Source organism: Triturus cristatus, chromosome 5_2 (genome assembly GCF_964204655.1).
Source record: "Triturus cristatus chromosome 5_2, aTriCri1.1, whole genome shotgun sequence".
NCBI lineage: Eukaryota > Metazoa > Chordata > Amphibia > Caudata > Salamandridae > Triturus > Triturus cristatus.
The window spans coordinates 767,502,854-767,791,211 of record NC_140588.1 but is presented as its reverse complement, the minus strand read 5'-3'; the positions used below and the strand labels follow the sequence as shown (position 1 = coordinate 767,791,211).

Here is a 288,358-nt window from a genome sequence, read left to right as displayed (position 1 = left end):
CACGTAAGATGTCGAAGCAAGTAGCCACCACTTTTTTAGTGTGAGTGCTGAAACCTAAAACTGGGTCCAGCCAGACCCCCAAGTTTTTTACCTCTGAAACTGGGATAGGAGTAATACCCAATTCAGGAGGCCACCACATGTCACCCCAAAGATCTGCTTGCTTACCAACGATCATAACCTCCGTTTTTTTAGCATTTAACTGGAGACAGTTGGTATTCATCCAGCTAGCTACCTCCAACAGACCATCCCGGAATCTGGGGGCATCCAGGTCGGCATCTCCGTTGAGTACAACCGCCAGCTGCGTGTCGTCAGCATAGGAGACCATAGTTATGCCCTCTGTTTGACGACCGCAGCTAGCGGTCTCACATAAAGATTAAATAATGTGGGACTCAACGCCGATCCCTGAGGAACACCCAGATCCAGTGGGTAGGACTTGGACTCAAACGGTGGGATCGACACCTTAAATGATCGTTCAGTAAGGAACGAGCGGAACCAATCGAGAGCAGTGTCCGTAACACCTGGCTCCCGTAGCCTCTGAAGAAGGATCCCATGCGAAACCGTATCAAACGCGGCACTAAGATCAAGTAATATCAGTGCCGCAGTCTGACCAGAATCGAGAACGGAGCGGAGGTGTTCCGTCATAGAGAGCAAAGCTGTCTCAGTGCTATGACCAGCACGGAAGCCATTCTGGGTTAGAATCCAGAATGCCGTTCTCAGCAAGATGTTCAGACAACACCCCATTCACATGGGACTCAACTAGCCATATGGCCAGAGATAGGTGTTGTCCTGTGTAAAGAAAAGAGGAGAAAGTGTCTTCATACATTGCAGTGTTGAGAGGCATGGCAGCTACATGCGAGTTTGGGGCGCTTACGGATTCACTGATCAGAGACCAATTAGTAAGGTGCACCAATGAAGAGAAAGTGCAGGAGGAGTTGCTCACGAGGAATCCGGATCTGGAGGAAGCCATAAGCATAGCAAAGGGGCTGGAACATACAGCCATATGTATGAGAGAGATGAAAGTGTCAGAAGATAGGAAAGATAAAGCTATATCTAAAGAGGCATCTGAGGGGGAAACTGTGTGCAAACTGGAAAGTAAGTCCAGAGAAGGGGTGAGCAACAAGACGGAAGGTCTTAGATGTTTCAGGTGTGGGAACCACAATCACTTGGCCAACAATTGGCGATGCCCCGCAAGGAACGTCACTTGCAGGAGATGTAACAGAAAGGGCCATTTTGCTAAACAATGTAATGTAGGGAGCTCAAAGGTTCACATGGTAGACCACCCTGAAGACGTAGGAGGGGAAGAGAAAAATTTTATTTGTCAAATTGAAGACGAAAGCAAGGAACAAGGTACGCAGTACCCCACCTGTGAAATAAAGTTAGATGGGGAGACATTTAAGGTGTATGCAGACTCTTGTTCTCCGTTCACCTTAATAGACAAGCAAGAGTTCAGTGAGAAATTTGCCAAACATAACATCACCTTAGAGACAGCAGACATAGCCCCCACAGGGTACAATAGGGTACCCATACAGTTGGATGGGATGGTGAGAATGAGAATATCCTTTAAAGATAGGCATACTGTGGGGAAGGTATATGTTACTAGAGAAGGATCATGTCTGTTAGGGTGGAAACACCAGAAGGAACTAGGTATAAGACTAGATCCGAACAACCAGGAGCAGGTACTCCTTATAGACTCCCCGGGAATGGGGTCCAATCTAGTGAAAGAATTTCCAGAAGTGTTCAATGAGAATCTGGGGGTACTCAAAAACTACATGCACAAGATTGTACTCAAGGAAGGTGCAACACCTATTGTACACAAAACACGGTCCATTCCCCTGCTAATGAGAGAGCCATTAAGAATGGAGTTGGAGAAGCTATTAAAACAAGGAGTCATACAAGAGATAGAATGTTCTGCATGGTTGGCGCCCATTGTCATTACAAGCAAGGAAGGTGGGACAAGTATTAGGTTATGCGTAGACTTGAGGGCGCTTAACGCTAATATTGTGGTGGACAGGCATCCTTTACCAAGGATACATGAAATGTTAAGTACTCTACAGGGAGCCAAGTTCTTCAGTGTGCTCGACCTCTCTTCAGCATACCATCAAATCAGACTGCACCCTGAATCCCAACCCTTGACAGCCTTCACTACACCATTTGGCAATTTTAAATTTATGAGAATGCCCTTTGGGTTGGCGTCAGCGGCAGCAGCGTTTCAAAGGGCTATGCAGCACGTGTTGAGAAATTGTCCTAAGTCCATGTGTTTTCAGGACGATATTTTGATTTATGGGGCGAGCGACACTGAACATGACGAAAATGTGAAAAGGGTACTCAGATGTTTAAGGGAGGTGGGCTTCACCACCAAGGAGAGCAAATGCAAAATAGGTGTCACCACAGTGGATTATTTAGGGCACACCATCTCTGAGGAGGGGATAAAGCCCAAAATAGACTTGGTGGAGGCAGTAAGAAAAGCGCCCATGCCTTCTTGCAAGGAAGAGGTAATTTCTTTTCTGGGTTTAGCCGAGTACATGGCTAGGTTCATAAAAAATTTTGCAATGATAGCCCATCCACTCAGAGAAATGTTAAAAAAAAACACGCCATTCCAGTGGGAGAGAGATCAAGAGCTAGCCTTTGAAAAGATCAAAGAGGCTATTGTGTCAGCACCTTACATCGGAAACTTCGATGTGAACAAGGACACCGTAATCACCACTGATGCAAGTGGCAAAGGAGTGGGGGCCATGCTGTCACAGAGAGTGGATGATACAGTAAAAGTTGTGGCGTTCGCATCAAGGACCTTGTCTGGGGCGGAATCCAACTATTCCACCATCGAGAAGGAGGCACTGGCGGTATACTGGGCGATCAAACACTTCAGCTTTTATGTCTGGGGCCTACCATTCGTAGTATGTACCGACCATAAGCCTTTGGTCAATCTGTTCGGTAACAAAGTGTTGGAGAACATCACTCCCCGCATTGCAAAGTGGGTGCTGGGGCTACAAGGCTACAATTTCAGAACTACGTATGTTCCGGGTCAACAGAACAAAGTAGCAGACTTCCTATCCAGAGCTCCGGTCGAAGGACAGGAAACAGACCGGGAGAGGGTCTTAGAAATAAAAATCCCGGCTATGACCAGAGAGCAGTGGGATGACCACATGGAACAGGACAATACCCTCCGAGAAGTTAAAACATGGGTCGTCAGAGGGTGGCCCAACAAATGCGGAGGCTTGCCGGAGAGCTTACGACCCTATTGGAATGTACGGAATGAACTGTCTATCGAAGGAGAGTACCTCCTTAAAGCAGGCAGACTAGTTCCCCCGGAGGGGTTAAGGAAGCAAATTATTGACCTAACCCATGAAGGTCATCTGGGAAGAAGTCTATGCAAGGCTAGACTAAGATCAGACTATTGGTTCCCAGGCATGGATTCCAGCATGGAAGAGAGAGTGAAAGAATGTTATGCGTGCGAAGTCAGCGACAAGTCAAAGAACACCAGGAGATCTCCCCTTAGCCCGGTGGAGGTTCCAAAGTTCCCATGGGACCAGTTGGGATTTGACATCACTGGCCCCATCAGGGCAAAGGGACCGCAACAATGGTACCTCTTAGTAATCATTGACTATTATTCCAACTGGGTCTCCCACAAGTTCGTAACTAGCATCAACACCAAGACTATAGTTGAGTATTTGAGTGACACATTTTCAAAGGAAGGCATACCCTCAACATTGATCACAGACAATGGAGTCCAACTAGTGTCAGAGGAGATGGGAGAGTTCCTAAGGGACTTATCTATAAAGCATATACGCACTCCATTGTACTGCCCACGAGCCAACGGAAAAGTAGAAAGAGCCAACCGGATGCTGAAGGAATGTATCCAACTAGCAGTTAAGTCTGGGGGGAACATTGAAGCCGCATTGAGAGACATGCTCTGGTCATACCACACGACGCCTAGTCTATCCACGGGGCACACACCTTTCGAACTGTTGAGAGGAAGGAAAGCAGGATCTAAATTAACGCCTAATTGGTTGAAGACCAAGGATCCGGTGGTAGTCGATCAGGAGGAGTTTAGAAGGAAGGTTGAAGCAAGGCAAAGGAAGTACAAAGATTCCTATGACAACAAATGGGGCGCCAAAGAAAGAACCTTCAGCAGAGGACAGGAAGTGTACATTCGCAAACCAGTGGCAAGAGGAAGTAAGGAGGACAAGTTCTATGCTCCAGAAAAGATTAGGGAAGTCAAGAGAAACGTTGTCATCATGGAGGATGGGCGGAAATGGAGCATGGATCGGGTGGCCACAAGTCCGAAGGTCTCTGTACAGGTGGGGCGCAATGGGAATCTGGGAACAGGATCCAGAGTAAGAGGAACCCAAGAGGGAAGGGGATTCAGACAACGCAACCCCCCTAGGTGGCTCGAAGACTTCAGTAGGGAGTGATCTATGTACATGCCTAACCATTTTTCCCTCTAGGTCTGGTTCTCCTTTTTATCAGTTTTACTGTCGCATTGAAATGTCCATGTTAAAGGGGGAAGATGTGTTATGACTTGCCACTTGGTAGGTTCCATGCTTTCCCCCCTCCCCTCATCTGCTAATGGTACAGCTTAGAATGTTGGAGTGAAGGCAGCCTTGGAATGTTGACAGACTGCCTTCACAGATGTCTTTACTGCCAGCTGATAAGAGTGCCTGTTTACTTTTGACTTAATAAAGTCTTTCTTCAACTTACCCTTGGTGTACTTACTTCATCCTGCTATGAAATCTAAGTATGCTTTCTGTAGGATCATGGGCCATTTTGCCAAGGTTTGTAGGAGGAAGTTAAACAAAGAAAAAAAGAAAGATGTGAAGTGTGTGATGGACAAGGAAGATGATGAGGAAGGTGATATTGAATTGTTGAGCTATGAAGGGGTTTTGTGTATTGATGATGTGGGAATTATGTCGTTTTGAATGTGTGCCCCAAATCTAGGAGGTAACCTCTGTACGACAAAACAATTGGGGGAGTACAAATACAGATTGTTCCTGATTCAGGTTCTCCTTCCACTATTATACAGTGTTCGGTGTTGGAGGATACATTTGTGAAGGTGCTAGATAAATGTTTGAGACCTACAGATATACATCCTGTTATATTTACCGGGGAGGAGAATCCCATGGTCAGGTTTGTGGAAGAAGAATTTTGGTTCGGAGACTGATCTGCCAGAGGGAAATTATATGTGGCAAAGAAACAACCATCTTTTTTAGAGTGGGTTGATCAGGGAGTATTAGGAATTACCCTAGATCCCAACAGAAGAGACCAAGTCATGTTACGCAGTGAACATAATGAATCTATGGTAAGGGAGGTTAAGGAGTAATTTCCAAATGTCTTTTCAGGCAAGGTTGTAAAGATGTGTGGGTTTGTTAACAAAATAGTTCTAAAAGAATGGAAGGTACCTGTGTGTCACAAAGCTAGCAACATTCCTATTGGGGTGTCTGAAGGAGTGCTGGGAGAATTAGATACACTAGAGAGTAAAGGCATATTAGAACCTTTAGAGAGTGCTGAATGGTTGGCTCCCTTGGCCGTCGCACGCAAAGCGAATGGCTGTCTTTAGTTACGCATTGATCTCAGAGATTTAAACAAGGGCATTATGATAGTTACATTTTCCTTGCCCAGTATTGATGAGCTTTTGGCACAATCTAAAGGAGTAAAATGGTTATTCACCATTGATTTAACATCGGCCTATCACCAGGTTCAGTCACATGCATATAGCAGGAATTTGACAGCGTTTATCACCACCTTTGGTTGCTACAGATTTGTGCGCATGCCTTTCAGTCCTGCATCAGCTGCTGCTGTATTTCAATGCTTAATGCATAGGGTTTTTAAAGGCATGAAGGGGGTGACGTAGTTTCAAGATGATATCCTTGTGATGGGACGAGACAAATCAGAACAGGATGAGAGATTAAATACTGTCCTAAGTAGAATAGTGGAGAAAGGATCGACAGCAGATTTGGAAAATACATTGTTGGCAAGTCTGTCACTTATTTGGGTCATGATGTAGGAGGGCATGGTATCTCACCTAAGAAATATTTAATTGTGGCAATCAGCAATGTTCCTGCTCCCAGTTCAAATGAGGAGTTTAGATCTTTCTTAGGGTTAGCAAAATTTTATTCTAAATTTGTACAGAATTTTGCTATGAAACTGCATGGTCTGAGGCAATTGTTAAAATTAAGACAATACTTCCTCTGGAATGACAATTTGCAAAAAGATTTTCAGAGAATTGAACAAGATTTATGTACTGCTCTTCCTTTACAAGGAATTGATACCACAGCACACAGAATAATAACTACTGATGGCAGTGGGAAGAGATTAGGGGCTGTGTTAACACAAGTGCCTGAATATGGTGAAGAGGCCATGGCAGCATTCGCCTCTCAATCTTTGTCCTCGGCGGAAGAAAAAGTTTCCATCATCGAGAAGTAATTGCTGGCCACTATCTGGGCTATAGAGAATTTCAGGCAATGTGTTTGGGGTCGAAATTCACTCTACACACCGAACATACACCTTTAGTGAATGTTCTGACATCTGAAGATAAAGTTAGAACCACTCCTAGGAGAGTGAAGATGCCTTTAAAATTGCTAGATTTTATGGATGAAGTGGAGTATCTCACAAGTCAAAGGAATCAAGTAGCTGACTACTTAAGCAGATCCCCTTTACCTTGGGGTGGTGAAATTGAAGTGGATTGGGAAGATTTTAGTTTAGCTGTCATCACAGAGAAAAACAATGCCATTTTGAAGGATGAATGGGATTTAGAATACAGCAAAGACACTACATAGTGCAAAGTGATTCATTTCATTTTTGAAGGATTGCCAGATAAGAAAGAGTTACAGGAGGATTACAGAGGATTATGGGAAATCAAGGATGAGCGGCAGCGGGGGTGTGGGGTGTGGGGACACTGCCACGTAGCGGACTTGGAATCCTGAGACCTGGGCCCGCGGAGGACGACAGCGGTCAGCCCGGGGAGTGGCTTGACCTTGTTCGGACTGGAGTCCCACCGCCCCCGGGGCTGTGTGCCAAGCACCGCCTGAGTTACCTTTCCAGCGGCTGTATCAGGGGGAGAACTCCCCCCCAGGCAAAACACACCGATTGCCCTGCGAGCCTCCGGGACCTGCCTGCCTTGATTTCATCGGCATGAGATGGTAGTGGCCCTTCCGTGACGAGGTGAGGCCATCTAGGGGAGGAGGCGGCAGGCGTTCACTGGTGGGGGCAAAAGTGAATGATTCATCACCGGCACCTAAGGGGCAATGTATCCCACATACCCTCTGGACACTAAGGAGAGACACTGAGCAATACCCGGGGGCGCACTGACCGCCCTTCCCCCCATTCTTCCTGGGCACCTCAGATCTGCCTTTGAGCCCCATATTGGAGCCCACAGACTCGAGGCCCTCCTCCAAAGTGCAACTATCAACAGTGACGCAGCCTGAATGCCTGGTCCCAGTGCCAGTGTAGTAGCAGGGCTTGAGAAGAACCTCCGCAGGGCCCGTCGCCCCTCTGGGCTGGGGACAGGGGATCTCCTGTAACGATGTCGGGGACCAGAGGCCATAAACCAGTGCAACAAAACAAGCTGGATAAATAGTCTTTCTCTAAGTCAGCACTGCCGGAACCCCAGCAAGCGGCTACTACCAAGATGAACATGGAAGGGAGCCCAGCAGAACTAACGCTCCAAGACGTAATGGATGCTATATCGTGGGTACGGACGTCCCTGGAACAAAGGATGGATGCGATCACGTCGGAGGTAACACTTATCAGGGCGGATTTAACTAAAATTGGAGAAAAAGTTAAACAAATGGACCTCACCACATCCAGCCTGGTGGAGGACACCCAGCTACAGCGCGAGATCAGGGACCTCCAGACCTTCCACAAACTGGCAGAGGACAAGTTGGACGACTATGAAGGGCGCACCCACTGCAACAACGTGCACGATATTGGGGTTCCGGAGAAGGCAGAGGGGCAGGCGACCGATCTCTTCATTGAGGATCTCAAACTCACTTACCTCCAGCCAAAGGGCTTTTCCAAGTTCTTAGTAATAAAGATGGCGCATAGAGTTCCGGGGGGAGGCCAAAGCAAAGGGCTCCACCTCGACCGATCCTGGCAAGAATACTGAACTTTCGGGACTGAGATGTTATCCTCCAAAATGCCAGGATTGCCCCACCTCTTCGCTACGAGAACTCAGTGATCTCGTTCTTCCCAGATTTTACCCTAGCTGTGCGGAAACAACGAAGGTCATTTCTCATGGTAAAAAAGTCCCTGCGAGACAAAGGCATCAAGTATGCAATGTTATTTCCAGCCAGCCTTCGAGTAGAGGTGGATGGTGAAGCCAGGTTCTTTGATCGGCCGGAGGATGTTACGGACTGGCTGGAGGGTCGTGGATGAGAGGAGTGACATACAACCTACAAAGGACTGAGTCTATCCTGGCACAGAACTTTCCAGACTACTGAACTGTAAGAAGTATTGTGGCATATGTTGGGGGCCAGTATACACGCAGCGGAGGAGGAGTGAGGGGCTCCTGGGACTAAACGGGTGGGCGTACAACCGACTGGCAGACTTAATTAGTAATGTTTAATCTGATTGTAAACCGGGGACCCGGCACCGGGGGGTTGATCGTTTTCCACAATAGGGAGGGTTCACGGGGCTACAGCTTTACCGCCCCAAAGTTCACTACAGTTAGTAACTGTTGTGAGTGACAGGCACTCTGCAAGTTTGTTAGATGGACAGTTTGAGGCCCAGAGTGCTGGGGAGCAGGGTGGGGGGAACAAGAGATATCATTATTGGTTTTTGTTATGTTTACTAAACTATACTTTGTACATGTAGAAACGAACACAGAAACAGACTATCATGGCAGGTACACACCAAGTGGGAAACTTTAAACTACTAAATTTGAATGTTAATGGGATGGGAGACAAACTGAAGCGCAGCATAGTCCTGCAACACATTAAACAACACTCCCCAGAGGTAGTGTTCCTTCAGGAGACTCATCTTGTGGGAAACGCCTGCAGAACACTAGACAGAGGAAGCTATAAACTTGTGGCACACTCTGGCTTTACCACCGTTTCCAGAGGAGCAGGTATTATCCTAAAAAACTTCTTCCCGTTCTCTGTACACCGCACATGGGTAGACGACTTGGGCAGATATGCGGCAGTCTCTGGGCAGTGGGAGGGCTCCACCTTAAACCTGGTGACGGTCTATGTCCCCCCTGGACTCCAGGTTGGCACATTTAGGAATCTAGGTTCCTTTTTACTAGCTCTGCCAGAGGGACGACTGGTGGTGGGGGAGACTTCAACTCAGTGGTGTTGGGACTCCTGGACAGGCACCCTCCTTGAGACATTGGTGCCCCTGAGAGGTGGCTGCCAGAATTTTTAGACGCAATGGGCCTGCTGGACACGTGGCGAACATTCTATCCGGACACCATCCATCACACCTTCTACTCGGGAGCTCACAACAGCCTCTCCCTCATCGATCATCTACTGGTTCCAGCGGCTCAAATTGTTCAGATGCACAACACTAGGCATATGGCAAGGGGGATTTTGGACCATTCACCGGTCTGGACTCAGGTAGTCTTGGGTGGACAACAAGTGGGAAGGGTTGCACCCATCACCCCCTGGTACCTCCTTAACCCGGTAATAAGGGACTCCCTTCTGCAAACTATAGATACCCACTTTGTCGAGAAACCGTTGTTTCGGTCCACTCCCCCAAACCATATAGGAGGCATTTAAGACAGTGATCGGGGGACAGGCACTCTCCTCGATAGCCGGCACGCAGAAGGACAGACGTAAAACATTGGAGCAGGTGGAGAGTGAGATTCTTCGCCTGGAGGGGACGGACAGGGAAGAGATCACGGAGGAGACCCTCCGTATCCTGAGACTCAAGAAAGACGAATACAAAAGCTTTGTTACCGATCTGGCCAAGGGCCAGGTAGAAATATGATCTTGTGGACAAAGCCGGGAAAGTGCTTGCCTGGCTTGACAAAAAGGTCTTAGCAAGCAGGCTGGTACCAGAACTGGAGGTTGAAGGGGGACTAACAGTGACCGACCCGCAGGCCATAGCCAATGAATTTGCCAACTACTTTGGCTCAGTTGAGTGCTCTAACTCCACCTACTCCATGGAGGATTCCGTTGAGTTGCTCAAAGATATCCAGATATCAACCTTGTCAGCGGAGGATGGGGATGCGCTGGATAGCGCCCTTACAAATGATGAACTGGCACAGGCGATCAGAGACCTTCGACCCGGCAAGGTCACAGGCCCAAATGGCCTACCAATAGAACTCTACAAACTAAAACCAGACGCTGTTGCCCCACAACTATGGGCAATCTTTGAAGACAGCTGGGCAAAGGGACCGCTGCCAAAAGACCAAAGAGTGGTCATGCTATTAACAATCCACAAGGAGGGTAAACCCAAGGCTAAATGTTCCTCCTATAGACGCATCTCTCAGCTTAACTCAGAGCCCAAGATCTTAGTGAAAGTTCTGGCAAATCGCCTCATCCCAGTAATCAGCAAGTTAGTACACTCTGACCAATCCGGCTTTATGCCTCATCGTAACACAGCTCTAAATCTACGCCGTCTACACGGGGTGCTGGGCAGACTTGACACAATTCAGGAGGCAGCTGTGGTGGTCTCACTAGAAGCCACCATGGCTTTCGACACGATAGAATGGTCTTACTAATTTGCTGTGCTAACCAAATTGGGGCTTGGCCTTGTTTTTATAGGATGGGTCAAACTCATGTACACGGAGCCCTCGGAGCAGGTCATGGTCAATAACAAGAAATCCGGGGTCTTTGGGCTGGGCTGGGGAACCAGACAGGGATGTCTACTGTCCCCCCTCCTGTTCACCCTCTCCCTGGAGCCATTGGCAGTCTGGATCCACTGGAGCCCATTTATCATGGGACTTAAGTGGGCGATGGATTGGGAGGACTGCATCTCCCTGTATACAGATGGCATCCTTCTATATCTGGCCTCCCCAAAGCCCTCCATCCTCGAGGTTCTCAACATCTTTACAAATTTCGGAAAGTACTCCGAATATAAGATAAACTGGAGCAAGTCCCTGTTGTACGTCCTAAGGGGGGATCCTCTGCACCTGTCCCGAAACTGCCCTCTACAGACGGCGCAAGAGGGTTTCCGCCACCTAGGTATCTATATCATGGCGGACCCAAAACTTAGATACGAGCAAAACCTGCTCCCTCCGCTACAGAGGCTCAAAGACATGTTGGCACCTGGAAGATGCTTCCGCTCTCGCTGCTAGGAAGGGCGGCGTTGTTTAAAATGATGGCACTGCCGCACTTCCTCTACGCATTGCAAAACACCCCAGATATAGTCCCAGCTAGATACTTTGACAAGATAGAGAGTATACAGCGTGACTTATTGTGGGAGGGGAGACACAGAATAGCATTAAATAAATGGTATGGGTATTGGACTGCCTGACATTAAGGAGTACTATTGGGCAGCCACCTAGTGGCAATTAATCACTGCACCTACCGACAAGACGTGGACCCGGCATACAGACTGGATAAATGGCTACTCCCAGGGGGGACACGCCACAGGGCCCTATACTCGCGACACAGAAATATCCTATGACGGGCCCAACCAAACAATTAAGTGCTGATCTGGAACACAGCCAACAAAAGCCTGGGCTGGGATAAGAAGCTCACACAAGCCACACCACTATGGGACTCAGAACAGCTGGGCACATTAGGTACCACAAAGGATTTCGACAAGTTGGACATCATTGGAATCTCAAGAAATGGTGATCTATGGGACAGGGGTGAGGTGGTTACTTTGACTGCTCTGCAACAGAGTCATGAGCTCGCAAGCACCGAACACTTTTGCTACCTACAAGTCAGGTATGCACTACTGTCTAACATATCCAGAGGTACCTCCCTGCCAGACTCTTCGCCATTATAGGACAGGTTGTTGGATGTGTATATGCCAGACAAAGTGATATCCCTGACCTATAAAAAGCTGATTAATTATTCTCTGAACCCCCTGACATCACTCAGGCAACACTGGGGAAAAGGACGCCTAGAAATAGACGACGAGGAATGGCGGGAGGTAATTGCATCCCTGAAAGAGGTGGCTATTTCAACTAGGTTCCGTCTTGTACAGTTGAAAATTCTCCATAGAATACATGTAACCGGCCCACCCCTAGTCAAAATGGGGTGGGCAGAGGAAGGCAACTGTAGATGAGGATGTGGGCTGCCAGGCTCCTTTATGCATATAATTTTGGAGTGTGAATATGTCCAATCCTATTGGGTAAAAAACATGACTGCATGAACAGGGTGTTGGGGGCCGCTTTGAGGCCGGAGGCAAAAATATGTATACTGAACATCTGGGAACCCGCTGATCTTAGCAGTAAAGACAAAATCTGGGTTACACTGGGTCAAATGGTGGCCAAACGGAATATTGCACAACTGTGGGGGGCGGGAGTACCGCCCAAGGTAACATGTTGGAAGAAAGACATGGATTGGTGCATGTTCCGTGAGAAAACTGTGTATGTTTCGCGTGGGTGCCCCAGAAAGTGGTCTTCCATTTGGGGTAAATGGCAATATTTGTGTTCCTTCCATTGCCCGAACGCCAGAAAATCTGACTATCCCATAGCCATTGTTAATCGTCTCAAATTATCTATGTACCCTGCAATCATGACGAAATTTGTTCTAAGTTTCAGCCTCACTTGTAGTAACTTATAAAGTCGACTTGAATCTCTTAATAAAAAGAATTATAAAAAAAATTCTAAAAAGACAATATATTTTTGCTGAAGGGTATCCCCAAGTTCATTCTTAGCGACAATGGCACTCAGTTTGTTTCAGATAGATTTGAAGATTTCCTTAACAGGAAAATCATTTTTGGGAACAAAACCTGTTTACCATCCAGTGGGTAATGGCATTATGAAACGCTTTAACAGAGGTGTTATGGGGAGCATCCAGACATCTATTAATGCTGCTAAGCACTGGGTGAAGGAACTTCATAGCTCTATTTGGGCGTTTAGAATGACAACTACTGGCACAGGTTACAGCACGTTTAGGATCTTGAGAGGGATGAACCCTTTCACTAAGGATAATGTAGCATGGGACAATATGAGAATTTGTAGTAAATGGTCACCTATTGCAGTGAAATCCTACTTGAGCAAAATGCATGAAGTCTATTAGACATTATAATAAGAAACGTGGAACAAAGGATGTATATTTGAGACCTGGTGATTGGGTGAGAGTAAAGTTGGAGTTCAAAACATAAAAAGGAGAAAGTAAGTTTTCAGAACCCATGCAAGTGATAGCAGTATATTCTAAGTCAGCAAAATTAAGTGACAATAATGTGTGGCATTTTAGCAGAATGGCAAGATGCAGTAGAATTCTAGACTGGAGAAATGCATTGGAAATTGCACACCATCTTCCATGGACCTGATGTGGGAGGAGGTAGCAAATACCAGAGGCACAGTAACTGCCACCTCTTCAAGAGAAGATGCCGCAAGAGATTGTTTGTTACAGCTTCCTTGCCAGTTTGGTGGTGTAACGGCTACATGTAAGGGTAGACCAGTAGTCCTACCCAAGAGATTTGAAAGTTTTGTCATGTAATTTCAAGTTCAGAAGATTTTATTTGAAAGAAAATGTTCAAATATTACAAAATAAGACACAAAAAAACCAAGAAAAAGATAACTAACAAAAGCAGTATCAAATTAAGTAATAGCGATAACATAGGCTGTAATATAAAACATCAAAGACTAAGAATAATTATAAGCAAAAACTGGCAATTGGTATGAAATAAGGCATTAAATAAGGCATGTAAAAAAGAAAAGAGAGGAGTATGAGATTTACATTGTAAGCATAAGGAAAATTTAAAAAGAAAGAAAAAGGAATACCTTGTTTAACAAAGAACAGGAATTCATGGAGGTTTAGGAACTTCCTGCTGCAATGGGGATAGCGACAGAGAGATACGAGCACTCAAGTAAAAAAATACTGTAACTGGACTCCACAATTCTCTTCGCTTAGTAGCTAAGGTTAAGGGATAAACAAAAGTCGTGTCTAATCTGTGATTATAGCACACAGCATACCACCAAGCCTTATAAGATAATTTAGTATAATCCTTCCAATTTTTTGTTATTTGCTGAAATGCTACCGCTAATAGCAGGTCAATTATTCTAACGCTACAAGTGCAATGATCCAATGATGGGAGAAAGACTCCCTAAAAAAATGTAAGAAAAAGAAAATGAGTGAGTGGAAGAAAAAATCTTATTAATTTGAGACCAAACCTGCCGCCAAAAATTAAGAACAAGGTGACAACTAAAAAGCATGTGAAAAAGATCTGCACATGGTGAGGAACAGGACCAACACTTGTCAGAGGCATCTGGGAAATGTTTGCTGAGGGTGAGTGGTGAAAACAATAAACGATTATAGATAAAAAATAGTGTTTGAATAGTGTTAGCAGCTCTGGAGGATCTACGAATCTTCAACCACAATTTGTCCCATAACTCAATAGGCCAGGAGGTTTCAAGATCTTTTTCCCAATTCTCTTCCGTTGAGGTTTTAGTGCGGGGAGAGGACAGAGTACGTAGAAAAGCATATAACTTTGAAGCTTTAGAATGTTTTAGAAGTAAAGAATTAAGTGAGGACGTATCAGAAGGTGTGCAAATTGATGGAGGAGGTAGAACATGGTGACCGTCGTAGGCTTGTTGCAATGCACGTGACAGTAAACAATATTTGGTTCGAAAAGCAAGAGGTAGACCGAGAGAAGCGGAGGCTAAATCAAAGGAGATGATCTGATTGTGGTGAAACAATTGACGCACCCAAATAAGGCCCGTGTTCTCCAAGATTTCCAAAAAATTGGCTTATTGTTGATTAAAATAGATGTGTTATGCCAAATAGGTTGATCAAAAAAGGAGGAAGCAAGTGAACAAGGAAGGATTTTGGAGGTATATTTAAGAATGGGGGTTGATAAAGATTGTGGTCTACGGGAAAACATAAGATATTCTTTGAAGGAAAAGGGAGAAATGAAAGACTGTTCCAAGGTTAGCCACAGAGGAGAGGATACTGAGGAGTCCTTGATCCAATGAGATGTTTGATGTAACAGGAAGGATTTATCATACAAGGAAAAGTTTGGAAAGTTTACCCCACCTTCTCTTTTAGAGCGCATTAGCTTACACAAAGACATACGAGATTTGTTATGCCCCCATAAAAAGGAAGATAAAATAGAGTTAATTTTTTTGAAATATTTCAAGGTGAGGAACAGGGTATGTTGGATACTGTGAACAAAACAATGGGAGAGAGCATCATCTTAATTGTGTCCAATCTTCCCCACCATGACAGGTAGAGAGGATGCCATTTGTTAGTGAGAATAGTAAGTTTTTGTATACAATCGTCCATACACTTGGTGATTGTACCCGAAAGAGAGGAGTGGAAATTAAGGCCCAAATATTTAATGTAATTAGGGCTCCAAGTAAAACCTGAAGTAGAAAAATCATCCTTGAAAGTCGCTTTAGTGAGTGGTAAGATTTCGCACTTATCTGTGTTTAGTTTATATGCCGATACTTGAGCGAAAGAATGAACTTCATCTAAAAACGCAGGAAGAGAAGTATCTGGTTGGGATATAAATAATAAGACATCATCAGCGTAAGCTGCCATTTTAATGTCAGAATTATTAAAGTTAAAGCCGTGTATATTATCATTCTGACGGATTCGTAAAAGGAAGGGTTCCAAGGCAAGACTAAACAAAAAGGGTGAAAGTGGGCAGCCCTGCCTAACCCCTGTCCCCAGTGAAAAGTAAGAAGATAAGCCCCCATTTGCTGAAATTGCTGCTCTAGGACGAGAGTAAAGGAGGGAAATCAGGGAAGATATTTTTTAGCCAAATCCAAGCCACTTCAGAGTTTTAAATAAATAAGGCCATTCAACCCGATCAAAAGCTTTTTCCGCGTCTAAAGCTATGGCTGCGAGGGAATGAGGAAAATGTGAAGTCTTAGAGAGAATGTCAAAACATAATCTAGTGTTATCCGACAACAGTCTGGCTTTAACAAAGCCGGACTGTTATTTCCCTAAAAGCTCGGGTAGTAAAGATTCGAGACGCAAAGCTAATGTTTTAGAAAAAGTTTTATAGTCAATATTTACTAGAGAAATAGGACGATAATTTTTACAATACTGTGGATCTTTACCTGGTTTCGGTATAATACAGATAAGGGCATCAGAGAAGGAAACAGAAGCGGAGCCGGTTTGAAGGAAAGTAGAGATAAAGCAGATGTAATTTGGGGATTAATAAATTTGAAAAGCAAGAAAAGAATTCAACAGTAAAGCATCCAGCCCTGGGGCCTTCCCATGTTTGAGAGAGTGAAGAGCCTGGAGGAGGTCCCTTTGAGTGAGATCAGATTCTAAAGAGGAAAGGTCCGGAGGAGTATCAAAAGCAAAAGAGATGGTTGATAAAAATTGGGAGACTGAGTGTTCAGATGAAGATGTTTCGGAAGACTACAATGTTTCATAGAAACGTAAGAATTCTTGTAAGATGTCGTCACTTTTGTGCTTCAATAACCCATCATGACCATAGATAGATTCAATGTTGACTTTGTTTTGTCTCACGTTTAAGTAATTAGCCAACAACTTCCCAGCCTTATTCTGCCCACCATAATACTTGGCGCTAGATTTTAAGAGAAAGTTAGAGGCATTGAATATGGAATCTTTATTAAATTGAAATTTGGCAGAAATGAGGTCATTTAGGCAATCTTTTGATTTAGAAGTATAATATATAAGTGTTCTAATCGTTTAATTTTACAAAGTAGAACATCGGTAGCTTTTTGGGCTATCTTTCATTTACAAGAGACATCATTAATGATGAAGTCTCTGGCGGATGCTTTGAAAGCATCCCAGACTACAGGAAATGGAACGTCATCTGTGTGATTAAGCAAGAAATATTCATGGAAAAAGGATGTAAAAGAAGAAACAAATTGTGCGTCAAGAAGGAGAGCGTTGTTAAAACGCCATTTTTTAATGGAAGTAGGCTTACGTAATACATCTAAAGTAATGGAAACTGGGGCATGGTCCGAAATTAAAATGGAGCCAATGTCAGAGGAAATAAGGGACTGAGTAAGGGGATGTGAGATGAAAAAATAGTCTAGTCGAGATTGAGTTTGATGAGGGGGTGAAAAGAAAGAGTATTCTCGCAAGGTGGGATTACAGAGTCTCCAGGCATTAGTAAGCTTGTATTGTGCAATGAGGTGAGTAAAAGATTTTTGTGATTTGTGTGGGGTGTAGGTGCTAGCTGAATGTCTATCCAAAAAGGGGTCAAAAACTTCGTTGCAATCACCCACTAGAATGAAATTGTCAACATAATGTTGAGTGATTAGTGGAGCTAATGAGGTCCAAAAAGAGGCATCCCCACATGTTGGAGCATACACATTTAAAATGGAAATAGGAACATTGTCTATAGTAAAATTAACTAACATCCATCTGCCTGAAGTATCTGCAAAATGCGTCACTGACTTGAGTGGAAGAGATTTTTTAAATAGAATTAAAACACCATTACGTTTACCATCACCTGGGGAAAAATACACTTCACCCACCCAACCTCTTTTAAGTTTGGCAGATTCATCTGCCGATAGATGTGATTCCTGTAGGCAGGCTATATCTGCATTAAGTTTGGTCAAATGGGATAATACTCTCTGTCGTTTAATTGGCGAATGTAAACCTCTAACATTCCAGGAATAAATTTTCAAAGGCATAAAACAATATTAGAGAAGCATATCAAGAAGCCAGTTGAAGAAGAAGCAAAAAGAAAAAAAAAAAGAAAGACATTGAAAGCATATATACATATTAATAAGAAACCGCAGAAATAAAGGAAGATAATTTCATACAAAACAACAAAGTAGAAGCCAGTTACATGATGGAGAAAAAGGAAAAGAATAAAAAAGAAGAAATTGAATAAAAACATAAGCAAAAACGAGAGAGAATGAAAAGAGTGGAACAAGAAGAAAGAAATGAAAAGATGCTGAAGAGAAACACAGCCAAGGGGGAAATGAGGAACTGAGGAGCATAGAAAAAAGAGAAAAATAAATATAAGATCAGTAGAACCTAGAAGGAAGAACAAAAAACGTACATATTGTCGAGAACAAACAAAAGGGGAGGAGGATGGAGTCCACATAGAGCAATGACGGGTCTTAAGCTCCAAAGGGAAGGCAGGGAAGGAAGACAACCGCAACGAACTCCAAGGAGATGAAGGTGGATGACATTGTGAAAGAGAAAATCTGTGCAAAGGGGGGAAAAGGATGAATGTTAAATACTAAGAACAAAGAATTTGACTTAGAAAAGCAGTTAAGAGAACTATATAAGCATAACAATTATAAAAATCAACAAGGAACAAAGCATAAAAGCATTAACACGAATTAGGTGAATGACAACTCATTATTAAGAACTGGATGAAGCAGCAATGTCCATTCTGTTAGCTTTATGAGAGTACAGAAAGCTCTTTAGTTTCAGCGGATCATCATAAGTAGTAGTCTTGTTGTTGAAAGTCACCTTGAAAAGGCAGGGATGAAAAAGCCCATATCTCGCTCCCATAGAACGCAACTGTGGTCGAAGTGAAAGGAATTCTTTACGCCGGTCAGCAGTAGACTTAGCATAATCCTGCGAAAAGAACAGCTGATTACCAGACCAAGTGAGTCGAGCTCTGGCTGCAGACACAACGGTAAGCAAATCAGTGTATTCCAAAAAGTAGAGTATAACACCTCTCGGCCTTTTAGCTGGAACAGCAGAAAACCCAGTAGGAAGAGGACCTAAACGATGAGCCCTTTGTATATTGAGATTAGTGGTATCTGGCAGCTGGAGAATCTTTGGCAAGAAGGATTTGAAAAATACAAGGGCATCGGACCCCTCCGAATTTTCCGCCAGGCCATAAATGCGGAGATTATTTCTCCTACTTCTGTTTTCTAAGTTCTCAATTTGTTTGTGAAGTGTAGAAACTTGGACACATCAACCTTGGCGACAGAGGAAGTAAGAGTATCCACAGAGTGTTCTAGAAGGGTTACACGACCATCAATATTCGACCACTTGTCGGATAACAGCTGAAGAGTAGTTTTAGTTTCCTCCAGAGTGGTTTTAGTTTCCTCAATAAAAGGACGTAAAGCCCTAATTTCTTCCAAAAGGATATCCATTGTTACTGAGGAGGTCTGTTTGGGAGGAGAAGGTGGGTCTTTTTTTAGCCGTTTGTTTGAATTTTTGACGGTGCCGCTGGTTTGTGGAGCTGAAGCAGAGGAGGAACTCTTAGCAGAAGGATCAGATGAATCATCCATCTCTAGACACTGATATCTAGAACTCGTGTGAAGGAGAAATTTACGAGGAGTTGGAGAAGGCTTGCGCAGTTCCTTAGATATTCTACCCATATAGGAGATGATAAATGCTACGAAAATATAGCGCAACAGATAAACAAGCAATATAAGGTTCCTAATATGGGTTAAAGGCTAATTATGTATAAGATATGACCATATACAATAACAATGTTGGAACATTAAGGCAAATGCACCTTCATAATAAAACTAGTGAACTGAATTGTGCACAGGTGAGTGTAGTAAAGTAAAGCGCTATGAACAAGGGTTAGTATTACGTAAGCCACATATAAAAGCCAAGTAAATACATAACATATTATAGCAAAAAAGGAAAAACATCCCAGCAGAAAAACATAGACTATAGCTAGGAAATATGAGAGGTTAGCCAAAGTTTAAGAGTGAAAACAGAGATGCGAGAAAATCAGAAACAAGTATGCAGTGTAATGTAACAGGGACCAAGTAAACATGACAAGAAAAGAAGGTGTAAAAACATCAGCAGTTTTGGAAAGAGGAAGTGAAAACACAGTAATAAGAGGACTAGTTTATAAAATGTGAAACTAGCAATTTGCACAGAAACAAATACAACCTCATCAAAATCAAACAGGTGGTTGCAACAATTTGAAGAAAAAATGGATTACACGAAAAAACCAAAAGTGTGGATAAATAAACACTGTGGTAGAACAATTAAAAGGGCCAGGGCTAGGTATCTTGCAAATAGAGCACTGAGCGGCATAGAGGGCGATGAGAAAACCTTCCTACACTACAAAGCTACTAGAAGTAGGACTGCGTCAGCAGCTTCACAAGATGGCGGCTACAAAATCAGAGGTCAAGTACCTCACAAAGTCATGGAAAAAATAAAAGCGTGCCACCAAAGGATGAAAATAACATGTGATCCACAACCATGTAAGTGCAGGAGGGAGTATCTTTATATTAATATTGAGTCATACTGGCGACATCACTGTGGAGGAGTATCATCATCCGTAAGTGACTGGAAATCCAAAGCGCACAATTAACGCGCTACCGAAAACCAAGGCACTTCATAATAACACATTCAAGCGATAAGCAAGCTACCAGCAGGGAGAACATGCCAGTTAATCCGCCAATACCGTGAATAGAAGATGTGCGCTATGAGCGGAGCTCCAACGGCAGCAACACAAAATGGCGGTCGGAGAAGTTCGTTTCGATGCTGCGGTAGCCAGATGAAAAAGAATTACCCACAGGCAAATTCGGGCATTGAAAATCAGCGTAAAAGTCCTTTGCCAGTTCCGAAGACAAAACCCATGGCTGCGGAGGGTTAAAACTTCGTAGGGAGACTCTCCGGGCTCTTCATTCACCGCGCCGCCCGGGAGAGCTACAAAGAAGCCGCCATCGTCCGCGGGCGGTAGCCACGCCCCCTTGTCATGTAATTTATTTTATGAAGGAGAGGATGGGTGTTTAGATCTTGTTAAATTCACGTTATGTTATGTAGCAATATGGATGACCTTTGACTGTCACCCTTTTGCTGTTCTTTTAGTTAATCTTGGCAATAACTTTGAGTATTGTATTTCTATTTAGTTATTATTATTATGCAAATAATGTCTGGGAGGTTACATCTCTCCTGGTAGGATTAGTAGTGTGATGGTTTCATTGTACTTAGTATCAAGTAAAGTTTTGGTATTATTCTGTAAAGAAGGGAGATGTGGTATCCCAGTTACCGGCTCCTTATTAACAGGATGCCACAGGTTCTGGAATAGAGAGAATGCGGATGGCAGTTGGTGGGGTTTACAGAAGTTGTAAGACGTACCTGCTTGCTCTCAATAAAAGAAGCTACTTACCTGCCTTCCTGTGTTGAGGAGTTTTTACAGGCATGACAAAATGTCACTTATATAGGGTGTCATGGTGTTCTATTTTGTGTATGTTTTGGTAGGGAGACATCACAATAAATATTGTGCCATAACCAGAAATAGATGGAATTTAAATTGACCCGCTTCAGTGAGATCCTACTCGCTGTCTCCGAAATCCCATATTCCACACTGAGCCTGTGTTTTGAAAGCGAAGGAAGCGAGGTGCCAGCTGTCTGTGCATAAAAAGAAGGCTGTTTGATGTAGGTTGTCTTTCGCTTACTTTAACCCCTTCCCCGCTCATGACGGAACCTCTCCGTCATGAGCCACGGTTGCGCTGTGCTCATGACGGAGTGGTTCCGTCATGCTACGGCCGTTGGCGGCCGCTCCTCCCACGCGGCGCTAATTCCCCACCTGTGTGGGCGATTAGCGCAGTGGGCGGAGACGTGACGGAACCACTCCGTCATGAGCACAGCTCAACCGTGGCTCGTGACGGAGTGGTTCCGTCACGAGCACAGCGCCACCGCGCCTGCCCCCAAACCCCCCCAGCGCCGTGGCGGAATTCCTGCCACGGCGAAGGGGTTAAACAAGCGCAATTGCACACAAAGGAAAGTTACACAAAAATACACAGCCTAGCGCAACCTTGAAAAAGTAGATATTCCTCTATGGAACAAATGCACACGGAAAGGAAGGTGGTGGTGGGACGGCTCAAGATTCAGATTCCAGTAAAACTGTTTAAAATACAAGAAAAGAGGAGCGATCATACAAAACATTAAATTAAATGAAAAACACAAGCTCACAAGAAAAGAGGAACGATCGCAGAAATCATTAGATGATTTAATCCATGCTGCCTTTCAGATATCAGTGAAACTGTGTAAAATACAAGAAAAGAGGAGCGATGGTAAAAATCACTAAATATAATACCACGCTGCCTTTCAGATTTCAGTAAAACAGTTTCAAATAGAAAAAATGAGTGATCGTAAAAAACATTAAATCAAATATAAAGCAGAAGCTCACAAGGAAAGCGGAGCAATCCTACAAACTGCTTTCCAAACAAAGAAAACAAGTTAGAACACCATAGGTATATTTAGAAGTGGTGGAGAAACATTGCAGTTGGCTGCTGCTCTCAGAGGGATAAACACTGGAAGAGGCATGACGAATTCATGCCATAATAAGAACACAGAATACAAGAGTGAAAATGACCACAGCAAATAACAAGATTATTGGCGGAATGTAAACCATACACTGAAAGACAGAATACAAGTCTGACAATGAGCCCAGCAAATACCAAGCCTCTGGACAGGATATAACCCATGCACTGAATACAGCATGTCCCCTCAGAGACAGTGCATGCGCTAATGCCTGTAGACAGCAGGTGATGATAATGAGCAAGGCAGGAAAAGGGTGATAAGAAGCACAAAATGTTGGTATAGTTGAAGAATAGGTAACTGATGAAACAGGTAGTAACAAATTCAAAAGACAAAGGCGAAGAATGAAGAATGAGAATGAAGAAGTACAAAGGGGCTGGAAACTAAAACTTTAGGGTAAAAAGCTTCAGCAGTTGCTCCAAATCAAATGTGAGTGGCTCATCCAGTCGTGCTTTTGTATTTATTACTGTACTTGTAGTTATGATTATTTAGTTATAAATAGAAAACTTCAAGCACCCTGAACAAGGAAAAACTGGTAAATAAACTTTGGAAGTTTTACTTGAAGTTTTAATATATCACCTTGTCAAGGGAACACAGGAGGAATAAAAAGGATTGAGTGAGGGAGAGAGAGAAAGTAAGGAACTAAGAGAGGGTTAGACAGAAAATATAGGCGGGTGTCAAGCACGATAAAGACATATTGAGAAAACTAAATTAAACATTGGGAAAGCAAGAAAACAGCGGCTTGTCCTAAGTTGTCTGTTCTTAAACGGTAACAGCTAATACTAGTTGATGTACACAATGATAATATAGCAATGCCTTGGAGTGATCTTTTATTTTGCTAATGTGTGTGATTGCCTTCACAGAGGTGTTGAGTCTCTCCTGAAATCAGCCTCTTCTGTAGTCTGGGGGAGCTGCTGACAACATTAAAAAAGAGTAGGCTGCCTTCACTACACCTAACTTTATGATTTTTTTAGTAAGATGACTTCTTGTCAATTTAATTTATTTGTAATATTTATGTATATTTCTACAGAAATAATTCCTCAAAGAATTAGAATCAAAGCGCTAACCTTTGATGTTATGTGGAACAGAAAAAGAGATACCCTTTGACTGGCTGAATTGCACTATGTGAAACTAGGAAACCTTGGATCGATTTCGACTTTCCCTCATGACTAGGTCTGGTAGAAATTTTAATTACGGGGTAACTTTAGTAACAGCGCATTACTATTGTGATGCGGAATCACTAAAATTCTGCCAGCTTGAGTAATTAAGAATATTCTAGGATAAAAATCCACCACAGGAGCACAGTAACAACAAACTAAGAGAGAGAGAGAGACACTAATGGCTGCTGCTTTTAGTGTCCTGTAGCATTTAGTACTATTTTCTTTTTTGAAAAATGCATCTTCTGCCTCATTTTGCACATATGGCGGCTTTTTGCACTAAGAAAATAGCGCTAAATGCTGGACTACACATCTCACACAATTACTCATCATTGCGAGTAATTTTGAGGTAAATACACTTGAGAACAGTATGCCAGTTATGCCCATGCCTACTCTTGACCAAATTGTGTCATCCTAGGCAGTCACTTTATTACAATGAGCCTCCTTTTTTTCTTTGCCACATTTGACAGCACTTTGAAGTACATCGCTTGCATATATTTCACTGGACAATTTTGTTGCTCCAGCTAGACATCTATAACAAGGTCGGCTATACATTGGGGTATCACATGAATGTGTCGAAATTCATATTTAAAAATAATCCCTTCTAGTAAATGGCACTCAATACTGTGATGTAAGTGAAACTCTTCCACGTGTTAAAGAAATATACGTTTTTAAATATTGAAGAGTCTTACTCTATTATATTTTTACATGACAAATTTTCAAAGCTCAGCTTGTCCTCAGGCTCATAGAGCCAAGCTAGACTCTTGACTTGTCTGTGGCTCGGTGTTGGACTAGGCTCTCTCTGCCAGCTGACCCCAAACTTCTTGCTTTCACCCCTCCTGTTTTTGAACCCATGTTTGTGGCTTTTGAGACTCTGTGCACTTTACAACTGCTAACCCATGCTAAAGTGCTTTTGCTCTCTCCTTTAACATGGTAAAATTGACTTACACCCAATTGGCCCACTTAATTTACTTATAAGTCCCTTGTTAAGTGGTACTAAAGGTACCAAGGGCCTGTACATTAAATGCTACTAGTGGGCCAGAAACACATGTTGTGCCACCCACTTATTAGCCCTTTTAAAAATGTCTCAGGCCTTCTGCTGTAGCCTCTGTATGCAGTTTAAACTAACATTTCGACCTAGTAAAATAAACCGCTCGCCATGCCTAAAACTTTCTTTTCAATACATATGTCACTCTTGAGGTAGGCCCTATAAGGACCATAGGGCATGGTACAGTGTATTCAAAAAGTTGGACATGTACTTTTAAGTTCGACATGTCCTGGTGGTGAAAAACTCACAAATGGGTTTTCCATATTTGCCTACTCCTCCCATAGGATAACATTGGAGTACCTTATAATACTTAATAAGTGATAATGTTTGTTTGAAAGCAGGTAGGAATGTCATGTCTGGGTGTCTGAGAAATTGTAATTTAAAACCCTCTTCAATGATAAAGTCAGATTTTAAATAACAGTTCTGAAAAAGCCACTTTTAGAAGCTCAGCATCTTATTGTCCTAACCATTTGGTGCCTGCAGTCTGTTTTCTGGGTCACATGACTAGGTGTAGTTGGCAGTTTGCCCTTGTGCATTCCTCCCACAGAGCCACAGAATAAAGGGCCTGGGTGTTGGAAGAATGAGCCATCCAAGGCGGTATGCGGGTATGGAGCTGTGCACAACCCTACTTGCACTTCAAAGACACTGCCTCAGCTCACACACAAAGAGCCTCACATGAGCCGATAATGACTGCAGGCAGACTGGGCCCAGGGTAGGGAGGCAGGAAATTCCAAATAACTGTGTGGGAGGAAACACCAGATGTTTCTTTCATTTTAAAGCTAGCAACAAATATTAAATTACATCTTTAGATCCACTCTTCAGTACACTCCTTATCCTGTGAATATTACAAAGAAGGATGTCCTGATGCCAGAGGTCTGCCCTGATGTGTAAGGCCTGCCCTGCTGTCTGAGAAGGAAGACTGGACTTACACCCTTCATCTCAGGCTCCCTGATGGACCTACAAGGGTTAGTTAATTTGCCTCCAGTTCTGAGCTACAGGAATACAACAAGCTCCAGAGGCCTCTCTGCAACTGGCCAGCTTACCTGCTGCAATGTACCTGCCTGGACTTGCAACTGGACCTGCCTGAGTCCTGCTGGCCACTGCTGGAGAGACGTCCTGATCCCTAGGAGATGCCTCCCAGGCCCTTGGTCCTCTGTTTGGCATCAGTTGAGCTTCTCCTACGAGACAAGGAGATATCCTGAAGTTTTGGGCCATTTGCCAGAGCAAATTGACCCATTCAAGCCAAGATATTGCTGCCTGCACCGACCACAAACACAAAGCTCCAGTGAACCCGACTCTTTGCACTACAGTAACTGCCAGTAACAGCGTGACAGATACGGACTCCAACAAAATCAAGTCTTTGCAAATTCGGGACTTTTTATTCAAACATCACAAGAGGAGTGAATAATCACTAATTTGCTAGTCGAGGCAATTAAACGAAGGGCAAGGATAGGGGTATTGTATGATATACTAATTGATATACAACAGGATGATTTGGCTGCACAAGATAGTAAATGGTGTGATCGATTAGGACAGGAAGGTGTGTATATGCAGCAATCAATCGATATTGCAGGGATCATTTTGATGTCAGCTAATATGAAAGCTCAGCACTTCAAGACGTTATTTAACTTGCATCATACACGAGAGAGGATGATGAAGTGGGGGGGGCTCCAACAAAGAGAAGTGTTTTAGATGTAGTGCAGAGAGAGCTGACGTCGTTCATGTTTTTATGATTGTATCTCTCTTATGCAACTAAGGGGACATATAGACCTTTTTCTGTCTGGAATTACAGGGATAGAAATCCACATAACAAAGGATGTAATGTTAACAGGGGTTGGCGATACCCTCAAGCTCAGTCAGCCAGCTTATCAGTTTAGATATATTATATTTATAGCTACCACGGTGGCACAGCTCTGTGTTGCGTTAGCCTGGCTGCAGCAGGATGCCCCTTCGTTCAAGATGTGGAGGGCCAAATTTTATAATATTTTTCATTTGGAATACAGTCTCTATGGCCTTAAATCAACAAAACGGAAAAAACTGGGTATTCAGATATGGGGCCCACTGATAGAACATATGAACTAACTGTATCATTTTGTTAAATCTCCTTTGTGTATTTACTCCATCGTCATGTTTATGTGCAGTTCTATCTCTATCTCCTATTTTTTGTTGTTGTGTTATTGCTGCGCAAACATCTATGTAATTAGTTATGTTTTGTTATATGCTATGGATTGAATATATATATATATATATTTTTTTAAACTGCCAGCTACGGCCGGCAACATGAGATCTGCACTTTGCACTACCCCATTGAAAGCCCGTGGTGACCGCCAACATGAATCTCCAACAATGACCACCTGTGACGCTCAACAGAATCTTCTCGCTACAGCAGCAACGTTCCGTGGTGCCCAGCCTGATCGTCACCTTACAGCAATGACCATCTGCAATGCACTTGGTGCTCCTTGCAGCTTCCCACACAACAAACACAACTCTTCACGTTGGACTTTGGAAACAAACTTTTTTAGTATGACTTACCAGGTCCCTGTATATAGCTTGCACTCCATCTTAATAGGCATCAACTTGTGACTTTCACCCAGTCTGGCATGACCAGAGAGACTCCCCAGAATATTTGAAAATTTAGCAGCCCTAAAACTGGAATATAGCATTGCAAAAATTAAAAAGCTTTGCAGTATTTCAGTGACAAATTATTGTTGCTTCTTCTTTAAAATAAACAAACATTTATCCCACCGGTTCCTGCAGTGGTGAATGTGAATTCTTTCTTTTTGAAAAAAAAAAGTGCCACAGAGGGTACCAATGCATGCCCACAGGTAGCAGGACGGAATTCTTTCTTTTTAAAACAAAAAATAGTGCCCCAGCAGTAATCCTCGAGGGTCTAGAGAGAGAGATGGTGCAGATGTGTCTGTGGCCACATTAGTTATGATCTGCCACAATTAGGGAAAGTGACTCTGTCCACCTTACTTGCATCTGCCACAATCAGCGAAAGTGACTTCGTTTAGGATCCGTGGTGGAGGAGAAAAGTGTCTGCATCATTTGGATTTTCTATCAAAAGAGGGGTGATGCCTTTGATTACTTCCCTTGTGATATGCCCAGGTAAGGGAGATTTGGGTGAATGTGATTTGACCGAATACTTGTGCACACTTCAAGAGTCACAAGCCAGATATAGGACTATTTGCATACTGCAGATCTATAACTATAGCTTCACAGACAAGTGGAAAATTAAAAGAAGGTGTCTGTATATACACACATGGGAGGGTGAGCGCTGTTCCACTTCAGTGGGGTTCTACCATGTATAGGGAGATGTGGAGTTTGTGTGGTGATTCCTGTCCACTCGTGATCTGCTGCTAGGGCAAGAGAGATTCTGCTTGGGAGAGAACATACTGCCAGTTCGCTAGTGGTCTGACAAATATGAGATGTTGGCGGTGTTCTGTGCTCACTGCACATGTGATTCTCGAAAGGCAGGGGATTTTCTGTCGTGAAAGACCCATGTGGCCATTTCACTTTTGAACCAGATATATGAGATATTCGTGATTTACAGCGTGAGTGTTTAAGTCCACTTGTGATTTGTGAAAGACTCCGTCATGTGTGCTGCTTTCAGGCCTTCGTGATGACACAGGTAAACAACCCCTACACAAAGAGGTAGTGCCACAGGCATAGGAAATATGAAGTGCAGTTACTAGAAACGCATGGTTCCTGCTGGTGGTATGTATGTGCAAACCAAGGTAGAAGAGTGGGCCGGGAATCATGAGAGGTGGATGTTAGCAGTCTTCCAAAAAGACAAAAGCCTCAATATAACATGGGGTAGAGAACACAAACTACATTGCATAACCGAGAAACGCCAATGCAGAATATGCTGGGATTGTAGGAGTCCTGAGGGTGAGGGGGAAGAGGAGCTGAGAAATTGCATATCCTGCCGGGCAAGCACAAAACGTACTTGCTGTTTGATGTCCCGGTCGACGCAGCAGCAGTGTTTTCAAGGCATCTCAAGGCAGGGGGATGTGACGCAGCAGATGTGTGAAAAAGCACCTCGCCTGCTCGCTGACCCCCTCCTTACATTTGGCTCGGTGGTCAACACTGGGCCAATAAAAAGAATTTCGCAGGCACTTTTGTAATAAGTGCAGCCTTTTTACAAAACTGACAATTTCGTAATTTGTTTGCCAATTGTGAAATTCTGGAGAGTCTGACTATACAAGAAACACATGAATACCAGCATGGCATAAACCATAAATGCCTATCCGCCCAGGGTAATATGGTAACTTTTATCAATGATGGGGACGCTGCCATATGACCCATTCACAGTAAATTTGTGCCTCACTTTAAAGTCGCTGTTACTTTGTGGATGAAAAGCATTTAAACACACCCAGAATTTCTCCGATGGATCTGTGCTAATAAATATTTATAAATATCGCACTCTACTTAAAATCATTAGTTTTGGGGTAGGAAACCGAAAAGTAAATGTGACACCAGATAGCAACTGCTAAAATATAAAATGCCACCCCATTAGAAAGCCTGTCAATAGTCTAAAATGCTCTGCAGTGTGTCGTGCAGACCATAGTGCATAGTGATTGACATGTTTATATCAATTGAGGCATCTAATGCACTTATCAGCTGCTAATCTACATCACAATCCCTGCCTCCCATCGAACAGCAGCATGTATGATAATTCTTAAGCTGCTTCATACAGAAAAAAGCATCACATATGATGCAGAGCTCTGTGACCCAGAAGCTTCTGCCGCATCAATATATATCAATTGAATTTGGCCATTTTCATGTATTTTCAGGAGAAAATGAAGGGTAATACAAATAAACTCTGAACCCTAAAACGGTAACACCCCTAACCCATCCCCCAGCGCACTGTCGACCATTCCAGAGCTACACATCATATCGCTGATTGCAATTGTACAATTATAACGTATCAGTACCTACGAGGCAGCTGTCCTGCTGAACATCCATAGGGAAGGAGATAAAAAGAACAAAGAAGAAAAGGAAAATAATAACGACAAGGGGGGAGGTCATTCTGGGTCTCGGTGCCAGTCCACCTGTGGCGGCTCGAGCTCCAGGCCACAATAGTCTGCCCAACGCTTCCAGATCTTAAAATGCTTTCGGGGGCATCCCCTGGGCACAAACATTGGGTCTCTAGACCCATACAGAAATCCAGACCATTTTTCCAGGCAGAGACAGAGGGTGCTACTGCTGCCTTCCAAGCCCTGGCAATATCCTTTTTTGCCAGGGTAATCGCAGAAGCATGAGATGGCGCTTGTAAATGTTACCCCCGACCCCTTCCATAACATGTATAGGGACACACTGGGGAGGCCAGCAAACCCGCCCTCCAAAGCCTAACCCTGGTATGATATACCCGTGCAGGTACTTGAACTGGATAAGTCGTAGGCTCATTACGATGGCCGCCCCTCGCGGAGAGGCCAACTCCTCCGTCCAGTCTTCCTCCTCCATCTGACCAACGTCCCCCTCCCAAGTCTCCCCCAGGTTCTGCAGTGACGGGGAGCAGTGTGTGACTAGGGACTGATACATTTTAGAGATCTTGTGATCGTGGAGGTCCCCCATAAATACCTTGGCCTCCACCGGACTGAACTCTGCCAGTGTCTCCAACCCCTCCAAACTAGGGGAAATAGCATGTCAGAACTGTAGATCTTTAACAAAATTGGGTTTTCGGCATCCGGAAGTCTTTCTGGATATCCTGGAAGGATTTCAAAACTCGTCCCTGCATGACATCGCCCAGGGTAGAGATCCCAATGTTATCCCAGTCGCAGAATCCTGACAGAGCCGCTAAGTGTGGTAGGCGTCCATTATGCCAAAGAGGGGTTTCCCGGGTCAGTCTGTTCCACCAACCCATTCTCCGTAATGCCTGCCTCCAGACCTGGAAGACAGTCCACGTGGCAGACGGTAGGGAAGCTCTCAACGGGGCAGAGTAGAGAATTGTATGTAAGGTGTGTATCCTCATGCACCGACGTTCGACAGCGTATGCCGCATCCGTCCTGTCCCCATACCACCATTCATTCAGGATGAGCAAGTGCAAGGCCATAGAGTAGGACAAAATATCTGAGGTTGCCAATCTCCCACAGTAAGTAGAAAGAAAACAAGTCCGTAGCGCCACCCTTGCCGCTCCACCATCCCAGAGAAACTGACCCAGTGCTGCATTGACCTGACGGAACCACCTAGGGGGAATCGGGTATGGATGATTCTGCAGTTGATACAGTAGATGTGGGAGTGAAACCATCTTAAAAATGGCCAACCGTCCATAAATAGACAAGGGCATGTGAGACCAGGTCTTGATGTCTTCGCTCACACGTTCCCATACAGGCACCAAGTTACGATCCCAGGAGGTGGTGGGAGAATCCGATAGGAATACTCCCAAATATTTAATCCCCCCATGAACCACCTGCACCGAAGATGCCCAGGAGCTGAGCTCGCTCCCACTTCCCAAGACCCAAAGGGTGGACCTTCAAGAGTTCATGTAAAGGCCCGAGGTTTTCCCAAATACCTGCATTATGCGCAGCAGCTGTGGTCCCGTCCTATCCAAATTAGTGAGGAAGAACAGTACTTCATTGGCTTATAACGCAATACGATCGGCCAGTCCGTTCGCCCAATCGAGACCAGTGACTTGAGCATCAATCCGCACCCAGGCGGCTAGGGGCTCCATTGCCAGCACAAACAAATAGGGGGACAATGGACACCCCTGTCTGGTGCCCTGTCCAATAGAGAATGTAGAGGAGACAGACCCCGCCACGTGCATGGATGCCGTGAGATCAGTATACAGCAGGGTTAGATATGACAAAAAACGAGGTCCTATGTTCAACCTATGCAAATAAATACACCCAGCTTAGGGAGTCAAATGCCCTGTCCATATCTGCTAGCAAGAGCGCCGCCCATTTCCCCAGTCCCTGAACGGTCGCAACCGCCACAAGCGCCCGCCGAATGTTGTGGCGGGTCGCCCATTGGGGCATAAACCTGGCCTGATCCGGATGTACTAACAAAGCTATAAGGGGTCGGAGACGATTTGCAAAAGCGATGAGAGGCATGATGTTCAGGAGGTCTGCCGGGCTTGTGGAATACTACTGCTTCAGCATACCTCCAATCACTAGGCAGGCAACCCCGTTCCCTGGCCTCCTCCACCACCTTACGATAGTGGGGACCCAGCTGCAGGAAATATCATTTGAAGAATTAGTTCGGGAAACCATTTGGACCAGGGGCCTTGCCGGGATTCAACTCCCCCAGAGCAGCTCCCAATTCGTATTCCGTGAACGGGCGATCTAATTCCACACTGACTTCATCAGAAAGGACTTAAGGCAGGAGGTAATCTAAAAAACAAATGATTACTTCCAACAATAAGCATTCCTTGGGGGCATGCAGCTCAGCGTAATACATAACAAAGCTCTCAGTGATAGCTGATGAATCAGAGATAGGTGTCCCTTTCGGTCCCACAACGCCCGGGAGGGCCTGGGGACAAAGCGACCCCTGACATAGTCTATGCAGCAGCTTGTTAGATTTATCCCCCACTGATAGATCCTGCTACGGGTTGCCAGCCACGCCTGATGGGCCTCATCTAGAAGAAGATGCAAATAATCCTGCTGCGCCAGAAACAACTGGTGGCAAACCTGTTGCCCCCCTCTTCTCTGTTGCGCGCCTCTAGCCCGAGGATGTCAATCAATCAATTAATCAAGCAATCACATTTATAGAGCGCGCTACTCACCCGTGAGGGTCTCAAGGCGCTGAGGGGAGGGGGGGGGTGCTGCTACTGCTCGAAAAGCCAGGTCTTGAGGTGTTTCCTGAAAGTGAGATGGTCCTGGGTCAGTCGTAGGTGTGTGGGCAGGGAGTTCCATGTCTTGGCTGCCAGGTAGGAGAACGATCTTCCTCCGGTGGTGGTTCTCTGAATCCGTGGGACGGTGGCGAGGGCGAGGCTGGCGGAGCGGAGCTGGCGGGTGGGGGTGTAGAACCAGAGGCGGTTGTTGAGGTATTCTGGGCCCATGTTGTGGAGTGCTTTGTGTGCTTGGGTGAGCAGCCTGAACGTGATCCTCTTGTTGATGGGGAGCCAGTGCAGGTTCCTCAGGTGGGCAGATATGTGGCTGTGGCGAGGGATGTCGAGGATGAGCCGTGCGGAGGCGTTCTGTATGCGCTGGAGACGTTTCTGGAGTTTGGCTGTGGGTCCTGCATATAGTGCGTTCCCGTAGTCCAGACGGCTGGTGACGAGAGCTTGGGTGACAGTCTTTCTGGTTTTGGTGGGGATCCACCGGAAGATCTTTCAGAGCATTCGCAGGGTGTTGAAGCATGCGGACGAGACGGTGTTGACTTGCTTGGTCATCGTGAGGGAGGAGTCCAGGATGAATCCCAGGTTGCGTGCGTGATCCGTGGGTGTAGGTGCGGTGCCCAGTGCTGTGGGCCACCAGGAGTCGTCCCAGGTGGATGGGGATTGTCCAAGGATTAAGACCTCCGTTTTGTCCGAGTTGAGCTTCAGACGGCTGTGCTTCATCCATTCAGCGACATCTTTCATTCCTTCCTGGAGGTTGGTTTTGGCGGTGGCTGGGTCTTTGGTGAGGGAGAGTATCAGCTGGGTGTCGTCGGTGTAAGAGATGATGTTGATGTTGTGTTTGTGTGCGATGGCAGCGAGGGGGCTCATGTAGATATTGAAGAGGGTTGGGCTGAGCGAAGAGCCTTGGGGTACGCCGCAGATGATCTCGGTGGCTGCGGAGCTGAAGGGGGGAGGCGTACTCTCTGGGTTCTGCCAGAGAGGAACGAGGTGATCCAGTCCAGGGCCTTTCCTTGGATCCCGGTATTGTAGAGGCGAGTTATTAGGGTGCGGTGGCAGACGGTATCAAAGGCTGCCGAGAGGTCCAGAAGGATGAGAGCGGTTGTTTCTCCGTTGTCCATCAGGGTCCTGATGTCATCAGTGGCTGCGATGAGGGCGGTCTCGGTGCTATGGTTGGCTCGAAAACCGGACTGGGATGGGTCAAGCGAGTTGTTTGCTTCGATAAATGTAGTCAGCTGTTTATTGACGGTCTTCTCGATTACTTTAGCCGGGAAGGGGAGGAGGGAGATGGGGCGGAAGTTCTTGAGGTCTTTGGGGTCCGCTGTGGGTTTCTTCAGAAGGGCGTTGATCTCTGCGTGTTTCCAGCTCTCAGGGAAGGTGGCTGACGTGAAGGAGATGTTTATGGCGTTCCGGAGGTGGGGTGCGATGGTGGTGTCGGCTTTTTTGAAGATATGATGAGGGCATGGGTCGGAGGGGGAGCCAGAGTGGATAGTGTTCATGACGTGGGTGGTGTCTTCAGTGCTGATGGGGGTCAATGCGCTGAGGGTGGTGGTGGTGGTCGTAGGGTTGGCGGCTGGAAGCGGAGTCTGGGGTCCGAAGCTGTCGTGTATATCTTTGATCTTGCGGTGAAAAAACGTGGCGAGGGAGTTGCAGAGGTCATGCGATGGTGTGATGTCGTAGTTGCTGGCGCTGGGGTTGGAGAGCTCTTTGACGATGCTGAAAAGTTCCTTGCTGTTGTTGGTGTTGTTGTCCAGCCGCTCTTTGAATGATGTCCTTTTGGTGGTGCGGATCATCTGGTGGTAGTCGCGGGTGGCGCTCTTGAGGGCTGTCATGTTTTCTGCTGTCCGTTCGTGGCGCCAGGTATTTTCAAGGGTTCTGCAGGTTTTCTTTGCGACTTTGAGGGCGTCTGTGAGCCATGAGGTCTTTCTGTTGCCGGTCTTGCCTGGGGGGTTCTTGAGTGGAGCGAGGTTGCCGGCGCAGTTGGTGATCCACTGTGCAAGATTGTGTGCTGCGTTGTTGGTGTCAGAAGTGTTGACAGGTGGGTTCTTGCTCAGTGATGTGGTTAGTTGGGCTGTGGTGACTTTGCTCCAGCATCTGCGGGGGATCTGTTGCGTGTGGTGGTGGGATGTGGTCTTCTTGAAGGTGAAGTGAATGCAGCTGTGGTCGGTCCAGTGTAGTCCGGTGGAGTGGCTGAAGTAGACGTGGTTGCTGGCGGAGAAGATGGGGTCGAGCATGTGGCCAGCGCGGTGGGTGGGCGTGTCCAGCAGTTGCTTGAGTCAGAGGTTTGCGAAGTTGTCGAGTAGGGTGGTGGTGTTGCTGTCGTTTTTTTTCAGGTGGAAGTTTAGGTCCCCTAGGAGGATGTATTCTGGTGAGGCCAGGGCGTGCGGGCTGATAAAGTCGGTGATGGTTTAGCTGAATTGTGTGCGTGGGCCCAGGAGTCTGTAGATGAGCGTTCCTCTGAGGGTGGTCTGGGGGTTGGTGTGGATCTGGAAGTGTAGGTGTTCGGCGGTGGGGAGAGTATCATCGGTGTTGGTCGTGATGCTGATGGTGTTCCTGTAGATGATGGCGATTCCTCCTCCAGTTTTGTTGGCGCGGTCCTTCCGGGTGATCTTGTAGCCGTCCGGGATGGCTATGGCGATGTCGGGGGCTGAGGAGGCGTTCATCCAGGTTTCCGCGAGGAAGGCGACGTCTGGTGCTGTCGTATCAAGGAGGTCCCAGAGTTCGACAGCGTGCATGTGGATGGAACGGGTGTTGAGCAGAACGCACTTGAGGTGGTTGTTGTTTGGTTCGGCGGGCGGGGGGCAGGTTCGGAGGCAGGTGAATATGCAGGCTTGACAGGTGAAGGGTCCGTGGGTGCGTTTCGGGGCGGCTTGGTAGCAGGCTGGTGGTCGTCCGGTGTTAAGTGTGTTGAGGGCGGCGGAGTCGTATCTCAGTCGAGTTCTCTGGTTTCGGCGGGGGCCAGGGGTTCCGGCGTTGGGTGCGGTCCAGGCGCGGACGGGCGCAGATGGGCTTGCCTTAGGCGCGCCTTTGGCGCGCCAGCGGCACGGCTGCTGTGCGGCCTCCATATGAGGGGCAGAGGGAGGGAGGAGCAGCTGGGAGGTGGGAGTGGGGCAGCCAATGGGAGTGAAGGGGGCTGGGCCGCAGGGGCTCAGCAGCAGGAGAAGGCGGCAGGAAAAACGGCGGGAGAAAATGGCGAGGGTCACAGAGGGAGGGGGATAACAGAAAAAAAGGGGGCACAATGTGAAAAAGAAGGGTAAGAGCACAGGGGTACAGAAGTAAGAAGGGATTAGGGGTACAACAAAAATACAATTAGGTAGAAGCAAACGTGGCAAAACGGAGGTAACCAGGCAACACAGCACACAGCCGGGATGCAGGTGGCTGACACGGGTGTAGGCAGCGGAACCGATCACACAGGGGGCTGCGTGGCGGTGAGGGGAGCGACCTGTCTGGTGACAGGGTCAAAGGTCGCTCTCTACCACCGCTGCGCGGCCTCCATATGAGGGGCAGAGGGAGGGAGGAGCAGCTGGTGGGTGGGAGTGGGGCGGCCAATGGGAGTGAAGGGGGCGGGGCCGCAGGGGCTCAACGGTGGGAAAAAGCGGCGGGAAAAACGGCGGGAGAAAACTGCGAGGGTCACGGAGGGAGGGGGATAACAGAAAAAAAGGGGGCACAATGTGAAAAAGAAGGGTAAGAGCACAGGGGTACAGAAAGTAAGAAGGGATTAGGGGTGCAAAAAACATACAATCATGTAGAAGCAAACGCGGCAAAACGGAGGTAGCCAGGCAACACAGCACACAGCCGGGATGCAGGCGGCTGACACGGGTGTAGGCAGCGGATCCGATCACACAGGGGGCTGCGTGGCGGTGAGGGGAGCGACCTGCCTGGTGACAGGGTCAAAGGTCGCTCTCTACCACCGCTGCGCGGCCTCCATATGAGGGGCAGAGGGAGGGAGGAGCAGCTGGGGGGTGGGAGTGGGGCGGCCAATGGGAGTGAAGGGGCAGGCCGCAGGGGCTCAGCGGCGGGAGAAAGCGGCAGGAAAAACGGCAGGAGAAAACAGCGAGGGTCACGGAGGGAGGGGGATAACAGAAAAAAGGGGGCACAATGTGAAAAAGAAGGGTAAGAGCACAGGGGTACAGAAAGTAAGAAGGGATTAGGGGTACAACAAAAATACAATCAGGTAGAAGCAAACACGGCAAAACGGAGGTAACCAGGCAACACAGCACACAGCCGGGATGCAGGCGGCTGACACGGGTGTAGGCAGTAGGCCTGGGCGGTAAATTCCGTTCCGCTTGCGGAATTTGCGGAATTTGGGCAATTTCACGTTCCGCGGAGAACGCGAAATTGGCCAAAAATCTGCGTTCCGCGACTTCGTGAAATTTTTTGCTTGTTCGCGTTCTCAAATGCGTGTTTGCTAGATATTTCCCCCCGAGCACTCAAACAGCGATTGCGAACAGGAATAAAGCATCGCGAACAAGCAATTCCGCGCCTTCGCGGAATTTCTGCGTGTTCGCGGAGATTTTTTACCGTTTCGCGGAGATTTGCGTAACGCGATTACGCAAATTCCGCCCACCCGTAGTAGGCAGCGGATCTGATCACACAGGGGGCTGCGTGGCGGTGAGGGGAGTGACCTGCCTGGTGACAGGGTCAAAGGATGTCAGACTCTGCCCGCACAAGGGCCTCCCTACGCGATCTGCGGGCCGCTGCACAGAAAGAAATATCTACGCCACGCATGGTGGGCTTCGTTGCTTCCCACAGAGGCGCAGCCCCTTGGACCGATCCAACATTAAGTGTCAAGTACTGATCAATGGCATCCGCCATCCGTTCCCTATAGTCCTCCTTCTGGAGATTCCAGGCCGAGAGGCGCCACCTGAAAGGCCCATGGACCCTTCCAGCCCGTATAGTGATGGCCACCGGTAAGTGATCTGAATGCCCCCGCTGGAGAATGTTAGCCTCCAACACCCTGCTTTTGACCGCCCGGGGGTTCAAATAAGTAGCCAAGGAGGGAGTAAGAGTCGAGTACCACCGAGAGGTAAGTGTAACCCTGTGTTGTGCCATGTAGCCTTCTCCAGGGGTCAACCCAGTCAAGACTGGTCACTAGGGAGCAAAGTTTAGTAGGGCGGCGAACCTCCAGTGGACCACCCCGGCCTCCACGATCCCTGGCCATATCTATCACATCATTCCAATCACCGCCCATGACTGCCAAGCCCTCAGGTATATCTACCCACAAGGTCATAATTCTCTCCCTCAGCCCCAGGACAGAGGCAGGGTGCATACACACTCCCCAGCACCACAGTCTCACCAGCCACTGTGCCCTGCACAAACAGGTATCTGCCCTGAGTGTTCCCCCATGCCTTGACATGCGAGTATGCAACCTGACGATGGATCAGAATAGCAATCCCCCGGGACCTCCTCACAAACCCATAATGGAAGACCTGAACATAACCAAATTGCTGAAAGCACAGCGCCTTCGTCCCCATGAGGTGTGTCTCCTGCAACATTACAATATCCACGTGGGCACGCTTAGCCTGTTTCAGAAAAGCCCCACGTTTGATCTTATCAAGTGCCCCTCTAACATTCCAGCTGAGTACCCAAAGGGACCCAGAGGCATCTTGCAGACTATTCAACATTGCTACCCTGTAAAGGCCCCATGCAGGTCAGTGACATCATTGACAAATTACAATACACACTAGCAGACTCTGGAATACTGTAGGACAGTGCAGCTATGAAACAAAAAAACCCAAAACACAACCCAACAGTCCCCCCCACTCTGTACCTCAAGAACAGTGAAGTACCTGTCGCGGCAGGCAGAGCAGGCTGACCCCAACAGGAGGTCCCACCCCTCACCCGCCAATGGGTCCCCAACTCGCAGCCCACAGTCAGTTGGTCCTCTCTATGTTCGTAGAACCCCACAGAGAGACCGGTCTTCCTAGGTTCTTTTCCGGTCAAAGAAAGAAGTTCAGGACCATGGGAGTATGTGTTCAACCTACGGCTAGTCTGCTGATGCATGCTGTTGTGAGGCCGACCCAGCCTGTGCGGAGGCACCACATGAATGCGAGTGGCGCCTGGACCTGGATCGACTGCCACCTCTCCTTCTTGGCTTGAGCTGATTCCGGGCCGTCCCACTTGAGGAAGGGTCCAACTCCCTCCCTGATGGCAAGTGGGGGCGCAGTCGCACCATTTCATCCGTCCATAGGAAGACCCTCTGGTGAATCAAAGAAGTGAGTGCGGGATCGATATACCACTCGCAACCTAGCGGGTTAAAGGTTAAAGCAAGGCATAGGGGAGTTTAAGTTCCCGAATGCTGCTGCACCTGTTTCGTATAGTCCGGAAAGATCAGTATGCGGCGAATTGTAGAATAGCAGCGGTTCTTAGGCCTGAGCCTGTTTCAGGATAGCGTCCCGGCCATAATAATTAAGAAGCTTGGCAATAATGGGCCTAGGTCGAGCTCCCGGCAGGGGCTTCTGCATCAAGGCCCTATGTGCGTGTTCCGCTACAAAGCATTTAGACAGCACCCAAGGGGGAAGTCACCTCTCCAGCCACTAGGTAAGGAACCGCTCCATGTTCCCACTTTCACAGCCCTCTGGGAATCCAACAAAGCGCAGGTTGTTGTGCCGAGCGCTCCCTTTGGCGTCCTCCATGTGTGATGCAAGGCCCCGTTGCATGGTCTCCAGAGACGTCACCCGTTGCTGCAAAGTGGCGACGGCATCCTGCACTCCCGAAATCCTTGTCTCCGTATCTGTGATGCGTGCTACTGCATTCCGCAAGTCCTGTCGCAGCAGCATAACATCTGAGCCAACTGCCCCTATCTTGGCATCCAAGGCATCTCTAGACTGAGTGATGGTGGCCATGAGGGCGGCATTGTCCGGCACAGCACTCTGCGACCCTCCGGGTGCCTCATCATGATGGACCACTCACCACCTTCTGCCCCGGATCAGGGCCTCCCATCGATCACCGGACCTCCTTTCTGGTGTGCGAGACAGTCCCAATTAGGCAGGAGTAGCCATCACAATAGAGCACGGCCCCAATAATCCCACAGGCGCCAAGGATGAGAAGACGTACCACAGTCTGGGAGGGAGCTAAAGGCCCCCTTCCAAGAGGCACCAGGGGTCCGGATGCACTCCGAAAAAGCTCAGTATCCCAGGTACGCAGCTAGGAGCCCTTAAGGAAATCTGCTCAGCCTGTTAGACTGCTGATAGAGGCCCTTCGTGTATGGGGGAGGAGAATGGAGCACAGGGCCTAGCAGCCAGATACGGTGGGGGGCACAACCAACAGCCCCCAATTTAGCGCATCCTCTTCACTGCACCCCCAGTGGGCACCCCCGTGATCCAATAAGACTGCTGACTGACGCAGTGGAACCAGTAGGCACAACCTGCCCCCAGCAGAATTCACCCACACGGTCTGACTGACAGCCGATGCGTACTCCTCAGGGATCAAGGGGAGGGAGGGAGGGAGACGGCACCACGATTGACCCCTGCTCGACAACGGCTTATGTGGGTGATTGCTTCCCTCACCTGCTGGCCGTGCCCACCCACCTCAAGGCACCTCCACTGTATGCCCCCATGCAGCCGGATGAGACCACCAAACTTCCTTCCAATGTGTGCATGGGGGGAAAAGAGAGGTGTGGGAGCGCCCGATGAATGGAGGGCGCAAGCAGATAGTGGGCCCCACGCCCCGAAGGCGCGAAAGTGCGTGCGTGCCCCGGCTAGCTGCCGGGACAAGGAGGGCGCCGGATAGTGAGGGGGATACTCCCTTCTTAAGAAGCTCAGATGTACCCCCAGCGGTCAAGGAAGCGGCCCGGGACCAGCCGCCTGCTGACCCAGCCACGCTCACTCCAGGGCCGTTGCCTCCACGGCCCGACATGGCCGCCAATCTACTTAGCAGCACTTTCCTGCCGCTAAAGCGGCGATAATTTTAACGCCGGCCTTGATAATGTGCCCCACAGTCTTTTACAAAACTGCAGATTTAATGATTTTTTTCCAAATAGCAAAATCGTGCAATTCTGGAAGGTCTGCCAAATGTCTGCGAGTGGCGCTTTGTACTTTTAGGCATTATACTTACCTTATCTTTGAAACTGTATGTCTTCTGATTCGATTTTTGTTGTTCGGGTATCAAATAGTTTATTAGGATGTCTGCTGTTTTTCGAAATTCATGTGTTGTGTTTAAGAGTGGGTAGATTTTGTGGAGCCCTACTACGTGGAATTCTGCATAGTCGCAAAAAAACTCTGCTGCGCTATGCGGAGTTCCGATTTCGGGCGGAGTTTGCCGCCATGCCCTTTTACGTTTTATAGGAACGCGGAGAACGTCCACACGCTCCATACGTGTGTGTGAATGGCGCTACACGGTCCTCAAGTGTGTTTGCTTTTGAAATCACACGCAATGAGCACCATACGGCTCACATGGGCGTGTCCATCTTGTTTTTCTGCTCTCTGTTATGGTGCTGGGCCTAAATGTTTATGTGTCCTTAAGCTTTGCAATCCTCCTCCTATATTACTTTTCTACCCCTCATTTTTTTTTTTGTAATATTGTGTCTTTATCTATTTTTACGTTTTTGTGCCCATTTCTTTGTGTTTTTGTGACTTTTTGACTTAGTTTATTTCCGCTTTTTCCTTATTTCTTTCTTCTTTACTTTCCCTTCTCTTTCCTTCTTATTATATCTTTTCCCACCCTGTGCCATGGCAGAGGGGCAACTTCTATGCAGGCGGTGCTGCTGCCCTGGTGTGTAGCCCCGGGCGATCTTTGAAGAGGAGTAGGTGGCAGCACTAGTTTTTTTTGTGCAGAGCCATTTCCCCTGTATGCTGGCAGCAAGCAGCAGGTCAGGTAGTGGCTACACCCCTCTGGAGCATCGGCAGTGCTGGGAGATGGTTCATTGGTGCATGCAGTACACCTGCCATGTTCTGCGTACTGCCCAGCAGCTGAAGCACCCTCCTGCGTACATTCTGCACTATTAACAGGACCTGCTCCAATGCTAGGCATGGAGATACCGGGGCTCAGAGACTGTTTATTATTTTTTGTGTTTGTGTTCTACAATGCTAAAATTAAATCCAGATAGCATGCTGCACACGCTGAGAGGTGAGTTATGCTTATGTTTAGTTTACACTGGTATATTATTGTGTGATTCAGTTTCTAGTTTCTGCTAGGCAGGTGCCCCTACCTAATCGCACTCATCAGGCACTTGCTTTGGCTGATTATATAAGAAGCCATTGCAGACTTTTCTCCATTAAGAAGCCATTGCAGACTTTTCTCCTGGCACTATAATGAATCAATGAGTAGGATGTTCTCTCTGTGACTTTGTTTCTGTAGCTCGCACAGTTTCAGGCTATTTAATTGAGTTATTTATCACTGTGTGGTAACTGTTCCTAAAAGTAGAAGTAAATGACCAATTTGGTCACAGAGGTAAAGAGGAAAGGAAAAAGTCTCTATAAATGGGGTCCCTTGTAAATGCAGGTGGGGGAATTTCTCCTTTGAATTTTAGTGCCCTCACACATCCTTGCGAGTGTCATGCTTCATCATCGGGCGTTGCTCCTCATGGGGGTGGTGCTTCAGTCCCCCACGGGCCCCGCAAGAGGGCTCTTTGTCGGAGAACTTTTCAGGAGACGCCGTAGTTGTGCATGCGGGTGTGTGGGCCTAAAAGGGTGCGTGGTGGTGCTATAAAATAACCCACCAGTACCGTGGGGACAATTTTATTCGTGGGTCCGGGAGGAAAAGGATAAAAGAATTATACAGGGGCATGGGGCCACCTCTATTAATAAATAGCATAGAGGTTGGGGTATTACTCCACTGCTCCTAGTGCCTGTGTGTGGTTATGAACGTGTGTGCTGGTCAACATGTTTCGCGCCGTGGTTGGGTCCCTAGTGGATCCCCATGCGCTTCGTTAGGACCGTGTGTGTGATGTGAAAAAAAAATAGGAATAGAGAAGAGACGCTCTATATCCCTATGATACCTCTTATTCAGGTGGTGTGCGCTATTTGCGCTTGGGGTGACACTACTTGCATGTCCCAGCCTATTACCTAGGAAAAAAGGGAAAAAAACACACAAGGGACAGACAAACATATAGAGACTTAAATGCAGTAGTAAAAATAAATACTGATCAACAGAAGGCATTCATTGGCCACTGTGTAGATGCCTGCTAGTGCATGCTGGTTTGAAAGTGGAACAGAGTGCTCAAACCTAGTTGGTGGAAACGTATCATGCACTTGTGCTGATGGCGCTTGTATATACATATCACCATACATTTTCCAAGTATACACTGGCCACATAGTCAAAGTGCATACAGATTGTGAAGAGTGCAGTGAGAGAAAAAGCACTCTTATTTTATTGTGCGGTCACCAGGGTGATGTAATACCACAGCGAGTGAGAATAGGCAATACATGCGTGTGGAAAATCAGGTAGTGATGCAACGAGTAAAAATATTAATATTCCAGTGTGGGACATGCTGGTCGGAACATTATTATTGGAACCCATAGTGTGCGGAACAACCATACAATAATAGTATTATCTTAGTTTACCCCTTGCGAGAAGGAAACAATGCCGCCTCGGTTGTCCACGCGGCGGCGAAGGGGAGTCGCTGTGAAGAAGAAAGCTAGCAGTGAGCGTTTGTTGTTACAACATATCTCTTGTTGCGATCTGTCTGTATGTGGCAGCGGAGTAATACTCACATTGTGGTCCCCTCTCAATGCCTTAGACTTGCCATGCCGCTGGAAGAACTCCGGAGTGGAGACAGGTGGAGTCCCTCCGGTATTCAAATGGTGACAGGCGGAAGCAATTGGGGCCGGAGGGGGAGTGTCAGAGGGATGGTGATGGGGAAACCCGGAAGGAGGAAAATCGGCAAAATGTGGCCGCCATCTTGTAGTGGTAAATTGGGTACCGGTATATACGGTCGTTCTTCAAACCGCTGTAATAACGGTAGTGGAGAGATTAAAAGAATCAGGTTTGCATTGTGGATAATAAAATGAAAAATAGAACAATTCTCCAGCTCTCAGCATTATTCTGTGGATCTTATATTGGCGGTGTGTTGTGTTATCCTGGATGGTCAACAAAGTTGAAGTTGACAATGCAGTCCCACTCTGGTTATGGCTAACGCGGCCCCTTCATAGCGTCCCTGTCTTTTAGCCTTAAAGTGTGTACAGTGGATAGATGAAATATAAAAAAAATGTGGCTAGTTTCTAAAAAGACAAATTACTCGTGTATCAGAGTCAATTGTAACACAGTTATGTCTCAAGTTCAGATGTCGTGTTAGTAGTTAAACTGAATGATTTTAATAGGGAGGTGAATACAGTTGTCAATGACACATCTGTAATTAGTTGATTGTAAGGACATCGATTGGCATGACTAGCGTGTATGATCAGTGCTTACTGGAAATGCACACTGGACACTTACATATACATAAATATGTATAGTAGGTGTTCTTATGTGATAGCGCTCAGTTGGTAAATATGTTGTGAAAGGATACATAATAGCTGGAGGGAGAGTGTGCTTGGTGGAAGCGTACTAGATTGACTGTCCAGTGGTCAGACTCATTTGTCAGTGAGTTATGCGACAAGTTCTGACCATGGTATCTCATAATTGAGTCCACGTGTGTTACTCCTCAAGCGGAAAACCCAACGTTGTTCTTGTCTGAACAACGTGGTTGTAGTCCAGTTGGTATTGGCTTCAATGATGGTCCATCTTAGCTCATTTGGAGTGTGATTCATTTCTAAGAAGTGATTCTGTAATTTTGCGTTAGTCTTCTTACACCGTATTGTGCTTTTGTGTTCCACTATACGTAGTTTAACAGGTCTGGTTGTCATTCCCACATATTTCATGTTGCATGGACATGTGATCAAATATACACAATTCCTGGTGTTGCAGTTAGTGTGACGCTTTTGTATCCACGCTCTTGTGAGACCCATATCTATAGTTTTTGATGTAGCAGTGAGTGGGCAGATGGAACATGTGCCACAGGGGAAATGTCCTTCGACAGGTGGTAGAGACCATAGTGTTTGTTGGGTGTTGACGCTGTGTCTAGGCCGTGTGTGGACAAGCAGATCTTTGAAATTCTGTGTCCTTTTAAAGGAGAATAGAGGGGCTGGTCTTGGTTCAAATGAGCATGTTGTTAAAATACCCCAGTGTCTCTTGATATGTTTCTGGGTCTTGTTAGAGTTAGGCGTGAATGTTGTGACACAGGTCAGTGTATTATTCTCAGGTTTTTCTTTCACTTCCAGCAGGGCTTCTCTGTGGTTGTTCCTTGCTCGTGTGTGTGCTCTTCACATGGTACTCGGTGGGTAGTTACGCTCCCTGAGATTGCGTGACAGAATAGAGGATTGTTTTTCAAATGTGTTGCAATTATGTTGTAACCAGAGGAATTGTCCCACCGGGAGGTTGTCCCTCAATGCTTTGGGATGATGGCTCTGGTACAGCAGGAGACTATTTCTGTCCATCAGTTTTCTGTAGTTGGTTGTGAGTAATATGCCATCTCATAGAGTAGTCCAAAGATCCAGGAATGCAATGCTCTCTTTTTATATCGTGCCTGTAAACCTGAGGAAAGGATCCCAGGTGTTCAGCCATTCAAAGAAGATAGTGCAGAGGTCCTCATTGCCTCTCCAGATTAACAGGATATCATCGATGTAGCGACGCCATGTCATGATGTTGTCCCTGTAGGGGTTATTATTGCCCAAGATGAATTTGGCTTCTTCAAAATTAGCCATGTACATGCAGGCCAGGCTCGGCGCGAAGGTACTTCCCATGCTGGTCCCCTGTATTTGGTGATATAGTTGTTTCTTAAATGCAAAAGAGTTTTCTTTGAGGGCCAGTGCTGCGCATTCACAGATAAATGAGATGGGTGTTTCGTGGTTCCATGGGTCCACGTTTCGCAGCATGCTTTCCATGACCTCTAGAGTGGCATCCTGTGGCATATTAGTATAAAGCGCCTCTACATCTAGCGTGACTAATAGAGTGATTGATCCTGGGTCATCATAATGTTCAATCAGGTTCAGCACCTCTGTGGTGTCCCTAAGGTAGGTCGGTGTCTGTGTGACAATGGGACGAAATAAAATATCACAGAATTTGCTAAGTGGCTCGAGAAGGGAATCAATACCTGACACTATTGGGCGTCCAGGTGAGAGATCCATCCCTTTGTGGATCTTTGGTAAGGTGTAGTAATAGGGTGTGTTAGGATTGTCGTTGCAGAGAAATTTTGATTCTTGAGATGTGATCAAGTCTTTGCTCACGCCTTCATTGACTAAGCTTCCGATCTTCAGAGTAAGACTCGGTGTAGGATCTTCCTCTGTGGGGAGGTAGAAGCTGGAATCCGTTAGTTGTCGGTGGCACTCTACTTCGTATGTGCCAATATCCTGGATGACGATGGCACCGCCTTTATCGGCTGGTTTAACGATGATTGAGATGTCTTCTGTGATGTTCTGAAGAGTGCGTCTCTCTCTTCCTTCATCAGATTGTCAAAGGAACGTTGGTGTGGTAGGTTCGTGATGACCTTCAAGACAGCTTGCTCAAAGGTGAGCACCTCATTGTGGGTCATGGCTGTCGTCGGGATAAACTTGGATTTTGTTCTCAGCCTTGTGCCGGGGGTAGTGACTTCTGGTTGGTCCTGGAAGAAGGCCTTTAGTCTAATCTTCCTGAAGAATAGATGGAGTTCTTGATAAAGTCTGAAAAGGTCCTCGCCGGGTGTCGGGACGAAACCCAGGCCCTTTTCCAAGAGACTAGATTCTTCCTGCGACAGCGGTCTAGAGGAAAGGTTCACAACTAGCATCTCGTTCCTGTTTTATTGCTCCTTAGAACCATTTGTTCTGGCTCTTGCCAGTGTACATTCCTCGTGCCATTTTTCCGTCTTCCTCTTCCTCTGCCCCTTCCTCTGTTGTGAAAAGAGAGGTTCGGGAATTGGTGGAATTGTTGCATCTGTGCTGGACAGCCTAAAGGTGTGTTCCATATGGGCGGGTGGCCTGCCCACGTACCCAGATGGGGTTGTTGTTGGAAAGGGTGGGGAGGGAAATTCTGGAACAATGGTGGTTGTGGTGGTTGTCTCCATGATCCTCTTGTTGGTGTCGTGTAATTGCTCCCTTCATAGCTAGAGTCGCTACTCATAGAGCCTGATCTCCTAGAGCTGTTGCTGTTCATTTCTTCTGAGGATGTCTCATTATTATGGAAAACATAGTCTTCTTTGGTATATGGATATATTTTCTCCTTAGAAAATCTTTTGACATCTTTTTGGAGTTTTGTAACCTATTGTTTAGTGAGAAAGTCTCTGTGTTCGGACATTTCCTCGTTGATTTCGGGTAGACGAATTTTGTAGGACGTGATTGATATCCCTGTTTTTCGACCTGATTCTGCTATTGTGATCTGAATCAAAAGTTCATCAGAGAGACACTTGGCCGTGCTGATTATAAGGAAAAGCCAATCTCTTGTGCACTTCCACGCAATCTTGGACCATTCTCGTCTGAAGGTGAGATCTTCTAAAAAGATCCGAGGCGTCAAGGTCACTAAGAGGCCATTTGGAGCTATATTGGCTCTAAGATATTCGTTCATTATTGTGCCGTGTAGTGCCGTTTTAATATGCTTCTTCGTTAGTGCCTGTAAAGATTTCCAGACATCATTCGACTTCCTGAGGCTGCATTGCCATCTGCGTCGAGTAGCGACGGTGCCCTGAGTATCTCTGCCACTGTGGCGTCATCAAAGCTAAGACCAGGATTGTCCATTGTCGATGGATGTGTCTCTACTTATGGGAAAGTTTATTTTTTGTGTGTGTCAGGGTTGTTGCTATGGGTATTGGTGTGGTCTCAAAAGGGAAGAACCCAGGGTTTAGGAAAAGAGGAAGGATAGAGTATAGTTGTCCCACGGCTAGCTGCCGTACTAAAACATGTAACACTAAAGAGTAGGGGACAGGGAGTATATTAGAAAAAGCTAGGTCCAGTACTGTTACTCCGAAGAACTACACTATTTATCACTGTGTGGTAACTGATCCTAAAAGTAGAAGTAAATGACCAATTTGGTCACAGAGGTAAAGAGAAAAGCAAAAAGCCTCTATAAATGGTGTCCCTTGTAAATGCAGGTGGGGGAATTTCTCCTTTGAATTTTAGAGCCTTCACACATCCTTGCGAGTGTCATGCTTCATCATCGGGCGTTGCTCCTTGTGGGGGTGGTGCTGCAATCCCCCATGGGCCCCGCAAGAGGGCTCTTTGTCGGAGATCTTTTCACGAGATGCCGCAGTTGTACATGCAGGTGAGTGGGCCTAAAAGGGTGTGTGGTGGTGCTATAAAATTACCCACCGGTACCGTGGGGACAATTTTATGCGTGGGTCAGGGAGGTAAGGATAGAAGAATTATACAGAGGCGTGGGGCCACCTCTGTTAATAAATAGCATATAGGTCGGGGTATTACTCCGCTGCTCCTAGTGCCCGTGTGTGATTGTGAACGTGTGTGCTGGTCAACATGTTTCACGCCGTGGTTGGGTCCCAAGTGGATCCCCGTGCGCTTTGTCTAGACCGTGTGTGTGATGTGAAAAAAAATAGGAATAGAGAAGAGACGCTCTATATCCTATGATGCCTCTTATTCAGGTGGTGTTCGCTATTTGCGCTTGGGGGAACAGTACTTGCGTTTCCCAGCCTATTACCTAGGAAAAAAGGGGAAAAAAGACACAAGGGACAGACAAACATATAGAGACTTAATGGCAGTGGTAATAATAAATACTGTTCAACAGAAGGCATCCATTAGGACACTGTGTAGATGCCTGCTAGTGCATGCTGGTTTGAAAGTGGAACAGAGTGCTCAGACCTAGTTGGTGGAAACTTATCATGCACTCATGCTGATGGTGCTTGTATATACATATCACCATACATTTTCCAAGTATACACTGGCCACATAGTCAAAGTGCATACAGATTGTGAAGAGTGCGGTGAGAGAAAAAGGACTCTTATTTTATGGTGGTGGCAACCAGGGTGATGTAATACCACAGCGCGTGAGAGTAGATAATACATGCGCATGGAAAGTCACGTAGTGATGCGATGAGTAAAAATAATAATATTCCAGTGTGGGATATGCTGGTCGGAACATTATTAATGGAACCCATAGTGTGTGGAACAACCATACAAAAATAGTATTATCTTAGTTTACCTCTTGCGAGAAGGAAACAATGCCTCCTCGGTTGTCCCCGTGGCGGCGAGGGGGAGTCGCTGTGAAGAGGAAAGCTAGCAGTGAGCGTTTGTCGTTACAACATACCTCTTGTTGCGATCTGTCTGTATGTGGCAGCGAAGTAATACTCACATTGTGGTCCCCTCGTCAATGCCTCAGACTGCCCTGCCGCTGGAAGGACTCCGGAGTGGAGACAGGCGGAGTCCCTCCGGTATTTAAATGGTAAATGGTGACATGCGGAAGCAATTGGGGCGGGAGGGGGAGTGTCAGAGGGATGGTGATGGGAAAACCCGGAAGGAAAAGAATCAGCAAAATGTGGCCGCCATCTTGTAGTGGTAAATTGGGTACCGGTATATACGGTCGTTCTTCAAACCGCTGTAATAAAGGTGGTGGAGAGATTACAAGAATCAGGTTTGCTGAGTTGATAATAAAATGAAAAATAGAACAATGCTCCAGATCTCAACATTATTCCGGGGATCTTATATTGGCGGTGTGTTGTGTTATCCTGGATGGTCAACAAAGTTGAAGTTGACAATGCAGTCCCACTCTGGTTATGGCTAACATGGCCCCTTCATGGCGTCCCTGTCTTTAGCCTTAAAGTGTGTACAGTGGATAGATGAAATATAAAAAAAATGGGGCTAGTTTCTAAGAAGACAAATGACTCGTGTATCAGAGTCAATCGTAACACAGTTATGTCTCAAGTTCAGATGTCGTGTTAGTAGCAAATCTGAATGATGGTAATAGGGAGGTGAATACGGTTGCCAATGACACATCTGTAATTAGTTGATCGTAAGGACATCGTTTGATCAGCGCTTACTGGAAATGCACACTGGACACTTACATATACATAAATATGTATAGTAGGTGTTCTTATGTGATAGCCCTCAGTTGGTAAATATGTTGTGAAAGGATACATAATAGCTGGAGGGGGATTGTGCTTGGTGGAAGCGTACTAGAATGACTGTCCAGTGGTCAGACTCATTTGTCCGTGGGTTATGTAACAAGTTCTGACCATGGTATCTCATCATTGGGTCCACGTGTGTTACTCCTCAAGCGGAAAACCCAATGTTGTTCTTGTCTGAAACAACGTGGTTGTAGTCCAGTTGGTATTGGCTTCAATGTTGGTCCATCTTAGCTCATTTGGCGTGTGATTCATTTCTAAGAAGTGATTCTGTAATTTCGTGTTTGTCTTCTTACACCGTATTGTGCTTTTGTGTTCCCCTATACATAGTTTAACAGGTCTGGTCTTTCCCACGTATTTCATGTTGCATGGACATGTGATCAAATATACACAATTCCTGGTGTTGCAGTTAGTGTGACGCTTTTGTATCCACGGTCTCGTGAGACCCAGATCTATAGTTTTTGATGTAGCAGTGAGTGGGCAGATGGAACATGTGCCACAGGGGAAATGTCCTTCGAAAGGTGAGAGAGACCCTAGTGTTTGTTGGGTGCTGACGCTGTGTCTAGGCCGCGTGTGGACAAGCAGATCTTTGAAATTCTGTGTCCTTTTAAAGGAGAACAGAGGGGGTGGTCCTTGTTCAAATGAGCCTGTTGTTAAAATACCCCAGCGTCTCTTGATAAGTTTCTGGATCTTGTTAGAGTAAGGCGTGAATGTTGTGTCACAGGTCAGTGCATTATTCACAGGTTTTTCTTTCACTTCCAGCAGGGCTTCTCTGTGGTTGTTCCTTGCTTGTTTGTGTGCTCTTATGGTACTCGGTGGGTAGTTACGCTCCATGAGATTGCGTGACAGAATAGAGGATTGTTTTTCAAATTTGTAGATTATGTTGCAATTACGTCGTAACCGGAGAAATTGTCCCACCGGGAGTTTGTCCCTCAGTGCTTTGGGATGATGGCTCTGGTACAGCAGGAGACTATTTCTGTCCATCGGTTTTCTGTAGTTGCTTGTGAGTAATATGCCGTCTCGTAGAGTAATCCAAAGATCCAGGAAGCAATGCTCTCTTTTGATCTCGTGCCTGTAAACCTGAGGAAAGGATCCAAGGTGTTCAGCATCCTCATTGCCTCTGCAGATTAACAGGATATCGTCGATGTAGCAGGTCTAAGGCATTGACGAGGAGACCACAATGTGAGTATTACTCCGCTGCCACATAGAGACAGATTGCAACAAGAGGTATGTTGTAACGACAACCGGTCACTGCTAGCTTTCCTCTTCACAGCGACTCCTCCTCGCCGCCACAGGGACAACCGAGGAGGCATTGTTTCCTTCTCGCAAGGGGTAAACTAAGATAATACTATTATTGTATGGTTGTTCCGCACAATATGGGTTCCATTAATAATGTGCCAACCAGCATGTCCCACACTGGAATATTATTATTCTTACTTGTCGCATCACTACGTGAATTTCGACACGCATGTATTACCTACTGTCATGCGCTGTGGTATTACATCACCCTGGTGGCCACCACGATAAAATAAGAGTGCTTTTTCTCTCACCGCACTCTTCACAATCTGTATGCACTTTGACTATGTGGCGAGTGTATACTTGGAAAATGTATGGTGATATGTATATACAAGCGCCATCAGCACGAGTGCATGATAGGTTTCCACCAACTAGGTTTGAGCACTCTGATCCACTTTCAAACCAGCATGCACTAGCAGGCATCTACACAGTGGCCTAATGGATGCCTTCTGTTGACCAGTATTTATTAGTACTACTGCAATTAAGTCTCTATATGTTTGTCTGTGCCTTGTGTGTCTTTTTACCTTTTTCCTAGGTAATAGGCTGGGACACGCAAGTAGTGTTCCCCCAAGCGCAAATAGCGCACACCACCTGAATAAGAGGCATCATAGGGATATAGAGCGTCTCTTCTCTATTCCTATTTTTTTTCACATCACACACACGGTCCTGACGAAGCGCATGGGGATCCACTAGGGACCCAACCATGGCGCGAAACATGTTGACCAGCACACACGTTCACAATAACACACGGGCACTAGGAGCAGCGGAGTAATACTCCGACCTCTATGCTATTTATTAATAAAGGTGGCCCCATGCCCCTGTATAATTCTTTTATCCTTACCTCCCGGACCCACAAATAAAATTGTCCCCACGGTACTGGTGGGTAATTTTATAGCACCACCACACACTCTTTTAGACCCACACACCTGCATGCACAACTGCAGCGTCTCCTGGAAAGATCTCCGACAAAGAGCCCTCTTGCAAGGCCTGTGGGGGATTGCAGACCCACCCACACGAGGAGCAACGCCCGATGATGAAGCATGACACTCGCAAGGGTGTGTGAGGGCACTAATATTCAAAGGAGAAATTCCCCCACCTGCATTTACAAGGGACACCATTTAAAGAGACTTTTTCCTTTTCTCTTTACCTCTGTGACCAAATTAGTCATTTACTTCTACTTTTAGGAACAGTTATCACACAGTGATAAATAGGTAGTTCTTGGGAGTAACAGTACTGGACCTAGCTTTTTCTAATATACTCCCTGTCCTCCCCTCTTAGTGTTACATATTTAATTGAGTTCACAGTGATGGGAGACAGAGTTGGCTCATTAAAGGTGTTCGGAAATGGGAATAGATAGAATCAAAGAACATACACTGCATTACATTAGTTCTAAATGTAGTTTTTGTTAACTGGATTTGGAACATGAATTTAACGACAGTCAATAGACTCAAGTCACTACTAGTAGTACTATAGGTGATCGGTTTTAGCTTTTGAGTTTGCTTTTCTTTAAAAAAATCGTTGTGATTATTAACAGAATCACTAATCTATTTTTATTTATCTTCTTAATTTATTTCATCAGGACCCAAGGGCAAGAAGTGGGACGATTTGGAGGGTCTGGGACAATTTGGTCAGCTGCCGCCAACCGAATAGGCCTCTTTTTCCCACTTTACCTCACCCCACATGTTGTTACATCGACCGCATTGTAACAACGCATACCATTACCCCACAAGTCGTAACGATGACTTGCGGAGGGGGGCGCTGGATGTTGGAATAGTATAATTTACTATTCCAACCGCAGTCTGTGCGGAAAGTAGGGAAGGTGTTGGATTTTAAATCCAACACCTTCTCCCCCCCTCCGCAAGTCATTGTAACAACTTGCGGGCTAATGGTATGCGTTGTAACAACCGCATTGTAACAACATGCGGGGTGTGGCATGCGTTGTAAGGGGTGTTTACCCCGCCAACCACCTGTGCCGCTGCGAGGGCTCTACTGATCCCAGTAAGTCCTTTTATGATTGTTGTGGGCTAGCTTGAATCCAGTGGCAAAGTGAGCAAGGGAGCCACGTCTGGGCATACCATACCAATTTAGGGCGAAAAAAGGAAACACAAGGAGATGATGGACGGAGCGCTGAAACTTTTCAGACACTTGCCCCCAGTCACAGATCTGGGTTGAATCAATCATCATTCTTTAGCTCACTTCACCACCTCAGTTCAGACCCAGCTATATGCAAATCAGTCTTAACCCTGTGTTTCATGGAACAGTCCAGCCCGATCTGCCAAGCCAGGTCTTCCCTGAACCGGAAACAAGCATCCTAGGTCCTTTTTGGGGGTAACACCCCTCATCAGCCAGGCTAGCTTGAATCCAGTGGCAAAGTAAGAAAGGGACACATGTCTGGGCATACCCTGCCAACTTAGGGCAAACAAAGCAAACACAAGGAGATGATGGACGGAGCACTTAAACTTTTCAGACACTCACCCCCAGGCACAGATCTGGGTTTAATCCATCATTGTTCACTTCGCCACCTCAGTTCGGACCCAGCGATATGAAAATCAGTCTTGACCCTGGGCCTCATGGGAACAGTTCAGCCCGAACTGCCAAGCAAGGTCTTACCTGAACGGAAAACAAGCTTTCTGAGACCGGTTTCGTGGTAACACCCCTCATCAGCCAGGCTATCTTGAATCCAGTGGCAAAATGAGCAAGTGACCCATGTCTGGGCATACCCTGACAACTTAGGGCGAACAAAGCAAACACAAGGAGATGAATAGTCTTCCGGCTTGCACCACAATCCATCTCTTTTATTTTAAAACATTCCCTTCAGAAAAAGTAATGAAAGTGGGTAGAATTGTTTTGTACCATGGATCAAGTGGTGTGGCACATATGTACTATTTGGATGTGGTTGATGTCATGTTGCAGCCTTATAATAGAAGCCTAGCACAGGACTAGGCTCTCTACCAGGGCATGAGCTTCTATGTTTTCGTCACACCTGTGGGGGCAAACTTTTCAGATGCCTTTTTTACCTGGTCTTGTAGGAGATGCAACAACGGGATAGCTTGGCCCATCATACTGTCCTCCTTGCTAATTTACCATGTGAAAAGCCCAAAAGAGAGAAGCATCTGTGTCAGGCATTTGACTAGCCCGTATTTGTCCGCATCCATGATCATAGCTTTCCCAACTGCTTACCCTCCTCTTTAAATGACATAGTCCTTGATCTGTTTTTACTGCTCAATTGGTACCTTCAGTCTCAGGGCTGGTGCTCTATTATTACACTTAATCATCCACAGCTACTTCCAGGCTTTAAAAGAATGGCTTGAATTAATGGAGATTCTTCGGCAGGTGGTCAATATGTTGCTGACTATGTCTTCCTTTTTGAAGAAGTCTTTCACCACCCGGTTGATGCAATGGTCCAACAACAGGACCCTGAAATAGCCCATGTCTGACATGGCCTTAACTATGTTATTGCCATTGTCCGTGGCAAAAAATCCAATTCTAAGACCTCTGGGATGCAGCCATTTATATGCCTTGCTGTTAAATTCCTCCAAGATGTATACAGCTGTATGTGACTTCTCCATCACGAACATGGCCACTGTTGCATGCCGCCAAACGCTCTTTAAACTTTCTTCAGGGCCAAGACCTGGAGATATCTTTTGCTTTACCCCTGCAAAAGAGAGCCAATGTGCAGTAATGTACAGGTAATAAAATTGTCCCCACGGTACTGGTGGGTAATTTTATAGCACCACCACACACTCTTTTAGACCCACACACCTGCATGCACAACTGCAGCGTCTCCTGGAAAGATCTCCGACAAAGAGCCCTCTTGCAAGGCCTGTGGGGGATTGCAGACCCACCCACACGAGGAGCAACGCCCGATGATGAAGCATGACACTCGCAAGGGTGTGTGAGGGCACTAATATTCAAAGGAGAAATTCCCCCACCTGCATTTACAAGGGACACCATTTAAAGAGACTTTTTCCTTTTCTCTTTACCTCTGTGACCAAATTAGTCATTTACTTCTACTTTTAGGAACAGTTATCACACAGTGATAAATAGGTAGTTCTTGGGAGTAACAGTACTGGACCTAGCTTTTTCTAATATACTCCCTGTCCTCCCCTCTTAGTGTTACATATTTAATTGAGTTCACAGTGATGGGAGACAGAGTTGGCTCATTAAAGGTGTTGGGAAATGGGAATAGATAGAATCAAAGAACATACACTGCATTACATTAGTTCTAAATGTAGTTTTTGTTAACTGGATTTGGAACATGAATTTAACGACAGTCAATAGACTCAAGTCACTACTAGTAGTACTATAGGTGATCGGTTTTAGCTTTTGAGTTTGCTTTTCTTTAAAAAAATCGTTGTGATTATTAACAGAATCACTAATCTATTTTTATTTATCTTCTTAATTTATTTCATCAGGACCCAAGGGCAAGAAGTGGGACGATTTGGAGGGTCTGGGACAATTTGGTCAGCTGCCGCCAACCGAATAGGCCTCTTTTTCCCACTTTACCTCACCCCACATGTTGTTACATCGACCGCATTGTAACAACGCATACCATTACCCCACAAGTCGTAACGATGACTTGCGGAGGGGGGCGCTGGATGTTGGAATAGTATAATTTACTATTCCAACCGCAGTCTGTGCGGAAAGTAGGGAAGGTGTTGGATTTTAAATCCAACACCTTCTCCCCCCCTCCGCAAGTCATTGTAACAACTTGCGGGCTAATGGTATGCGTTGTAACAACCGCATTGTAACAACATGCGGGGTGTGGCATGCGTTGTAAGGGGTGTTTACCCCGCCAACCACCTGTGCCGCTGCGAGGGCTCTACTGATCCCAGTAAGTCCTTTTATGATTGTTGTGGACTTCTTAGGGTAGAATCTTGGAGTAATGGAATGTTGGTGCTGCCTATGGTGAAGATTCAGATAGCAGGCTCAAGTAAGCTAGTATTTTTAAAAAAATCACCCTTTATGTGTATTGAGAAGGCTTTCCTTTGCATTTGCCAAACGACACCATATGTATTTTTTTGACCACTTTTCCACGCCTGGCTTGTCTAACTTTGCGAAGCAACCAATCAAATGCCCAGAGTGATATTTGGAACATTCTGATGTGCTAACTAATCTGCAGTGCTGCATTGCAGTTGTATTAGGGTTTGCATATCTGGGATCTAAATAATGTGTAATGTTTATTCCAGCAACACAGAACATCTGTTATGCCGGCTCCAGTGCAGCTGCAGGAGGAGACGGCAATGGGTCAGTTATAGGGGAGAAGCGGCAGCAGGGATGGGCACTAATAAGTTCACATAATTTCATGCAATTACTATGCTCACTAACTATTGCCATGGCGCCGCTCGTTGTGATAAAAAAATTGACAGTGAAGTGAACCTCCCCCCAGCATTACCAGCCACAGCTTTGGTTGAGTTATTATTATGGTCTCATCTGTCTGCGATGCATCAAAATCTCACGTAGCGAGCTTTGATGGCTTGTGGGAGACATGAAAGAATGGAAGGTACCTTAAAAGAAACAAAATGGTATATTAGTGAAAGGGTGGGGGGTAAAAGGGTGTGAGGTGAATGGGCAAAAGGATGGTTTGAAGAAAAGGTTGCTATTGAATGGGTGGATAATGTATAAGAAATTTTGATGAAAGACTGGATGGGAGAAAGTAAAGCTTAATCATGGTGGCTACGGGTGAATTAGAATGAAAAGATGAATGAATATTTGGATTGCTTTGTTGAATAAGCAAGGCAGCTCTTCTTCTCATAAGCAGCATTCTGATGCTCACCTACTCTGCTTACTTGTTTTATATAGGGTTATCACTATCATTCAAAGCTATGGTTCTAAGTGAGGGCTATTTATTTATTTGTATTCTTTGTTCTACTTCCTCGACTCACTGTATTTGTTAAGTGAGCCAGATCTAACCTACCTAGCATTCATCATCCCCCCTCCTTGTCCATGCCATTCTTGCAAACTATGACCTAAATGCAATATTGGTCATTCAATTTGTGATTGCAGTGTTGGCTGTATAATGTGTGTCTGCTTCAGTTAATGCAGTATTAACAATCTTTTCAATGCATTGCAAACCTAACACACAAGGTGTATTGTCCCTTTGCCCACTCAGTCACCTCTTAGTATTTAACTCCTTTTTTCCCCTAAGTTCTTCCGTTTCCCATAACAGATTTCATTTACACTTGTTCAGATAGTTTTCATTTCAAATTGTACTGTAAATGAGCTCTACCCTACCTGTCTAATCCCTCTACCCTACCCCCTTCAGTAGAGAAAATCAAGTTTCCTTTCCTTGCTTACTGCCGAGCAAATCAATTGGTAGGAAATACGTGGAGGCGGGCTAGGCCACAGAGTGAAGTGGGAGTAAGGACATGATTTGATGTCAAGTTTGGCATATCGGTTACACAGTGACGAATTTGCAAAATAAATCTATATAGTCTGTTCATTTACCTGTAGTTCAGTCCATTAGAATAATTTTCCTCAATGTCTACTTACGGCAGACATGATAATATATTAATATATGCATTTCTTATATGAGGTAGTATCTGACATAGTATCTCATTTATTATTTATCAGCCTCTTTGGAGACAGGGTAGAAAGAGAAATGCATTTGGCGAAGAGCAAGGCAATTGGAATTAAAAATAAATATTTGTCAATTACAGATGCAGACAGTAGCAAACTATCAGAGGTGCTGGCTAGCAAAGAGCATGGCTTCATCATGTTAGCACCACACACAACTTGTACTTCATATAGTGCATAATGCTGTACTCAACTCAAAGTATCACAGTTTTTTTAATCAGGTGATGTAATCCTCTGTCTGATAATACATTTCTGCCACACAGTCAGTGCTTTTTTATGTTTGGCAACATGTGTGGGTAAAACATAAAATTGGCCTTGTGACTCTTCTAATCATAATCACATAAAATAATTTCCAATTGCCCTAATGGACCAGCAGTGTACTACTACTGTCCCACCCAGTTATTTAAAACAATTGTTTGCACGGAGCATTTTTTTCCATTTGTCTTTTTTGTTTTTCTCAATATAGCTGCTTCTGCTGGTCCATCCAGACAACTGACGGCAGGAGAGAGTGGCCCGATTACAGCGGTAGAGGCTAGAGAGTGTACAGCAGGAATACCGGCGGCTGGTGGTCCTCGAAGAAGAGGAGGAGGAAATAAATGCACAATAGAAGGTCATCGTTCTTTAGCTTAATTTGTAACCTCAGTTCAAACCCAGCTATATCAAATAAGTTTTGACCCTGTGCCTCATGGTAACAGTCGGGCCTGAACTGCCAAGCCAAGTCTTCCCTGAACCGGAAACAAAAATCCTGGGGCCGGTTTTGGGGCAACACCCCTCATCAGCCAGGCTAGCTTGAATCCAGTGGCAAAGTGAGCAAGGGAGCCACGTCTGGGCATACCATACCAATTTAGGGCGAAAAAAGGAAACACAAGGAGATGATGGACGGAGCGCTGAAACTTTTCAGACACTTGCCCCCAGTCACAGATCTGGGTTGAATCAATCATCATTCTTTAGCTCACTTCACCACCTCAGTTCAGACCCAGCTATATGCAAATCAGTCTTAACCCTGTGTTTCATGGAACAGTCCAGCCCGATCTGCCAAGCCAGGTCTTCCCTGAACCGGAAACAAGCATCCTAGGTCCTTTTTGGGGGTAACACCCCTCATCAGCCAGGCTAGCTTGAATCCAGTGGCAAAGTAAGAAAGGGACACATGTCTGGGCATACCCTGCCAACTTAGGGCAAACAAAGCAAACACAAGGAGATGATGGACGGAGCACTTAAACTTTTCAGACACTCACCCCCAGGCACAGATCTGGGTTTAATCCATCATTGTTCACTTCGCCACCTCAGTTCGGACCCAGCGATATGAAAATCAGTCTTGACCCTGGGCCTCATGGGAACAGTTCAGCCCGAACTGCCAAGCAAGGTCTTACCTGAACGGAAAACAAGCTTTCTGAGACCGGTTTCGTGGTAACACCCCTCATCAGCCAGGCTATCTTGAATCCAGTGGCAAAATGAGCAAGTGACCCATGTCTGGGCATACCCTGACAACTTAGGGCGAACAAAGCAAACACAAGGAGATGAATAGTCTTCCGGCTTGCACCACAATCCATCTCTTTTATTTTAAAACATTCCCTTCAGAAAAAGTAATGAAAGTGGGTAGAATTGTTTTGTACCATGGATCAAGTGGTGTGGCACATATGTACTATTTGGATGTGGTTGATGTCATGTTGCAGCCTTATAATAGAAGCCTAGCACAGGACTAGGCTCTCTACCAGGGCATGAGCTTCTATGTTTTCGTCACACCTGTGGGGGCAAACTTTTCAGATGCCTTTTTTACCTGGTCTTGTAGGAGATGCAACAACGGGATAGCTTGGCCCATCATACTGTCCTCCTTGCTAATTTACCATGTGAAAAGCCCAAAAGAGAGAAGCATCTGTGTCAGGCATTTGACTAGCCCGTATTTGTCCGCATCCATGATCATAGCTTTCCCAACTGCTTACCCTCCTCTTTAAATGACATAGTCCTTGATCTGTTTTTACTGCTCAATTGGTACCTTCAGTCTCAGGGCTGGTGCTCTATTATTACACTTAATCATCCACAGCTACTTCCAGGCTTTAAAAGAATGGCTTGAATTAATGGAGATTCTTCGGCAGGTGGTCAATATGTTGCTGACTATGTCTTCCTTTTTGAAGAAGTCTTTCACCACCCGGTTGATGCAATGGTCCAACAACAGGACCCTGAAATAGCCCATGTCTGACATGGCCTTAACTATGTTATTGCCATTGTCCGTGGCAAAAAATCCAATTCTAAGACCTCTGGGATGCAGCCATTTATATGCCTTGCTGTTAAATTCCTCCAAGATGTATACAGCTGTATGTGACTTCTCCATCACGAACATGGCCACTGTTGCATGCCGCCAAACGCTCTTTAAACTTTCTTCAGGGCCAAGACCTGGAGATATCTTTTGCTTTACCCCTGCAAAAGAGAGCCAATGTGCAGTAATGTACAGGTAATCAGTCGCCTGACAACTGATCAACATGTCTGTCATCAGATGGATGGTGTTAACAACACTTTGATGCAAGGCTTGTCCAACCAACTGCAGCACATCGTGATGCAGCGCTGGAACAGCCACTCTGGCAAAATAGGTTATACTTAGTACCTTCCATTTTGGGCAGATGGCTGCCACAAATTCTAAGAATCCCACTCCTTCCACAAAAGAAAAAGGAAGGGATCCAGCTCTAACAATTTTGCCAACTTCCCATTGTATAAATGTGCGATCGGGTGGTTTCACTTGTAGGGCCCCTCCTGCCTAAACATGCCCGTAATAGTAGCCTGGATTTTCTTCTTTTCTTGGGGGAACTGACCCAGGAGTCTTTTGAGAAGTAGATGCTAATGGTAGAATCAATGTGTGTCGTAGTGGGGGTCAGTCACTGTATTCTGTGGTCTCTCCATCATCTCACTCTGAGTCTTCTTGTGTCATTATGAAGTCGCTGAGGTGGGTGAATCTGCTGGCACACTGCTGGGGACAGGGCTGCTTTGCATTCGGCTATCACCCCCTTCTTCCTCATTTTCATCTTCTCCCATGATTGGACTTGTAGCTGATGTTCCCCAGCTCTTCCCACCACCACCATCACATTCAGCAATCTTTTTAAGGTGCTCCTCCCACTTGATTGTGTGGTGTTTTTTCATAAGGGTCACATGGCCTCCAGTACCATAATGTTTACCAGGCTTACCTCGACAAACATTGGTTTGGCAGATGGTGCATACTGCAATGTGCTCCCCGTCTTTGCTAACTGTAAAAAGTCCCAAACTGGGGGGAGCACTTTTTTACCGGGCCACTGCCAATGCCTGAAGAAGAACTGGAGGTAGGTGGGAATGTTTTCGATTGCATCACTGCTTCTCCTGAGGCAGAGGTTGTGAAGGTCTCAGCTGGGTCTTTGCAAATATGGAAGCTGGTGGTGGTGCTACCTGTGCCACATCCCTCGGAGCTGATTGAATAGCAATGTCAGATTCCTCTCTGTCACCTTCCTCCATAACTACCTCATCATTGTCATTCTCCTCTTCATCTCCATCCATAAGTCTATGTTTTTCTGGTACTATTCTCTTCATTTGCCTCTCCTCTTGTCTCCTGGTCTCTGTCGAGGTCCGCTCCATGTCCCTATCATCAGAAGTGGTGCTTGAAGAAGATGCTTCTGTAGTACACTTCCTTTTCCATGCTGAGGACCTGAGAGCCAATAATTCTAAAAGAGGAGGTTCAACTTCTTGCTTGGAAGGAAGCTCAACCTCTTGTTATGCTCCAACACCAGACAAATGTACTATTGCTGGCTGCGACTGCTGTCCGCTTTGCTGTATTTCATGAAGCAATTGTGTACTAGTTTGCGAAAGGGACAAACCCAATTTAACATCACTACTTGTCGGCGTCAACATGATTGCACTGGCTGCCTCACTGAAAGACATGGTCTTTGGCATAGGTTGCAGGGGTGGTGCTGTTGATGCAGGAGTGCACAACTTTCCTGAAAGAGGTTGCAGTTAGGACCCTAGTAGTGAAAATCTTCTTCTGCTCCCCAGTAGCCACTTTCTTGGCTGCACCTTTCTTTGGGGCCATCTTGGAGCTGTCAGTTGGCAGTGGCACTTAGCTTCACAACAAGCTAAAGAGATGATCTTGTTGCGTAGTCATTCACACGTCAGGTCAGGCACAGGCCTTCTGTCTGGCAGCACTGTGGGTGGAAAAGTCGCAAAACCTAGACAACGGTTCCAACAAAGACCCGATACCCGAAACAATCGGGCGCCCTGGTAGCGGAATCTTGTTTTTAGGTGTCTTTGGGAAGGTGTAAAAGTATGAGTTGACACTTTCACCTACAGTGAGAAAGTCTGCTTCGTGCTTAGAGATGTAACCATTTGCTTCAGCGCAGTTCACAAGACTCGCAATTTCCGATTTGGGTGAGGGTGTAGGGTCTGTTGATAGTGGAGTGTAGTTTTTCCTGTTGTGTAGGAGGCGCCTAAATTCGGTGTCATCATCTACTTTGTTGAGAATGACCAGGCCACTTCTCATTAATATTTTAAACTGGCTGTACCATAGAACTTACGGCTACACAGGTGTCTTTTTAAAGTTAGTTTCACCATGTTTTATGCAAAACATGAGATAATTTGAGCAGGCAAACTTATAATATAAGCGCCACTCTAGGTATTCTTGACATACCCAGTTCCGTTACTATCAGGCTGAATTTTGTCCAGATCGCTAAAAGCAAATATTGGCATCAGGCTCAACTAGCCACCTACGCTAACTGCACAATAATCCCAACTCGGTCACATATTTTTATCTACCTGGTAATGCACAAATTCACAAAGTTACAGCTAAGGGCACGTGCGATCTGCATGAAAAGGATCGCTCTCATTTGGACAGATTACCAGGCGAACTACAAGTGAATTGTCATGTCTTGTGTCCTTCTCTCCCTTCAGATTCGTTAACACGCTCAGAAGTCCTGAAGGCGCATAATTGCGAACCGTGAGTAATTCGGTTCCCTACGAGGCCATAGGTTAGGGTGCACCTTATCGAGTGCATACCGCCATTGTCCCTGGTCCTAAAGAAAGCCTCGCGATTGGCTTTCAGAGGCTGAAACATGTAGACCTAATGTTTTAACCTAGGATGTGACTGACCAATTTACTCAGTCGCAACATCCGCAGCACATTTTTAGCCTTACTATCCCACTAATAAAAAATTCTTGGGAATAGTAAAGACTATTTTATTCCCACTTTTGCACCATCACTTGCGCTTACTACAAAACAAAAAAATACCGCTCCCCTGTAGTCAGGCATTGTAGTACACCGGAGAGGCACTCGGCCTCTCTGGTGGGGGCCCAATGATGAAGCATGTCACCAACTAGGTTGGTGAGTGAGGGCTCTTTATAAAAACATGAGTGATTCCTGTTGATAGACCTTAACCTTCTCGCTTCACTCTTTTGTTGTTTATTGAATATTCTCCCGGGGAACAAGAGTGGATGCAATAATTTCCCTCTCTCTCTCTTTTTGTTTATATATATATATACAAAATGGCTGCCAGCCACATGGTCACTCACAACAAGTAGGAGGCCTGGAAAACCATGAACACGTGCAGGCCTAGGGTGGACAGTGACTATACAAAATGGCCCCTGGCCACATGGCATAACGAACAACAAAGGCAGATGGTGGCCTATGGCAAACACACATACACACACACACTGGCCAGACAAAAGAGGCATGGTAACACAGAGAACACAGCATTAATTCAGCAATGCCAAAAACAAAAATTAACAGGGATAAAAATGGTCAGAACAACACATATCCTCCAAAGGCATTACCCCACCTAAACACTATTTGCAAGGAGAATGATGTTTCAATTCAACAGACACCACAAAAACAGTTGTTTCATGCACCCAGGAACAGTACAGGGCCTACTGGCTAGAAGGCCCATTGGCAGACTAGGCCAGAAAATGAAATAAATAAATATTGCAAATCTATTAAAAAATCGTGGCGAGAATCTAGTAAATTATGCAACATTTTTCCTTCATAAAAGAAGAAAAATCTAATGCAAAAAAATAACTAGCTGCTAAAACTGCAGGCCACCCATGCAATACATTTTAAAAATTGAATTAAAGTACAATTAAATTCAGGTGCATGCCCCCAGTGAAACAAACAACCCTAATACACCAGTTTTTAAATTTGCTAGTGATATCTCAAAAACAAAGTCCTTTAATCCAATGGTATATATGCTGCAGACAAGGAGAGTGATCCTTCCAGCTCCAAATCCTAATGGAAAGTGACCAGGAGAGGGTCAAAGTACTGGGTGGAGCCTGCTGGACAGTAACAGGAAGTTGGAGTATCTGGGGCACTTACTTCTGGTTAGAAAAAAAGTTTTAAAACATGGCTTTTCGCACAAAAAAACAACACCAACGGCCAGTTTGAAGGATATCCACTTCAAATACCTCTCCTCCTCATTCTCAAGCAGAGAAGCTGCTCAGCCACTCTGTGTGGGATCACGATCGGCACTAAGGTTGCTAGATTGGTGCCATTGTGGCCGGGAGCCGTGCAAGTGAGCGCAAAATCTTGCAGGAGCTCGCTTGCAGTGTGAGAAGTCTCACACACTTGCAAGTTGCCTAGGAGTCTTGGCACTCATATTTGGGCACTTTCAAGAAAACTCGAGCTCACAAATGGAAAAAAAACTTGGCTTCACTCCCAAATGGTGGAATTTCGCAAACTCCACATGCGGAGCAGAGTTTACTGCCCTGCTTAGTTGTGTTTTCAAATTGTTACAGTTTAAGTTCTGCACAAATACTTTAGATATTGCCCCTAAGTTAACCATGACTTCTTTTTGTGACAAGTACCAGAGGTTAACACACTGGTTAATTTAGTGACTTTTTGCTGTTCATCCTCACAGGGTTTGTGTCTGTTGCATAAAAAAAGGCTTACACCACCCTAAACCGACAACCCAATTTCTCACACTCAGCTCTCCGACTTCATTGTCTGGCACACCTACCTCCAATTTCATTTAGCCTTGCACTGCTTTGCAAGACTTGTTGCTTTTGAGATTTTAACGATATTTTTTTTCACCACAAGAAATTTATGAAAACACATTTGCTTGTTTTGTCTACCTGTTGACATTTTCATTATTATGAAAGAGTATGCCCTTCACTGAGAAAGCAATGTCCCTGTTAAGAACAAAATTATATCTGATATTGTTTTCTGTCTCCCGTTGTAAGTGTCTTAGGCGGGGGTCAAGACTGTGGGCCTTGTGCATCAATCACCTCAAGTAGAGTGAACAAAGAAATCAGCTCTTTCTGAACCCTTATAGGATGTAGCCACTAAGATTAGGTCTCTTGGCATGCAGCCGGTTGGGGCATGTATTGTAGTCACAGATTGAAAGAGGGGAAATACTCTATCGTCCTGGGTCAGCAGGAGCTGTCAGACATCAAATCTATGAACTTGGAGAATAGATGGTCCTATGTCGCAGCTAAAGCACAGTGGTGGAGGCCCTTGGTCTCCTCTCTGTGAAGAGCGCTTACTTCAGACCAGCCGCGGTCGGTAGTAGGAGTAACTGCAGGGCGGTGACGTGGGCAGGGGCAGAGTGGGGGTAACAACAAAGCAACCAACAGCAGACCAAGGTCAAGCACTTAAGTTCAATTATTTGTGCAAATTTAGAGTGAGTGCAACATCTTCCAGCATCTGCTGTTGAAAGATGCTATTTAAACACTAGAGTTCATAGAAGAAGAGAGGGAAGGTGCACTTCATCAATAGTTGTAGTAACCAGACACTTGTAATTCAAAAGTCTTTTTTTCGTTTTCTTTATTATTCGAAGTTGATTGACATGGAAACGGCACACAGCCATCATCGCATTTGGGGATGCAGTGCACGCAATGAAATTCGTTTTTATTAATTTATATGTTAACTTACCTGTAAACCTCCATAATCCGTAGTTTACTACCCCCCACCCTGCCCCTCCCACTCCCCACGTCACCGCCCTGCAGTTACTCCTACTACCGACCGCGGCTGCTTCAGACAACAATCACAACGCCATGTCGTGCTATTAGTAGGATCTGTACTTTTCCATTTCATCATTATTGTCCTTTTTGCTAGGGTTAGATCAGTGAAACGGGCCTCTGCCTTGTACTTTTCCATCCATGGATAAATTAACAAGGCTCTGGCCGCTCAGGTATTCACTTGAGGTTGCTGTGTGGTTTCAGAGATCTTCAGGGTAACACACGTCCAGTAGGAGTGAAGGTGGGAGCAGTCACACAAAATATGATGGAGATCTGCTGCCGGGAACTTGCACCGGGCACAGGTGTCGGGCATTTCGGAAGATGCAGCGGATGAGCTGGGGTGAGATATAAGCTCTGTGTAAAAAATAGAACTGTACCAGCTGTAGATATGTTTTGCGGGAAACCTTATTTATGTATTCTAAAGCCCATGCTAACCACTTTCCAGGTCTCTTGGAGATGTTGAAACGGAATCCTCGTATGAATGACTTTCACTTATGTAAGCCATTTGACAAGTCATGTTTCCGTGCCCAATGTGTGTAGAGAGTTGTTGAGGGTTTATCTGGCTGGTTTGGTATTTTCTATTTGCCAGTGGTCCCCGAGGACCAGGTTCAGAAGGCCATAGATCAGGAATTAGCCAGGGTGAAGGCCATATTGGTCCACCAATTGCCCAAAGGCCGGCAGCTGCCCATTGTGGAAGAGCTGACTCAAGGTTAAGAGGCCAACTTGATCCCAGGGTTTCAGGTCTCTTTAGGAGAAGTATCCCAATCCCATAAGAAGGCCCAATGGGGGGATGGAAGGAGCTTAAAGCAGGGGGTTCACTAGTGACCCAGAATCCTGTGGTTAGGCACCCCTGGGCAACTCGTAAAAGGCGAGGGAGCTCAGCAGCTAGGTGCACCCCAATCAAAGATATAACAGCAATTCAGGAACAGGGGGTGTACAGCACCCTAGTATTTCTAGCCAGTGTCCTGCAAGTCAGCGGGCAAGCCATTGCAATTGGGTGGCCAGGAAGTACAATTTGAATTTAGGGGCTATAGCTCCCCCAAAGCAGGAGGAAGCTGTAGTTTTGGCAGGGACACTCGCCGGCAGCAGTTATGCAAGTGAGGCCTCCCAAGTAGTTTATCTAGGTCTCTGAAGACTTGTCATGAAGTATTATTGGGAGAATGAAAAGTGGTATAGAAGCCTAGAGAGCATCACCATCTTTGCAAAGGCTATACTGCCCTTCGCCGACAATGGCAGGGATTTTCAACAGTTGACTTTGGTGCGCAGGGAAGACACTGTCACGGGAGGGTCCCATCTAGCATATTCAGCTCGGAATTATATATCCTGGTGCTCAAATAATGAAAAGACCTTCTTTGCCAATTCACTGGGCCCTCCCCCATGTTCCATAGGGTCAGGAGACACTTGGAGCCCTGAAAGGGTCCAGAAACATAGTAATATTCAGGCCATATCACATGGGTGGGCAGTCACAATATTATATAGAAGAAGACGTTACCCGCCTATAGGGAGATGATGTATCCAATCAGGCAAGACGATGCCTCTGTCCCTTCGTGAGAGATGGGTATAAGTCATGATGGGTTCCATCGCCAGCGCGAAGAGTAGAGGAAAGAGGGGGTCAGCCATGATGAGTGCCCCTATCCACTCACACCCACTGCAAAAACATGTTTCCTGAGTGTACTATCACAGTGGGATCCATTTATAGCAGTCGGATTACTTTAATGATGCAGGCCCCAAAGCCAAAGCTGTTTAATGTTCGAAACAAGAAGTCTCAACTCAGGGAATCAAACATGTTTTCAAGGTGTAAAACCAGAGTCGTAGCACAGGGCCACTGGGACAGCTCTGACACTATGACCTGCAGTAGCCACCTGATGTTGAGGACGGTCACCTACTAGGGACTAAACCATTTTGGTCAGCATGAATCAGGCAGAAAAGGATTTGCTGGATCTGAGTGGCTTGAATTTGACTCAGGATCGTGTAATCCATGTTCAGGATTGCTATGGGGTGGTAAGATGCCAGGCTAGTGGGGCTCTTTCTTTCCCTACTGTTGCAGAGACTGGAGCCCGAATAGTGAATTTCATGTGTCCAGGGTCTAACACTTTCCCTACTGTTGCGCTGACTGTAGAGGAAACAGTATCACCCCTCCAAAACGCAACAAAACTTTCCCTTCTGTTGCACAGACTGGAGAGCAATAATAGAAAATTTTAGTCCTTCAAAGAAAAACACTTTCCCTACTGTAGTGCTACTTGGAGTGGGAATAATACATTTTACCCCTCTGAAATCCAATGTTTTCCGTACCTTTGCCCTGTTTAGAGTGATATTTGCAAATTTCACTCATCTGAAATACAATGCTTTCCCTACTGTAGTGCAGACTGGAGTGGGAATAGTACATCATGCAGTTTATAATGTTGCCTGTAACAGAACGTACCCACCTTGAGCAAGACGTGGTCACGCTGAAACACGTTGTGGTAGATGTGGCATGTTCGCATGAATAAACTAATGATTCATGTTTAATTGGATGTAAGTTATTTTGGGCCCTGGAGTGTGTGTTTCTGAACGCGATGGCAATCAGAGGAGGATATTGTACGAATTGGGCTCCTCACCCTAACACGCACCGCTACCGTCAGGGTCCTGGCGAGAAGGATTAGGGATGCTGATATATTTATATAAATACAAATGCACATATACATATATATACATGTATATGTGTGTGTGTGTTTATATAAGTATATATAATATTAAATATTAGTGTAGTATATTTAATGTAGATTATTTAAAATGTATTTAGTAAAATATTTAACATTGACTTTTTCAACTCTATTTATATGACAAAATCGATATTTGTGTCTAATTTCGGATGCTATTAGTGTTACAATATTTTTTCCGATATTCTTGAACTTACCATTATGAGTATAGAAGCACAATATTGTGGTCAACAGTAATTTTGACACTACTTTTTTGTCGGCTATATTGTCTACCACAATATTGTGTGAGTGATCCCCATAAAATAACAGAGGTCTTCAAGCATTGGGACATTCACATGTATAACACTGAGCTAGAATGTGGGTTTACACTCATATCAGTTTGATATTTCGCATTAAGTTCTGAGCACAGTTTTCACCAAATAATCAGTCTTACATTAGATTCTTAGGATATTACTAGAGAAGCATACAAGTTTTTGAACAATACATGCCCCTGCTCATAACAAGCACGTTAAAAGGTAGGCGTCAGGCGTTTACAATAATCTACATGCTAGTATACACGTGTGTGCGTTATTTGTGGCGACTGCCAATCTGAGGCATTTCAAAATGTCTTTTAGGTAAGCATGTCGATAAGAAATGTATAAGAGCAAGCATGTTAAGCAAGACATGTAAAGCAGCATGCATATTAGGTAGGAAATGTAAAGCAACAAGCATGTCAGGTAAGAAATGTAAAACAGCAAACATGCTAAGCAAGAAATGTAAAGCAGCAAGTTTAACTACCATTATAAATGTTTCAGACGAAATTGATTTAAAAAGAGGGAAACATTCTCACATACCCTAAAGTGTATTTTCTTTTCCCAAACAAGCTGATGCGAGTATGTCAACAGTGAGGACCAGGTACATGTATTGAATTAAACACATACAAGAACTGATCTTATATTGTTGGAAACAACAGACACACTTTTCACAGTAGACAACCTCAAACACCTGTAAGTCTGTCCAGGGGTGCCTGGGAGTGTCTGCGAGTGGATGATGGTGCTTGACGTTTGCTGCCTCCTCTTGAAGGGATACGACAAAAAAGATAGATTTTTAAATGCCACATTTGTAAATTTCTAATATTTTTACAAACTTACAATTGTACACATCTTTTCCATGTCCAAGTAACAAGTGGAGCACTCTGTCACCTCCACCCCAAAGGTGACTCGGCAGTGGGAAAGCGAGAACTGCATCAGAAGAAAATACTTAAATTATCACTGGAAGAAAAAGCACATCTAATGCAAAAATGAGCTTCTGGAAGAAAACAGAATTCTAGCATCAGGCATGCAAATACCATATTTGTCATCACTCCAGCTACGTAAAATGAGTTTAACAGTGTGATAGATAATACATACATTTCAGGTGTTCTTTCACAGGCACAGTAAGTAGAACAAACAGGTTTCGTGCTTTTATCCATGTGCTACACATTTTATTGACGGGCAATAACCAGCATTGCAGGGAATGATTCCAGCCATTGGAGTTTATGATGCACGGACGAGGATAAGTCAGTGTAGACATAAAAGAAGGATTCGTTAATGGTTAAGGAAGGATTCGTTCCAAAGGCCACTGCTTTACATTGCACAGCAACGCCTGTTTGCATTGTCCGACCTCTACAGTAAACCGTGTGCTTTAATTACAAGGTACATGCTTAAATTAAATGTTTCCTAACCTCCATGAAAACATATATGCCAATAAAACAATGTATATTATATATAAAACAATGTAAATAACCTAAATGATTTTTCAAATTAAAGTTCCAACCTTGTTACTAATCTGAAAATCAATTGTATTTAAACAAATATATTTGTTCTCGTAGGCTCCTTTTACTGAAAGACTTTCAGTGCAACAAATTATATAAGAACATTATAATGCCAATTGACAATATATATTTTTTTTAAATCGCATCTACGTCTCCTCAAACAGACAGCAGAGGTGTGGCCATCGCTTCTGTCAAGCCTGTTGCGGGAGCTGCCGCCACTATGGTTAGGCACTGCGAGCAGCTGGAGGTACCACCAGTCTACAGTCTAGTCAGGGCCGACTTTAGCGCTGGTGGCGCCTGGTGCGACAACCTTTTTTGGTGCCCCCCCCCCACCCTTGACATCCTCCTCGGATTCCCTCTCTACCACCCTGCAAAAGTGTCCCTCGTCTCTCCATAGCCCCTTTTTCAAGTACGTGTCATTTGTTTTAAAGCGTTAGTAGAGGCTGGTTTTACTAATCCACTCAGCTAGCCACATAAATACAGATCTATTCTTTGCAGCAGGCATATTAACCCTCTGTGCTACTTTATCGAGAGTCAAAACTGCCACTAGACAAAACTCTGATCTCTCTCCTGCTAGCAGGAACATTAATCACAAGAGTTATCTTTACATTTTTATTGCTGTCTGCAAGCTTGACACACAAGGAACTCTCTACAGCAGGTGCTTTTAAATCTTGTTATTACTAAACACATAATTCCCCCCTGAGGTCAGTGCTCCCCCCCAGGTCAGCTCCCAGTGTGGGCGCACCAGTCGCAATGCCTTAATGCCAGCCCTAACTCCAGCCGCGGTCGGTGGTAGGAGTAACTGCAGGACGGTGACGTGGGGAGGGGGAGGGGCAGGGTGGGGGGTAGTAAACTATGGATTACGGAGGTTTACAGGTAAGTTAACATATACATTAATAAAACGAATTTCGTTGCGTGCACTGCATCGCATTTGGGGATGCAGTGCACGCAACAAAATTCGTTTTATTAATTTATATGTTAACTTACCTGTAAACCTCCGTAATCCATAGTTTACTACCCCCCACCCTGCCCCTCCCCACGTCACTGCCCTGCAGTTACTCCTACTACCGACCGTGGCTGCCTAACTCTAGCCCAGACCCAAACAACATACAAGTGCCCTCTAAAGTGAGCAGTGGAAGGATACAACTCACTCAATCTGAACATGTGGGGCAGAGACAACAACAAGGAGATACACTCCTGAATCAAGAGCAAACACCAGAGATAGACATTAACGCCCGCCAATTATGAGCAAAGGGCTAAACCAAAGCCTGCTCTGAGTGCATATTACAGATTGGATATCTAATGGCGTCTGTAGCCAAGACCTACAAAGGACCTGCTTTACTTTGAACTCAGCCGGCCTCATTAGTATGTAGAAGTGTCTGATTACAATGCTGCATTGTGCATCACAGATGGTAAAGGAACATGTCTGAATTTAACAGCAATTCCATGAAAGATAAAGCAATCTTAGGACCTCCACGTGACTCAAGGGCTTGTTACAGTCTTCAAGTAACAAGTAGCTTGTGTTTAGGGTGCTCTGTGAGTATTCTCCTTATCCTATTTTCTGTCATCTCCAGGACTTCTGCAGCACCTCTCATCATAAATTGCAAATTATACAGATTTAAGTTTAGCTGTCACATTCTTAAGTATGTACAAAATATGGATACGTCGACATCATTTATCATTATTTTGAAATATGACAGTTTGATATTTTTAGTCAATAGCACTTTCTCTAATTAGTTTATGGGAGATCTTTGTGTTAGGAAAAGGACTGTGGTACCACAAATCAATCTTGGTATTTTGTCAAAACATCCCTCCCAGCTTAGGTGCATATGTGGAACCCTAACTGACACCCACTCATAGAAAATTTACGGTCGATTCCCCTCTTCTATCTAGACAGATACATATGTTGGAATCATCATACATCAGCTCAATAAGAGCCATTATATATCTGTCATTGCATCAAGATTGCTCCCTCACCCAAAATACTATTAACAATCTCAAAGGCTTGAGCAAGGCCTAGGAAACCATACTAGTCTACACTGAGGCGGCAATTCCTTTGGGTCCATTTCGCAAAGCTATTTGAACACCTAAGTGTACTCTATGTGCACAAATAGCTTCCTTTGTCAGACACAATTCTATTCCTGATTCTAATGGTGTGATTCTTCCCATTTAATAGGTTTTTCTCACCTTTACAAATGTACGAGTTTAGCTGAATTTTACTGGTTAGTAAACCTCTCCATAGTGATGTGATGTGCATGTTCTGTGGTGAAAAACCTTGCAAAAGGTGCATTATTCCACAAGATTTGTAGAGGTAGTGTTCTTTTTTCAATAGGTCAGAGATGTCCTGGTTTTATGGGCAGAAATAAATACATTGCATTCACACTTATGAGTTAGGTTTACCTAGGCATAAATGTAATCTTGTTACATTTACTTTACCAGGAATGAGTCCATGTCAGTACTTTTGGAGAGCTACCACTCTCGCATTAACACTGGAATACTCCTAGAATTCTTTTGGAACTCTTGGAAATACAGAGATTTATGCAAGTTTCAGGCAAAAGCCTACAAGTATGCATTTCTGTCTTTTCTTCGAAAATGCTCATGAATCAAGACCAACGTATTTACAGAGAGCCCTGATCAAAAGCCCATTCCTTAACTGTAATAGTTAGACTTGACAATATCTCTAGGATCATCCACAAACATTTTACCTTCACCCTTCCGTTTTCTGAACACGTTTTTGTTGGCTTTTAGGACTCTGCACACTTTACCACTGCTAACCAGCGCTAAAGTATTTGTGCTCTCTCCTTAAAACATGGTAGTATTGGCTCAGATCCAATTGGTCCCTAGTAAAGTGGTACTACATGTGGGCAGGGCCAGTAAATCATCCACAAACATTTTGCCTTCACCCTCCCGTTTTCTGAACACGTTTTTGTTGGCTTTTAGGACTCTGCACACTTTACCACTGCTAACCAGTGCTAAAGTATTTGTGCCCTCTCCTTAACCCCTTCGCTGCTAGGCCTCCTGTGCTAAGCCGTTTTTGGGCTATTTGGGGTAGTGCGCGCTTAGGCCCCTGTAACTTTTTGACCACATTAGGTATCCACGCCAAATTTGCGTCCTTTTCTTCCAACATCATGGGGATTCTAAAGGTACCCAGGGTTTGTGGATTCTCCTAGAGGGTTCCCAGAAATTAGTCAAAATACAGCAACATTTTTTTTTTTGTTGTGAAAAATGGGGAAAAGTGGCTGCAAATGAAAGCGTCTGGGTTTTTCTCTGCAAATGACATCAAAAAAGGGTTTGTGGGGCTGAAATCACTATTTCTACAGCTTTTAGAGAATGACAGATTTTTGTCAGAAATCCAACATTTTTTACACAGTTTTGACATTTTTCTGGGACATACCCTATTTTTGCTATTTTTTGTGTTTTCAACCTCCTTCCAGATAATGGTAGAAATGGGTAGAAAAGCAATAATGGATCCTGGCAAGCTATACATTTTTTAAAAGTAGACAAAATTCTGAATTCAGCAAGGGGTCATTTGTGTAGATCCATCAAGGTTTCTTTAAAGAAACTAACAGTTAAATATAGGAAAAATTAAAAATTGGTTGAATAAAGCAGCATTTTGAGTCAACATTTTCACCTGTAACCTCTTCTAATTATGACATCTCTTTGAGAGCAATGCACCGTTACATCCGGTGGACCTACCTGGTTGTGGGGATATATAGGACTTGTAGGTTCACAAAGAGCCCAACGAACCCAGAGTAAAAAACTGAGCAGCATTTTGTAATGGTTTTTTTTTTGTTCCGGGTATATAGCAATTATTGTGGGAAAATGTATACATGGAAAAATCGGTATGAAAGACACCTATGTATTTCTGAAATGGGAACAAATTACAGAGTTTAGAAACAGTGCATATTTGCACATTTTCGAAATTGGGAATACTCATACTTGCATGACAATTATTGGTCATTTTTCAAAATGCCTTTTTTTTTTACACAATGTCTTTCATTTGGAAGGGTGAAATGCATAAAAAATCAATAGGTAATAACAGTTGCTTTACAAATCTGAACTACCCTAAGTCTCCCGGTAAAAATGGTACCTCACTTGTGTGGGTAGGCATAGTGCCCACGACAGGATGTTGCTCAAAACCTAAGGTGAACACACTGAAAATTTACACTTTTTTTGCGAAGAGTCTAGCTGTAGTTTTTTAACCCTAGCCCTGCCGGCACCTATACATTTTTGAAAACTAGACACCCAGGGGAATCCAGGATGGGGTGACTTGACTGCCTCCCACCATGGTCTGTTACCCAGAATCCCTTGCAAACTTAAAAAATTGACAAAAAAACACATTTTCCCACATTTCTGTTATGGAAAGTTCTGGAATCTGCGTGGATCCACAAATTTCCACCCACCCCGCATTCCCCAAAGTCCTACGAGAAAAATGGTACCTCACTTGTGCGGGTCGGCCTAGTGCCTGCGACAGGAAACGGCGCAAAACGCAACGTAGTCACACCTCAATTTTGCAGTGAAAAATGACCCCTTTTTGGCAAAGTGACTAGCTGTAGTTTTTGAACCCTAGCCCTGCCGGCACCTAGGGAAACCTAGCAAACCTATACATTTTTGAAAACTAGACACCCAGGGGAATCCAGGATGGGGTGACTTGACTGCCTCCCACCATGGTCTGTTACCCAGAATCCCTTGCAAACGTAAAAAATTGACAAACAAAACACATTTTCCCCACATTTCTGTGATGGAAAGTTCTGGAATCCACAAATTTCCACCCACCCTGCGTTCCCCAAAGTCCTACGAAAAAAATGGTACCTCACTTGTGCGGGTCGGCATAGTGCCCGCGACAGGAAACGGCACAAAACGCAACGTGGTCACACCTCAATTTTGCAGTGAAAAAAGACCCATTTTTGGCAAAGTGACTAGCTGTAGTTTTTGAACCCTAGACCTGCCGGCACCTATGGAAACCTAGCAAAACTATACATTTTTGAAAACTAGACATCCAGGGGAATCCAGGATGGGGTGACTTGACTGCTTCCCACCAAATCTGTTACCCAGAATCCCTTGCAAACGTAAAAAATGGACAAAAAAAACACATTTTCCCCACATTTCTGTGATGGAAAGTTCTGGAATCTGCGTGGATCCACAAATTTCCACCCACCCCGCGTTCCCCAAAGTCCTACGAGAAAAATGGTACCTCACTTGTGCGGGTCGGCATAGTGCCCGCGACAGGAAATGGTGCAAAACGCAATGTGGTCACACATCAATTTTCCAGTGAAAAATGACCCTTTTTTGGCAAAGTGACTAGCTGTAGTTTTTGAACCCTAGCCCTGCCAGCACCTAGGGAAACCTAGCAAACCTATACATTATTGAAAACTAGACACCCAGGGGAATCTAGGATGGGGTGACTTGACTGCCTCCCACCATGGTCTGTTACCCAGAATCCCTTGCAAACATAAAAAAATTGACAAAAAAAAACACATTTTCCCCACATTTCTGTGTTGGAAAGTTCTGGAATCTGCGTGGATCCACAAATTTCCACCCACCCCGCGTTCCCCAAAGTCCTACGAGAAAAATGGTACCTCACTTGTGCGGGTTGGCCTAGTGCCGGCGACAGGAAACGGCGCAAAACGCAACGCGGTCACACCTCAAATTTGCAGTGAAAAATGACCCTTCTTTGGCAAAGTGACTAGCTGTAGTTTTTGAACCCTAGCCCTGCCGGCACATAGGGAAACCTATCAAACCTATACATTTTTGTAAACTAGACACCCACGGGAATCCAGGATGGGGTGACTTGACTGCCTCCCACCATGGTCTGTTACCCAGAATCCCTTGCAAACGTAAAAAATGGACAAAAATAACACATTTTCCCCACATTTCTGTTAGAAAGTTCTGGATTCTGCATGGCTCCACAAATTTCAACCCACCCCACGTTCCCCAAAGTCCTACGAGAAAGATAGTACCTCACTTGTGCGGGTTGGCCTAGTGCCCACCACAGGAAACGGCGCAAAACGCAACGTGGTCACACCTCAATTTTGCAGTGAAAAATGACCCCTTTTTGGCAAAGAGACTAGCTGTAGTTTTTGAACCCTAGCCCTGCCGGCACCTAGGGAAACCTAGCAAACCTATACATTTTTGAAAACTAGATACCCATGGGAATCCAGGATGGGGTGACTTGACTGCCTCCCACCATGGTCTGTTACCCAGAATCCCTTGCAAACGTAAAAAATTGACCAAAAAAACACATTTTCCCCACATTTCTGTGTTGGAAAGTTCTGGAATCTGCGTGGAACCACAAATTTCCACCCACCCCGCGTTCCCCAAAGTCCTACGAGAAAAATGGTACCTCACTTGTGCGGGTCGGCCTAGTGCCCGCGACAGGAAACGGCGCAAAACGCAACGTGGTCACACCTCAATTTTGCAGTGAAAAATGACCCTTTTTTGTCAAAGTGACGAGCTGTAGTTTTTGATCCCTAGCTCTGCTGGCACCTAGGGAAACCTACCAAACCCATGCATTTCTGAAAACTAGACACCTGGCGGCTTCCAGGGAGGTATGGCTTGCGTGGATCCCTCAACGTTTCCTTACCCAGAATTCCCTGCAAACCTCAAGTTTTGCTGAAAAAATCACTTTTTTCACACATTTTGGGGTGGGAAAGTTGTGGCATCACCAGGCTCACACAAATTTATCACCACCCAGCGTTTCCCCAGGTCTCCCGGTAAAAATGGTGCCTCACTTGTATGGGAGGCCCAAGTACCCGCGGCAGGCAAGAGCCCAAAACGTAGTGAGGCGACATCAAAATGGCCTATCGCAAAACCACCTGGTTTTGCAAGGGGGGTCACTTGGGTTTTTGGCCCGGTGCTCGGCGGCCATCTAGGGAAACCTACCGAACCCATGCATTTCTAAAAACTAGACACCCGGCGGCTTCCAGGGAGGTATGGCTTGCGTGGATCCCCCAACGTTTCTTTACCCAGAATCCCCTGCAAACCTCAATTTTAGCTGAAAAAATCACTTTTTTCACACATTTTGGTGTGGGAAAGTTGTGGCATCACCGGGCTCACACAAATTTACCACCACCCAGCATTCCCCCAGGTCTCCCGGTAAAAATGGTGCCTCACTTGTGTGGAAGGCCCAAGTACCCGCGTCAGGCAAGGGCCCAAAACGTAGTGAGGCAACATTAAAATGGCCTTTCGCAAAACCACCTGGTTTTGCAAGGGGGGGTCACTTGGGTTTTTGGCCCGGTGCTCGGCGGCCATCTAGGGAAACCTACCAAACCCATGCATTTCTGAAAACTAGACACCCGGCGGCTTCCAGGGAGGTATGGCTTGCGTGGATCCCCCAACGTTTCCTTACCCAGAATCCCCTGCAAACCTCAATTTTAGCTGAAAAAATCACTTTTTTCACACATTTTAGTGTGGGAAAGTTGTGGCATCACCGGGCCCACACAAATTTACCACCACCCAGCATTTCCCCAGGTCTTCCGGTAAAAATGGTGCCTCATTTGTGTGGGAGGCCCAAGTACCCGCGACAGGCAAGGGCCCAAAACGTAGTGAGGCGACATCAAAATGGCCTATCGCAAAACCACCTGGTTTTGCAAGGGGGGTCACTTTGGTTTTTGACCCGGTGTTCGGCAGCCATCAAGGGAAACCTACCAAACCCACACATTGCTGAAAACTAGACACCCGGCGGCTTCCAGGGAGGTATGGCTTGCGTGGATCTCCCAAAGTTTCCTTACCCAGAATCCCCTGCAAACCTCAATTTTAGCTGAAAAATCACTTTTTTCACACATTTTGGTGTGGGAATGTTGTGGCATCACCGGGCTCACACAAATTTACCACCACCCAGCGTTCCCCCAGGTCTCCCGGTAAAAATTGTGCCTCACTTGTGTGGGAGGCCCAAGTACCCGCGGCAGGCAAGGGCCCAAAACGTAGTGATGCGACATTTGGGATAGGCAATGTTTTCCCCACATTTCTGTGATGGAAAGTTCTGGAATCCACACATTTCCACCCACCCTGCGTTCCCCAAAGTCCTACGAGAAAAATGGTACCTCACTTGTGCGGGTCGGCATAGTGCCCGCGACAGGAAACGGCACAAAACGCAACGTGGTCACACCTCAATTTTGCAGTGAAAAAAGACCCATTTTTTGGCAAAGTGACTAGCTGTAGTTTGTGAACCCTAGACCTGCCGGCACCTATGGAAACCTAGCAAACCTATACATTTTTGAAAACTAGACATCCAGGGGAATCCAGGATGGGGTGACTTGACTGCCTCCCACCATGGTCTGTTACCCAGAATCCCTTGCAAACGTAAAAAATGGACAAAATAAACACATTTTCCCCACATTTCTGTGATGGAAAGTTCTGGAATCTGCGTGGATCCACAAATTTCTACCCACCCCGCGTTCCCCAAAGTCCTACGAGAAAAATGGTACCTCACTTGTGCGGGTCGGCATAGTGCCCGCGACAGGAAATGGTGCAAAACGCAATGTGGTCACACATCAATTTTCCAGTGAAAAATGACCCTTTTTTGGCAAAGTGACTAGCTGTAGTTTTTGAACCCTAGCCCTGCCAGCACCTAGGGAAACCTAGCAAACCTATACATTATTGAAAACTAGACACCCAGGGGAATCTAGGATGGGGTGACTTGACTGCCTCCCACCATGGTCTGTTACCCAGAATCCCTTGCAAACGTAAAAAATTGACAAAAAAAAACACATTTTCCCCACATTTCTGTGTTGGAAAGTTCTGGAATCTGCGTGGATCCACAAATTTCCACCCACCCCGCATTCCCCAAAGTCCTACGAGAAAAATGGTACCTCACTTGTGCGGGTTGGCCTAGTGCCGGCGACAGGAAACGGCACAAAACGCAACGTGGTCACACCTCAATTTTGCAGTGAAAAAAGACCCATTTTTGGCAAAGTGACTAGCTGTAGTTTTTGAACCCTAGACCTGCCGGCACCTATGGAAACCTAGCAAACCTATACATTTTTGAAAACTAGACATCCAGGGGAATCCAGGATGGGGTGACTTGACTGCTTCCCACCATGGTCTGTTACCCAGAATCCCTTGCAAACGTAAAAAATGGACAAAAAAACACATTTTCCCCACATTTCTGTGATGGAAAGTTCTGGAATCTGCGTGGATCCACAAATTTCCACCCACCCCGCGTTCCCCAAAGTCCTACGAGAAAAATGGTACCTCACTTGTGCGGGTCGGCATAGTGCCGGCGACAGGAAACGGCGCAAAACGCAACGCGGTCACACCTCAAATTTGCAGTGAAAAATGACCCTTTTTTGGCAAAGTGACTAGCTGTAGTTTTTGAACCCTAGCCCTGCCGGCACATAGGGAAACCTATCAAACCTATACATTTTTGTAAACTAGACACCCACGGGAATCCAGGATGGGGTGACTTGACTGCCTCCCACCATGGTCTGTTACCCAGAATCCCTTGCAAACGTAAAAAATGGACAAAAATAACACATTTTCCCCACATTTCTGTGTTGGAAAGTTCTGGAATCTACGTGGATCCACAAATTTCCACCCACCCCGCGTTCCCCAAAGTCCTACGAGAAAGATGGTACCTCACTTGTGCGGGTTGGCCTAGTGCCCGCGACAGGAAACGGCGCAAAACGCAACGTGGTCACACCTCAATTTTGCAGTGAAAAATGACCCCTTTTTGGCAAAGTGACTAGCTGTAGTTTTTGAACCCTAGCCCTGCCGGCACCTAGGGAAACCTAGCAAACCTATACATTTTTGAAAACTAGATACCCATGGGAATCCAGGATGGGGTGACTTGACTGCCTCCCACCATGGTCTGTTACCCAGAATCCCTTGCAAACATAAAAAATTGACCAAAAAAACACATTTTCCCCACATTTCTATTTTGGAAAGTTTTGGAATCTGCGTGGAACCACAAATTTCCACCCACCCAGCGTTCCCCAAAGTCCTACGAGAAAAATGGTACCTCATTTGTGTGGGTCGGCCTAGTGCCCGCGACAGGAAACGGCGCAAAACGCAACGTGGTCACACCTCAATTTTGCAGTGAAAAATGACCCTTTTTTGGCAAAGTGACGAGCTGTAGTTTTTGATCCCTAGCTCTGCTGGCACCTAGGGAAACCTACCAAACCCACGCATTTCTGAAAACTAGACACCTGGCGGCTTCCAGGGAGGTATGGCTTGCGTGGATCCCCCAACGTTTCCTTACCCAGAATTCCCTGCAAACCTCAAGTTTTGCTGAAAAAATCACTTTTTTCACACATTTTGGGGTGGGAAAGTTGTGGCATCACCAGGCTCACACAAATTTCTCACCACCCAGCGTTTCCCCAGGTCTCCCGGTAAAAATGGTGCCTCACTTGTGTGGGAGGCCCAAGTACACGCGGCAGGCAAGGGCCCAAAACGTAGTGAGGCGACATCAAAATGGCCTATCGCAAAACCACCTGGTTATGCAAGGGGGGTCACTTGGGTTTTTGGCCCGGTGCTCGGCGGCCATCTAGGGAAACCTACCGAACCCATGCATTTCTAAAAACTAGACACCCGGCGGCTTCCAGGGAGGTATGGCTTGCGTGGATCCCCAAACGTTTCTTTACCCAGAATCCCCTGCAAACCTCAATTTTAGCTGAAAAAATCACTTTTTTCACACATTTTGGTGTGGGAAAGTTGTGGCATCACCGGGCTCACACAAATTTACCACCACCCAGCATTCCCCCAGGTCTCCTGGTAAAAATGGTGCCTCACTTGTGTGGAAGGCCCAAGTACCCGCGGCAGGCAAGGGCCCAAAACGTAGTGAGGCAACATTAAAATGGCCTATCGCAAAACCACCTGGTTTTGCAAGGGGGGGTCACTTGGGTTTTTGGCCTGGTGCTCGTCGGCCATCTAGGGAAACCTACCAAACCCATGCATTTCTGAAAACTAGACACCCGGCGGCTTCCAGGGAGGTATGGCTTGCGTGGATCCCACAACGTTTCCTTACCCAGAATCCCCTGCAAACCTAATTTTTAGCTGAAAAAATCACTTTTTTTCACACATTTTGGTGTGGGAAAGTTGTGGCATCACCGGGCTCACACAAATTTACCACCACCCAGCGTTCCCCCAGGTCTCCCGGTAAAAATGGTGCCTCAATTGTGTGGGAGTCCCAAGTACCCGCGGCAGGCAAGGGCCCAAAACATAGTGAGGCGACATCAAAATGGCCTATCGCAAAACCACCTGGTTTTGCAAGGGGGGTCACTTGGGTTTTTGACCCGGTGCTCGGCGGCCATCTAGGGAAACCTACCAAACCCACACATTTCTGAAAACTAGACACCCGGCGGCTTCCAGGGAGGTATGGCTTGCGTGGATCTCCCAAAGTTTCTTTACCCAGAATCCCCTGCAAACCTCAATTTTAGCTGAAAAAATAACTTTTTTCACACATTTTGGTGTGGAAAAGTTGTGGCATCACCGGGCTCACACAAATTTACCACCACCCAGCATTCCCTCAGGTCTCCCGGTAAAAAATGGTGCCTCACTTGTGTGGAAGGCCCAAGTACCCGCGGCAGGCAAGGGCCCAAAACGTAGTGAGGCAACATCAAAATGGCCTTTCGCAAAACCACCTGGTTTTGCAAGGGGGGGTCACTTGGGTTTTTGGCCCGGTGCTCGGCGGCCATCTAGGGAAACCTACCAAACCCATGCATTTCTGAAAACTAGACACCCGGCGGCTTCCAGGGAGGTATGGCTTGCGTGGATCCCCCAACGTTTCCTTACCCAGAATCCCCTGCAAACCTCAATTTTAGCTGAAAAAATCACTTTTTTCACGCATTTTAGTGTGGGAAAGTTGTGGCATCACTGGGCCCACACAAATTTACCACCACCCAGCATTCCCCCAGGTCTCCTGGTTAAAATGGTGCCTCAATTGTGTGGGAGGCCCAAGTACCCGCGGCAGGCAAGGGCCCAAAACGTAGTGAGGCGACATCAAAATGGCCTATCGCAAAACCACCTGGTTTTGCAAGGGGGGTCACTTTGGTTTTTGACCCGGTGTTCGGCAGCCATCAAGGGAAACCTACCAAACCCACACATTTCTGAAAACTAGACACCCGGCGGCTTCCAGGGAGGTATGGCTTGTGTGGATCTCCTAAAGTTTCCTTACCCAGAATCCCCTGCAAACCTCAATTTTAGCTGAAAAAATCACTTTTTTCACACATTTTGGTGTGGGAAAGTTGTGGCATCACCGGGCTCACACAAATTTACCACCACCCAGCGTTCCCCCAGGTCTCCCGGTAAAAATGGTGCATCACTTGTGTGGGAGGCCCAAGTACCCGCGGCAGGCAAGGGCCCAAAACATAGTGATGCGACCTTTGGGATAGGCAATGTTGATGTCGCCTCACTACGTTTTTGGCCCTTGCCTGCCGTGGGTACTTGGGCCTCCCACACAAGTGAGGCACCATTTTTACCGGGAGACCTGGGGGAACGCTGGGTGGTGGTAAATTTGTGTGAGCCCGGTGATGCCATAACTTTCCCACCCCAAAATGTGTGAAAAAAGTAATTTTTTCAGCTAAAATTGAGGTTTGCAGGGGATTCTGGGTAAGGAAACTTTGGGGGATCCACGCAAGCCATACCTCCCTGGAAGCCGCCAGATGTCTAGTTTTCAGAAATGTGTGGGTTTGGTAGGTTTCCCTAGATGGCCGCCGAGCACCGGGTCAAAAACCAAAGTGAACCCCCTTGCAAAACCAGGTGGTTTTGCGATAGGCCATTTTGATGTTGCCTCACTACGTTTTGGGCCCTTTCCTGCCGCGGGTACTTGGGCCTCCCACACAAGTGAGGCACCATTTTTACCGGGAGACCTGGGGAAACGCTGGGTGGTGGTAAATTTGTGTGAGCCCGGTGATGCCACAACTTTACCACCCCAAAATGTGTGAAAAAAGTGTTTTTTTCAGCTAAAATTGAGGTTTGCAGGGGATTCTGGGTAAGGAAACATTGGGGGATCCACGCAAGCCATACCTCCCTGGAAGCCGCCGGGTGTCTAGTTTTCAGAAATGTGTGGGTTTGGTAGGTCTCCCTAGATCTCCGCCGAGCACTGGGTCAAAAACCAAAGTGACCCCCCTTGCAAAACCAGGTGGTTTTGCGATAGGCCATTTTGATGTCGCCTCACTACGTTTTGGGCCCTTGCCTGCCGCGGGTACTTGGGCCTCCCACACAAGTGAGGCACCATTTTTACCGGGAGACCTGGGGGAATGCTGGGTGGTGGTAAATTTGTGTGAGCCCGGTGATGCCACAACTTTCCCACCCCAAAATGTGTGAAAAATGTTTTTTTTCAGCTAAAATTGAGGTTTGCAGGGGATTCTGGGTAAGAAAATGTTGGGGGATCCACGCAAGCCATACCTCCCTGGAAGCCGCCGGATGTCTAGTTTTCAGAAATGTGTGGGTTTGGTAGGTCTCCCTAGATCTCCGCCGAGCACCGGGTCAAAAACCAAAGTGACCCCCCTTGCAAAACCAGGTGGTTTTGCGATAGGCCATTTTGATGTTGCCTCACTACGTTTTGGGCCCTTGCCTGCCGCAGGTACTTGGGCCTCCCACACAAGTGAGGCACCATTTTTACCGGGAGACCTGGGGGAATGCTGGGTGGTGGTAAATTTGTGTGAGCCCGGTGATGCCACAACTTTCCCACCCCAAAATGTGTGAAAAAAGTGTTTTTTTCAGCTAAAATTTAGGTTTGCAGGGGATTCTGGGTAAGGAAACGTTGGGGGATCCATGCAAGCCATACCTCCCTGGAAGCCGCCGGGTGTCTAGTTTTCAGAAATGTGTGGGTTTGGTAGGTTTCCCTTGATGGCCACTGAGCACCGGCCCAAAAACCAAAGTGACCCCCCTTGCAAAACCAGATTAACTATTGTTCCTACAGTGTGAGAATTTTGGAATAATATTGCAAAGAAAATGTGGCAGACATTTTGAGGTTTGCAGGACATTGGGGATAAAAAAAGCTTTTTGAATTCACAAGAGAGACATCACCATGAACTCCCATGGGTTTTCGACAATATCTACAGTTGGTGGGTTATTCTTACATGGAAAGTGTACCTTGGCAGAGAAACTAAAGACAAAGATTCCTGCACAACCATCTATTCCTCAAACACACACACATACTGGTTGGATTTGGCACGAGGGCGAGTCATGGTTTAGTGTATTAAATTTTATTAACAAGAGATTTCACAAAAATGAAATGCACTGTCAATAATTAAATCCACAAAAAACCAAACCAATGACTCGCAGCTCGTGAGCTGTAAAGCCACGTCAAGGCACCAACCACTTTAAAGGCCATTCACACACCTTTCATATGTGATACAAACAAGACCATTCGCACCACCAGGTACAAAAACAACACATTACAAAATTCACCAAAAAGGGACAAGGTACACCCTGCTTCAGAAAGACAAATATTACTGCACAGCCATCTAATCCGCAAGCACACACACATACTGGTTGGATTTGGCACGAGGGTGAGTGATGGTTCAGTAGATACAATTGTATTAGCAAGTGATTTCACAAAAATGAAATGCACTGGTAATTGAAAGGGCGAGAAACTGAACCATTGACTCACAGCTCGTGAGCTGTAAAGCCACGACAAGGCACCAACCTCTTTACAGGCCATTCATACACCTTTCATACGTGTGAGACATACAAAACCATTCACACCGCCAGCCGCGGGCCCATCACATAACAAAACTCACACCAGCACACAGCGCCATTCAAGGGCCCATCACTTTCACACACCCACAATCCAGACACAGCAACTACACAGGCTGATGGATTGCGTGGAGTGGCACTCAGCTAGCAGTGTGTGTAGTGACCAGCAGAAAGTCACTACTCACACACAGCCAGCCGAGCACCAGTCCACACACACCACTAGCAGAGCGCCAGTCCACGCACACCGCTAGCCAAACACCAGTCCACGCACACCGCTAGCCAAGCGCCAGTCCAGGCACACCGCCAGCCAATCGCCAGTCCAGGCACACCGGCAGCCAATTGCCAATCCACACACACCGCCAGCCAAGCTCCAGTCCACGGACACCACCAGCCAAGCACCAGTCCGCACACACCACCAGTCCACGCACACCACCAGCCAAGTACCAGTCCACGCACACCGCCAGCCAAGCACCATTCCACGCACACCGCCAGCCAAGCTCCAGTCCACGCACACCACCAGCCACGCACCAGTCCACGCACACCGCCAGTCCATGCACACCGCCAGTCCACGCACACCGCCAGCCAAGCACCATTCCACGCACACCACCAACCAAGTGCCAGTCCACGCACACCATCAGCCAAGCGCAAGCCTACACACACCGCCATCACATTTAGGATTATTTTAGAAAAAAATAAAAACACAAACAAATCGCAAATAGATACAAATCTTCAAACACAAAATCAGCAACTAAATACATTGCACTAACACCAACCTTGAAACAGAATTAAATTATCCAAAGAATACAGACCAGGCAGTTCACTTTACCACTCATGAATGCTCCCAAAAATTATTTCGCGTGTGGTACGCTCTAAAACAAGCAGGGACACACAGTGCAGGTTGAGAAGGACAGTCGGGGCAGTACATACGACTCTCCTTCCGCGTACCTCTTCGCCAACAGACTCTACATCTCCTACTGGCAAAATCTTTTGAGGGTGTGGGAGGAATGCGATCTGGAAAGTGGCGATCTTTCAATCTAGCAACATCCTCCATCACTCCAACTCTAGGAACACTTGCCTTTTCCACTACAATAAGGCTGCCTATTACAGACTCCTGAAACTTAGCAAAAGTCATCTTAGACTCAGGGCAAGAATCCTGGAACACAACAAAAGCATTAAACATTGCCAAGTGGAAAAGATGGATAGCCAACTTCTTGTACCAAATGTAAGCCTTATGAAGTGCAGTGTAAGGTTCCAACCTCTGATCTACTCTGTCAACACCAGCCATGTGCCTATTATAGTCTAAAATGCACACAGGTTTGCGCGCTTCGGCGACCTGACCCCAAACAGTCACAGGTGTAGTGCTTTCATCATGGATGGTAGTCAGCATGTAGACATCTCTCCTGTCTGAAAACTTAACAGCAAGAAGCTCCTGGCAACGCAACGCACTGCACTGTCCCCGCACAAGCTTTTGACAAACAAGTTCTTTCGGGAAACCTTTACTGTTAGAGCGGATTGTGCCACAAACAACAGTGTCCACTTTGGCCAATTCCCAGAACAACCGCACACCAGTGTAGAAGTTATCTACATATAAATGGTGGCCTTTGTTAAAAAATCCTCTACCAAGTTCCCAAACAATTTTCTCAGTCACTCCAAAAGTGGACGGACAACCAGGGAGGTTAATCCTAGATTCCTTACCGGTGTACACCCTGAAATTAGAGACATATCCAGTCCTACTGTCACACAGCATATACAGCTTTATTCCATAGCGTGCCCTCTTACTAGGAATGTATTGCCTAAAAACCAAGCGGCCCTTGAACAACACCAAAGACTCATCCACTGCAATTTCTTTCCAAGGGGCATAAATCTCAGAAAATTGATCAACAAAGTGATCAAGGACAGGCCTATTCTTAAAAAGACGGTCACACTCAGGGTGATCTCGTGGCAACGCTAAACCATTATCAACAAAATGCATCATCCGAAGCAGAAGCAAATACCTGTCACGACTCATGACTGCCGGAAAAATAGACGTTGCTATCAAGGGACTGCTAGACCAATATGAAGACATTGATGGCTTCCTTAGCAAGCCCATCAAAAAAGTTAAACCCAAGAACTTCTTCATCTCTTCAACATTTGTGGGAGTCCACCGGGTAGCTCTAGAGTATGGCTTAAGACTGGCACTGTTGTCCCTCAAAAACTGTTTGGCATACAAATTAGTCTGCTCAACAATCTCTGCCAAAAACACATCGTCCATAAACAACTGAAAAAAATTTACCGGCAAAAAGTTTTCAGTATTCACTCTAGACCCTGGAACACCAGTAAACTCTGGCAATGCCGGCTGCACCATGCCAGGGACAACCCAGAGGTCATCACTTTCAAAGGGAAGCCTTGCAGCCCCAGCCTGCAGCGCAGATGCCTCTTGCCGCACTACACCAACGGGAAGCCTTGCAGCCCCAGGCTGCAGCCCAGATGCCTCTTGCCGCACTATCGGCACATCAGTCTCCTCCTCTAACACAGGCACTTCATCCGCACTAAGAGTATCTTCATCATCCGATGACTCCATACGGAGAGAAAACTCACTGCCAGAATCATCCCCTGCCTCCTCTCCCTCAGATGCAGAGTCAGTCTCTGAACCATGGTCAGAGGAAGACTCAAACAGCAAACCAACAACCTGCTGAGCAGTAATCCTGCGGCTAGCCATTATACTTACTAAGATAGAAGACTGCACAAACAAGTCAACAACAACCAACAATGTGCAAACCAAGTAAGTAAAGAAATGTGTACCTTTATCACAAAGATCAATGTACTCAAAAACTATACAATTCAATTACAAGAGACAGCTGCACTCACCAGAAACCAACTCTGCAGTGACACAGCAAAAACCAACGATATCCAACTAGAAAGAAGAAAAAAAAACAAATTACTCACAAGACAACAAAATACACATCGAGCACCAATGCAAAAAGATTTTGACACTCAAAAAACAAAAATACTGCTATTATTACACCATTTGCAAAAAAAATTCATGCAGAGAAATCAAACACATTTACATTGTACAAAAAAAAGTCTCTTACCAAACTACACAAACAGCAGAACCACCAGTAACAACACGGCAAACTGAAAAGAGCAAAAGCCTTCACCTAGAACAAAAAAGTAAAAAAAAAAACATTACTATTGCAATTCACAAAAAATATAACAATAAACATTATAACATGCTACGTTACTACCCAAATGGTCAATCGGGTTGTGTGCCAGGTGAGGCAGAAAACAGCAGGAAAAAAAAGGCTACTCTGTCCCGGGGCGGGTGGGCCAAATACATATTATAAAAATTGCACCCTGGAAGCGACACTTGCCAAAGGGGTCACTTCCATTTTTATTTACACTAATTCCCTGGTGTCTAGTGGGCTTTTCTGCCCCCCCCGGGGCCAGAAACGGCTACACAAAAAACCGATCTGCCCCTGGAGGGGGGGGGGGGGGGGGGGCAGAAAAGTCTTGACAAATATTTGGGCCCCCAGGAAGCGACCCTTGCCCAAGGGGCCGCTTCCTTTACTCAAAAAAACACATCCCTGGTGTCTAGTGGGCTTTTCTGCCCCCCCCTGGGGGCAGAAACGGACCGAAAGTCGACCAATCTGCCCCCAGGGGGGCAGAAAAGTCTTCCACTAAATTATGCCCCCAAGGAAGCGACCCTTGCCCAATGGGTCGCTTCCTAACTGAAGATAAAGAAATCCCTGGTGTCTAGTGGGCTTTTCGGCCCCCCCTGGGGGCAGAAATGGACCGAAAGTCCACCGATCTGCCCCCAGGGGGGCAGAAAAGTCTTCCAGAAAATTATGCCCCCAAGGAAGCGACCCTTGCCCAAGGGGTCGCTCCCTAAATGAAGAACAAGACATCCCTGGTGTCTAGTGGGCGTTTCTGCCCCCCCAACGGACCGAAAGTCGACCGATCTGCCCCCGGGGGGGGGGGCAGAAAAGTCTTCCACTAAATTATGCCCCCAAGGAAGCGACCCTTGCCCAAGGGGTCGCTCCCTAAATGAATAATAAGACATCCCTGGTGTCTAGTGGGCTTTTCTGCCCCCCCCCAGGGGGGGCAGAAAAGTCTTAGCATAAATTATACCCCCTAGGAAGCGACCCTTGCCCAAGGGGTCGCTTCCGAACTGAATAAAAAGACATCCCTGGTGTCTAGTGGGGCATCCCTGCTCCACGATCGCAACGCTGTGCGCGATTGTGGGACAGGAATGCCCAGCATTGAGACATCAGGGGAGAGGAAATACTCTTTCCTCTCCCCCGATGCCTCAAGGCCTCCGAATTCCGCCCCCCCCCCGCCACACGGGAGCCAAACACTCACCGTCTCCGTTGGACGCGCTGGAAGAAATGAATTCCAGCGCGTCCAACGCTTCCTGATGACGTCGGCGTGCGCTGTGTGCGCTGACGTCATCAGGAAGCGTGGGGGGGCTCGGGGGTGGCAGCGGAAGCTCTTCCGCTGCCAACCCCCCAATTGGTGCCAAGATCGCGCCCCCAGGGGGGGAGCGCCAGCGCTTCCCCCAGGGGCTGTGCTCATGACGGAGCGGTTCCGTCATGAGCACAGCCCAACCGATGCTCATGACGGAACCGCTCTGTCATGAGCATCGAAGGGGTTAAAACATGGTAGTATTGGCTTAGATCCAATTGGTCCCTAGTAAAGTGGTACTACCTGTGGCCAGGGCCTGTAAATAAAATGCTACTAGTGGGCCTGCAGCACTGATTGTGTCACCCTCAAAGGAAGCCCTTTAAACATGTCTGAAGTCTGCCATTGCAACACGTGTGTGCAGTGTTTCCAGTATGACCTAGCAAAATAAACCTTTTGCCAAGCCAAATTCTTTCTTTTTAATACATATAAGTCACCCCCAGACTAGGTCCTGGATGACCTAGAGAGCAGGGTACAATGTACTAAAAAAGTAGGACATATGATTTTAAGTTTTGCTGTGCTGGTAGTAAAAAACATTTTAATTCATTTTTACTACTGTAAGACCTACCTCTCCCTTACGATAACATTGGAGTTACCGTTTTACATTAATAGGTTGTAATTTCTAAATGGAAGCAGGTAACCAATCCATGCGTCGTGTATTTGGAACAGTAATGAAAAATCCTAATTTATGGTGAAGTTCGTTTTAACTTACAATTTTAAAAATGCCACTTTAAGGAAGTTCATAATTAATAAAACAAATGCCAATACTGATAGTCATTCAATCAACCATTCATCTTAAAGATCACACATTCAAATTTCTATGATCATTTAAATTTATTCAGGCAATACTTTTCAATTTTCAAATTATTTTGTAAATTTCTTTTCTTTTCGTCAATCCTCATCAATTTATACAAATATCATCAAAGTCAATAACCTTACAATACACAGAGACAAACTCATTTACAATACATCCAACAGTGAACAAATCACACTGACAATGAACACCACAAAAATGACAACAAAATACAAATCAAATCTTTGTTTTTCTCTTGTGTTCTGTGTAGATAATGATTATTCGATGCAGAAATTATCTTGATCACCCTTGTAGAATACCATCCAAAGAACATTTTACATATTTCTTACAGGGGCCCACCACCAAACAGTGACCCTTCTGAACTCATTCAAAAAATAATTATGACTCTCTATAATTTAATTATACATAAGCGACAGTGGTATAACTTGTACCGAACACTTGTTTGGCTAAAGAAAAACCGTTGACGCGTTTCGAACCCGTCCAAGTTTTTTTAAGGGTTCTCCTCAGGACTCAGAACGCAAAAGAGCTGAAAAATAACAAAATCACACTCTTATTAGCAAACATGCTATTCACACCGTTCACTCAACCTCCTATCATTGACACCACATCCACAATACCTCTTTTTCTTCTCCAGAGATGGCCACTTCACTTTCTATGTAACCTCTCCTTTGCCGAAATCTAGTGACGCAATCAACAAAAAAAGAACAATCTTTTACAATGATCAACCACAATGGTCACCGTTCTTTATCCACAAATTGCCAAATGAAAGGGAACTTACATCAAACAAGAAGCCAAGATGTGGATAGCTTTCTTTTTCTGGGCCGAACCCTTGATAGGTATAAAAACTTTAAGGAAGTTGGCATTTTCCTACCTTAGCAATCTGGTGCCTTGAACCTGTCTCTGAGTCACATAACTGTGTGTAATTTACAGCTGGGCTTTGTGTATTCCTCCCAGACAGCCATAACAATGGGGAACTTAGGTGTGCCTATATGGACCATCACTGGCAGGATGGGAGGAAGGAACTGAGCACAGCCCTACTTACAGTGAAAAAGGCTTTGTCCTGCCTCCACACAAAGGGCTTCATATCCCCTGTGGTTAGTCTCATGCCAGGGCATAGGAGACAGGGCACCTGTGCACTTACAAGGAATGCCTCAAGAAGATTCTTGCTACTTCAAATGCACAACTGGTTATAAATAATGGAACTCATACAACACCAACTCTTCAGTATTCTTCCGGGCTTGTGGATACTTTGAAATTAAGAAGGACTGCTGTGCTGCTGAGAGGACTGCCTTTCTGCTGGACTGTTGGTCTGAAGGACTACTGCACTGCTGTGCTGACCTGCTGCCTGCTGCCGTCTTGCTTGTGTGAGAAGGACTGGACATGCATCTGTTGAACCCAGGACCCAAGAGTGACTTGGGAAAAAAAGGCAATTTTCAAATAAGTCTGGATGTCTACCACTAGCAAGACAACATATGGTTAATTTTTTCTCTTTAGGTGAACAAAAACTAGCGGTAGACATCCCAAAATAGTTAAGAATTGCCTTTTGTTTTTCACAGTGAATGTCCATTGTGAATCACAGGGACTTATTATATGTGTTCCTTTGGATGTAGTCAATTTAGAAATTGTCACCTACCCAAAATATTTACTTTCCTGTTCTGATTTATGGAATTTTTGGTGACTACGCGTGACCGGTGCAATTGGCACATAATCCTTAGTCTTTCCGTAAATATATTGATACTTACAGACTCAATTATTTTCTAGATTCCAAATTGTTTGGCAAAGTTTAATCCTTGGTTGATTCTTCGGAACCTTTGGTGTGATTTATTCACTCATTATTAGTAGGTTGCTCATTTTAAATTCTAGAACATGCCTTATTTTAATATTATGCACAATTTTCTCTCTTTGTAGCAAACACGTGAGGTGGATGTTTTCTTCTTATAATTTTTTAAGCATGCTGGTATCCATTATGGATGTACTTTCATTCCTCTTAGTCCATGATTTTTTGCTTTGTCAGGTTTATCTAGTGGATGTTATGGAGTCAATCCATTATTTCTCAATTCTTTACTAGCCCTTGGTTGGGCCTTTCCTTTGTAGTATTATTATAGGTACCCCGACATTTACATATGGTATTTCTTGAATTACAGATTTTATGATGGCTGTTTTCAAAATATTTATATTGTGTCTCGATGTTGACTTTGAGTGACAAGGTTAAAACTCGATTGATGTTTCCTTTGGCAACTAAGGAGGACGCAGTCACTCTATTATTGATCCTGCGATTTAGTGGATATTTTGTTTATCATTCCATTGCCTTTGTATACGCTGCAATTTCTGTCTTTACATTTATTATGTGTCACCCCATGAGCACAATGTTATATGTTTTTTCTATTTCTAATCCTTTTTGTGTTCTGTAATAAAGTAATTCTAATAACACAAAGTTGCTTTCAAGAAAGTTTTGTTTGTGGGTACCTTTATTTGCACTTCAAGTGTACTTTGTATGTGGTTAAACCTAATTCCTTTATGTACAAATTCTTCCCTGAACAACTGTAGCTACTATATTCTTCATTGCCCCAGGTTCTGAGTAATAAAGCTGCCCCTGTTGTAGGCAATCACTTTTAGAAAGTGAGCATTAATCTGTGCCTATAACTCTATGTGCTTTGCAGCCTGACTCCAAACCACGTTAAGGGGAGAGTGACAGTTACACTTTGTGCATACTTTCCAGACAGCCTTCACAGAGGAGGGGCTGGGTGCATATGTATACTGAATGGTCTTCCTGGGCTAAGAGAGAGGGAAGTGAGGCACACATTTATTTTTGTTTATGTTTGTCTATATTTATGGAATTTGTGATGCGTACAGCTACTCAAAGAGAGTCCTGGTGCAAACCTGGTGGGGAAGGTGGAATAAACTACTAGATAAAAAGAAACGTCTTTAATCTCTTCCTGAAGATCTTGGGGTCCTGCGTAATGCGGAGATCCAAGGGAAGCAAATTCAATGCTGAGGCTGCCCTTAAAGCAAGAGAGCTCCTTCCAACTCTCTTAAGGCAAAATCGCAGGATGTGGGCAAGAAGCTGCGTTGCTGAATGCAGCTGTCTGGAAGGAACAGAAAACATGAAGTGCTTTCTCACATAGACAGGCCCATGTCCATACAGAGCTGAGTGTGCCAGGACAAGGGATTTAAACGTAACTCTTTCTGTCACAGGCAGCCAGAGGGGATCGCGCAAGTGTTGCCTCACACTGGTCTTTATAGGGATAATAAGGAGAGTCGTGGCAGCAGCATTCTGGATTACCTGCAGTCTGTTCAAGAGATAGCCCGGCAGGCCCACGTACAGGGCATTAGCACAGTCAATGCGTGATGATATCAAAGCCCGGGTAACCGTTTCCCTTTCTGCGCTAGGGAGGAGGGGTAGAAACTTTCTTAGGGATTTAAGTGTACTGCAGCACTGACCAGCAAGCTTCTTAATCTGAGTAGAGAAGTTCAACTTCGTGTCAAACCATATCCCTTGGTTTTTGGTGGGTTGGCCCTCAGAAGGAGGCATGGGATATTCATCTGGCCAGAGCAATTTCTGGAACTGAGAGGGGAGGCTCTCAAAAAGAAGGATCTCAGTTTTCTCCTCGTTGCACTTAAACTGTGCCAAGGAGAGCCACTGGAATACGGCCGTCAAGCAGGTTTTAGCTAGAGAGGTAGAGGAATCATTTTTCATCCATGTGAAGAGGAGCTGGGTGTCATCAGCATACGCAATGATCTTGGCTCCAATCTCCTAAGCCATCTGTATCAGGGGAGTGACATATATTAAAAAGAAGTGGGCTCAGAGTAGACCCCTGAGGCACTCCTGTGGTCACGGTCGGGGGGGAGGAAGAAAAAGGGGGAATCCAGACCTGTTGTGTTCTGCCCTGCAGAAAAGACTGAAACCATTTCCAGGCATACCCGAGGCTCCAATTTCCAGAAGACGGTTCAAAAGCAAGGTATGAGGCACAGTATTGAATGCCGGTGAGAGATTCAACAGAATCAGGGCCGCCCTCCCACCTCAGTCCAGAGTTGGCTTCAGTAACTTCGACAAGAGCTGTCTCAGTGCTGTACGTGACTCTGAAGCCAAATTGAGACGAGTGGAGCAGGCCGTGAAGTTTGACATAGTTGGACAATTGTTTGTTGACCACTTTTTCGCAGACTTTTGCCGTACCAGGAAGGAGAGAAATGGGGCGATAGCTGGAAAGGATTAAAGGGTCCAGAGTAGGGGTGGGCGGAATTTGCGAAATCCACTTTCGCAAATTATCGCGAAAATGTTAAAAATGATCGCAAACACGCGGAAATATCGCGAAGATGCGGACGTTTTTTTCCCACATGTTTGCGAGATTTTCTGCATGGTTGCGGCTCGCCAACTTACCCATGTGGTTGCTCGCGGGCGCGGCCATCTTGTTTTCAGGTGTCTCGCGGTGCATGATCGCGAGAAGAAAGACGTGATCGCACGACGCATGACGTCACTGCGGATGTGAACTGTCGCGAGACAGCGCAAATGGCTAAAAACAATACAACATCTCATGGAGAACGCGACCGGATCAGGAAAACTTGTCGGCGAACGCAGGGATTCAGGTAAGGCGATCGCGCAAGCGTGAGAATGTATTATTTTACAGCGTGAGCAAGAACCAAATTATCGCTAAGCTGCGGAATGCAGAAATTTTGACATTTTCGCGCTTTCTGCGGAACGCGAAAATGTCAAATTATCGCAATTTCCGCGAACGGAACGAAATTTTAGCCCAGGCCTAGTCCAAAGTGGAAATCTTTTAATAGAGGCACCATTTTAGCCTGCTTCCAGGCTATAGGAACTGTGGCTTCCGAAAGGGACAGTCTATTTACAACAGGGTTGACCATCTCTGCGACTGAGGATAGCAATTTGGCCAGGCAAGGATCTGTTGAACCCGATTTCAAAGACTTGAGGACCATCAGTGAGTCTAACAAAGCAATAGCTGTAAAAGCCACCAGAGTGGGTAATGGTTGCATAGGCTGTGTCCTGCCTTCACACAAAGGGCTTATTTACCCACCTACTGTGCATCTGGAGCCAGGGCTGGGATTGAAATGGAGTATTGTGCACTTTTAGTTGGATTTAGATGAACCAACATCCCTGCCTTTTACCTGCCTGAATGTGCTGGCCTGCTTTTCTGCTGTTCACTGTGTGTGTCCCATCTCAAGGTTCTCCCGGGGCTTTGTGGCCTGCACTGGGGTTTTGAAATGCCAGCGCATGGTGAATGTTTCCCTTTTGCATCTCAAATATTGTGTCAAAAGGCAGCGCATGCTGAGCATTTCATTTTTAGCCTAGCGCAGGGTGAGGTGCTGCTATCTCTTTTCTGTAACCCTAAGAGCAGCACATGTTGGAGCCTTAACTACCTCCGTGAGAAGCCTGGCTGGAAGAGTCCCGGGGTTGCCTAGCAATCCATAAGCCCTTCTGATAATGATTGGAGGTAGGTTCCTGTCGCCGAGGGAATTCCTGCTCTGCTCAGGTGTCGCCCCACCTTAGAAAGCCTAAATGACCTCTGTGATGTGCCCGAACCAGCATCCGTAACAAGGACGACACCTCGTGGCCACCTGATTTAACCAGGCACTGTGCAAAGGAGAGCGGTGCAGTCTGAGTTGGGGGGCGCATGTCACTAGAGAATTTGCGCAGAGCCTGGGGCTGTTACTTGGTGTCTGGTTCTCCTGTGCTGTATACGAGAGATAATTAGCGACTTGTCAGTGGGGGTTTGGGGGTTCCATACGATTTCTCCCGGTACAAGGACCATGCCGGACCTTTCCTTTTGGAGGCCTGCCCCCACCGTAACTTCCCTAAAGGAAGTGCTGCATCTTTTCTTTGTACCACTGCAGTTGTGTGGGTATGTGGGGACCGAGTGAGGTCGCCCATGCGATTCCAAAGTGTTCCTCCCCCATCGCTGACAAATACTTGGGGGCACTGGATCTTGGGGATACAAGACAGGTGAGTCCTCTATGGAAGCTCCCGCTTCGTTAGTTTAGAGAGCAGTAATTACAGTATTCCATGTAGGTGGCACACAGAGGCTTCTGCGCCCTACATGGTCTACTGGCTACCGTAACGGGTCTAATAGAAACACAAGCACACTCTAAACTGTGTTTTTATGGTGATAATGGTTATTTATGAGCTTTGCCTGTAACATACGCCTGCCCTGGTGTTCTGATATATGTCCTTCTGCCTTGCACTGTCAGGGCATATCGTTACAGGATTTGTTTATTATGCACATGTCTGCAATCTCTCAGTCTTTCCCTTATTACACTCATTGTGAAGTTTTGATCATTGTCTAGTTGATAGGATAATTACTGATTGAAGTTGTTTTGGTCTATGGTTTATGTATAATATATCATATACTTTTATACAACATTGTGTGGAGTCTACTTTTATGCTGTATGTGTTGTATTATTGGTGTGAGTGTATTGCGCAATAGCTTTAAAGGTTCTGAAGAAGCATGTCAACTAGCAGCTGTCACTTTACTTGGAAAGTATTCATTTATTGCATCCAAGTCATTCTGGTTTCTGCCCCAGTTGTAGAAGGGAGATGGCGCTAGAGAAGGTAGTCGATTACATCAGGGGTACCTTAGATGTTGGGGGTAGGGCTGTCCTGATTATGCTGGATCTGTAGCAGCCTTCAACACAATACCCCACTCCACACTCCTGGCCCATCTTTATGCCATTGGAATCAGGGGGCGAGCGTGGGAATCGCTGGATTCTTTCCTGGAAGGAAGTGGTCAAGAGGTCTGGTGTCCACCTTTTTCATCTGGGTCTGCAGGTGGGAGTGCCACAGGGTTCAGATTTGAGCCCTACTTTATTCAACATATATCTCACTCCTCTTGCATTCTTGACAGAGAGTGTGGGAGCAAAAATTATTTGTTTTGCGGATGACACCCAGTTACTATTTTCCTGGGGTAGTGATGAAGTGTTTCCTGGCTTAAAAATCAGAACCTGCTTGACTGAAGTCTTTTAACGGCTGTATCACCAACAGCTGAAGTGTAATGCAGGCAAAACAAAGCTAGGCCTTTTGGCTGGAGAGTGCTCACCTCCGTTGAGCCACACTAGCTCTGTCAAAAATCTGGGCATTAAGTTTGATGATGAGCTCTCTTTTTGTCACAGGTTAATCCAGTAGTAGGGACTTGCTTTGGCCTGCTATGGGTGCTTCAGATTACAGACTGCACTGTATTTGGGCCTACCTGATTACCTGATCAGTAAGTTGCAGGTGGTCCAAAATGCATCAGCTCGCACGCTGCTCGGCTTGCCATTGAGAACTTATGCAACCCCCTTGCTTAGAGAGCTACATTGACTTCCCATTAGGAAGAGGATCCTTTTCAAGACCTTGCTACTGGTTCACAGGGCTCTTCATCAGTCTGGCACAGGTTACCTCAGAGCAAGACCTTGCTTCTATTCTCCTTACAGGCATTTGCGCTCAGCCAACCTCTTTCTGGGCAAAATCCCTAGGATTCAATAATATAGAATGAGGGGCAGGTCCTTTTCATTTTTCAGACCTTCACTTTGGAAGAAACTCCCTTTAGATTTAAAGTGCATTTCATCTACCCCCCCTAGTTCTGGAAGAAACTTATAACATGACTTTTTAAGCAGGATTAGTGTTATTTCTCTCAGCTACCTTTCATTGGAGGTGCAGAGCGCCAGGACACTCCTTGGAGTAACAGAGCGGTTTAGAAATGCCCTTTACATTACATTACATATTGGGCCTCTGATAATGTCACATGGCCGATAGGGACATTGTCCACATCACTAAGTTAGCATGAGCCCAGCAGCCATGATGCAGCTTTTGCGCACATTACTAAATGGCTTTATTTTTGCAAGACTCTGTTTATGCCTTTCACATGTGAACTGTCTGATGTGTTAGTTCTCTGCCTGTTCCTGGAGTTTAGTCTAAACACTGTGAGCTGGTTATTCTGTCCTGGTCAGTCCCTAGCACCTAGACAAAACATGTTAATGCAGCTGCAGCTGAAAACTCGTACTTTGATATTATTGGGATGCATGTTTAGGGAATACACACTTGGAGCGGGAGCTTTCCAGGGAGAGGAGCAGTGCGGTTTCTATGATGGAGATATACCATCTAGGCACTAAGGTATGGGTTCTGCTGACAAAGCCCAGAGATCTTCTATTATAAAATAATACTTCTTCTTACCAAGGAGAGGAAGGTTAGGCATTATGGTCCTTTCTCCATTGTCTTTATATGATGACATCTCCCTTCATGATATATGGCAGAGCTTCAATGCTAACTGTTAGTTTTATGCATTTTGATGCTTGTTATGGATTGTATACTGTATGTTAGAGCACAATAGTTAAAATAAACATTTTAAACTATATTCGTGTCTCATTCAGATCTTATTGTGGACAGGTACGAGAGTGTGAGAAAAAAGGTGTGTCTTGTTACCGCGATTCCTGAGAGATCAGGGAGTGTTGTGTTCTGGGGTGTCTAATCATTTGCTTCTTTATGAGTGTGTAGGAGAGTGAGTGAGACACTATAGCTAGTCGGTCCTGGGCTCTTGGGCACTAAGGTGGTGGGAAGGCTTAGCCCCTATATACCGAGGTCCCATAATCCTGAATATGTGACGTTACCACGTGTACCATTACATCTCAAGTCGTATCAACGACTTGCTGTAGGAGGCGCGCTGGACTTAGGAATAGTAATAATTACTATTCGTAGTCCAGTTTGTGAAACAGCAGGGATGGTGTTGGATTTAAAATCCAACACATTCCCTGGTGTTGCATGCCCCCTACAGCAAGTCGTTGATATGACTTGCGATGTAATGGCACGCATGGTAACAATGCGGTCATTGTAATGACCACATTGTAAAGTTACCACATAAGTTACCACGTTGTGGAGACGGCGTTGTAAACGCTGTTTCCCCATATTCCTGCACTCAGTCTGTGTATGTGCAGAATCCCTGCAACAATAATAAGCCTGACTTCTCTACAGCATGCTACCAAGGGGGAGCACAGGTTATCTTTACCTCGACGTCCCCGATCTCACTTTGGGCACTGCTTGACCTGCCTGACAAGATGGCGGCAATTGCATGCTTCGCAGGAGTCTTCCTCCCTAAAACCTCGCACTGTGATCTATATACACAAGCGTATGGTAGGTCGGGCATGTCTACCCTATGATGTCTGGACACCTCTCCTCATTGAGGCAGCTGTCGGGGCCCCCAACTATGATTTCCCTGCCTCTACAGCAGATTGGGTCGGGTTTCTAGTGCCAGACTTCTCTTGACGGCCTGGGAGACGTTGATCCAGGTGGTCCAGATTTCCAGCAGCCTTCATTCCTCTTGGTCCTGCGCCTGCCTTCCCTAACCAATCCTGCTCCTGGAGGTTGGTTTTTGCTCCGCAGATTTTTTGGGGCGCTCATTTTCTGGTGATCTGGGGTCCGCCAGTTTGTGCCGAAGTTGTTGGTGACTGTGGTTCCGGGCACTCCACCTTGATTGTCTTGACCGGTTCCTCAATCACTGCTTACCGCTTGTCCACACCTTTGGCTGCCTGCCCCTCCAATGCCCCTGGATGGCCCCCACTGGGACGCTCTCTCCCCTCCAGACTTGATTGCCCACTTATGGGGCTCCCTTGTCTCAACAACTCCTTATGGTCCCCCAACTTTCCCGAGATAATCCACACGGTGATTGAATGAATTTGGCGCTGGACTTAATGACTATGTGACTCCACCTGTGCTATTGTCCCTTTCACTCTAACTTTTTGGGCCTTCATGATTTACTGTTCCTCCACTGCCTGTCTGCCAGAATTGAACCCTTGTTTCAACTCCCCTCCTCCTTTCCCCCATTCTCAATTGGGACACGTTATTCTATGTTTGACTATGCTACTGTATCTAATGTAACAATACAAAACAGTTATTTTTATTTTTACTGACTGCTGAGACCTGAGCTACATGGCTGATGCCCAGTGGAGCTGCTAGACAGCTATAGAGGAGATTGGCCCGGGCTCATCCCCTTGACCATCACCTACCCAGCCAGACATTGGGCACAGTTCTCCTCGTCTCCCCGCTGTGTCTCCTTCCCTCCCCCTCCCTCCTACGATTTACCCTAAGATTGTTTTTTTTCCTGTGCTTTACTATTCTCTTGTAACGGATGTAATTTGTAACTCATAACCCAATGATCCTTATGTAAAGCGCTCTGATACCTCCGGGACTAGCCAGCGCTATATAAAACTAGTCAAATAAATATCTTTGGTGTGTAACTTACTTGCCCTGACTAGAGTGGTGGGTTTCCTCTGGCTTAGGTGCCTATCTTAGCCAACCAGAAACCCCATTTCTAACACACTCCTTCCCAAAAAGCTGCTACCTCCGGACATTACCACGTGATGTGAATGGAGGACACCTGAGGAGAAACACACCTTAGGCAGCCTGAATCTGAAATGAGTCCCATTTTAAAGAGGTGCATTGGGGTGCAGTACAGGCGATGTAGAATGTTAAGTGTTCCAAGCACCGTCTTCAATTGGGTGGGATGGTGTCCAGCTATCTGCAGCAAAATTACTATTATTTATCTGTTGTGAGGGGGGTCTGTGTCTGCATCCCATGCCGTACTTGGCACCGGCATCGTGGTTAAAGGCGAGTTATCAGTGTTCGTGGTGAGAGGATGATGAGCATCTAATGCTGGAAGTGTCGGTGGAGGGGCTGAGAACGTGTTGTGTAGTGCACAGCAAGTGACCCTGAGTTGGTAGCATTAAAGGATATTGACTTCGGTGGGAGGTGACGATGTAGTGATTTCAAAAGGGGGTATGAATTTGTCCTCAGGATACAGGTAGGTAGGTAATAACATTACGGATACGTGAACGCAGCCTGGCGTCTTGGTCTTGCAGGGGTAGTACCAGAGGGTTCTGCCGAAGAGGGATGGAGATAGCGTTGAGGAAGGGTAGACTAGTGCACTTTTTCAAGCCATCCCATCCCCAGCACACTCACTCCACAGTGTCTATCTTCAGCATCAGTGCCTTGTAAGTGCTGTAGTCAGGGGCCATGGGGCTGCACAGTCTGTTACTATGGCCGCTTAGGACTAGAAAAGTGTCGGGTGGGCCCAATAGTATAATTATTGTGCCTGGGCGGACGAGACTTACAATGTCAGGTCAAGAACTCCCAGCCCCCCGTGATCAAGGGACAAAGAGAGGACATAAAGTGGGATATCATCTGTGTACATTAAGACAAATGGCACCCTAGTAGTGAAGCCAATGCCCCGGCTTTATATGATGTTGCTTGAGTCTCACCCCTAGAGGCTCCATTACTATAGCCAACAGAATTGGCGACAGTGGGCATCCCTGTCACATTCCACAAGTAATCTGGGAAGGATCGGATAGCATCCCATTTAGTCACATGTGAGCAGTGTGGAGGGTGTAGAGGAGTCTGGTGACAACTCAGGAAACCAACTAGTAATTAATTCTGGACACTGAGTTATGTTGTGTCATGAGACAGGTGCCCTCTAAACTTTCTGCATGTGTGTGTCTCCAGATGTCCTGGATCATCGACCAGTGGGTGTCCAGAGATCCCTGGAGCGATCCATCTGATCGTCCAGTATCACATTAAAATCGCCGCCCATAATATAAACCCTAGTCTGAGGCCAACCATCAGCCTCCAGAGCTCGGAGAAGAACTCAGGATCAACTGTATTTGTTCCATAAACAGCTGCTAAAATCATGGGCTGTCTGCTCAATGTGCCTGCTAGGATAACATAACAGCCATCCTTGTCAATTAGGGTACGTGTCAAGTGCCATTGCAGTCCTCTGAGTAGCAGATTAGCAACAACTCTGGCGTAATTGGTGTATAGTGAGGTATGAGGTTCTCTACACCATTTGGCACGCAGCCCCAGAGCAGAAGAATGTGTGAGGTGTAGCCCCTGCAGAAAACATATGTCTTCCTGTCATCTGGGGAGATATGCTTGGACTAAGCAGACTTTTCTGTGATCATCAAGTTGGTGAATATTCTAAGTGGGGCATATTGTTGTGGTCATCTCATGATGTGGCAAGGAGATATGGTGGATGCAAAGGTGTGATGCTGATGGACCAGGTAAAACACATTTTTGCATACCTCCCCTAAATTTCATGAAATTACTTAATCATTTTAAATCTAACTTGCACTAATTGGTTTGCAGTGAAATTTACTAATCAACCTTTACACCTTGATAAACACGAGATACACGTGTGACTAAAATGCTAATTGCATGGCAGAATAATTATTTAATTAATTATGGTATGCAAACTAACTTTAGATTGTGGTGAAATAGAAAATTGATGCTGCTTTGTGATTGTTTGCGCTTCCAGGTTTACAAAATGGTGAGTATTATCGCTTTAAATGTTGCCACAGCTAGGAAAATACTAATATATAATGGTATTAGTGTGGGTTTAAACATTAGAATCTTCATTTCCTTATTCTAATTACTGTTATGTCTATTTTTGCTTAAGTTGGCATTCAGGCCTACTAGGACACAGTACCCAAGATGGAGTCTCTACAAAGACCGCCACCATGTGAGCGCGAAGGTTTCTGCACAGAATCGGATGGCTATGGAGATCTCCAAATGACCTCAGACCTGTGACACCGTCTTCCTTGTCAAGGATGAACGTGTTTGTCTGCCAACTGACGATGCTGTGAGAACAGCGAAAGAGACAATACAGAACCTGTGGAGAAATGTCTTCTCTCATTCTAAATGTTACATGTGCAACTTTCGCTCGGGATAAAAAGGAAATTATACAAATTGCGCCTTCCTATGCCAAGTCTCATGGAGAACCAGTTTACCCTGGGAAACTTTAGAAAAACTCTTAGATAACCCCGAACTGTCCAATCAGAACATTTCTCTACCCCTAAATTGTTGCATGTTAGCATTAAGTAATAGGGAAAAAGGGTATATAAGGTTTCATCCGCCAAAGAGGGGTGGACATCGAGCTGATCTTTAATGAGGTCGGGTCTGCATTGAGTTGGTGAAGATTTCCATGGTTTGCCTTGGGTTTCTTTAATTTTCGGGAAGTTATTTCATCTGACGGTTTGATCTTTGCTGTGATAGGACAGTTTATCCCGGACATTGTACCAAAGAATGTTTATTCAGAAAGTCGCCGACACTTGGTAATTGGTAACTAATTAAATGCCCTTACTAAATTTATGCTTATTTACTAAATGTCTGGTTTCTCTTTGAAAATAAACTGACTTTATATTATGATCTGTAGTGCATAAATGCTAATGCAGAGAAAATTATGATTACATCAACAAAAATTGAATTAATAAGAAATTAGTTTGTGGTTCTTTAATTGATTACCGAAAATAATCAAATGTTTCCTAGGCCTTAATAGTGTTTTAGCTGGTTGTAATTCACCATCAACCAGTCCAACTACTTGGTCCATCGACCAAGTGGTGGAGTGCCTTGATGTTAAGGTCAGGATTCGGTAGGTATATATGTATGAAATGTATATAATGTAAAGAAAATTTATCCTGATAGTTAATAAGGTACCCACATGTCCAGCACTTTTTCTCCTATGTAGGGATTCGAATGAGATGAATGTGTGTTGGTGTTATGGGTCCCACCAATGAATGATTGTACGGATGAGTTGTTGTGATTACGAATCTGTGACATAGGGAGAATATGTAAATGTTGCCTGTGGCGCTGCATCATCGCATAGTGGACATTGTGCAGATGGGTGGGAGTGAGGTAGCATTCCGCGGCAGAGTCAAGGAAAGGAAATAAAACATCAGCAACTAACAGTCAAATGAGCTTGCTCATGATCGTGATGTAGGATGAGTGAACCTGGAAGCGTGAGATGCGCGGACAAATAGTGTTTATTTGTGAGGCGGCGAGAGTCAACATCCATGTGTGTGCCAGGCCTGACAGAGAAGGTAGAGTCCAGGCAGGTGGAATTGAAAAGAAACAGGTCTTGTCAGAGCCCCAGCACACCCCGGATAATTGTCCCTCCTGGTGGGGGCACAGGCAGGTTCGAGGTCCCGGGCGGCTGATGTGGAAAGAATGGGGCCCTCGGACAGTTGCACAATGAGGAGTGTCAGCCGGCCAGTGCAAGTTTCGGCACATGCCGCTCTTCTCACCTGGAGAAGCCCTGTTGAGCGCCATACAGGAAATGAATCGGTCATGTATTAAAAAAGTTGTAAACCCTGCTGCACAGTATGTGAAGACGTGGCTCCCATGGCAAACTATTTCCAGGGTATGCCCAAAGTCCCCAGGGTATGTTCCAGCATGTGAGTAAGAGATGGGAGTGCACTCACCAGTCTCAGAGTGAAAGGGCAGGGGGCCTCTGTTCACAGTGATATCCCCTGTGGAGTGTGCTGCAGCGCCCAGGCAGACTACCTAGGCAATGTCTGGGCCGCAAAATAGCCCATGCAATGGGTGGGGGGCGCTGCTGCAGGACGTCAGCAGCCACCTCCCGGATCACCGGAGGAGTAACGCAGGCCCTCCCGGGGCACACAAACACCCAGCCACACCACAGCTAATGAGCTAACCGGGCCCGTGGGTCCAGCCCCGCCTGTGGGGGTGCAGGTACCAGGAAGCCTGTAGATATGCAGGGAGTAGAATGGCAGTCAGCACAACCCCCTCGGCCTTTGCTCCGGAGTGCGCTATGTCGCCGGTTCCCAGGACCACTCAAAGGCCTTCTCTGTCTCCGCACAGCCCAGGCCATGCCCTAGTGCTAGCAGGCTGATCTCCCACACCACCGGTTCCAAGTGCAGGCTGAATGCCACCAAACCTCATCAGCAGGTGCACCAAGGAATCCAGTAGCTGCTGCAGTGGGGGATCTTGTTGTTGGCCTGCTTTGTGTAGGATCCTTGCAGAATTTTGGTTTTGGCTGGCAGAGCCTCTCGAAAGAGCAGCAATCTTGCAGCCATCCATGCTCTGCCCCCAGGGCTCCAACAGACTTGACGCAGTATTTTGACTCTGCCATCTGTAAGTCTACCCTGCCAAGTGATGCAACCGCAGTCCTGGACCCTTGGAAGTGGCCTTTATGTGCTTTGCCAACCTCTATAGATTCAGCAGCACCGATACAGTTCCTTGTGGTGCGGAACAACCTAGAGCAGAATCACCACATCACTGCTGCTGTGTGGATTGGACCTGCCATAAAGATGTACTTCACTCCCGTGGACCACAGCAGCTTTGGAACCACTGCTGCATGATGCATCCGTGGCGCGGGCCCTCGCATTCTTGGCGCTGGCAGTCACGACAATGACAATGTCAGACTCGCCTTTGCAGCTTCGCAGCTCCTCAAGAACCGTCACATCGCCCTGACTGTGCAATGCACCCTCGATGCCGGACTTCGGATGGCAAGCCCTCGTTGACAGGATCCTCAATGACAATGCAGGACTTCACATCGCAGCCTCAACGCACCTCAAGCAGAAGCATCGCTTTGGCTGCTCAACGTCTCTTCAACTCAGATCCTCACAACGCTTTGCAAACCAGAATGTAAGGCACTTTGTTCAGCAGGCCTAACTGGTTCCCCGTAGCAAGCCCACACTCCATGGCTGTCAGGTTGATTGTGTGAAGCTGTACTGGCCTGGTGCAACCAGGTATGCACTGATGGTGCTTTGTGCTTTTCAGCGCTATTTTCACTGATATCTTTAAAATTGCACACCTCTGATTCTTAGGATTGGATCTCTTGTCATTTTGGTCTTGTTTATTAAAAATCACTCTATTATCCTAACTTGGTGTGGGATCTTTTTTGTTTGGGCTACTGTTCAAAGTGTTGCACAAATACTTTACACATTGTCTCAAAGTTAAACCTGACTGCTGTGCCAAGCTACCAGAGTGTTCAGCACAGTTAATTTAGGGTTGGCTGATGCCTCCCCCTGACAAGGATTGTGGTTGCTGCTTGAACAGGGCTCACACCTCAGTCAACCAATAACCCAATATCTCAGATTGGTGATCAGCAGTGAGAATGAGGACTTGTGTCTGTGCAGTGCCATGCAGTGATTTTGTATACTTCACCATTCCATATCTAAGAACAATTATAGTTTCAATGCTTTTTTGATTTGCCTTTCATTTTTTTCTAAATTCTCTCTCATTCTACTGATTAATGTCCCTCAATCCACCTCTACACGTATCGAGTTTCGGGTAGCTAACAATGAGGCCTACACTGCAGCCCAGCTCTAGGTGTTCTATGAAGAGAGGGGACTTCCAGCAAAGAACATTAGGAAGGTGTAGTTCCAAAAGGAGCTGAGGGCCTGGGTATAAGTCCACCAATCACTGGCTATAGCCACTAAAGGAGAGGATGAGGTAAAAGGGCAAGGAGATGATCTGGACACTAGTCCTGAGAGGCAGCAATCTGCTGAGTGGGAGGATGCACTTCCTGAGGTGGAACTCCCTGCCAGAGCAGAAAGCAGTGTGTGTTCCCAAGGCCAGTCCCTAGAGGAAGTGGCAGACAGGAAAGCTGAAAGGGAGTTCAGGCTGGAGATAGCCAAACTTAGGATGGATGAGAAGAAACTGACCATGGAGGCAGAACAGAAAAAGGCTGAGGCCTAGAGAGCATTGGAGGAGAGAAAAATCTTGCTGGCTCACAAACTGAGTCTGAAGGAGCTGGACCTTAAGACCAGGGAGGCAGGGCCAGGCAGTGGTGGTGGCAGCAATCCTACAGTGCCCTCTGGAGACAGGAGGGTGCATATTCTCAAAGGTCGGGTGACTGACTTTTTGTGGGGGGGGACATGGGACAGTGATTTGATGCATTTGAGATGGGTTTGCAGATGAGTAGGATCCTAAGGAGGATCAGAAGGCTAGTCTCTGGAGCACTTCCGTAGTGAAGGGAGGGATGCTATACTGGCCCTAGATAAGGGAGACAGAATGAAGTATCCCCCCATGAAGGAAACACTGTTGCAGGGATTCCACTTTTCAGTAGGATCTGTTTGTTTGTTGGACAACATAAATATTGGGATGGTGGCAAACTGATTCTATGCACCCTCTCAGGATATGGTGGCCTAGGGACCAGCTAGCCCACAGTGCCACCATAGGTACCCCTAACTGGTAAGGTAACAAATGGTTTGAGCAACCTCAGAACATGACTACCCTGATCCCCCCAAGAATTGTGGTAATTGATCTAGAACCTTTTCGTTCAGTTACTTGTGCTCCCTCAGAAAGATATACAAGAAAAACACAAAGGAGCATTTTTAGTATTTATTGAACCATCTTCATTCTTTTATAAAATTTGTGAGCTGCAACATTCAATAGACAGAAGATGATAAAATTGATTAACGATATAAGGACAGTGAAGAAAATACGCAATTCCACCAGTGCATATATCCAGGCATATAAATACTAGGTATAGTGTAATCCTACTATGCATTCCCTAACTTAGTTGCCTAAGTTGAGTGTTCTGTTTCCGTGTCAATAATTCAACTGAGCTGACATTGTTTATTGTTTCTTTGATAACAATGTTGCCTCATGGACGAAATAAAATATTATAACATTTGCACAATGTGTGTTGAGGCCTTGTATGAAATGTTCAAGGTGTTGTCAAAGTGTACTTACAAAGTGGTTTTGTAAGCAATGTAGTTTCAGAGAAACTAATTCTGCACTGTCACGCATGAAAATGTGTGTCAAAAGTCATCATGTGGAAGAGAAGGCAACTTAAGAACAGGCACATGTTAAAACAGCAGTGTTTCTTACCAAGTCGAATTAAGCCTCTTGACAACCCCAGTCCGAACGTATGGCCTTATCCCTGAGAAGTACAGGCAGATGTTTAGGGACAGCTAAAACCTGTCCCAGCAGTCCTGCTTGGACTGTGTGAACAACCTTTTCAAGGCACTGGATGGTTGGGTGAAGGGAACTGTAGTAAAGGATTATCAGGGGCTGCAAAATTTAATTGCAAGACAGCATATGTTCAGTCTTTGTTTACCAGATCTGTGTCAACACCTGATTGATAGTAGGCTCACTGGTATGCTCCTTGGTCTCAGGAGGGGGGCCACTGGCTTAGCACCAGAGTCCATAAGAAAAAACCTGAGAGGGATCCCAAGATAGGTTGTCCGGGAGAAAGGGAGGTCAAGGGAGACAGAGACAGATCCCAGAATATGAAGGGAGGAAAGGGGTCTTATGCCCCTTCTGAGAAAGTGGGAGGAGGTTTTGGTGGGCAGTGGCCCAGAGTGCCCCATTTCCAAACCCACTGCTTTGAATGTTCTCATCTAGGATGCAAGCAGGGGGACTCTGTCTGCCTTAAGAAATCAACCCTGGTGGGAGCTCTACAGGGGTGGCCAATATGGCCTTAGGGGTAAGTAGTCTCCAGGCGCAGATCACCTACCATGCCAAGATCTCCCTCAGCTGGGGGATAGACTCAGAAGGTGAGGTTGTGATCCCTGAGAATAGGAGTTGTCATGTTCACCAGGTGAAAGTGAATGAGATCCCTGTCACTGCTCTGAGGGACACTGGAGCTAGCCAGACCATGATAGTGGGAAGGCAAGTTTCCTCAGAGCTGTACACCAGCCACATGTGTAAGGTGACTCAGGCCCATGGAAAGGACTGTTTTCCACTCTATGGCCCTGGTATTCCTGAAGTTGGGTGGGGAGGTGACCCAAAGGAGGGTCATAGTTAGTCCCCAGATGCCTATTGTAAGAAATTGGTTGACTGTGGTGTGAGCCCTGGTCACGCAGTAACCAGCAACTCTAGTGAAGGTAGGAAACAAGCAAATCCCAAACTAACCTGTGCTCAGATTCCTAGTAGCTTGGCACAGATCAGTCAGGCTTAACTTAGAGGCAATGTGTAAAGTTTTTGCGCAACACTTCAAACTGTAAAACAGTATAACATCCCACAAAAACATCCCACGCCAGTTTAGAGAAATAGAGCTGAATTTAATAAATAAAACAAGACCTAAATAAAAAAAAACTCCAAACAGTAGAACTGGAGTTATGAATTTGTAAAGTATAAAGTGTAAAAAAGCACCTAAAAGCATAGAGCATCAATCATGGCTATCTGGTCATGCTGGATCGGGTCAAAGTAAAAAGTTCAGGACAACTGCGATGGAGCATGGGTCCGATACAGTCCCAGAATAGTCCTACTGATGTTTTCAGCCAAGAATCCTCTTCATGTGGGGGCGCTAGGTGGTGCACATCCAAGATGGCCGCACACCCGTGAGGCTCTGGACGCTTGGTGACAATATCCGATATTTATCCTGACTTCTACTCCAGCTACATGTGAATTGCAGAGGTCTATCTCCCCTTTGAACTCTCCGCTCACTGCAGGGGAAAAACTGAGGCTCTTGCGGCTTTACAACCCTGGCTGCAGAGCCGTGCATGCTGAGGGCAGACGCTCCTGCTGGAGGCCTGATCGGCTGCTGTGGCTACTCGAACCCCGTGGCTCTCCACGTGGCATTAGGCCCATTGCGGAACGGCTCAGGCCGGAGCCCCATCACTACCCATAAAATTCTTCCCCGATGGCTCCCCCCTCACTTTGTTCCGACTTCCCCTCCTGCGGACACCGCATCAATAATTGGAGGAATGATGGTGTGAGAAGCATTGGCTGTGGAACACCTCTCCTCGCTGAGGACCACGCCCATACAGCGAGCCCCCCTGCCTTCAGCGGTCACGTGAGTACCGGTGTACAGGGTGCCCTCCTGTTGGCCGGCTGCCTTTATGCTTTGTTTGCGGACGTCTTTAACAGTGCACCGGCCCTTTGGTCACACCGGCACCTACCTGCGAGGGACTGCCTCTCGTGCTCCGCTTCCCGCTCTCCCGAAGCTTCTGTGTCTTGCCTATGCTGTCGTTGCCTCAATCCAAAGCTGCCCGTCAATGGCCCACTAGGCGCTGCAAGGCCCGTCGGCCTAGCAGTGGGAATACACGCTGTCAATCTCCACGTCTGCACACTGCTCTCTGTTTCGCTCCACGAGCATTTAGATGCGTGCTGGCTTCTGCATTCCAGTGGGGTAACTTATCGCCTTTTGCCGCTTGTCATCAGACCTTCGCCCGCGCCCCACTCATCACGGCAGTGACCGCACCGCGCTTTTTTACCGTGGGGAATTTTCAAAATGTAGCCTGATCTGGAGGGCGGCAGCGCGACGGGAGGCTGACTATAGTGGACCATCGCTGGACGGTGGATTCCTCCTCCCTGACTAAGGGCCTCTGAATATCACTCACATAATTGCTGATCCCCCTCCTCTTCTGCTAGACCGCGCAGACACATCTTTGCTCAGCCTACTCACTGGGTGGCATCTACTCACCTGTGCTGCGGAGCTGCTTGAGCGTCTGGTGGGGTGCAATGGGGAAACCAGCTACGATTAACATTTGATACGCAAAAAAAGCGGCAACGAGATCAGCTTCTGCCGAGCCTACATCTGTCACTATGGACCAATCACAACCACCCTCGCAAGTGTCTGAGGACAATGTGAAGTCTCTACTCCTGGCTGTGCAGCACAGCATCTCAGACTTGTCTGGAAGAATGGACACTATGAATAACCGTTTGGAATTTTTGGTGCAAAAAGTAGATAAACACGATGGGCAGCTGAACGGCGTATATCTGAAAATGAGGACATCACTACCCAGATGCAAACGCAAGTAGCACAAATGAATAAGCTGCTAAGGGTAATTGCGGCCAAATACAAGGATATTGAAGCCAGGAGCCACCGCAACAATGTCCGCATCTTAGGCATAACAGAGAGCACGAACACCGGATGTATGGAGGATTACATTGAACGCCTTCTTAAAAGCTCTTTTGAGGAAGATTCATTCTCTCCGCACTTGGTGGTTGAACGTGCGCATCACCCGCTTAGCCCGCGGTCCCCTCCGGGAGAGGCCCCACGACCCATCATTGCGCACCTTCTCAACCATCGAGATCGTGATGCTGCACTCCAGAAAGCCCGAGAACTGAAGCCACTGCAATTTGAGAGGAATACGTTCACCATCTATCCAGATTTTACGCGGGCGGTACAAGAGGCGCGCCGGAAATTTCTCACTGTTAAGTAGAAACTTGGAAAGGCTCAGCTAGAATATGCTCTATTATACCCTGCGAAGCTCCAGATTACACACAATGGCAAACATGTCTTCTGCACCAACCCACAACAGGCGGAGGACTTTCTAAAAACCATCACAAGGTGCTCCCCACGCAGAGACCCCGCATCCAGATCATCTTCACCGTCCAGTGGCTGAGCAGAGACGGAGGGGTGCAGTCTCTGTCCACCTGTTGGGAGCCACTCTCACCCTGCCTGACCCATGAATATGCTACACTGGAACACTTCCATTGGACGCATTGCCTCTCGTATGCAGATATCACCCTTGTCAACAATCTCAGCCTGGATCGTCATTCCTGTTCAGAATCACGGACAGATAAGTGACTGAGAGGCTCTGCTCATTGACTGTGGTCCTAACTGTGTTTCTATATAAACTGCTGAACTGTGAGTAGAAATTTTGATACCTCGTCAAGCACCCTTCCCCCGTTCCACTCTTTCCCTCTTATGGGTTAACACCCGGGGACTGCACTGCAGTTAGAGGTTGGCTAAGAGAAGGGTCTACTGTCCTCTGGCACCCCCCCATTGGAGATCCCCCCTGTCACTTGCTTCTTTTTGTTATTTATTGTTCTGACTTTCTTTTGCTAAGTTGGCCTAATCTGGTTAGAGTGGACTGGCCGAGTTTTTGGGGACTTTTAGGTTGGCAACAACATGCAGGCACGATTGGGGTGCCGTTGTGGGTGGGGGTGGTTTGGGTACTAATAGTCTGCTTTGGAGACAACTTATTGAGGTTTACGGTTCTGGGAGGGAAGGAATGGGATGGGAACTATTTTTATTGCTTTAGTACGTATTGGATAAATACAGCTCAACATGTTCATCAATATGTGATGGGACGCTCTATCTTACGATATCATCAAATGCGTCATATAGCATTACCACACCTACAATGCAGACACAGACAGACACACCCTGCATCAAACTGATCACGTGGAACATCAGGGGCCTTCGCGACCCTCGCAAGAGGTGACAGATATTGCCATATTTAGATAGACACCACATACAAATAGCTATGCTCCAGGAAACGCACATGGACCCTAGACGCCCGTCCTGCTTTGCCTCCAGGTGGGCCTCTGTACGAGAGTTCTCTTCATATTCCACATACTCGCGGGGCACGCTTATTTTAATCAAGAAGAACACACCGTTCATATTGGGGGGCACATATAGCGATCCCACTGGCCATAGTTGTGTACTCTGGGGTACCTTGGCCACGCAGTCTGTCACCCTAGCTTGCAGTTATGGGCCTAATTCAGTCGACCCTGACTACTTCACTACACTATGGGGACACATACTAAAAATAAGCTCCACACATGTCATATGGGGCTGGGATCTGAATACTGCTTTTTGCCCCTCTATGGACCGCTTCAATCCCCTCCCACATCAATACACCAACGCTCGGGACGCCCTCCCTGGGCTGCTTGCGGAGCATGGCCTTGTGGATGCATGGCGTTATGTATACCCTGCCACTAGAGAAGGCACTTTCTATACGGCAGGGCACGCAACATGGTCTAGACTTGACTACTGAATATGCTCCCGTGGGTTGACCCCATGGATCAAAATGGCTACTCACTTGGCGCGCACTTATTCGGACCACGCGCCGGTATGCCTTGAATTGATGCCCCCTAACTCCATTGCCACTCCAAGCTGAATTGGGGGAAGAGATTACGGATTTCTTTACTAGGAATAAGGGCTCGGTTGATGATTTAGGTCTGCTCTGGGAGGCTTTGAAAGTTAGAGTCAGGGGCATTTGCATTTCAAAATGTTTCGGAGTGCTCCGTGATATCAGGAGAAATCTGAGGCGCCTCGAACTTGAAATCAAACAACTCGAAACAGACATGTGGGCTGCCAATTCTGGTGCCATACGCACCGCACTCTGTGAGAAGCTCTTGGACTATACCGACAATACGGACCAGGAGGTCAAATTTAGGGGCAAATATTCACCGCCCGCCGATACCGAGAGGGAGAAAGATGTGGCCGAGCACTGGCAAGTGCTATTAAGACACCCCGGTTTTTCAAATTATGTCTTGGATGTGGTAGATGATGACGGCGTGCGGTACAGAGACAGCCTAGACATCCTTAAAATATTTACTGCATACTATACTATACGGAATTATACAGTTCGCAGCGTACAGACCCCCCTGACTTCTCCCCCTATTTAAAAGATATAGCTCTTGGATGGCTAGGAGACTCTCAGCGTGAATTCCTAATGGCACCATTTGAGGATGACGAGCTACGTGAAGCTATAATGCAAATGGCATCGGGGAAGGCCCTGGGCTCTGATGGGCTTCCTATTGATTTTTATAAAATGTATATTGATCAGTTGCTCCCTGTGCTTAAGGAGGTTTTCTTGGAGGCCCAGGAGACACAGATCTTACCCGCATCAATGAGGGAAGCGCTCATTACATCTTTATTAAAACCTGGCAAACCTGCAGATCGTTGTGAGTCATACAGGCCGCTCTCTCTAATAAATACAGATGCGAAAATCCTGGCTAAATTAGTGGCAAACAGGGCTTAGACTGCTTATGGACAAGCTGGTTCTCCCAGATCAGGCTGGGTTTATTCTGTGAAGAGCCACATCCCATAACCTTAGGACCTTATTCTCCATTTTGCAGACTGTGGACCCTAGGTTGCAACTGATAGCAGTGTTTCTTGATGCCTCAAAGGCTTTTGATTCAGTGGAATGGGACTATCTTTTCACTATTTTGCTGTGTATGGGCCTTTCCACAGGTTTCATAGCATGGATCCGGCTCTTGTACACCTCGCCCACAGCGAAAGTTTTAATTAACAGTCACACCTCCTCCTCAATTTCTCTTTCTCGGGGCATGCGATTGGGGTATCTACTCTCGCCTCTTTTATTTGCCCTAATTATGGAACCCTTGGCAGCAAAAATTAGACAACATTATAGCCACATGGGCCTCTGCTGCTTCCTACGTCCGATACTCATCTCCCTATATGCGGACGATGTGACCCTATATATTAAAGACCCACACCATAATCTTAACCATTACTATGCGAGTTCGTTAAATTTGGGGGCCAATCCGGTATCCACATAAATTGGTCCAAATCACAGATATTCCCACTGACCAGCTCGATTACTCCCTTTGACACAGATTTTCCACTCGCATGGTGTGAGGATGATGCCAAATATTTGGGGATCTGCGTAATGACAGATCGGGACGAGTTAATGCGAATCAACTATGGGTGTGCCATGGAGCACGTCACAGGCTTCATGACAACACATGGGAGCTGAATTACATGGTGCAAGGCGTTGCAATGTAGACACTTGCTGCATTGTGATGGGATCACATAAGAAATGCCAAACGGTAGAGGAGTTACTAAAAGAGGTCTTGAATCAAAATAAAAGAATTAGATGCAATACATTACGCGGTCTCATAGCTGGAGTAGAGCAAAAATACAAACATGTAGAGGTACACACTGGGACTGAGTTTACAGATGGGTTGGCATATGTGGCCGGGAGATCTGTTTATAAGAGAGTCCTATATTCATCCAGAGTGTTAAGCCCATGTTCGATAGTGCGGCATTTGAAAATCCATTTACACTCCATGCGGTTAAGGATTTGTTGTTGGTTCCCTCCTCGGTTGTTAGGCTGTAGAGTTTCAATCACTTGCCACGTGAAATCAGTTTCAGAGTGTCCTTTGTCCAAAAAATGTTCCACCAGTGGTGCCGTTTGTATTTTGCAGCGAACCCTACTTCTATGTTGAGAGATCCTTGTCTTGATTTTCTGCGTGGTTTGTCCGATGTAGAGTAGTTGGCACGGACATTTAATACAGTAGACCACATTTTGGGCCTCATGTAGGTAAATAAATTTTACCGGTTCTTAAATACCGAGCCGTACCGAATCGGTAAATTAGAATCGGTAAGTTATATGTAGGTAAAAATTCGGTAACAGTTACCGATTCGGTAACATTCGGTAATCACGAATCGGAATTCACCGAATCGGTAAATACCGAGGTGGTATTTACCGAATCGGAAAATACCGAGGTGGTATTTACCGAATCGGAAAATACCGAGGTGGTATTTACCGAATCGGAAAATACCGAATCGGTATGTACGGATTCGGTAAATAAAATCACATGACTTGACGAAACAGCTAATCCTGTGCAACGACAGCCCACCCAACCAGGAAGTGCCCACACCCAGGCAGGTGTACATAATTAGCCGAAGTGGCCACACCCAGGCAGGTGTACATAATTAGCCCACCCTGGAGAGGCTTGGAGTGCAGAGGAGAGGCAGGGAGCCGTTGCATGTGCGAGCGGGTAAACGAACAGCATGTCCAGCCAGAGAACACAGAAAGACGGAGGGGAAAGGAGGAGGAAGCTGAAATTTAGCCCCAAGGAACTCCAGGTGCTGGTGGAGGAGGTGGTGAAGCAGCACCAGAAGCTGTTTGGAAGGCAATCCCTGCAAGTGCCTGAGGCGGAAAAGCGCAACATATGGCTGGCCATCCAGGCGCAGGTCAATGCTGTGGGAGTGACCCACAGGGACATTGAGGTCCTCAAAAAGCGCTGGTATGACCTGAGGATTGTAACCAAGAGGAAGATGGGCGACATCCAGAAGGAGGCCAGCCAGACCGGAGGTGGAACCAACAGTGCACCTGCCCTCACCGAACTGGAGGAGCTGGTGGCGGCCACAATCGAGCAAGAGAGCGTCGTGGGTCTTGGGGACGCCGACAGCTCTGCCAGAGCCGCAACACACCAAGGTAAGACGAAAGCACAGCAATGTAGCCCCCCCTACCCTATCCCACATCCCCCATTGTGAAACGAGAATCACACTGCAGTCCACACGTGTCAGTGCAGACAGGCAATGCATTCCGGGAGATGTAGTCAGGGCAACACTAACCATGACGTAAATGTTACAGGGCAACAAGGCATGTCACGCACTCGAGGCACAAGGAGACAGAGGACATATTGGAATGTGAAATGATTGATTGTGACGCTTGCAATGCAGCCCTTCGGGGACACTGAGCCAATGTTGTATTTCTGTCCACAGATGTGACATCATGCAGGACAGGGCATGCTGCAGGAGAGACGGCACACCGGCCACAAATATCACCTCTAGCCAGCACAAGTTCAGACCAGGGAGCAGGCCCACTGGCAGCCGCACCACCAACACAGCCAGCCTCGCCGCACCCAGAGCCAGCATCACCTCACCGAGAGCCAGCATCACCTCACCGAGAGCCAGCATCACCACAACCAGAGCCAGCATCGCCACTCATGTTCGAATCACCGGCCACATCTCCGCTTGCAGGTGTGAGAATGAGGAGGCGTCCAGCAGCCAGGCTACGAGCCTTAGACACCTCGTCAGACGACAGCATGGGCCCAGAAGACCGCACCGGGCCCCAGGAAGGGAGCCATGCCACTGTGCCCCACACCTCACAGGCAGCACAGACGGGAGCAAGAGGGCGCCGCAGGTCGCGTGTCCAGAGTCCACCAGCACCCACTGACGGCCATGGTGTCTTCTTGGGGCTCGAGGGCCAAATGTTGAAACAACAGCGCCTGCAATCAAAGGCAGTCATGTCAGTCCAGAGGCACATGCGGGTGATGAAGACAACATTAGTCAACATGGACAATAACATTAGCGGCATGGCTGCGGGCATTCGGGACATGTCCCAGTCAATCCAGCAGTTGTGCAGCAAATTAGATGCTGACATCGAAGCACGGCGCCGGGAACGCCAGAGAAGGGACACTACCAGCAGGGCACTCAACCGTCTGGCAACTGCGACTTCTCTACTGTGCCGGCGCTCTGTGACGATGCAGGAGGGCCTAACACAGTGCTGCAGCGACCTGTCTCGGGGGATGGTGCAGGTGACAAGTGCACTAGGGGTGCTATTGACTAGTCAGGCGTCGACAACTGCTGCAGGGGATGCTGCGGAGAGCATCGACACCAGCAGCAGCATCACACCCCCCGTCCCAGAAGCACGCAGGAGCAGCAGGCGGCTTGGGGTTGGCTCTAGTGAGGATGCACAGGCCGTGCAATCCACCACTGCAGCGCGTATGCGCAAACATTGATGTAGCCCTGCTAAGCCACTTCCCATTGGGTGACGTAACCCTGGACATACTCCTTGTATAGATGGTATATTGCCTGATTGGCCTGTTCATGTGTTCATGGCGTGGTGCCACATTAAAACTACGTCAGGACTTCTCACAACTCGCTGTGTCCCCTCACTTACTCAGAAATAGTTGCATGTGATCTCTGCCCGTCTCTCTCTCCCATCGATTGCAGTTGGCACTCTAGCTGCGTTGCCCTCTGGCTGGCCTGACTCATCCTCGTTGTCCTCAAAATATGTTAGTTCCACATCTGTACCTTTTTTCGTGGCAAGGTTGTGCAGCATTGCACAAGTGGCAATAATCTTGCAGCAGGTGATGGGTTTGTACTGGCGTGCGCCTCCGCTCTTGTGCAGGCAGCGGAACCTGCTCTTCAGTAGTCCAAACGTGCGCTCCACCACATTGCGTGTTGTTTTATGTGCCACGTTGTATCGTCTCTCACTCTGGGTTGCTGGGTGTAGGTAGGGAGTGAGGATGAATGACTGGCATGCATATGCACTGTCGCCTGGATGAGTAAAAGGGAACCATCAGTAACATGCCTCTATACACTATGATTTGCAGGTTTCAAGGGGCGTCACTGTTACTTACCTAGCAGGTATCCCTCTCCGAATTCTCCGGCACTCAGTCGTGTGTAGATCCCACTATTCTGGAAGATGTAAGAGTCGTGGGTGCTCCCAGGAAACTTTGCAACAATATCTGTGATGATGTTCCCTGCATCACAGATCACCTGCACATTGATGGAGTGGGTGGACTTCCTGTTCCTGTAGATGTGCTCTGTATCAGCTGGTGGACAGATTGGGATGTGTGTACCATCAATACAGCCGATGACATGGGGGAACTGTGCCATGTGATAAAAGTCTGTTTTTGTTTTCTGCAGTGCAGCCTGTGTGTTTGGGAAGCTTATGTAGTGGTGCATTCTCTGCATCATGGCATCCAGGAACTTCCTGAAGAAACGTGACAGGCAACTCTGGGATACCCCACCCACCGCAGCTATCACCACCTGATAACTGCCGGATGCCAACAGATGTAGGCTGCAGAGCACCTGCACATGTGGGGGTATGGCGTGCGCCCTTCTTATTGGATGGTCCAGGAGTGGGTGTAGGTCCCTGATTAAGTCCATGATGGTTTCGGGGTGTAGCCTGTACCTCTCATGTATCTCTGCATCAGTCAGCTGGAATAGTGTGATGCGCTGTCTGTAGATTTGTTCCTCCCGTCGCCACACCCTCAGTCCTGCTGCCTGTAGACGTAGGCGCCTTGCAATGACGTACATGGCGGCCATGTTGTCCACGCTGTTGCATTTTGGGATTGCCTATATGCATTGTTGATGGTTACCACCTGCTTTCAATCCGTGTTAATTACCGACTCTTATTTACCGATTTTCCTGGATTTCTTAATTACCGAGTGCTCCTACATGTCATTTTAAATTTTACCACTTCATATTTACCACTTCATGTTTACCGAATCGTTAATTATGTATTCGGTAAATCTGATTCGGTATTTTGGAATTCGGTAAATATGAATCGGTATTTACCGCCTCATATTTACCGAAAAGTGGTTTTTGGACTCCTACATCTCACTTGTCTGAATACCGGTCGGTAACGGCATATTTACCGAAAATCGGCCGTTACCGACCGGTATTTGGCTACCTACATGAGGCCCTTTGTGAATTACAGTTGGAAAAGAACTGTAAAGTGTGTTTCATGCCATTAAATTCAAAATACTTGGTGTTACATGTGGAATCACATGACATGCAATTGTTACATTTATAATGGCCCTGTAAAGGCGGAAGACCAAGAAAAGTATGTAGGGTATTGTCCTTGTGTGTTGGGTTTTGTGCCCTGACTAGGTGGTCCTTAATATTGCGTCCTCTTTTGAAAGCAAAAAGCGGGGGGCCTAGTACTGACCAGTGTTTTTTTATCATTTTGGTGAGTTTATTGCTGACTGGGCAGAAAGTAGTCACACATGTGATCTTGGTAAGGGGTGTTCTCTCTTTGGGTTGTAGTAGAAATTCACGATGTGAATACCAAGCTCGTTTCATTGAGCGTTTAACTAGTCGTCTAGGGTAGCCCCGGTTAGTGAGTTTTTTGCACAGGATTTCAGCCTCCAGGAAAAAGTCCTCTTTGAATTTGCAATTTCTGCGAATTCTGAGAAATTGTCCGTAGGGAAGACCGTCCCTCAGTGCTCTAGGATGACATCTATCATATTGCAAGAGGGTATTACGCTCTGTCGGTTTTCTGAATAAGGTAGTGTAGAGTTCGCCATTTAAGCTCTTGACAGTGACGTCTAGATAATCAATTTTGGTGTTGTCAAAATTATAGGTGAATTTGAGATCAGTCTGGACGTTATTCAGCCACGTGCAGAATAATTGGAGTTCTGTTTCGGTGCCAGACCAAATCATAAACACGTCATCTATGTACCTGCGCCAAACCCGGATTTTATCTAGAAATGGGTCAGTCCTATTGAGAATGATATTGGTCTCAATGTCGTCAACAAAGAGTATAGCAAAATTTGGGGCAAAAATGGCCCCCATCCAAGTACCTTTACATTGTCTATAGTACTGATCTTGGAACATAAAGTAGTTTCTGGTAAGGGTTATTTCCAGGAGTGAAATGATAAACTCTGTGGGGACCTGATGTGGAGCTGGACGAAGGTTAAGGTGTTTCTTGATGACTTCTGTCCCTTTGTCTTGGGGGATGTTGGTGTATAGTGATTCGATGTCAAGAGTGACAAGGAGTTCTGTTTGGGGGTCAAAAGGTTGGGATTCAATGAGATTAATAAAATGTGTGGTGTCTTTTACATATGTGGTGGTGTCTTGTACCATATTCTTTATAAAGAAGTCAATATACTTCCCTAAAGGTTCCAGAATCGAACCACAACCGGATAGGATGGGTCTGCCTGGTGGTGTTTCCAGATTCTTGTGGATCTTGGGGAGGGTGTATAGGACCGGGGTCCTGGGGTTTTTGCTGTTGAGAAAGGTGAATTCATGTTTACTAATGTAACCTTCTTCTAAAGCCATTTTGGTAATCGTGAGGATGAGATCACTGATGTCTTGTAGGGGGTTGCGCATTAGGCGTTCATAGTGAGATGTGTTATTCAGTTGGCGGGGAATTTCATTGTCGTAGGCGGTTTTGTCCTGTAGGACGATACCACCTCCCTTGTCACAGGGTTTTATAATCACATCGTCCAGGTTTTTTAGAGTGTCAAGGCTGTGTCTTTCTTCTAGACTAACATTAAAAGGTGTGAACCTGTAGTTAGTTTTTATTTCATTGAAGTCTTTTAGTACAAGGTGTTCAAATGCAATGACTTCCGGGGGCATAGAGCCACTTGGCGGGTTAAATGTGGACTTGGGTCGTATTCCTGTACTGTCAGTTTTGGTGGTTGTCTCTTTATCCTGGAAAAATACATTCAATCTTACTTTTCTAAAAAGCTGAAGAATTTTGGTATGGATGTCGAACCAGTTAGGTTTATCCGTAATGACAAAAGACAGGCCTCTGCTAAGTAGGGCAATATCAGTAGAAGCCGGTTGGTGTTTAGATAAGTTTAAAAATAGGCATTTGGTCCATGTTGGAAGAGGGAGCTGAGTAGGGAGGGTTCAGTACTGGTAGCCCCATTGATAGAATTTCCTGCGTGTTTGTCGTTCCCCTGGGGGGAAGTTGTACCTGGGTCTCCCTCTGCCTCTGCCTCTCGACCTCTCCCCTGTGAATGCTTGGCCTCTCCCTAAAAAATTGGTATTGTGTGTAGATGTGCTAGTACCTTCCCCGGGGTCAGAGTTGTCGGATTCTAGAGAAGAATCAGAGAAAGTAACCGGTTGCCTATTTCTGAATCTACCCCAAGTACCTGTTGGGTACCTCTGTTGATCTTGGTTGTTTGATGTAAAAAAATCTTCTCTGAGGTAGGGGTAAGTTTGTTCTTTATTGTAATTTCTTATGTCTTTTGTCACTTTGGTAGATTTTTTATGGTGTTAAAGTTTTGGAAATCAATAATCGTGCGCTCTAGTTTTTCTAGGGCTGATCTGGCATCTGCAAGGCTGTCTAATTCTAAGATTGCCTTTTCTAGTTTTCGGATTTCTAGTAATTCTTTTTTGCTGTGTTCTAATGCAGTGTCGATGCCCAGCACCATCCAGTGGCGAGAGCAGGTGGTACCAATGTGGGCAAATCCGTTTTTAAATTTCGGATCTTGTAAGAAAATAGCAGGGATATTTCGTACTTGTAGGCCTACCGGGATGATGTTGGCTTTTAAATATTCAGTGAGCATACGTGCGTGTAATTCCGTACGTATGTGTTTCTTTTGTAATCTTTCTAGACTGGTGAGTTTCTCACTTGCCACATTAGAGGATGTATTGTTGGCAGGTATCGGTGTATGAAAAAGAGAAGGCCCACTAATCAGTCTTGCAATATATTCCTCGGTATAAGTCGGAATAATAGGTGTAGACATAGTATAAAGTCGAGTATACTATAAGGGGAGGGAATTCTGACTAGCCTAAGAGTTAGGTGAATGTACATAGGGCATGAAATGAATATGGTAATAACTTTACAATATAGTATAACTTAATATAACCACTCAGAAAGTGGAACCCTTGCAGTGAAGCCACTGCTCGTGCAAGTGTTTTTAAGGAACAAGGGTACCCCAATATGTGAACCTGGGGTGATACAATGTAAGAGAATACAATGGTTCTTAATGGCCTATGAAGGTCCAGGATAGCGAAAAGCCCTAGAGAGGGCAGGTGATTTTTTATAGGTACAAAGACTCAAAGGGGAGAGAGATAATTAATAAAGAGAAATTAATTAATAGAGAGAAGGGACAAGAAGGTCAAATTATGACACTTATTTATTATACATAAGATGAATTCAAGTGCTCACATATTCAGTGACAACAAGCGTGACGTGCAGGTGAGGGTGAACTTTAAAAGAGAACATCGCATTGGCAACAATTGTGAACCATTTTTTGTTAAATTAGTATAAAGGGTTCAAGTTGCGTAAGGTCGACGACGTTTCGAACTCAGTTATTCGAGTTCATCTTCAGGACAAATGTGAGCATATGAACTCTAAACATAAAAAATAAAATAAATATAAGTAACTCATAGGAAAAATAATAGTAAGAATTGAGAGTAGGTAACTCATAATGACCCTTCAAAATTATATAGCGCATCACAGTCATTTAAATGAATGGTACATAATGCTCTCCAGAAAATGATGCAAAAAAATCCACGTTTAGAGTGCCTAAGTGAGAAGATAAACATATCAAGAGTGAATCAGTGTACTACAATACAAATTGACATATAGTACATTATGGAAGTGTTCACATTAAGCTTATTCCGAAGCTACGGAACAGGATCAACCAATCAGGGGATAGATATAAATTAAGAGTGCACTAACATAGTGGTGTATACTGAAGCCCTCTATGAAGCGGAGACCTTGCGCTGCGCGAGGGTGGTTTAAGGCACTTACTTAGCATATGGAATGGATGATCACTTGCGGTGCAATTGTTTAGTTAGCGAGTCACCGGAGTGGCCAACACTTCAATGAGTGCCTCGAGGGTTGAAGGCCTGGGGAGAAGGGGAAACGCAAGTGATCATCCATTCCATATGCTAAGTAAGTGCCTTAAACCACCCTCGCGCAGCGCAAGGTCTCCGCTTCATAGAGGGCTTCAGTATACACCACTATGTTAGTGCACTCTTAATTTATATCTATCCCCTGATTGGTTGATCCTGTTCCGTAGCTTCGGAATAAGCTTAATGTGAACACTTCCATAATGTACTATATGTCACTTGGTATTGTAGTACACTGATTCACTCTTGATATGTTTATCTTCTCACTTAGGCACTCTAAACGTGGATTTTTTTGCATCATTTTCTGGAGAGCATTATGTACCATTCATTTAAATGACTGTGATGCGCTATATAATTTTGAAGGGTCATTATGAGTTACCTACTCTCAATTCTTACTATTATTTTTCCTATGAGTTACTTATATTTATTTTATTTTTTATGTTTAGAGTTCATATGCTCACATTTGTCCTGAAGATGAACTCGAATAACTGAGTTCGAAACGTCGTCGACCTTACGCAACTTGAACCCTTTATACTAATTTAACAAAAAATGGTTCACAATTGTTGCCAATGCGATGTTGTCTTTTAAAGTTCACCCTCACCTGCACGTCACGCTTGTTGTCACTGAATATGTGAGCACTTGAATTCATCTTATGTATAATAAATAAGTGTCATAATTTGACCTTCTTGTCCCTTCTCTATATTAATTAATTTCTCTCTATTAATTATCTCTCTCCCCTTTGAGTCTTTGTACCTATAAAAAATCACCTGCCCTCTCTAGGGCTTTTCGCTATCCTGGACCTTCATAGGCCATTAAGAACCACTGTATTCTCTTACATTGTATCACCCCAGGTTCACATATTGGGGTACCCTTGTTCCTTAAAAACATGATCCTATGGCAAAATCAACTCTGTACCTACACCGAACTTCTCCCCCGCTCTTCTCGCCCCGTGACATTTGGGGCCCACTGCAGACATATTTATTGGAACACCCCTACACTGATGAGGCCACGTCTTAAAGCCTAACCTTGCCTTCCTCTGCATGTGCCCGCCACTGACTGCTCTGACCCTCCCCAGTGATACTCCTGCCGTACCATAACTGTTTTGCTACATACTGACAGAGCCCCTGATGCTCCAATTCTACTGCAATCTGTAATGGTAAAAATATGATGTCCTGTTTGCTCCTTGACTTATTGTAGTTTCCTCGGTAGCGTATAATGGTCCACACTGCTAAACTATGTATATGTCTGTTGTCACTTATGTATTTTGATGTATCTTTGGTACATGCTCCCACTTGTTCTAGCTATATGTTCATTGCAGATATTGTACCTTGATTGTATGTTTACTGATGGAAAAAAAATTAAATAAATAAACTATAAAAAAAAATGTTTAAAATAAGTGCCCGGTTTGGTTCTTGTCGGACGGGCTACTCTGTCGCAGTGGTGATGGATGTCCTGTCCGCTGAAGTGAAAAACTCATAGGATATAATGGGGTTTATATTTTGCAGATGGGATGTCTGTCTCTGTTGTGTGGCGGAGTGGCCCGTCCGCCAGGATCCAAATCGGTCCCATCTCTTAAGTAATGCTAAGGAACCATAGTTAAACATAACTGGCAAAAAGAAATGTTTTGCATTATATTCATAACATGCATTCAACCCATAGCTCACAACAATAATATTATTCCCTGAATTATTTGTTCTGCAATTCACGGAAATGACATAATCCCTGTGAATTACAGACTGGCTGACAGCGGCTTATGTTGAACTTCTGTGCAGAACAGAAGCAGTGGGGTTTGCCTAATTACCCCTCCACCATCTAGGCAAGAAAATATCACACTATACAAAAACATGGAGGAATGGATACATTTCATTTCAAATAATCATAGGGTACATCAAATTACTCCTATTTCATGGTACATAGTACCATTTATTTTACTTACATCTCACTGAGCCAAAAAAGGAGCACAGTTCTGTGTGAATGGGCCCTTTCGTGGTTAAAAAGAGCATCAAAGCTTGATTTCAAAAGCCTGTGATCTACACCAAGGTTCCAGGACCTGGGAGGCACCACTTGGGAGTCAGGAACTCTCTGAAGATGGGTCAAGGAGCTGTTGGGCAGCCTTTTATGTACCTGAAGTTCAAATATGGAGTCAAGCAGACTAGCCCTTTGATTCACTTTGGAGTCCAGGGTTCCAAAGATGCAGGTCCAGTCCTTCTCTTCCAGACAAGAGGGCACCAGACAGCAGGTCAGCACAGAAGGGCATCAGTCCTTCAGTGCAGCAGAGTGGCAGTCCTCTCAACAGCATAGCAGTCCTTTTTCCTATCACCATGGAAAACTTGAAAATGTAGAGGGGACAAGGTCACATCCTTCTATTGCCCAACCTATCACAAAGGACTACTAGCAATTGCATGGGAGACCATAGCTTATCCCTGTCCTCTGTGTTAGCCTCTCAATTGGAATGTTTAGAAAACCTAGTGGGGACCACAGCATACACCACAAAAACACACTATACACATGCACATATTAAGAAAAGCAAGTGTCTCATTTCATGCAGTACAGAAACTAAAATGTTACCTCTAACCCAACATCCACTATGAAATGCAGGACCTGTTGTTACTCAGAATAGACCAGAAATGCCCGACTGGCACTCCAACATCATTCTTAACACCAATTTCAGCTTTACAGCATTCAGCAGCCAGACTGATCACAAATTCAACCACATATAAAAAGAGCAAAAGGATTTTGGAGAATACACATAGACACCAGAATAAAGGCCAACAGAAACCTAAGAAGTCTTTATTCTTTAACCCCTTCAGTGCCCATGACGAGCTGGACTCGTCATGGGCCGCGGTTGCGCTGTGCCCATGACGAGTCCAGCTCGTCATAGACCCCGCCCGCTAATGCAACGGCCGGCACAGGGCGGGGAAAGGGGCGGGCACTGAAGGGGTTAAGACTGGATGTAGGAAAGTGAAGTATTATGTGGTGTGGGGGTTAGACCTAACCATTTAATACCATCACAATACTCCAAAGCTGGTCCTTAAATTCACACTAATAAATCCTTAGCTCTGTCCTGGTAGAGTGGCAAATAGCAGTCAGGCTTTACTAGAGGAACAAGAGTACAAACATGGATGATAAGTAATTTATTTTATTTATTTATTTTATAACATTTGTAAAGCGCTGCTGTTACCTGAGGGTGTCCTGGCACTGTGTAAAATACAATAAAGAGACTCAGCAACAAACAGGAGAGTTTTTAAGGCTTTACGAAAAGCCAAGAGATTAGTGAGCTCTCTTACATGTAAAGGGAACTTATTCCATGCTTTGGCTGCGTTAACTACAAAGCTTCTGCCCCCCCCAGGAGACTTTTTTTGCACGAGGAACACAGACTAGTTTTGCGGCACCTGACCTAAGCGTTCGTGCAGGAATATACCATACTAATCGCACGTTTAAGTATGCTGAACCTGTTCCGTGGACCGCTTTATACACCAAACATAAAGCCTTAAATTGGGTGCGTTTTCTTATAGGGAGCCAATGAAGCCTCCTTATCTCCTTTGAGACTGAGGCATACTTGGGGATGCCTGATATAAGCCTAGCAGCGGCATTCTGCAATAATTGCAGTCTATTCATTATTCCTTTCTGGATATTGAGATATAGACCATTGCAGTAATCCAACCTGGACATAGTAGGTGTCGTAACTACTGTTTGATGGCACTCTATGGGCAGAAATGGAAGAACTTTTTACAAGATCTTAAGGCAAAAGAAGTGGCAGCGGACACTGCATTCACTTGATCACTAAAACGGAGCTTGTGATCCACCCAAACTCCTAGATTTTTTACCTTTTTCCTGTTGTTAGGAAGTAGGCCCATAGAGTCCGGCCACCATTCCGGGGTCCAAAACTCAGTAGCATTACCAAAGCAGACCCCCTCCGTTTTGTTAGAATTCAATTTCAAACAGTTTCTGTCCATCCATTTCCCCACCGCACTCATACAGTCCTTAAAACACAATGCCGTCTTTTGCCATTCATGTGTTTGTAAAGACACCACAATTTGTGTATCATCGGCATATGAAGTCAGGCTACACCCGAAAGATTGAATGAGTGGTGCCAGGGAAGAAACATAGACATTAAACAGAGTGGGGCTTAGCGAGGACCGCTGTGGAACCCCACAAGGTAAAGAAAAGGATTCCAAAGAGAAATCCCCAAGTCATACTAACTGACTTCGGTTAGTGAGGAAGGACTTCAGTAGGTTCCATGCGGGTCCCTGAACTCCGATCTCCTGCAGCCGGTCCATCAACAAATCGTGATGGACCGTATCAAAAGCAGCAGAGAGATCCAGCATGATGAGAACGGCCTTACCTCCATTATCTAAAATGGCTCGGATCTCTTCGATAGATTTAAGAAGAGCCGATTCCGTGCTATGGCCTCCTCTGAATCCGTGTTGAGTGGGGTGCAGAGCTTGCGCCGCCTCCAAATACAAACTGAGTTGAGTGTTAAGATTTTTTTCCACGATTTTGGCCGGCAATGACAGTCTAGAAATGGGCCTGAAATTATTAGGGTCTTTTATATCCAGATTTGTTTTTTTTAGGAGAGGCAGAATAGAGTTTTTTTTCCATTCTTTGGGAAAATATCCCTCCTTAAACATTGCATTAAAAATGGGCGTGAGAGCTTGTGAGAGTGGTTCTATTGCAAATTTAGCTATAGATATCGGGCAAGGATCTGAGGGGGATCCTGATTTGATCCCTGTCATAATCTTAATGGTGTCATTAATAGAAAGTTCCTGAAATTGATCTAGACAAGCTTTCTTGGCTACTATGAGGTCCTTCCCGTTATTCATAGTTATCTCAGATTTCGCCTAGGAAAAGGCGGAAAAAATAACATTCACCTTCTCATAAAAGAAGTTGGCGAGTTTGTCACAGAGTCCCTTGCTAGGTGTAATAGTAATGGCTCCTGGATTGGCCAGATTAGTAAGTGTGTTGAAGAGTTCTCTAGCTGAGTTTGTAGCTTTTCTAATTTTCAGGGCAAAATAAGCCGCCTTGGTGCTGTCGATCAGCTTTTTATATTTAGCTAGTCCACATTTATACTCCTCTTTATCACAGTCTAGGTAATTTCTTCGCCATATTCTCTCCTGATGGTTACAAATTAGTTTTTGATCTCTCAGCTCCTGAGAGTACCAGGGCGCGGAAGGTGTTTGTCTTGTGACCTGGTGCCTTTTAATTGGAGCTAGTTTTTGACCTGCCGCCTCTAACCAAGATGAATAACATCTTGTGGCCTTCTCCAGAATATCCGGAGGCGGGACTAAGGTATCATTGAGGACCTCGATGAGGTCCCCAGCTGATACCCTGTTCCAGGATCTAAGCATTAATTCTCTTTTCATCGGTTTGTGAGCTGATTGCACAGGAATGGCTAGATTAAAAAGAACCGCTTTATGATCCGACCAGATTAGGGGTAAAATAGACAAAACCTGTAGTTGCAAATTATTTGTAAAAATACCATCTAGTGTGTGTCCAGCCTGATGGGTTGGACCGAACACCAATTGCCTTACATTATTACCCTTCATAAGATCTAATAATTTGGCTGTGTCATTATCTAGGAAATCTGCCAAATAAAAATTAAAATCTCCTAAAACCGTATAGGAGCTAGTGATAATACTACTCTCCACAAATGTTCCCGCCTGAGAGCAAAAACTACTTCTTGGGCCCGGTGGTCTATAAATCAGGGCACCTTGAAAGGTGTAGTTTGGGGAAAGGTGAAAGGAGAAGTCCAATACTTTGCAGCCTTCCACCTCACCTGGCTTAAAAATGGCCGCCAAGGAAGAGTGATATATGATTGCTAGCCCACCTCCTCTTCCAGTGGACCTACTCAGGATATGACAGACATAGTTGGGAGGCGTAGCTTTGACTAGATCTGGACCCGAAGCATTATATGTCCATGATTGTAATTCTGTAATAAAAGCGATTTGTACGCCTTCATCCTCTATAAATGATGCACATTCCAGGCTATGTTTAATTAATGATCTTACATTCATAAGGACACATTTCCAATTACTAATGTGTATTTTAGTTTTCCGCTTTTCTTTCCCAATTGCAAAGTCAATGGGCAGGAACAGAAGCTCTGGGATTTCCATTCTACAACCTGGGCATTCTGTACGATGCCATGTGAGGCCCTCCTCAGGGTTAATGCAAGCACAGAGGTGGGGCTTATTAGTAGGGTTAATTTTAGAGAAAATTCTATGCAAAAATAATCTATCATATTGCAGTTTTGTGCTAGAAATACCTGATTTTCCCTCATCGAAGAGGCTGGCGCCCATCGCGCCCAGGTCGCGGACGGGCGCAGATGGGCATGCCTTTGGAGCGCCTTTGGCGCGCCACCGGCGTGCCCGCTGCGCGCTCGCACCAGTGTGTGTTTAAATAGTCTCTTCCTGTAAACAACTAGAGCGTCCACACCTGACCTACCCAAAATGGCGGCCCCGCGTTTTCAGCACGGAAGAGCCCCTACCGTGTGCAGAGAGCAGATGAGGAGAAAGAAAATATCACCCCCCACAAGCAAAATGCAGGTAAATTCCTGTGTTTTTTTAAAAATGACAAGTTAAAACCAGTAAATACACCTAATTACATTACTTAAAAAGGCTTCGTTTGTGCAAATACAGCAATAGCAGCAAAAGTGAAATACAACTCCTGGCTGAGCCTCAGGAGACGAAATTGACACGACTCGACTCGAGACTCGAGAGAAATCTGACACCAGTTTATGAAAATAGAGTGTATTTTTGTCTTAATAAAGACATCAAAATGAATGGAATAGCATGCATACAACTGGGGATATAGGGGCATATGTATTGTTAGACGGCGACCTCAGAGGAGCCCGGAAAGGGGTCCTGACTACCCTGAGACCCACCCTCAAAGTATCGTAGCCGGGCACTGGCGGGAGATTCCCCAGGGGGAGGACTCTCGCAACTAGGATCGTACTTCTGGCACCACACGACACAGAGGGACCACACTGGGTATTCTCAGAACAAGTTTTATCAAACAGGTATCACTGCAAATATGTACAAGGTGAGCACGGGCTCAAGAGTCTCGGAAAGGTAGGGGGTAGCGGGACTGTCTCTGGTAACGGTTCAAAGGAGGGACGTACCCGGCGCACAGCTCACAATCCTCGAGCTGGGGGGTAGGCTGGTTGTCGTGGGGTCCGGCGGGACCGGTGGAGTCTGTGGAAGCCGCGAGTCACTCAGCGGGCTCAGGTACAAGTTCGGAGGTCTTACGATCTTCAGGGAGCCGCGAGTCACTCAGCAGGGCTCAGGTACAAGTTCGGAGGTCTTACGATCTTCAGGGAGCCGCGAGTCACTCAGCAGGGCTCAGGTACAAGTTCGGAGGTCTTACGATCTTCAGGGAGCCGCGAGTCACTCAGCAGGGCTCAGGTACAAGTTCGGAGGTCTTACGATCTTCAGGGAGCCGCGAGTCACTCAGCAGGGCTCAGGTGAGTTCCAGTTCCAGGAGCCGCGACCACGTCAGCAGGCTCTCGTTGTTCCAGCGTCGAATCTCCCGGACAGCCCCAGAGCACCCCTTGTTATAGTTCGACCCCTCTTTGATGTCCGGAGTCTGTGCAGGCAGGGGTCTTGTCACCTGGGGGTCGCTTGTCGGGATTTCCTGCTATAGTCTTTTGATTCTTTCAGGGCCGGGTCGGGAGGAGTCCCAGACACCCAGCAGGCGTGGAGCCAGCCCTCAGGGAGGCCGGAGGGCCGATCGAAACCCATCGTCCCGGGGGAGTTCAGAGGTGCGATAGAAACTGCTCCTCCCTCTCTCATCCCCTGGAAGCGGGATGTCCTCCAGCCGGAGTGGCGCCTCTATGCCCGGGTCGCGCTGGGGCCGGGCGGCCATCTTGGTGCATGAAGTGGGCACGCGGGCCCGGGGTGGCCGAAAGGGGAGAGGCCAGGGACGGGGATGTCCGGGTCGGTGCGTGTGTCCTGGTGGGGAGGTTCGGCGGGGCCGGGGGCTTGGGCTGTATGTACCAGGTTTCGGTGGTGCGGGGGCACGGAGGGCCATTCTACGAGGCCGGGTCCAACACGCGTCCCCCCCAGCTGAAAGCCGGAGAGAACTGCCCATCAGCTTGGGGGGTTCTCTTCGCTGAGGCGGAAGAACCGGGAGAGGCCGTCAGCATTGGCGTGGTCCGTACCAGGGCGGTGTTCCATGGTGAAATCCATCCCCTGGAGGGAGATTGACCACCGCAGTAGCTTGGGGTTTTCTCCTCGCATCTGCATGAGCCAACGTAAGGGCCGATGGTCAGTTTGGACTCTGAAATGGGTGCCAAACAGGTAGGGTCGTAGCTTTTTGAGTGCCCAGACCACGGCAAAGGCTTCGCGCTCTATGGTGCTCCATCTTTGTTCTCGGGGCAACAGCCGCCGACTGAGGAAGGCGACGGGCTGGTCTAGGCCTTGGTCATTTACTTGGGACAGGACGGCCCCAATGCCATGCTCGGAGGCATCGGTTTGGACTATGAACTCCTTGGCGTAGTCGGGAGCCTGGAGGACGGGGGCAGTACACATGGCCCTTTTTAGGGCATCGAAAGCTTCCTGGCAGGCAGCCGTCCACTGCACTTTCTTTGGCTGTTTTTTAGACGTGAGTTCTGTGAGAGGGCCGACAAGGCTGCCATACCCCCGAATGAATCTTCGGTAGTAGCCCGTGAGTCCCAGAAAGGCTCGGACCTCCGTCTGGGTGATGGGTGGTTCCCAGGCCAGGATGGCGTCGATCTTTGGCTGTAGCGGGGCGACCTGGCCACTCCCGACCTGGTGCCCCAAGTAGACCACGGATCCTTGCCCGATCTGGCACTTGCTGGCTTTTACTGTGAGGCCTGCCTGGCGCAGGGCGATTAGCACCCTTCGGAGGTGCTGGAGGTGCTCACTCCACTCTGAACTGAAGATAGCGATGTCGTCCAGGTATGCCGCGCTGAACTGTTCTAGCCCGGCCAGGACTCTATTCACCAGTCGCTGGAAAGTGGCCGGGGCATTTTTCATCCCGAAGGGCATTACGCGGAAGCGGTAGTGCCCATCGGGGGTGGAGAAAGCGGACCGCTCTTTGGCCCCTTCGGTGAGCGCAATCTGCCAGTATCCGCAGGTGAGGTCGAATGTGCTGAGGAACCGGGCTGCCCCTAGTCGGTCAATGAGTTCGTCGGCTCGTGGAATGGGGTGGGCATCGGCTCGGGTAACGTCATTGAGCCCCCGGTAGTCCACGCAGAATTGGAGCTCGGGGGCGTCACCGGGGGCCGCTGCCTTCGGGACCAGGACCACGGGGCTGGCCCAGGGACTGTCAGAGGGCTCGATCACCCCCAGGGTCAACATCTTCGAGACTTCCGCTTGAATGCAGGACCGGACCCGGTCAGGAACCCGGTAGGCTCGGTGTCTCACCGGCGGGCTGTCCCCGGTGTCCACATCATGAACACACCAGTTGGTGACCCGGGGGGTCAGGGAGAAGAGGTCAGAAAATTGTCTTAGGAGCTGGCGGCAGTCCGCTTGTTGCTGGGCAGTGAGGGCTGGGGAGAGGTTCACTCCTTCCACGGAGCCATCCTGCTCCTTGATACACAGGAGGTCCGGGAGGGGATCCGACTCATCTTCGGCCCCGTCATCGGTGGCCAGCAGGAGGCTCAGTTCTGTCCGCTGGAAGTGAGGCTTGAGGCGGTTCACGTGCAGGACCCGGAGGGGATCCCGAGGCGACTGGACGTCCACCAAGTAGGTGACTTGGCTCTTCTTCTCGACCACTTTGTAGGGCCCAGTCCATCGGTCCTGGAGAGCGCCAGGCTTCACGGGGGCCATGACCCACACCTGCTGGCCCGGCTGGAACTCGACCAGAGTAGCATTCTGGTCGTACCAGCGCTTCATTTCTTCTTGACTCGCCTCCAGGTTGGCCTCGGCCAGTTCTCGGAACCTCCTGGTCTGGTTCCGGAGGGCCAGGACATATTGGAACACATCTCGGGGGGTGGTCTGGGGTGCTGCCTCCCACCCTTCCTTAACTAAACTGAGGGGACCTCGGACGGGGTGCCCATAGAGTAATTCAAACGGGCTGAACCCTAAGGACTTCTGGGGGACCTCCCGGTAAGCGAACAAGAGGCAGGGGAGCAGGACGTCCCACTTACGCCGGAGGGGCTCTTCTAGGCCAGCGATCATCCCTTTCAAAGTCCTATTAAACCTCTCTACTAGGCCGTTCCCTTGGGGATGGTACGGGGTGGTGAACTTATAGGACACCCCACATTGTTGCCACAGGGACGTCACATACCTGGATATAAAATTAGTGCCGCGATCGCTCACGACCTCGCGGGGGAAACCCACCCTGGAGAAGATCCCCATCAGGGCCCGGCCCACCACGGGGGCCGTAATGGTGCGTAGGGGAATAGCCTCTGGGTAGCGGGTGGCGTGGTCCACTAGGACCAAGATGAAACGGTGACCTTGGGAGGTGGGGGGGTCCAGTGGCCCCACGATGTCGATCCCGACTCGTTCGAAGGGGGTACTGACGACCGGGAAGGGTTGGAGGGGAGCCTTGCGCTTCCCCCCACTCTTCCCACTGGCTTGGCACGTGGGGCAGGACTTGCAGTGGGCCTCTACCGCTGCTTTCATCTTAGGCCAATAAAAATGGGTCACGAGACGGCTGTAGGTCTTGTCCTGACCCAGGTGACCGGCGAGGGGGACATTGTGGGCTAAGCCCAGGAGGAAATCCCGGAAGCGGAGAGGTACCACCAGTACCCGTCCGGATCCCAGCTCCACTGATTTCTGCTCACTATACAGGACGTTATTCTCCCAATAGATTCGGTGCGTTCCGGTCTGGTCACCTGCGGCTTGGCCCTCGGCCTGGCGCCGCAGCCCGACCAGGGAAGGACAGGTGGCTTGTTCTTGGCAAAATTCTTCTCGGGTGGGCCCGCCCTCGTGGCGCCAATGGGCCAACTCGGGTAGGTCCCCCAACTCGGGGACCGGGGCGGGGTCGGATGGTGCGGGTTCGTCGCCGGCGACGGACCCTTCCGATGGGGGAACGGGAGGACCCTCGGCGGGGACGGTGCTGGCTACTTCGACCGGGGTGCTCTCGATTTCTCTCCGGGGAGTGAGTCGGGCTGTCATAGATCGGGTGGTGGCACACACCCACTCGGGGAGTCCCATCATTCCTAGGTGGGCCTTGCGCTCTACGTGCTTCCAGGGAGAACTCTCCAGGTCGTTCCCTAAGAGGCAGTCGACCGGCTGGGAGGTTCTTACGGCCACCTTGAGTTTACCTATCACCCCTCCCCACTCAAATGGCACCAGGGCCACCTGACACATACTTTCCCTATTGTCTGCAGATATCACGGGGCAAAAGACATTGGGGAGGATCTGCTCCTCGGGAACTAGGTGCCTGAGGACACCGGTGATACTGGCCCCGGTGTCCCGCAGGGCCTCTACCTGGTGGCCATTGATCTTGACGAGCTGCCCATATTTCTGTGTGTTGGACGGTAGGAGGCTACCAGGGATCATTTCCTTATCTCCCAGGGATACTAGGGCCATCGCGGCTGGTTCCCACTCCTCTGCTTCCTCAACCTCCTCCCCTAGGGCCACGTTGGCTATCTGTCTCGCAGGGGTGACTTGGGTGGCCATGGGGCACTCTGGGTCATTGGCGTAGTGCCCGGGTTTCTGGCAGCGGAAACATGTGACGGTCACCCGGTGTCCCCGTCTCCCAGGGGGCCCTGTTACTGGTGGGGGGGGGGCGCCGGGAAAGGTGGAGGTGGTGTCTTCGGGGGGCTAGGCTGGGACTCCCTCGGCCCTCCCTGGTTCCCTCCCCCTCTCTGGCGGGGTGGTCCCTGACTGGTTCGGGGGTACTCTCCTACCATGCCCCGGGAGACCCGGGTGTTGGTCCAGCGGTCGGCCTCCATGGCCAGCTTCCGGGGATCTGTGAGCTTGCTATCCAGCAGATGTTGACGTAGCTCTACGAAGCAGTTCGCAGCCAGATGTTCCCATAACATGAGGTCAGTGAGTTCGGCAAGGGTGGTGACTTTGCTGCCCTTGACCCACCCATCGAAGGCCCGACTAAAAAAGTTTACATACTCCACCCAGGTGGTGCCCGGGATCTTCCTGCAGTCCCGGAACCGTTGGCGGTACATTTCTGGGGTGAGGCCATATCTTGTGAGGAGAGCCTCTTTCATGTGGCTGTAGGAGGTCTGCAGGGAGAGGGGTAGGTCGAGCAGGGTGTCCCTTCCTTCGCTCAGAAACCGTCCCCACAACCCCGCCCCCCAGTCCTTCTGTGGAATTCGATGGGAGGTCATGGCGACCTCGTAGGCCCGAAACCATTGCTGAATGTCATCGTTTTTATAATATTCTTTGACCACATCCTTGGGGATGTGGACCTTCTGTTCCGCCGGGGGGGCCGTCTCTCGGTTCCCCGAGGGCCTCCCGTCCTCATTTCGGGCCTTGAGCTCGAGTTCCTTTAAGCTCCGTTCGTGCTCCAGTTGGAGCTTTCTTCCTTCGTGCTCCCGTTGGAGCTTCTTTTCTTCCAGTTCGCCTTGTACACGCATTTGCTCTACTGCTAGCTTCTTCTCCGCTAACTTCAATTCGCCCTCGATTTTGAGTTTGGCTAACTCGAGTTCATGACTGCGGCTTCTCTCTCTGTCCGCGAGCTCTTCCGGGGATAGGCCCCCGTCTGGTACGATGCCTCGCACCTGATTGCTACTGCTTTCACTTTGGGGGGGTTCGGCTTCGTCGGGGCGCTCCCCCGTGCCTTCCGGGCGGGAGGCCCCGGTCTCCACCCAAGTTTTCAGTGCTTTCTGCAAGTCTTCCTTAGTGTTGAGGCCAGTGGTAGCGATTTTAAGTTCTTTGCAAAATTGTTTTAGCTCTTTGTGTGTGTATTCTTCCAGATGCTCTACCTGGAACACTCTGTTGGCGTTGGTTTCTGCGGAGCTCGTGGCGCTTCCTTCTGCCATCTTTGTTGGTCGTGCGTCCGTCGTTTACTGTACGATCTCTAGGTGATGGGCCCGAATCCCGTCGCTTGCCACCAATGTTAGACGGCGACCTCAGAGGAGCCCGGAAAGGGGTCCTGACTACCCTGAGACCCACCCTCAAAGTATCGTAGCCGGGCACTGGCGGGAGATTCCCCAGGGGGAGGACTCTCGCAACTAGGATCGTACTTCTGGCACCACACGACACAGAGGGACCACACTGGGTATTCTCAGAACAAGTTTTATCAAACAGGTATCACTGCAAATATGTACAAGGTGAGCACGGGCTCAAGAGTCTCGGAAAGGTAGGGGGTAGCGGGACTGTCTCTGGTAACGGTTCAAAGGAGGGACGTACCCGGCGCACAGCTCACAATCCTCGAGCTGGGGGGTAGGCTGGTTGTCGTGGGGTCCGGCGGGACCGGTGGAGTCTGTGGAAGCCGCGAGTCACTCAGCGGGCTCAGGTACAAGTTCGGAGGTCTTACGATCTTCAGGGAGCCGCGAGTCACTCAGCAGGGCTCAGGTACAAGTTCGGAGGTCTTACGATCTTCAGGGAGCCGCGAGTCACTCAGCAGGGCTCAGGTACAAGTTCGGAGGTCTTACGATCTTCAGGGAGCCGCGAGTCACTCAGCAGGGCTCAGGTACAAGTTCGGAGGTCTTACGATCTTCAGGGAGCCGCGAGTCACTCAGCAGGGCTCAGGTGAGTTCCAGTTCCAGGAGCCGCGACCACGTCAGCAGGCTCTCGTTGTTCCAGCGTCGAATCTCCCGGACAGCCCCAGAGCACCCCTTGTTATAGTTCGACCCCTCTTTGATGTCCGGAGTCTGTGCAGGCAGGGGTCTTGTCACCTGGGGGTCGCTTGTCGGGATTTCCTGCTATAGTCTTTTGATTCTTTCAGGGCCGGGTCGGGAGGAGTCCCAGACACCCAGCAGGCGTGGAGCCAGCCCTCAGGGAGGCCGGAGGGCCGATCGAAACCCATCGTCCCGGGGGAGTTCAGAGGTGCGATAGAAACTGCTCCTCCCTCTCTCATCCCCTGGAAGCGGGATGTCCTCCAGCCGGAGTGGCGCCTCTATGCCCGGGTCGCGCTGGGGCCGGGCGGCCATCTTGGTGCATGAAGTGGGCACGCGGGCCCGGGGTGGCCGAAAGGGGAGAGGCCAGGGACGGGGATGTCCGGGTCGGTGCGTGTGTCCTGGTGGGGAGGTTCGGCGGGGCCGGGGGCTTGGGCTGTATGTACCAGGTTTCGGTGGTGCGGGGGCACGGAGGGCCATTCTACGAGGCCGGGTCCAACATGTATCAACATCTCCATTTGCGATTCTCAAATAGCGATTTTTTGAGAATCGCTATTTGAGAATTGCAAAACGGGATGTATTTAAAAAATTGCACAACTTTTGCGATTTCTTAAAATTCCTTAATTGCGATTAGCAAATTGCAAAATCGCAATTAAGGAATACCTTCCCATTCATTCCTATGGGCCAGGAGGCCCATAGCAATGAATCGGAAGTCCTTCTCAATTTGCGATTCGCCATTTGCTAATCGCAAATTGAGAATAATTTCAAAGGTGCAAGGGTGTCATGATGACACCCTGATGCACCCCTGAAATCAGCATCTGTCCACATATGGTGCACATACATGCCCTAAGGGCATGTATGTGCACCACATGGCACTTTGAAATATGGAAAAAAGTGCATATTTCAAAGAAATCGCAATTTACCACCAACTTGAAGTTGGTGGTATTTTGCGATTTCTTAAGGAGAAATCGCACAACTTGGCTGCGTGTTACATTGCATTTAAGAAATCGCAATTTGCGATTTCTTAAATGCTTACGCAAACTTAAGAAGTCGCAAATTTAGCGATTCCTTATGATTGCGAGGCTGAAATGCCTCATAAATCTCCTTTTGCGATTTTGTATTCGCAAACGCTGTTTTTTTGCGATTCGCAGCGTTTGCGACTACAAAATCGGTTGATACATATGCCCCATAGATTTTTAAAGCAGTACAAAATCAGTGCAGAATAATACAGTGAAACTTTATCATGGCAGTCAATGGGAAAAAAACACTGGTGACAATCAGTCACTTGCAGGTCAAGTTTACGGGCTCCCCATGCAGATAAAGGTGATGTGGGTCCCGTGACCAAGCCATGACAGTCAGTTCAATCTTACCTGGCCTGTCAAGCTTGGGTGCAGTTGTTTTTACTACTAAAACAGTGCAGCAAGGGACAAAAACAGAACAGCTGGGTGATTGTTGATGTTGGTTTAAGGTTGGAAGGAGTTCCCTCTAGATGCAGCATCGAGTGAAGGGGTTGGTAGCCAGACTGGCGACCAACAATACTAGGCAGCGGTAAGTGGAGCAGACAGTTACTTCGACTTCCGGTGGTCCTGGGGAACATGTTAGCTGCCTGTAACTTCATGGAAGGCAGGACCACAGTTCCCTACAATGCACTAGAGTATCTGGATTTGGACAATCCCTCGTAGGGCCCAATGGCCAATGATTCTTCAGATCCGGAGCATTGTTTTACCTGCAGTTTGCAGGGGACTAGTGCCACTAATTCAGGGGATGCTGTGAGTGCTTCAGCCTGCCACTGGGGTCCCTCTGTCTGGGAAAGCCAAGAGATAGCCCAGGACGAGTCTCGATCAGGCAGCTCCAGGAGCATTGCCACAAGTGTACGGTATCCCTCTTTTGATTTGGCCATATCCTGTTGTCGCAGACACGTGTCTCTTCTTCTATCCTCTTTAATGCAGGTTGTTCAGAACTGAGGTTCTGGTGTGAGGGGTGTCCCTCAAATACTAGATTTGAGGGACAAATCTAGTTTTAGGGGTTTGGGAGCAAGTAGTCAATAAGCTGCTAATTAAGCGAATTATCATCTGTAACAAAGGCAGCAAGGGGGACACATGGTCCAGGCCTGTAGGGGATATGCGTCGAAATCAAGTCATTTGCCCCCTTTCTTTGTTATTAAGGTTGCTTCTCCCTTGCCCCTTGTCCTGAAGATGACCCGCAGGCTGAGGATACGATTACCCTCTATGCCCTCAAGCCGAGGGCGAAAAGTCGACGCATATCCCCTACAGGCCTGGACCACATGTCCCCCTTCCTGCCCTTGTCACAGATGATAATTCTCTGTTGTGTTTGTATATTATACTGAATTCACGAATTGAATACTAATATATTCATGGACAGACCTAATTGGATTGATTTTGTTATCAGTCGAACTCAGAAATATTTTAGTGATATTTGTTTTCTGATTCATTTTGGATTCTTTCCCTTTCCTTATTCTCCCTCACTTCACGCTTGAGCACATTCTTATGCACTTTTCATTGGAGCAACCCTCTTTTCCTTAAGTTATGGGTATGGCAGAGTGTCTACCATCTGTTGAAATAAGTTTATGAACAATAAATATATGTCTTTTTAAAATCTGGTTGTTGCACATCTGAGAAAATTCTTTAATTGTATATATTTAACCCTGTGTTGATTGGATGCAAGCACTCAGTCATCCTTAAGTGACAATTCTTTCAGAAAGTGGGTTTTTTGGGAAAATAAAGTTCCATATTAATGAGCCTCTCGCAATTTCCTTAAAGGAAAACAGGATACATTTAAAACAAATAAAAAGGAAATGTTTTTATTTCATTTTTAAGGCCAGGGACCACTGCTGTTAAAAAATATTTCCTCATGCATTTGCAAAGGGGAAGGGGTCCCCTGGGGACCACTTCCCATTTGCGAATACATTACCAGCTACTTGAAGTAGGTGGTAATTCCGAGTATTTTGAAACTGCAATTGCGGTTGCAAAACATTAGTACATGGTTTTGAGACTCGCTATTTGGAAGGGAACGCCCCTTTCAAATAGCGAGTCGCAAAACCTATCTAGCGAGTTGCAAATAAATTGTGACTCGCTAAATAGGCTTTGTACATGGCCCATGATGTTTTTGCATGCGAAACAGGTTCGCAAACCTGTTTCCACATGCAAAAACGGGTTGTACATCTGGCACCAAGGGTATAGATGGTAATACGAGTGAAGGCAGATGTTGGAAGAACGAATTGATCCCTATTGTCCTGTTGTTCCACCACGAGGAGCTGGTCCATGTTGGAGGCCGCTGAGACACCAGCTGTGCTGGCCTCCTTGCCTGCACCTTCGCCCTCAGAGCTTGCCCCTATCACTTATTATTATACCCCCGTGACATGCTGGTGCTGTAATCACCTTCACAGTGCCACTACACCAACACCAGTCTGGCTCTATAAAATATCAGAACCCGACTGTTTCTGCATATCACTTGTGAGCCTTATTGTAAAAATAATAAATATTAAGACAAAGTATGACTCTCTTGGAAATGGATTCATCAAATGACCAGGCGTAGGTAAAGTTACATCCTGCTCTCTTGCTCTTCTTAACCCAGTATTGATGCCTCCTCTGACTCGCAGCCTCCTTGATAGACTCCTTTTTGCCACGAAGGGGCTCTGGAATGGCAAGGAGTACAAAATACTGAAATAAAGAGCCCTGTTCGATTTTGTTCCTGTTGTTGGTTTCAGGTCCCTGAGGCCAGGATAGCAAGAGCAGTGACAAGGGCATTGAATAGTAAGCGAGAGATAGCATCCTGTTCCCCAATTTGAAACCAGACTTATGCATTAGTCATTGAAGACAACATTTCCGTAAATCCAGTCTGTAACTGAACCCCACCTCTCTCTCACTTGCCTCTCCTCGTTCGACAATTATTGTTTTATGGGCTCAATGCGTAGCCAGAGGTTTCTGTAAAAGCTTTAAATAGTCTGAAGTTTCGGGTTTGTGTTACTACACATATTCCGGATTTTTAGGTCTCGCTGAGCCCCAGCGCTTGCGCTGGCTCGAAGAGACAATTTATATGTGGGATTTTCAAAGTGCTGCCTGTGGCCTAAAGCTTGAGTGCACGTGAGCGTGCACGCGCGCAGCCGGCCGCCAGCAGCACTTTGAAAACTCGTGTGCGTCATCGCGATCACTTTCGCTTTCAGAGCGATCGCGATGACGCACGCGCACACACAACTCCTCCCCCACCACATTTTTCGTCTCCGGCCGCTCGCGCGCGGCCAACGCTTGTTTAATCATGTTCCCGCCCCCCTCCCGCTGTCTCCCAGCTTATGGGCCATGGACGAGCTTGTTTTTTTTTTTTAATTGCAGGAAGAGTGCTTCAGAGGACAGCGTGTTCTTTTAACAGCTCTCCCACAATTGTTTTTCCACCATGTGGCATGTGTATGCAAAATAAAAGAAGCATTTTTTCTCATTAGCACAGGCACAGTTTTCGCCCTTCCACCCGTCGCAGTTTATTTTTATTGCACCGCCCTCTCTAACTATTCTGGAACTGCAGCAATGGTGCTCGTGCTCGCTTCTCGAAAGCAGAGCTATGGCTGCGCCACTGCCGCTCCTCTGCTGCCTGCAGTCTGCAACTCTCTCGCCACGGAAGGGTCCACCACATTACTGCCGCCCTTCATTGCACAAACCAGCTGCTTCAGTCACGGGGCTTCCTCCTTCTCTCAATAGGTGACTGCATCCTACAGATGGCAAGAACAGCCTGGCACCGGCGCTGATGTGCTCCCAGTTTCTCCACATTAGGTGAGTGCATTTAGTAATGCTCATGTTGTTTTCACCTTCCGCCCGTGACAGTTTATCATTTAGCCGGGTACAGTTTAATTTACACGTCCTGCCCGCTGCTTTTCATTAGATTATTTTTTTTTTTTAACTTATGAGGTATTGTACTTCCAACTAACTTTCCAGCAAGCACTTTGTCGCATGGTTATTTAAAATAATGGCCCATTCCGGAGAGAATGAAAATAACCATATGCGTTCTCGATTTTATTAAGCTATTTTACTATTACTCCCGTTCTAACTTTTATTCGCCTCCACTCATTGGCTGTTTTTCTTCAGATCGTCACTCCTCTTCTTCACCACCTGCACTGCACTAACTAGCCTTAGTATTCGTTTTGTCTTCCTGTCATGCCGCCTTTCTAACACATTTATATTCTTGTATCAGTCTGTGGTGTAGAGTGAAGCAACACGACGTTGAGCGCAAAGGTGAAAAATGCAGAGGCATCGAATTAATAGTTTGTTCAGTGGTGCATGTTTCAGAGCAGTAATTGATTTGTGGCTTCCGTGGGAAAATAACCTGTCACGGATTCCTACGTGAATGAATACGAGACTGCCAGAGTGTACGCCCGGGTCCCAATTCAGTGTCCCTCATTAGCAAATCAGTTAGCTAAAAAAAGCATCGCACATTTGTAAATCAGGGCAGTTCGAAAATCATGAAGACCCACTACATGTTGTAATGGACGAGAGACTACACGCATTTGTGCTTGCTGCAGGCAATGTTTGTTGCAGTTTCAGATTGATCAACTGGAAAAACCGCCCCGATCATACAGGGCCACAAACAGCCCAAAAATACAAACTTAAAAACCAGCCTCTACACTCCTCACCCCTTAAGACATTGCCAGATTGTCCTAAAGGCCAATACGTCGCTGTCTGGTAGTTGTCGATTTAACTCTATCTGGTTACGTAAAAAAACAGCCTATTGTCCATGTTGCTATTCGCTCATTGCTTATGGGGAAGATTAGCTTTCACTACTGGCTTTGCCAAAGCTGTTTGAGAATGAATTTGCATTTTTACTCGCCTGTAATGCTGGTGTCAGGGTACTCTGAGTGGGAAGTCTACTTCTGTGCTGGGGATGGGCAGAATAGTACAGCAAGTTAGAGTCTCAGCATCGGTTCAACATCCTGTGATTCTGGTCAAATCATGTAATCTCCCCAGTGTAATGGGTCTCGCATTTGCAAAAGATTGAGCTATTGGCATTGTGAATTACAATACATTTTATTTATATGTTGTTTTACAATAAAGATAAATAAAAGGCATTGTCATTTACAATGCCAATAGCTTAAACTCTCGCAAATGCGAGACCTATTGCATTGCAAATGCTTGTTTTTATTTTTGAGTGAGTAAAACTTTTGGGTCAATGGCGTTATTTTTTGTGCATAAAAGTAACCGAGGTGTAAGTTCCCTACGATGGTTAGTTATCTTAGTTGCAGGCAAGCGATACCTCCAATATTAAGCCCTAAGCTTAGATCTTAGGATAGCCCCTATGATAGGCGCGTGCTGGCTGAGCAGCAGGTACGACAATGACACGTCTGCTTACGACAGTCACCTTCCCCTGGGGCATCAGATGACTAACCTGGACGGGAGCAATATTTTTCAAATATGTAGATATATTTCCCTGAACTTCTTTCCTCCTCCGTCCTCAGGTTAAACTCCCAATGCAGCATACAAATTACAAACATACATCTCTGCTCCACACACACTGTAAATATAGTGTGAATTTACCATTGTTCAATATCATGGACTGACTGGATGACCTGAAACCTAAAGAACGTTTACTTTTAACTCATTTTTATAAAAAAAAATAGTAATAAAAAAAACTGGTTCCATGCCTGATTCCCGTCAAGCCTTTTTTATTGGCCAATAGAGGAAGTTCAGATGAAGAAAGCAGAAAGCCGTCGACAACGTGCAGAGCAGCCGGCAGTCTGGGTGAAGGTGTGATGACGACAGTCAGCTTAATTGCGTCCAGGTGAATTCCATGAACACACCTTTCAGCATACAATGGGGTTGGAACACAATTGCTCTTGTCACTATGACTCAGGACAAATTGAAACTATACCCGGAAGTTCACGTACTGCGCATGAAAGAAAGTGTTGTAATGTCTTAGCTCCTGTTAAGCCACTTGTAACTTCTCATGTGGATTCAAGGGACACAGCAACGCCACTGCTGACCTGGCCATTTACCAAAACTATCAGCAAGATTTGTGATTCGGATGCGAAGAGACGATGTTGGGATTTCGCCTAATCACATATAAACCTCTTGTCACAAGAGCGCTAAGTGCAGCATCACAGCAATGGCCACAAGGCAGGCAGGCGCGGCACGTTTTACAGACAGTGCGGACCTTTTGCCATGAAGCAAATCAGACGGAAGGAAAAAAAGGCCACTTGCAGCCGACATATCCAGGTGAGAAAAGAACATTTCACGTACGTTAGTCGTCTATAGTGTGCGCTGAGATAGATACATGTCACGGCAACTACTTTGAACGTCGAGAAGAACAACATTTTAGCACTTATTGGGGTGCATACTATACTTCGTTATTTAATTCTGAATTTACTAGATGTAAAATGTAAAAAAAGAAAAGCGTCATATAAACGTCACCTTTGTAGAAATCTCGCTCTGTGCTCCCAGGAACTTGTTTGCAATGAGAGATGCTGGGAACTGCAGAAGTGTCAGATTTTTTTTACTACGTTTAAAACGATATGAAGTGGACTGTTTATCACTGTATTGGAAACCTAACACAATTCAGTAATGAGATTACACGTCTGTAATAAATACTTTGCTGCCTTGTACGATGCAATAACGATAAACAAAGTATGAAAGAGCAATTAGTTCATAGTAATTTGAAGCAAATGTTCAAGGCCACTAATTTACATCTGAACTATAGATATCTTTAAGAACATTTTCTCCTTATATTGGTGGCACTTCCTTGAGGACATACAAACCTCATTCTTCCGGTTGGCCGGATACCTGCTCCAATAGAGCTGCTTTAGTCACATTCTGGGAAAAAATTAGCAAGCATATTCCGACGATAGAGGCAATTATTAGCATGGATGAAATCTGGCGTATCCTTTACAGTTATGTTATGTTATGAAAATGTATTGAGCGCACGAATACCTGGAGGTGTCTCGGCGCTAGAACTGAATAACCCCAGTCGGGGAGTCTTATTCTGAAATAGCAAACAGTTAACAGGGTGGATAAGTTCTCAGTCTTAGGGTGGTCTCCCCCCAAATGTTTTTCCCTACTCCTCCATTTTTTTCGTTTTTTTTTTGGGCCTTCGTATTCTGCTCACTTTACCTCCACTAACCAGTGCTATAAAACGTGTGCTCTCTCCTTTAAACTTGGTGAAATTGCTGGCACCTTATTTGCACATTTAATTTACTTGTAAATCCATATTGAAGTGGTACTACATGTGCCCAGGGTCTGTAAAATAAACACTACTAGTGTGCCTGCAGCACTCATTGTGCCACACACGTAAGTAGTCCTTTTAAACATGTCTCAGGCCTGCCATTGCAGCATGTATGTGCAGTTTTTAATTGCCATTTCGACCTGGCAAAATAAACGTTTTGCCAGACCTAAACTTTCTTTTTTAATAAATATAAGTCGCCCCGCAAGTAGGCATTGAACTGTCCATAGGGCACGGTGCAGTGTATCTAAAAATCTGGTCATGTACATTTAGCTTTCACATGTCCTAGTAGTAAATAACTTGTAAATTTGTTTTTCACTACTGAAAGGTCTTCCTCTCTCATAGGATAACATTGGGTTAACTTATTACATTTAATAAGTGATCCCTTTCAATTTGGAACAGGTGATAATATCTAATTTGGTGTCCAAAGAATTGTAATGTAAAACCCTTGGACTTTCAGTCACAAATCAAAAGTGCCAATTCTAGAAAGCTGATATCTTCTTGTCCCAATTATTTTACAAAGAGTATGCGGTTCCTCTTATTAACTAAGGGTAATATTAGGAACTGCATACTCTTTGTTTAGTAGTCACATATGTGGGAACAGATATACTGGACCTGAATTTCTCTCGTCCCGCTCTTGTTGATGATTTTCTTATCCTAACCATTTGGTGCCTGTATCCTGGGTCACACAACTAGGTGTAGTTGGCCGTTGATCTTTGTGTTTTGCTCCTAGACAGTGCAACAAAGGGGGAACAGGTGTTGGCATGATGGGCCATATCTAACTTGATGAGGTGGAGAAGCTCTCTGCTGGGGGCGTTCGCCACAGGGACTATCGCCCCATAGAAATGAATGGGAAAATACGTTTAAAAAGTTAAATGAATGTTCTCAAAATTGTAAAAAAATAAAAATAAACAGACAAAACATGTCAAAAAATATAAAAAATGTAAATCAATTTTCTAAAATGAATAATAGTACAAAGTATACATAGTTATTTGATATACACTGGAATTATGATTTTTAAAATTTATGTTAAAAAACTTTTTATATGAAACAATTTAATTATTGTTAAAAAATGTTAAACAATAGAAAAAAATCATAAAAAAATATACACTATACAGTAGTATTTAAATTTGATTTACATTCTTATTCAATAATAAAACATATTTAGCCGGGTCTGGTGGCTCAGTAGACTAATGCATGCACTCATGGTCACAGGTTCAAATCCCGGCGGGTCCACTCAGTCTTTCATCCATCTGAGGTTGATGAAAAGAGTACCTTGGGTAACAATAAACATCTGTTTTCCAGTGCCAAGATACCCCGTTAGGAGTGAACGTGTGCTTTACAAATACACGTGATTAAAAACGGTTTTATTTATTAATAAATATTGTTTTCCTTTTATGTATAACTATAGATAGATATTATATACATTGAGGACCTTTTTACGAGTACGGCTGTCCGGGGATCGCTATACTCACGATGGTGGTCCTACCACCGCAGTCAGCCCACTGTATTAAGAGCCACTGGTCGGACGGCCAGCAGCCCGTTACAACACCACCGGCACTGCCAGGATCCTGGATCCCACAGTGCTGGCGGTGTTGGAAATGAGGAGGAATGGAGGCGGTGCTGATCCTGGCCCTGCCATCCATATTTAGGACTTGCAAGCCTTTTCATGACATTGCTCCTACCAAGAAAAAGCTGGCAGAAGGGCAAGGAGAGGGACTCTAGCAGGGCCCATGGGCAAATCTGCCAATGGGGTGGGGTGCAGGAGGCATATGATGTGCCAACATAAGTGCATGGTCTGGTGTGCACTGTGTGGTATTCATGACAGGGTGGATGCCACACAGTGTACGGACGAGCATACAGTGGTGTCACAGCTCGAGTATGCAGTATAGGCTCTTCTATGAACCTAATATACTTCCGCTGTGAGACTGCCGCATCACCACCAGCCCGCCAGGATTATACCTGTAATCCAGCGGCAGGGCTCACCACGACCTTGGTGTTCTATTTGGTACCGCTGCGGAGGAGGTCCCAGCCTAAGACCACCAAAGTCGTAATATGGCCCTACATAAACTTTGAAAAATAAAAAAATTGAAAATATGTTGCATATACTCATTCCATTAAAATATGTAATTAATAATGTTATTTATTAGAAATAAACAATTTACTACATTTTAATTATCTTTCTAAACACTAACAACCACTGCCACCACTGTAGGTCCGCCAACAGCATTCAGAGTGAGGTGGTTGGACTGCCACAGGACCGCCGCCTCCCCCGGGGATCCAGGCAATCGTGCGGCAAAAGGGGGCAGCAATGTGCTGGTGGTGCCGCTGCGGCACCGCTGTGCATATTACAAGTTGCTTGTCTACTGCCTCTTTCATAGTGGTGCACCTGCCAAACAAAGAGTTTTGGAGAGGCAACTGTTAGGGCCCCCTGTTGCTCCTTGGCCTGGTGGTGCATGTGAGGGGGCACATATTGTGCCCCCTTGAACTTCAACCCAGTTCTTGCACGGGGTGGCATGCATGTCACACCAAGCAGGAACGTTCTGCAGACCCTGTCACAGTGGCATGGCAAGAGGCAGGAGCAGGGAGGGGAATTGGAACAGTCGGGTCACGCTGGGGGGGAGTGGCCACGGGGGCGACAGTGGCTGGAAAAACTAACTGGGGAAAGGATGCCAAAAGAGCGGAATGAAAGTGAAATAAAGAGAAAAAGTGCAAAAAGTATAAAGGGTGAAACAAAGCAGAAAGCAGAGAAAAAGTAATGAAAAGACTGAAGGGTGAAGAAGCTAGAGGGTGACACGAAGCAGAAGGAGAGGATGAAGGGGGCAGAAAGCAGAAAGTGGAGCAGAGCGAGAGAAAGAGTCAGAGGTCCACTGGACCACCAGGGATGAGGTGCAGGTAAAACCTGCGGGTGGAGGAGGGCCTCAAACTCCAGCACTACGGGAATGCAGGGGCTCACAGAGGGCCTCACTTAATGGTGGAGCTGCGAGGGTGGGAGAGCAGTTTCACTGACAGTGAGTCAGTGGTCTTGCTCATCTGTTCCCGCAGCAACCGCCATTAAGTAGGGGTTGGGGAGGGCTGGACAGCTGGGAGGCCGGAGCGGGGAGGGTAACTGGAATGGGCTGGTCGCTCTGGGGGGAGCGGATGCGGGGGCAGCAGCAGCAGCATAAACGGGGGAAAGGAGGCCAAAAGAGAGAGGAAAAGTGAAATAAAGAGAAAAAGTGCAAAAAGAATAAAGGGTGAAACGGAGCATAAAGCAGAGAAAAAGTGATGAAAAGACTGAAGGGTGACACGGAGCAGAAGGAGAGGATGAAGGGGGCAGAAAGCGGAGCGGAGCGAGAGAAGGAGGCAGAGGTCCACTGGACCACCAGGGATGAGGCGCAGGTATAACCTGCAGGTGGAGGAGGGCCTCGAACACCAGCACTACGGGAGCGCAGGAACACACAAAAGGCCACACGTGGTGGAGCTGCGAGGGTGGGAGAGCAGTTTCACTGACAGTAAGTCAGTGATCTTGCTCACCTGTCCCCACAGCGGCCGCCATTAAGTAGGGATCGAGGAGGGCTGGACAGCTGGGAGGTGGGAGCGGGCAGGGGAACTGAAACAAGCTGGTCGTGCTGGGGGAGGGGCTACGGGGTCAGCAGCTGCAGGATAAAAGGGGGACTGGAGACCAAAAGAATGAGGAAAAGTGAAATAAAGAGAAAAAGTGCAAAAAGAATAAAGGGTGAAATGGAGCAGAAAGCAGAGAAAAAGTAATGAAAAGACTGAAGGGTGAAGAAGCTAGAGGGTGACATGAAGCAGAAGGAGAGGATGAAGGGGGCAGAAAGCAGAAAGTGGTGCGGAGCGAGAGAAGGAGTCAGAGGTCCACCGGACCACCAGGGATGAGACGCAGGTATAACCTGCGGGTGGAGGAGGCCCTCGAACACCAGCACTACGGGAGTGCAGGGGCTCACAAACGACCTCACTTAATGGTGGAACTGCGAGGGTGGGAGAGCAGTTTCACTGACAGTGAGTCAGTGGTCTTGCCACACAGTGCATGGACGAGCACACGGTGGTGTCACAGCTGGAGTACGCTGTATAGGCTCTTTTATGAGCCTAACATACTTCCGCTGTGAGACTGCTGCATCACCTCCAGCCTGCCAGGATTATACATGTAATCCAGCGGGTGGGCTCACCACGACCTTGGTGTTCTTCTTGGTACCGCTGCAGAGGAGGTCCCAGCCGAAGACCTCCAAAGTCGTAATATGCCCTTACATAAACTTTGAAAATAAAAAAATTGAAAATATGTTGCATATATTCATTCTATTAAAATATGTAAATAATAAAGTTATTTATTAGAAATATACAATTTACTACATTTTAATTATCTTTCTAAACACTAGCAATACTAATTAAATTACCCAAATTACGTCTACTACATAGAAATACATGTAAACAAAGGAATATAACACTAAAATAGTTAAATGAAATATTCACACTCCTAAGTAAACCATTTTGGGGAAAATGTTGGACACTAAAGGGGTGACATTTACTTTCTTAATTTATTGATGCATCATTTCAAATATCTTTTTGAATTAATTTAAAAATAAAATTATGAATAAAATTAAGTATTTTCGGCGTGGTGCTGCGTGTGCCAAAGGCAAGCCCATCTGCGCCCATCCGCGACCCAATCGCGATCTGCGCCAGGAACCCTGGATCTCCGAACCGCTAAAGATACAACCCAGCGGCACTCCAAGAACTCAATCCAGGCTGCAACAAGAACTGCAAACTAGCATCACCAGCCGACACCCACGGATTCTTCAGTTGTCACCGCTGCCGCCACTCCTGCAGCACCGCCAAGACCACAAATCCAGCGCAACCCGCCCGCAAGAACACAACAGAACCGAAGACCCTGCAATGCATCCTCCTCAACATCCAATCCCTCCACAAACACGCCACCGAAATCTGGAACCTCCTTGACAGCACCACCCCGGACGTCACATTCTTTACCGAAACTTGGACCAACACCACCTCGGGACAAGGACAAGGACATCGCCATTGCCATTCCCCAAGGATACAAGATCTCCTGGAAAGACCGCCCCACCCGCCCTGGAGGAGGAATAGCCATCGCCCACTAATCTCCACTCCGGCTGAGCACACTCCCCGATGAACCCACAGACCCGATGGAACACCTATACTTCAAGATACAGACCAGCCCTACCACCACCCTCTGGGGAACTCTCATCTACCGAACTCCCGGACCATTCACCAACTCCATCACGGACATCATCTGCCCGCAAGCCATCATGTCCACCAACTACACCCTGGTGGGAGACCTCAACTTCCACCTCGACAACCAACAAGACCGCAACACCATATCCCTCTTGGACAACCTCCAAAACATAGGACTCCACCAGATCGTAAACGATCCCACGCACTCAGCAGGACACACCCTCGACCCCCTCTTCACAGCAGGAAACTCCATCACTTTCAGCCACACCACCGAACGCCAGTGGACAGACCTACGATGCATCCACTTCACCTTCAGAACACCCACCATCCACAGACACCATCACCTGCTCCCACGAAGAAACTGGTCCAACATCACCAACGACCAGCTCACCTCCTCACTCGACAACTCCACCCCAACCACCGCAGAAGACAATGACCCCAACACCGCAGCCCGAACTCTGCACAGATGGATCTCCAACAGCACCAACACCATAGCCCCCCTCAAGAAGAACAATAACACACACGCCAAGAAAGCCAGATGGTTTACCGCCAAACTTCGAGAGTCCAGACGCACATGCCACCACCTCAAAAAGGCCTGGCGGTACTCCAAATTCACAGAAGCCCAGAACAACTTCAGACCGGCCACCAACGCCCACCACCAACTCATAAGAAATACAAGAAAAATAGCCATCTAAGACAGAATCTCCACACACGTGCACAACAGCAAAGAGCTCTTCAGCATCATCAAAGAGTTTGCCCAACCCACCAGTGAATCTACTGACATCCCTCCCTCACAAGACCTCTGCAACAAACTCAGTAGCTTCTTCCACCACAAGATCAAGAACATTTGCGACAACTTCGACGAAGAAAGCCAGCACACTGAAACCTCACCAGCTGCCCCCGACAACATGAAGCCCATGATCGACAGCTGGACAATCCTCACCACCGAAGACAAACTGAAGACGATTAAGTCAATCCACTCTGGGGCCCCCACTGACCCCTGCCCCCACCACATCTTCCACAGAGCTGCCAACACCATCGCACCCAGGCTTCTACACACCATCAACCACTCCCAGGCGAACGCCTCCTTCCCCGATGACTGGTAACACACCAAGAACAACCCCCTTCTAAAGAAGCCCTTGGCAGACCCTACCGACCTCAAAAACTACAGACCCCTCTCCCTTCTCCCGTTACCAGCGAAAGTCCTCCAAAAAACCATCCACAGCCAACTCGCCACCTTCATCGAAGAGCACAACATCCTCGCCTCCTCCCAATCCGGCTTCAGAAAAAAACACAGTACAGAAACCGCCCTTCTCGCCGCAATGGATGACATCCGCTCCCTCCTGGACAGAGGAGAGACAGTAGCCCTCATCCTCCTTGACCTTTCAGCCGCCTACAACACAGTCTCTCACCGTACCCTAACACACAGACTTCACGAAGCAGGGATCTGGGACAAGGCCCTCGACTGGTTCCACTCACTCTGCTCAGGCAGAACGCAGCGGGTAGGCTCCCTACTTCCTCTCGGACACTACACCAACCACCTGCGGAGTCCCTCAGGGATCCTCCCTCAGCCCCACACTCTTCAACATCTACATTGCTCCGCTCGCCCCCATCGTCAGAACCTACGGACTCAACATTGTTTCCTACGCAGATGACTCCCAACTCATCCTCTCCCTATCCAATGAACTCAACGCAGCCAAACACAACTTTCAAAAAGGCATGAAAGTAGTCGCCAAATGGATGAAAAACAGCTGCCTACAACTCAAGACGGACAAAACAGAGGTACTCATCATGGGCCCACACCCCGACGCCTGGGACAACACCTGGTGGCCCCCCGCCCTCGGAAACCCGCCCACCCCCACGGACCACGCACGCAACCTCTGAATCATCCTGGACTCCGAGCTCACAATGGACTGCCAGATCAACTCCGTCACATCCTCCTGCTTCCACACCCTCCGCCTCCTACGTAAGACATTCAAGTGGATCCCCCTCGAGCACAGAAAGACCGTCACTCACGCCCTTGGCACCAGCAGGTAACACACTCTATGCCGGAATATACAAAAACTCACCCGAAAGCTACAAAACATCCGGAACGCCGCCTCAAGACTGGTCCTCAGCCTGCCAAGACACTGCCATATCTCCCAGCACCTGCACACACCCCACTGGCTCCCCATCGAGGCTAGAATCACCTTCAAGATCCTCACCCATGCACACAAAGCCCTCCACAATGCCGGACCAGCAGACCTGAACAGCCACCTTGCCTTCCACTCACCCCAAAGGACCCTACGATCAGCCCAGCTCTCCTATGCCATGTTTCCCCAAGCCAGAAAGACCGAATCGGGAGGCTGCTCCTTCTCCTTCCTTGCAGCCAGAGCCTGGAATGCCCTACCGCTCCACCTCAGACAGACTGCATCACTCCCCATCTTCACGAGAAACCTCAAAACTTGGCTCTTCGGTAGACCTCCTACTTGATGGACTGGAACCTGCACCCCGCCCTCCTCCCCAGCGCCTTGAGAATAGGCCTGGGCTAAAATTTCGTTCCGTTCGCAGAAATTGCGATAATTTGACATTTTCGCGTGCCGCGGAAAGCGCGAAAATGTCAAAATTTCTGCATTCCGCAGCTTGGCGATAATTTGTTTCTTGCTCGCGCTGTAAAATAATACATTCTCGCGCGCGCGCGACCGCCTTACCGGAATCCCTGCGTTCGCCGACAAGTTTTCTTTATACCGTCGCGTTCTCCATGAGGTGTTGTATTGTTTTTAGCCATTCGCGCTGTCTCTCGACAGTTCGCGCCCGCAGTGACGTCATGCGTCGCGCGATCACGTCTTTCTTCTCGCGATCATGCACCGCGAGATATCTGAAAACAAGATGGCCGCACCCGCGAGCAACCACATGGGTAAGTTGGCGAGCCGCAACCATGCAGAAAATCTAGCGAACATGCGGGAAAAAAACTTCCGCATCTTCGCGATATTTCCGCGTGTTTGCGATAATTTTTAACATTTTCGCGATAATTTGCGAAAGTGGATTTCGCAAATTCCGCCCACCCCTACTTGAGACCCTTACGAGTGAGTAGTCGCGCTTAACAAGTACCTGATTGATTGATTGATTGATTGATTGGCGTCTGCAGTTAAGGTTAACCTATGAGCCTTATACAGCCACCACAGTGAGACTGCCGCAGCACCACCCACCTGCCATAGATTACATTTGTAATCCGGCTGGCTGCGCTTGACAGGATTGGCGGTCTTCCTGTTGGTGCGATGGTGGCGGGATGACATGAGGACCGCCAAACTCTTAATAAGGTGCCTTAATGAAGTTACATTTACAACAAATTTACATTATTAAATTCAAATTTCAAATTTTTTATTTTGTACAAAATTGCGATAATTAAAATGTTTAAATATTTAAAAAATGACTTTTTTAAACATTTAATATAATGTATCAATATATTTAAAATAATGAAAAAATATTATTTTTTCTAAATTATAATGTAGTTAAATAAATATATTAATTTTACAACACTAATTTGCAGACCATTAAAATTAACAATACATTAAAACTAAAATATTCAGTTTTCTAAAATCTCCCCACTCTTATACCCCAAAAACCCAACAACCTGCTACTAAAATAATTATATATACATAGTTTTTACAGATTATTATAACTAAGAATAAACATTTTATAATGAATAAATTAGCATACTAACAACACAAAATTAATACGCACATAAAATCAAGCACACTACAATGAAATACATATAAAATAACACTTTCAAAGGATATTATATACAATGATAATTTGTAAAATTATATTTTTTAACATTGATACTAAAAACAACAATTAAAATATATTATTACCTTTGAGATTTCTGTCCATGATATTTATGGCATTCTGATATTCTTGACACAGTATCTTTGTATCACAATATTTAAAAATTTAGACACTTCTGCAGTTCAGTTGTGGTTTGCACACCAATGACCCTCTTGGCACCTCTAGGTCAGCAAGCCTCTCTTGTGTCTGTAGGCACCCTCACATGAGGTCAGAGACACTGCCCCCTTCCTTTTTAGGTGTCACCCACTCTGTAATTGCTGTTATATTTGCATAGGGTTTTATTGTTTATATGTTTCAAGTCATTAGGGTCAACTTAACAAGCAGTTAAAGGTTGCTAAGAAAATTAGTTTTTTGGGAAGATTGCAATATTCTCTTTAGTGATAGTATCATTTAGAAATTCAGGAATGATTGCAGTTTCTGAAACTCATGTTCCCATATTACTAGTTTCAGCCTGCATTGAGTGGATTCAGTTTATTTCCAATGTAAACTCACTGTCAACACTGTATGCAGTGTTTACTGAGGGGATTTGATTGCCATCTACTGTATTTGATTATCTGTTTCTACTTAGAATTACTATTATCAAATATAGTAATAAAGAAGGGTAACAGTGAAGTAGAAGGATGTTTTTTACAGAGGGGTTCTTAGTGTAATTTATTTTGTTAATATTTCTGTTAAAAAATTCAAACAGTTTAGCAGCATAATTATGTGAAAGCAGTTAACAGGCCTGTAATTTGAAAGGGAGGCCAATTACTCTGCAGATGGGTGCAATAAGCGGCTTCACCCAGTTGAAAGTGGTTCCTGGTGGGATCCATAGAAACCCCCATTGCATGGTTTCAAGGGGTGCCCTCGAGAGTAGCACTGAATGTGTATCCCCTCTGTGTGGTGCACAGTTAGAATGCCTCTTGATGGCCTCTTTCCTTCTGAACGCACATCTGTAATACAGTAATTCCCATAGGCATAGTGTTTTCTTATTTGCATGGGGCAACAAGCCCAGGTAAATGTGGGAATGCCTTCTTGAGATTTCACCAGTGCTACATGTACACTGGCATTATCTGTATTACAGAAGGGATCGATAAGCTCTGCTGCTAGTCTGCTAATCTGTAATACCAAAGTTCCCCAGGAGAAAACAAAAGCAGGTGCACCTGTCAGTTGTGTCCCCAGGACACTAAGGGCCTGATTACAAGATTGGTGGTCCAATATATTATGAGTACACTGCCTGCTAGCAGTGTTGTGTCGGCAGTGCCACGGCGGCGGCATGCTTCGGCTTATAGAAAGAGCCTGAAGCACATGCCGCCACTGTGGCAGTGCCGCTTGCCTGTCAGTGCACTGTGTACCATGCACCATGTCATGCATGTCACACAGTACACGCACAATAGCGCAAGCACAAGGGAGACAACCCCCAGTACGCAAATTCACCATTCGAGCCTTCCCACCGACCTTTTCATGGCGGGGTCCCCACCAAGAAAAATTCAGTGAAAAGGCATACCGTGATTAGCATGATGGTTCAGTCATTGGCACCGCCGGTTCATTGACTGAATATCGATGTACAAAATATAGTTGTAAAAAATATCGATGAAAAAATATAGAAAGCAAAACTATTGACTCCCTATACTTAAACAGGTAAGTACGAAAATATGAAGAAAAAAATATCAATGTAAAAAATATTGATTTTTAAATATATATAAAATAAAATATTAAATATGTTAAATAAAATTAATATAAAAAAATAAAGTAGATTTAATAAACATTTTAACAAACATAACAAATAAACTTAGTTAAAAAACAAGCTAAACACACATGCATAATAATCAATATCTATTTACTTTAAAACAATGAATAAACTATTATCCAAAATGTATTTTATCATTTTAAAATTATATAAAAATGTACATTATATATATATATTATATATATTATACAGATATATTATATATATTTATTGTATATACATACATATACATATATATTATCTACTGGCGGTCGCCAGTAGATAGTTATAGTTAGGACCGTGTTTCCATAGGAAATCCGCAACATTCTATTTGGAATAACTTTGGCGCCGGTTGACGAATCCTCGCGAATTTTTCAAAACTAATGGGGTGCTACGCTCCGCTCCTACCCTGAAAGTCTCGGGGGGATTCGTCAAGCGGGGGCTGAGAAAAAAGGGGGGTCCCAAAACGCGTTTTCCCCATGCATTTTCCCATAGGACCTTTAGTCCGAGCTACAGCCCGAACGGCTGAACAGAATTACTTGAAATTGGGCAGAGAGGTAGTCCTCAGGTCAGGGATGTGCCTTTTGCAGGTCTGGTGTAAATCTGTTCAGTAGGTCCTGAGAAAATAGCATTTAAATCAATATATATATCTGTAAGCGTGCTCCGTGCGCTTACGGTAAGCTTACCGTACGCGTGCGGTGCCGTGCTCGAGCTCAATTCTGATTGGTGGTTACATGACTGTAAACATTCGAATCGGTCGAAATCAGAAAGTATCGGCCGCCATTTTCTGTCTCTCGCACTGAAAAACAAAGGTTGATAACATGAAAAGGGGGCAACGAAGAGAGTTGCAGACCCCCTAGCGTTCGTCAGGGGGTTCACGAAGGACCAAAAAGTATGAAAAATAAATTTAATAATTTAAAAAAAAAATCGCGGAGTGCGCGTTCGGTAAGCTTACCGTACGCGTACGGTAAAAAAAAAAAAAAAAAAAAAAAAAGAATTAACAATCACATTTAATATATAAATCTAAGGACCCCCAAGGGAGAAAAAAACAATTGATATTTTGTAAAAAATGGCGAGGCGTGCACGGTACGAAATGCGCACAGTGGGCGCTCGGTGCGCCAAGCGCACCGAGTGCCCACAGCGTGCGCACGGTCATATCGATGACCATTTGACAGTGCCCATTGAACAACTACAACACTGTCAAATGGTCATCGATATGATTGAACTCTGCACTGACTGGAGTGGTAATATTAACTTTTACCCCTCCGCTATCCAACACTTTCCCTACTGCTGCACTGATTGGAGTGGGAATAGTACATTTTATCCCGCCACTATCCAACACTTTCCCAACTGTTGCACTCACTGGAGTGGGAATAGTATTTTGTACCCCTGTGCTATCCAACACTTTCCCTACTGTTGCACCCGCACAAAGACACTTGACACATCATAAGAGACACTGAGTACCTTACTTACCACCTGAAAATGGATAAAATATACACCAATACACAATATACATGAAACCCGTCACTTAGACTTGCACAGGAATGACCCATGAACTCTCATGTCCCATGGTTTCCGAACCTTTACCAAGTATGCCTACATCAAGATATACCATGGTGAGATGGAGACGAGTAGGTTCTAAGACGAGCCCACGTCTCGTTCAGGTACACCCGCTCAATTGGTCGGGTCGTCTTCCCTCATCTATGAGGCTCCACATCCTACCTTGAGGAGGAAGAATGCCTTTAGGATAACCCCAAGTTGAGGATCCTATCCCTCTAAAAGGGTACTCACCACCCATGACTGTTAACCAAGCGGTCATGTTTTTCCGGTCCTGAAGAAGTGTCGCTTGACTTTGAAGCACATGACACGAAACATGTTGACCTGACTTAGTCCACCAATGGCTACTAGAATACCTTTAATTATCACACGTAGCCTCACTGTTTTTAACAAAGTCCCATCCTTGACCATTTAATAAAGTGAACTAAAAAGGTTAGGGGCCTTTTTTAATAATCACAATCTACACCTTCACCAAACAATGTTTCTCCTATAGCCCCACACACCGCACTCACCATACGGCGTTCACAGATCAAAAGATCTCCGATAAAGATGCCACCAGGCCCGTCGGACATTGCAGCGCCGGTCCGACGAGGAGCGCCCAATGATGAAGCATGACACCCTAACAGGTGTGTGAGGGCATTACGATCTGGATTTGCAGATCCCCCCGGATACCATTCGTAGCAGTGTAGTAGGTCATTGTAACCCTCTACCCAGGCCCATAGAGAGGAACTGTTTCCCTTTTTGATATTAATCTACATCAAGATATATCAATGAATGAACTGGGACATTTGCAAATTAATTACTTTTAATATCAGCTCACTCGTCATATGTGAACAAATGTTGATAACTACACTTTTTTGTGGCTCTAATCAGGTGCTTTTTGTAATATAAACTACCATTTCTATAATGCACCATAACATGCATAATGGGCATTTGGTATAAATTGGTGAAAGCATTGAAGGACTAACGCTATACACAGTGACCAAGACCTGCTGGTCGAAACGCATAGGTGGGGGAGGAGAAGGAGATGGCTTTCTGAATAAATCTTTATTGAAATAACAAACCCCAGGAGAGTGCAGCGTGTACATTTATTTGGTGACGAAATATATATATATTACCTACTGGCGGTCACCAGTAGGTAGTTATAGTTAGGACCTATTTACTATAGGAAAATGGCAACATTCTATTCGCAATAACTTTGGCGCCGATTGCTGAATCTTCGTGAAATTTTCGAAACTAATTCTTTGTTGAGATCAGCTCCTATGTTGAAAGTTTGGGGGTGATTCATCAAGGAGGGGCCGAGAAAAAGGGGGTCCCAAAACGTGTGTTCTCCATGTTAATTTCCGTAGGAAACTTTAGACAAGGCTACAGGTCGAATGGGTGAACGGAATTACCCCAAATTTGGCAGGGAGAAGGGTCTTGGTCTGTTTATTTGGTGTAAATTTGTTCAGTAGTTTTTGAGTAATATCGAAATTTACAGATGTCGATATTTGGGAATTCTGATATCTCATTGGCTGAGGCGTTACGAGCACGAGATTGTTGCTGATTGGCTGCGAGCGGTTGCAACTAGGAAGTGTTGGCTGCCATTCTGTGATTCCGTTGAAGCGAATAAGGTGAAAAAACAGGGAAAAAAGGGGGAAAAAGGGGGAATAGGATGGTAGGAGCACTGTAACCTCTGTGGGGTGTTTAGGGTGTGCTATAGAGGGGTGTGAAGCGAAGATTTACCCTTACTGGTGTGTAAGTGGTGGGCTACAGAAATTAAGTGAGGTATTGGGTAGAGTCTGATGTGGGTAAGGTGAGCTGGTGTGGGACTCTGGGATTAAAGCGTGAGCACAAATCGTTTGTCTTATGCTATGAAGTCATGTGCCGTGGCCGCTGCACTACAGTTGTGGAAGTAGTGTCCAGATGTGTTTATAACTAGTAGGACAAACTACTGACCCGTACTGGTATGCTAGTCCTGGGGTACGGAACATGTGTGAGGTATTGTCTAGAGGCTCATGTTGCTAAGCTGAGCTGCTGCCGGAGTCGAGGATTAAAGCGTGAGCCCAAACTGTGTGTCATATGCTGTGAAGTCATGTGCTCTTGCCGCTGTGCCACATCTGTGCATGTAGTGTCAGCATGTAGTTATAGGTACTTGGATGAACTTTTGTTTAGAACATTGTCGCTTGTGTAAGGTGCTTAGGTGGTGTTGTATAGGGAGTGCTTATGTAAATCAATATGGTATTTGTATAGCGCAAACTACTCACCCCTATGGGTGAGTAGAGCTGGGGATCAAAGCGAGGGGTATGTGCTGCAAAGTGAGATGGTCTGGCCGCTGTGCCACAGCTGTGTGGAGAATACATTTTGGCGAGGGTGCGGGAGTTGATGTTATATGGCCCTAAAATAGGGGGCATAAGTTGTAAGTTATAGGGTGGCTCTAAAAAGAGCCCTTGTGTTCATTAGTTGGAGCTACATATAAGTGCGGATGCACAGCTTCAAGTTATTGAAGAAAACTCAGTTTCCCTGATCTGTCAAGTGTACTCCATCACTTCTGTGCAGGGACGGCCTACATGTCCAAACCTTATGTCTCCTTGCCAGGTCTGGCCTGTGTATGATGATTCTCTGAACATACACTCATCATGCAGTGACCCAGTCATGTTGGGCATGGTTTCATGTATTTGTTAAGCAGCATGTGCCAAATGTTAGGAGACATGGCTTTGTGGCCAGTGTGTCCCTCAGCCCCAGTGTGGCACCACCCCGCAAGCGGTGGAGGCAGTGCCTGGCCATGGAAGTTGAGTCCCCCCCTGTCCACACCCTCCCCCAGTAGCGCTGCAACCCATCCCTCCGACCCCTCCCTCCTTGGGGCCTGTGGTTCATTCGGGTGCAGGGGAGATGCTGGAAGAGCTCGCAACCGTGTGCAGCGCCCTGCTAACCACCACCTTTGGCACTGCCCCACCCCCTGTGGTGGAGTCGTCTGTCCCTGCACCCATGACACCTACCCTTGCCCCTCCTGTCCCTGCGGTGCCTGGTCCTTCCCCCCCCACATGATGCCCCCCCTTCTGTGGATGATATGGAAGTGTGAACTGTGCAGGCAAGCTAGGGGAGACGCATCCCCAAGTCTCCCCCACCAGGACTTCGCACATGGCCTGGCCTATGGGCCCTGTATATAGTTGACATTTCTTTAGCTATGATTTATTTTCATGCTGAATAAAACATTTTGGTTTTCATTTGCACACGAAGGCTTAACTGGTCTTGCTGTTGGTGGTGCTGCTCCATGCTTTGGGGTGGTGATAATGTGTTAGGTGTCTGGGAAATGTTGTAGTGTGCTGCTCATGGGGTGTACACTGGTATCTGTGTGCCATCACAAGGTATCTGCAAAAAATCTTTGGTCATGTAAGCTCTTACTGTATGGTGACATTGTCCCAAGGTGTGTTCCTTCCTGTGTGGACCCTGACATCTTCCCTGCAGGGTGTTTCCCAATTGTTGTGCTGAGCTCTGTCTACATTGCCTGGGTGTGTGACGGATCCCTTCAACTTTGGACATGCATGCTCGGCAATGTCTCCACCTGCATCATTTGTGGCATCCTTGGTGGTCACTGTACTTGTTTATGGAGTATATTGACATGACTTCATGTGGACATGTTCCCTTTACACACTATGCATGTGTGTACTCCCAGCCTCGCACACATGTGTTACATGTTCTGCAGGGTCTTTGGGCACCTGTCTGACAATTGTGGGCATTGTATCTGTGGGTACTCCACCCTTTTCCTTCCATGGGAGGCAACAACTTGTTGGCTGCCCCAGCACCTGTATATTCCTATCAGTCCTGGAATGTGCGTGACAGTGTGTGTTCCATTTGGGTCTCTTAGTTTAGTAGGGTGGCACATGAATATACAGTCTTGTTGCATGCTCTCAGTGTGTGTATTGTGCTGCCAGCGCCAGGGGTGGGTAAGCATGTGTCATTTGTCATCACACCCACATGTGGTGTGTCATGCAGTGGGGGATGGACATCCACCCTCATGGGAGTAGGACACGGCTGTCAGTGATGTGTTGTCATGCCACTCTCAATATAGTCGCACTTTGTGTATGCCTTCATGCACCCATGGAGTTTTGCTACTTGTAGGAAGGTGTACACACCACCATGTCTCTGTTCACTGCTGGGAGGACTCTGTACCCACCCCTCCTGTGTCTGGGCACTGCTGGGAGTGATAGGCACCCACCCCTCATATGTCTGGGCACTGCTGGAAGGACTCTGCACCCACCCCTCCTATGTCTGGGCACTGCTGGGAGTGATAGGCACCCACCCCTCATATGTCTGGGCACTGCTGGGAGGACTCTGCACCCACCCCTCCTGTGTCTGGGCACTGCTGGGAGGACTCTGCACCCACCCCTCCTGTGTCTGGGCACTGCTGGGAGGACTCTGCACCCACCCCTCCTATGTCTGGGCACTGCTGGGAGTGATAGGCACCCACCCCTCATATGTCTGGGCACTGCTGGTAGGACTCTGCACCCACCCCTCCTGTGTCTGGGCACTGCTGGGAGGACTCTGCACCCACCCCTCCTGTGTCTGGGCACTGCTGGGAGGACTCTGCACCCACCCCTCCTGTGTCTGGGCACTGCTGGGAGTGATAGGCACCCACCCCTCCTGTGTCTGGGCACTGCTGGGAGGACTCTGCACCCACCCCTCCTGTGTCTGGGCACTGCTGGGAGGACTCTGCACCCACCCCTCCTATGTCTGGGCACTGCTGGGAGTGATAGGCACCCACCCCTCATATGTCTGGGCACTGCTGGGAGGACTCTGTACCCACCCCTCCTGTGTCTGGGCACTGCTGGGGGGACTCTGCACCCACCCCTCCTATGTCTGGGCACTGCTGGGGGACTCTGCACCCACCCCTCCTATGTCTGGGCACTGCTGGGAGTGATAGGCACCCACCCCTCATATATCTGGGCACTGCTGGGAGGACTCTGCACCCACCCCTCCTGTGTCTGGGCACTGCTGGGAGGACTCTGCAACCACCCCTCCTGTGTCTGGGCACTGCTAGGAGTGATAGGCACCCACCCCTCCTGTGTCTGGGCACTGCTGAGAGGACTCTGCACCCACCCCTCCTGTGTCTGGGCACTGCTGGGATGACTCTGCACTCACCCCTCCTGTGTCTGGGCACTGCTGGGAGGACTCTGCACCCACCCCTCCTGTGTCTGGGCACTGCTGGGAGTGATAAGCACGCACCCCTCATATGTCTGGGCACTGCTGGGAGGACTCTGCACCCACCCCTCCTGTGTCTGGGCACTGCTGGGAGGACTCTGCACCCACCCCTCCTGTGTCTGGGCACTGCTGGGAGGACTCTGAACCCACCCCTCCTGTGTCTGGGCACTGCTGGGAGTGATAGGCACCCACCCCTCCTGGTTCTGGGCACTGCTGGGAGGACTCTGCACCCACCCCTCCTGTGTCTGGGCACTCCTGGGAGTGATAGGTACCCACCCCTCATATGTCTAGGCACTGCTGGGAGGACTCTGCACCCACCCCTCATATGTCTGGGCACTGCTGGGGGACTCTGCACCCACCCCTCCTGTGTCTGGGCACTGCTGGGGGGACTCTGCACCCACCCCTCCTATGTCTGGGCACTGCTGGGAGGACTCTGCACCCACCCCTCCTATGTCTGGGCACTGCTGGGAGTGATAGGCACCCACCCCTCATATGTCTGGGCACTGCTGGGAGGACTCTGCACCCATCCCCCCTATGTCTGGGCACTGCTGGGAGGACTCTGCACCCACCCCTCCTGTGTCTGGGCACTGCTGGGAGTGATAGGCACCCACCCCTCCTGTGTCTGGGCACTGCTGGGAGGACTCTGCACCCACCCCTCCTGTGTCTGGGCACTGCTGGGAGTGATAGGCACCCACCCCTCCTGTGTCTGGGCACTGCTGGGAGGACTCTGCACCCACCCCTCCTGTGTCTGGGCACTGCTGGGAGGACTCTGCACCCACCCCTCCTATGTCTGGGCACTGCTGGGAGTGATAGGCACCCACCCCTCATATGTCTGGGCACTGCTGGGAGGACTCTGTACCCACCCCTCCTGTGTCTGGGCACTGCTGGGGGGACTCTGCACCCACCCCTCCTATGTCTGGGCACTGCTGGGGGACTCTGCACCCACCCCTCCTATGTCTGGGCACTGCTGGGAGTGATAGGCACCCACCCCTCATATATCTGGGCACTGCTGGGAGGACTCTGCACCCACCCCTCCTGTGTCTGGGCACTGCTGGGAGGACTCTGCAACCACCCCTCCTGTGTCTGGGCACTGCTAGGAGTGATAGGCACCCACCCCTCCTGTGTCTGGGCACTGCTGAGAGGACTCTGCACCCACCCCTCCTGTGTCTGGGCACTGCTGGGATGACTCTGCACTCACCCCTCCTGTGTCTGGGCACTGCTGGGAGGACTCTGCACCCACCCCTCCTGTGTCTGGGCACTGCTGGGAGTGATAAGCACGCACCCCTCATATGTCTGGGCACTGCTGGGAGGACTCTGCACCCACCCCTCCTGTGTCTGGGCACTGCTGGGAGGACTCTGCACCCACCCCTCCTGTGTCTGGGCACTGCTGGGAGGACTCTGAACCCACCCCTCCTGTGTCTGGGCACTGCTGGGAGTGATAGGCACCCACCCCTCCTGGTTCTGGGCACTGCTGGGAGGACTCTGCACCCACCCCTCCTGTGTCTGGGCACTCCTGGGAGTGATAGGTACCCACCCCTCATATGTCTAGGCACTGCTGGGAGGACTCTGCACCCACCCCTCATATGTCTGGGCACTGCTGGGGGACTCTGCACCCACCCCTCCTGTGTCTGGGCACTGCTGGGGGGACTCTGCACCCACCCCTCCTATGTCTGGGCACTGCTGGGAGGACTCTGCACCCACCCCTCCTATGTCTGGGCACTGCTGGGAGTGATAGGCACCCACCCCTCATATGTCTGGGCACTGCTGGGAGGACTCTGCACCCATCCCCCCTATGTCTGGGCACTGCTGGGAGGACTCTGCACCCACCCCTCCTGTGTCTGGGCACTGCTGGGAGTGATAGGCACCCACCCCTCCTGTGTCTGGGCACTGCTGGGAGGACTCTGCACCCACCCCTCCTGTGTCTGGGCACTGCTGGGAGTGATAGGCACCCACCCTTCATATGTCTGGGCACTGCTGGGAGGACTCTGCACCCACCCCTCCTGTGTCTGGGCACTGCTGGGAGGATGCTGCACCCGCCCCTCCTGTGTCTGGGCACTGCTGGGAGGACTCTGCACCCACCCCTCCTGTGTCTGGGCACTGCTGGGAGGACTCTGCACCCACCCCTCCTGTGTCTGGGCACTGCTGGGAGTGATAGGCACCCACCCCTCATATGTCTGGGCACTGCTGGGAGGACTCTGCACCCACCCCTCCTGTGTCTGGGCACTGCTGGGAGGACTCTGAACCCACCCCTCCTGTGTCTGGGCACTGCTGGGAGGACTCTGAACTCACCCCTCCTGTGTCTGGGCACTGCTGGGAGTGATAGGCACCCACCCCTCCTGGTTCTGGGCACTGCTGGGAGGACTCTGCACCCACCCCTCCTGTGTCTGGGCACTGCTGGGAGTGATAGGCACCCACCCCTCATATGTCTGGGCACTGCTGGGAGGACTCTGCACCCACCCCTCCTGTGTCTGGGCACTGCTGGGAGGACTCTGCACCCACCCCTCCTGTGTCCGGGCACTGCTGGGAGGACTCTGCACCCACCCCTCCTATGTCTGGGCACTGCTGGGGGGACTCTGCACCCACCCCTCCTATGTCTGGGCACTGCTGGGAGGACTCTGCACCCACCCCTCCTATGTCTGGGCACTGCTGGGAGTGATAGGCACCCACCCCTCCTGTGTCTGGGCACTGCTGGGAGGACTTTGCAACCACCCCTCCTGTGTCTGGGCACTGCTGGGAGTGATAGGCACCCACCCCTCCTGTGTCTGGGCACTGCTGGGAGGACTCTGCACCCACCCCTCCTGTGTCTGGGCACTGCTCGGAGTGATAGGCACCCACCCTTCATATGTCTGGGCACTGCTGGGAGGACTCTGCACCCACCCCTCCTGTGTCTGGGCACTGCTGGGAGGACACTGCACCCACCCCTCATATGTCTTGGCACTGCTGGGAGGACTTTGCACGCACCCCTCCTGTGTCTGGACACTGCTGGGAGGACTCTGCACCCACCCCTCCTGTGTCTGGGCACTGCTGGGAGTGATAGGCACCCACCCCTCATATGTCTGGGCACTGCTGGGAGGACTCTGCACCCACCCCTCCTGTGTCTGGGCACTGCTGGGAGGACTCTGCACACACCCCTCCTGTGTCTGGGCACTGCTGGGAGGACTCTGAACCCACTCCTCCTGTGTCTGGGCACTGCTGGGAGTGATAGGCACCCACCCCTCCTGGTTCTGGGCACTGCTGGGAGGACTCTGCACCCACCCCTCCTGTGTCTGGGCACTCCTGGGAGTGATAGGCACCCACCCCTCATATGTCTGGGCACTGCTGGGAGGACTCTGCACCCACCCCTCCTGTGTCTGGGCACTGCTGGGGGTACTCTGCACCCACCCCTCCTGTGTCTGGGCACTGCTGGGGGGACTCTGCACCCACCCCTCCTATGTCTGGGCACTGCTGGGAGGACTCTGCACCCACCCCTCCTATGTCTGGGCACTGCTGGGAGTAATAGGCACCCACCCCTCATATGTCTGGGCACTGCTGGAGGACTCTGCACCCACCCCTCATGTGTCTGGGCACTGCTGGGAGGATTCTGCACCCACCCCTCCTGTGTCTGGGCACTGCTGGGAGTGATAGGCACCCACCCCTCCTGTGTCTGGGCACTGCTGGGAGGACTCTGCACCCACCCCTCCTGTGTCTGGGCACTGCTGGGAGTGATAGGCACCCGCCCTTCATATGTCTGGGCACTGCTGGGAGGACTCTGCACCCACCCCTCCTGTGTCTGGGCACTGCTGGGAGTGATAGGCACCCACCCCTCATATATCTGGGCAATGCTGGGAGGACTCTGCACCCACCCCTCCTGTGTCTGGGCACTGCTGGGAGGACTCTGCAACCACCCCTCCTGTGTCTGGGCACTGCTGGGAGTGATAGGCACCCACCCCTCCTGTGTCTGGGCACTGCTGGGAGGACACTGCACCCACCCCTCATATGTCTTGGCACTGCTGGGAGGATTTTGCACGCACCCCTCCTGTGTCTGGGCACTGCTGGGAGGACTCTGCACCCACCCCTCTTGTGTCTGGGCACTGCTGGGAGTGATAGGCACCCACCCCTCATATGTCTGGGCACTGCTGGGAGGACTCTGCACCCACCCCTCCTGTGTCTGGGCACTGCTGGGAGGACTCTGCACCCACCCCTCCTGTGTCTGGGCACTGCTGGGAGGACTCTGAACCCACCCCTCCTGTGTCTGGGCACTGCTGGGAGTGATAGGCACCCACCCCTCCTGGTTCTGGGCACTGCTGGGACGACTCTGCACCCACCCCTCCTGTGTCTGGGCACTCCTGGGAGTGATAGGCACCCACCCCTCATATGTCTGGGCACTGCTGGGAGGACTCTGCACCCACTCCTCATATGTCTGGGCACTGCTGGGGGGACTCTGCACCCACCCCTCCTGTGTCTGGGCACTGCTGGGGGGACTCTGCACCCACCCCTCCTATGTCTGGGCACTGCTGGGAGGACTCTGCACCCACCCCTCCTATGTCTGGGCACTGCTGGGAGTGATAGGCACCCACCCCTCATATGTCTGGGCACTGCTGGGAGGACTCTGCACCCACCCCTCGTATGTCTGGGCACTGCTGGGAGGACTCTGCACCCACCCCTCCTGTGTCTGGGCACTGCTGGGAGTGATAGGCACTCACCCCTCCTGTGTCTGGGCACTGCTGGGAGGACTCTGCACCCACCCCTCCTGTGTTTGGGCACTGCTGGGAGTGAGAGGCACCCACCCTTCATATGTCTGGGCACTGCTGGGAGGACTCTGCACCCACCCCTCCTGTGTCTGGGCACTGCTGGGAGGATGCTGCACCTACCCCTCATATGTCTGGGCACTGCTGGGAGGACTCTGCACGCACCCCTCCTGTGTCTGGGCACTGCTGGGAGGACTCTGCACCCACCCCTCCTGTGTCTGGGCACTGCTGGGAGGACTCTGCACCCACCCCTCCTTTGTCTGGGCACTGCTGGGAGTGATAGGCACCCACCCCTCATATGTCTGGGCACTGCTGGGAGGACTCTGCACCCACCCCTCCTGTGTCTGGGCACTCCTGGGAGTGATAGGCACCCACCCCTCATATGTCTGGGCACTGCTGGGAGGACTCTGCACCCACCCCTCCTGTGTCTGGGCACTGCTGGGGGGACTCTGCACCCACCCCTCCTGTATCTGGGCACTGCTGGGGGGACTCTGCACCCACCCCTCCTATGTCTGGGCACTGCTGGGAGGACTCTGCACCCACCCCTCCTATGTCTGGGCACTGCTGGGAGTAATAGGCACCCACCCCTCATATGTCTGGGCACTGCTGAGGACTCTGCACCCACCCCTCCTGTGTCTGGGCACTGCTGGGAGGATTCTGCACCCACCCCTCCTGTGTCTGGGCACTGCTGGGAGTGATAGGCACCCACCCCTCCTGTGTCTGGGCACTGCTGGGAGGACTCTGAACCCACCCCTCCTGTGTCTGGGCACTGCTGGGAGTGATAGGCACCCGCCCTTCATATGTCTGGGCACTGCTGGGAGGACTCTGCACCCACCCCTCCTGTGTCTGGGCATTGCTGGGAGTGATAGGCACCCACCCCTCATATATCTGGGCACTGCTGGGAGGACTCTGCACCCACCCCTCCTGTGTCTGAGCACTGCTGGGAGGACTCTGCAACCACCCCTCCTGTGTCTGGGCACTGCTGGGAGTGATAGGCACCCACCCCTCCTGTGTCTGGGCACTGCTGAGAGGACTCTGCACCCACCCCTCCTGTGTCTGGGCACTGCTGGGAGTGATAGGCACCCACCCTTCATATGTCTGGGCACTGCTGGGAGGACTCTGCACCCACCCCTCCTGTGTCTGGGCACTGCTGGGAGGACACTGCACCCACCCCTCATATGTCTTGGCACTGCTGGGAGGACTTTGCACGCACCCCTCCTGTGTCTGGGCACTGCTGGGAGGACTCTGCACCCACCCCTCTTGTGTCTGGGCACTGCTGGGAGTGATAGGCACCCACCCCTCATATGTCTGGGCACTGCTGGGAGGACTCTGCACCCACCCCTCCTGTGTCTGGGCACTGCTGGGAGGACTCTGCACCCACCCCTCCTGTGTCTGGGCACTGCTGGGAGGACTCTGAACCCACCCCTCCTGTGTCTGGGCACTGCTGGGAGTGATAGGCACCCACCCCTCCTGGTTCTGGGCACTGCTGGGACGACTCTGCACCCACCCCTCCTGTGTCTGGGCACTCCTGGGAGTGATAGGCACCCACCCCTCATATGTCTGGGCACTGCTGGGAGGACTCTGCACCCACCCCTCATATGTCTGGGCACTGCTGGGGGGACTCTGCACCCACCCCTCCTGTGTCTGGGCACTGCTGGGGGGACTCTGCACCCACCCCTCCTATGTCTGGGCACTGCTGGGAGGACTCTGCACCCACCCCTCCTATGTCTGGGCACTGCTGGGAGTGATAGGCACCCACCCCTCATATGTCTGGGCACTGCTGGGAGGACTCTGCACCCACCCCTCCTATGTCTGGGCACTGCTGGGAGGACTCTGCACCCACCCCTCCTGTGTCTGGGCACTGCTGGGAGTGATAGGCACCCACCCCTCCTGTGTCTGGGCACTGCCGGGAGGACTCTGCACCCACCCCTCCTGTGTCTGGGCACTGCTGGGAGTGATAGGCACCCACCCTTCATATGTCTGGGCACTGCTGGGAGGACTCTGCACCCACCCCTCCTGTGTCTGGGCACTGCTGGGAGGATGCTGCACCTACCCCTCATATGTCTGGGCACTGCTGGGAGGACTCTGCACGCACCCCTCCTGTGTCTGGGCACTGCTGGGAGGACTCTGCACCCACCCCTCCTGTGTCTGGGCACTGCTGGGAGGACTCTGCACCCACCCCTCCTGTGTCTGGGCACTGCTGGGAGTGATAGGCACCCACCCCTCATATGTCTGGACACTGCTGGGAGGACTCTGCACCCACCCCTCCTGTGTCTGGGCACTGCTGGGAGGACTCTGCACCCACCCCTCCTGTGTTTGGGCACTGCTGGGAGGACTCTGAACCCACCTCTCCTGTGTCTGGGCACTGCTGGGAGTGATAGGCACCCACCCCTCCTGGTTCTGGGCACTGCTGGGAGGACTCTGCACCCACCCCTCCTGTGTCTGGGCACTGCTGGGAGTGATAGGCACCCACCCCTCATATGTCTGGGCACTGCTGGGAGGACTCTGCACCCACCCCTCCTGTGTCTGGGCACTGCTGGGAGGACTCTGCACCCACCCCTCCTGTGTCCGGGCACTGCTGGGAGGACTCTGCACCCACCCCTCCTATGTCTGGGCACTGCTGGGGGGACTCTGCTCCCACCCCTCCTATGTCTGGGCACTGCTGGGAGGACTCTGCACCCACCCCTCCTGTGTCTGGGCACTGCTGGGAGGACTCTGCACCCACCCCTTCTGTGTCTGGGCACTGCTGGGAGGACTCTGCACCCACCCCTCCTGTGTCTGGGCACTGCTGGGAGTGATAGGCACCCACCCCTCCTGTGTCTGGGCACTGCTTGGAGGACTCTGCACCCACCCCTCCTGTGTCTGGGCACTGCTGGGAGTGATAGGCCCCGACCCCTCATATGTCTGGGCACTGCTGGGAGGACTCTGCACCCACCCCTTCTGTGTCTCGGCACTGCTGGGAGGACTCTGCACCCACCCCTCCTGTGTCTGGGCACTGCTGGGAGGACTCTGCACCCACCCCTTCTGTGTCTGGGCACTGCTGGGAGGACTCTGCACCCACCCCTCCTGTGTCTGGGCACTGCTGGGAGTGATAGGCACCCACCCCTCCTGTGTCTGGGCACTGCTGGGAGGACTCTGCACCCACCCCTCCTGTGTCTGGGCACTGCTGGGAGGACTCTGCACCCACCCCTCCTATGTCTGGGCACTGCTGGGAGTGATAGGCACCCACCCCTCATATGTCTGGGCACTGCTGGGAGGACTCTGCACCCACCCCTCCTGTGTCTGGGCACTGCTGGGGGGACTCTGCACCCACCCCTCCTATGTCTGGGCACTGCTGGGGGACTCTGCACCCACCCCTCCTATGTCTGGGCACTGCTGGGAGGACTCTGCACCCACCCCTCCTATGTCTGGGCACTGCTGGGAGTGATAGGCACCCACCCCTCATATATCTGGGCACTGCTGGGAGGACTCTGGACCCACCCCTCCTGTGTCTGGGCACTGCTGGGAGGACTCTGTAACCACCCCTCCTGTGTCTGGGCACTGCTGGGAGTGATAGGCACCCACCCCTCCTGTGTCTGGGCACTGCTGAGAGGACTCTGCACCCACCCCTCCTGTGTCTGGGCACTGCTGGGAGTGATAGGCACCCACCCTTCATATGTCTGGGCACTGCTGGGAGGACTCTGCACCCACCCCTCCTGTGTCTGGGTACTGCTGGGAGGACACTGCACCCACCCCTCATATGTCTTGGTACTGCTGGGAGGACTTTGCACGCACCCCTCCTGTGTCTGGGCACTGCTGGGAGGACTCTGCACCCACCCCTCCTGTGTCTGGGCATTGCTGGGAGTGATAGGCACCCACCCCTCATATGTCTGGGCACTGCTGAGAGGACTCTGCACCCACCCCTCCTGTGTCTGGGCACTGCTGGGAGGACTCTGCACCCACCCCTCCTGTGTCTGGGCACTGCTGGGAGGACTCTGAACCCACCCCTCCTGTGTCTGGGCACTGCTGGGAGTGATAGGCACCCACCCCTCCTGGTTCTGGGCACTGCTGGGAGGACTGTGCACCCACCCCTCCTGTGTCTGGGCACTCCTGGGAGTGATAGGCACCCACCCCTCATATGTCTGGGCACTGCTGGGAGGACTCTGCACCCACCCCTCATATGTCTGGGCACTGCTGGGGGACTCTGCACCCACCCCTCCTGTGTCTGGGCACTGCTGGGGGGACTCTGCACCCACCCCTCCTATGTCTGGGCACTGCTAGGAGGACTCTGCACCCACCCCTCCTATGTCTGGGCACTGCTAGGAGTGATAGGCACCCACCCCTCATATGTCTGGGCACTGCTGGGAGGACTCTGCACCCACCCCTCCTATGTCTGGGCACTGCTGGGAGGACTCTGCACCCACCCCTCCTGTGTCTGGGCACTGCTGGGAGTGATAGGCATCCACCCCTCCTGTGTCTGGGCACTGCTGGGAGGACTCTGCACCCACCCCTCCTGTGTCTGGGCACTGCTGGGAGTGATAGGCACCCACCCTTCATATGTCTGGGCACTGCTGGGAGGACTCTGCACCCACCCCTCCTGTGTCTGGGCACTGCTGGGAGGATGCTGCACCCACCCCTCATATGTCTGGGCACTGCTGGGAGGACTCTGCACGCACCCCTCCTGTGTCTGGGCACTGCTGGGAGGACTCTGCACCCACCCCTCCTGTGTCTGGGCACTGCTGGGAGGACTCTGCACCCACCCCTCCTGTGTCTGGGCACTGCTGGGAGTGATAGGCACCCACCCCTCATATGTCTGGGCACTGCTGGGAGGACTCTGCACCCACCCCTCCTGTGTCTGGGCACTGCTGGGAGGACTCTGCACCCACCCCTCCTGTGTCTGGGCACTGCTGGGAGGACTCTGAACCCACCCCTCCTGTGTCTGGGCACTGCTGGGAGGACTTTGCACGCACCCCTCATATGTCTGGGCACTGCTGGAGGACTCTGCACCCACCCCCCCTGTGTCTGGGCACTGCTGGGAGGACTCTGCACCCACCCCTCCTGTGTCTGGGCACTGCTGGGAGTGATAGGCACCCACCCCTCCTGTGTCTGGGCACTGCTGGGAGGACTCTGCACCCACCCCCCCTGTGTCTGGGCACTGCTGGGAGTGATAGGCACCCGCCCTTCATATGTCTGGGCACTGCTGGGAGGACTCTGCACCCACCCCTCCTGTGTCTGGGCACTGCTGGGAGTGATAGGCACCCACCCCTCATATATCTGGGCACTGCTGGGAGGACTCTGCACCCACCCCTCCTGTGTCTGGGCACTGCTGGGAGGACTCTGCAACCACCCCTCCTGTGTCTGGGCACTGCTGGGAGTGATAGGCACCCACCCCTCCTGTGTCTGGGCACTGTTGAGAGGACTCTGCACCCACCCCTCCTGTGTCTGGGCACTGCTGGGAGTGATAGGCACCCACCCTTCATATGTCTGGGCACTGTTGGGAGGACACTGCACCCACCCCTCCTGTGTCTGGGCACTGCTGGGAGGACACTGCACCCACCCCTCATATGTCTTGGCACTGCTGGGAGGACTTTGCACGCACCCCTCCTGTGTCTGGGCACTGCTGGGAGGACTCTGCACCCACCCCTCCTGTGTGTGGGCACTGCTGGGAGTGATAGGCACCCACCCCTCATATGTCCGTGCACTGCTGGGAGGACTCTGCACCCACCCCTCCTGTGTCTGGGAACTGCTGGGAGGACTCTGCACCCACCCCTCCTGTGTCTGGGCACTGCTGGAAGGACTCTGAACCCACCCCTCCTGTGTCTGGGCACTGCTGGGAGTGATAGGCACCCACCCCTCCTGGTTCTGGGCACTGCTGGGAGGACTCTGCACCCAACCCTCCTGTGTCTGGGCACTCCTGGGAGTGATAGGCACCCACCCCTCATATGTCTGGGCACTGCTGGGAGGACTCTGCACCCACCCCTCATATGTCTGGGCACTGCTGGGGGGACTCTGCACCCACCCCTCCTGTGTCTGGGCACTGCTGGGGGGACTCTGCACCTCTCCCTCCTATGTCTGGGCACTGCTGGGAGGACTCTGCACCCACCCCTCCTATGTCTGGGCACTGCTGAGAGTGATAGGCACCCACCCCTCATATGTCTGGGCACTGCTGGGAGGACTCTGCACCCACCCCTCCTATGTCTGGGCACTGCTGGGAGGACTCTGCACCCACCCCTCCTGTGTCTGGGCACTGCTGGGAGTGATAGGCACCCACCCTTCATATGTCTGGGCACTGCTGTGAGGACTCTGCACCCACCCCTCCTGTGTCTGGGCACTGCTGGGAGGATGCTGCACCCACCCCTCATATGTCTGGGCACTGCTGGGAGGACTCTGCACGCACCCCTCCTGTGTCTGGGCACTGCTGGGAGGACTCTGCACCCACCCCTCCTGTGTCTGGGCACTGCTGGGAGGACTCTGCACCCACCCCTCCTGTGTCTGGGCACTGCTGGGAGGACTCTGCACCCACCCCTCCTGTGTCTGGGCACTGCTGGGAGTGATAGGCACCCACCCCTCATATGTCTGGGCACTGCTGGGAAGACTCTGCACCCACCCCTCCTGTGTCTGGGCACTGCTGGGAGGACTCTGCACCCACCCCTCCTGTGTCTGGGCACTGCTGGGAGGACTCTGAACCCACCCCTCCTGTGTCTGGGCACTGCTGGGAGTGATAGGCACCCACCCCTCCTGTGTCTGGGCACTGTTGAGAGGACTCTGCACCCACCCCTCCTGTGTCTGGGCACTGCTGGGAGTGATAGGCACCCACCCTTCATATGTCTGGGCACTGTTGGGAGGACACTGCACCCACCCCTCCTGTGTCTGGGCACTGCTGGGAGGACACTGCACCCACCCCTCATATGTCTTGGCACTGCTGGGAGGACTTTGCACGCACCCCTCCTGTGTCTGGGCACTGCTGGGAGGACTCTGCACCCACCCCTCCTGTGTCTGGGCACTGCTGGGAGTGATAGGCACCCACCCCTCATATGTCCGTGCACTGCTGGGAGGACTCTGCACCCACCCCTCCTGTGTCTGGGAACTGCTGGGAGGACTCTGCACCCACCCCTCCTGTGTCTGGGCACTGCTGGAAGGACTCTGAACCCACCCCTCCTGTGTCTGGGCACTGCTGGGAGTGATAGGCACCCACCCCTCCTGGTTCTGGGCACTGCTGGGAGGACTCTGCACCCAACCCTCCTGTGTCTGGGCACTCCTGGGAGTGATAGGCACCCACCCCTAATATGTCTGGGCACTGCTGGGAGGACTCTGCACCCACCCCTCATATGTCTGGGCACTGCTGGGGGGACTCTGCACCCACCCCTCCTGTGTCTGGGCACTGCTGGGGGGACTCTGCACCCATCCCTCCTATGTCTGGGCACTGCTGGGAGGACTCTGCACCCACCCCTCCTATGTCTGGGCACTGCTGGGAGTGATAGGCACCCACCCCTCATATGTCTGGGCACTGCTGGGAGGACTCTGCACCCACCCCTCCTATGTCTGGGCACTGCTGGGAGGACTCTGCACCCACCCCTCCTGTGTCTGGGCACTGCTGGGAGTGATAGGCACCCACCCTTCATATGTCTGGGCACTGCTGTGAGGACTCTGCACCCACCCCTCCTGTGTCTGGGCACTGCTGGGAGGATGCTGCACCCACCCCTCATATGTCTGGGCACTGCTGGGAGGACTCTGTACGCACCCCTCCTGTGTCTGGGCACTGCTGGGAGGACTCTGCACCCACCCCTCCTGTGTCTGGGCACTGCTGGGAGGACTCTGCACCCACCCCTCCTGTGTCTGGGCACTGCTGGGAGGACTCTGCACCCACCCCTCCTGTGTCTGGGCACTGCTGGGAGTGATAGGCACCCACCCCTCATATGTCTGGGCACTGCTGGGAAGACTCTGCACCCACCCCTCCTGTGTCTGGGCACTGCTGGGAGGACTCTGCACCCACCCCTCCTGTGTCTGGGCACTGCTGGGAGGACTCTGAACCCACCCCTCCTGTGTCTGGGCACTGCTGGGAGTGATAGGCACCCACCCCTCCTGGTTCTGGGCACTGCTGGGAGGACTCTACACCCACCCCTCCTGTGTCTGGGCACTGCTGGGAGTGATAGGCACCCACCCCTCATATGTCTGGGCACTGCTGGGAGGACTCTGCACCCACCCCTCCTGTGTCTGGGCACTGCTGGGAGGACTCTGCACCCACCCCTCCTGTGTCCGGGCACTGCTGGGAAGACTCTGCACCCACCCCTCCTATGTCTGGACACTGCTGGGGGGACTCTGCACCCACCCCTCCTATGTCTGGGCACTGCTGGGAGGACTCTGCACCCACCCCTCCTATGTCTGGGCACTGCTCGGAGTGATAGGCACCCACCCCTCATATATCTGGGCACTGCTGGGAGGACTCTGCACCCACCCCTCCTGTGTCTGAGCACTGCGGGGAGGACTCTGCAACCACCCCTCCTGTGTCTGGGCACTGCTGGGATTGATAGGCACCCACCCCTCCTGTGTCTGGGCACTGCTGGGAGGACTCTGCACCCACCCCTCCTGTGTCTTGGCACTGCTCGGAGTGATAGGCACCCACCCTTCATATGTCTGGGCACTGCTGGGAGGACTCTGCACCCACCCCTCCTGTGTCTGGGCACTGCTGGGAGGACACTGCACCCACCCCTCATATGTCTTGGCACTGCTGGGAGGACTTTGCACGCACCCCTCCTGTGTCTGGGCACTGCTGGGAGGACTCTGCACCCACCCCTCCTGTGTCTGGGCACTGCTTGGAGTGATAGGCACCCACCCCTCATATGTCTGGGCACTGCTGGGAGGACTCTGCACCCACCCCTCCTGTGTCTGGGCACTGCTGGGAGGACTCTGCACCCACCCCTCCTGTGTCTGGGCACTGCTGGGAGGACTCTGAACCCACCCCTCCTGTGTCTGGGCACTGCTGGGAGTGATAGGCACCCACCCCTCCTGGTTCTGGGCACTGCTGGGAGGACTCTGCACCCACCCCTCCTGTGTCTGGGCACTCCTGGGAGTGATAGACACCCACCCCTCATATGTCTGGGCACTGCTGGGAGGACTCTGCACCCACCCCTCCTGTGTCTGGGCACTGCTGGGGGGACTCTGCACCCACCCCTCCTGTGTCTGGGCACTGCTGGGGGGACTCTGCACCCACCCATCCTGTGTCTGGGCACTGCTGGGGGACTCTGCACCCACCCCTCATATGTCTGGGCACTGCGGGAGGACTCTGCACCCACCTCTCCTGTGTCTGGGCACTGCTGGAGGACTCTGCACCCACCCCTCCTGTGTCTGGGCACTGCTGGGAGTGATAGGCACCCACCCCTCCTGTGTCTGGGCACTGCTGGGAGGACTCTGCACCCACCCCTCCTGTGTCTGGACACTGCTGGGAGTGATAGGCACCCGCCCTTCATATGTCTGGGCACTGCTGGGAGGACTCTGCACCCACCACTCCTGTTTCTGGGCACTGCTGGGAGGATGCTGCACCCACCCCTCATATGTCTGGGCACTGCTGGGAGGACTCTGCACGCACCCCTCCTGTGTCTGGGCACTGCTGGGAGGACTCTGCACCAACCCCTCCTGTGTCTGGGCACTGCTGGGAGTGATAGGCACCCACCCCTCATATGTCTGGGCACTGCGGGGAGCACTCTGCACCCACCCCTTCTGTGTCTGGGCACTGCTGGGAGGACTCTGCACTCACCCCTCCTGTGTCTGGGCACTGCTGGGAGGACTCTGAACCCACCCCTCCTGTGTCTGGGCACTGCTGGGAGTGATAGGCACCCACCCCTCCTGGTTCTGGGCACTGCTGGGAGGACTCTGCACCCACCCCTCCTGTGTCTGGGCACTGCTGGGAGTGATAGGCACCCACCCCTCATATGTCTGGGCACTGCTGGGAGGAGTCTGCACCCACCCCTCCTGTGTCTGGGCACTGCTGGGAGGACTCTGCACCCACCCCTCCTGTGTCTGGGCACTGCTGGGAGGACTCTGCACCCACCCCTCCTGTGTCTGGGCACTGCTGGGAGGAGTCTGCACCCACCCCTCCTGTGTCTGGGCACTGCTGGGAGGACTCTGCACCCACCCCTCCTGTGTCCGGGCACTGCTGGGAGGACTCTGCACCCACCCCTCCTGTGTCTGGGCACTGCTGGGAGGACTCTGCAGACACCCCTCCTATGTCTGGGCACTGATGGGAGTGATAGGCACCCACCCCTCATATGTCTGGGCACTGCTGGGAGGACTCTGCACCCACCCCTCCTGTGTCTGGGCACTGCTGGGAGGACTCTGCACCCACCCCTCCTGTGTCTGGGCACTGCTGGGGCTGATGGCCACACACCCCTATGTGTCTGTCCACTGGCGTGGTACGACCCGTACCCACGCTCTTGAGGCGTGGGTACGGGCCGTACCCCTACGGCACCCCAACAATGGCGGTACGGCCCGTACCCACGTCTCACAGGCATGGGTACGGGCCGTACCACCATTGTTGGGGAGACGTAGGGGTACGGCCCGTACCCACGCCTTAAGAGCGTGGATGCGGGTCGTACCACGCCCACCCCTACATCACCCCAACAATGGCGGTACGGCCCGTACCCACGTCCCGAAGGCATGGGTACGGGTCGTACCGCCATTGTTGGGGTGACGTAGGGGTACGGTCCGTACCCACGCCTTACGAGTGTGGGTACGGGTCGTACCACGCCCACCCCTACGTCACCCCAACAATGGCGGTATGGCCCGTACCCACATCCCAAAGGCATGGGTACGGGTCGTACCACACCCACCTCTATGTCACCCCAACAATGGCGGTACGGCCCGTACCCACTTCCGAAAGGCATGGGTACGGGTCGTACCACGGCCACCCCTAGGTCACCCCAACAATGGCGGTACGGCCCATACCCACGTCCCAAAGGCATGGGTGCGAGCCGTACCGCCATTGTTGGGGTGCCGTAGGGGTACGGCCCGTACCCACGCCTTAAGAGCGTGGGTACGGGTCTTACCACGCCCACCCCTACGTCACCCCAACAATGGCGGTACGGCTGGTACCCATGCATTTGGGACGTGGGTACGGGCCGTACCGCCATTGTTGGGGTGACGTAGGGGTGGGCGTGGTATGACCTGTACCCACACTCTTATGGCGTGGGTACGGTGCGTACCACAATTGTTGTGTTGCCGGTTCGCGTCCATATCGACTTCCGTTGTGGCGGACGCAGGCCTTGGTGGAGACGCCCCCGCCCCCCGAAGTGACCATGCCCTGGGGTTCAGGTATGTACAGGGCATGTATGATTTTTGACTTGGGTGGGGGTTATGTTTCCTGCCCCTGCCCCTCCCTTTGCCCCTAGGTGTTGTTCTGACCTTCTGCGGCGTCTGCGTCGGTTCCTGTACACCAGGTGGACTGCTATGAGGGCCGGGATGACACGTAGGTTGGGGTCCATGGCTGTCCGACGCGTACTGGTGCTCCTTCTGCGCGCCGTCCTGATTTCCCAGCAGTTTTTGGCTGCCGTAAAATATTATCCGTGCGGAGTGACGTGGGCACGGATCATACTTGCTGGTTCGGACGTCACGTCCGCGGTGTCCCGGATCCGATTTGTATATTTTTTTTTGCCGGTCGGTGTTTTGTATGATTCGTACGGAAACGGTGTTTCTGTATGAATCGTACTTGCGGGTTTGTAAGGTGTTTTTCCCGGGTACGGGTCGGACGGAGAAAACGCTCCGTCCGACGATTCGTACCCGGTTTTTCCAGGATCGGAATCGACACCCAATTAGGTAAAAGTTCCCAAGAGTTATTCTACCCACATATGTAGCAGTTTTTATTTACATTGTGGCAAATGTGGGATGGAACAGGGAAAGTGGTTGGAAAATGGTGAATAATTACTCTAAAATTAGGGGGGTTAAGGGATAACTAAAGATGCATGTGGGCTGCACTTACAAAACAAAACACATTCACAAGAAAGAAGACCAATACAATTCATAAAATACAGTCTTAATTTACTACAGTTCTAAATACATCAAAACAGGCCTAACTATACTCAAAAGCTAAATAAAGGTTAAAATGGCATTATAGTGTGGTAAGGTAATAATATTTTAATTTGCATTAAAACACCTTACAAATTTACTGGAAAAACAAACGGGAAAGAGACTTTGCAGTTAGGTGAAAATGGCAGTTAAACTATACTGTTTTAAATTAGAAAAAACACTGAAATTCACTAGTCAAAATTACTCAAGTAACTAACACTTATCCCCTAAAGTAATTGTAACTCGCTCCCCTAACATGCACAGTGTTGTCATCAGTTATGTATTTTCAGATGCTGCAATGAAGTTATCAATGGTGCAATGGAATATGTAATGAGTGATATAATATTTGAGGTCATAAGCAGTGCATCACCGGGAGCGAACCAAACGCTGGCCATGCATTCAACCCCCTCATTGGCAGCCAAACCATGCCACATGTGGCCTTCAGCCTTGCATGGCATGGGGTAGCAGGCAGGCCAGCCCCTGCACCCAACTCCCATTGGGCACCTGGACCATGGGAAGCTGGGGATGTTGATTGCAGAGACTAAAGGTTATTTTAAATAAGTGATAGCTACTGACTTTGTCAGAGGATCAGAACAAAATGCAACAAGTGGGCCTATTGTATTTATGAAGTAGTCAGGATATTAACATATTTAAAGCACATGCATTGTTGTTGTTACAAAAATGACCAACAATTACAACAAAATGCATATTTTAATAATTCACATAGGGCAATGTTTAAGAAAAGAGATACATTTCAAATTAAAAAAACACCAACCGTCTTTGAGTCTTTTAAGGCTCTAATGGGCAGCCATACAAGCCACCAGTAGGGGGCTCTGCACTCCAACTGAAGGGCATAGAGCTCCAGCTAGGAGGGTGCTAACTAGTATGGCAATCTCCCTTGGGTCATGAATTTATTGACCTAGGAGACAGTGGGCCAGATGTGAGATGTGAGACCGGCCTCACGGCGTTGCCCTCTCCATCACCCAGCCAACCTGCAACCACCCTCAAGACACGACATCTCCGACTCCGGCTGCCCCAGCCACCCCCGATCCGCGGGCCGGCCAGAGGCCTGACAGACTCAACACCCTACCACGCATGTCCAACTGAGGGAGCGGGAACCCTCGAGCCAGACCCAGAGGCGCCAGCCCAGTCACACCTCGGGTCGCCTTCCCCGGGAGGACTTGATCGGCCACCAGGCCCCTGGGGAGCAGGCGCCTCCCCTGCCGAGCGTCTGGGGTCCCTCCCAGACCCACCTGAAAAGACCAAAGAAGTGAGCGGCAGGAAATCCCGCCTAACCCCCTCCGTTACCCCAGTCCCCCCTCTGCGAGCACTCCGGACTTCAAAGAACCAGCGGAGTATAACAAGGGGTGCCGGAGAAGCGAGTGGACAGAAGACCTGGAACCATCCGAGCCTGCAGACGCTGTCGCGGCTCCTGAATGCTGAAGTTACCTGGGCCTGCTGAGTGACTCGCGGCCTCTTGCTATTGAACCATCTGAGCCCTGCGGACGAGGTCGCGGCTCCCGAACATTGAACCACCTAGGCCTGCTGAGTGACTCGCGGCCCCCAGCTATTGAACCATCTGAGCCTGCTGACGGAATCGCGGCTCCCGAACTCCGACCACCTGTGCCTGCTGAGAGACTCGCGGCGCTCCCCCTTGAGGACGACTCAGTAAGAGATCGCCCAGAGACACGACACCCTCCAGCTCGAGGATTGTGAGCTTTCCGCAGGGTATTTCGCAGAGACACTATCTTGAAAGACTGTCCCGCTACCCCCATTCCCCCCGACCGATTTGTGGTACGTTGTGCCACTGCTGTACTGTTTGCATCTTGGATCATAAAGATCCCTTGAAATCATCGATAAAAGAACCTATCGTCCTACAAAGAACACGTGTGGTGTCACTCTGTTCGTAGTGTATCTCAGGGTGTGCGCGCCTGGTTCGGCCTACTTGGGAGAGGTGGGTCAAAGGGGTGGGCAGGACGTGTATCGAACCCCCCTCCGGCGAACACCTTTCCAACATTTGGTGGCAGACGACAGGATCCGAGCCGACACCGAAAGAGAGCGTGCAGTGAACGACTGACGCACTACCAAACAGAGATGGAAGGAGAAACCTCCCTGGGTGCCGCAGGTACCGAAATAAGCTCACCGTTCCGAGAGGATCAATTGGACTATTACACGCATAGAGAATTAAAACAGTTTTGCAAAGACCTTGGCATCGCTACCACCGGACTAAGCACAAAGGAAGACTTCCAGAAAGTACTGAAAACCTGGGTCGAGACGGGGGCGCCCCCGACCCAAATGGAAGGAGACTCTACCCATGAACCACCAAGCATCCCGGCGAGAAACAACGGGCCAGAGGGGAACCTGTCCCCCGAAGAACTAGCGGACCGAGAGAGAAGCCGCAACCACGAACTTGAACTGGCAAAACTAAAAATCGAGGGAGAAATAAAACTGGCAGAAAAGAAGTTGGCCGTCGAGCAGTTACGGCTACAAGGGGAACTCGAAGAGAAGAGACTCCAAAGGGAGCACGACGAAAAGAAACTCCAGCTAGAACATGAACGCGGCCTGAAGGAGATTGAGTGGCGGGCTAGAAACGAAAAGTCACAGCCACCCGGGAATCCACCGTCCGCTCCCACCGGGGAAACCAAAGTTCACATCCCCAAGGATGTGGTAAGAGAGTATTACAAGAACGATGATATCCAGCAGTGGTTTAAGGCCTACGAAGTCGCCATGACCTCTCACCGAGTCCCGCAGTAGGATTGGGGGGCTGGCCTATGGGGCCGGTTCTTAAGCGAAGGAAGAGACACTCTGCTAGATCTGCCCTCCACGGTCATGAACTCCTACAGCCACATGAAGGAAGCCCTCGTGGGCCGGTACGGCCTAACCCCTGAAATGTACCGACAACGGTTCCGAGATTGCAAGAAGATACCGGGCACCACGTGGGTAGACTACGTGAACTTTTACAGCCGAGCCTTGGAAGGGTGGATCAAGGGCAGCAAGGTCTTCACCTTCGAAGAACTGTTCGATCTGATTGCCTGGGAACATTTAGCGGCCAATTGCTTTATAGAACTGCGCCAGCATCTCCTGGACAGTAAACTCACCGACCCTCGGAAGCTGGCCGCTGAGGCTGATCGTTGGGTGAACACCCGGGCCATCCGGGGCCCCGTGGGGGACTACGGCCGCCACAGTCAAGGCCCCCCCCGCCAGAGGGGCGGAGGGAACCACGGCCGACCAAGAGACTTCCCCGGGGGGTCCTCAACCAGCCCCCCCAGCAGCCCACCAGCGGCGGGTTCGGCACCGTCCCCAGCAAGCACCGGAGCCCCAGGACGACCAGGTCCACGAGCTAGGATCACCTGCTTCCGCTGCCAACAGCCCGGACACTACGCCCATGACCCACAGTGTCCCCAGTATCAGCGAACCACAACGACCAACCCCACGGCCCGGCAGATGGCCTCCGTGGCTCTGGGGGAAGAGATGGAAGACTCCGAGGAATGGGAACCGGCGGCCATGGCCCTGGTCTCCCTTGGTGATCGAGAAATGGTCCCCGGGACACCCTTGCCCGCCAACACAGAAAAATACCGACAGCAGGTGACCATCAACGGCCACCGAGTCGAGGGCCTTCGCGACACCGGGGCGAGTGTCACCGCGGTCCACCGCAGCCTAATTTCAGAAGACCAGATCCTAACCGGGGCCCTCTGTCCGGTCGTATCCTCCGACAATTCTGAGAGCCTCTGCCAGATGGTGCTGGTGCCCTTCGAGTGGGGAGGGGTCTCCGGAGAACTGAAGGTAGCGGTCCGGACATCGCAGCCCGTAGACTGCCTCCTGGGCAATGACCTGGAGAGTTCCCCGTGGGGGCAAGTAGAACGAAGGGCCCACCTGGAGATGATGGGCCTACCAGAATGGGTCTGCGCCACCACGCGCTCCATGACCGCACGATTGCCTCTCTCCGAGGGCGGTGAAGCCCTCTTACCGAACCCTATCCCCGAGAGCCGGGACACCCTACCAGAAGCAGAAAACCCTCCTTCAGAGGGAGAAGAAGACACTAACCCGGGGGAAGGACCGGAACCTTCCGCCCCAGAGGCCCTGACGGAGCTCGAAGAACTGCCCGAGATGGCCCAGTGGCGCTGTGAGGGGGGGCCCTCCCGTGAAGAGTTCTGCCAGGAACAGGCCACCTGCCCCTCCCTCGGGGGACTTAGACAACAAGCCGAAGCCCAGGCCGCCGGTGACCGAACCGGAACCCATTGGATCTATTGGGACAATGGCCTCTTATACAGCGAGCAAAAGTCCGCCGAGCTAGGCGCAGCACGGGTACTGGTGGTACCCCTGCGGTTCCGGAGCCTCCTCCTGGGCCTGGCCCACGATGTACCCTTGGCAGGACACTTAGGCCAAGACAAGACATATCAGCGATTGGTTACCCACTTCTATTGGCCCAAGATGCGAGCAAATGTAGAAGTACACTGCAAATCCTGCCTCACGTGCCAGGGCAGTGGGAAGAGTGGCGGAAAACGCAAAGCTCCCTTACAACCGTTCCCCGTTGTGAGTACCCCGTTCGAGCGGGTCGGCATCGACATCGTGGGACCCCTGGATCCGAAGACCGCCCAGGGCCACAGATTCATCCTTGTCCTGGTGGACCATGCCACCCGCTACCCCGAGGCCATCCCCCTCCGCACCGTGACGGCTCCCGTGGTGGGCCGGGCTCTCATGGGGATCTTCTCCCGTGTCGGATTTCCCCGCGAGGTTGTGAGTGATCACGGCACTAACTTTATATCCCGCTACATGAAGTCCCTGTGGCAGCAGTGCGGAGTCACGTATAAGTTCACGACCCCCTACCACCCCCAGGGCAACGGCCTGGTGGAACGCTTCAACCGAACCCTAAAGTGAATGATCCTGGGCCTCGAAGAGCCCCTGCGCCGGAAATGGGACGTCCGCCTCCCTTGCCTCCTGTTCGCATACCGAGAAGTCCCCCAAAAGTCTCTGGGGTTCAGCCCCTTCGAACTGCTGTACGGACATCCCGTCCGAGGGCCCCTGAGCCTGGTCAAAGAGGGCTGGGAGACAAGCCCCCGGGGGACACCCCCCGATGTGTTCCGCTACATCCTGGCGCTCCGCAACCAGACGAGGAAGTTCAGAGAACTCGCAGAGGCTAACCTCGAGGCCAGCCAAGAAGAAATGAAGCGCTGGTATGACCAGAACGCAACTCTGGTCGAGTTCCAGCCGGGCCAGCAGGTTTGGGTCATGGCCCCGGTGAAACCCTGCGCCCTACAAGACAAATGGACTGGTCCCTTCAAGGTGGTCGAGCGGAAGAGCCAGGTCACGTATCTGGTCTACGTACAGTCCCCACGGAACCCCCTCCGGGTCCTCCACGTGAACCGTCTCAAGCCCCACTTTGTGAGGACGGAATTAAGTTTGCTACTGGCCACCGATGATGGGGCGGAAGAAGACACCGAGCCCCTGCCCGACCCCTGTGCGCTAAAGACCTGGATGGTTCCGTGGAGGGAGTGAGACTTTCGACCACCCTCACTCCCCAGCAGTCCGACGACTGCCGCCAGCTGCTCAGACAATTCGCAGACCTCTTCTCCCTCATTCCAAGGGTCACCGACTGGTGTGTCCACGACGTGGACACCGGCGACAGCCCGCCTGTGAGACACCGAGCCTACCGGGTGCCTGACCGGGTCCGCACCTGCATCAAGACCGAGGTACAGAAGATGCTCACCCTGGGAGTAATCGAACCCTCCGACAGCCCCTGGGCCAGCCCGGTAGTTCTGGTCCCGAAGGCGGCTTCCCCAGGGGTCGCCCCCGAACTAAGATTCTGTGTGGACTATCGGGGGCTCAATGCGGTCACCCAAGCAGACGCTCACCCTATTCCCCGCGCCAACGAGCTCATCGACCACCTGGGGGCCACCCGGTTCCTCAGCACTTTTGACCTGACCTGCGGATACTGGCAGATTGCTCTCACGGAGGGAGCGAAAGAACGCTCTGCCTTCTCCACGCCAGATGGCCACTACCGCTTCAGGGTCATGCCGTTCGGGATGAAAAACGCCCCAGCCACGTTCCAGCGGTTGGTGAACAAGGTCCTGGCCGGACTCGAGGAGTTCAGCGCAGCGTACCTTGACGACATCGCCGTATTCAGCTCTCAATGGCACGAGCATCTCCAGCACCTCCGACAAGTACTAATGGCCCTGCGCCAAGCAGCCCTAACAGTGAAAGCCAGCAAATGCCAGCTCGGGCAAGGCTCCGTGGTCTACCTGGGGCATCAGGTGGGCAGCGGCCAGGTCGCCCCCCTCCAGCCGAAGATCGACGCCATCAAGTCCTGGGAGCCCCCACCACGCAGACGGAGGTCCGGGCCTTCCTGGGTCTTACGGGGTACTACCGGAGGTTCATTAAATATTATGGTAGTATCGCGGGGCCCCTCACGGAGTTGACCTCCAAAAAGCTCCCGAAGAAGGTGCAGTGGACCACCCCGTGCCAGCAGGCGTTCGACGCCTTGAAAACCGCCATGTGCACCGCCCCCGTACTCAAGGCCCCCGACTACTCCCAAGAGTTTGTGGTCCAGACCGACGCATCCGAACACGGCATCGGGGCCGTGCTCTCGCAGTTCGACGACAAGGGCATTGATCAGCCCATAGCCTTCATCAGCCGAAGGCTGCTGCCGCGAGAGCAGCGTTGGAGTACTATAGAACGAGAGACCTTTGCCGTAGTCTGGGCCCCCAAGAAACTACGGCCCTACTTGTTCGGAACCCATTTCTGAGTACAGACGGACCACCGGCCCTTGCGGTGGCTAATGCAGATGAGGGGGGAGAACCCCAAGCTACTACGATGGTCCATCTCTCTCCAAGGGATGGATTTCACTGTCGAACATCGCCCCGGGACAGATCATGCCAACGCCGACGGCCTGTCCCGGTTCTTCCGCTTCGGCGAGGAGAACCCCCCAGTGGATGGGTAGTTCTCCACGCCTTTCAGCTGGGGGGGACGCGTGTGAGACCGGCCTCACGGCGTTGCCCTCTCCATCACCCAGCCAACCTGCAACCACCCTCAAGACACGACATCTCCGACTCCGGCCGCCCCAGCCACCCCCGATCCGCGGGCCGGCCAGAGGCCTGACAGACTCAACACCCTACCACGCATGTCCAACTGAGGGAGCGGGAACCCTCGAGCCAGACCCAGAGGCGCCAGCCCAGTCACACCTCGGGTCGCCTTCCCCGGGAGGACTTGATCGGCCACCAGGCCCCTGGGGAGCAGGCGCCTCCCCTGCCGAGCGTCTGGGGTCCCTCCCAGACCCACCTGAAAAGACCAAAGAAGTGAGCGGCAGGAAATCCCGCCGAACCCCCTCCGTCACCCCAGTCCCCCCTCTGCGAGCAGTCCGGACTTCAAAGAAGCAGCGGAGTATAACAAGGGGTGCCGGAGAAGCGAGTGGACAGAAGACCTGGAACCATCCGAGCCTGCAGACGCTGTCGCGGCTCCTGAATGCTGAAGTTACCTGGGCCTGCTGAGTGACTCGCGGCCTCTTGCTATTGAACCATCTGAGCCCTGCGGACGAGGTCGCAGCTCCCGAACATTGAACCACCTAGGCCTGCTGAGTGACTCGCGGCCCCCAGCTATTGAACCATCTGAGCCTGCTGACGGAATCGCGGCTCCCGAACTCCGACCACCTGTGCCTGCTGAGAGACTCGCGGCGCTCCCCCTTGAGGACGACTCAGTAATAGATCGCCCAGAGACACGACACCCTCCAGCTCGAGGATTGTGAGCTTTCCGCAGGGTATTTCGCAGAGACACTATCTTGAAAGACTGTCCCGCTACCCCCATTCCCCCCGACCGATTTGTGGTACGTTGTGCCACTGCTGTACTGCTTGCATCTTGGATCATAAAGATCCCTTGAAATCATCGATAAAAGAACCTATCGTCCTACAAAGAACACGTGTGGTGTCACTCTGTTCGTAGTGTATCTCAGGGTGTGCGCGCCTGGTTCGGCCTACTTGGGAGAGGTGGGTCAAAGGGGTGGGCAGGACGTGTATCGAACCCCCCTCCGGCGAACACCTTTCCAACATGAGACCATTCCATTTTGCAGGTCACAAATTGCGAGTTATTTGTGCCTCACAATTTGCAAATCACTAAAAAGAATGTACTAATGTGTCTCAGACATTGAGAGATTCTCAATGGGGTCACAGATAACTTGATTCATCAATATTCATTGGTAATGGGCTACAATCACAAGGATGGTGGCCTTCTGGGGAAAGCAGACCACCATGTCTGTGTTTGCTTTTTAAATAAGGCAACATTATTTTTTTTCAAATGCAGACCCTTTTCCTTGAAGAAAAAAATGAAAAGTTTTCTTTTCATTTTTTAAGGGCAGGCAGTGGTCCGTTGGACCACTGTCTGCTCTTAAAAATATTTTCACTGCCAGACACATAAGGGAAGAGATCCCATGGGGAACCCTTCCTGTTTGTGACTGGTTTACCACCAATTTGAAATTGGTTGTAACTGCAATTGTTATTCAACCGCATTTGCAGTCACAAAACAATCCTATATATTCCCCTGCCACTCGCTATTAAGAAGGGACATCCTTTGCACTCCCCTTTCTAATAGTGACTCGCAATCCCTATTTTGTGAGTCGGTAATAGGTTACCGACTCACAAAATAGGGTTTGTAAATGCTACAACCCTTTTTAGTAGGGGCCGATTTTCTGGTTGGGACGGTTAAAAATGGTTGTACATCTGGCCCTGACTGTTTTCTGTTTTTTAATGTTGCTGAGGGGCTGATACACTTTCTGCAACCATCCACAACATAAAAAAATTGCTTGGTGGTGCCCCTTCTAAAGACATCTCCAAGCTCCCAAAAAAGTCTAAGGAGCCCTCCCCGCGAGACCATTATCGGGAGCATCTTTGTGGAGCAGTGACTAATAAAAGAGAGGCTCTTGGTGCTAATTTATTATTCATGTTTGTATTTTTATTTATTTATTTGGGTGTCTGTGCCTATCTGGGCCACCCATATATGTAAGTTTTGTTGGGGGCCACTGGGAGAACCACAATGCTCCCACTGCCTTACTGCCTCCCCTGCCATCTCCCATCTCCCATCCTGAGTGCCTGTGAAGCCAGCAATTCTCTTTTATTTATTTATTGGGTAGGTGGGCCTGCTACCCCTCTCACTGAGCCTCTAAACGCCTGGGAACCCCATCCCCTATTGCTGCATTCTTTTTTAAGGGAATGGGGTGCATGGCTCCCCTCCCGAAGGATTTACAGGCCCTGGAAACCACATCCTCTAGGGCCATATTTATTTTTAAAGGAATGAGGGCATGCAGCCCCCTTCCCATGCATTTACAAGCCCCAGGGACCCTGTATCCTGGGGCCTAATGAGGGAGCCCGGGTGCCTACTCAGGTCACCCACAATGCACAATGTTGGGGGCCAAGGAGAGGAGCGCCAGGGCTCCTGTGGCCCAGATGGTTCCCTATAATGTACCATCCTTTCAAGGATCAAGCTGGAGGGCTATGCACTCCCTCATCTATCATTAAAATTCGGGCCTGGGGAGATAGGGTCCCCGTGGCCTGAACAAAGCTCAGGGAAGGAAGGTACATGCCCCCCTCTCCTTTAAAATGCATTGCTCTACCCCTGGTCCCTGGCCCACCCGGAGGTTTTATTTTTAAACATGTGCAAGCCCATGCTTTTTTAAAAAAACAATTGCTCTAAATCCATGGCTCCACTGTAAATTTGTGACAAAATTAAAAACACATACATATTTCAACAAACTGTTGGTGAAGCCCCGGTATATGTATTGATCGGCAGTCAGGCACTGGTTTTGTTCTTGTTCATACAGCAATGTAATGCCAGCATTGCCCTATATGATGCTATGGGCTCATAGGTAATGTAGTTTCAGGTCCACAATTGTGCGGAAGAGTACGTATGGTGATGTAGTCTCCTCATCACATGCAAGCGCTGCTCTAAGCTTCTGGGAATTATAGCCTGGAGGCCGTGCATGGGCATTAGTAGGAACGTATTTCTCTCTCTTCTATGATATAATGTGGTGTGTGGTCAGGGTTTTATTTTGATATAATAACCAGTTTAAGGGAACAATAAGTAAATAGGCCCAATATCACTTGTAGAGACTATTTTGTGATAAGTGGTATTGGTAAATAAGGTAAACTACAAACACAAGAAAAAGAGTCATATAAGTGTCAGGGATGGTAATGTCATTATCTTCGGGGAGAAGGTTGAATTAATCACATCTTCTTATCATCTACATCAATTTCATTCCATTGTAGTGTTGGGCATAGCTCAAATGGAGGTCATACGAAAAAATGCTAAGAGTAAGGCATGGCTCACATTAACATATATAACAACTTCTTGGGGTAAGGAGTACAGATCAAAATCATCATTCAAATGCAATGCATCTTTGCCAGATGTCAGCAATATACATATGTTTATTCAGTAGAAAGTAGGATACAAATCATTTTATTGGTTACAACTGAGACATCTTAGGTTCAGCTTTGGAAACTCAGTTTACTGGCTTCAGCAGTGTCATGGTGGTGGATTGTATGAGTGCTGGTTTGGGTATATACTCTTTTTGTTTTAAAATTTTATAACTAATTTTAATGCAAGTAATCCAAGGTAGGAGAATTCATGACTCAGAACGTCAATCCGAATATATAGGCCTGATATATAAAAAATGTAACCACCCCCAAAAGACATATAGCAATATGGTAAATCACATCAATGGCTATGTGATGCAGTGTGCATGGGCACTCATTCAAGTTGATCAAATTTTTAGAGTTGCAATACATATGGATTTGTTGTTCCCAGGGAGTGGCCATGCCAAGGATTTTCGTGCACTCCATCATTGGGCATACAGTTCACTGTACACAAGAGTAATGACCTGTTACCCTAGGGATGTCCCACAGGGTATTTTGATTTTGGGGAATGGTGTTCATCATCTGGTATAAACTAAGATGTTCCTGAGACTCCTGTTTCTTTTAAATTACAAAAAGGGGTTTCTCAAAGGATAGCTGTATGCATGTTTGTACACACTAGTGTTTAGTGATCACTTTCGTCACTTGGTTTGAGAAATTGCTTTATGTGCTCACCCAAATGAGGGCTTTCTTTTCCTCCTTCTTATTGTCTGTTAGTAAGGTCTCTATATGATTATTTGTTCTCTCTTCTCGGCTTTTTGGATCATTTTTTTGGGATAATGTTGATCTAATGATTTTGTTGTGAGTGTCTCTGTTCTGTAATCCAGAATGTCTGAGCAGTTTCTCCTGATCCTGAGGAATTTTCCTAACGGAAGATTTTCACTTAGGATGCGGGTGTGCGCTCTGTTGAAGTGTGAAAGGAAGTTTCTTTCTGTATGTTTTTTATAAAGCTTTGATGATAATTTCCCCCTGTCTATTCTGTTGATTCTGTATAGAAATGACACCTCTCTTTTGCTTGAGGTCATGGTGAATCTTACGAACCCGTTTTGGTTGTTCAACCATTGCAAAAACTGAGAGGCCTTATCTTCATCGCCATGCCAGAGGATTAACACCTTGGCGCCGATCACGATCCTGTAAAAAGCGGGTACGAACCGTCGGACGGAGCATATTCTCCATCCGACGCGTACCCGGTCGTCAAAATATACAAACATGGAATTACGATTCGCACGGGAACACCATTCCCGTACGAATCGTAAAAAACCCCGACCGAACAAAATAAACCTACAAATGCGATCCGGGAAAGCGCCGACCTGACGTCGGGACGCTCGCAGCCTGCCATTCACGAACCAGGAATTACGATTCGCACTGACGTCATCCCGCACGGTGAATATTTTCCGGCAGCCAAAAACTGCCGGGAAATCAGGACGACGCGAACAAGGACCACCAGTGTTAGACGGCGACCTCAGAGGAGCCTGGAAGGGGTCCTGACTACCCTGAGTCCCACCCTCAAGGTATCGTAGCCGGGCACTGGCGGGAGACTCCCCAGGGGGAGGAATCTCGTATCTAGGATCGTACTTCTGGCACCACACGACACAGAGTGACCACACCGGGTATTCTGAGAAAACAATCTTTATCAAGTAGGTTATCACTGCAAATATGTACAAGGTGAGCACGGGCTCAAGAGTCTCGGAAGGGGTAGGGGGTAGCGGGACAGTCTCTGGTAAAGGTTCAAGCAGGGATGTATCTGGCGCACAGCTCACAATCCTTGAGCTGGGGGATACGATGTTGTAGTCGGGGTCCGGCGGGACCGTGAGAGTCGGTTGGAGCCGTGAGTCACTCAGCGGGCTCAGGTACAGGTTCGGAGGTCTTACGATCTTCAGGGAGCCGCGAGTCACTCAGCAGGGCTCAGGTACAAGTTCGGAGGTCTTACGGTCTTCAGGGAGCCGCGAGTCACTCAGCAGGGCTCAGGTACAAGTTCGGAGGTCTTACGATCTTCAGGGAGCCGCGAGTCACTCAGCAGGGCTCAGGTACAAGTTCGGAGGTCTTACGATCTTCAGGGAGCCGCGAGTCACTCAGCAGGGCTCAGGTACAAGTTCGGAGGTCTTACGATCTTCAGGGAGCCGCGAGTCACTCAGCAGGGCTCAGGTGGGTCCAAGTTCCAGGAGCCGCGACCACGTCGGCAGGCTCTCGTTGTTCCAGCATCGAATCTGCCGGACAGACCCAGAGCACCCCTTGTTATAGGTCGACCCCTCTTTGATGTCCGGAGTCTGTGCAGGCAGGGGTCTTGTCACCTGGGGGTCGCTTGTCGGGATTTTCTGCCATTGTCTTTTGATCCTTTCAGGGCCGGGTCGGGAGGAGTCCCAGACACCCAGCAGGCATGGAGCCAGCCCTCAGGGAGGCCGGAGGGCCGATCGAAACCCATCGTCCCGGGGGAGTTCAGAGGTGCGATAGAAACTGCTCCTCCCTCTCTCATCCCCTGGAAGCGTGATGTCCTCCAGCCGGAGTGGCGCCTCTAGGCCCGGGTCGCGCTGGGGCCGGGCGGCCATCTTGGTGCATGAAGTGGGCACGCGGGCCCGGGGTGGCCGAAAGGAGAGAGGCCAGGGACGGGGATGTCCGGGTCGGTGCGTGTGTCCGGGTGGGGAGGTTCGGCTGGGCCGTGTGCTTGGGCTGTAGGTACCAGGTTTCGGTGGTGCGGGGGCACGGAGGGCCATTCTACGAGGCCGGGTCCAACACGCGTCCCCCCCAGCTGAAAGCCGGAGAGAACTGCCCATCAGCTTGGGGGGTTCTCTTCGCTGAGGCGGAAGAACCGGGAGAGGCCGTCAGCATTGGCGTGGTCCGTACCAGGGCGGTGTTCCACGGTGAAATCCATCCCCTGGAGGGAGATTGACCACCACAGTAGCTTGGGGTTTTCTCCTCGCATCTGCATGAGCCATCGCAAGGGCCGATGGTCAGTTTGGACTCTGAAATGGGTGCCGAACAGGTAGGGTCGTAGCTTTTTGAGTGCCCAGACCACGGCAAAGGCTTCGCGCTCTATGGTGCTCCATCTCTGTTCTCGGGGCAACAGCCGCCGACTGAGGAAGGCGACGGGCTGGTCTAGGCCTTGGTCATTTACTTGGGACAGGACGGCCCCAATGCCATGCTCGGAGGCATCGGTCTGGACTATGAACTCCTTGGCGTAGTCGGGAGCCTGGAGGACGGGGGCAGTACACATGGCCTTTTTTACGGCATCGAAAGCTTCCTGGCAGGCAGCCGTCCACTGCACTTTCTTTGGCTGTCTTTTAGACGTGAGTTCTGTGAGAGGGCCGACAAGGCTGCCATACCCCCGAATGAATCTTCGGTAGTAGCCCGTGAGTCCCAGAAAGGCTCGGACCTCCGTCTGGGTGATGGGTGGTTCCCAGGCCAGGATGGCGTCGATCTTTGGCTGTAGAGGGGCGACCTGGCCACTCCCGACCTGGTGCCCCAAGTAGACCACGGATCCTTGCCCGATCTGGCACTTGCTGGCTTTTACTGTGAGGCCTGCCTGGCGCAGGGCGGTTAGCACCCTCCGGAGGTGCTGGAGGTGCTCACTCCACTCTGAACTGAAGACAGCGATGTCGTCCAGATATGCCGCGCTGAACTGTTCTAGCCCGGCCAGGACCCTATTCACCAGTCGCTGGAAAGTGGCCGGGGCATTTTTCATCCCGAAGGGCATGAAGCGGTAGTGCCCATCGGGGGTGGAGAAAGCGGACCGCTCCTTGGCCCCTTCGGTGAGCGCAATCTGCCAGTATCCGCAGGTGAGGTCGAATGTGCTGAGGAACCGGGCTGCCCCTAGTCGGTCAATGAGTTCGTCGGCTCGTGGAATGGGGTGGGCATCGGCTCGGGTAACGTCATTGAGCCCCCGGTAGTCCACGCAGAATCGGAGCTCGGGGGCGACACCGGGGGCCGCTGCCTTCGGGACCAGGACCACGGGGCTGGCCCAGGGACTGTCAGAGGGCTCGATCACCCCCAGGGTCAACATCTTCGAGACTTCCGCTTGAATGCAGGACCGGACCCGGTCAGGAACCCGGTAGGCTCGGTGTCTCAGCGGCGGGCTGTCCCCGGTGTCCACGTCATGAACACACCAGTTGGTGACCCGGGGGGTCAGGGAGAAGAGGTCGGAAAATTGTCTTAGGAGCTGGCGGCAGTCCGCTTGTTGCTGGGCAGTGAGGGCTGGGGAGAGGTTCACTCCTTCCACGGAGCCATCCTGCTCCTTGACACACAGGAGGTCCGGGAGGGGATCCGACTCATCTTCGGCCCCGTCATCGGTGGCCAGCAGGAGGCTCAGTTCTGTCCGCTGGAAGTGAGGCTTGAGGCGGTTCACGTGCAGGACCCGGAGGGGATCCCGAGGTGACTGGACGTCCACCAAGTATGTGACTTCGCTCTTCCGCTCAACCACTTTGTAGGGCCCAGTCCATCGGTCCTGGAGGGCGCCAGGCTTCACGGGAGCCATGACCCACACCTGCTGGCCCGGCTGGAACTCGACCAGAGTGGCATTCTGGTCGTACCAGCGCTTCATCTCCTCTTGACTTGCCTCCAGGTTGGCCTCGGCCAGTTCTCGGAACTTCCTGGTCTGGTTTCGGAGGGCCAGGACGTATTGGAACACATCTCGGGGGGTGGTCTGGGGTGCTGCCTCCCACCCTTCCTTAACCAAACTGAGGGGACCTCGGACGGGGTGTCCATAGAGTAATTCAAACGGGCTGAACCCTAAGGACTTCTGGGGGACCTCCCGGTAAGCGAACAAGAGGCAGGGGAGCAGGACGTCCCACTTACGCCGGAGGGGCTCTTCTAGGCCAGCGATCATCCCTTTCAAAGTCCTATTAAACCTTTCTACTAGGCCGTTCCCTTGGGGATGGTACGGGGTGGTGAACTTATAGGACACCCCACATTGTTGCCACAGGGACGTCATATACTTCGAGATAAAATTAGTTCCGCGATCGCTCACGACCTCGCGGGGAAAACCCACCCTGGAAAAGATCCCCATCAGGGCCCGGCCCACCACGGGGGCCGTAATGGTGCGTAGGGGAATAGCCTCAGGATAGCGGGTGGCGTGGTCCACGAGGACCAAGATGAAACGGTGGCCTTGGGAGGTGGGGGGGTCCAGTGGTCCCACGATGTCGATTCCGACTCGTTCAAAAGGGGTACTGACGACCGGGAAGGGTTGGAGGGGAGCCTTGCACTTCCCCCCACTCTTCCCACTAGCCTGGCACGTGGGGCAGGACTTGCAGTGGGCTTCTACCGCTGCTCTCATTCTAGGCCAGTAAAAATGGGTCACGAGTCGGCTGTAGGTCTTGTCCTGACCCAGGTGGCCGGCGAGGGGGACGTCGTGGGCTAAGCCCAGGAGGAAATCTCGGAAGCGGAGGGGTACCACCAGTACCCGTCCGGATCCCAGCTCCACCGACTTCTGCTCACTGTACAAGATGCTATTTTCCCAATAGATTCGGTGTGTCCCGGTCTGGTCACCTGCGGCTTGGCCCTCGGCCTGGCGCCGCAGTCCGACCAGGGAAGGACAAGTGGCTTGCTCCCGGCAAAACTCTTCCCGAGTGGGCCCGCCCTCGTGGCGCCAATGGGCCAACTCGGGTAGATCTCCCAACTCGGGGACCGGGGCGGGGTCGGATGGTGCGGGTTCGTCGCGGGCGACGGACCCTTCTGCTGGGGGGACGGGAGGACCCTCGGCGGGGACTGTACTGGTCTCTTCGATCGGGGTGTTCTCGACTTCTCTCCGGGGAGTGAGCCGGGCTGACATAGATCGGGTGGTGGCGCACACCCACTCGGGGAGTCCCATCATTCCTAGGTGGGCCTTGCGCTCGACGTGCTTCCAGGGAGAACTCTCTAGGTCGTTCCCTAAGAGGCAGTCGACCGGCTGGGAGGTTCTTACGGCCACCTTGAGTTTACCTATCACCCCTCCCCACTCAAACGGCACCAGGGCTACCTGACACATACTTTCTCTATTGTCTGCGGATATTACGGGGCAAAAGACGTTGGGGAGGATCTGCTCCTCGGGGACTAGGTGCCTGAGGACACCGGTGATACTGGCCCCGGTGTCCCGCAGGGCCTCTACCTGGTGGCCATTGATCTTGACGAGCTGCCCGTATTTCTGTGTGTTGGAGGGTAGGAGGCTACCAGGGATCATCTCTCTATCTCCCAGGGATACTAGGGCCATTGCTGCGGGTTCCCATTCCTCGGCTTCCTCAACCTCCTCCCCCAGAGCTACGTTGGCTATCTGTCTCGCAGGGGTGGTAGGGGAGACTTGGGTGGCCATGGGGCACTCTGGGTCATTGGCGTAGTGCCCGGGTTTCTGGCAACGGAAACATGTGACGGTCACCCGGTGTCCCCGTCTCCCAGGGGGCCCTGTCACCGGTGGGGGGAACGCCGGGAAAGGTGGAGGTTGTGTCTTCGGGGGGCTAGGCTGGGACTCTCTCGGCCCTCCCTGGTTCCCTCCCCCTCTCTGGCGGGGTGGTCCCTGACCGGCTCGGGGGTACTCTCCTACCATGCCCCGGGAGACCCGGGTGTTGGTCCAGCGGTCGGCCTCCACAGCTAGCTTCCGGGGATCTGTGAGCTTGCTGTCAAGCAGATGCTGACGTAGTTCTATGAAGCAGTTCACAGCCAGATGTTCCCACAACATGAGGTCAGTGAGTTCGGCAAGGGTGGTGACTTTGCTGCCCTTGATCCACCCATCGAAGGCCCGACTGAAAAAGTTTACATACTCCACCCAGGTGGTGCCCGGGATCTTCCGGCAGTCCCGGAATCGCTGACGGTACATTTCTGGGGTGAGGCCGTATCTTGTGAGTAGAGCCTCTTTCATGTGGCTGTAGGAGGTCTGCAGGGAGAGGGGTAGGTCGAGCAGGGTGTCCCTTCCTTCGCTCAGAAACCGCCCCCACAACCCCGCCCCCCAGTCCTTCTGCGGGATCCGATGGGAGGTCATGGCGACCTCGTAGGCCCTGAACCATTGCTGAATGTCATCGTTTTTATAATATTCCTTGACCACATCCTTGGGGATGTGGACCTTCTGTTCCGCTGGGGAGGCCGTCTCTCGGTTTCCCGGGGGCCTTCCTTCCTCGCTTCTGGCCTTGAGCTCGATTTCTTTCAAGCTGCGTTCGTGCTCTAGTTGGAGCTTCCTTCCTTCGTGCTCCCGTTGGAGCTTCTTTTCTTCTAGTTCGCCTTGTACACGCATTTGCTCTACTGCTAGCTTTTTTTCCGCTAACTTCAATTCGCCCTCGATTTTGAGTTTGGCTAACTCGAGTTCATGATTGCGGCTTCTCTCTCTGTCCGCGAGCTCTTCCGGGGATAGGCCCCCGTCTGGTACGATGCCTCGCACATGATTGCTACTGCTTCCACTTTGGGGGGGTTCGGCTTCGTCGGGGCGCTCCCCGTGCCTTCCGGGCGGGAGGCCCCGGTCTCCACCCAAGTTTTCAGTGCTTTCTGCAAATCCTCTTTAGTGTTGAGACCAGTGGTAGCGATTTTAAGTTCTTTGCAAAATTGCTTTAGCTCCTTGTGTGTGTATTCTTCTAGCTGCTCCACCTGGAACACCCTGTTGGCGCTGGTTTCTGCGGGGCTCACGGCGCTTCCTTCTGCCATCTTTGTCGGTAGTGCTTCCGTTGTTCACGGTACGATCTCTAGGTGATGGGCCCGAATCCCACCGCTGCCACCAATGTTAGACGGCGACCTCAGAGGAGCCTGGAAGGGGTCCTGACTACCCTGAGTCCCACCCTCAAGGTATCGTAGCCGGGCACTGGCGGGAGACTCCCCAGGGGGAGGAATCTCGTATCTAGGATCGTACTTCTGGCACCACACGACACAGAGTGACCACACCGGGTATTCTGAGAAAACAATCTTTATCAAGTAGGTTATCACTGCAAATATGTACAAGGTGAGCACGGGCTCAAGAGTCTCGGAAGGGGTAGGGGGTAGCGGGACAGTCTCTGGTAAAGGTTCAAGCAGGGACGTATCCGGCGCACAGCTCACAATCCTCGAGCTGGGGGATACGATGTTGTAGTCGGGGTCCGGCGGGACCGTGAGAGTCGGTTGGAGCCGCGAGTCACTCAGCGGGCTCAGGTACAGGTTCGGAGGTCTTACGATCTTCAGGGAGCCGCGAGTCACTCAGCAGGGCTCAGGTACAAGTTCGGAGGTCTTACGATCTTCAGGGAGCCGCGAGTCACTCAGCAGGGCTCAGGTACAAGTTCGGAGGTCTTACGATCTTCAGGGAGCCGCGAGTCACTCAGCAGGGCTCAGGTACAAGTTCGGAGGTCTTACGATCTTCAGGGAGCCGCGAGTCACTCGGCAGGGCTCAGGTGGGTCCAAGTTCCAGGAGCCGCGACCACGTCGGCAGGCTCTCGTTGTTCCAGCGTCGAATCTGCCGGACAGACCCAGAGCACCCCTTGTTATAGGTCGACCCCTCTTTGATGTCCGGAGTCTGTGCAGGCAGGGGTCTTGTCACCTGGGGGTCGCTTGTCGGGATTTCCTGCCATTGTCTTTTGATCCTTTCAGGGCCGGGTCGGGAGGAGTCCCAGACACCTAGCAGGCATGGAGCCAGCCCTCAGGGAGGCCGGAGGGCCGATCGAAACCCATCGTCCCGGGGGAGTTCAGAGGTGCGATAGAAACTGCTCCTCCCTCTCTCATCCCCTGGAAGCGTGATGTCCTCCAGCCGGAGTGGCGCCTCTAGGCCCGGGTCGCGCTGGGGCCGGGCGGCCATCTTGGTGCATGAAGTGGGCACGCGGGCCCGGGGTGGCCGAAAGGAGAGAGGCCAGGGACGGGGATGTCTGGGTCGGTGCGTGTGTCCGGGTGGGGAGGTTCGGCTGGGCCGTGTGCTTGGGCTGTAGGTACCAGGTTTCGGTGGTGCGGGGGCACGGAGGGCCATTCTACGAGGCCGGGTCCAACAACCAGTACGCGACGGACAGACAGGACGACGCGAACAAGGAGGACCAGTACGCGACGGACACACAGGACGACGCGAACAAGGAGGACCAGTACGCGACGGACACACAGGACGACGCGAACAAGGAGGACCCGTACGCGACGGACAGACATGGACCCGAACCTACGTGTCATCCCGGCCCTCATAGCACTCGACCTCCTCTACAGGTTCCGACGCAGACGCCGCAGAAGGTCAGAACAACTAAGGGAGGGGGAAAAGTGGGGTGGGGGTGGCAGGACCAGGGCAGGCCTCAAACCCCCCACCAAAGTCACACAGCACACATGCCCTGGACATACCTGACTCCCAGGCCCTGGTCACTACGAGGGGGTGGGGGCGTGTCCAGCTAAGCCAGCGACCGCCACAACGGAAGTCCGTCACGACGCGAACCGGCAACACAACCAGACATGTACGTCCCGTACCCACGCCTGAAGAGCGTGGGTACGAGTCGTACCACGCCCACACCCATGTCACCCCAACAATGGTGGGACGGCTCGTACCCACGTGGCAAAGGCCTGGGTATGGGCCGCACAAGCATCATATAGCGTGGGGACGGATATGTACGGACCCTACCCCCACCCGCGTACGTATGGAGCGTACCCCCACCCCAACAGTGTAAGTACGACACGTACCCTCAGCCACGTACGTATGGAGCGTACCCCCACCCCAACAGTGTAAGTACGACACGTACCCACACCCGCGGACGTATGGAGCGTACCCCCACCCCAACAGTGTAAGTACGACCCCTACCCCCACCCACGTACGTATGGAGCGTACCCCCACCCCAACAGTGTAAGTACGACCCATACCCCCACCCGCGTATGTATGTAGCGTACCCCCACCCCAACAGTGTAAGTACGACCCCTACCCTCAGCCTCGTACGTATGGAGCGTACCCCCACCCCAACAGTGTAAGTACGACCCGTACCCACACCCGTGGACGTATGGAGCGTACCCCCACCCCAACAGTGTAAGTACAACCCCTACCCTCAGCCTCGTACGTATGGAGCGTACCCCCACCCCAACAGTGTAAGTACGACCCGTACCCACACCCGCGGACGTATGGAGCGTACCCCCACCCCAACAGTGTAAGTACGACACGTACCCTCAGCCGCGTACGTATGGAGCGTACCCCCACCCCAACAGTGTAAGTACGACCCCTACCCTCAGCCTCGTACGTATGGAGCGTACCCCCACCCCAACAGTGTAAGTACGACCCGTACCCTCACCTCGAATGCATGGAGCGTACCCCCACCCCAACAGTGTAAGTACGACCCGTACCCACACCCGCGGACGTATGGAGCGTACCCCCACCCCAACAGTGTAAGTACGACCCGTACCCTCACCTCGAATGCATGGAGCGTACCCCCACCCCAACAGTGTAAGTACGACCCGTACCCACACCCGCGGACGTATGGAGCGTACCCCCACCCCAACAGTGTAAGTACGACCCGTACAGGGGTGGGGGGTGTACATAGACGGTGGTACGACACGTACAGGGGTGGGGGTACGACTCGAACGTTCTGGGGTGTACATAGACAGTGGTACGACACGTACAGGGGTGGGGGTACGACTCGAACGTACTGGGGTGTACATAGACAGTGGTACGACACGTACAGGGGTGGGGGTACGACTCAAACGTACTGGGGTGTACATAGATGGTGGTACGACACGTACAGGGGTGGGGGTACGACTCGAACGAACAGGGGTGTACATTGACGGTGGTACGACACGTACAGGGGTGGGGGGGTGTACATAGACGGTGGTACGACACGTACAGGGGTGGGGGTACGACTCGAACGTACAGGGGTGTACATTGACGGTGGTACGACACGTACAGGGGTGGGGGGTGTACATAGATGGTGGTACGACACGTACGGGGTGGGGGTACGACTCGAACGTACTGGGGTGTACATAGATGGTGGTACGACACGTACAGGGGTGGGGGTATGACTCGAACGTACAGGGGTGTACATACACGGGTGGGGGTTCGACACGTACACGGGTGTACATACAGGGGGGGGTGTACATTCACGGGGAGTACGACTCGAACGTATGGGTGCTGGGGGGAGTGTTGGGCGCGTATGCGGGCACATGTCTCCATGGTTGCAATGGGAGTTCGGTGCGGACGGTGTTTTTTCCATACGGTTGTGAGATCGGACGCACGGGTGGGATCGTGATTCCTCGGTCAGACTTCACTTTTCACGTTTGTACGGTAAATCGTCCGAGGACGTGTCGGACACATTTTCCGACCCGAGGACGTGTGGGAAATCATTCCCGATGCGGTTCGTATGGACTTTTTACCATGCGAATCGTGATTGCCAGTTCGTACGGCACTTGTACCGGATACGAGTCGCACGGGGAATTTCTTTACCGGATCGTAATTGGCACCCTTGTCTTCATCACGGCGCCATAACCATAATTCCTGTCTAAAGGTTTATTTGGTCCAGATATCGTGTTGTTCAAACTCGTGTACATTTAGGCAGGCTACACTAGGAGCAAAAATTCTCCCTGTTTACGTGCCATGCTGTTGTAGAGAGATTCTGTTTTCACAACCAAAATAGTTCTTGGTCAGGGTGAATCTTGCCAGTTGCATAATCCAGTTGATTGGGGTATTGTAGGACCATTCTCCTTCCAACAGGAGGTTCTCTATATCTCTCAGACTTTTCTCTTGGGAAAACAACAGATCTCACCTGTTATATCAACCTTCAAAATATGATGCTGAGAAGAGTTCTCCTACTCCATTTGGTGAAACTCTATATTGAGGTCACTTCAATTAATTAACTTAATTATGATTTGGAGCTTCAAAGAGTTCCACATAAAAATATACACGGAAAAATCCAATATACCAAATCAACCGGCACCAAAAAACAAGGTAAAGTAAGACATAAAACATCACAATTACAGTTTTCATTAGACAAGCATTCTAATTATAATGAGAAGTACATTTGGCCCTAGATGACCATTATTCAGATTACATACAAAAGGCCAAACAGATACATATTTCCTTGACTAATACGTATTCCGTTGTACGTAACGAAATTCATAGCAGCATACAAGGTTTAGAGAATGCAAAAGTGCAATTACATCACCAATTTTATATAACCCCTTTGAGGTACCGTCATAAATTAGTCAGTGTAAAACATGTCATCCTATTAAAGATTCTAACAATTTCAGCTGCATAAAGAAAGAACCCCAAAAGTTCTAAATTGCATTAGATTTTGCCAAGAGGTAACCCTATGCAACCAACTACAGCAAAGCAGAACAACGTAATCCTTCTCTAAAATATATTTACAAATTGTTTTAAAAACCCAATAGATTTTAAAGCAATATTGAGGTCACCACAGACCTATTTCAAAAAAGTCTGGATTACTGTAATATAGTGCATACAGTGGTGCCAATGATTAAGATACCATCACTTCAGGTGATTCTAAACCAGCCTACAATGGTATGTTTAAACCTAAGGAAGCTCAGTCAGTTTACCCCAACCCTGAAATATCCTCACTGGCTCCCACAGCAGCCCCAAAGCCAAATGTATATTTTTATGGGGGCATGGCCCTCATCTATTATTGAACATAAAACGGTTCACTGCAATTGCATTCTTTCCAAAATATTTGTAGGAAACAGATACAGTATGCAAGGTTTTAAAGCACACAATGCTTTTTAGTGCTTTTTAATTATTGGTATGATTGATGGTACTAATAAATATCAACCCCCAGAATATATCGGTACAAGAATATCGAGGACAGACTATGAAAAGGTAAGTGCATATAGGGAAGTATAGATTTACTGTTCTTAACTCTTTGCTACTATTTGATGAATGTCCATGAAACTTTGCAGACATCCCTTTTTCTACAATTAGTTGATGCTACGAAGTTTCGTGGTAATTATGGGGGTGCGAAGAAAAAGGGGGGGTCCCAAAGCACACGTTTCTTAATCAAAGCATTTTCTATGGACTTTTTAAACAGAGAGAGCGGGAAAACAGCTTAACGTATTTTAAAGAAATTTGGCAGAAATATAGATTATGGTGTGGAAAGGGTCCTTTTTCTAATTTGATAAACGTTTAGTCAATTTTAGTAATAAGGGACAAAATCTTAGTAATATATTAGGCAGTGGTATTTTGCTGTATTCTGCAGTACACAGTGTTGACAAAAACTGAAAAAACACAATATTATTGGTAAATGAAAGCCCTTACACAATAAAAAGGCAGCCATATAGTTTAGACCACATTGTGGCTGTCTTCTGGGTTTCTAGGTGAGATAAGGGTTAGTACAATTTTATAATCTACAGGAAGAAATGAGGCACTGTAACAAAGGCTCAATAGTTAGGGGAAAGTATTTTTATTGTTGGATATAAATAAGTTTACCGAGTACTGCAGCACTTCTTTTAAACTACCTAGGAAGTACTGCTGTACCTATTGAGATAAAAAATAATAATTTGTGATTTGAGAAACTCAACAACACACCACTCCACTCTGCAACATGGAAGTTCAGTCTATGAGATGATACTCCAGTCTATGATACTCCGCTCCACTCTATGTCACTCCACGACACTGGGCACTGCTGGGAGGACTCTGCACCCACCCCTCCTGTGTCTGGGCACTGCTGGGAGGACTCTGAACCCACCCCTCCTGTGTCTGGGCACTGCTGGGAGTGATAGGCACCCACCCCTCCTGGTTCTGGGCACTGCTGGGAGGACTCTGCACCCACCCCTCCTGTGTCTGGGCACTGCTGGGAGTGATAGGCACCCACCCCTCATATGTCTGGGCACTGCTGGGAGGACTCTGCACCCACCCCTCCTGTGTCTGGCGACTGCTGGGAGGACTCTGCAGCCACCCCTCCTATGTCTGGGCACAGCTGGGAGTGATAGGCACCCACCCCTCATATGTCTGCACACTGCTGGGAGGACTCTGCACCCACCCCTCCTGTGTCTGGGCACTGCTGGGAGGACTCTGCACCCACCCCTCCTGTGTCTGGGCACTGCTGGGGCTGATGGTCACACACCCCTATGTGTCTGTCCACTGGCGTGGTACGACCCGTACCCACGCTCTTGAGGCGTGGGTACGGGCCGTACCCCTACGGCACCCCAACAATGGCGGTACGGCCCGTACCCACGTCTCACAGGCATGGGTACGGGCCGTACCACCATTGTTGGGGAGACGTAGGGGTACGGCCCGTACCCACACCTTAAGAGCGTGGATGCGGGTCGTACCACGCACACCCCTACGTCACCCCAACAATGGCAGTACGGCCCGTACCCACGTCCCAAAGGCATGGGTACGGGTCGTACCACCATTGTTGGGGTGACGTAGGGGTACGGTCCGTACCCACGCCTTACGAGTGTGGGTATGGGTCGTACCACGCCCACCCCTACGTCACCCCAACAATGGCGGTATGGCCCGTACCCACATCCCAAAGGCATGGGTAAGGGTCGTACCACAGCCACCCCTACGTCACCCCAACAATGGCGGTACGGCCCATACCCACATCCCAAAGGCATGGGTACGAGCCGTACCGCCATTGTTGGGGTGCCGTAGGGGTACGGCCCGTACCCACGCCTTAAGAGCGTGGGTACGGGTCATACCACGCCCACCCCTACGTCACCCCAACAATGGCGGTACGGCTGGTACCCATGCCTTTGGGACGTGGGTACGGGCCGTACCGCCATTGTTGGGGTGACGTAGGGGTGGGCGTGGTATGACCCGTACCCACACTCTTATGGCATGGGTACGGTGCGTACCACAATTGTTGTGTTGCCGGTTCGCGTCCATATCGACTTCCGTTGTGGCGGACGCAGGCCTTGGTGGAGACGCCCCCGCCCCCCGAAGTGACCATGCCCTGGGGGTCAGGTATGTACAGGGCATGTATGATTTTTGACTTGGGTGGGGGTTATGTTTCCTGCCCCTGCCCCTCCCTTTGCCCCTGGGTGTTGTTCTGACCTTCTGCGGCGTCTGCATCGGTTCCTGTACACCAGGTGGACTGCTATGAGGGCCGGGATGACACGTAGGTTGGGGTCCATGGCTGTCCGACGCGTACTGGTGCTCCTTCTGCGCGCCGTCCTGATTTCCCGGCAGTTTTTGGCTGCCGTAAAATATTATCCGTGCGGAGTGACGTGGGCACGGATCATACTTGCTGGTTCGTGAAACGCTGCCTGACTCCATCCGGACGTCACGTCCGCGGTGTCCCGGATCCGATTTGTATATTTTTTTTTGCCGGTCGGTGTTTTGTATGATTCGTACGGAAACGGTGTTTCTGTATGAATCGTACTTGCGGGTTTGTAAGGTGTTTTTCCCGGGTACGGGTCGGACGGAGAAAACGCTCCGTCCGACGATTCGTACCCGGTTTTTCCAGGATCGGAATCGACACCCAAGTAGTAAAAAGTTCCCAAGAGTTATTCTACCCACATATGTAGCAGTTTTTATTTACATTGTGGCAAATGTGGGATGGAACAGGGAAAGTGGTTGGAAAATGGTGAATAATTACTCTAAAATTAGGGGGGTTAAGGGATAACTAAAGATGCATGTGGGCTGCGCTTACAAAACAAAACACATTCACAAGAAAGAAGACCAATACAATTCATAAAATACAGTCTTAATTTACTACAGTTCTAAATACATCAAAACAGGCCTAACTATACTCAAAAGCTAAATAAAGGTTAAAATGGCATTATAGTGTGGTAAGGTAATAATATTTTAATTTGCATTAAAACACCTTACAAATTTACTGGAAAAACAAACGGGAAAGAGACTTTGCAGTTAGGTGAAAATGGCAGTTAAACTATACTGTTTTAAATTAGAAAAAACACTGAAATTCACTAGTCAAAATTACTCAAGTAACTAACACTTATCCCCTAAAGTAATTGTAACTCGCTCCCCTAACATGCACAGTGTTGTCATCAGTTATGTATTTTCAGATGCTGCAATGAAGTTATCAATGGTGCAATGTAATTTGTAATGAGTGATATAATATTTGAGGTCATAAGCAGTGCATCACCGGGAGCGAACCAAACGCTGGCCATGCATTCAACCCCCTCATTGGCAGCCAAACCATGCCACATGTGGCCTTCAGCCTTGCATGGCATGGGGTAGCAGGCAGGCCAGCCCCTGCACCCAACTCCCATTGGGCACCTGGACCATGGGAAGCTGGGGATGTTGATTGCAGAGACTAAAGGTTATTTTAAATAAGTGATAGCTACTGACTTTGTCAGAGGATCAGAACAAAATGCAACAAGTGGGCCTATTGTATTTATGAAGTAGTCAGGATATTAACATATTTAAAGCACATGCATTGTTGTTGTTACAAAAATGACCAACAATTACAACAAAATGCATATTTTAATAATTCACATAGGGCAATGTTTAAGAAAAGAGATACATTTCAAATTAAAAAAACACCAACCGTCTTTGAGTCTTTTAAGGCTCTAATGTGCAGCCATACAACCCACCAGTAGGGGGCTCTGCACTCCAACTGAAGGGCATAGAGCTCCAGCTAGGAGGGTGCTAACTAGTATGGCAATCTCCCTTGGGTCATGGATTTATTGACCTAGGAGACAGTGGGCCAGATGTGAGACCATTCCATTTTGCAGGTCACAAATTGCGAGTTATTTGTGCCTCACAATTTGCAAATCACTAAAAAGAATGTACTAATGTGTCTCAGACATTGAGAGATTCTCAATGGGGTCACAGATAACTTGATTCATCAATATTCATTGGTAATGGGCTACAATCACAAGGATGGTGGCCTTCTGGGGAAAGCAGACCACCATGTCTGTGTTTGCTTTTTAAATAAGGCAACATTATTTTTTTTCAAATGCAGACCCTTTTCCTTGAAGAAAAAAATGAAATGTTTTCTTTTCATTTTTTAAGGGCAGGCAGTGGTCCGTTGGACCACTGTCTGCTCTTAAAAATATTTTCACTGCCAGACACATAAGGGAAGAGATCCCATGGGGAACCCTTCCTGTTTGTGACTGGTTTACCACCAATTTGAAATTGGTTGTAACTGCAATTGTTATTCAACCGCATTTGCAGTCACAAAACAATCCTATATATTCCCCTGCCACTCGCTATTACGAAGGGACATCCTTTGCACTCCCCTTTCTAATAGTGACTCGCAATCCCTATTTTGTGAGTCGGTAATAGGTTACCGACTCACAAAATAGGGTTTGTAAATGCTACAACCCTTTTTAGTAGGGGCCGATTTTCTGGTTGGGACGGTTAAAAATGGTTGTACATCTGGCCCTGGCTGTTTTCTGTTTTTTAATGTTGCTGAGGGGCTGATGCACTTTCTGCAACCATCCACAACATAAAAAAATTGCTTGGTGGTGCCCCTTCTAAAGACATCTCCAAGCTCCCAAAAAAGTCTAAGGAGCCCTCCCCGCGAGACCATTATCGGGAGCTTTTTTGAGGAGCAGTGACTAATAAAAGAGAGGCTCTTGGTGCTAATTTATTATTCATGTTTGTATTTTTATTTATTTATTTGGGTGTCTGTGCCTATCTGGGCCACCCATATATGTAAGTTTTGTTGGGGGCCACTGGGAGAACCACAATGCCCCCACTGCCTCACTGCCTCCCCTGCCATCTCCCATCTCCCATCCTGAGTGCCTGTGAAGCCAGCAATTCTCTTTTATTTATTTATTGGGTAGGTGGGCCTGCAACCCCTCTCACTGAGCCTCTAAACGCCTGGGAACCCCATCCCCTATTGCTGCATTCTTTTTTAAGGGAATGGGGTGCATGGCTCCCCTCCCGAAGCATTTACAGGCCCTGGGAACCACATCCTCTAGGGCCATATTTATTTTTAAAGGAATGAGGGCATGCAGCCCCCTTCCCATGCATTTACAAGCCCCAGGGACCCTGTATCCCGGGGCCTAATGAGGGAGCCCGGGTGCCTACTCAGGTCACCCACAATGCACAATGTTGGGGGCCAAGGAGAGGAGCGCTAGGGCTCCTGTGGCCCAGATGGTTCCCTATAATGTACCATCCTTTCAAGGATCAAGCTGGAGGGCTATGCACTCCCTCATCTATCATTAAAATTCGGGCCTGGGGAGATAGGGTCCCCGTGGCCTGAACAAAGCTCAGGGAAGGGAGGTACATGCCCCCCTCTCCTTTAAAATGCATTGCTCTACCCCTGGTCCCTGGCCCACCCGGAGGTTTTATTTTTAAACATGTGCAAGCCCATGCTTTTTAAAAAAACAATTGCTCTAAATCCATGGCTCCACTGTAAATTTGTGACAAAATTAAAAACACATACATATTTCAACAAACTGTTGGTGAAGCCCCGGTATATGTATTGATCGCCAGTCAGGCACTGGTTTTCTTCTTGTTCATACAGCAATGTAATGCCAGCATTGCCCTATATGATGCTATGGGCTCATAGGTAATGTAGTTTCAGGTCCACAATTGTGTGGAAGAGTACGTATGGTGATGTAGTCTCCTCATCACATGCAAGCACTGCTCTAAGCTTCTGGGAATTATAGCCTGGAGGCCGTGCATGGGCATTAGTTGGAAGGTATTTCTCTCTCTTCTATGATATAATGTGGTGTGTGGTCAGGGTTTTATTTTGATATAATAACCAGTTTAAGGGAACAATAAGTAAATAGGCCCAATATCACTTGTAGAGACTATTTTGTGATAAGTGGTATTGGTAAATAAGGTAAACTACAAACACAAGAAAAAGAGTCATATAAGTGTCAAGGATGGTAATGTCATTATCTTCGGGGAGAAGGTTGAATTAATCACATCTTCTTATCATCTACATCAATTTCGTTCCATTGTAGTGTTGGGCATAGCTCAAATGGAGGTCATACGAAAAAATGCTAAGAGTAAGGCATGGCTCACATTAACATATATAACAACCTCTTGGGGTAAGGAGTACAGATCAAAATCATCATTCAAATGCAATACATCTTTGCCAGATGTCAGCAATATACATATGTTCATTCAGTACAAAGTAGGATACAAATCATTTTATTGGTTACAACTGAGACATCTTAGGTTCAGCTTTGGAAACTCAGTTTACTGGCTTCAGCAGTGTCATGGTGGTGGATTGTATGAGTGCTGGTTTGGGTATATACTCTTTTTGTTTTAAAATTTTATAACTAATTTTAATGCAAGTAATCCAAGGTAGGAGAATTCATGACTCAGAACGTCAATCCGAATATATAGGCCCGATATTAAAAAAATGTAACCACCCCCAAAAGACATATAGCAATATGGTAAATCACATCAATGGCTATGTGATGCAGTGTGCATGGGCACTCATTCAAGTTGATCAAATTTTTAGAGTTGCAATACATATGGATTTGTTGTTCCCAGGGAGTGGCCATGCCAAGGATTTTCGTGCACTCCATCATTGGGCATACAGTTCACTGTACACAAGAGTAATGACCTGTTACCCTAGGGATGTCCCACAGGGTATTTTGATTTTGGGGAATGGTGTTCATCATCTGGTATAAACTAAGATGTTCCTGAGACTCCTGTTTCTTTTAAATTACAAAAAGGGGTTTCTCAAAGGATAGCTGTATGCATGTTTGTACACACTAGTGTTTAGTGATAACTTTCGTCACTTGGTTTGAGAAATTGCTTTATGTGCTCACCCAAATGAGGGCTTTCTTTTCCTCCTTCTTATTGTCTGTTAGTAAGGTCTCTATATGATTATTTGTTCTCTCTTCTCGGCTTTTTGGATCATTTTTTGGGGATAATGTTGATCTAATGATTTTGTTGTGAGTGTCTCTGTTCTGTAATCCAGAATGTCTGAGCAGTTTCTCCTGATCCTGAGGAATTTTCCTAACGGAAGATTTTCACTTAGGATGCGGGTGTGCGCTCTGTTGAAGTGTGAAAGGAAGTTTCTTTCTGTATGTTTTTTATAAAGCTTTGATGATAATTTCCCCCTGTCTATTCTGTTGATTCTGTATAGAAATGACACCTCTCTTTTGCTTGAGGTCATGGTGAATCTTACGAACCCGTTTTGGTTGTTCAACCATTGCAAAAACTGAGAGGCCTTATCTTCATCGCCATGCCAGAGGATTAACACCTTGTCTTCATCACGGCGCCATAACCATAATTCCTGTCTAAAGGTTTATTTGGTCCAGATATCGTGTTGTTCAAACTCGTGTACATTTAGGCAGGCTACACTAGGAGCAAAAATGCTCCCTGTGTACGTGCCATGCTGTTGTAGAGAGATTCCGTTTTCACAACCAAAATAGTTCTTGGTCAGGGTGAATCTTGCCAGTTGCATAATCCAGTTGATTGGGGTATTGTAGGACCATTCTCCTTCCAACAGGAGGTTCTCTATATCTCTCAGACTTTTCTCTTGGGAAAACAACAGATCTCACCTGTTATCTCAACCTTCAAAATATGATGCTGAGAAGAGTTCTCCTACTCCATTTGGTGAAACTCTATATTGAGGTCACTTCAATTAATTAACTTAATTATGATTTGGAGCTTCAAAGAGTTCCACATAAAAATATACACGGAAAAATCCAATATACCAAATCAACCGGCACCAAAAAACAAGGTAAAGTAAGACATAAAACATCACAATTACAGTTTTCATTAGACAAGCATTCTAATTATAATGAGAAGTACATTTGGCCCTAGATGACCATTATTCAGATTACATACAAAAGGCCAAACAGATACATATTTCCTTGACTAATACGTATTCCATTGTACGTAACGAAATTCATAGCAGCATACAAGGTTTAGAGAATGCAAAAGTGCAATTACATCACCAATTTTATATAACCCCTTTGAGGTACCGTCATAAATTAGTCAGTGTAAAACATGTCATCCTATTAAAGATTCTAACAATTTCAGCTGCATAAAGAAAGAACCCCAAAAGTTCTAAATTGCATTAGATTTTGCCAAGAGGTAACCCTATGCAACCAACTACAGCAAAGCAGAACAACGTAATCCTTCTCTAAAATATATTTACAAATTGTTTTAAAAAACCCAATAGATTTTAAAGCAATATTGAGGTCACCACAGACCTATTTAAAAAAAGTCTGGATTACTGTAATATAGTGCATACAGTGGTGCCAATGATTAAGATACCATCACTTCAGGTGATTCTAAACCAGCCTACAATGGTATGTTTAAACCTAAGAAAGCTCAGTCAGTTTACCCCAACCCTGAAATATCCTCACTGGCTCCCACAGCAGCCCCAAAGCCAAATGTATATTTTTATGGGGGCATGGCCCTCATCTATTATTGAACATAAAACGGTTCACTGCAATTGCATTCTTTCCAAAATATTTGTAGGAAACAGATACAGTATGCAAGGTTTTAAAGCACACAATGCTTTTTAGTGCTTTTTAATTATTGGTATGATTGATGGTACTAATAAATATCAACCCCCAGAATATATCGGTACAAGAATATCGAGGACAGACTATGAAAAGGTAAGTGCATATAGGGAAGTATAGATTTACTGTTCTTAACTCTTTGCTACTATTTGATGAATGTCCATGAAACTTTGCAGACATCCCTTTTTCTACAATTAGCTGATGCTACGAAGTTTCGTGGTAATTATGGGGGTGCGAAGAAAAAGGGGGGTCCCAAAGCACACGTTTCTTAATCAAAGCATTTTCTATGGACTTTTTAAACAGAGAGAGCGGGAAAACAGCTTAACGTATTTTAAAGAAATTTGGCAGAAATATAGATTATGGTGTGGAAAGGGTCCTTTTTCTAATTTGATAGACGTTTAGTCAATTTTAGTAATAAGGGACAAAATCTTAGTAATATATTAGGCAGTGGTATTTTGCTGTATTCTGCAGTACACAGTGTTGACAAAAACTGAAAAAACACAATATTATTGGTAAATGAAAGCCCTTACACAATAAAAAGGCAACCATATAGTTTAGACCACATTGTGGCTGTCTTCTGGGTTTCTAGGTGAGATAAAGGTTAGTACAATTTTATAATCTACAGGAAGAAATGAGGCACTATAACAAAGGCTCAATAGTTAGGGGAAAGTATTTTTATTGTTGGATATAAATAAGTTTACAGAGTACTGCAGCACTTCTTTTAAACTACCTAGGAAGTACTGCTGTACCTATTGAGATAAAAAATAATAATTTGTGATTTGAGAAACTCAACAACACACCACTCCACTCTGCAACATGGAAGTTCAGTCTATGAGATGATACTCCAGTCTATGATACTCCGCTCCACTCTATGTCACTCCACGACACTGAACTGTACAACATGCTACTGCCCTGTACGACAAACCACTCAACTCTGCGACATGCCATTCCACACACCACACACCTCAACCCAAAGGCACTCTATGACGCTCCACTCTACTGTATGACATGCCACTCCACGGTACCTATTGAAATAAATGTTTCATTATATATGACAAATGACACTCTACAATACACCACTCCAGTCTATGACACAACAATCCACTCTACGACATGCTACTTCACTATGACACACCACTGCACTATACAAGACCACACTCCACTCTACAACATGCCACTTCACTGTAGGATATGTTAGTCCACTCTATGCCTTTCCACTTGATGACTCTGTACAATACGCCACTCCACTCTCCTGTACGGCACACCATTCCACTCTACACCACTCCACTCTATGCCCCTGCCCTTTATAGCACTTTAATCCACTGTACTAGATGCCACTCCACTCCACCACACACCACTCCTCTCTATGACAGGGCACTCCCGTTTATGACACACCACTCCACGGGTCGACACTCCACTCCACTCTATAACACTGCATGCCCCTGTACGGTACTACACACAACTTCACTCTATGACATGTCACTCAGCTCTCTGTCACTCCACTCTATGCCCCTCCACTCTAAGACACTCTATGACATGCCACTGAATGACATGCCACTCTACTTTACTGTACAACACACCATTCCACTCTACGCCACTCCACTCTGCAACACTATTACACTGAATGCCCCTTCACTGTACACCTTTTCACTCTACTCTATGACACTCTAAGACACACCACTCCAGTCCACTTCATGACACACCACTCCACTCTACTCCACTCCACTCCACAGCATGCAACTCCACTCTACTCTACAACATACCACTCCACTCTGTGCCACTCCAGTCTAATCTGCAACACACCACTTCACTCTATCCCACTCGACTCTACACCACAACACTGTATGCCATGACACTGTATGCCATGACTTTCTAAGACACTCCACTCTATCAAGTGACACTGTATGCCACTCCAATCTACTCGACTCTACTCCCTTCCACTCTACTCCACTCTAAGGTACTCTACACCACTTTACTTCACTATACAACTCTCTATTCAACTCCCTCTAGTCCACATTTGTCCACACTTCTCTATGACACACTACTCTACTGTATGCCCCTCCACTCCATGCCACAATACTCTTCTCCACTCTACTCTAAATAATTCCACTTTACAATACTCCACTCCAGACACACCACTTTATGACATACCACTCTGCAACACATCACTGTACGGCACTCTCCTCCACTCTATGCTACTCGACTATGCGACACTCTACTCCACTCTATGACACTCCACCACACTCTACTCGATGACATCCTAGCCATACTACATCAAATGTAACTCGGTCTTCTACCATGCACACTGTTCTCATAAGTGATGCCATTTGAGATGTCTAAAGTTTTGCTATGAATGCTTGGGTTTTACGTGATATACATGATGTAATATAAAAGGATATACGCAGTGTATCATGATGGTGCACGTTATTGTTAATGCAGTCTGGCTCGTGAGTTCACAACACTATTAATGGAGGTTCACAAGGTATGCTAAGTTTCAACTGGGGCAAAAATTGTGACTGTAAGGTATAACTATAACTTAGAAATTTCTAATGTTTGTGTAGTTTTGCTAGTCTTAATAATTTTCCTAACTACAACTTAGCCTTAACCTTTGGCTTTTTCATTTTTTTGTGTATATATACATATATACTCGCCTTGGCTGTACAGAAAGCATTCTTAGTTGCGCAGTATATATTTTATCTCAATGTTAATGCAGACATTTGGGCAACATGCAAGGTGGCAAGATCAATTTACATGCTAAGTTTACATCAAGGAAGGCGTGTTTTTATTGAAAAATACCCATAAATTTGGTGGTTTATATATTGGTTTTGTTCATTCAGGATTTTCACCTTAGTTGATTAACCAAGTCGTACAGCAACTTTACTCTGAAGAGGTTTTCTCTTCATATTGGATTTACCCCTTCATGATGATCGAATTTACAATGAATTAATATTCATAGCGCCATTTTTTGCACATAAGCGGAATTTGCACATGTTTCATCATGTTTTGCCATATGATGCACATACATCAGATTTATGTAAACAATATATGATTATATGATATATTTTATATTGTAGGTTTTTAATTTATTTACAATTTAATTACCTTTACTGATGTGTTATAACTATAATTGCTTGTACAGACCAACTTTTAAGTCTTTCATTTATTTCCTTTAAAGCAGTCACATGATCCGTTGTTTGTATGCACTGTCACTTTAAAAGCCATGATTTTATTGGTTCATGTTGTCATGTGATCAAGGCTCGGAGGAGCCGAAACGTTATGGCGGCAAAACTGCACAGAATAAAATAATTCAGCACTCATCTATGGTCCGTGTCCGTGTATGCTGTGACGGTGGTGGAGTCACAATTGCGGCTGTTCTAAGGAATACTTTATATATTTGGCCGGTTTGTTTCGTACGGCCAACACACGGGACCCTCTCCGCTTTGTTTGGACAACGCCGCCAATGAAACAATTTCCTGGTTCACCTGGATTTAAGCGTTTCCGGAAGGAGATTGGCGTTTGACCCCCCTGAACCTTTAAGTGAGGACGCCGTACGAAGAGCAGGAGGCTCTGCAGGTGCCGAGCCGGAGGACGCGTAACACCGTGAGGAGAATCCCAGCTTCGAGGCACCACAGAAAAACAGGTATTCAGGGGTGGAGAGTCACAGTGCATTGGCGCTCAGTTCTTAAAATCTACTAAGAATACTGTATAAGTCGCCTAACACATCATAGAAATTGTGCTATTCAACATGTCGGCCGACAACATGAAAGACTGGGAGGCTGCAGCAGTGATGATGTTTTCAGACAGCCTTCCGTTACGTGCTAACATTCGGGGGAGGCTTAACACAGATGGCAATACAAGTAACAGTACCCTCAAAGAGAAATTAAAAATCTTGGAGAAAAAACTCAAAAACGAACAAAGCAAATGGTGGGAATCTAAGTCTCTACAAGCATACATTGATGTTAATCGTATCCCAAGGGGTTTGCGGATTTTAACGGCCCCAAGTTACGAAAATCCTAACCCGGACCTCATGAGAGAATGGACTGAAAGCAATTTGGAATCGTCTAGACGCCCAATATTGATTCTAATCAAATATGCAGATATTGACAGAGCTCAATTACTTAAAGAAATAGCTGCAATTCATGAAGAACTAGATACAATGGGTGAGACGGAAGAAAAAAACAAATTAAAAAACGAAATGAATGTTAGACTCAAAAAAGAGGAGACAGTAGTTAGAGAAAGAAAAGCTTTCAAATTCCAGCGGGACCGCAACGATTATGAGCTTGGTCAAATATTCACCTTCTCGAAGAAATACGATGCCCTTCGTGGACCAGTGTCTAAAGCATATACCAAGCCCAAGGTGCCTAGGAACAAAGACCAGACCGACTCAACAATGTCGGATATTAGCTCAGCGGGGGATAACGAATCGGACTCTGAGCTCCGAGGCGCGGAAATGCAAAGTATGTTGGCCAAACCCTCTCCGGGGGAAGAAATTGTTTTTTTGTGTCACGAGAGAATGCAATCTCTCAGACCCCGAACACAAAGAAACTACAACGAAAACATGCCAACTATAAACGCAGGCAGCGGCGCGAGGAAGAGGGACTTCTTATCAAAACAGAAAGAAGGGCAGGGGACAATGGTCAGCCAAGAAACAGTAATATGCAATGACTCTAATTGTACTATTGTGAACCAGACCCCTATGAAGCTCACAAACGATGAACAAAATATCCTCAAATTGGGCCTAACATATGCACCTCAAACCGATCTGGATTACGCATCGACCAGAGTAGATATATACAAAGCGGTCAGGAAGCTCAAGTTGCGTAAATTTCACCTCCTTAAAGACAACAAAAAAATACCATCTCACAACCCAGATCGTTTGGATGTAACTTTGGCATCATGTTCGGGAATTCTTAATGACATCCTTGAATTATGGGAAACTGAAGGAACTGGTTATATAGTCAGTTCAAATTAGGAGGAATCAATAACATTTCCCATCAAGCAAATAGCACCGAAAACTACGTTTAAGGCACCATCCACTTTCAGTCCTTTGATGCCCCATGACGCCATTGACATCTTCCATGAGAACGTCACTTTACAACTAAAAAGTCTTCAGAGACGAATTGTCAGAGAAAAACGGCAATATGGCAAGCTAACACAACAGTATGAAGCTCTGGTGACGAAATTAAGCACAGAAAAAAACATTATTATTCGAGGAAGTGACAAGGGTGGTAACATTGTTCTGTTGACAAGAGTCGATTATGACAAAGAGGCTTATCTTCAGCTCAATGACAGACAATGCTACGAACGTATTAACGTGACAACTTTAAAATCAACACAACAAGAATTTTATCATAAACTGGCCAGGTGGAGAAGCAAGCAAATGATATCTGAGGATGAACTTAAATTTCTCAAAAATGACAACCCAGTAACTCCCTTGATTTATTTCATACCGAAAGTCCACAAAGACATGGAAAAACCTCCCGGCAGACCTAATATTTCTGCGAGGGGGGGTTTATTGGAAAAAACATCAGTGTATATTGACTATTTTTTGCAGAGTCACGTGAAAACCCTAGAGTCTTACATACAGGACACAGGTGATTTTTTGCTTAAAATACAACAGATCAGATCTTGTGGATGGACAATGATTGGTTGCTTGCACTTGATGTGACAGCACTTTATACAAGCATTGTACATACAGATGGTATATCGGCAGTCAAGTACTATTTATCACGCAGATCAGAACAATATCAGGATCACAATGTCATGTTGTTACAAATGCTTGAATTTTGTCTATGCAACAACATTTTTATGTACAATAGTCTTCTTTATCGCCAACTACAGGGCGTGGCTATGGGGGCCAGTTTCTCTCCAAGCTACGCCTGTTTACACATGGGCGCTTGGGAGGAACTGGTTCTCAAAGTCCAATATGAGACTATTTTCAGAACCAATGTGATTGCCTGGTACCGTTACATTGATGACTTGTTTGTGGTCTGGAGGGGTGGTAAAAAACAGGCGGAGGAATTAATCTCCATGATCAATAAAAATCAATTTACCTCAAATTTACAGTAACAATGAGTCAGTCCAATATTACTTTTTTGGACACTGAGGTATTCATTAGTGACAACAAGATTCAAACAAGATTGTTCAGAAAGAGTACTGCAGGGAACACCATCCTCCATACGGGTAGTGCGCACCCTGCACATTTGATAAACAGTATCCCTTATGGGGAGATGCTCCGGTTAAGGAGAGTGTGCAGCAGTGAACAAGATCTCAAGTCAGCTCAGCAAGCGAGTAGGATTCGGTTTTTGGAAAGGGGTTACAGTGCACAGGTTATTAACAGTGCTATAATGAAATCTATGAAAGTTAGTAGACAGGAACTCCTCGATACTTACAAACCTTCAGACCAATTGGCAACAACAAAGACACGCGAACAGTCACCCTTGCTAGCCAGTCTATTCAGAATCATTACAGGATACAACAGGCAACACACAGAATTGTATAAAATTATTAATCGTAAATGGCCTACAATTCTGAGTGATCCTGTCATTGGCCCTACTCTTCCTCAAAGAGCCTCCATTACTTACAGCAGGGCCCCATCTATGAAGGACCGTCTGGTCAATACTAGCCCAGAAATTATTGAAAGAACAACATGGCTACAGACCAAGAGTGGATTCTTTAAATGTAAAACATGCAAATCCTGTATCCATGGTTTGAACATGAAAACATTTAAAGATGGTTTCAGTGATAAGGAACACCGTATTGACAAGGTTTTGACATGCAAAACTGAGTTTGCTATTTATGTACTTTAATGCCCATGCCAACTAAGATATGTTGGCAGTACAAAACATGCTGTCCATAAGCGTATTCTACAACACCTTCGGGCAATAGCAAACCAAGATAACACCTATCCTGTAGCCAGGCATTTTAAAGAATGCCACCACAGTGACAATAAGGGCCTGAAATTCTATGTCATGGATGCTGTAATCGCGAGCAGGCGTGGAGGTGACAGAGAACACAAACTTCGCAAACTTGAAACAAGGTACATTTTACAGCTTGATTCAAAACACCCAGGGGGGTTGAATATTACAGAGGACCTTTATACCTGCCTACCCTAACATCAATAAGATTATGGTTGGTATCTATCTATATACGGTATACGTTTTTATCCTAGTAGGTAGAACCTATGAGTGGTTCTTTACCTTTTAGATAATTATTTGTTGTTTTAAAATTTTTCCATCATTTAAGAGAGTGACAATGGCATTGCTATTCCCCCCCCCAGTCAGTGGACATATGTCAGATGAGGTGTTGGGTTCTATTTTCTTCCCATATGTTCATTATAATCCAGCTGCTATCAATGTAAGACTACTTCATTCCAATGCAGAATTGAGTGAGGTCAAAGCGCGATCCATTGAGGCGCCACACCCACACGACAGTTCGAGCACTCGTCTGCGAGGTCCGGAGGTGAACTTCCATGCCCCTCCCCTAGTTTAAACCTGTGTTACACCCAGTTCAAGTGACATATTATCTATTAGAACCCATGGGGTACACAAATTGTTTCGTATTTGATCAGTTCAGTTCCTTGCTGATCCTACATCAGTTTCTGCTGACGAAGTGTGATACCACATACTGTACTATGTGCCATAATTGCCGAAAGATCTGTACAATGTACAGTATATAATCTCTGAAAATGTCAATAAAAATATGTTACAAAAAGTGAGGTTATCCACCAATTAGCATTTTGCTCATGGTTTTAGGTCCTTTAGGTTCTAAATATACTGGGGGCCATTCGGTACGATGAAACAAATGATATGTCCACAACTACAATGTGGACATTAGATGCCATTTAATCAGTATCCTTTAGGCCGTTTGAATTAGTGCCATATTTTGCCTTTGGATAAACTAAACTGGACTCAGTTTACTTTATGATAAGAAAAACTTCCCCATTGTTTGATCATCAGATATTTATTCAAACATGAATAAGATTAGATTATTCACATTTGGTTTTATGGTTTTTTATTTATTTATAGGGTGTAGCACTTTCAATTTTTTTTTTTTGCATATTTGCACAATTTAATCGAATGACTTTGAGAATGATTTAATTATTTGTAAAGGTAGATTTGACAATAGCGATTCACGCAACAGGGGATTTATCCCACAACTCGCCTTGTCTGTACAGAAAGCATTCTTAGTTGCGCAGTATATATTTTATCTCAATGTTAATGCACACATTTGGGCAACATGCAAGGTGGCAAGATCAATTTACATGCTAAGTTTACATCAAGGAAGGTGTGTTTTTATTGAAAAATACCCATAAATTCGGTGGTTTATATATTGGTTTTGTTCATTGAGGATTTTCACCTTAGTTGATTAACCAAGTCGTGCAGCAATTTTACTCTGAAGAGGTTTTCTCTTCATATTGGATTTACCCATTCATGCTGATCGAATTTACAATGAATTAATATTCATAGCGCCATTTTTTGCACATAAGCGGAATTTGCACATGTTCCATCATGTTTTGCCATATGATGCACATACATCAGATTTATGTAAACAATATATGATTATATGATATATTTTATATTGTAGGTTTTTAATTTATTTACAATTTAATTACCTTTACTGATGTGTTATAACTATAATTGCTTGTACAGACCAACTTTTAAGTCTTTCATTTATTTCCTTTAATGCAGTCACATGATCGGTTGTTTGTATGCACAGTCACTTTAAAAGCCATGATTTTATTGGTTCATGTTGTCATGTGATCAAGGCTCGGAGGAGCCGAAACGTTATGGCGGCAAAACTGCACAGAATAAAATAATTCAGCACTCATCTATGGTCCGTGTCCGTGTATGCTGTGACGGTGGTGGAGTCACATTTGCGGGTGTTCTACGGAATACTTTATATATATATATATATATATATATATATATATATATATATATACAATGGAAAAAAATAACTTACAGGGACGGTATAGTTAGGAAATTGAATTTTATAAAACCTTAGAAATTCACTGAAAAAAACAAAGGTAACCGGTAGCTGATAGTTAGGCTGGCATTTCACTCATAGAAAACCAGAGAAATTCAGCAGTTATAGTTAGCTACCTAACTATAACTCACAGCCCCGCAAAGCACTGCTTATGACCTCACATGTTACATCATTCATGACATGGTCAGTTACATCACTGATGACATCACTGATCTCACTGACCATGGCTTTGATGTTCAGGGTTCACACCTAGTGAATCTATCAGAAAGAATATAGGGATTTTTTGAAGTTACATGTTAAAATACACTCAGTCAACTTTCCATAATCCAACTTTAGATGGGATTTAAAGTAAAGGAGTGTTGAATTGTAAAGTCAGCTTTCCCATAGTTTTGTGTATTTTCTAAACTGTTCAGGCTTTGTCAAATGCAAAGTTTATGAAGTACTTTAAAAAAAAAATAGATGCCTCAGTTAAGAGCCCTCCCTTCCACGCCTCTTACTTGAGGTGGTAGATGTCCAGTATGGGTGGGGGGTAAACTCCGTTCCGTCGGCGGAGTTCACAGGGTTGTTGTCACTCCACACTACTGCTGGCAGGGCGGAGTATAGTCTATATTGACTATTTCTTGCAAGTCTATGTCAAATCGTTGGACTCATTTGTACAGGATACAGGTGACTTCTTATTGAAGATCCAGCAGATTACCTGGGTGGAGGGGTATTGGATGATTGCACTCGATGTGGTTTCTCTTTATACGAGTATTAGGCACACTGATGGCTTAGCAGCAATCCAGCATTATCTATCTCGTAGATCGGTACAACTTAAAGACCACAGTGATATGTTAATCCAAATGCTAAGTCACTGCCTACAGAATAACATCTTTATGTACAATAACCTGCTTTATCGACAACTGCAAGGTGTAGCTATGGGGGCCAGTTTCTCTCCAAGCTATGCCTGTCTGCATATGGGCGCTTGGGAGGAACTGGTCCTCAAAGTGAAACACAAGAGAACCTTTGAAGATAATGTGATAACTTGGTTACGCTTTATTGATGATTTATTTGTTGTGTGGCGAGGTACTAAAGAACAGGCAGAGGCTTTTGTAACTGAGATCAACAACAATGAACTCAATTTAAACTTCACAGCTAGCATGAGCCAATCGTCTGTTACCTTTCTAGATACAGAGATTTACATCGCCAATAACGTGATTGAATCGAGATTATTCAGGAAAAGCACTGCAGGGAATACGATCCTTCACGCAGGTAGTGCTCACCCAGCGCACCTCATAGCCAGTATCCCCCTATGGGGAAATGCTGCGGATTAGACGGGTATGCAGCAATGAATACGAATTAAGGATTGCCCAACAGGCCAGCAAAAACAGATTTTTAGAACGGGGTTACTCTGAACATACCATTGATTCATCAATAAGCAGGTCCATGAAAGTAAACAGACAGGAATTACTCAATGCGTACAAGCAGGCTGATCTTTCTAACAAAATCATTGAATCAGCTAATCTAGTTTCAATTGAGTCCCCCGACAACTCATTTAGAATAATCACTGGATATAGTAAACAGCACAGCGAGCTATATAAAATCATCAATAGCAACTGGCCTATTGTCCTGAGCGATCCAGTGATTGGCCCTAGTCTACCACGTAAAGCATCTCTTACTTTTAGTGAGGCCCCATCGATGAGAGACAGACTAGTTGATACCAACCCGGAGATTATTGAAAAAACCACATGGTTACAAACCAACCATGGTTTTTTCAAATGTAAAACGTGCAAATCCTGTACCCATGGTATTAACATGAAGGAATATAGGGATGCTTTTAGTGACAAAAAGCATCAAATTAGCAAGGTTCTTACTTGCAAGACTGAATTTGCGATATACGTTTTACTATGTCCCTGTGGGCTGCAATATGTGGGCAGTACGAAACATGCAGTTCACAAACGCATATTGCAACATCTCCGGGCAATAGCAAATCAGGACAAAACATACCCCGTCGCCAGGCACTTTAAAGAATATCACAATAGCGACAATCGGAGTCTCAAGTATTATGTCATTGATGCGGTCAATGCCAGCAGAAGAGGGGGTGACCGTGAGTCCAAGTTACGTAAATTGGAAACCAGATACATATTACAACTTGACACCAAGCACCCAGGAGGCCTTAACATCACAGAGGATTTACATACATGTTTACTTTAACTCAGAGGTCGTTTTTTCAATTTTGATAGTAGATCCCCTTGGGGATCTTTTAACTTTCTTAAATATTTATTGTTTTAATTTTTATTCAATAAATTTTAATTAAGTATATCTACAGAGAATATTTTTTCCATTTATATATATATTTTTTATGTGTGTTTTTACCAACTATACACATGTGCGTTTGTCCATTCCTTTGACATCTGCTTCTTTTATGCCACCTACAGCATTAACTACACTGAGTCCAGAATTTGGGCCATATATATATATTTATATATTTTTTACATGTATACATCACTTCTACCTAAGCATCCCGCATGACTATTAGCTTCGACTCCTACAATGATACTACTGGTTTCGTCGTGCTATTGAATATATGCTGAATAACATTGTTTTTATATTTCCAATACCTACCTGTACAAACCAGAGATGAATTTGAACTGTCTCAGAATTGCTGGATTAGTCAGTCCCCCTTTCCACTTATGAGATCAAGTTCTCACGAAACTCTCACATACTTTTTCACGTAAATTAAGGGTTCTATCTAACTACAAACCAAGTTAAAATATAAGAGGAAAGGCATCATGATTACGGTATTACAATACCTAACATACAGTCGTAGGGAGTGGATATACCATTTAATATCTTATGGGTGATATTACTTAGTGCAACTTACAATTTATTTACACGTGTGAGGACAATTAGTATGTGAACGATGTGTATTGTGACACAAAAACAACTTGGGATTTAACCCATAAACACACTGTTTTAACGGAATAGACATGATTTATATTTGGATTTAACCAATTAATACATACCCTAGCTGTCAATAGATTAATACGTGACATCAACTACTTCTCACAAGGAACAGTCTGTTCTATTTTTACGGGTATTTCAATTTGCACTATTTGCCAATTTGTACAATTGTTTTTTAATTATTTATTAACAATAATTTGAATTTTAAACAATTGTATCTGTAATCATTGTATGCTATTTATTTCCGTTTTTAAATCATAATGTGAAATATTTATGAGTGCACTGTTTACATACTGTCACTTTGACTGTGTATTTCTTCTACCTCCATTCCCGTAAACCTCCCACATGCTTGAACTTTGAACCCTTACCAATCAGCACCGTTACTTTAAATCATGTGGTCTAACTCAGTCACATTGTCATGTGATCAAGGCTCGGACGAGCCGAAACGTTATGGCGACATACTGCACTGAATAAAATTTCTGCACGAATTACCTGGTCCGTGCCCGTATTTCCTTTGAAGCTGTTCTACGGAATCTGGTGATATATATACAATGGAAAAAAATAACTTACAGGGACGGTATAGTTAGGAAATTGAATTTTATAAAACCTTAGAAATTCACTGAAAAAAACAAAGGTAACCGGTAGCTGATAGTTAGGCTGGCATTTCACTCATAGAAAACCAGAGAAATTCAGCAGTTATAGTTAGCTAACCTAACTATAACTCACAGCCCCGCAAAGCACTGCTTATGACCTCACATGTTACATCATTCATGACATGGTCAGTTACATCACTGATGACATCACTGATCTCACTGACCATGGCTTTGATGTTCAGGGTTCACACCTAGTGAATCTATCAGAAAGAATATAGGGATTTTTTGAAGTTACATGTTAAAATACACTCAGTCAACTTTCCATAATCCAACTTTAGATGGGATTTAAAGTAAAGGAGTGTTGAATTGTAAAGTCAGCTTTCCCATAGTTTTGTGTATTTTCTAAACTGTTCAGGGTTTGTCAAATGCAAAGTTTATGAAGTACTTTAAAAAAAAAATAGATGGCCTCAGTTAAGAGCCCTCCCTTCCACGCCTCTTACTTGAGGTGGTAGATGTCCAGTATGGGTGGGGGGTAAACTCCGTTCCGTCGGCGGAGTTCACAGGGTTGTTGTCACTCCACACTACTGCTGGCAGGGCGGAGTATAGCAAAAACGTTGCCTACTCCATATAGTGGAGTTTATCTACACCTACCACTACTAACTGCTGTAGAGCTGCGGTCTTGGAGGAACACGGGAACCATGCTGATGCTTCGTCTTTTCCTGCCATCTATTGGAGAGGGATAGACCCTCTTCCGTTATGATGCAGATGTACTACTAGATTCCATTGCTCCTTCTTGGCCCTCTATGGAATTACTGGACCAACAGCATCAGAGATGAAGGACTATTGTGAATTCCCGAGGGCAGCTGTCAACTTCAAATCAAGTTGTTTGCCATCTTATGTACATGATTGTGGTGTAATTGAATTTGAGGCAAACCGCCTGCCCCGGCTGCTTTCATGCGCTGTCAAGGCACACTGTGAATCCTATTACGCTGTGAATCCTATTATTGACTAGTCTGGCAACCACACTTCATCGCCTGTCTTCTCGATTGAACGATGATTAGGTTACGCCTACACAGTGTCATCATTGGTTTTGCCCAACACGTACTTTTCTTTTCCAGGGGGGAGGGACAGGAAACACCCTGTCAAGCAGGAGGAGGTTGTATAGTTTCATGTAAAAATAAAAGACGGGCTGCGCGCAGCGGGGTGATGTGATCTGCTCTGCTCTGTGTGATGAGATAGACAGGCATGGCAGCGCAGGCAAAGCAGCCTGTCTGGCTGCTGCCTATTAGGATCAGTCAAATGTCAGCGTAGACACAGAAGAAATTGATGTGTTATTGCAGCACACATGACTGACACATGAGGAAATTGGAGACTGGTAAGTGTGCACTGCTCAGACAGTTATCTGGTTTTGTGTTTGTCGACTCTTGTTGACACCAAGTTGCAGTAAAAATTCACCTGGTTCCAGTATGCAGAATGTTGCCTGCTTACTGTATCCAGGCACCCACCTGCTGAGGTACCCAAGGAGACAGCAGTGCTGTGACAGTTGTTGCATTCCTTGAGAGAGGACGTGCCATTATCACCCAGAAGTCAAATGCCATTTGCTTTCCAGGTTATTTTGTTGGGTTAGGATTCACGAGGAACAGTTGGGCCATCATGTTTTCTTCAGGGATGGGCGAGTGCAGCAACTCTGCCCGCTGGCGGAACTCAGGGGAAATCAACAGAGTTTTTATGCAACTCCGCGAAATTCCCCATAGTGCATCTCCATTAGCTCTGCCCAATCTTAATGTTCAGCCTCCACACTAAATATGTTTTTGTTATAGGATGCCCTTCCTGGACATTCAGCATCTGTAAATCATCACAGCTGAAAGGCTCAAAGGGATAAACATTACCTCAAGTAAAGTTAGAAAACTTAATCTGCTTGGGTATGGAGTTTCCTAATTTCACCCAACCTAATAAGTGATGTTTTAATTTAATTTGGCATTAGTTTAAAACTACTTTACAGAGGGCTTAGAGCAGCAAATAACAAGGGGGTGCCATTGTTAACAAATGTGTAAAACACAATGTTGTTCAAGTAACAATGGTTAGACCTTAATAGAACTTCAAAGACCACTATGCAAGGTGATTTTAGGATCTTACACTAAGATCCTTAGGTAATTAGTGCAAATGTGTGCATTGCAATCACATTGGACCAGCTTTATTGGCCAAAACATGATAAGTTATAAATTCCATCGAAAATCTCCTGCCACTTTTTCTGTGCATGTACCTAGCTCTCATTCTACTCATTGAGGATTTGTTTTACTTACTCCTTCTCTCCTCCAATCCTCATCTCTGCGCTCACTGCCTCTCTCACCCTTCTATCCCACAACGCATTTCTGGTTGCTGCTGCATCTGCCTATCTTCCTCTTCCAGTCTCTACTGTTCTCTATTCTGTTTTTTTTATTACATTTTCTTTCTTTCTCTCCTCTTCTCTCTGTCTTCTCTCTACTTGTTACTATATTTTATTATCTCAGTAGCCCTATTCTCCATAGACCATGTATGGCAACTGAAACCATCTCTTGGCTGTACATTGCCATGAGCAGCCACTGCCAACATTATTTGGCCCCTGTGCTTTTTGCTATACCTGAGTCCTAGAAGCCACAATCCCAGAGGCATTTTGGATCTGGAGAAGTCCCTTTCATCTATGGAACAAAGAAGTTAGTACAATCTGGCCACCATATCCCTGCAGCTTGTTGTACTTTCCTGTTGGATTGGGTGTCAGGCTGCATGGATCAGGTGGATTTTAACCACTTTAGGGCATAGGACGACCTGTTGACATCCACAGCAGTACTTTCACAGCATTGCGGACTTCAACGGGCCATCCATTGTACTGGAAAAGAGAATATTCCTGGTAAAAACACCATTAACATTCTCTTTTCCAAAATCAAAGTAAGAAAGCAAGGTAAATGTTTTGGGTTTGATTTTTTTTTCTTTTTCTGTATCACAGCATAACAAAAGTGAAAGCAGACTATGCTAATGGAATCTATGGGGATCCACAAATGTCCTTTCATACAGCATTCCTACACCTTTTCCAATAACAATAGTATCCCATTTGTATGGCTGGGCCATTGCCCGTGAAAGGAAAGACCTCAAAGTTCAACAAGGAGGCATCATACTTTTACCTTGCAAATTGACCCATTCAGGCAATTTGGGTAGCTGCAGTACTTAGGCTAGAGCTTGGTCTGCACCCAGTTAAACCTGCCATTCCCATGAAATAAGGGCACCTAGGGTTGTCTGGAGTGGTGTACTGAGTACATTTTCTTACCCAGAATGCCCTGAAAGCTCCAAACTTTGGATAAATCACAGACTTTCCTCATTTTTCGATGAAAGAAAATTCCAGAATCTATGAGGATCCATAAAATTCCTACCACACAGCATCCTATACTTCTCCCAATCAAAACAGTACCCCAAATGTTCACCAAGTTTTATGCATTTTGATACATTAATATCATGTGACATCATAACAGCGGTTTATTTGCTATGACCATGAATAAGATAAAACAGGATTTCAGAGGTGTCAGTAGATTTCAAATTTACACTACATTATAGCAGCCCTTTGTGACATTGCAGGCTATATTTGGTAATTTCAAATTTACATTACTGCTAATTAAAATATGCACAGCCTTCTGCAGCAGGCCCAAATTACCTGGTTCCTGCAAGCAAAATAAAGGTCTCTAGAACAAATACATGTTCTCACCAGGCTATATTTCACCACAAGCCAGTGCCCCTAGAAGGTCTGTAGGCTGGCGTCATATTAGTTAAACAGTGGTGACCCTGCCCCAGATAACATGGGCAATCAAAGCACTATGCCATATTGAAATCTGGAGTTGTCCTGATTGCACAGTGCTTCTGAATGGCTCATAGGTTCGGGCAGTGAGAACCACTTATGTATCAGAAATAGGAAAGGTCATGAAAGTTGTTGGCTTAAGAACAACATAACTCAAACTCCTGCACATTTTTGTATTATTTTTACAGAGCAAATTCTTGTTTGACATACCATGTGTGAAACGTGAGAAGGGAATTTTACTAATGTCTATTGCATTATTGGCCTCTAAGCTATGACTGTAAACTGGTTTTGGTACCACCGTTCACATCAGCTCATCAAACAACACTGCAGCGTCCCTCAGGGGTCCATAAATCCCCTCTATTGTTAAGCATATAACTAACCTCATTATGAAACCTGACTAAATCATTCAACCTCACCTGCTACAGCTATGCAGATGAAACCAAAATCAAATTTTTAATGGATGGCCTGGACGACCTCTCAAATTTAAAACTTGATGGCTGCCTTTGTGATCTGAAAACATGGATGATGAATAACTATCTAAAGCTCAACAAACAAATGATTTAAATGAGATCCCTCCCAAAAAATCAAGAGAAGTCAGAAGCTTAGGGATAACCATGGATTCAAACCCATACTTGATACCACATATTAACATCATGCAGATTGTCTTCTATATAATAAAAACACTTTGCCGCATATTCCTATACCTTGGATAACAATAGATACTGCATGCCACAAGACTTATTCTTGCCTTCATCCAAGAGAACACCTGACTCCAGTCTTTCAGTCTCTCTACTGGCTACCCATAGCTAGAAGGGCAATGTTCAAGGCACATTACATTGTTCACAAATCCTGCTAAGGAAAAGGACTGCCATGCACCACTTATTGTCATACCACCTTACCATAAGAAGCTTACAGGAGGTACTGCTTTCTCAGCATAAGCCGCCAAGCTCTGGAATTCAATACCAACCACAAATCGAAACAGCCAGTATCATTTATACTTCAGAAGATATTTGAAAATATGGCTACTTCCAAGACAGCTACAATGCCCGACATTCCGGCAACAAAACCCGGTGAGGTAGTCACACTGTCAAGCTCAATCTTCAGCTTACAATTCACAGACTGGAAACAACCCACACAGCAAACAACTTTCGTTAGACTGGTGAGTTAAGGAGGGCTGACCTATGGTTTGGCAGGTTATTATATAGTAATGTCATTTCATTGTAAGATTCTGACCCACACTAATACTACTACAAAAGCATTCAGTGAGCAACAGCCAACTGCAACTTACACCTCTTACATTCACATAAGAAATATCTGCTAAGAGGGTTATCCATCGCCAGTACTATGCAGCCAATAAGCCAACCATTACTAAATGAACAGGCATGCAATAAATGAAGAATTCTGTTCCACTCTGCTGGTCAAATTGATGCATTTAATGTAGTCCATTATTAAAGGTCCCAAATAACTGTAACACTTTGGCTGCTTCTATACATCTCAAAATGACACTCAAATATTGGATAATAGCAAGAATATTGTTATGAGATTGCTGGCAACAACACTGCTAACGAGTCCCAAGATGCACTGTCACAAATGGCCCCATGGGCTCAATCTATGCAACACTGAATAAACTGCCTGAAGTTCGAGTTCTGCAAAAGAAATTAAAATGTGATGCTTGAAAGTTGAGTTCACTCCAAACACTATATTAGCAACTGGCAAATTATAATTCCTTTGTCATACATACTCTTTGAGGCATCTGTTTCTTAAAAGGATGTTAGACACTCAAATAACCCAATGCATTTTGGGTCAAGAAGACCCTTCATCAGGGGTAACTAAAATAAAAAGATACACAAGTCATTTGATTCTGCACGGTCGGGGGACCCAGTGAACCCCACAACTGGAATTTATTGAAACTCTGTGTAGAAGTGACACAGTACCACAAAATTGCCATGCTTGAGTTCAGAGGGGGAATGGGCATTAAAAATACCTTTAATATAATAGGAGATAATACGAACATTCACAAGCAAACATTTCAGAAACTTGGCATTTCATTGTATTAGAATATCTCCTTAGCATTCTAGTAGAAAATGTAGATGAAAATATTGAACTCAGTTTGATGTACTACAATTATGCCTTTACCTCTCCGTAGATTTATTTTTCCCTTTGTTCCATTGTGACATCTGGGATGGACCATGTTTAAGAAGAGTCCCTGGTGAAACAGGTATTCCGTTTAGGTCATGCCTGGAGACAGATTTAGCTGTCTGGACAACCTTGTGTAATCAAAAAAGCAAATAAATAAAAATTGCATAGTATACACATACATATGTGGTTTTGGGTCAGACCTCCTCATCGAGTGGTCTGTACTACTCTCATTTATATGTTGCTTCTACCTACCATACCATACAGCCCGCTTGAGATGATGGGTCTCTTGCACTGTGAGTGACACCATTTTGCTCTTTCATATGTGCACATCCACTTCCGTACCTGAGTCAGTTGCCCAATACGTTATTATTTTTAAAAGGTATTGTCACATTTTATTATTATTTTTTTATTTCTACAAACTTTTGTATTTTTCCCTAGATTTTACTACTCAGTCGGGGCAGAGATTTCGGTTTGTTAAAGTGCAGGGAAAATTAAATGATTCTATTTAAGTTGAAGAAATTATAAAAAAATATTTGTATTCTTAATATGTATTTAAATTAATTGTATATGTTCAGTTTAAATCTGGAACAAAAGAAAAACATGCTAACACTGTTAACATTATGTTGAATGTATTTCTTAATTCATTTAAATATGTTAAATTAAATTCAAATTATGTTTCTAAACATTAATTTAAATAATGAATTGACACTTAAAGAAAACATTTATTGTTTTGATTATGCTTTAATAGGTATTACAAATGCTGCACAGAAGTAATTTAAAGTAATGTAATTACATTTCATAAAAGATTACATTGATGTTTAAATTAAAAAAGGTTGTTAAAATATGTTCTAATTAAATATTATGGGGCCGATTCCGATCCGTTAAAAAAATTTACTGTTCGACTCGTATCCGTATTTTTTTACGTACGAATTGTACAAGTCCCATACAAATGGCGAAGTACGATTTAAACATGAAAAATACATACGAATGACCTCGGGAAAAGTCTACGAGACGTCCCTGGACAGTTTTACGTACGAGTCGTAAAACTGAAGTCCGAGCGCACAAGTCCGATCCGAACCGGCATCCCGAATACACAAGCGTATGGAAAACGTCCCGTACGGAGCAAACATTGCACGACCCCTACCCCGGGTACACTTGTGCCCGGGGTACGAGTCGTACGGCCCCCCCAGCCTCCCAACCCTCCCGCGTACGTCCGTGCTGTACCCCCAGCCCCCGTATGTACGCGCCGTACCCCCACCCCCATATGTACACGCCGTACCCCTAGCCCCCTGTATGTACACGCCGTACCCCAACACCCGTATGTACGCACCGTACCCCCAGTGCGCAGCGCTGGGGGTACGGCACGTACATACGGGGGTGGGGGTACGGCGTGTACATACGGGGGTGGGGGTATGGCGTGTACATACGGGGGTGGGGGTACGGCGCGTACATACGGGGGTGGGGGTACAGCGCGTACATACGGGGTGGGGGTACGGCGCATACATACAGGGGTGGGGGTACGGCGCATACATACCGGGGGGCTGGGCGTACGGCACGTACATACGGGGGTGGGGGTATGGCACGTACATACGGGTGGCTGGGGGTACGGCGTGTACATACGGGGTGGGGGTACGGCGCATACATACGGGGTGGGGGTACGGTGCGTGCATACTGGGATGGGGTACGGCACGTACATACGGGGGCTGGGGGTACGGCGCATACATACGGGTGGCCTGGGGGTACGTCACGTACATACGGGGGTGGGGGTACAGCGCGTACATACGGGGGGGTACGCGCATACCGGGCCCCCTTTTCCTCGTGCATCGCGGCGTACTTAGATTTTCTGGCACTTTTTGGCTCCCGTAAAAATATAGCCGTGCGGAATGCTGTGGGTACGAATCGTACTTGCTGGTCCGTAAAATGCTGCCTGTCTCCGTGCGGACGTCGCGTACGATCTGTCCAGGATCGGAATCGTATGTATTTTTTAGCCGCACGGTGTTTTTTACGTATCGTATCGAAATGGTATTTCTGTACGAATCGTACTTTCTGGTTTGTACGGTGGAATTCCCGGGTACGAGTCGTACGGAGAAATTGCTCCGTACAACCATTTGTACCCGGGTTTTACAGGATCGGAATCGGCACCCCTGTGTGTAATGTTTTCAAATTAAATTAGATTTGTTTATAATTGTATCTATTTAAAAAATTTCAATTTAATTTAAAGTCCCTTTTTTCATATGGATTTTATTTATAGTCCCAACCTCTAATATTATCTATGTGAGGGTATTGTAGTTAATAGTGGCTGGCCACGTGTAATGCTGGACTTACTACTGTGTTTATTTTGTAGTATTACTGAAGTGCAACTTGTGAATAGCATTTTGTAGTATGTTTTGAAGCACTATCATAGTATTACAAAATGTGATATAAAATTCAGTTTGATAATCAGGACCTTCTGTTCAGAATGAAAAGTCTATACTGGTAAAACTGTTGGAAAGAGCAGTGAACTCTGACAAAAAGCATCTGTCTTCTTGCATTGCTTACAATGAGGAATGTTTCTCACAAAAGTAGTAAGAATGGAGGCCAACATAATTGAATGCTAATCAAGACTTATGCATATTTGAGGAGATGCATGAGGTTTTTGTGACATGCTAAATGAATCAGCTAATAAAATGTGCCAATAATCAATCAATCAATCAATCAATCAAGTGACTTGTAAAGCGCAACTTCACACCTGTAAGGGTCTTAAGTACTGTTGTAATTCTTTGAATTCTGCTTTGATGTTCAAAAATTCATTTCTTTCAAAGTTAACTTCAGGATACTTTAAAATGACCACCAGCAGATGTTATCAGCATGTAACAAGATGGGGGCATACACAAAATATTTTTTCATGATGTTAAGTCCGTTGTACTTACCCAGATCACTGAAAAGGGCTCCACTTATCAACCATTCATTAATGACAGTTGTCTCATTGGCAAATTTATTTAGCCTGTCTTAAAGAAATAGGAGAAAACGTGGGGCTTATATATAAGCCCCATGCGCTGCCGAAACAAGACTTTTTTTACATTCCAGCAGCGCAGAGTGCAGATCCATGTCTACAAGAACAAAAAAAGCCACACTGCGTGGCTTTTATTGGCTTCGTAAAAATGGTGTAAGACAACGAAGAGTAAATCGCTCCATTGCCTCACTCTGTGTCGGGGAGGCAATCCATGCACACTGCGGTGGGTGTACATTCACAGATTTACAACATACCGGAAATCTGGGACTGCATAAAAAACATGTGCCTCCCTAGGGATTGCGTAACGAGGAGAAACAACTTTATTTCTCCCTGTGTTTTCCTCTTTCTATGTGTGCTGCATTCTGCAGCACACATAGAAAGAGGAAAACGCCTCCATCAATTGTTTTTGCGCAGAAAGGTGTCTCTTTTTTTCACAAAACCAATAATTACTACAATAAGGACACCCTTGCACCATGGTGCAAGGGTGTTTGTGTTGGTGCACGGCAGGCATTTGTGCACCAGCGCAGTGAAAGTGGACAGTGATACACCGTATCTCATAGATACAGCACATTCCTGCCCTTTTCTTTTGCCGCTTTGAGGCACCGCCCCGTGGCAAAATGGTGTAAATGGGGGCCCAAATAAGCAAAGAAGGTCATGCAAACAGACGGCACTGGCCGGTGTGGTTAAAATTATCTGCATACTCTAAGAAAAAGAAACCGATGCCCTCATTTACAAGAGGCCTGCACCACTGGAGCTTCACTTTTTATGACGATCCGGTGGTGTAGGCCTCTCAATCATATCTATGAGGCAATGCAAAGCCAACGTGCGTGATATGGAGTACATCAGGGCAGCGCAAAGTGTTACCTTACCTTATTCTACGTCAAGAAGGCGTTCCATAGGTGTTGCTGTGGGTGTTTCCATTCATCATCCATGGATTTTGACTCTGTCTCAGATTTACATCACGTAAACCTGGGGCAGCGTCAAAAAGTACGCCTCCCCAGAGCATGTGTAACCTCCTCTTTTTATCCCCAATCTGTTTTTGCAGCACCCAGAGAATGAGGAAAATGCCTCTGGTGATTGCTTTTGTGCAGGAAGGTGCACCTTCCTGCACAAAAACAATCATGGCAACAACACAGCCACCCTTGCACAGACACCCTTGCACCATGGTGCAAGGGGGCCTGCGTTGGCGCTCAGCAGCTTCAATTTGTGAGCAGGTGCTGGCTTAAAGAACAGGAATGCACCGTATCTTGTAAATACAATGAATTCCTGCCCTTTCGAATTGGCGTAAGGCAGCGCTTCAAGAAGCCTACGCCAATTTCTTGTGAGTAAGCCCCCAGGTATTAAATCATCATGTATGGTAAACACATTTCTCTGTTTTTGTATAAAAATGATGATCTCATAATTTGTCAACACAAATTCAAATGCTGCAGACAAAAACGATGCAAGTGTTCCAGCCAAATACTGCAGGTAAATTGAAATAGAACCGATAAAAGGTGTTTGTGCTACCCCCTCCTTCTTGGTGAATCACAAATGTTTGAAGAATAATCTGTTTTTGTTTGCCTTATAAACGTTTTATTGCTAGTGAATGTTAAAAATACATTCTGTCCAATGTTAAATTCATTGTCTGATGTAAGGGCAGAAGGTCACATTTGCATTAACATTACCCTATTTTAAGGTAATGCTGAAAGCATTTCGAATTCCAGACGATTGAAGATAAAACTGAGGAAGAGCACATCTTAAAAACAACTGTTAAAAGATTACAATTGTAGTAGTTCAACAATCATTACTTGTTCTGTTGAAGGTCACACAACATACAGAAATGAAAGAAGGCCAACCACATTTGATAAGAAGATATTACTTTGGGCTGGGCGATTCAAAAAAGAAGAAGATATACCTGAAATGGTTTCGTAAGTACACAAACATTAATATTTTTGATTCTGCTTTGGGCTTGACCTCTATTTCAAACTGTCTTGAAACTAAGACATCTGTTTGATCATTGTGGTTAATTAAATGTAATAAAGGATACTTGTGTTTTCTTCAGTGTAACAGATAAGAAATATAGGGGCATATTCACGAGGAAGTGGCGGTGAGAGGCCTTAGCAGCTTTGGCTTGACGCCTCTCACCGCCACTTCCGAAATGCCAGGCTGCACCCTATCCTCAAGAATGTGGTGCAGCCTGGGTTTCCCCCTGTGGCGGCGCTAAGTCTCAGGACTTAACGCCAACGCAGGCACCCTTGCACCAGAGTGCAAGGGTGTCTACGAGCAGGGAGGTATGTTTATGTACAGGAAGGTGTCCCTTCCTGCACATAAACAAACCTAAAATGCAGTTTAGTAACTTACAAGTGTGCTGCTTCAAAACGGCATTTTTTAAAAGGTTTGTTTATGAAGAGGAAGGTACACCTTCCTGTACATAAACAAACCATGGCATTCTGCTATTTCCATGTGTGCTGCACAAGGCTGCACACATGGAAATAGCAAACACTATTTCCATGTGTGGCGAAGCGAGGAGAAATGCTTAATTTCTCCTCGTTTCGCCACCTTAAGACCAGGATTTTTCTGGTCGTAAGTTCAGCACTGCCACCTATTATCGCCACTAATAGGTGGCAGTGGCGAATTCAATGGGTGTTGCGGTGTTACGCACACCGCAACACCCACTGCATGCCCCCTTTCAAGCTTTAGCGTGGGGCCCTATTCTCAAGGCAGCGTTAAGCTACTTAATGTGGCTTTAAGCCACATGAAGTGGGTTAACGCTGCCTTGAGAATAGGGCGCTGGCCCTATTGCCACGGGAACGTCAAAAAAAGTAACGTTCCTGTGGCGATAGGGGCTTGAGAATATGCCCCGTAGTTCTTAGACGAATTACCGTTACTGTAGAATTACCGGTATTTAACATCTACAATATCTTTCCTGCTTCTATTTTACATAAATATATTTAAATTAGATAGTTTGGAAGCTTGTTTGTCCCTTTGGCTTTGAATTGTAGGTATTTATCCCCAAAGTGTCATTTGTTTCATGCATTCTTTTTACTTCAGATTTGTCGGAAGGTCCAAATTATTATTACATCATAATGTTATCCTATACAGCTGTTTCTATTATAGAAGTTAAGTTATACAGTTAACTTGATTGCAGTTGTGCCAATGAGGTGGGAACTGGTCATTGACCCAATAATTTGTTTGAAGCTAGACCACTAGACTTCGTCTTGCTGTTAGAAGTTTGATTGATTGTGAAAATGTATAACGCACCAACAGCTACTTAAGAAAATAAGTGTCATGGTGCTCATAGGAGGTGGAGGGGTTGAGGGTAGAGGGGTGATTGGTCCTCTAACACTCTAAATGGTATTCGAAACAAAACGCTTTTGATCTATTTTCTGAAGATCCTCAGATTGGTTTGGGACAGCATCTAATCTTTCTTTTCTGAATTTGTTTTTGCCAGAAAGGCAGGCTGCTGTCCAAGTGCATGAGAAGGCTGATAAATGTAAACAAAGAAGCCATGTAGGGTACATGGCTAGGATTGTATATTGTTTTATGGCACAGACACAGTTCCTTGAAGCTGCATCTTTCAATGAGATGGAGCTAGTAAAGTTTAGTAAGCTCTTAAGGGATGGACCATGTTCTTCTTAAACCCCGGATCAACCTTGCTGCAGAATTTTGTAGCATCTGCATGCACTCTTTGTAGGAGGTATTTAGGTAGTCCCACCAACATAGATTTAGAGTAGTCTTGCATGGACAGAATACGAGTTTGCACCAGGTCTTTGTTTGAGGAGAAATGGAGTAAAAAGGGTATTTCTTTTATAGCAGTGTGGGCTTGAGGTATACTGTATATGTAAAAGAAAATATAATTAAATCATATTTTATTTAAAACTAATATATATTTTTAATTTTTAAAAATGCATGTCATGTTCACATTGTTTTTAGAATATTTTAATTCTTTAATGGATAATAAATTCATAAGGGTGTAGTGAATGTGACCGGTCCGAGTATATGTGCACTGCTCTTAGTGCTGTAAGTCTGGAGTTAGATGTTTCTTGGGCTTGAGTTAGAATAGTAACTATGCACCTCCCCTGCCAATGCATGCACTTTCTTTATTGTTTGTTATGTATCTTAAAACTATGCAGTAGATCTTTCTATATTACTTCTTACTTATTTTAAAGTGACATGTATTTGTGTGAATTAATTTATTTTTATGTATTTAACATATTTTTTTTATGTAACTTTAAAAAATAGATATTACTTTAAGAAGATAATGAGTTAGCTCTTTTTTAAATAATGTTAACAATTTTTATTACATGAATATATGTACATATAAATTAATATCACCCATTGGCAGTCGCCTCTCCATAGCTGTATTTGTAGTTAGGATCGTGTTTCCATAGGAACATTTTTTTTTGTTTTCCTAATAACTTTGGTGCTATTTGATAAATTGGGTTAAATTCATATTTTGTTGCTCACCATACCACCCCAGTTTAGACCTCCCCATTTACAAATCAGTCTTGACCCTGTGCCTCATGGGAACTGTCAGTACAGCCCGAATTGCCAAACCAAGTCCTCCCTGGACCGGAAACAAGCATCCTAGGACTGGTTTCGGGGTTTCACCCCGCATCAGCCAGGATAGCTTGAATCCAGTAGCACAGCAAGCCCAGGAATCAGACCCACGTCTGGGCATACTTGGCACACCTAGGGTGGGAAAGCAAAGGACACACAATTCATGGATGGAATGCAGAACAAATCAAAACATTCACCCCCAGTCAAGAGATCTGGGCTAAATTCATCATTCTTTTTATCACCATGCCTCCCCAGTTTAGACCTGGCCTTATGGAAATCAGTCTTGATCCTGTGCCTCATGGGAACAGTCCAGCCCGAACTGCCAAGCCAGTTCCTCCCTGGACCTGAAACAAGCCTCCTAGGACCGGTTTCGGGCTTTCACCCCTCATCTGCCAGGATAGCTTGAATCCAATGGCACAGCAATCCCGGAGCCCACGTCTGGGCATACCTGGTGCACCTAGGCCCAGAAAGCAAAAGACACACAATTGACATTCAAGAGATCAGGGTTTAAAACATCATTCTTTCAAACTGGAATGGCATTGTGAGCTTAAAAACAATGGATTTAGGCCCAAATCTCTGTACTGAGGTGAATGTATGACATTGTTCTGCATTCTGTCCATCAAGTACTCTTTTTGCATTTGATAACCCGAATTGGACGGGTATGCCCAGACGTGGGTCCCGTGCTCTCCATGCCACTGGAGTCAAGCTATCCTGGCTGATTAGGGGTGAAACCCCGTAACCGGTCCTAGGATGTTTGTTTCCAGTCCAGGGAGGACCTGGCCTGGCAGTTAGGGCTGGACTGTTCCCCTTTAAGTGCAGGGTCTAGACTGATTTGCTTATGACTGGGCTCAAACTGGAATGGCATTGTGAGCAATAAAACAATGGATTTAGGCCCAGATCTCTGTACTGGGGTGAATGTATGACATTGTTCTGCATTCTGTCCCTCAAGTGTTATTTTTGCATTTGTCACCCCAAGTGGGACGGGTATGCCAAGATGTGTGTCCCTTTCTCTCCATACCACTGGAGTTAAGCTATCCCAGCTGATGACGGGTGAAACCCAGAAACCAGTCCTAGGATGCTTGTTTTCAGTCCAAGTAGGACCTGGCCTGGCAGTTCGGGCTGGACTGTTCCCATTGGGCGCAGGGTCAAGACTGATTTTCATATGGCTGGGTTCAAACTGGAATAGCATGGTGAGCAAAAAACAATAGATTTAGGCCCAGATCTCTGTGCTGGGGTAAATGTATGACATTGTTCTGCATTCTGTCCATCAGGTGTTCTTTTTGCATTTGATAAATCAGCATGAATCTTTCCACAAAAAGATACTCCACCTCAGCTCTTTCCTTGAAAGTCATGGTGCTCCGTCAAGAGGGGGCCAAGAAAAAAGGGGGTTCCTAAACATATTTTTCCAAATTATTTTTCCATAGAAAGCTTAGACACTGCTACAGCCCATACAGCTGAACAGATTTACACCAAATCTGTCAGAAAGCTAGCTCTTGGTCCAGAAAGCATCTTTTTTGTGATAGCTGTAAAACTGTTCAGTATTTTTTTGAGAAATTAAGCCTCAACAATGATGTGGCAGAAGACATCTTAGGTCTCTGGATTCAGTCCAAGGTCCTGGAAGAAAAGGGAAAAATATTTATAAGCGGGTAGGATAGGGATCTCCTTCCCATCTATGACTGAGTGGGCTGGGGCCCGGGAGCCAGCACATGTGAATATTTAGTGGAGGGCAGTCTTTTGGCCCTGTTCCCTGGTACCAAGGTTAAATTAAAGGGGAGGAGGTGCACAGCCCCCATGCCCTAGCCTCTCTGAGGCTCCATGGACCACATCCCCTAGTGCTGATTGAAAGTGAAAGGGTACGAGGGCCGCTGATCCAACCCAAGCTTCCAAATACCCCAGGGCCCCCTTGCAATAGGACCAGGATTATTTAACAGGGGAGGGTGCAGGTACCCCCCCGGGCCTCGTCAAACATTCAGGACCCCATCTCCCTGGGCTACCTTTTTAAAAAGGGGTGGGCATGCATCCCCCCCGAGCCTCGATAACCCCTCAGGTCTCCATCATCTAGTCTGGCTCCATTGTTTTGTCCCAGGGAGCCCACCTCGGGATACATTCTCCCTGCCTGCAAGGGCAGGAAAACAAATGTGCACTTCCACAAAACGGCAGAAAAAATGTTCCTGCAGTGTGGGAGCTCACATTTATTTTCATACCTATGTTTTTACGGGCTAGGAAACTGAGATTGATCCCACCCAAAGGGAACAGAATAAAAAAAAGCCTGCCCTGCTGCACCCAGGATTAGTGCATCCAGGGGAGCCAGCTGGGCCATGGGGTCCTGGGGTACCAAGGTGATGGGGTCCCCAGTGCATGTAAAGGTTCGGGAGGGGGATCTTTCATGGCCCAATCCCCTTAAAATTGAATTCAGGCCCGGGGGATGTGGTGCCCGGGATCAGTATTGGCTTGAGAAGGGTGGCAACTGCTTTATTTTTTTAAGGTATTGCTGGCTCCTGCCAGCACCTGGAATTAATGCTGGCAGTTTAGCCAGTGGGGCCACAATAAATATCTGGGTGCGCCCTGGAACACCCATAATATTTATGTTAAAAAAACAAAAAATAAATGAACATCCACTCATTCATTATTCTCTACTCTTTGCAAGGAGCACCCCATAATGCCCTGCATGGGCTTGTTGTTTACACTTTTAGTAGCTTGGTGGTGCTCGTAGAAGAGGCAGGGATACCACCAAACATGTTGTGTAATTCTGTGAAGGCCGCAGGAAGTGCAGCAGCCTCCCAGCAGCATTGAAAAAACAGTAAGTCTCCTGGGTCATTAAATCCATGAACCCAGGAGAGCTTGTCATATTTTTTTATGTACTCCTGACTAGAGCTCCATGCTCTCCAGCTGGCGTGCAGAGCCCCCTTGTGGTCTGTTCCATGGCTGCTCTTTGTGGCTTCAAATGACAAAAAAAATGTTTTTAGAAATCAAATACTTTTTTTATAATGCTTTATTAAATTTCTTTTATGACAATCACTCTTCTTAAACATTCAACTGTCTGTATTAATTAAAATACCTTTCATTATAATTTATTTCCCCTTTTTATACCACATATTATTTGGTGCGTATTGCAATAGCATACAGAAAAGCACCTTTGTGCCCATGGAAATCATATATATCTCCATTTACAAATAGAAAAGTGGAGTGTCCATGGATAGACAAATAAACGGAGCAATGTAGGAAATGTAACCCTGGGCGTAGTTCGCGAAGTAGCACTAAGCGAAGCTACGCAAAGTGCACTTCGCACTATGCGAGCTACACGTAGGACTTTGTGAACTGCGTGGTACCCTGTTCGCACTGTGCAAGATGTCGTTTTCAATGATTGCACAGTGCGGACAAGCAACCGGCACTGTGCAATCATTTAAAACGGCATCTTGCACAGTGCGAGATGTAGTTTTCTGCTGCTCGAGTAGATTTTTACTCGAGCGGCAGCTTTCTCAACGCGGACTGGTAGTTTCTCATCGCGAGCTGTCGCGAGCATACGCGACCACTCGCAATGAGAAACCTGACCTCCTCGCATTGAGAATCTCGCCGGGAGGTTTATTTTCCACACTCGCGATCGCCAACTTGATGTTGCTGATCACGAACGAGGAAAAAGTGTCGCCGGGATGTCATTTTGCTTGCTCGCGGTCGCCAACTTGACATTGAGGACCGCGAGTAAGCAAAAAATGACCGCTGCACTACGCAGCACTACGCTACGCGTGTTCGCACTGTGCTACGTGCAAGGAAATGTTGTGACTAAGCGGCTTAGGAATGTCACTATCATGAGAACTATACACTGAAAAATGTTATGACACTGTTATAAGAGGCTTATTGAGGACATTAATTATGGGTAGCATAGATTAGCAGCTTCTATCCTTGGTTTGTCCTTTACCACCCTCTCACCTCCCAACTTCCCTTGAGATGGGGGATCATGAAGACAGTGATAGGAACACAAAGAAAACACTTATTACTCTGTTTACTTTCTGCAGTGTCTACTTCTTGGCCCATCAGTTGCAAATATGAGGCTGATTTTTAAAAATAGGTTAATATTGGCACCATACTGGCTCTCAAATACCTATGTATAAAAGGATGCAGCCACTAATACAGCCAGTCAGACAATGACAGAGGCACTTACACATTGACCCACACACAGATACATCTATTATGCATCCAGCAACAATGCAAGCAGTTGCAAACACACAGCCAGTAAGCAATACATGCAGCCTCATACATACACATTTAGAGATCCATAGAGTAATTAAGACAGCCAGACATATACAACGTACATACTTACATATTGAACAACATACATGTATAGAGACTAAGACACTCATTTAGATGTGTACTGAAGAAATTACACTAATACGTTACCCATCCAGACAAGTAGGCCTTTAAACATGTCTCAGACGTGCTACAGTACAGTGTGTATGTATGCTGTTTTCCTGCCAAGTTGCCATTAAAAACTAATTGCTAAGTCTTAAACTCTTCTTCTACTAAATATAAGTTACCCCTAAGATAGGATGTAGTTAGGCAATAGGGCAGGGCGCTACAAGCCTAGAAGAAAATACTTTATCGTTGAAGTTCCAGTGAGTTACATGTGCACTTAGACAACCTTATGTGCAGTTATACATCCAGTTTCCCACCCATACTGGAACTCACATACCTATGTATATAAGGATAGAACCACTAATATAGCCAGTTAGACATTGAAATAGGCACTTAAATATTAGCTCACACACACACACATACAGGTTTTATGTATCCTGTGTTAATGGATGCAGTTGCACACACAGTAAAATGATCCAGTACTCACTAACACAGCCAGCAAGCAATTCATGCAGCTCCTTACATACACATTGAGTGACTCATAAAGTAACTAACAGAGTCAGAGATAAACCAGTATACTTACTTACATATCCAATGACAAATTCACATAGGGACTGAGACACTCTTCCAGATATGTCCTGAAGAACCGACACTAACAAGTCATCCATCCAGACAAGTAGGCTTTTAAACATGTCTCTGACCTGCTTCTGTAGAGCGTGTGTATGCAGTTTTCCTGCTAGGTCAACTTGACCTTCATATGACTAATCTAAGCAGTAAAATCCTCTTCTACTACATATAAGTCCATCCTAAGATAGAGTGTAGCTAGGCCATAGGGCACGGAGCTATTGGCTTAAAATATAACAGATGTTCTTTGAAGTATCATTAAGTTAATTGTGCACTTAGAGACCCTTATGTGTATTTATACATCCCGTCTCCCACCCATACTGGCAGTCACACTTAATAATCCCTAAATTCACTAAAATAGCCAATAAGCAAACCATGCTGACCTTTACATACACATATAGAGCTCCATAGAGTAACTAAGAGAGCCAGGCATATACCACCATGCTTACTTACATATCCAATGACACACATAGGGATTGATACACTCATTTCGGTATGTACCGAAGAAGTGACACAAATAAGTCATCAATCCAGACAAGTAGGCCTTTAAAATGTCTTGAATGTGCTACAGTACAGTGTGTATATGCAGTTTTCCTGCTAGGCCGAGTTGACATTCAAAACACGTTTCTAAGCCTACAACACCTCTTCTACTAAATATAAGTCACCTCTAAAATAGCCTGTAGGTTGGCCATAGGGCAGGCAGATAGGAGCCTAAAATATAAGACATGTTGTTTGAAGTTTCTTTGAGATACATGCGCCCTTAGAGACCCTTCTGTGCAATTATACGTCCAGTCTTGGACTCGTATTGGAACTCTGATACCTACATATAATTGAATGGAGCCACTAATCCACTGACTCTGCGAGTAACAGAGGCACTTAAGATTCAGTTACACTCACATAAAACTCTTATCTATTGATCAGTAATGGAGCTTGGTGTACACACAATACTCTTACACCAACAAACACAGCCAATAACAATTTACATACCCATTGAGTTACTAAGGGAGCTACTCTTATACTGATTTACATACACAAACACTCAGACACCCATACAGGGACTGATACAGTCAGTCAGATTTGTATTGAAGTACTGGCACAACCAAATCACACATACAGAGAAGTTGCTGCTAACAAATGTCTCAGGCCTGCTAGTGCAGAGCCTGTCCATGCAGTTTTAATGCCATGTTGACTGGGATTTAAAACCCCTTTTCAGGCCTTAAACTACTCTTGTACGTCATATAAATATGATGTATGTAGGCCATAAGGCAGGATAGTAGGTGCTTAAAAAGTAAGATGTGGTTTTAGGCTATACTGAGTTACATGTGTACTTAAGTTCCATATAACCAGTTATAGATGCAGTTTCCCACCCACACTGTGAGTTTTATACTTACCCTGATACACACTGATGTATGCCCCAACAATTATAAACACAGCCAGTATTCTATTGATATTGCCACTTGTATATACAAATGAATAGAATTACTAAGAAAGCCGCTCATATACCTACATATTTAGTTAGACACCTAGTCCCACAGCGAGTCTGAAACACTCACTTACAAAAGTGCTTAAGTTCTGCCACAATCAAGTCACCCATCCACAGAAGAAGACCTTCAAACAAGTCTTGGGCCTGTTACTTTAGATTTTCGACAGGGAAGAAGACACTGACATATGCAGGTACATTCTCATGCATACACTAACACACCAAAGACACACTTATGCACACACTGACAGACTCAGTGAACCTACTTCTCCATACACTCTCACACCATACAGTGATGTATGCATACAGGGAGACTATATAATGCACACTGATACATATGGTTAGACAAGCAGGATCACAGTAATACATACAGTAGTTTAGACATGTGTTAATATGGCAAAGGTTGATGCTAATATGAAAAATGATACATCGATTTATGAGAACAAAATTATGTCTTTATTAACAAATGTACCTATTGTGAACTCCACATCAACCCCAACTTGCAAATATGTGGTCAGGCAAACAATGAGACCTAGGCCTGAGCCTATTAATTGGTCGGTCACTGGTGGGATGGCACGTAGCCAGAAGACAAACACATGAACAAGAAACCTTAGAGCAATCCCACTGATAGGCACAGTGACACTACAATGGTCACGGGATATTGGACCCATTAAAGCACACATGGTTGTCGGAGGTACTCATACCCCTAAAACACCATAAAGTCAGATGTTACGAGTTAGAAACATATAGCCAATCAGGATACTGCACACAAATTGATCATGCACTGTCCATGTCGGATATCTGTCATCTGGACACGCTACCCACTGGCCACATTGTGTCCACGCAAGGTCGAGGCCCACCTGTATTAGACAATTAATTTATTAATCCAACAGTAGCAACTTACATTCTTCACTATACATGTATCACTGAAAACCTTTTATTAACTATGATGAACTGTGGAAAAGAAGACTGGAGATCAGTTGTAAACTGAGACAATCCTCAGACCCTGTGCCTGGAACTGTTCTCCCGGCCGCTATGTTTAATTAAACAAATTGTTCTTGTTATGCCAAAGGTCTCTTGTCTCCTGTTTTTCATGGTATTTCATGTTTAATTAACATTTTGGCAAGCCACAATTTGAGCTGATTGGTACCTCAAACCCGACTGCAGCCAAAGGAAAGAGAGCCCGCATGGGCGTATTCACATTTGTGCATCAAGGAAGGTTAGCAGACACTTCAATTGATTGAAAGTTCCGCTGAAGCTGCGAGGAGAAGGTCTATTCTGAAGCAGCCATTACAATGGGTAAGAGACTACATCGGAACTTAATTTAAAGCAGTTGGTGTATGGTACATTAGGGAGAAGTGTAAAAAGATAAAATGAGCGCACTGCTACTGACAGAATCTGGCATTTTATCTATTTTATATTTCCTAGCTGAGTAGTCATAAGGCGGAACCTGCTGACATCATCTTTTTTCAATAGTCAGCACACTAGAAAAGGTGAATGTTTATTGTGTGACCCTTGATAACTCCCAGGACACTGTTTTTGTGATAGAGCTATCCTAATTGGCCAGAGTTGGCACCTCAAACACATTTTTTAGTGTAAAATCTTTTATCAGCGTTACTGGTTTCTTAACACCATTGGTATCTGAAAGGAGTGAGAGGTGTTGGTTTCTTGGACCACTGGGCGCTACACAAATGGTATGCTTTTTCCGCTGGGCGTGACACAGATGGTACACTTGGACCACTGGTCTTGACAAAGATGGTATTCTTGGCCATCGGGTGTGATACAGGGTGTGATTCAGAGTTTAGGGAAAAACATTTGAACCTGGGAAACTAGGTGTAACTTGTATGTGGCCAAGAGGGGCCTATAGTTCCAGAGTTATTCATTTTACCGCATCTATTACTATTACCTTTGGCCCAAAGCTGATATTGGTAGACAATCAGGCTCACTTAGTACCAAGAACAGCACGGAGATTCCCCTGTTTACAGGATGGCATGCACTAGTAGCGGACTAGGACACTTTTGACAAAGAAATCACTTTGTTTCTGTCAACCTTTGTTGAGTTGGTGTGGTGTACATGTGACATCATGTTATGGTGCTGTTATTTATGCAAACTGTATTTTGTGCAAGAGTTTATATTCATTGCAAACTGTATTTTGCGGAGAAGTTGATATTGATTAGAATACTGTATTTTTCACCTATGTTACAATCTTTCATATGCATTGTTACCTGTGGTAATGGACTTTTTCAAGTTGAATTGTTTGTTGGATCTGTAAATAGCGCTGAGCTCATACATAGTACGTACAATTCTAAGAGTGCACCACGTACGGTGGTCCTCACAATTAGCGCAAACAAAAACTCCGAAAAGATTTGGGTCATATTTTTACCACAGCACCACTAAAATTGTTATGGATTCCCAATTAAAACACATGGAAAGCTGGGTCCCCACACAGATAAAGAAACTTAAAATGTTTTGCCAAGAATGGCACGCACACAAAGGCACACACATTTCTTTGGCCTAAGGAGGGAACATTTGACATAAATGTAATAAAACATACTAAATCACACACCAAAAAACTAAATATTCAGGTCAAGAGAGACACGAGAGAGGCGTTACTAGAACATTGGGCAATCTTTAAAGAGATCCACCCGGAGTGATAGCCCTACAATCCCGAAAACATGCAAGGCATCACTGCCTCCCTCACCATATGCAGTAATGGAGGTGCTCATGGCAGCTCCCCCCACATTAGGATATTCCAATTGTAGGAGCCGACATGCCCCCCACCGTAAGACAGACAGTTAGGCCCAAGCATGAGGAACCAAAAAGCCAGCACGCCCAGATGCTTCCAGCACAGCCCAAGTCCATTGGAGAGGTCCCCAAAAGCTTGACCCACCATCTAACACACCCAACACATAGGATCTCAACTACAAACTGAACACATTGACTCCCACTGACTCGGGCGAACGTACATGTGTGACAGAGGCTTGTTGCAGTTCTAGAGAGCGATTCAGCGAGTGAGGGTGAGGAAGGAAATTCCACTCCCCCAGGAGACGAAGATGAGGGTGGGGCTACAGGATTTGCCTAGGTAGCCGAGGAGACCACAGAGAGCGAGTTTGAAGGCAAAGCTCGGCCAAAAACGACAGCTTGTCGCTTAGAGCGAAGGAGGCAAGCCAGATGGGGCAAGAAAGAAAGGCATCTGCTGAGGTTAGAGAGAAAAAGAGCATTGACATAGGAAGTGCGGCAAGAACACAGGGCAGCGTGCTCTTCATATGAGGGAAGCGAGCAAAGGAACAGGTAAACAATCTGGGAAGAATTGGAGGCAGAAATAGATGAGAGACTTGAAAGCAGGGATCAAAGCCTCACCAACCGTCCGACAAAGGAGTGGGGCTTACAAGGAAATAAAAGACCAAGGCAGCCTTGTACTAACCCAACTGAGATACATTAAAGCTAAGATGGCCCCTTTGCGTGGACATGAGGGGAGCAGTGGTGAGGACCTACACTGCTCCACCCAAGCTCCTATAAAGACAAATTAACCCTAAGGGAGAGAGTACCGAGAGAGAAAGGTGAGATCTTTGTGTGCCCGTTCTGCCACCTATTATCCTACTGGACTCAGGAAAGAGACCAATATGATAGAATTTGGCTGAAGGAAGGATCATTTGAGCCAGAGGACATAGCTATAGCGGAGGATTACATCTGACATGAAGGTGGCGACCCAACATGGTACTTCCCCTACATGCAGGAATGCCTAATAAATGGGAACCCCATGTTAGGGAGAAACCAGTGTAGTCACCAGAAATAAGAATGTACCCTTTACTACAGAGTGTAATTGTGTGGGTCATATATGTGCCATGGGCTCAGATGGATAAAGAAGGGTTAAAGTCAAAGTTACTGTCATTGCTGGATGGAGAAGGGAAATGGATTTCATGTTTCGGGAAGAACACCACAGGATTCAACCTAGTAATAGGCAACATTAAAAGTTTGCTAAGTAGTTTTACTGGCGATCAGACTAATGCAGTGTTCGCCTAAGCTTGCATTCCAACAATAAGACACAGAGCATGTGGATGGCCCTGAGAGATATATTCCATGACCACCCAGATGTAGGAGGGTTAATGGCAGATACAATGAAGCCAAGGGAGAGCATACATGATTTCTTAAATTGAATGAGGGAAATATGGGTACAAGAGACAGGAAAGTCGTGGACCGATACAGACCCACAAGTAACATTTTCCTACAGTATTCCTCAAAAGGGGTTACCCACTGAGATACAGAGCGGGCTGGATGAGTTAAACACAAAACCTGGCAGGAGCTACAAGCCCATGTATTACATTACCACAAAAAGAAGCAAGAAAACGACAGAGAAACACATGAGCAAGCCCAGAGAGGCACTGCTAAAATGTTCCAACACAAATTGAAAAAGACCACCCTCAAGAAGGCCGCTTTGGCCACGACCATGCCAATGGCATCAGTCTCCAACGGAGCCCCACCACAGAACCACAGAGGGTTCCAACCCAGCTATGACGGTGGAGTCCGGTGGAGTCCGAAGTGAATGGCAGCAGCGATACCCTGGGAGTGCTACTATTGCCACAGGTTGGGCCACCTGGAAGACAGATGCAATTAAAGGCATACCATGACAATGTGAGATTAGCTGCAAAAATACATTGTGTGAATATTATAGCAATTTAAGGTTTTTCTGTGTGGTCTTCTTAGATACAGTAGCATTGCTATTCATTGTCCTAGTGTATGTGCTCTATCCCAAAGTATGTAATGTGAAATTGTTCACACCAAATTGTCTTATTTATCTTTCTAGTAAGAGTCTGTATATGGTGTACATCAATTACATTAAAGTTAAAAGTCACATCATGGCTGCAATGTGTTTTACATGACACACAAATTGGAATATACAGTTCAACATATGTGACACAAGGCAAGGAAACGTAATTTGCAATATAGAAAATCTAATTTTTACATATTACCTAAATTAACCTTTAATATACCTTGTAAGCATACATGGCTGGCTGTTTAATTTATATGTATAGGACACAATGTAAAGAAAAATATGTTCTCACAGTGGAAAGTTGACAAAAGCTATTTGTTACTATGTAGTTCTTGTTACATTTTCAACTGGGTAGTAAAAGTTCAAGGCTTTTTTCACTCTTTGTCAAAAATGTAATTCAAACATGAAAGTAGCTTTTTGTTAAGTGTAGTGCAAAGGTAAACGTTTAATACAGTCTGCCTATGAACAAACTGGATTTAAAAGCAGATTAGCTCACTGCCTCCACTTCCATGACTGTAAATATTATCCTAGATTAGATATGTAAGAGTGACTTTCTGGAAGACAAAGCAGATTCAGAAAAACTGAAGTGGTGGTGTAAACACTGACCAGTTAGCAGGGTTGAGTCAATTGTTTGGGTACATGAACAGAAGAAATCATGATGAACTACCCCTAATACCCTTCCTCTCAATGGGAAATTCCAAATGGGCTTGGGAGAGCCCTAGCTGTAGGGCTAGAAGCTGTGATGAGGAGCTGTGGGCTGAAGCAGACACCAGCAATGATTTTCCTTGCATCAAGAAAGTTTTACTGGGAAAGATTGATTTGTAGTGGATGACAAAGATATCAAGCAAAGGGAAATATTTCAGATGGCAACCATATCTGCGACTGATTCTTTCTAATTCCTCTGACTCCTCTCTGCCATTCAGAGTCACACTTTTATCAGAAACGCTCCGATTCCCCAAAATCCAAATAGCAGGTTATTTCTTCAATGTCTTCTGTTTTCATGTTGATATTTCTCAAATTGTTCCAGTTAACCTCTTCACTTCCCCTTGCTTCCTTGTAATGCCTGATATATTTGGAATTGATGCAGGGAATCTGAACAATTCTGTAACTATCGTTCCCTTGCTTCAATATGTCCGTTACACTTTGGCTGTCCAATTACATTTGGAAAGCGAATAAATCAATCTGTATTACTTCTAAAGATTTGCAGATCCACATGACCCAGTGAGCAAAAGATTTTTCATTGACCATGCTTGGAAATTAACTGGATAAATGTACTCGTGACATTTGGAACTCTAGAACCTGATACCCTAAGTATATTGGAATATCACTGCAATGATTAGAGATATCGCAATGCATGACAATATGTACTAAATTAAGAAGGTTTGTTATGATACTCTTTGAATTATCTATGTTTTGATATTTGTGTTTTAATACAGGATATTTTTTACAGCTGCCTATATAATTTGATCAGTGTTTTTTAAGTAGTGTTTTTTGTGTTCAAGGTGATTACTAGGACACGGTCTAATGGTAACGTGTCGTGCTGCCCAAATATGAATTGCTACATATCTAAACATTGTGCCATTTAAAATGCTGTATTATCACAGAATAAATAAAGGAACTCAAACAGATGACTTCACAAATCCAGTTGGAAATTTGAAATGACCAGTTATAAATTGTTTCTACTGGCTAGAGTTGCAGGATATGGGGTATGGTGATTCTACTGCTTAAATAACTATAGCAACTGAAACTGATGGAAATCATTAATCATCAGATGCTAGTTATAATTTGCAACTTACATTTTTTCCATAGCAATATGATATCTGTCCAGCAAGTCGTATGCAACTTTTTACATTCAACTGAAACTATTTCTCAATGGTTTCCTATAATTTCAGCAGGGATCTGAGAAGAGAAGGATGACTATAAAGGAATGACAGCAATATTAATGGAGCAACAATAGTCTAACCTGAAGTACATCCATGACATTAGAAACAATTGCATGTTGTAGGCTTTACATTTGTGATTGAATATGTTTTTGTTTGTTTTTGTTTTTCAGGTACGAGTTAATGAATGCAGCCCAGAGTAAGGTGCGGGTAATGACATGCTACGTGATGATAGCGTTGACTATTCTAGGCTGTGTTGTTATGGTGATTTCTGGCAAAGATGTAAGTGGATTACTGGGTACTCAAAGAAACATCAGCAGCTAAAAAAATTTCATCTTGGATCTCACAAACCTTTAATATGCTAAATTCTATGTTTTTTTAAGCTATTCTACATTTAAAACAGTTATCAGACTTTGGCAAACTCTAGCTTTCTGGCAAGTCTATACAACAAAACATCATGGCTCTCATTATAGGACATTTTCCACCTGCCACAGTAAAAGGCAAGAGGATAACACCAAAGAAATGAGTATGTGAAGTAGTACACTTGTAGCACTACTTCACACTTTTAAATACCTGTATCAACGGTCCCCATATTCTTTATACTAACCTCAGCTTACACTTTTGGTTTGATTGACTTCCTTATAAATGTGTATTTTTTGGCACCTATAATCATTTTCCATACTTATCTATGTCTCAAACTTTGGGGCCAATTCACAAAGGCATTTATGAGTATGAAAAGTAGTATTACTATATAAGTACCACTTTATATGCTCATAAACACCTTGGTGAATTTACCCTTTGTGGTTTCACTAGGTGAAATTCTTTTATGAAGAGGCGCTACATGTAAAATCCATCTCTCTTCAGACAATTGTTAAAATGGACTGAGCGTTCATTTTTGCCACCTGCCTGGCTATTTCAGCATGAAAGTCTAGTGGGCTGCTGGACAGAAAAAGCACTGACAAATTCTAGTATGCAATATGGTGTGTCCCCACAGTGATTTGGGCCCTTAGTAACTCCTTAGAAAACCTCCTTGTACCGAAGTCATTTCGCTCAGTGTAAGACGACGAAAATATATGGTTTTATTGAAGGCAGTGTTCCTATATCGGAAATGAACATTGCAATAACAAAAGGTATCTCACTGCTAGTGGCCAGGGCAGGGCTGAGGAACCTAAAGCAGCCCTGGTAAAAATGCTCAAACCAGCCATGCTCTCTTCATGTCCTCATACAAGCTCACTCTTTCCACCATCCATTTGCTCTTTCTTTCTCTCCTCTCTGTCTGTCTCTGTATGATCGTTTTCCCTCTACTTCCCCCTCCCACTCTGTGTCTCTTTCTTAAAGCCTCTACTTGACTGCTGCAGTTATCCTCAAGGAGCTGGGGAAAGTGACAGAGGTACCAGGAGCTGCCCTGGGCTCTCAAAACTGGACTCCATAGGCCACAACCCACAAGGGAAATGCCCGGTGGCATAGAAGACCTGTCTGGCCCTTCCAATAATTGAATAAAGCAGACCTCATTTACACCGGCCATATCCGAAAATAAAGAGGATCTTTCCAGTTGGACAGAAATCTGGTGGTATACTCAGCTAACAGAGTTTTGTTAATAGTGACATACAGGTTTGAGAAATGGGCAGCAGCAGCTATCACCAGCAAAACCAGTATCACCAACCAATTATGCTTGCCCCTTTTCTATAATGATGGCATATTTGTTTTAGATCTTCAGGCTAATCTATTTAATGCATTGATATTGTGTTTTGCATTGCCCTATGGACTTCACGATTCACTGAACTCTACTTAAAATCGAAGGCCATAGACCTAGGATGTACTTGATGAAGCTACGCATTTTCATGGCTCACCAAAACCTCAAGCTTTCATCAAACCCGAAAGATTCTGTTTCAATATTTTCAGCAAAGTCCAATGTTATGCTACTGAAAATAGGTCATGTCATGTTTACCAAAAGGCGTTGATCGGAGTAGTGTTCCAGCAGTCCCTCTATGAAGAACTCGAGAGCAGGTAAGCAAGCAAGAAACTCAAAATTTAAACTTTGAACAAATACCTTCTTACCTACATGTATCTACAGCGTATACTGTCCTTATTTTTTTTTCAGAGTATGATTTTTCAAGAAGGTTGGCAAGGAATATCTTCATTTTAGTAAAGTTCGTAAAACATGGATTGTACCCAATTTAACAGTCTGTAAAAAACAAATATATGGAATTCTCTTCCACTGGAAGTACGCAAAATCTCTTTAACGAAGGCTTTCAAATTGGAAGCTAGACGATTCCTTATGAACAAATTCTTACCCTAAGAGGGATAAGCTCATTGACATGGTTCCTATCATGATACCTCCATTGTATTACCCTCCTGGGCGCAATTGTCCCGCATTTTGCGACCATTCCAGTCTTTTTTTTTTTCTCTCTCTTTCTACCGAATGTTGATATTGCTTTTATGTTCTTCCTCCTATCATATTGTAAAGCGCTCTGATATCCTTCGGGATCTTGTTCGCGCTATATAAAACTTTATAAATAAATAAATAAAATAAATAAAAAAGGTCTGAATCACAGACAGAAGTAAAACCAAACTACATTCCCCAAAAATCAGTGACGCTACCTCACACGCACCCCATCAGTCAGTGCAGTTTTGCATATAATTTAGAAGGAACATAGGGCCTGAATACGTGTAGTGTTCGTTAGACCACTGCACTTGTGCTGGAGGTGGTTCATATGCCACATTACGACTTTAAAAGTCATTATGGTGGAGGGCCGCTGGCTGCGCCAGGGAGCAGTCATTCCCTGGTGGTGGCAGAACTGCACCACAATGTCAGCTGCTCAACGTGAATGGCGCAGTCCCGCAGAGCATTTAGCGATTTTCGTCACCACCAGCCATTTTATGGCTGTAGCCCTGCCATTAAAAGACTGGTGGTGGAGGAACAAAGGGGGCTCCACAGGGCCCCCATGCCCTGCTGCCATGGGGATGCATTCAGGGGGGCACAACGTGTGCCCCCCTGTCTGTATTCCCCCAAAGTTCTACCACGGCATGGAAGTCACTGTCTATGCCGTGCTGGAAGTGTTTTGCTATTCCCATTGTGGTGCCTGTTTTTCAGGCACTGCCATGGGAAAGGCAAAGGATCGTCCGCCTTACACGAGTTCAACTCGTAATAAAGCAGGCTGTCCTCCTCGGCTTTGGTACAGCTGTGTCGGCAGAGAGACGGTGCAACTGCGCCAAAGTCTTAATTAGGCCCTAAGAGTTTAATAGACGCTAAAACACAACGGTAAGAAAGAAAAAAACAATTGCTGGCAGCAGACCAGAGAAAAATAATATATATAAATATATACAAATAGTCTGTTTCCATCTCATTTCCTGAATACATTTCATGGGTTTGAGTGCAGGAATAAGAAAATAAGACATCACAGATACCAAAAGGTTTGTTTGATAAAGTAAAAGATTTCAAAAGAATTTGTGGCATTTGTTTTTTTTTCTATTTTTATCACCCAGTACCAACGGCCATGTTATTTGTTTGAAAGCCATAATAAGAAAATACATCAACATCTTGTTATCCTTCTTATGCGACAGGCATAAAGATGGTGTGCCTTCATTTGTCAAATTAGTTTATTTTGCGTGCTTCGTCTCACAAAGATGCTGCATTTCCATTTACCACCTGAGCGTATTCTGGGAATTGCAGTCTTTGTCGATTTCTAAAGAGAAAGTTCAGGGACTGATACACATCGGGTTAATAGAGCAAACGGACAAACCTAGGCCCTGTTATTTGTTAGTACTATAGAAATTATAGGTTTAAATTGTAGTCCTGCATCTATTATAAGGTGAAGAGAGTAATTTTCATGTGGAGAGCTCTGCATTGTTTCTTACAGGTTAGATTTTCAAAATGTATATGCAGTGAGACGACTATATCCTTAATAGCAAACTTGATTTTGTCAACTGAGTGATAAGCATCACGTTGACATTAAACCCGCTTCTCTTTGTCTAGCTTGATACCCCACTCATCTCCCCCAGTTTATCGGGCTTCTTCTCTTTCTTCATGCTTGTGTTCTGTTTCACTTCTGTGTTCATTGCTTAATTTGTAAAGAACAAAATAAAAAGTGACATATGTAGAGAGGCTGGCCTTAACTTCCTCACTTTGTGATTAGCACGATTAACCGGCTGGGATACCTGACTATCGTTGATCATTGCCAGCCTGTAGCCACAGTCTCCACATTCTCTGGGAGTGTAATAACTGTCCTTTTTTATTTGCATTAATGTTTGTAGGAAAAGAAAGACTGCACCTACACTAAGGGCCCAAGTACGAGTTTGGCAGTTGGACCGCCCCGTCGCTGCACCGCCAGACCCGCGTGAGAACTGCCTACCTGTTTTGACTTTTAATTTTTAGTCACTGGTGGTCAGTCCTTTTATCATTCCCACGGCAGTGCCTATAAACTAGGCACCCCAATGGGCACGTCAAAGGAAGTTCTAGTACGGCATGGACTGTGAAGTCCATGCGGTGCTGGAACTGAGGGTGCATGCACACAGGGAAGCACCTATTGTACAATTTCAATAATTTGATTGAAACTGTTATTATTTGCTATGGGCTTTACATTTGATTCCATATCTCTATTATTTTCTATAAGACGGTGTTGGAGTACCAGGGGTTTACCATGTGCGATGCTAGACTTACTAATGTTTTCTATTTTCTTTTTTTTTTAGTAGTAACTTACTCTCATAATGGAGGCTTATTCCCTTTTTTCAGGGGTGGAGGCATGCAAGTCTAAACTTTTTTTGCTGTTGTATTTGTTTATAATTTTATACATAACAACAAGTAAATTACACCCTAGTCATAACATGCCTCTTATACCCCTGTCACCCCATGACCGGGCACAGTATGATCAGAATAATCAGAGAATCACTGTTTGACTCATCACCTCCAGCTTTCAACATCCCACCATTTCTCACTTGGTTTGTATCCTTTTCTTCTATGGGCACTTGACCAATCTCCCACCCTTCTTACCCACATCAATAATGTGTGTATCCATTCTCACCCCCCTCATCCTGCTCCTGCATCCTATCCTCCCCAGACCTTTTCAAATGTCTCCTGGGACCTTCTTCCTCTGTATGCTTGCTTTTACATAATTTTGCAATAATCCATACTGAGCTCCCATGCCTGGTGAAAAGAGGGAATCCCAGAACCCCACTTCTGAGCAATGTCTCATTTTGCTACCATACAGCCTAAATTCACCAACAGCTTCTGATAGTGGGAGGGATCGGCCAGACCCAAATACCCAGCAGTGCCAGTCTTGACTGTAGTTCCAGAGATAACACTGTAGCCTCTTTTAAAGAGCCCCTAACCACCCCCAGTAGGTATGTCTGTGGGGATAGCTCCAGAGTGTGTGCATAAGTGTGCCCTCCAACTCACATCCTCAGAGGCAATTTGTTTGAATCGCCTTGCCTATCCTACAGAGCAGGGTGTGTGTGTGTGTATAGTAAGTCTGGTGCATGATCTTATGTTGGCATTGGTGGAAACTTGCATTTATTGACACCACCGCTGGGAACTCTAGAACCTCCCTCCAGTCATCCTCATTGATTTCCCCTAGGTCTTGTTTCCAGTTGCGTCGAAATTTCAACAGAGAGGGTTGCGTATTTCTCATTACCGTACCATATGTCAGCGAGATCAGTTTCTTGTCAATCCGTCCCTCCAGTAGTCCTCCTTCCAGTGGGGAGTCCTCCTGAGTCTTCTCTTACAGAGACAAACATTCTCTGAGGGCATGTCTTAACTAGCCATAGTACAGTCACTGTGTCTCTGACATCCGATATTCCTTCCTCAAGAAGGTGAAGGGAACAGCCCCATCAGTGTGGATAGGCCGTTATTGTCCCATCCTTGAAAGCCCTTCAGAGGGCCCATGTGGTGTAAATTGGAGCCCCTCCCACAACTGCATCCTTGGGATCAGCCTGCAGCCTCACCCCAACTCTCTGACTAATCTTTTCTAGATATCTACGACTGTTCCCATTGCCGGGCTGTTCCCGGACAGCAGTCTGCCCCAGTATAGGGGCATATCAGCAAGGTGGCGATATAACATTATTAGCGGCGATAATTTTATCGCTTAATCAGCAAGGTCACGCTATTGCATGAATCATTGCCTTAGCACCCTTTCCCGTAACGCCCACCTTTGCATCTCTAATGAGATGCAAAGTGGGCGTTCCTTCCCAAAGTAACTGGAGAAATGTCCCTAACCGACATTTCTCCAATTATCAATGGGCACGCTAACAAGCATAGCGATAAGAAAAGTAGCGCTAACCGCGGTTATCTCTACTTTCCTTACGCCTGCTTTAAGGTTGACTTAGCCATTATATCCAATGGAAGGTGGATATAATGGCTAAGTCCACCCTGCCCTATCAACAAGCTATCGCCAAATGTTGTGCGATTATCGCTGGATTTCCAATCGCACATTTGGCAGCTTGCGTCTGGAATTTTATCGCTGTTGAGATAAGCGTTGCTGATAGCACGCAATCTCAGCGATAAAATTTGGCGATTATTATCCTAGCGCTAAGTGCGCCTAGTGATAATTATCACTGGTTGTTGATGAAATGCCCCATAGGGCGTGCAGGTAAATCCTATTCTCCATTAGTATCATATCCTGTCAGAATGCCATGTCGTCAAGATTCAAGATAAAGGGAACAAAGTACTTTTATATAAAACTGTGCTGAGAGGACTTTAAAACGAGAATCTGGAACCCTTTCTAAAATCTTCAGAGATTGGAGTACAAATAACCCCCACATGCAAAAGAAGTTGGTGTTTTGTAATCCATACATAAAAGAAGGAGATGTGATAGCAGAAGTGTGTTACCACACTGCTAACTGTGTTTGTGAAATGAAAGAAGACTGCAAAAAACAATTATGTAAAGTGAAAAAGAAATATGTAGCAACCAACCCAGAAGATGGTCACATAGTACAAGGAAATTACATGAGTGGTAAGAAAGAAGAAATGGACACTAAAATAAAATAGTACAAATGTAAACCTCGCATATGGAGAGCGTTATGGGAACAATTAGCTAGAATGTGCAGGGAATTCCTGGAACAAAACATAGACTGTAGACATGTTAGAATAAGACATTGCCAGAACGATTGTTCAAGTTAATGTGATTAGGGGAAGAGATGATATCAAATCTGTATTACCAAAATGTAGAATATTGCTAGATGTGAAAGGTGTTCATGTTTTACAATGTTCTGGATATGTACATGTAGAGTAACAGTAAAGACAATGACAAACATTCCAAAGCTGATGAATAAGAAATCGTAAGGCCAGACATCAAGGTCAGAAGGTAAAGCAAAGATCCTATGCCCATGACAGGAATTTTAAGCATTAAAATATCCTACAAGAGACATAAGACTGTTGGGATGGGGTGTAATGTACGTGCTGGGTTGAAGACAACAACGTAAATTAGGGATTAGATTGGATCGAATTGCTGTTGAGCAAGTTCTGATTGTACATAAAAGTATATCTGGAGTGGGTGTATTTGAAGTATTTCCTTACGTTTCCAATGATAAGATTAACATTTAAAATTAATCTCAAGGAAGGGACCATGAAGGTCCCAACTTGGGGGCATATCAACAACAACCGGTGATAATTATCGCTAAGCGCACTTAGCGCTAGGATAATTATCGCCGGCTAGCGTTGATTTATATCGCTGAGATAGCGTGCTATTAGCAACGCTTATCTCAATAGCGATAAAAATCCTCATGCTAACAGGCTAACGTGAGATTATCGCTGGAAACCCAGCGATAATCTCACGTTCGCTTGTTGATAGGGACAGGCAAACTTAGCCATGATATCCTCCTTCCATAGGATATCATGGCTAAGTCAGAAAAATACCAGACGTAAAAAAGCAGCGTTAACCGCGGTTAGCGCTGCTTTTTTTGTCTCTAACAGGGTTAACGATATTCTTGATAATAGGAGAAATGTCGCTTAGCGACATTTCTCCTATTATTTTAGTCTGGAACGCCCCCTTTGCATCTCATTAGAGATGCAAGGGGAAGCGTAGAGTAAAAGGGTGCTAACATGCAAATTTGCGTCTTAGCACCCTGTTGTTGATAGGGTGCTAGTTTTATCTCTGCTTTTTTGGCTTTTAAAGCCAAAAAAGCAGAGTTAAAGCCCTTGTTGATATGCCCCCTAGAATCTAAAAGAATTCTCAGTTCTATATAACATATTGACATGCTGACAAGGCAGCTATTTGCATCAGATATCTCAGTATCAAGACCACACATTCACGGTTCTTTAAAAAGAACTGAGATTTGTGAAAAGATACTCATTTTTCAAAGGAAATTAAACATGAAAGTCAATAATGTAAAAATGCAAGCAGGCTATTAGTAACATTCACCTTCGTTTTCCCCCAGGCTGTTAAAAAGGAGAATACATTAATGAAGCGGAACATGGAAAAAAAGGCCAAATGGAAAGCTGAGAAAGAATTGGAAGCAAATACTATGAAGGAACAATGATAATGAGAAACTGTTTTATTCTGTCTTATACTACATGTCAGTCACTAAGCTGTGGAAATATATATCCTCATTTAAGTTAGATTCTAATAAATGTGTCACACTGATTGAAGCATTGGCATTCCTGCACAAAAACAATTTTGAGTCACCTGAAGATTTCTTTCTAGAGTACCGCAACATTTAAAACCATTTAAGGTTTCTAATAATGAGATTGTGTAAAACCATGTTTCTTGTGGCTCCATTTAAAATATGTTGCAATGGAAAGAGACTACATTTAGTGACACAATTAGCCAAATACATAAATATATTAAGCCATTCTTTTCTTATGCAATATGAATATGTAGGGAAACTGGCAGGGATGATGAGCAGGCAGATATATTTTTCCCAAACATTCTGTTTCTATTTCTATGTTTATGTGGTTGTTTTTGAAAACCATGCAGAGTGCATACCAAACAATTAGTGGCCAGGGGGCATATTATCAAGGGCCGGAGATAAATATCGCAAAGCGCGCTTAGCGCTTGCATATTTATCGCCGGCTATCTCTGGAATTTATCGCCCGGTTAACACGTTATCAACAACGCGCATCGCCAAGGCGATAAAAATTCCAGAGATAGTTGGGATATCGCCGTTTTCCATGGTGAAAACAGCGATATCCTAGATGATAGAGCCTGTGGTCTTAGCCACACAATCCACCCCCCATGTTAGGTATGCCTTAGTCAGGAATTTAACAGACGTTAAATTCCTGAGTTAAGGCATACTTAACGCAATTTTATTTATCGCTAACCCTCCTTGATAATATCGCGAAGCTGCCTTCGCGATATTATTCCATGTTGCTTTTCACAGCCACGCCTCTTTTGCATCTCATTATCGATGCGAGGCAAGCCGTGTGGAAAAGGGGCGATACGTCAAGGTATCACGCGCTAGCGTGCCCTTGATGATAATGCGATAATATTATTGCCGCTTTGCGCCCAAAAAAGGGCTCTAAAGCGTCGATAATATTATCGTCGCCCCTTGATAATATGCCCCCAGGTTAGTTAGGTAGCTCTCAGACATTGGTTTTCTACGAAATTTGCACAAATCATGATGCTGTACTCTTACTTCCTTGCAGCCTTGATAGTGGAGCCTGGTAAATAAACAAATTAAATTTGGCAGACCCAGGGAGAGGGAAGCTAGGAAAGGAGGAGAACAAACCCACAATGCAGTAAGAGAAACCACAATGCCCAAGTGTCTCTCAACAGAAAGTATTTCAGGGATTTTTTTCCCCAAGATTACATTAAAAAGGTGACTGTATTCAAGGATATCTCTTGCTCACCTGAACACGACAACCATTGACTTCAGCCACGCACATCCAGCCAAAGCAACCTCACCAGTTGTTCAATTTACTATATAAAACAGCAAAGACATTGCACATGCTGAATGTGAATCACTACTCACTCGGCAATCATGTGCACCACAGGCATTTCAGATCTCATCATCATATATAAACCCAATTCCATGCTAACTGTGAGAGAAACTTTACCAGCTAGACATATCTTCAAGTTATATACTAGTGTTTTCCCTTTTGTACATTTTTACTCTCACTAACTAACTGAATTGATTGTGTCAATACTGGAGGTATTTTTGACTCCTCAATTAGGGATGATAAATTATCATGAGATAGATATTAAATTGTTGCTATGTACAAGGTGCACCATCTACTTTTCTGTTTGGAGTCACTTCTCGTTAATTTTAGAATACTTTACTTACTAAGAGGTACTAAAAATTCATTATTTTAGAATCCAACAATGCTGCTTAGTCTTAATGAATCTAGGCAAAGAGATAGCAGTGACACATGTCACACCCATTAAAAACTCTATAGGTGCACCACTATAACTTTTACAAGGAGCTGGCACTTGACAAATTGAGGTTATTTTGAGAAATTAGACACAATTTTACCCTTTTTTGATATCTGCCTCTCCTTAACTTATGCTTTTTTCCAGCTACACTTCACACTCTTAGAGACATATGTAGGTGGTACATCACCATAATTCATACTTATTAGGGAGAGCAGTAGGATTAAGCATGAGAGAAAGCCTGTGTTCTGCCTGACCATTCAATCAGATTTTGGTTCACCCATGACAAGACGCTCAAAGGTATTCAACTGTTTTGTTGACCTACCCACCCCCAACTGGTGTTCCCATGTGGTGTCTCTATTTTTTTTACTAAAGTGAATACTATGCTGAATCTAATAATGAAGTTTGTGTCTTAGTTAACTATACCCCACTGACATGAGCTGTTGAATGTTTTTTGTTTATGTCTGTCCTCACTCTGTTTGGAAACGATAAAATGATTTTCAAATTCTGAGTATTATCCTTCCAGAGTCTTTTAGAGTTTTGTCCACTTTTCAAATGAAGATGATACAGGGGGTTATTCACTCATACTGTTCATAACTAGACAATCTTCCCAGTTTCCACCAAATATTTGACGTCTTGTTCCAAACAAGATTTCATCATCCAAAGCATCATCCTCAAAAACCGAATAATTGTAGGCATCAAGGTAGACCAAGAACCAGCTTGACTTTGTATCTAAGGCATAAAAGCTGTCTTTCTGCAAAGACATGGGCCTGGTGCATGCCACACCGGGCGAGTGCAGCTTGCCCCTCCTCTCTAGGTGGGTGAGTCTTTTTGGATCCTGGGTTGGTGCCTCGCTGAAACTTGCCTGGCTGGCCCTGCTTCCTCGGAGCGATGCTCAGGCTCTTAGTGACATTTGGCAGAGAATGCCCCCCACTGGTTGACTGGGGCTTGTTGTGGGCCTAGTGTGTTTGGCAGTGGGAGGCTGGATCCAGCCCTGAAAGCTTGGAGGCTGGGCTTGTTGTTGTCTGACCCCATGTATGGATCGCTTCTGGGGGGTCCTGTTTGTTTCCAACTAAATCACCACCAGCCCCCTTACCCCCATTTGCAGTCTTACGCCCAGAGGTGCCTACTGAGCAGGCTGGGACGTAACCTGTAAATGATGACTGCTACCATCTCTGGTTTTTGACATTTGTTGGCCCACATATGTTGTTGGCGGAACGAAGGCCCATCAACTGTGTTGACGGCCCATGAGACCTGGATCCTCTGTGCTCCACTGACTGCTACGCCTGCTCATACCCTCTGTTTGTTTTGTCTCCTGCCACGTGCCCTGTCCCCTCTCCCCACCCTTGTGGCATTTCCCAGATTGGTGACTGACTGCGCACTGGCCCCTGGTGTGCCCTGCCACTGCTGCGACTGGGGGGACCAACCATTGAGGCATTCAACTTTTACAGTGGGCTGGCTGCTTGTGCTACCCGTGTGGCAAGTGGGCCTGCCTCTCCTAGGCTGTTCTTCTGTGTTTTGTCAAGCCAAATGACTTCTTGATGATGGGACGTGGACAAGTCTCACCGCCGACACCTGCTCAGACCAAAATGGACCAATATATGATCCCCCCCATTCGATGCCAGGGAGAATGCTGAGGCCCCAACGACCACCTCTGTACAGCATGCCACAGGAGACCTGGGATGATTCTTAAGGCCATCCAAAACTCGAGAGAAGCTGTGGAACCCAAAGTTGATGATCTCTGACTAAACTTTTCTCTACTGCACCAAGATCTACGTATTGTAGTGGGCAGAGTGACCAAAGATGAGATGTGGATCTCAATGACTGAGGACTTGTTTGCTACACTTAAACGTCAAGTGTCACAACTATCCACCTCTGTGGCAACGTTCACTGAAAGGGTGCAAGATGCAGAGAATCCCTTGAGGCGTAATAACCTCCGGCTCATAGTGCTTCCTGATTCCTTGGAGACATGAGGCATTGTTGGGACGCTGGAGGAATGGTTCCAGTCTTGGGTCCCAAAGGGCAAGCTTTCAGATCTGTTAGTCATCGATAGGGCACATCATTCACTAGTACCAAAGCCCCCAACTAGGGCTCCTACTCGGACTATGATATTGCATTTGCTCAACTTTAGAGACCAAGACACTATCGTGCTTGAGACCTGCACCCAACCAGAGCTCTGACATCCAATCTTTCCCGATTATACCAAGGTGGTGCAGCAGCAAAGCTGCTCCTTTGAGGAGGTGGAGCAGAAGCTCCATGCTCTCAACCTCTGTTATTTGCTTCTTTTCCTGGCCCACTTGAAGGTTCTCTTTCAGTCTACTACCCTTTGTTTGATACCCCAGAACAGGCCTGTGAGTGGGCCACAGAGCAACATCTGCTGCCTCGATCTTCTTCTAAGATGCACTGGATCTGCAACCCCTGGGAATGCACTCAGATGCTTTCTCATTGATTGAGTGGGTGGTCGCTCTCACTCCAGAACATCCAGAGCTGAACAACAGGAGGTGGCCACATCACTGGGGAAGGGCAGAACACTGCTGTCATCGGCCCGAATGAGACTTTGACAGATAATCCATTGATCTTTTGAACCTTCACCAATGCTGTGGGCCCCCTTTCGTGACCCTCTTCAATTCCTTGATCAAATGATATTGCAACTTTCTTGGCTTGTGGTCTGCCTGCACTGAAGGCGTTGGCGGGCCCTGCGGGGGCTGCTCTCACTCCCCACTGTTAGCTCGGATGGGCATTTGCCTGTTGCAGCTCTTTAGTGCTGCTCCTGCTACTTTCTACTTGGGAGTGCTGTTGACCTAGCCGCCCTGGCCTAAACAGTCATTATTTTCTTTGGATTATTAACTGTATGCAATCAGGAATTGTCTGCTCTTTACCGGGTGCCTAGACACCACAGATGCTTCCCCCACTTAATATGTTACTGATGTAGTTTGTTTAATGTTCACAGATGCTTTCTGGGAAGGGGTGTGGGGTGGGTTTTTTGGGGGGGAATTCAGTTGACCCTTAGGGCTAGGTTTGTTGTCCTAACCATGTTATTTCGGTACAGGGTTCTCTACGACAAATACCTTCAGGGTTTTCCTCGTATGTTTCTTGACTGTGCCTACGTCATTTCTGATTGATGATCATGATCCTTGGCAGGGCCTATCGGGACCTTCCCTCCCTAAATATGTCTATCTCTAATCTAACTGTCTTTTCCTGGAACACCAATGGTCTCCTGGACTAGATGAAATGCTCCACAGTGCTCCGCTATGTTAGGAGACATAAGCCGGCAGTGGTTCTCTTACAGGCCACTCATTATTAGGCTTGTGATGCACCTTTCTTGGTCGCTTTGGGTATGACATGGTTTTTACCCCCGGTATGTGAGGGGCTCCAGGGGGGTAGCCATATTGTTACACAAATCCTTCTCTCTGACAGTCACTAAGATCCATGTAGATCCCCAGGGCAATATGTGGGAGTTGAGGGTCACCTGGCAGCCAAACACTACAAATTCATTTAATGTTATGTTCTCCCGCCATGATTGCAATCCACTTTCTAGACGCTGTGATCCTTTATCTTGACCCTCCCCTCAGGGACCACCATGATCAGTGAAAACTTCAGCTCAGTTCCTGACCCCGAGGTTGATGCTTCTACGCCTTATGCCCAGGCCGAGGCCGATGCACCTGCTCAGCATGTTTGTCCTCTTGGGATGACCCAATTGGTCTGTGCGATGTGTGGCATTTTTAGCATTCTATTATGCAAATCTATACACATCATTCAGCAGCTCATGATATGGAATCATGCATAGACCTGTTTTGGCTGCCAGCGATGGATAACAGATCTTGAGGGCCAGATACAACGACTGGAGGGCGATCTACACTGCCTCAATACTGAGGAGACTCGTCGCCTTCTGTCAGTGGCACGTGCTAATGTTAGACAGGTCTCCCTTGAGGAGGTGTAATAATGTTGAAGGGCCTCCACCCAGAAAGTATATTAATCTGTTGATAAGTCTGGCAAATTGTTGTACCGGTTGGTGACCCATGGCATTAGTGACAGGGTGGTACCTGCAATCTGAGACTCCTTCGGCTGCCTTCAGAAGGGGCTGTCCGATATTACCCGCACAATTGCCTTATATACCCGACGTCCTTAGCCTCCGCCGAAGATAGTGAATCCCATCGTAGGTGATATGACACTACCATCCATCCCTGACTCTTTGTCCCAAGAATTAGATCAGGCCCTCACTGTAGATTAAATAGATTCTGCTATAATTTTGCTGCTCTCAGGGGATGACCATGGCCCAGATGGCTACTCCACTGAGTATTCTAAGCAATTCTGAGAAATTTTGACCCCTCATTTGTTACATTTTTACACAACTCCGATATTAGAGGGTTCTTTCCCACCACAATTGGCCTGCAACACTGTTGTGGTCCTTCCTAAGGAGGGCCTTCCCAGGGATCAATGTTCATTTTACCATCCCATCTCCCTTCTTAATGCTCACATTAAGATCTAGGCTATCTTAGCCCCCGAGCATGTAGAAAGGCAGGAGAGGTATCACTGGAAAGGGGAGACTCACTTGAGGTGTGCCAGGGATTCTGAAAAGAAAACGTTGGGGTATCCACGCAAGCCACACTGCCCTGGACTTTCCTGGGTGTCTAGTTCTTAGAAATGCCTGAGATTGGTATTTTTTCTCAGTTGGCCACCGAACCCGGTACCTAAAATGCTGATGCTCTCTATCTCTCACAAAACGAACCAGTTTTGCAAGGGGCACCTGCATTTTTGGTCCTGGGCTTGGTGGCAATCTAGGGAAAACTACCAATCACAGACAATTCTAAAAATTAGACATCCAGGGGAGTCCAGGGAGGTGTGGCTTATGTGTATTTCCCAAAGTTTTCTTACCAAGTATCCCATGCAAACCTCAAATTTAGCTAAACATTATATTTTCCTCATGCTTCTGTGTGGGAAAGTTGTGGGATCAACGGGCTGACACAAATTTCCTACCACCCAGCATTTCCCGAGGTCTCCCAATAAAAATGGAACCTCACTTATATGGGTGGGCCAATTACCCATGGCAGGAAAGGGCCCAAAACATATTGTGGAGGCATCAAAATTATCTATCACAAAATGACCTGTATTTGCAAGGTGGGCACCTGTGTTTTTGGTTCCGCGCTCGACAGCCATTTAGTGCAACCTACCAAACCCAGACGTTTCTAAAAACCTGGGGGAGGTCAAAGAGGTATGTCTTGTATGGATCCCCCGATGTTTTCCTACCCAGAATCCCTTGCAAATCTCAACTTTATCTGAAAAAATCAGATTTTTCTCACAAAAATGTGTGGAAAAAGTGATTTTTTCCCCACTAAATTTGAGGCTTGCAGGGAATACTGGGTGGGGAAACGTTGGGGGATCTTTGGAAGTCATACCTCGCTGGACTCACTAAAGTGTCTATTTGTCAGAATTCTGTGGGTTTTGTAGGCTTCCCTAGATGCTGCCGAGCGCTGGGCCAAAAACCCAGGTGAAACACTTGCAAAACCAGGACATTTTGTGACGTTTTGGACCCTTGCCTGTCACGGGTACTTGACACACCCACACGAGTGAGATGCCATTTTTATCTGGAGACTTTGGAGAATGCGGGGTGGGTGGAAGTTTGTGGACCCACGCAAATTCCAGAACTTTCCATCACAGAAATGTGAGGAGAATGTGCTTTTTTAGACAAAGTTTGAGGTTTGCAAGGGATTCTGGGTAACAGACCCTGGTGAGAGCCAGACAAGTCACCCCCTCCTGGATTCCCCAGGGTGTCTAGTTTTCAAAAATATATAGGTTTGCTAGGTTTCCCAATGTGTCGGCAGAGCTAAGGTTAAAAAAAGGGTCAATTTTCACTGTAAAAATGTTGTGTGTCCATGTTGTGTTTTGGGCCATTTCCTGTTGCAGGCACTAGGCCTACCTACACAAGTGAGGTGCCATTTTTATCGGACGACTTTGAGGAATGTGGGGTGGGTGGACTTTTGTGGATCCATGCAGATTCCAGAACTTTCCATCACAGAAATGTGAGGAAAATTAGTTTTTTTGAGAATGTTTGAGGTTTGCAAGGGATTCTGGGTAACAGAACCTGGTGAGAGCCACACAAGTCACCTCATCCTGGATACATCATTGTGTCTAGTTTTAAAAAATGTATGGGTGTGCTAGGTTTCACTAGGTGCCGGCACAGCTAGGGTTAAAAATCTACACTTAGGCACCTCGCAAATAAAGATTCAGGTTTCACTATAAAAATGATGTGGTGTGTCCATGCTGCATCTTGGGCCATTTCCTGTTGCGGGCACTAGGCCTCCCCACACAAGTGAGGTACCATATTTATCAGAAGACATTGGGGAGTGCGGGGTGGTGGAATTTTGTGGATCTATGCAGATTCCAGAACTTCCCATCACAGAAATATGAGGAACATGTTTTTTCTGGAGAAAGTTTGAGGTTTGCAATGGATTCTGGGTAACAGAACCTGGTGGGAGATACACACGTCACCCCATCCTGGATTTCCCAGGGTGTCTAGTGTTAAAAAATATATAGGTTTACAAGGTTTCTCTAGGTTCCGGCAGAGCTAGGGTTTAAAATTTACAGCTAGGCACTTTGCAAAAAAGGGTCAGTTTTCAATATAAAAATGTGGTGTGTCCACGTTGCGTTTTGTCCGCTTCCCTTTCGCGGGCACTAGGCTTACCCACGAGAGTGAGCAACTTGTTATTACCTATTGACTTTCGATGCATTCTGCCTTCCAAATGTAAGACAATGGGCAAAAATTACGGGGCATATTATCAAGGATGGCGTTAAAATTATCGTTGGTTTAGCGGCAGAAAACTGCCGCTAAAGCGGCGATAATCGGCTTGATAATATGCCCTGGAGAATTCCCATAGAAACCCATGTTCACACCGGAACCTGAGCTTCTATATGAATTCACAAGGGCATATTATCCAGGACATTATTGCCGCTTTAGCGGCAGTTTTCTGCCGCTATAGCGGCGATAATTTTTAGCGCCGTCCTTGATAATATGCCCCGAAGTCACTTAGAAAAATATCCTATAATTCACATGCTAGTATGGGTACCCACAATTTTGGAGATGTGCAAATAGCTACTGTTTCTAAACTCTATGTTTTGTTCCCATTTCAGAAATACATAGATGTATTTGATACCTATTTTTCACTCTTTATATTTTACCAAATGAATTGCTATATATCCAGTACACAATGAAAAACCATTGCAAGAGTATGCTCCGTTATTGGCTCTGGGTTCCTCGGGTTCATACTACAAGCACTATATATCCCCACAATCAGAAGGGTCCAGCAAATGTAACGGTATACTGCTTTAAAAAATCTGTCATACTTAGTCGAAGTTACAGGTGAAAACGTTGGCACAAATGGCTGTTTTTTTCAACTCATTTTCAATTTTACTTATTTTCAACTGGTAATTTTTATTAACAAACCTTGAAGAATCTACACAAATGACCCCTTGCTAAATTTAGAATTCTGTCTACTTTTCTGAAATGCATAGCTTTTCAAGATCCATTATTTCTTTCATACCCATTTCAATCACTAACTGGAAGGAGGTTGAAAGCACAAAAAATAGCAAAAATAGGCTATCTCCCAGCAAAATGCCAAACTGTGTAAAAATGTTTGGTTTTCTGACAAACATCTGTCATTCACTGAAAGCTGGGAAGATGGTGATTGCAGCACCACAAACCCTTTGTTGATACCATTTGCAGGGGGCAAACCAGAAGCTTTCTTCTGCAGCACTTCCCCGAAAAACCTAACTTTAGCTGTATTTTGGCAAATTTCTGTGTCCCCTACAGGGGAATCAACAAGCCATGGGTACCTTTAAAGTCCCTATGATGTTGAAAGAAAAGGACACAAATTTGGCGTGTATACCTAATGTGGTCAAAATGTAACAGTGGTCTAAGAACAAACTACCCCAAATAGCCAAAAAAGAGCTTAGCGGGAGGTGGGAGGCCTAGCAGCGAAAGGGTTAATAATAAGACTAAAAGCTTTAGTTTTATTGGTTCCTGTTTAAACACACCCAAATTCTGAGAAAGCCACACCAAAAACAGTAACTCTGATTCAGTTATGTACCTTCTGGAGAAAAGAAAGCCAGTGCCAGATGCGTTGAATGTAAGCTGTGTGGGAAAGAGCTTTGCAGAGATACTTTGGAAAACTTCAGTTACAGCACATTCTCGATATGGAAGCACATTAACAGCAATCATGAACATACATATTTGAGAATGCTAAAGGAGAAAGTAGCATTTTCTACTTGTGTAAGAGGATTATGTGTCATCTACCCCCAACCAACCTTCTGCAAATACCACCATTACAGTAGCTTGCACAGAGTTTAGAGTGATGGTTGTTCAGTGTTCTGAATTCTAACAGCTTGTTTAAAAGCAAAAAGATGGCCTTATCACCATATTGGAGAACATGAATGGACACTGTTCTTATTTCCTTTTTGTTTGTTTGGTTTCATTGTAGAAGCACAAGGATATCTGCTAATATTATAGTTATAATTATTAAAGACACTGGAAGTTCGTCCAGTGACGGAAAAGCAGGAAGATGTACCTTCAACCAACAATCTCTGAAAATGAAAATGTCATCAACCAGTATTGAAGTCTAAATAATGCTTGTCCCAAGACGACATTTTAAAATATTCAGGGATTATATTCTTGTTGAAAAAACAGAAGTGTCTCTTTGGTTAATTTTTCTTTTTAGTTCTCATTATAAACATAAACATGTACTTAGGTACCTACATTACATCAATAAATCATTTCCTGGATCTGTGATAAACGAGAGAAAACATAAAGATAAGTTAATGTTACATGGTATAGACTTACATAGTAATGTTTAACTTTCTGCACTATAAATAACTTTGTTAATAAAGAAACATTACAGAGCTGTGAATTTCTAAAGTAATTAAACATGTATCGTAAATATTTCATTTTTTTTGTTGCTGTTTTCAGGTTTTATACTGGTACACTTTAAACAATGTACTGTATGATTTTTCATCATTCAACGGCAGGGAAAACAATCACATACATTGTAGAAAAACAGACTTTCACAGTAGAACACTGTAAATATATCATACTATGCATGCACTCACTGCAAACCATTAAAAATGTATTTCATTCTACCTACTCAACTACTATGAATAAACATATCCGAAACAAAAACATGCTATCATATTAAAATAGTCCATTTGTAAAAATAGATCCAACATATATCCATGTGTAAAAGCCCATTTTCAAGTCATTACACTTACTGGGCCGAATTATGTTTTACAGGCTTATAATCCATACAGTACAAATGCAGTAACCCACTTTTTAAAGAGAATCCTTCTTAGAACATTGGTTGCAAAAACAAAAAGTATGAATTTGCAAGTTTGATAGGTAGTTAATGTTTAAATGTCAACTTACTGTCATTATATTCCGTCCATCAACTGGGATTTGTTAAGTTCATAGTGTAGTGTCCTGAAGTTATATGTAGCCCTTCCTGAAAAATTATAGCTAGTGTTGTCTACGTGCTTCCAGAAATTAATATTTGTCCAGCTTTAACATTTGAAATTTTAGTTTCTATTTTTGATCCATCTAGCCTATACATTGAAGCATCAATATAAAGTATTTACCACTTCTGTGTATCTGTAACTTAGACATACAATCAGATCTACAATTTGGCCAGGTCATATTCTGGTTTGCATTTCTTATCAGGTTGTCAAATGGTACCGTTTTTGACTCCAACAATACTAAATACATAATCCTTTCAGAATTTATATTAGTAGCATATGTAAAAGAGCAATCCACACAATTATGATTCCATTTGTAACTTAGACCAAATACCTCTTCAATATTCACTTCTTCTTCTTCCAAAAGTCCAAGGATAACCATAATAAACTCGTGTGCATCTTGTTGAAAGTTCTGAGAAAATAGTACAGATCCAATGATTGTGTCCACTGTATGTCATATTCCTGAAGCATAATCTGGTACAGTCCTACCACTTTGTAACGGCTGCAGCAAATGATACAGTTCTGAGCAGAACCTGATGTCTCCTTTATGTTTAATTGCATTTACTAGTTATGGCAAATGAAAGGCCACATTAGAACTGCATTAGCATAGCAGTTGATACCATTTGTATTTTCCAACGGAAACCCTACAATTTCTCCTTCATTTTATAGTTTTTTCTTCTTCTTCTTTATCTTTCTTTTGCAGTACATCCATTGACCGCTTACTAAGTTTCCGCTTAGGACATATTATCTATTTATAATAAATGGGATACTGTCCTAAGTGAGTAGCATATACACTTCTCAACCGATTATACTCTCTAACACAACTAGTATCAGCACTAACTTTGTTTTCATCAAGAACCATAAAAAACAAACCGGGCAATGTTCTAACAAGTGACAATGCAACGTATGACATACCTTCTTTGAATACACGACTACCATTGTTCATAAAAACTGCATCTATACTTAAACCCTGAGATTTGTGGCTAGTTACAGCACATGCTAGAAAGAATGGGAACTGATGCATGCCTCACATATAAGTCTTCGACAAGCAAAAACCGTGCAATGCGCAGGCCAATCTGTTTCATGCCATCAATCTGATAAAACTTTACAGCTACATATTCAAATTCATTTCTATTTAGAAAATTAATAAAATCAATTACTTTACCCATCGCTCTATTTACAACGTTTAAATTTTGCCGCACCATTATCCTACAATTTTTACAAACAGTCAGGCAGTCCTAAAAACAGTATTTTTATTAAAGAAAATGTAATATTCACACAATTGCAGGTGTGTGTCCAGTAGTAATTATTTCAAGTAGCTATCCTCAGCAGAACAGCTGCATGCACAACGCTGTCTCAACAGTAATGAAGCTCTCGCTGGAACCTTATGAATTATGACAATCCAAGTTCAACTGGACGTTCCAACCCAGATTTACACTGCAGCATGTGAGTAACACTACACAATCCAAATTTGCGTGCAGTTTTTTAGTCAGCAGTATTGTTGCTCCCTGATGCTCTATTTTCTCAATAGCTGTTAGTTCAAAGATGTCCTTTTTCCAGTTTCAGTAATTCTTAATTGGAAAATGTGATATGTGAGGTCATAAGCATTGTATTGCTGGAGAATAAGCTATAGTTAGCTCAGTTAACTTTAACTGCTGAATTTCTCTGGTTTTGTGCAAGTCAAATGTCAGCCCAACTATAGGGTCCCTCAAACCTTTGTCTTTATCTATCTATCTATCTATCTATCTATCTATCTATCTATCTATCTATCTATCTATCTATCTATCTATCTATCTATCTATCTATCTATCTATCTATCTATCTATCTATCTATCTATCTATCTATCTATCTATCTATCTATCTATCTATCTATCTATCTATCTATCTATCTATCTATCTATCTATCTATCTATCTATCTATCTATCTATCTATCTATCTATCTATCTATCTATCTATCTATGTATCTAGCTATCTCTCTCAATATATATATATATATATATTTTACCTACTGGCGCGATTGCAAGTAGGTAGTTATAGTTAGAATGTCGTTTTCATATGAAGAGCATTTTTTCATTTGCCAGTAACTTTTTTGGTCGTTTGTTGAATCCTCACAAACTTTTCAAAACTAGTTTGCCACTCACTTCAGCTGCTGTCTTAACAATTTTGGGATGATCCGTCAAACTGAGTCTGAGAAAAAGGGAAATCCTAAAATGCATTTTTCCCATGTTCATTTTCATGGACACTTTAAAGACTGCTACAGCCCAAAATGCTGAATGGAATTACACCAAATTTGCCAGAAAGGTAGCAGTTGTTCCAGAAAGCAACCTTTTTGTTAAATGGTGTAAATCCATTTAGTAGTTGTGGAGCTCCCGCCAAGCTCCCCTTCTTTCCAATTCATGGGCCAGCCCCAGGGAGATGGTGGTCCCCGAGGCCATATATGGCCCCTCCCTCATATATTGTAAATGCCAGCTCAAAGTGGTGGTGGCTGCACTGCCCCCTTCCCCATTCAGTTAAGCTTGGTTCCCAGCGGATGCGGTCCCCAGGGTCCAGCCCAGAGAGTGGGGCTGAGCAGCCCCCTCCCCCATTAAGTTATAAAAACATAAAGGGTGTCCCTATTAAATCTCCACTTCTGTAAAGGACAAATGATCCTAACTCCTTGGTTTGTCGAAGGCAAAGCAAGTGTGTATCTCGGCAATTCCATATTGAAAAATGATCTGAAATCCTTCATAGAGGTGATTGCATCATCGATCTATTTGTGAAGGGGACTGCAGCATTGCTCTTTTGGAACACTCTGTATGTGACTGTGATGAGTGGGTTCATTCTTGTCTTCTCCTAGTGAGAGCAGAGTCCAAGGGTTATTGTGTAGTTTCCACTCTACAGTTGGAACCACATGTATGTGGACAGCATAACCATTGGGATGGTGCCAAGCTGATTCCATGCAACCATCAGGATCTGTAATCCTTTAGGCCAGCTAGCTCATAATGCCACCATAAGCCCCCTAACTCTAGGTGGGTAGCAAACGGTTCTGGCAACCACTGAACATGACAACCCTGATCTCCCATGAATCATGGTAACAGAGCTAGAACTCTTTTGCTCAGTTACTCGTGCTCTCTTTCTCTCAGAAAACTATACACAGAATACACAGCGTGACTTTTTAAATATTTTTGAACCAACGTGATTCTTGTATAAAATATATGTGCTGCAATGATCAATAAACAGATGCAATTGACAGTTATTAGAAGTATTATGACAGTGAACAGAATACAAAGTTCCATCATTGTGCTAAAACAATCTATATATGCAAGCATATAAAACAATATTGAAATCTGGCATACTCCTACTACGTGTCCCCTGACCTAAGAATCTAAGTCATGTGTATGGGTTCCGCTGAGAATCCTGGTAATGGATGATCCAACCCTCATATCCTGAAGGGAAGAAATGTAGGTCCCCGTTGTGGTCATGAGCTGGGCACCCCTCATAGAGATATCAGCAGGGTGCTGGGTCAAAGCATCTGCATGTAGAGACCGCGCCCATGACAGCAGAGTGCTCTTCTGTCAACATCTGGAAACAGATGCTTATTTATAACAAAAGGCATCTTTGCCTAGGGCCGAGATTGTTGTCAGTCCACCATTTTTCATGTGTTATAGATAGGACTGTTTCTAAGGTACGAACCAAATAATCACATTTGCACAATGTATGCTATTAACCTTGTACATGATATGTCAAGGTACCAAGATAGGGTTCTTACAAAGTTGGTTTGTAAGCAAGTATATTTTCTAAAAACTTATCTGCACTGCCATGGTTGCAAATGTCTGGCGGAAGCCATTGTGTAAGAGTGAAGCAAATTTTAGGAAGACAAATTTCAGTGTTTTCCTCTAGGCCTAACTGGAACACATCACAAGTTATCCCTTTAAATTGCTAGGAGTATTGAAATGTACACATCACTGGGAAGCTTTGTCCGTTTGGCCCTGGCCACCTTAGCAGTATGGAAAGGTCTTCCTGCCTTTTGCCAGGATGATGAACAGCTTCATAAGTGCCCCCAGCACGTTTCTCCATGATTTTGGTGAGGAGATCTTGATTACGAGGAATATGAGGACATCTCCACCAAACAAAGAAGCACTTACTTCATTTAGTTAAGAGATTTACCTTTCTGTTCTCTTGTCGTCTTCTCTATAAGAGGATGTATGTTATCACAAACTTCTGGATAGATGCACGTGGAACAATCACATTGCCAAAATGCACACAATGTCACTGGTGACATTTCCTCATGCTCCATTACACAGCTGTAGTGCAGAATACATACTGGGCATTTACCAAAAGAGGTAGCATTAGTAATTAGCCAGTAGAAAGTACTCCACTCGGGTAGATATTTTGTATAAAACTGTGGTCTCTTCTTTGGATAAAGGGGTGGTTCCTTTGTGGCTGAGTCACTCACACAACTACTGACACACCACTCACACACCCAGGCACTCACATATCAACTGACAGACCTACTCAGACACTGATACACTGACTCACAGACCCACTCAGACACTCACACACCCACTCACACATGCACTCAGACACTCATGCACCCACTCATAGACCCATACAGCCACTCACACAGCCACTCACGGACACATTCAGACACTCATTCACCAACTCACAGACCCACTCCAGCACATACACCCACTTGCAGACCCACACAGACACTCATGCATCTACTCCCAGACCCACTCAGATACTTGTACACCCACTCACAGACCCACTCAAACACTCATTCACTCACTCACAGACTGGCTCACACACTCATTGAGGCACTCGCAAACTGGCTCAGACACTCTCATGTCCACTCTCATACCCACTGAGACACTCATGTACTCTCTCAAACACCCATTCAGACACTCATGCACCCACTCACCCATCCACTCAGACACTCATGCACCCACTCACACACCCAATGAGACACTCATGCAGCCACTCCCAGACTAACACAGGCACTCACACACCAAATCACACAGTCATTGAGACAGTCAGGAACTCGCTCACGTACCCACTGAGACACTCATGCACTTACTAACACACTCACAGGTTACAGTTAGGAAATACAATTTAAAAAAAACCTTAGAAATTCACCTAAAAATCAAAGGTTACAAGGACATTATAGTTAGGAAACAACCTTAAAAAAATCTTAGAATTTAACTCGAAAAAGCCAAAGGTAACTGAGACCTTACAGTTAAGCTCAGATTTCACTCATGCAAAACCAGTGAAATTCACCAGTTATAGCTAGCTGAGCTTACTATAAATTATGCTCCCGTGACGCACTGCTTATGACCTCACATATTACCTTACTCATGACATGGTCAGTGGCATCACTGATCAATATAAATATATATTTGACTTGGCTATAACTTTAGCATTGGTTGACTATTCATCAAGGTAGTTTATGTGTGTCATGGAAAGTTTGGGGGTGATCAATAAAGTAGGGACTGAGAAATTGGGGCGTGAAATAAGGGTGCATCTGTAATGTTAATTCCCTTGAGAACCTTTAGCCACACCTACAGCCCAAAATGCTGAATGTACTTACACCAAATTTGGGCCCTGAGACCCTTCTTTGGCATAAAATAATTTTTTTTAAATTGCCACTAAATCGCGATAGTCATGAATTGCAGCAAAATTGTTTAAAAAAAAAAAAAAAGCAAGTGTGGGCTCTGGAGTTTGCTTTTAAATAACTTTCGGTAGGCCAGGTCCTGGGGGCATATAATAAATATAGGCGTGGAATGAATGGAGACCCCTCCTAGGGCTTATCAAAGCCCCGGGGACTGCTATGTTCCAGGGACAGTAACATTAATATATGCGGGGGAGCCTCGCGGCTACCTGGGACACAAATGTAATATAAAAATATTGCGGGAAGACCCAACGGCCTATCCGCAGCACCAGGGCAATAACCTAATTATATGCAGCAGAGCCATGCTGCTCCCCTGCTACTCTTGAGACTGCCACTCCCCAGGGTACTGTTCTATGCAAATGCCGGGGGCCCACTTGGCCCCCATGCCGTCCCGGGGCTGCCACCTCCCCAGGGCACATGCATTAATTATTCAAAAAATAAAAATATGGCCCTGGGGACCCCCATATCCCGGTGCTAAAATCAATAATAATGCGTGGGGGGCTCAGGCCCCACACAGAGCCTCATGGACCACCACCTTGCTGGGGCTTAAATAAAAAGGAGGGGGGCCCACAGCTCTCCTCCAAGAGCCCTAGATGGCCCTGGGGACTGCCACCCCCCAGAGCTGGCTTTAGTAATGTCCCAGGGTGCCCACCCCTGTGACATTACAGTTTACTGTGGCATGGCGGGAGCACTGCCATAGCAATCTCTCTGCTTCCAGCAAGTGAAAGCAAAAATGCTCTCACTTGCTAAAAGCAGAGCAGTGTCTGTTTCCCTGCCTGCTGTGAAGTGAGCAGGAAAACAGACATTGCTTTTGTATCCAGGGAGCTGCATTAGCAGCCCCTTGGATCCCAGTACAAAGCCGGCTCCCGCAAGAGGCGCTCCCCAAGGAAGCCCCAACAGTGGCAGTGGGTGCCCTGAGTTGGGACCAGGGAACACATCCTAGAGGCCAGGCCACAGGGGATGGGCTCCTCAGGACCGAAAATAGCCTGGGAAGGGGGTACTGCTCGGCAACCCTCCCTGTCAATGAAATAAAATGAAAAAGGGGAAAGACCCAGGGGATGGAGACCTGGGGCCGAAATCAGCAGGGAGGGGGGATGTGTGGCCCCTTCCCTTTTTTAATTGCAAGAAAGGGGCAGGCCCCAGGGCATGGAGTCCCCATGGCCCAAACCGGTCCAGGGACGGGGATGTCATGTGGTCCACTTCCTAAAAAAATGGAAAAAATGAAAACAATAAGCTACCAACTCGCTGGAGGTCCGGCCCACTTTCTCCACAACTCTGCAAATGCATCTCCTGGCATGCTGCTGGTTGGGGGATGAAATGCCCTTGGCTGCTGGAGTCCTTAGGGACCAACAAGACCTTGTGTTACCTCCAGTAAGCCCCACACACTGCTATTGCTGTGAGGTCATCAGAGGCCACGCCCCATTTCTCTACCACTCGGCAAACGTGCCCCTTGGTGCACTGCTGATGTGGGGATGAGGTCACCATGCCTCCTGAGGGCCTAGGGACTAAAGTGAACGTTATGCCCCCACTTGTAGTGTGCTAGGAGGCGCATTTGCAGAGTGGTGAAGAAAAGGGGCATGGACACCAAATACCAATCAGCCACTGTGTGGGACTTGCTGGAGGTAACAGGAGGTGTAGTTGGCCCCCAAGGACTCTCAAAAGGCAAGGGGACTTCTTCTCCCTACTAATAGAAAGCCAGGAGACGCATTTGTAGAGTGGTGGAAAAGAGGGCATAGCCTCCTACTAGGTCCTAGCAATCCTGCTGTGTGGGACTTACTGGAGGTAACAGGATTGATAGTTGGCCCCCAAAAGCATCCTTTGGGGCCAACGATTTCAGCTGCGTCTAGTATGTCCCACACAGCGGGATTGCTAAGAGGTCTTTGGAGGCCATGCCCCCTTTCTCCATCACTCTGCAAACATGGCTCCTGGCACACTACTGGTTGGGGGGCGTCTTCCATTTTACTTCTGAAGAACCTTGGGGACCAAGAAGCCCTTCTGGTACCTCCTGTAATTCCCACACAGTGGAATTCCTGAGAGCTTGTCGGAGGCTCAGCCCCCTTTCTCCACCACTCTGCAAACACTACTACTTTAAAAACCATAGAAATTCATTGAAAAAACAAAGGTTACACAGACGTTATAGTTAGGAATTAGCATTTAAAACATCTTAGAATAAATATTTGTATATTTCACACCACAGAGAATCTGCAGTGGATCTGTGATCTCAATAACTCGTCCCGAGAGGCTTACTGCAACCTGAAGGAAAAGTTTCAGCTGCCATCTTAGGGCTTGGAGACTCAGTTCACTAACTCTAAAAAATATGAGACATTAGATACAAGGGGGCAAGGTAATGCACCCTGACCCCTGGGCCTTGTGGATCAAAATAAAAAATGTTTAATGGGGTTGCATTTATCCACTGATTGATTGTGACACCCAATGTCACACCTCTGGGGATTCTCTCCGTACCTTCTGATCCGAGACAAATTCCCAGAGGTGTGATATTGGGTATCTTGGTGGATCCATGGATCCGCAGAACCCCCGAAAAAAGGAAGGGGTTTGTGTACCTGTAGGCGGTTGCGCGCCAGTAGGGTAGTGTGCAGGGCCTAGCCATAGGCCAGGCCCTGGGTCCAACTCCACGTCGCTCAAAGGCCCCCATACTCCCATACCGTGCACTGCAATGAACATCATACTTTGTGTTAAAAAAAAAGGAAATTCATTGAAAAAACATAGGTTGAAGAGATGTTATAGCTAGATAAAAATATCTAATCATACTGTTTAAAGCTAGAAAAACACTACATAAATTACCAGTTATAGTTATCTCAAGTAACTATACCTCGTGCCCTAAAGTAACTACAACTTGTACTTTTGCCATGCACTACTTCTAACCTCATACGTTACACAATTCTGTGTATTGGCCGGTGATTTTAATTTTCACATGGATGAAGGACTGGACCCTGACACGACCAAATTGTTTGATGTCCCGGCCCCCCTAGGTCTTGCCCCCTATCTCTCTGGTCCTACGCACGACAAGGGTCATACCTTGGATCAGGTCTTTTCCATGTCCCCCGTTGAGTGCTGTCACTTTTGCCGGTGCTCTGGCCGGACCATAGGCTGGCCAAATTTTATGTACTGGGCACAAAGAATCCATCGAGCATTGCTCCTAGGCAGCTGCGACGCACCCTTAGGGCGTATCATCGGGTGACTCCTGAAATGTTAGCTCAGGCATCTTTTGATCATCCCTGCCCTCTTACGGGTGACCTGGAAAGAGATTTAGAGTCCCTGCAGGCATGGCTAACGGATAGGCTGAATGATCTAGCCCCTTGAGATGGCCCCTCGATTAATATCTAAGCGGGTTTCGGCCCCCTGGTTTACTGAAGCTCTGTCGGCTTCTCGGCGGCAGTGCAAGGTGGCTGAAAGGGCTTGGCGGTCACAGTATGATCCCGCAGCCAGGCTTGTCCATAAGACAGTGGTCAAAACATACCACCGGGATATCCTCCTTGAAAAAAAAGGCTTCTTGGCAAGGAGGATAGAGGCTGCCTCTAACTCCTGTAAGGAGATTTTCTCGATTGTTAGGGAATTTACGGTCCCGCGACTTAATACAACTCAGCCCGCTCCTTCTGAGTCGTGGGTTACTGCCCTTGCCAATTTTTTTACCACCAAGATTAAACTGATCCAGGACTCCTTTCCCTTGAGGGTGGCTGAAGTTCCTCCCAGTTCTGAGGACAGCTCAGTTCCGTCGGCCCCTTTGGGCCCAGTTCTGGCAGATTTTCCGCCAATTTCAGTTGTTTCGTCATTAGCACTTATGGCCAATCTTAAATCTGGGTCGCCTCTTGACCCATGCCCGGCCAAATTCTTGGCGAAAATGGCTGAAGTTTTAAATCCATTGGCGAACCCACTTTTGAATCTCTCCTTGAGTCGGGGGGTGGTTCCGCAGGCCTGGAAGCAGGCGATGGTTATCCCCCTTCTTAAGAAGTCTGGCCTGGATTCTGAGGTTTTGGCCAATTATAGGCCCATCTCTCTTCTCCCTGCGCTGGCTAAGATCTTGGAGAAGCATGTTCACATTGTGCTCTCCAATTTTTTAGAATCGCACAATTTGCTGCACCCTACTCAATCCGGCTTCCGCCCCAATTTAAGCACCGAGACGGCGCTTTTGGAGGTGTCGGAAACCATTAAAGAGGCACTGGACTCGGGGGGCAAAGCTATGCTTGTAATGCTTGATTTGTCGGCGGCTTTTGACACCGTCCCCCATGAGGGTCTCCTCTCCAGACTTTATGAGATCGGTCTGAGGGGGACGGTGCTCAGCTGGTTCAGATCATTCTTGGCTGGCCGTCGACAAACGGTCCGGGTCCCACCCAGCTCTGCCGTGATGCCGCATTTGGGAGTCGGAGTTCCGCAGGGCTCTGTGTTGAGCCCGACTCTTTTTAACATCTTTATGACCCCTTTGGTGGCATTGGCGGAGTCTTTTGGGGCCCAGATCGTCTCCTATGATGACGATACACAGCTCCTCTTTTCGTGCAGGAAAGGAGAAGATTTTGATGGAGAGAGTATCCGTGAGTGCCTCGGGGCTGTTTTTAAATGGTTCCAGCTTAACAGCCTCAAGTGCAACTCAGATAAATCTGAGGTACTCTTCTTTGGATGCTCATCTGACCCAGACTGGCAGGAGTGGTGGCCTGTCAATATGTTTCCGCCATCGTGTTCGTCCCAGCTAGCTAAGAATTTGGGGATCAGGATTGATAATGGCCTGACGTTAAGATCTCAGATTCTTGGTCTTACGGGAACATGTTTTGGCCTCCTTAGGATGCTCCGCAAGTTTCTTCCCTTGCTGTCAGAAGATCATAGGAAGACGACGGTGCAGGCCTTAATTGGTTCAAGACTGGACTACTCCAACGTCCTATATCTTGGCCTACCGGAATATCTCCTGCAACGATTGCAGGTGGTTCAGAACTCGGCCTCGCAGGCCATTTTTGGCCTACATAGGCGAGCCAGAGCATCCGGCCTTTTGCAGTCACTTCATTGGCTGCCTATCTGGAAACGGATAGTTTTCACGGCCTTGACTTGGGCTCATAAAGCTCTCCATGCTTCGGGAGCAAAATACCTCCAAAGGAGGATTGCCTTTTATCATCCGGCCCGATCTTTGAGGTCTGAATCGCTGTTCCTTGCTCTGGTTCCCCGAGTAAAAAGGGCTCGCATTGGAGGTCGCTCTTTTAAGCTGCTGGCGCCACAGTGTTGAAATACTTTGCCTTTGGCATTACGCAGCACTATTAATTTACTGACTTTTAGGAAAGGCCTTAAAACTTGGCTTTTTGCCTCTTAATTCACTCTTTTTCTCCTTTTTGGGTTTGTCTCATCTTTTTTTCTTTATCTGAGTTGTGTTACTTTGCCATAGGTTTTGTCAATAAAGCGCCGGGACACTCTATGGAGTAGCCGTGCGCTATAAAAGACCATATTAACATAACATAACATAACATAACAATTCATGACATGTTCAATGACTCCATTGATAACACCTCTAATGGCATCTGAAATTGCATCATTTATAAAAACACAATGCATGGAGGGGATGCAAGTTGCAGTTACTTTAGGGCACAAGTTATTGATACTTGAGGTAACTATCATCATCATCATTATAAAACTTTATTTGATTGTTACAAATTTACAATCATAAAAGCACAAATTAAAAATATTTTCACATTTATATTCAATAAAAATGGAGATTACAAACTAGCAGCTATCATGTTGTGCAAAATGCTTTCATACAGTGCGCAATGTTATTACATAAAAAGTTAATAACCATTCGATCAGAGGTTATAATTCGTCAGTGATAGTTAAGCTTTTCCTCAAAAAGAATACTCTCTTTAAGAACATTGCAAGTCTCCATACTACATGAACACTATCCAGTAATTGAAGTTTTAAAAAAGCAGGACAACATTGTCTTAGCCCGTAAGATTTTAGAAGCGGGATCAGTCAAACTTTTCTTAGTTCACAATAAAATTTACAAAAAAGGGTGGTGTGAATTGTAGTCTGGCATGATTGGTTATCACAAGAACACAATGGGAGTTGTCTCGACCAATCATTCATCTTGGGCCACGACACCATTCTATGGAATGTGTTTAACCTACATCTAGCCAATAACATTCTGTCAAAAGTAACAATTACGTAAGACAGGTATGGTTCCATTCCAAAAGTTGTTAAAATCATTTGATGATGGCTAACAGTGGGCTTAATGAGTTCGCTGGGCAGTCTAGCCTCTTCTAACACACAGAGCCCCTCTCTTTTTAATGTTTCCCGTGAAATTTTCTGTAAGGAGCTCGGGTTTATAAAATACTCAGGGTGCCCTAAGTTAGTCATAAAATCAGGAATATAGCTGATCCATGGTATTTTTAAGGCTCCATCTAGTTTGAGACAATCAGCTAGTATATCCCAGTTTAACTGGGTCTGCTCCTTAATCCAAATACTATGCCACAATAGTATTGGTTCTATTTTAATTAGGTCAGATAGAAAAGGGACGCCCAGCTCTTCGTGACATACAAAACTTGATGTGCTCGGGGGGACGGATAATATAAATCTTAGAAAGGAAGTCTCCACTTGCTGCAGCTGTGAAATATTTGCTAGTCCCCAGACCCCAGCTCTGTACAATGTGGAGCTAATACACCTTGCCTTATAGATTTGTATCAGCTCCACCGGGGTTTCCTGCCCACTTTCTTAGAAACCCCACCAAAGCATTTGTTGTCCGGATGAGCATCAGTTTTCTAGCAATTATAGTTTGGGCCCATGATTCGTTGTTATTAAACATAATGCCCAAATATGAAAAACTCTTAGTTGAGCTTAATTTCTGCCCCTTGACAAAGATGTCCTTCAATCGCATGGGTCCACGGCCACATCTCATTACATATGTCTTTGAGATGTTGATACTGACGCCTATATCCTTCATAAATTTGGGTTCTTGCCAACATAAGTGCGTCGTCCGCATAAAGAAGTACTGGGAAGGGTCGGCCGGCGACATGGGGAAAGTCATGTGTTGTTTTAACTAATGCTTCTTCTAACCCGTTAGTATATAGATTAAAAAGAAAGGGGGCCAGGACACAGCCCTGCCTCACCCCCCTTCTAATGGGAAAGTCAGCTGTACGTCCCCCCCCCTGTTCCAAAACGTACACAAGCTGATGCCTTGCTATAAAGATTCCTTAAGAAGACAATAATTTGAGGATCTACTTTTAAGTCCTCAAGAACTTCCCACAATCTTGCATGTTTTACCGAGTCAAAGCTGCAGTTAGGTCTACAAAGACCATGTACAATCTACTGTTTTTTGCCCTCATGTACTTTCCAATACAAAGGGCCAGATTTATACACTGCTCAGTGGTTCCAAGTCCTTTCTGAAAACCATATTGTAGGTCGGTTAAGTTCTTATTTTCTTCTGACCAATCCTGCAAACGCTCTAAAATCACACGGCCCACCACTTTCACCATTGAGTCTAATAAGGAGATCGGTCTATAGCAGCCTGGTTTCTGACAATCCCCTTTTTTTTTAAATTGGCACTATTATTGACCCACCCCAAGTTTCAGGCAATTTTGTTTGACAGCTTGCGTTAACCTGCGTGATGATGGGCCCCCACAGTGCAATATTGAATTTAAATAAATCTATAGGGATGCCATCCAGGCCAGGTGCTTTACCAGTCTTACTCCCGTGAAGTGCTCTGATCACTTCATCTAAGGTAAAATTTAAATTGATATTTAAATGGTCATTCTCTAGATCATCGTCAGACCCACTATAGGAAGTTTCAATACCGTTGCATACCTGTGCGAAGTGGGTTATCCATTCCTCCGCTGTTATAGCTATGGCTATTAAAGGGCCCTCGTGTGTGACTAAGAATGGTGTCTTCACTGCCCTCCAGAAGGCTGCACTATCCTTCATTACTGCAGCTGTATGAAGGGCTTCCCAAGCTTGTTTTTCAGGGTATTCTTCCTTTGCTTTATTGCCTGACGATATTCCAGTCTTGCGAGTCTAACATTATCCAATAGTCTAGGTTGCCTATGTAATTCTGCTTTTAAATTGGAACAGGCTCGAGTGCATCTTGAATTGAACCAGCCTTGTTCCTTGTTATTCTTACGATGCTATGCTAATAGTAGTATTTTGAGGGTGTTCAATATTTCAGCATAAGATGTTATTATACTTTTAGCAGGTGCTGACTCAGTCAGACAGATATCAATTGCTGACTTGCAGTTAACCCCTAGGGATCTAGTGATTTCAATGGGATCCACCTTTGACCATTTAAGTGAATACCCATTAGTCTTATGTAATTCCAATTCACCCACTTCCTCACTGTCCTTATTTGTAATGAGTGCCTTCTTTATGGGTAGGGCAACAACCAAGTGTAGAGGAAAGTGGTCACTAAGTGGAATCTGGTCGACCCCAAAGGAAAGTAGTCTTAGAACATGATTATGGGAGGCTAGTATATAATCAATTGTAGATACACCTCTTCCGTAATAAGTATATGGCATCGTTACTAGGGGATCCATAAACTCATTCACAAAACCTAAGTTGTTTATAGCTAGAAGTTCATTAAACAATTCTCCTGCCGGGGAGTGACAAAAGTGAGTTAAATGAGTTGGTTCCTCATATAAGTGGCCACATAATCTCTTATCATCCAGAGGGCACGTTGAACAATTAAAGTCACCCATCATTATTATCGTAGTATTAGCAGCACTAGCATTACAATTCTTTATTAAATCCTCACTTACATTTTTTAGAACCTGACTTAATTCTGTTGGGATCACATTATTATAAAAATTTACAAGTATTTTACATTGGTACGTGGTTATAGATACCTTTATTATTCGATAAAAACTACTCCTGCTACTACTGCCTGCTATAATAATTGCCAATTTGTTCGAGATGTACAGGCTCAGACCGCCCTTAAGCCTGCCCCCTAAACCCTTCACTGCCGGTGTATTAAAGGTTTTAAAACCGCTGATATGATATGGTTCATTGGTCCAGGTTTCCTGTAAGCCAAATATGTCTCTATCTTGAATGAACTTATGCCATTCTGGATCATCCTTTTTTGACTGCAGCCACACAATATTCCAAGAGATGATATCACAGGTAGGCACATCATCATTCGATAACTGGGGCGATTGAGGATACCTGGAATTATTACTGACACCAGTGCATATCGTTTCTAGTGTCTGCATATCAGGGACGGAGTTTGAAGGTGAAGATTCCTCATTACCATACTCTAGACCCCTCGCTCTCTCACCCCCTGATCTTTGCTGGTTACTAACTTCGAGCACCTTATTGCTTCTCCCTGGAGCTGTAGAAACCTCCCTGATGGTCCTTCCTACATCAATATTTTGATACACCCCCGCATTCAGTCAATTTCCCCCAGAGAGCTAAGAACTTCGAAACGATTACTAGTTTGAATAGGGAATCTTTGTTGACCCCCTCCCCCCCCCCCAGACAAATTCTCTGTCGCCACGGGATACAATGGGCATCTGAAATATTGATAGAAAAAACCCAATGGTAGAATATTAATTCCCCGTGTAGAGACATACCTGGATCCAGCTCTCTCCAATATCGTTTGAATCAGACTAGGGGAACCAAATGTTAGGACTATGCAGTCTCCTGGCAAGGATTTACCAGACCCTCCTACCCAGGCAGTTCCTCTAGCCATTTTGAATTCAGTACATAGGATGTTAGTGAGCCCAGTCCTTGCTCCCAGGAGATGAAGCAACTTATTTCTCAAAGTAGACCAATGTTCTACTATACCAGTTGGAAGTGGGAGGACGTTCACTAAGACTACCGTATATGGTGTTGCTTCGGGCGGGAGGTGCAAGTTACTAATTTCTAATGGACAATCCTGTCCTGATATTGCGTTACCTGTTATGTTTGCAGGCTTGCTGGCCATGTCAGCTGTTTGCATTGGATCCTCTACCCCCTCCTTTTCCCTGTCCCCAGTAGTGTGCCTTGTCTGGAATTGGTTGCCTGTAGTTGAACATGGGAAGTGTTTGATGCACTTACTCTCGGCAACTCTGAGCTATTCGGGACATTTATGGTGCTCGTAGCTGGCTGTATCTGCTGCTGTCAGACAATACCACTCTCATTCTCATTTAAATGATGATTACCGGACGTCACTCTATTCGGACTGGGGTGGACTACATGACTACAGCGGCTGCAAGCCACTGTATTAGTATTCATTGGACTTTCCAATGCTGTCAACCTGATATCAATTTGTGTTAACATATGTTTTAATGGGTCCATCATAGACCCCACAATCGATTCAAGTTTTAACCAAAAGTCCTCCCGCCCAGTATCCGACTGATGACCAGGATGTAAACTTTCTTGACCACTTGTAGTTTGAACCTGATCCAATTGCTGTTGTGATATCTTTGCCGCGGGCTTACTTTTATTGGCCTGGCTTTTGACAGGTTTTCTTTGTTTATTTACACACTGTCCTTTTCCCTTTTTGGTGTGGCGGGGTAAGACTATCACAATCAGTGGATTTGGCCTTTTGGCCTCTCGTGGTCACATTTATTCTAGGCATCCTAATGCAGATCTCTGGGTTCTCTGTTAAGGCCACGTCCTCTGAGACCTCCAAAATCGACTGAGACGCTGAGTTTGTACATAGGTCACTATTGTAGGGGCTTGTTGCAGCTGGGAAAAAGTCTACAGGGCAGGTTGTATGATTTTGTGGTTCCAATGAGAGCCTACGCTCAGTAAGCTGTATTTCATAAATTAGTGCTGACTCTACCCTTGTTAAAAATATGTCTAAAGTTCCCACCACCCCCTTCCCAGTAAGAGATTTTCGCTTGTTCATTGTAAATTGCGCAAAAACTCAAACAGGGCACAGTTCCCAAATAGTAAACAATACCAACCCGACCTCCTCAGATTTGTCCCTGTGCTCTACCAGGTTCGATCTTATTAGGATCTTGACTCAGTATTAGTGGGCCCAGTCCATGTGCGTTTACAACATCAGACATGACAGTACCTTCTCTCCTAGACTGGACTAAGGGGTGTGGCCCAGCCCAGCCTCTTTCGGCCCCTGACGCGGGAGCCCTGGCCCCCTTTTCAGCACCTCCCGGCGCTCGGTGATGCGATGCGCGACGTGCGCACCGCGAAGGATGGTGGGAGATGGAGTCCACATGAGGCAGCAGGCGGCAGGCAGTGGCGGCATATGGGCCCCTTCGCAACCCCAGCAGCAGCGTCTCTGGTGTGAAGGCAGCAGCACTTTGCCTGCAGTAGGTAAGTACGGGCTCCTCACCGGCCGTGTAATCTCACCTAGCTCAGGCTGATGTAAGCAATTCAGCAGGGCAATCCCCTTTAAACCACGAGGGGTCGTGCCCCTTTACTAGCCGCCGGGTGCCTGCCTGCCCCGCCATATTCCAGGTGCGCACAAAGTTCTCACGGGGTTGAGTTACAATCCTGAGTATTCCACGTAGCACCCCCTGCAGCTCCCCAGGCCGTCACGATGGTGGGGTTGTGGTCCAGGGAGCAGTTATGTTAGATGGTCTGTCTCACCGGAACCACCGCCCCGGGCTGCGACGGGCTGCGATGGATGAAGAGGCCCCAGACACGGTGAGGGCCTGATTCAGTGGGAGGAACGACCTGACTGGACTGTGCCCTTCCACGGTGTCGTGAGCCACCCGGCTTGTACCAACGTCACCTCCCACGCCGCCGTATCCACAAAGAGGTAACTATAACTGCAGAACTTCTGTAGTACTCTTAGTTTAAAATAGTATGTTTTAACTCACATTTTCAACTAACTAAAACATCCATTTAAACTTTTCTTCTTCGAAAATATTGAAAATAAAGTAAAAAACAATATTCAATAATAACTGAAACATTGAAAAAATAAAATATTAGTCAATATATGTACCACGATTTTATGTATACTAAATAGTTTGGAAGTAATATTCCCAAGCAATATTTGTCATTTGATATTTAGGTGACACACCATTAGTAGGTATATGTACACCTGTGGAAGCTATAGTTATGTTGGCTAAGACTGTTGATTCTTCTTTGGTCATCAACCTGAAACTATAAATTGCAGAGTATGGAGGTGGCAGGACAGTTTGGAGGTGTGAGCAGACTCGAATGATTTCAAAGATTGAGTCACAGACAATTGATATTTTGGATTCAAAGAATGACAGATGGTCTTCCCAGTGCCATGTCATCACCCATTAGTGTTTTTAATGTTGTCCATAATGATCATTTTTTGGTAAAAGCAAAAGCTTTCTCTTATTTAATAGTAACCGCTGCAAACCATATGTGAGTAGATATGCCTGTTTGGTGTTCTGATAGCATTGTGATAGTTCTTAGAATGTAGAATATGTATTCTAGTGGGTTTTGGCAAATACTGATTTGAATTTATTTCATTGTTGTTCCATGGTGTGGCTTCCTCTATGCATCTGACTTATTTATTATATATTCATCATTTACTGTTTATTTCGGATAGAATACCAATAAAACACAAAGTAATATAAAACTTTTGTATGCATCAATATAACAAGTTAACATAATACTGTACTCATTTCAGAAGTATATCTACATAAAATGGGAAATGTGTCAGATAAAATATTGAGAAGAAGTCATTATTCAAATTAAAAAAAAACTTTATTTCGATTGTTTAGAATCATAAAAGTACATAAATAAAACAATTCATAGTAATGTATTCAATCAGTACAATACCCATAATAGAAATAAAGGTGACTTACTATTTTATCAACAAATAAAACCCCCCATTTAATTTATAGCAATCGATCAATCTGTATTGTTACATATCAGTTTCCTACGGATTAGCCACATTGCAAGTAGAAACCTGGAAACTGTTACCACGGCAAGTGGATTTAAATCACTTCGCAGGACCCTGAATAAATCAAGGTAGCTCCTAATACCCAGATTCAAGCAAAGCTGAATAATCAATTTCTTCCGAATTCTGGCGTATGCTGGGCAAAAAAGCATAACATGAATCATAGTTTCCTGTTCAGATGAGCACCCCGGACAATTGTGCTCAAGGACACCCACCCATTTATCAGTAAATGAATATAAAGGAAGGGTCCCATATCTGAACTGTAGAAACAGCTTCTTTGCTAGAGTGGGCTGGATAACATCGAGGTCAGGTACAAAGGCGTAATTACACTTAACGTCCAAGAACTGATCAGTCAGGCTAGAAGGCCTAACTAGACGGTAAGCTTTAGTGAGAAAGTAGTCTTTGAGTGTAAGGGCAAGACTTTTTTTGGAGATGCCTAAACAATTCTCTGGATTAGTCCAGAGATGGGCAAGGCCAATGTTGGATAGTTACTGCCTAACATACTGGAGCCAGGGAATCTTATCAGCCCCAAGTAAACCCAAGATTACCTTCAATTCGTCTCTGTAACATGCCAACTCTGGTGTGCTCCAAAGCCTTTTCCAATACATCACCGGACGTATGGCAATGACCTCAGAAATAGGACGGATATTAAGATCCAGCCTCAATGGCATGAGCGGAGTATTAATTGGAAGTGATAATAGTTTCCGCAGGAAAATATTTTCAGAGATAGTCAGATCATTTGTGCTACTAAAACCCCATAGCTCAGCCCCGTACAGTGAAGAGGATCTAGATTGGACACAGTACATTTCTAGAGGGGCACTTATAATTTTTGAGCAACAGTTCTTATGAACTTTAAGGATGCCCCCCACCGCCTGATTGAGTTTTAAGTTAGCTTTAGAAATTTGTGGGGACCAACCCATCTTGTCATTTAGGGTCAAGCCTAAATACTCAAAGATAGAAACCCGATCCAAAGGGACTCCTTCCATTTTAGGATGTGGGTAATTAGAGCATTTTACATTGAAAGCCATATACTTTGTTTTGCCAATATTGACCACCAAATTCCTTTGTTTGCAAAAGCTTGTGAACTGGTCCAACACCCTCTGCATGCCCATTTGGGATTTGGACAGCAGCAGGGTGTCGTCAGCAAACATGAGGGCAGGGAATTTTCTGGAGGCCAATTTCGGTGCATCAATGTCAATGGCATCTAAAAGATCGGCAATAAGGCCATTG

The 288,358-nt window shown here is 46.9% G+C and overlaps 1 protein-coding gene across 2 annotated transcripts; it reads left to right on the top strand.

Annotated features, from left to right (window-relative positions):
• The first annotated feature begins 142,550 nt into the window (after positions 1-142,550).
• Positions 142,551-259,696, top strand: LOC146829242 (protein FAM162A-like). Of its 2 annotated transcripts, none has more exons than XM_085607872.1 (4): positions 142,551-142,904; positions 233,042-233,147; positions 249,058-249,166; positions 257,255-259,696. In XM_085607872.1, the coding sequence occupies exons 1-4, from the start codon at positions 142,727-142,729 to the stop codon at positions 257,354-257,356; spliced, it is 495 nt and encodes a 164-aa protein (XP_085463998.1). In that variant the 5' UTR covers positions 142,551-142,726; the 3' UTR covers positions 257,357-259,696. The 2 variants fall into 2 exon arrangements, with proteins under 2 accessions (XP_085463998.1, XP_085463999.1); XM_085607873.1 differs by having other exon boundaries at positions 142,591-142,904; positions 249,058-249,088.
• The last annotated feature ends 28,662 nt before the right edge of the window (positions 259,697-288,358 follow it).

Excerpts from the sequence above, each read along its gene's own strand:
- LOC146829242 (XM_085607872.1), top strand. The coding sequence starts at position 142,727 with ATGTTGGGATTTCGCCTAATCACATATAAACCTCTTGTCACAAGAGCG. Across the intron at positions 142,905-233,041 it reads CTTGCAGCCGACATATCCAG|GTCACACAACATACAGAAAT; the intron begins GTGAGAAAAGAA and ends GTTCTGTTGAAG. Across the intron at positions 233,148-249,057 it reads GATATACCTGAAATGGTTTC|GTACGAGTTAATGAATGCAG; the intron begins GTAAGTACACAA and ends TTTGTTTTTCAG.